Genomic DNA, 288,358 nt, shown 5'->3' with positions numbered 1-288,358 from the left:
GGCAATAGATGGGGCTTGATGATCCTGAACAGTTGGATAGATGGAAACCCATATGGGAAAAATGGGACAGATGTAGGGGAAATGGGGAAGGGTAACTGACAAGCACAAAAAATATCCAGGAGTCAGAATGGAAGGAGCAGAAGCAAACCAGTAATGGGGCAGTGGGAAATAAGGAAAGAGAAGCAGGAAGATAATTACACAGGAAAAAAAGTATGGGAAACCTCCAAGGAAAACCAGGTACTTTGATTAGTTGGTAATACAAGCAGCGGAACTCTCCCATCTGACTGTGGAAATTTTGAACATAAGTGATCAGAAACTCCGTCACACACACTTATAGGAGCAGTGGTATTAACTACATTTTTTTGGCCAGGTTCCAGTTTTCCATAATTACATTCTGCTGACCTAAATTCCCAATGCAGCTTCATGCATCCATTCTATCCAGCTGAGCAGTAATATTGCTATGGCATGGTTTTCACACCCCATTTCAGAGGTGACCATATTCCAGTCATTAGTGGAGTGATTTCTATGCATTTTGTTTGGACCATTAATTATTGGCATGTTTAACACTCTGTATGATCCTGCAGCTGAAAGGCACTCTATACAATTAAGACAGTTTTCATTTAAGTCCACGCAAATATTACAATTTTTCATATTTAATCTTCACTATTCCAAAAGGGTTTCTCTGTATACAGTGGTGAGATAAAATGGCTTGTCTGATTTTTTTTTCAGTAAATATCTTGAGACATTAAATTATTGGGACTCATACCTACAGATACGGCAGCCTTTTCATATTTACTTGCACCGCCAAAGATAAATTGAATATGCACATAGCTTTCACAGAACAAATTATTTGAATAAATGTGCATTAGCAGAAATTGACTTCCTTTATGTCTCAGATTCACTCGCAGATAAAAACTGCGATTACAGCATTTAACAGAACAGAATTTATGGAATCATAGAATCACTGAACACTAGAATTGGAAGGGATCTCGAGAGGTCATTGAGTCCAGTCACCTGCCCACACGGCAGGACCAAGCACCATCTCGACCATGCTTGATAGATGTCTGTCTAACCTACCCTTAGGAATCTCCAGTGATGGAGATTCCACAACCTCCCTAGCCAATTTATTCTAGTGTTTGACCACCCTGACAGTTAGGAAGTTTTTCCTAATGTCCAACCTAAACCTCCCTTGCTGCCGTTTAGGCCCATTACTCCTTGTCCTATCCTTATGCTAAGGTTGTTCCTGTTCTGTTTGTTCACATTTCTCAGTTATTCTTTTAATTGTTTTTTCCACTTTTGACACTTTTTTTGTTGTGCTTCTTTTACACATTTTGTAATGATCAGCTGTGAGTTTCTGTGGCTTTCTTTATAAAGCTTTGATACCAAGGAAATTAAAAAAAAAAAAAAAAAAAAAAATCAATGAAACATTTTTCTACAAAGGCTTATAATTACAATGGATCTCTAACACCATTACAGAGTGCTGCCTAATAACGCCTCAATTAGGGAAAGCCATTATTAAGTTTAGAAAGACAGTTGGCTTCCAGGTACATTAAAATATACAGATGGCCTCAAACTTGTACAGATGGCTGCATAACAGAACAGACACATTCAACTTTGCTCTGTTGTCAAGGGGCAGGACTGATTTTGTGTTTAGTGTTTCCTTGTACAAAAATAAAACTAGGAGGGCAATGTTCGGTCTACACATGGAAGTGGCCCGCGAGTACTCTTATCTCACAGGCCTGTCTCCTGGAGCTGGCCAGAAACAAAAACATATGGTGGTTTCAAGATATCAGACCCGGCAAAGTTTTTCATGAAAGGTGAGAGCTTCACCCCCAAAATAGCCTGTAGTGAGGGAACTCTCTTGGCATATGGGGAAAAGAGGGGCTCAAGTACCTGCTCATCCTGATTTGGAACTCAAACTTGAATATAGGTCTCTCCTATATCCCAGGTCCACGTCCTAATACCCGAACTATTGACAACTCTGGGTTCACTCGCTTGGAGCAGAAATTCCACCTTGGGCCGGAACTACAATTTTTCTGAACTGATACATTTCTGTCACAAGTTTGTTTCAATGAGTCAGCATTTTTCAATGAGAAAAAAATTCCTGAACAGCTGTAACATCTATTTTAAATATTCTGAAAAGGGTGTCCAGTGATTCTCTACAACCTCATAAGAATTATTCCTGTTTTGAATCCATCCTCAAATCACCATCCAGCTGGTCACTGCTCCTTATGGCAACTGTGCTGGAAAGTGCATTGAACTAGCAACTGGGAAACCTGGATAACCCCCTCAGCCGCCACCATATGACCTGGAACTGGGGAGAACGTTACAAATTTCTACGTGACTTAGTTTCTACATGCCTTGTATGGACATCAAGGCTGATAGCTAAATCTAAGGTTTGGGAAGTCCTCATCAGAGAGATGCTGTTCACAGATGATGCTGCTGTCGTGTCACACACAGAAGACCAGCTTCAGAAGCTGCTGGATCGGTTCTCCAAAGCATGCAAGGACTTTGGGCTTTCCATCAGCCTAAAGAAGACAAATGTACTTGCTCAGGATGTTGCTGTTTCTTCATCAGTCAGCATTGACAACTATATGTTAGAGGTCATCCACGAGTTCGTTTACCTTGGGTCCACCATCACTGACACCCTGTCCTTGGAGACTGAGCTAAATAGGAGGATCGGAAAAGCGGCCACAACTCTGTCCAGACTCAGCAAGAGAGTGTGGAATAACAAGAAGCTGTACACTCACACCAAAATGCAAGTCTACAGAGCCTGCATCCTCAGCACCCTCCTTTATAGCAGTGAGACTTGGACCCTGTACGCCCGTCAGGAAAAGAGGCTGAATGTCTTCCACTTGCACTGCCTCAGGAGCATCCTTGGAATATCATGGAAGGACAGTGTCCAACACTACCATCCTTGAGCAATCTGGAATCCCAACTATGCACACCCTCCTCAGGCAGCGGCAGCTCCGCTGGCTTGGCCACGTCCACAGGATGAATGATGGAAGGATCCCAAAAGACATCCTGTATGGCGAGCTAGCCTCTGGCAAAAGACCTCCGTGATGCCCCCAGCTGCGCTACAAAGATGTTTGCAAGAGAGACCTCAGGGAAGTAGACATCAAGCCAGACAGCTGGGAGGAGCTGGCAGACGATCGCAGCAGATGGAGGCAAGAACTATACAAGGGCCTTCAGAAGGGTGAGTTAAGGATCAGACAGCTAGCAAAGGAGAAGCGAGCCCAAAGAAAGCACAGCAAGGACCTGCCAGACACCCATTATACATGCAACAGATACAGCAAGGACTGTCACTCTCATGTGGGTCTTCATAGTCACAGCCGACGGTGCAAATGAGGATGCCAAACAGAACTACGAAGGGCGCGATCCATAGTCTACGTAGAGTGAAGGATGCTACTACTGTACGGACATAAGGATTTTTACCCCAGTTTTTATAAAACAGTCATCTCCAAAAAGAAATGAAGGCTATGTAAGTGCTCAGCCATATTAAAAAAAAAAAAAAAAAAAAAAAAAAAAAAAAAAAATGATGTTTATGAGCCTGCACCGGGCCTAGCCCCCGACCCCACCTTTTTTTTTTTCGGAAACAGAAAATATGAGTAGTTATACTTATTTTGCATATAGAAGTGCTAAGGCTCACAAGTGCTAAATTTTGCTGCAGCATATAAATACCCCTTGAGACGTCAATGGAAGTCATGTGTGCAAATCATCACCGAAAAAAAATTGAAGAGCCTATTTCAGTACTGGGAGAAAAGGGCAATTTGTACCTTATTTCTAACAAAGCAGAAGGAAAACAATTACATTTTCTCATTTGTCCAGAACATACCCCAACTCTTTGTTGATTCTATAAAAGAGAGGTATTGTATTTGGTTAACTTTCATTTAAGGATACAGCTGGGTAGATTTATTCCAAATCTGCTTTATTCTCATTTTATATTTATGCCATATATTTATAAAGCAGATTCCACAAATTTTTGGCAGCAAGAGCTTGCTGACGGACCGAATCATGATTTTGCTGGGAGGTTTTTGCTGTACTTTTCCACATCAAGTGACATCCAGGTGATTGGTATAGAAGAGCTGTGGAAGCAGGTAAAGAGAAATGCTTCAGGACTGTATGCTTCATGGCTTTAATCCATCTCTGTTAGGAATTAATGATGTGGGTAGGAGGCATAGATTATTCCATTATGCAGTGGGGTTTTTACACCAGCCCCTGCTGGAGACAGGCTACTGAGCTGGTTGGGCCTGGAGTCTGACCTACTATGACAAGCCTTATGTTCTTAAATGATTGTGTGCGTGCCATTATTTGGCTATATGACTTAATATAGAATTTAAGAGGTTCCAGTATCTGGTTAATAATGACAAACCTTATTCTGAGAAACAGCAGGCTATGGAATTGCTAGTTTCAGAGCCACTCTCCATCCATAGAATGGTTCAGGGCGGCCACCCCGGGCCCTACACTTTGGAGGTGGAGGAGGGTCCCACGGCAGCGGCCACTTCGATCATCCTATGGACAGGACAGACTTGGGGCAGCAGCTGGGATCATCCTGCCCCCACACTCTACCGCCAGAGTGAGTGCAGAGGAGTTGGAGCAGCCTGGCACCCCACCATCTTTACCAGCCGCACTGTGCTGGGCTTCTCCCAGCAGCAGGAAGCAGAGCACTCTTGCCCCAGGACTCCGCTCTCTGTTGCCATGGAGAAGTGAGGTGCAGGGGGTTGGGAGGGCAGGGAGAAGCTGAGCAGGCTGCCTGGCTGCTCCAGCTCATGATGCCAGGGTGAATGTGGAGGGTGGGGGCTGGGTGACACCCACTGCCACCAGGCCCCTGGCTTGCATCACACGGGGCTGGGGAGGGAAGGAGCTCAGTGGAGGAGGAGCAGGGGTGGGGTTTAGGGGAAAGGGTGAGGTAAGGCAAGGGCAGGGCCTGTGGCAGGGGGGTTGCCCAGTACTCTGCACCTAGGACACTGGGGAGAGGTTGTCCCAGGCCACGTGTCCCAGCAGGGATAGCCCTGGCTAGTTTCGGGTGGGAGATCTGCATCCTGCCCATTCCCAGGCCAGTACTGACAGTGGAGACTGCTGATATTTGAAAATGAATTGGGGTAATCGACAAAAGTAAAGCTCTACTCAAAGCCCGCTTACTGCAAAGGCTAAATATCTTATTGTATATGAAATCCAACAGGGAAGGCCCTCTCTGCCCAGAGGACACTTCATCGACAAATGAACCTACTGAGGCTGTGTCTACGCTAAGAGATACACTTGAATTTATCGATATGATTTTGTAATTCAGTAATTTAAGTTCAAATTTGACCATCCTCACTTCCCCACATTCTCCTCATAAAGTCGGCTTATTGCTGCCACACACAGCTGGCAAACATCAACTGTTGCAGTACAGCGTTGTGGGAACCTATCCCACAATTCTCTCAGCCCCGTAGCATTCTGGGTATGCTCGCTGGGCTTTGACATCATCTTCCCACATTGCATTTTCCTCATTCCCCTCCCGTGATAAGCAAACATCCGTTTTTCCCGTTGGAAAGAAGGAAAAGTAAGGTGTCCACACAGATGACAAATGTTTACAGAAATGTCTTTCTTATGTAGCTGAATTCTCAATTGGCCATCCACTGAGTGTCCTCCCCTCCCGTGATTGCATCCAGTCCCTGATAACAACACAGGGACCCTGACTGTATTCTCAAAGTGAGACGAAAGAAGATAGAAAAGGTTAGGAAAAATATTTTTGACTTCCCTCTTCATTACACAGACATTGCGAACACAGGTGATGGCAGTGAAATCTCATAGAATGAGCTTATAAAGGAAACAGGAATCTCAAATAGTGCCCCCCTTAGGGTTTCTGAGGGGGGTGAATGCATGAAGACAGATAGGAGATGTCAGCAAAAAGATTTTAACAGAAATCTCAAACCAGGTATCTGCAGTGGACAAGCTCCTGAAAATATTTTTGGTGGTGCGCGGCTGGGGCTGCTAAGGTCTGCAGGTGCAGATCCCCTTGGAATGTTGAAGTAGCTGAAGTAGTCCTGTCCTCTCCCGCCACCCCAACTATCTTAGCCGCTGCAAGCTCCCAATTATTTTAGCCGCCAGTGAGACTATCCCTGAGCAGCTGCAAGCAGCACCGGTCCCTTGCCAGGGGTGTGGCATGTTCAGTGGAAGGCCAGTTGACGTGATCCTCCCCATCTATCTTGGTGCTGGGGGGGAAGACTTTCCCCTGGAAGCTGCAAGCCCCACTGGCCCCATGCTAAGGGCATGTGGTGGGCCAGTTGAAGTGGTTACACCTGACTATCTTAACAGCTGGGGAAGGCTTCCCTTGGGTGGCTGCAAGCCCCCCAGATTCTTTCCCACCCTTGGAGCCCTAAACGTGCACAAGCTAGGACATGGTGCTGCCTAGCAGCATGGTCAGCACTGAACAGCAGGCACATCTTCTTATTAGGTTGGTGGCCACCCACGTGATGCAGCTGAGCGCGGGAAAGACCCTGACCGTGTGGCACGTGTGGGGGAGGGAGGGGATTCATGCACAAATGTAAACCGCTGGGAAGAAGTTTCTTGCCATCTTATGCAAGCACAGCCCCCGCAACAGTCTTATTCCATGTTATGGGGCAGGGCAGCAAAAAATACCAAGTGTAGAGACAGAACCACAAACTCCATGCAGGGGTTATTTGTAACGGGTAGATGCGCTCACAGCGCTAATAGCAAAGACAGAGACATTTCTCAGGCTCTCATACAAACATAAGCCCACAGCCACAGACTTGCTGCTCCCACTTTGAAATTCAGAGTCTTCCTGTTACCTCATTCCTGGAGAGCAGCAGCCAGAGAGCAGCTCTGTGGGGCGTTGTGGGTTACATAGGGGACACCTCTGGAGGCTGATAAATTTGATTTTAAGACATGGAGCTTCCACACCAGCCTTTAATCGAACTTCTGAATTCGAGCTTGATGCTACACCCTCCAGGTATGGACGATATTGTAATTTTGCTACTAATACTACCAAAATTGAGCTAATGGTATTTAATTGCAGCCTGAGGGAGCTGCAAACATATGTTTTTTTTACTTTTACAAAGTCTAACAAATCTAGATTTACCAGTCATAACAGAACACTTATCTCCTTAATTGTCATCCCTCCAGACAATGCAAGACTGAAGTTAAAGTGCATGAAGCACAGTGGTGTTCTGTATCCCAAGGATGGATCAGGAGGCAGTTCACATTTTCCCTATTTAAGAGTTCCAGGACTTGGTGCGGCTTCCAGTTCCAAGTAAGATATCTCTGGGGCCCTGTTGTAAGCGCCTTTATGGAGCAGTGCCTGGAGCAAACAGTGAATCTGGCCCTGTGGGGCAGGGTAGACAACCACTACAATTTACAACTTTTTACACTCATTGTGGTGAAATGCAGTGCCTTGCATGGTGACAAGTATCAGAGAGGTAGCCATGTTAGTCTGTAGCTTCAAGAACAACAAGAAGTTTTGTGGCACCTTATTGACTAACAGATATTTTGGAGCATAAGCCAAAATACTATACTCTCTGATACTATATCTTTCCAGTTATCATTTTAATTAAAATACCTTTGGGGGAAGAAAAACCTGTTTATAAATCAAGGCATTTGCTCTTCTCTGAGCAGTTTTTCCAGAAATCTTTCTACGGGTTTGAAAATGCATTGCTTTTGTCTGGCTAGATAATTTTTCACAGCTCTCAGAACTTTCTAATCATTTTAGATAACTATGGAGAGACAAAGGAGTCTGGGGGAGGCAAGTGGTGAAGGAAAAACAAGCTTTTTATGAAATGTTGCTTTTACAGAAATAGAGAGAGAACTTCTTTGGTATTTTATTACACACTAATTGCTTTTAATATATTTGTTGAGCCATTCAATTCCCATCTGTCATAAATTAAGGACAACAACTTATATATTGTCCCAGGGTAAAAAGGTATTAAAGGCATGTTGCCTGATTCTTTATCTGCCATAGTTTATCTCTGAACAGAACTAAAAAAATATTTTTCAGTACAATCATATTTCAGTGAACACTGGCATTGAAAAAAGCTTTTGCACCCCCTTAAACTTTACTGCTTTTATAAAATAGTTATTTGTAAGAGTATTAAAAGAATGTCTTTTAATAACTCCACTATTTCCTTGAATGTGTGCCTTTCTTGGTAGTGCTCTTTAGAGAAGGAATTTACTGATCTTCAGGAGAAAGTTTTCTGGTTTATAAAGAGTTCTTTTCTGTGTAGGAACAAATGAGAAGGACTGAGTCAGGGAAGCAGAGGGAAGAGGCACGATTAAAATCTTCTGGAAAATATTTTTAATGCTCTCTTTTTTGGATTTATTTGTTATTTGTTTTGCTGAGCTAAAAAGATTTTTTTTATTTAGATTTGGGAAAGGTTTGTATATAGAAGATAAGAAAAATGCTTTTGCAACAGTATTTTATTATGTCTAATTAATATTTAATTAATTAGCTCAGCAGTATTGGTGCCTGGAGGTGGAGTGAGAAATGAGCTATAAAAAGATAAATGCAGCTAGAAATGTTTTTGTTTTCCTTGCATCTTCATTTCTTTTTTCAAACAAGGAGAAGATCACTGCCTATCTGGGATACACAGAGTCAAAGAGAAGGACAATAAAAGGGTAGAAAGACTGAATTTCCTTTCCATGGTATTTCAATGACTTTCTGAAGCTAATTTTAATGCTTCTTTGCTTTCAAAACCATTAACAGAGGATTGTCATGCAATCAGCTAATTTCATGCTATTTTCCTACCCAGCAGAATTAAGAGTGAGAAGGAGACCAACACAGCAAGTGAAGCATACAGCAGATAATTCTGAGAACTGGCTCGTCATTCTCTTATGTCCAGAGCCCCAGTGCTAATACTACTTATACACATTAAATAAGTGCCTAAGTGGTCCTTCTGTAGTTAATGGGACTGTACTTGTATTTAGAAGTAAGTATATGCATAAGTATTGGCAGTAGCAGGCCTACTTCAGTTTAAGGAAAAAACAGAAAAAAACACGGAAATGCTATAAAATCCCAGAGCTATTTTATCTCTGCTCCAAAATTTTCCCATCAGACATGACAACTCCCAGTTCACACACCATGCACATCAGTCCCAGCCAGTACCCTTTTCCAGCCCAGGAATGCTAGAAATAAAGAGAAACTAGAATCATGGGGAGGGAGAGAAGCTATATTAAAGGGAAAAACTGGTCTTGGTTATGAGGCAGATTACATCACTGCCCCCTTTCTGGTCTAACTCCCACTCTTGTGCTAGAGATCTGGAAACGGCACCCAAAAATGCCAACAACCTGCCATTGGGCACGACCGACCAGACATCTGCATCTTTCACTTCTGGGAGCCTACGACAAAAACGTGTATTGGCAATGGAACAAAACAGCAGAGAAACCAAGTTCAAAACCGCCGACATGCCTCCTTAGTTTCACCATGTCTTACACTTAACTACTAGCTTACATAGGCTTCCCGTTATTTTAGGGAGCCCTGGAACACTTGGGACTCAGCTTCATCTGTTTTCCTTGCAGAAAGCATATTCCCTGCCTGCAGATTGCTACACTTTCTCTTTTTCCTCAAAGGCCCCCCTCCTTACCAGGGCATGGGTCTGAGCCCAATTACAGTCCTGCTCAGCAACAAAGGGTCCTGCGGCACCTTATAGACTAACAGAAAAGTTTTGGGCATGAGCTTTCGTGAGCACAGACTCACTTCATCAGAAGCTGGTCTTGGAAATCTGCAAGGCCAGCTATAAATAAGCCAGAGCAAGGCTGGGGATAACAAGGTTAGCTCAGTCAGCAACGGTGAGGCTTACTACCCGCAGTTCATCTGGAGGTGTGAACACCAAGGGAGGGGAAGCTTCTGTATTTAGCCAGCCATTTGCAGTCTTTGTTTAAGCCAGAGCTGAGGGTGTCAAATTTGCAGATGAATTGTAGCTCAGAAATTTCTCTTTGGAGTCTGGTCCTGAAATTTCTTTGCTGTAGGATAGCTACTTTTAAGTCTACTACTGTGTGGCCTGGGAGACTGAAGTGCTCTCCTACAGGTTTTTGTATATTGCCATTTCTAATACCTGATTTGTGTGCGTTTATTCTTTTATGTAGAGACTGTCCAGTTTGTCCGATGTATATAGCAGAGGGGCATTGCCGGCACATGATGGCATAAATTATATTGGTAGATGTGCAGCTGAATGAACCCACGATGGTGTGGCTGATCTGGTTAGGTCCTGTAACGGTGCTGCTGGTGTAGATATGCGGGCAGAGCTGGCAACGAGGTTTGTTGAATGGATGGGTCCCCGAGGTAGAGTGACTGTGGTGCGGTGTCTAGTTGCTGGTTAGGATTTGCTTCAGGTTGGCAGGTTGTCTGTGGGCAAGGACTGGTCTGCCTCCCAAGGCCTGTGAAAGTGGGGGATCATTGTCCAGGATGGGTTGTAGATCCCTGATGATGCGCTGTAGAGGTTTTAGCTGAGGACTGTAGGTGATGGCTAGTGGTGTTCTGTTGGTTTCTCTCTTGGGCTTGTCCTGTAGTAAGAGGCTTCGTGGCACACGTCTGGCTCTGTTGATCTGTTTTTCACTTCCTCAGGTGGGTATTGCAGTTTCAAGAATGCTTGGTAGAGATCCTGTAGGTGTTTGTCTCTGTCGGAGGGGTTGGAGCAAACGCAGTTATATCTTAGTGCTTGGCTGTAGACAATGGATCGTGTGGTGTGTCTGGGATGGAAGCTGGAGGCATGAAGGTAGGCGTAGAGGTCAGTGGGTTTACGGTACAGGGTGGTATTGATGTGGCCATCGTGTATTAGCACTGTGGTGTCCAGGAAGTGGATCTCCTGTGTGGACTGTTCCAGGCTGAGGTTGATGTTGGGGTGAAAGTTGTTGAAGTCCCACTCAGTGGCCTTTTCCCTGCCTTACACAGAGCCGACACATGAAGTCTTGCTTTTGCCCGAGACTTTTTCACCCTCCTGCTCCCCCACCCCACATTCCAGTCAGCTGGACTGGGGTTCCCCATTGCACTGCAAGCAGATTTCAGAGGGTACCCCAAATTAAAGCAGAGAGCAGAGGCACCTGGCTCCATAGCTCTGACTTTCAAGCCCTTAGCTTGGCAAGTTCCTTTCAGCTAAGGGTAACCCCTGAACTCAGAACAAGCTCAGCATGGTTCTGCTCCCCCTTAGTCATACAATGCAGATAACAATGGGGTAACTACCCCTGCAGGCTGTATGAAAGTAATTTGTAGCCCAAACCCTGCAAAAGCTGGGCACTTGGAGCTACATGGCTCCTGTCTGCTAGATACCTACACAGTGGAGGCATGGTCATGGCACTGTACTTCATTCCTTAACTCCCCCCAACCCCCCCAAAGTAGATGTCAGAACGAAGTTCATTCAGGGCATGTTCACATATATAAGAACATAAAAATGGCCATACTGGGTCAGACCAAAGGTCCATCTACCCCAGTATCCTCTCTTCTGGCAGAGGCCAACACAAGATGCCCCAGAGGAAGTGATCAGAATAGGTAATCACCAAAGTGAGCTCTTTCCTGTCAGCCATTTCCAACTTCTGACAAACAGAGGCTAGGGACACCGTTCCTACCTATCCTGGCTAAGAGCCATTAATGGACCTAACCTCCACGAACTTTTCTAGCTCTTTTTTGAACACTGTTAAAGTCCTGGTCTTCATAACATTGTCTGGCAAGGAGTTCGACAGGCATACTGTGAGCTGTGTGAAGAAAAACTTCCTTTTGTTAGTTTTAAACCTACTACCCATTAATTTCATTTGGTGGCCCCTAGTTCACATACATTTTAGGGTAGAGATTCACACCTTTCACTGAGCACCCTCACCTTCATCACACCTACTAGATATTTTTCTCTCTTTTAGGCAAAGTCGTCTAACATAGGACTGAGAGGAAACAAACCCACTCAGGAAGGAAGGGGGGGTTAAAACCTTGATAGGGCCTTCACAGAGATGGTGCCCACATTACTTGTAGTCTGGCATTTCGAGTGCCTGTTCCCCAGGCTCCCAGCTCAGGCTCACGAATATGGAGCTGAATTCCTTCCTGCCTGGCATAAAAAGTTGAAATACAGCTACACTGTGAGGACTGCTCTAAGCAGATGCCTTTTATGTCTTTGTAGTCTCCACAGGCTGCTTTTTTGCCACACAATACCGCTGAGAGGGAGCATATGCCATGCCTAAGGGACTTGTAGGGCATTCTGGAAAATTATTAGCTCTTTTATGGAAGACACGGTTGAAATAAAACAAGGAGTCCTGTGGCACTGTAAAAATGAACAGATTTATTTTGGTATAAGCTTTGGTGAGCAAAACCCACTTCATCAGATGCATATTTTTGCAGATACCGACATGGCTACCCTTCTGAGACAAGTGATTTCATTTGTGAGTTTGCTGTACCCTAAGCCAGTGGTTCCCAACAGTTTCAGTAACACGGTACATTTCAAACGCGAAACAATTCCACTTTTTGCAGCTGAATCGATGGCTCATAAACCTCACATCAGCTTACATTTACCATGGTTACGGTCTTACTAGAGAGGTTTGCAACATAGTAGTGCATTCAACAAGCTAAACAAACACATTAATGTTTCAAATCCACCACAGAATACACCATCTTAGATGTCTCACTTGTGCCAGGAAGAGCAATTAAAATGATCCAAAATGCTATGCTCTGCACATGCCTGGCACCTTGCTGCAGGGCAAGCAAAAACAAGGAAGCAAAAAGTCTCATATGTTTATGGTAATTTTTCCTTCATTTAGCTAGCATGTAGTCAAACTATTTGTACACTTAAAAGAATGTCAGCAAAACAACCCAACCAGATAAAACAATCTGCCTCTGTTTAGCCATGTACCTGACTTTCTGGCATTAGTTACTGTTTGAATATCCTGGGGCACCAACAGATGCAAGGTCTAGTAAAAGCTGTTTCACTGATTCCATGGCCAAGATGATGGAAGTCATATTGTGCATGCGCACCGCTTCGTGCGATAAAGAACTGGGAATTTTAGACTCTACAAAGGCATTTTTAAGCTCCATCAGTTCATTCTCTCCCTCTTTCATGTGTTCAGTCTACTTAAATTTGAAAGCCTCTGCCTTTGGAATTCAATGTCTCTGCTAAGATACCTTACGAATTTATTCTCTCAGCAAAAAGGGGGTCAGGGAGAAATCCCTGAGAGATGGTTGCAGGCGGTTATTGTGTAACCTTTATAATGCACAGCCAGCCACATAGGACTGCTCTAGATAGGTGGTACTCAGGTGAAATGCAGTGAATTGCATGTGCTTTCTCCAGGGCAAAAATCTGGCCCCACAGTTATTTTCTATTAAGGAATGAGGCTACAAAGTGTCCAGGTTTTGTAGATTTTTATAACTCTTGTTGTGGAATTTTTTTGTTTGAGGAGCTATAAGGAAAAAAAATGTTTGACCACACAGGTAGCTGTCATGCTATGTCTTTGCTGCAGTAAATCTTGGTTTGAACACTTGAATTAGCCTCCCCTGGAGCTGAGCAGCCCCACAGGAAAAAGGTCCCTCTGCATTACTGTGCCTTCTCTGTTGTGGCACTCACCAATGCTCATCCAGGGGCATGTCACAGGCAACATTGTGCTGATATGCTCTAGGATTTATTCCCAATCAACTGTGTCCATTGTAGGAAAACTTGTCCATCCTTCAAAGGGAATTGTGGGCAGATTATGAGCACACGCGTGAATTTGTTCACTGTCAACTGATCTGGCCCCAACCTTAGTGAGAATGGGGCCCTGCTTCTAACCCACATCTCCAGCTGGTTCATCTCAGCTTGGCTTAAAGCACCTCCCAACTCAGCTCAAAGTTTGTGTACATGGTAGGACATTCATAGAATCATAGAATGCTGGTACTGGAAGAGACCTTGAGAGGTCATCAAGTCCAGCCCCCTGCCCTCGTGGCAGGGCCAAGTACTGTCTAAACCATCCCTGATAGACATTTATCTAACCTGTTCTTAAATATCTCCAGTGATGGAGATTCCACAACCTCCCTAGGCAATTTATTCCAGTGTTTGACCATCCTGACAGTTAGGAACTTTTTCCTAATGTCCAACTGAAACCTCCCTTGCTGCAGTTTAAGCCCATTGCTTCTTGTTCTATCCTCAGAGGCCAAGAAGAACAAGTTTTTTCCCTTTTCCTAATGACACCCTTTTAGGTACCTGAAAACCGCTATCATGTCCCCCCCCTTAATCTTCTTCTTTCCAAACTAAACAAGCCCAATTCTTTCAGCCTTTCTTCATAGGTCATGTCCTCTAGACCTTCAATCATTCTTGTTGCTCTTTTCTGGACCCTTTCCAATTTCTCCACATCTTTCTTGAAAATAAAAATAAGATGCCTCAGGCCCTTTAAAGGCCCCCCTCAAGGGCTAAACTCACAACCCTGGGTTTACAAGGCCAATGCTTTAACCACTGAGCTATTCACCCCCAGAATCACAGGGCTGGAAGGGACCTCAGGAGGTCATCTAGTCCAGCCCCCTGCTTCAAGCAGAATCAACCCCAGCTAAGTCATGCCAGACAGGACCTTGTCAAGCTAGGACTTAAAAACCCCTAGGGATGGAGATTCCACCACCGCTCTAGGCAACACATTCCAGTACTTCACCGCCCTCCTGGTAAAGTAGTTTTTCCTAATATCCAACCTACTCCTCTCCCCCTTTAACTTCAGATCATTAATCCTTGTTCTGCCATCTGACACCGAGAAAAGTCTCTCACCATCGTCTTTAGAGCACCCCTTCAGGAAGTTGAAGGCTGCTATTAAATCACCCCTTAGTCTTCTCTTCTGTAAGCTAAGCAAGCCCAGATCCCTCAGCCTCTCCTCATAAGTCATATGCTCCATCCCCTTAATCATTTTTTGTTGCCCTCCAGGCACCAAACACAGCTCTGGGCACCAGACACGGAGCCAGAGGCACAGCCACCCGGCCCCAGGGCTGACTCTTCTCTCTGGTGGGGGTCCACCTAGGGAATGAGAGGCCACCCAGCACCCAGACCCTACCCAGAGAGGGGCCATGTACTCCCATTGCCAAGGTGCTGGTGTGGGGGCCAAGGGCCCAGGGCAGTGTCTGATCCTAGGCTGGGATGCGCCCATCTGAGGGATGGGCCCTGCACATCATACTAACACACACAAAAGCTCAGGTTAAATGTGCAGTGAAGACACATCCTTAGAGATAGATACCAAGGTTAGAGCCAGTCGAATAAAAAACTGAAGCATCAGGATGTGCCCATGATTAAGCTGAGTAATGGCGTGCTTTCGTTCACAAAGATGTTTGTGAGCCTCAAATATTTCATGCATTTTAGCATGCTTATTTGTTCATACTGTATTCTAGAGTAGGCTGTATTTGAAATTCCCTAGGTTTAGAAATTTTCCTCCTCCATCCAGGGAGCAGACAGGATACTCAGTGACACTGCTAACCAAACATGCCCTACAAATGGTAAAAAGCAATAGAATCAGCAGTTTGCTAAGAATCAACAGGTTGGAAAACATCCCTCTTGCCCCTGCCTATGTGTGGTCATTTTCCAGGAAATCGGGATGGATATCCAACACTATTTCCTGTATGCTGAGAGGCCAGCCCCATAACTAGCAGAATGCCCACAGTGGGCAGCATGTGTTCTATTGATGTGCACATCCACACAGGCCTTGATGCACAAAAACTATTCCATCGTAGATGGAAAAAAAAAGTAGAGGGAACACTTGTTTGTGATGTTGATGCCATCTCGGATCCAGACTATAGGCTCATCTGAAAACTGGCAAACCTCACGGATGGAAACCAGGTTAATTCACCCAGGTAATACCACTGATCAAATTGGGTGTTAAAAATACAACAAGGTTGTGACATTGGTGAGGGCCACATTTACAAGTTCAATTATTTGCAAGCAGCCACCACTTCCCCAGGGCCAGGAGCACCAGCAGCCACCACTTCCCCATCTCCCCATGGCCCCACCGCTGGTCTCCACTGCCCCCAGCTGCTACCCAGGACTGCCTGGGAGCCCGCCTATTTGTGAAATTCAACATTCTTGAGGGTTCTCAACACCGAATCCTTGCAAATGTTGCGACCCTACTGTATAAAAATGTATTTAGTTTTCAAGAAGTTTAAATGCTAATGGGATGCCACATACACAGCTTTCATTTATCTGTATCTTATTATAACATAAAAGCAAATAATAGATAACCCTAACAAGAAATAAACCTTGTGTGATGCAAATGAAGAATTTTCCTGTTGAAGTACTAATTCTTTCACATTAGAAAGCAAGTAGTAATTGCATTGGATGATAAGAGGTCAAAGACTCCAAATGCACTCCTCTCTCTCTCTGCCAGTCAAAGAAAGAGCCCACGTGGGAACTTGTTACCCTGTCAGCTCATTTACTGTGAGAAGCAACTAAAAGTACAGATTCAAGGAAAGATCCTACATCTCTGGACTACGTGGATTCTAAAAGAGCAGAATAACTCCTGGGGATCTCAATCTTCTCATAGTTATTCTGGGCAGTCCTGGCACACTTTTAGGACATGGACAGATGACTACATCTCTACCACCATTTGTAATTATAGACTGTGACTCCCCCTTACATATATTTTATTTGCTTTACCTTCTCAATAACTCATTGTATTTTCGTAGATAACAGACCTTAGGATTGTTTATAAAATTGGCTGGAGACATTCTCTCTGGTACAAAAAAAACACCTACGGTACCAGTTGATCTAGGGTAAGGGACCTCTTGGGACTGGAAACAAATAGGAAATTCTGAGATTTTTGCTGTAAATAATCATTTACATTTATTCTGAGGTCAGAAAGGACCATCACAATCATCTCGTCTGAGCAGCTGCTCATTGCAGATCATAGAACTTCACCCACCCACTCCTGCAATGGGGCCACAACCGCTGGCTGAGTTACAGAAGTCCTCAAAGACTCCAAATTACAGAGAATCCACCACTTACTCTAGTTTAAACCCATGCTGCAAAGGGAAGTGAAACCCCCACAGGTGCCGATTTATTTTCCCCAAGGCTCTGCCCTCACTCTGCCCCTTAACTCCTCTCCCTCCCACATATTTCAAGTGCAGTTTGAAACTCTCTCATCCAGCAAGAACCCTGGTCCAGCAGGAGCCCTGCTGTGGGGAGCCCAGCCTAGGTGGGGAGCCCTGCAAGCAGCCCTGTAGCAGGTAGTTGGCCAGGGAGCTTGGGCCGGGGAGCCCGGCTGGGGCACGGAGCCCTGCCAGCAAAGCAGCCCCATGGCAGCAGACAGCCCAGCTGGGGTAGAGGAGCCCCACGCTGGGGAGCCAGTCAGAGATCCCAGCTGGGACATGGACCCCACCAGCAGCCCCATGGCAGTGGGGAAGTGTGGGGGAGCCCTATAGTCCTATGGCAGGGAGCACAGCTGTGGGGAGCTGGAGTGGAGCCCCTCAGGCAGCCTGCAGGCTGGGAGCTGGTGGTGGCCAGGAGTGAAGCCCAGCCAGCAAGCTGGCAGTTCCCTCACACACAGCCTAGGGCAGTCAGGAGGACTGACCTCCCCTAGTCCAGCAAATCCCCTCATTCAGAGCCACTCATGTGCCAAGGGTGCTGGGTGAGGGAGGTACAACCTGCACAGTTGGCTTGAGTAGCAGTCCGGACGCTCTGTGACTCCATGTTACACATTTATTGTTGGCTTGGAAAAATCAAATGATAGAACATAGCACCAATTTGAAGCTTTAGGCCTCTTTCTGAGGGTCTATCCTTTTGTGAGCTGCTCCAGACAGCGTGACAAGGATCACAAGCTACTTGCCAATTGTAAAAACTAAGAGAGGGCTAAATTCGCAACAAATTCCACTGCACTCAAATGATGACCAAATAGCATTAGAGTCACACAATAGTCAAAGCCCTCTACAGTCTGACATGGGAAGGGTTCCTTTGTTCATCCACTCTGAGAAGTCAGAATGACAGACCCGCCAGCGCACATTTCTCCTCAAGATGTAATACCTTAAGCCAGAGGTGAGCCAAACTTTTTATGTTGGGCCCCCCACTTCTCTCCCCTGCAATTAGCAGAGCCCCCGCAACCTGTTTAATGTAACCCAAACTGAAGGAAATTTTGGTTATGTTCATATAAACAAACAAACAAACAAAAACAAACTTTTGGCACATGTAAGAAAATAAGAATGTAGAACATAAAAACCTTTTAAAATCGGTACATAAATACACAGACATAAAACTAGTAACACATTTCAACATTTTTAAGGAGATGGATGAGCCTGAGACACAGCAGCCCATCTTGCTGCACCCCCACTTAGGAAATTTCACCCCCCACAAGGGGGCTTGTCCCCCACTTTGCACACTCCTGCCTTAACCCACTTGCTAGATTTTGTGTCAGAGAAGTCTGGCTAAAATCAGTCTCTCCTCCTTCCAGTTCTTGTTGAATTAATTTCTCCTGATAAAGAAATCTAATCTGCACCTGTACTCAAAACAATTACTGCTTGTGTCCACTAAAGGCACATACGCGTAGTGGTTTTTCAATCAGTATATCAGACCAACTTCAGAAAAAAAAAAAAAAAAAAAAAAACCAATTTAAATTGCTCCCCCAGAGTCACGAGGATTACTCAAATCCTAGATTCCTCCCAGCCCCACTGCAGATCGCCTTCTCCACCACACATTAGCCGGAGCACTCCCCTTCAAGCTGGTCCCTGTTGGCTGCCAATACGTTCAGCGAAGACCAGTGTTGCATGTCATCAATTTCAGAAATTCTCTCAAAAATTCAGTGTCTAGAGCCATGGTGTCCAATGCATTCTCCACTTGCCACGTGGCAAACAGGCGCCGTGGTGTGGCGATTCTGGGCTGTAGAGCCACGTGAGGCTCTTGGAGCCTTTAAATGCAGCTCCTCAAAGCCACACACATGCAGTCGCATACCTGGAGCCATCCTGGGCACGTGCTCTACCACTTGGTGAGACAAGCCCGCAGCAGCAGCCCCTGTGGCTCTTGCCCTGGCACGGGTCTGATGGCCCAGCCTGGAGCCACATGGTGCCTGTGGCCCCAGTGCAGCCCAGGAGGCCCCAGCTCCAGCAAGTCACCAGCATCTCAGTTAGACCCAGGACAGGGGAGGGTATTGGGGGTGCCTGGCTCTGGGGGAGGGGGAGGAGCAGTGGTGAATGGGGAAGGACCACAACCACGAGTGTGGTGATCCTTGAATTATTATTGGACACCACTGATTTAGATGTGGAAAGTAAACTATGTGGTGACTTGATTTTTACTTCTTGGCCTTATTTTACTGACTATAGCAGCTCAGTGAAACTTCGCTCTTAATTGTTGTGTGTTAGCGTGAGAGGGGGGTTGGAGGGAAATAAAAGACAGATGGTTATCCTCAGTTGGAGCGTTCCTGAAATATTGCTCTGCTGCTCCCTTTACTTCCAGCATCTCTCCAGTCAGTCATTGCATTTTCCTTATGTACAGTAAATGTGTCTCTAGACTGTACTGTTTGGCCATTTCATTATAACCAGCTTATTGCATGTCAAACCACAACTGTAAGAGCTGTTCATTCTCGAGCCACCCCAGGGGTGCTGCACACAAGTAGCACTCAGACCCTTGCCATTTGAGGGGTGCAGATCACATTCAATCATAATGTGACCCTTGCGTTGATAAAATGCCAAAGAGGGCCCCACCTGATTCCTCCTGGTCCAGAATCACAGCAAACCTCATGTCCGTGCCTGTAGCAATAAAAAGCAGTATGCTCCTAGTTGTAATATGCAAAGATTATGTTTACTTGAAGTTATAACAGCATCTCTCATGCCTACTAAAAATTACAATTTATTTTTTAGGCTTGGTACCCATTTCTAAATACTAGTTATATTCCCCTCATTGGGGTTTGCAACACCCTCTTGAAATTACCCACACACACACAGAAAAATTGTGGTTGCAAAATAAATAAATGATTCACAGGTTGGAAAGTCCAAATGTAAGGTCCATGCAACGTTAATTCAGTTTCTGTTGTACATATGTAGTATAAGACAACCTTAAATTACAATGATCACAGAGTTTTTTGAAGGACTCTTGTCTCAATGTACAGTATGTACAGTTATCAATTCTCAGTGCCCCTCCCACTCAATGTAAACTGACTCCCAATATCCTCTCCATTTCTTCTTGGCTCCCAGTCCCACTGCCTCCTTGTTCAGCTAGTCCCAGCTTCATGGGTCTCCCCCATACCTGTCCCTTGGTTGACCTGATCATGGGTTAGGAATTCTGGCTTGACACTGGCCACATCTAACCAGAAGATAGTGAGGTTCTTGTACCTTCTTCAGGATACAGAATGAGAGAACCCAGCAAGTTTTATCTTGTAAAAAAGTATAGTCAGGGCATGTGCCAAGGGCATTCAAACTGAAGACAAAGCAATTTTTTTAAACCTTTATTAGAACAAAGTAACAAAAATATTATGAAACACAGGGCTGCAAAAACATAATACACAGTTCTAGGAATCCCTCTGGAAACATTACAAAGATAAGAACTACTTAGCTTAGCATACTTATACCATTCCTCAAGGCCTGATATTAAAAAGGAGGACCAGCTTTGCCTCTGGCATTCCCAATGAAGCTGAAGGTCCAAACAAAGTGCCGAGTTGCTAAGCTGTACTGTAAAGCTAAGATAATAGTTTGATAGAAGGTAAAGACATGGATTAGCAGACAACCAACCCACCGGACCCTACCCTGGACAATTTATAAGGTCCCAATACTGTTTAATTTGGACCCAGCCTACCATGACCTAATCTTATTGTCTCACCGAAAGAAATCTTCAGTTAAACTTACTCTATATGTTAGTCTAATATGGCACACGAGCATTATCTCATTCTCCAGACAATGACCTTTGGCCTTCCTTACAACTTCTCTGCTCTGCAGTATGCCCTGTAGTTACCAACCAGTTCTGGGCACCAGATAAACTGGCTGAACTTTAGGTTCAGGTCCCTCATTTAGTTCCCCAAAGCTGAGGAGCAACCAAGTAGATATTTATCTAGGCCAAAGGTTGCAGGTACTTATGTTAGCTTCCTTTACCAACTTTCTTTAGCTCTTCATATGGGACGGTAGCTTTCTTGCATTATAGCTTAATACTATGGATAATTATGAATACCTCTGATGAATACAGCAAGACCCCTGAAATATTATTCAGTGACAGCTGGATAACAACCACCAATCAGCATAAATCAACCCAAGAAAAGCATGGGAAGCTGGGATAGCAGGCAAGCAAATTAACCTTATGGGCTACACCACCCCAGCTCCCAGTCTTCTCTCCCAATTTGTTTCCTTCTTCCCCTGCCAGCCTCCCACAGTCTCTGCAGGATCCCATTCCAAATCTTTTCTTGTCTTTTGAGCCACGTACCATTCTTTCTCCTTCAGTATTTCAGCCCTGGAGCTACCGCCTCCCATCCTGCAGGCTGCCAGAAGTGGGCAGAGGATCATTGATAGTGCAAGAATAGAGACACAGATGCATGCACAGTCCAGTCACATGTAGAAGTTAGGGTCTAGAGCATGCTCAGTGAAGTCAGAATCTTCAGGCAATTAAGCTGTTAAAAATTTAAAGACGTCTCAGCTCAGCATGTACGAACTGAGATTTCCCACCCTCCCCACCCCAGCCCCAAGGTTTATAGCTTAGATAAATTTGGATGGATTTTCATAGGAACAGCAAAAGGCTCATTCTTGACACAACAGCAACCTCCTGCTATATTTCAAGTTCCTGCCCCAAAGCTTCCCAAGGAAAAGCCACCAACATGTAATACCAACTCATGGTTTTCCCCTAGGATGGTACTAAGAAAGAGATTACCAGTTGAATTTTCCCCAACAATTCAACTTGAGGCGGATACTGATCATGGCAAATTTCAACCCCAACAATTAAAGCTCAGCAAATATCTAAACCACTGAAAAGAGAGTTGCATAAAGGAAAGCTGCACATAACTTAATAGGCTGTGATACTCAAAAGCATGAGCTGAAAAGTCAGTTGCAAGCAGAAAACCCAGCTCAACATTTCTTTTACATCAGAAAGCACTAACTACAGTGGCTTGGAGGAATCAGCCTTTGGGTGAAGTACAGTTGCTTGAAGCTGAACAGAATGTAGTGCTCTTGAGGCATTGAAGAATGTGTTTCCTCCCTGCTGCTCTGAAGAAAGGGTGGTTGCTGTTCAGCTATCAAGATAGTCATTTCTGAGGTCCTTCACAACTGCTGGAACTCAGAAAGCTACAGCTGCTAGAAATGCCCCCTTCCAACTTTGGGCATCCAGAAGATTACCCTCTTCAAATCAGACTCTGAATTGGCTATGGTGAGCCACACACCTGTTGCAGACTTGACCATATCTCTCTGTTCCTCCAGAGTAAAGCCCAAGTCTACGGGAAAGCTAGCTGAGAACCTAGCAGCCTGTCTGCTTGCCATGAACACCATCTGCCCCTATGCACTGTTCACTCAGCTGGCTGTCCCACAATGAAATCAAGCAAAAATCTCTCAGGATTTTCAAAGCCCCCCACAGTATCAGCCTTTGACACCTGATGGAAGACGTCTCCTCCTTTGCCCAAGACTGGGATCTCCCCTAAAAGTTATGAACCAGCAGAACAAGAGTCTTCTAGAGTAGGTCACACAGCTGCAGAAGAGAGCTTTCCCAGTGGCAGACCCCTGCAAGCCTGCTGACGACAGTTCTGCCTTGGGGCTTGGAATTGCTAACTGTCCTCCATGCACGTACAGGCTGCACCCCCACTTACACGGTCCTCCCCCACGCCATTTGGGTGGTGACACACTTCTGCTGGCTGCCTTCCAGGGAGCTGCCCACTGTGCCACTGGACACACTCTTCTAATCATGCAAAACCAGAAGGCTCTTGTCCTGCCCCTACCTTAAGGCCCCACCCACATTCACTCCATCATTTACTCTTCTCCACTCTCACTTTCACCAGGCTGGTGCAGGCATGGTGGGAGGTGCACAGGCCCTGGGCTGGGGCAGAGGTGGGGGTCAATAGTGGGCACTGACCTTGTGAGACCCCTGAAAGCACCCAGCATACTCCTCTTCCAGCATCTCCCAGGCAAGGAGGTTGGGGGCAGGAGGCTCCCAGTGTTGCTACTACCTGAAGGCACTACCACTGCAGCTCCCATTGGCTCCAATTTTTGGCCAAAGGGAGCTGTGCCATCTGTGCTCGGGGTGGAGACAGAATGTAGACACCACCACCACCCTCACACACCACCAGATTGCCCTCAGGGGTCTTCAGGATTGTACCAGCTGCTTCTAGGAGCAGCAATGAACACGGGATGGGAGGAAACCTGCCTTTGCCCAACTGAGCTGCTAGCAGTGATGGTGGAGGCTGGGGCTCTAGGCCTTTTTAAATTGCCTAGGCCCCTGGGCAATTCCTCCTTCCTCCTGGCTCTCCCTCTCCAGGTGGAGGTCCTCGGCCACTCATATTGGAACTCACTTCAGGCCATGCAATTCTCCTCCTTCAGAACCAAATGCTGAATTTACTTGTCTGCACTTCTTTAAACAAAACCAACCAACCAACCAACCACCCACCCACCCACAGCTTATGATCAAAAAGAGAGAGAGAGAGAGAGGCGGGGGGGAGGGAAATTGGACATCTTTGGACTGCATAACACTGAATTCTAACACTTCCTATCAATGATGTCATTTTCCACACTGCAAGTTTTACTGGTCTGTGTTTCCAATGGTGATGAAGCTAACTTTGCTAATCGTTCTACTTCTCTCAGTATCAGACTCACCACAGGGCTCAAGAAGAAATGCACATGCTTCTGCAAATACTAAATGAGGTCCTGCAATCCTTATTATTTTTTATTTAAACAGAGCACCCATTGGTTTTAAAAACAGGAGTAGGTTCTCAAACACGAAGATGAGCAGTGCAAGCCATACACGAGTGTTACTACTATCAGCCTGAACAAAACAAAATGTAAGGGCTTGTCCACACAAGGAAGCGGCCTGGAACAGTTACACAATACTAGATCCTGTATGGATACACACATTCCATACTAAGAATGACTTTGCTGAATTAAGATAAATGGCAGAAAGGTTCTGTTAAGGTACATCTACGCTTACCAGAAGATGCAGCGGCGTTCGATCCTCCAGGGTTTGATTTAGCACACCTTGTGCGGACATGCTAAATTGAACCATCAGGGTTCTGCCATCAATCTTGGTACTCTTCACTGTCCCAAGGAGTAAGGGAAGTCAACAGGAGAGTTTCTCCCATCAACCTCCTGCTGTGGCAATGGCAGGATATATTGATTTATGATACATCAACTTGAGCTACACAATTTATGTAGCTGGAGTTGCTCATCTTAAAAATCGATTTTTCCCTGTAAGTGTAAACTTGGCAAAGTGTAAAAGATGCATCCACATGGAAAGTTAATGTTTTAAAATTCACACCTTCATTTATTTCACAGTAGCTTCCTCATTTTCACAATCCTTCAATGCGAGCAGTTCTGCCTCCTTACACTCAGCCAGCCCGATCTTGCAGAGATTTGGCAGGAGTGAGCTAACAGATGGTAATTCAACAGCGTTTTTCAGCAGAGGTCATTAATAATAACATGCTCCTGTAATACTTCAATTATAGGTACCCCTTTGATAGAGCTGCTTACATTTCACAATCTCCCAGGATCAAGAAGCAGTAGAGTTGAACCACTTCTGCCCTCATAAAACACTCAGCCCTCCAAGACAAGCAGACAGTGGAGAAATGACTCTGGTGTTCACCTGTCCACACAGCAGGCTAAACAAAAATCCCCAAAACTGTCAGAAAGGGTGAGAAGTGTCAGGACATTTAAGATGGGCCCAAATTAGATATGCAAAATCAGTATCTCTTGTCTTTGAATTCCTGTAGGGTAAGCTTGTTATTTTTGTTCATCCATCCATGCCAATCATAAAATAATAATTTGCATAGCAGCTTTCCATATTAGATTAAGATGAATGCTAAGACAACAGGTTTGGAAGCAAGTCATCCTCCTCATAGGGCCATCTGAAATGTTTTCAACTGTACCATTTTCTGATGAAGAGTTCAACTTCTGAACCTAAATGTTGCATGTGTCAGTATCGCCAAAACTGTCCAGTGAAATGAACTGGAAGTCTTTCAGCTTTGCTCTTACCTTCCTACTGTATTACAATATTAATGTTATATTCATTTACATTATATATAACAATGTTTTAGATGTCAAACCTAAAACAAAAAAACTTTTGAACAGTCCTAGCTAAAAATTTTTTCCAAAATGTTAATTTTGTGGGAAATATCCAAATCTTCACTTTGTTCTAAATCCAACAAAACAACCGTTTTGTGTTTGAAACATCAATTTCTCACAGAATGAGAAGTTCCATCCCCAACCAGCTCTAATCTACATTTTACGATGGGCACAGAGATATTTAGGAATTTTTTAAAGAATACACTTATTTTCAGTGTCTCCATTTTAGTGCTTATTTCAAAATAGTGGAAAATATTTGTTATCACAGCAGGGAAATACATCACCATCATATGCATGACAGATCTTTCATGAAGCTATTTTTAAAGCGTCTCTGATTGCTGCTGCCTCTGCATGGTTACTGGTGAATGGCCATGTCAGTAGCTGTGAGTAACCCCTGCCGCATCCATGATTGCACTGACGCTGTCTCCCATTCATTTTTGCACAGTTACTGGGTGCTCTGAATTCTGGGACAGTACTTTGCATTCTGGAATAATGACATCAAACACACGCAAACACCCACAAGCAACTAGGGCTAAGGCACTGTGGGATAGGTACCCACAATGCATTGCTCACTCAGTCAAATTTGGATAAGGCAATGCGGACACAGAAACTCAACACAGACAAACTGAGGGTCAAATTTTCAGAAGGTTTGTGGACACACATTCAAATTCATAACATTGAGGTTAAGAAATCAAATGTATTAAATGTCATATTTACCTTGTAGTGTAGACGTAGCCTGAGAAAGGTGCCAAATCTGTTGCAAAGAGGCTGAGACCAAACTACATAATGCACACAAAACTGTGTAATGGTTTTGAATCAATGCAACTCAACTAAACAGACCTCTACTAGATGTTAGCCAGGGAAGATAACATTTCTACTGGCTTTGAACTAGGCATTCCTATTTCTACTCATAAATAATGACAGCAGGAGCTGTTTCACTTTTCTTTACCAAGAACCTTTCCATCCATGAAAGAAGGCTCATACTCTCTAATTTATCACAGCTCATGGCCAAGTTTTGGTGACTGGGGTGAGAAGGTCACCCAAAATTACCCAATAACAGTTAAATAAATGTTCATAACAGTATTTATATTTGTCTACAGTAGACATGGATGGGTGCATTAGGGTCCCCAGAGTGCAACCCAGATTGCAGGACAAGGAGCCTCTGTCCTGCTAACCACAGTTGCCTCTCACACCGTGATGCTGAAGTGAAGCTACAGCCCAACCTCTGATAGGCACTGTACTACAAAAGCATCTGTAGGCAGTGGCCCTAACATTGTTGACATAACAACCATAAAAAATGATCTCCCAGACACTCATGAACAATCAATAGAGAGGCTCTGTCAATTCCTCACCAGCTCCTGAGCCAGAGGTGACTGCTGAGGTGGCACAGAAAGGGGTGCTAGCCATGTGATCATCACTCCTCTCAGTGCCACCCCAGCCCACGGGAGGGCCAGGAAAACCCACCATCCACCTCAGATCCTGCCGGTATTCTGCCTCTTCTCCCAAAACCTCTGTCCTGAGCCATGTGGTCCAGGGCACTAACAGGAGTCCAGCACCCTCACTTACTGAGCACTGAGGCCCCCACCTACTCCATTCCCCAGATCCCCAGTGCATCACTTTTTTTCCAGCCACTAGTGAGTACAGGGAACGTCGGGGGAGGGCGGGGGGAGTTCTCCCAAGCAATGCAGCTGGGAGCCATGGAAGCAAAGTGGGCCAGGGCTGCTTCCCCCCCACCGCACTGAATGTAGGGGAGGGAGAGTCTGCTGTGAGTGCTAGGCCCTCCCACAGCTAGTCCCCTGGACTGCCAAGGGGCTCTGGCCCTTCCCTCTACTGGTCCTTTGTCCCTCCCACCAGTAGTGCAGGGGAGGGGGACATATACACACACACACACACACACACACACACACACCAGCTTGCTTCCCAGCCTTACTTCATTCAACTGTCCTGTCTTGCACTGGTCAGAAGCATGGCCAGTGCAGGCCTCTTATTTCACCACTCCACCAAAAAGAGAGTGGCTATGCAACGGCCCTTGCTCACGTCAACTGACACTTCGCACACACTTCAACCAAAAGACACTCTGCTTTTGCTTCAAGAGAGTTAGCTACAGAAAAATAGATCTTAAGAGGTAAGCATAAAGGTCAGAGACAGTTACTTTAAGCAAATAAAGAGTAAACACGTTTTGTAACCCTCAACTTTTCATTTAAGTAAGAGTTGAATTGATCAGCTTTTCCTACCATGACAGATGTTGTAAGCAAGTTACAGTTCAAGTCCTTAAGGTCTCTTCCTCCCACCTTTGTCCTCCAAACTCTCTTCCAAATGTTGAATTGGCCTCATTCTCCCGACCCTCCCACTGATGATGTCACTTCCCCTCTTTTACACTTCTTTTCAGCTTACTGGAAGGATGTGTATTGAGCTGTAGGGATCAGTTGGTACCAGGCCCACTGACAGGAGGAGGTTAAGGAGAACAGTTGCCCCAGGCCTGGCATTACAAAGGGGTTTGGAGCTAAAGCCACGGCTGAAGTAGCAAAGGCAGCGGCCAGAGAGCTCTGGGCCCCTTTGAAACACCGCCTAGTGTTGTGTCACCACTCCGCACAGTGGGGAGTGCCAAGGCAGATTTCCCTGCCCCTTCCATTCTTTGCCCCACCCCTTCTGGAAGCAGGGAGCCAAGGTCCCCTCCTACTTTGCCCCCGGGGATTGTCGGTGCCACTGGATGGTACCCATTGATCAAGTAGTCTGAAGTACAATACCACTTGAGCCTCTGGTACACACTTAAGTGGCTAGTTCAAGCTGTCACCCATATTGCCATGGGCACACTCCTAATTTAGCATGCTAGCTTGAGCAGAGCTTGTGCATTTATGGCTAATTACCCTGGGAATTACATCTTCCAACTGCTGTGCAGATAGATGCTAAGTCTTTTCTGAACATGCTCCCGTCTCAATACTGATGTCAGAAAGAGTTTTAAAGCAGACTGAGATTTGTCTCCAACTCTTTCCCATCGATTTTCCTTTTTGGTGACAAAACTGCTTGCCACTTGGTGAAAATGGAAACAGTTCAGTTGTCACCATTACCCTTTCAGCCTGGCCTCTCTGTTTCATTGGTGAAAACTTGTTCATCACTGAGTAAAATACCCTTAAGGAAAAAAAAAAATAAAAAAATAGAAAAGCAAGGTGACCCCCGAGTCCCCTTTACTGCCAGGATCAAAGATTGTTTTCAGAATTCAAGATGATTTATCCTCTTAACTATTTATCAACTCCCTCTCACCTATTTACTCTGCAGGGCTACCTCTTGGCCTGACCTTGCATTAGCACAAGTGTCAAGTGCTGTGTGTTGAACTGAAAAGGTATAAAAATGGAGAGGAACCAGTACTGTGTTAAGGAACAAAGAAAAGCTCCTGCCTAGTTCCAAAAGTAAGGTAAAAAATGGAAATGTTTAGTTAAATTCCTCCTTAGCAAGGGGAGCACATTTAAAGCTGTGTCTCCTCTTATACGCCTGTGTAGAACAGAGATCAAAATCATGCAAAAATGGTTAATACAAGTTTAACATTTGTGTAAGGTTGGTCAATACAACTTGTTTACCCCTACATAGAGTATTGAAATATACTTATAGTATGATATAGCCAGAATATTTGAAAACAATACCTGTGTATGGGTTAGTTATATAATAAAATGATCAAGCTAATTAAAGAAATTGCACAAGGCGTCTGCTTTGTCATCCAGAAACTAGCTAAGGCTTGGTCTATTGTAGGAAAAGAAGTTGGTTTCAGATACACAATTCTAGCTATGCCAATGGTATAGTTAGAATTGATGTATCGGAAATCAACTTTGACTGTCTTCACTAAGGAAGGTTGATGGCAGCACTTCTCCTGTCTACCTCCTTACTCTTCATGATAGTGAGGAGTGCAGGGGTCAACTGCTGACCCCAGAGACATCGATTTTGCACATCTTTACAAGACATGCAAAACCAACTCCAGAAGATCGATTCTATGACTTTGCCTTAACTTTTGTATTATATTAAAAAGATATATTGGTTATTGGAATTTGTGCTTCGTACACAATATTTTATGGATGTTTAATTGCTACATCATGTTGGAACTCTAAGGCTGTGTCTACACTACAAAAATAACTTCAAAGTTGGTTACTTCAAAGCTGAGCGTCTACACACACCCTACTTCGAAGTTAAACTTCAAAGTAGGGCACTACTCCATTCCCGGGAATGGAGTAAGGACTTCAAAGTAAGGGAAAATGTGTGTACTCTCTGCTGAGTACTTTGATGTAGTGCCTAACTTCAAAGTCAACTTCAAAGTTAGTTCCTAGTGTAGACACCCTAAGAAGCTTGGGTCAAGAAACAAATAAAACCAAAAAAAGAGAGAGACATATTTAGACAATACTGCCTCCCTCTTATATAAAAGTGATAACACTTTGAAATGCATAAGTCTTTACCTTAAGAACACAAAATTTGTAAAGTAGTAGTTTAGGAAATACATAGTCTTGAAAAAGCATGTGAAGGTTTTCTTTAAAGGAGATAACCCATTCCCATCATTCTCTTTTTGGGGTAACAAAACAATAAATCCAGGTTTTAGGGTTCTACCAGCCCCCCCTTTAAAAGGAAATTATTTTCTGTGCCCTTAAAACTTTAGAGGAAAAATGTGTATTGTGGGAAAATGTTTATTACTTATTTTTAAATGTTGAAAGGGCAACCATTTTGAAAAAAGCATATCTGAGGTATTTTAACTCTTGGCTGAGTCTGTGGTTTCTTCATATCATTGCTATGTAAGCCCTAAAATGTGTCATGTAATTAATAAACAGGTGTGCTGAAATAATGTAAGAAGCCATTTAAGCCCTCAATATTTATATCAAAGGGGAATTATTAATTATGATCATTGCTCCAACAACTCCTTCTCCCAACTCAGGAAGACAAGAATTCTCTCTCCTTAAATCGTAATGAAGAATCAACAACTTCTTTGATTACTATTTAAATAAAAACAGAGAGAAACCCGTGCTAGTCTATATACTATCAAAACAAAAAAGCAGTCCAGTAGCACTTTAAAAACCAACAAAATAATTTATTAGGTGATGAACTTTCGTGGGACAGACCCACTTCTTCAGACCATAGCCATACCAGAACAGACTCAATATTTAAGGCACAGAGAACCCAAAATAGTAATCAAGGTTGACAAATCAGAAAAATATCATCAAGGTGAGCAAATCAGAAAGTAGAGGGGCAGAAGGGACGGGGGTCAAGAATTAGATTAAGCCAAGTATGCAAAAGAGCCCCTATAATGACCTAAAAATTCCTATTCCAGTTCAAACCACATGTTAATGTGTTGAATTTGAATATACAAGAGAGTTCAGCAGCCTCTCTTTCCAAAGTGTGAAAATTCCTCTTCAGTAAGATGCAGACTTTCAGGTCATTAACAGAATGACCCACTCCATTAAAGTGGTGACTGACCAGTTTGTGCATAACGAGTGTTTTTATGTCTGTTTTATGCCCATTAATTCTTTGTCTAAGAGAGTTTGAAGTCTGTCCAATATACAAAGCATCTGGGCATTGACGACACATGATGGCATATATGATGTTAGTTGAAGAACATGAGAATGTGCATGCGATTCTGTGAATAACCTGGTCAGGTCCAGTGATGGTATCTCCAGAATAGATGTGTGGACAAAGTTGGCAACGGGCTTTGTTGCAAGGAAAAGTTCCAGGACTGGTGTTCCTGCGGTACAGATGGTGGTTGTAGGTAAGAATCCCCAGAAGACTGGGAGGTTGTCCATACGAGAGAACAGGCCTGTCACCTAGGGCCTTCTGGAGTGTGGCATCCTGATTAAGGATGGGTTGTAGGTCTTTAATAATGCGTTGCAGTGGTTTTAGTTGGGGGCTGTAGGTAATGACCAGTGGTGTTCTGTTCTTGGCTTTTTTGGGCCTATCTTGGAGTAACTGGTCTCTGGGTATTCGTCTGGCCCTGTCAATTTGTTTTTTGATTTCTCCTGGTGGGTAATTCAGGTTTATGAATATTTGGTAAAGATCTTGTAGCTTTCGGTCTCTATCAGTAGGATCAGAGCCAATGCAATTGTACCTAAGGGCTTGACTGTAAACAGCGGATCTAGTTGTGTGTGCAGGATGGAAGCTGGAAGTGTGTAGGTAAGTATAGTGATCAGTGGGTTTCCAGTAGAATATGGTACCAATCTAGCCATCCTTGATTTGTACTGTAGTGTCCAGGAAATGTCTGTCTCACGTGGAGTAGTCGAGGCACAAGTTGATGATGGGGTGCAGATTTTTAAAGTGTCTGTGGAATTCTATTTAAAATAAAGACTAAGCTGATTTCTTACAAGATTCTTTTCAGAGCTAAAAACCTTTTATAAAAAACATGAGCGGTTTGACTTTAAAAAAAAAAAAAAAAGTTAATTCCATGCCAAATGCTAATACAACTGAAGATACATTTTTCAAGACAGACAGAATTGAAAGGAAATCCAAAAGGCTAAAGAAAGTTATCTGACATGTTCCCCATAGAACACAGCTAATTAGAAGGATGCAGCACATTCATTAAGCAGACTGCATACTGAAAAGCTGAAGGTATTAACCTTTGAAGACCTTGAGCCAATAAAAGAATGACAGCAGCCAACATAAATCTAAATGAGCCTGGAGAAGGTGTGCTTTTCTATCCTTTCATAGCGATAGGGAGAAAAGCCTAAACAAATTTTTAAGTGAGCACATGACTCTCGGTTACTCAAACAGTGAGCACTTCTCAGCTTGTCTGTCCACCTCTGCAAGCCAGCCACCACAGGCAGCTAGGACAAACAAAGATGACTCAAGAAGAAACCAGCTCAAAGAAAACCTTTAAAGTTTCAGTATGGGTTGGCAAAAGGAAATTAAATTTACACTTTGGCAAGGGTTTAGACTTGCAATAGTTTTACTGGGTAATGGTAATGCCCCTGTAACAAGCTATTAACAGTTCCTCTTGCTAAACACCAAATGGTTATACCATGTATTCCTGGAAAATATACAGGGGCAAAACACTGGTAAAAGTAGCAGGACTTAATTGGATTTATGATATTTACTATTCATTAACTGGCCTGTTTGAAGACAACTTCTTAAATGGATTCTAAGTAACTGGGGGAAAAAAAAAAAAAAAAAAAAAAACACAGTTTTTCATTTCATGAGATTTAGTTGCATTGGCAACCAATTCATTTATGTGAAGGCCAGTAAACTTGGAATGCCTCATTAACAGAATATGAATCCTGAGCCATAACAACAGCTAGGACATTCCTTTTTAATGGACTGAACAAAAAACACCACTTGAGAACCTCAGACTTGTGACGTGGAGATTTAAAAACCTGGATCTGTACTGATATCAAATTGGGATGCCACATTAGAGCAACACAGTGTTCTTAGAGTCATAAAAGCTCATTGATTTAAATAGGTTGCATGGATCGTAACCAAGGGCCAGAATATCACCTTTAGTCAATAAAACAAGCTCTCGCTTCAGTTTTGCTGGAGGGAATTATGTGGCTGGCACGGTGACCAATTATGCTTTGTCATGAGGGTTGGGTTATCATATTACCCACAGCACTTAGAAAGAAGTGGGTGTCCATGGAGTTTCTCTCCAGGCTCTCTCTAAAAGCTGTTACAGAGCTGTCTACCATTCTGTGAAATACAACTCATATTGCAATAAAAAACCTCATAAAACCATAAGAAAAAAATACCTTTGCCTTAAGGGCTGAATTACATTTTCAGCAGGGTTTTAGAAAGAAAAAAACAAAGCAGAGTCAAACTGAAGTTACACTGTGGTGGCTATAATGAGATTTCTTTCGCTATTGGAGCTGTGAAGTAAAGGTCATGGTGTTAATATTCCATAAAAGTTTGCAGCATTTAAAATGTGTTTTTGAAAGTCCACAAAAGATCTCAGCCTTTGCAGAGATTTCGCTCCAAAATGCTTAATGACGTTGTCAGCGTGAGGTGGTTAGTCAACATTTCTGAAGTCTGAGCAAAGGTCAAGACAAATAAAATATGCTAAAAAACCAAGCCCAAGGGCATGATCTGAAATGTGGTTCTGAACACAATCCATCAATGTGTACTCTGTGCCATTACTCACACAAACGCCAACCCTTTTTCACTGTAAATCTGTGGTTCAGAAGCATTCTAAAATTCTGTGGAATTGGTCATCTGAGTCATTTACTGGCAAGTGATTTATTAAAAACTATACTTCAATAGATCATAATCCAACTGGCAGACTATAAATCAGTTACCACTTGAAAATATAGTGTGATTACCTGCTGGATGGTAGCATAGCCTCTTATTAAAAGGTGCCTCAGACTTTCTATCATAATACTCTGTTTTCATTTGCTTATAATTTTGACATACTTCAACTGCTCATGCTAATTTTTTCTACGCCTGGTGTCTGCCTTAGGCTGAACTCATCCAGAAAATTTCAGGTATGCCAGACGACTAGGGTTAGGGCAAAGACATTGTTTGAGCCATATTACAGTCTGATGACCTTTTGTTCTAGATGCTGTAGTGCAGGGGTCTTTGTGGCTCCCAATGCTATAATTGCAAAGTGTAAAAAAAAAACAAAAAACCACCAGCAAAAACCAAAACCAAAACCAAAAACACTCTCCTGATTGTTTTCTATAAATCATGAACGTCTAAAAGCCCATCAATGTACAACTCATATCTAAATTGCAAACGATATATATGATATCAAAACTTTGGATAGTCTCCCTTTAAAATGTGCAGTGCATTGTGGGAAATGGTACTGTCTGTGTTTTGATTGTGGTGTTCATAAAAATCTCAATTTTGAAAAGGAAAAATAAGTTTTCAGCATTCCTGCAACACACGTTTTAAGAAAGAAAACTGAAATTAAATGTGAACTAAAATTGGCACAATTAAAGTGGGGTTGGAATGGCTTCAAAAAAAGAGGAAAATCAAAGATGAAAACAGAGAATTTCAAACTGAATGGACCCAATCCTTTGCATTCATGCTCAGTTCAGCTGAGCTCCCCTTACATCTCATTTGTAATGAGAAATTGGCCAACAACAAAAACGCAACCTGGAGCAGCATTTTCTCAACAAAATGCAATACTTTTGCAGAACAGCATCCAGCTGGAGATGCTGGAGATGCCAGAAAAAAGCAGTGGAGCAGCTACTATGCAAAGCAGAACAAAGTAAGAACACGTTCACTAAATGGGTGAAATCATCAGGCAGCATACCTGCGGCTAGTTTCGTGGCATCTCAAGATATTGTGAAACAAGGAAAGCCGTTCACCGATGGTGCACATAAGAGTTCTCTATCAAGGTATCGGAGCAGCTATACAGTGATTTCAAAACCAAAAACTAAATTGTTAAGAATCTAGGATCCTCCAAAGAGAAGCAAGTTTTGCAAGTGAAAGTCAGGGAGACAGTGGTACAAATCACACATGCAATGTGTGAGGAAATAGAATATGTAAAAAGCTTGTGAACATCCTGCAGTAAACATGTATCACATTACAAATCACTGTGCGTGCGCATGTGCTGTTCTTTAAAGAGGAGTTACAAAAAGTACGCTTTGATGTTATTTATTAAGGAGCATCTCATATTCACATTATTGCAGCTCTTCAGTTACAGGGGGTTTTTTTTAAACCAAATTTGAAAAAAAAAAAAAATGGCTCTTCTTGCTATTGCGGTTGCCTAACCTTGTTCTACGGCCGCTACTGTCCTGAAGCTGAACCTGCTGAGGGGTAGGAAGATGAGGGAAGCTGGGGCTGGAAGGAGGAGATGGTGAGAAATCAGGATGGAGAACCAGTGGCGTAGAGAAGAAAGGAGGCAATGCTAATGGGAAGATGGAGCACAAGATGAAATAGGACTGGCTGGTCTAAGACTACGACCAGAAGTGTAAGGGAGCGGACAAGAGCACTAATATGGACAAGGAAGGAGACTAGAGCTGGTGAGCAGGGGTCTGACTGGAAGGGGGAAAGAGATTGAGGTGCAGGCACAGATCAGACAAGGGGACAAAGGGAAAGAGACTTTTGATAAGGAGCCAAGATGGTGAAGTACATCATCTGCAACAAATGAGCCAGAGGTCCTACATACCTTAAAGCACTACACAATCTGAATTCATCCCCAGAGCAGGACCAATCTTGTCCATTGCAAGAGGCAAAGGTGTCAGAGATCCAGTTAGCCTCACCAGTCACCCTCCCCCACACCTTACGGGGTGTCTTCACTACCCAGATGATCAACCGAGTCAAGGACTTTCTTTGAGGGTTCAATTTCACATGCCAAGTGGGGATGCGCAAGATAGAACTATTAGGAGTTGGCACTTTACACCTGTACTACTCGGTCTTGTGAGGAGTAAGGGAAGTTGATGGGACAGTTTCTTCCATCAACCTCCCTCAGACTGCATCTACACTATGAGATAAATTCGAATTTATTAATATTGATTTTGTAATTCTGGAATTTATACACTCAATTCTGACTATCCTCACCTCCCCACATGCTCCTCAAAGTTGATTTATTGCTGCCGCATCCAATTGGCAAATATCGACTGTTGCAGTAGTGCATTGTGGGAACCTATCCCACAGCTCCCTCATCCCCATAGCATTCTGGGCATGCTCAATGGGCTTTGACATCATTTTCCTACATTGCATTATCCTCATTCCCCTCCCGGGCTAAGCAAACATCCATTTTTCCCATTGGAAGGAAAGAAGGAAAAGTAGGGCTTCCACAGAGGTGGCAAAAATTTTACAGAAATCTCTCAACTGGCCATCCACTGGGTGTCTCCCCTCCTGCGATTGCATCCAATCCCTGAAAACAACACGGGGACCCTGAAAAGCTTGAAGAAAGAGAAGATAAAGTTTTTGGGAAAAAAAATTGATAAGGGGAGGGTCTTTGGCTTTCCGTTGCACTATAAGGCTTCTCTGCACAGGCTGTGTTCTCAACTGGCCATCCACTGAGTGTCCACTCTCCTGTGATTGCATCTGATCCCTGAATAACCCAAGGACCCTGGCTGTATTCTCAAAGTTAGAAGAAAGAGGATAGAAAAAAGTCTAGGGAAAACGTTTTTGTCTTCCCTCTTCACTACACAGACATTGCCAACACAGCTGATGGCAGTGAAATCTCATACTTAAACTGAACTTATAATGCAAACAGGAATCTCAACTGGCCCTCCACACTGTGTTTTTGGAGGGGAGAGCAAGTTGAGATTGCCACGTGGTGCAGTGGGGCAGGAGCTGGTGCCAGGCAGCACAGAAAAAATACCAAGTGTAGAGACAGAACCAGAAACTCCATGCAGGGGTTATTTGTAATGGGTAGATGTACTCACAGTCCTAATAGCAAAGAGAGACATTTCTCAGGCTCTCATACAAACATAAGCCCACAGCCACAGGCCTCCTGGTCACAATTTGAAATTCACGGTCTTCCTGTTACCTAATTCCGGCACACTTGGAGAGCAGCAGTGAGAGCAGAGCACTGAGGGACATTGTGGGTTACATATGGGACACCTCTGGAGGCTAATAAATTAGATTTTCAGATTTGTTTCTACACTGGCCTTTAAATGAACTTTTGAATTTGAGCTTGACGCTACACTCAGCAGGTACCAACAATATTGTGATATCAATATTAGTGTTCCCCAAATCGAGCTAATGGTATTTAAAGTGAAGACAGTCACGTGGTACTATAGAGCTAATTGCCTTAAATTCGAATTTATTGCATAGTGAAGATGCAGCCTCAGTGAGGACAGCCAAGTAAGTTGATTGTGGGTGAGAGGATTGCTGCTATACAACTGACGTAGCTGGAATTGCATATCTGCAATCATCTTTAAGGTGTAGTGTAGACCTGGCCTCTGAGTGTGTCCCTGCCCACGTTCCCATAGTCTGCAATTCATAATAAAAATGCATATCCACAAAGAACGGGACAGAGATCAACAACTCAGTTCACACAGGCCACCACACAGCCATCAGAGGGTAACAAAACTCCTAGTTACTCACACTAGCAGGCAGGATTAAGAGCCAGATCCTGAGAGGTGAAAAGAGCCATCCGTAACCCTTTGCAAAAGTCACCAGTCTACAAAATATTTTTTCTATAGCAGTTCAAAGAGCCTTAGCATTACGTGCTGAACGGTCCCAAAATAACTCTTGCTATTGCCTTACATGGAAGCGGAGCAGTGATTTGTGGTAGGTCTGAATGTCTGGGGGGGCGGGGGGAAAGAAAAACCTAGAAGTAAGCTACATGACAAATGTGTTGAATGCCCCTTGTTCTGCCTGGATACTTACTCAACACATACTTCTAAAGGCCTCTGACTTCCTACCCGCACACACAGTAGTTGATGGTGTCTGATTTACATAGGAAAAAAGTACTGTAATTCTCTCGCCTTAAAGATCAAGTCAACAAGAGCCTCTGCTCCTCCTTATGTAAATAACATCTGAAAGATTCACTACCATAGAGGGCACCCACACACACACAAACAAACTCTAAAAATTAATCCATCAAGTCCAACTTGGGGAATAAAGTTAATTCACAGCAAAATGGACTTTGTTATTTGCCAAATCTCCTGCTCTGTTTGGAGACAATTTACCCTTTGCAAAAAGTGCTCCTAACCCAACCCACCCCCAGCCAGGCCAAGAGACTGGTGCTGACAGGGAGACAACGATGGTTGCAAAGCAAGTAAGGATGGATTCCAGGGAGTGCGCTAAACTTCAGGTCAGTCAGAATGTCAGTGGCGATACCTGCTCCCAAAGTGGTCTTTAACTGGACATTCAGGAAGGATAGACACAGAGAGGTAGCCATGTAAGTCTGCACCTTCACAAAACAAACCAGCAGTCCTGTAGCCCTTTGCAGAATAATAAAATAATGTATTAGGTGATGAGCTTTCATGGGACAGACCCACTTCTTCAGATCTGAACAAAGCTCATCACCTAATACATTATTTTGCTAGTCTCTGAAGTGCTATAGGTCTGCTTTTTTGTTTTATTGTGAAAGGAGTTTTGCCAGAGGTATGTATACCCTCGTGTCTTGACACACACACAATGAACAGGGGGCATGCTAGTATAGCATAGAAGTGAAAAGTGATCTTCTCCATGACTACAATGGTCTCAGGTTCAGTAAGAGTAGAGCTAATTTACAGCAGTATTATTGTTAGACAAAATCTCCTAGGCCTGCTGTGGGATTCTGGGTTGCTATCTCTCGAGGCAAAAATATATTTCAAAACGTCCTATTTTCCTGAAGCTGTATGGTTTGCCACATTCTCGGTGGAGCCAGGCCTGCCAACAGGAATTGCAGGCTCGGGGGCAGAACAGTCAATGGGCCTCCATGCACACACAAGCCAGGCCCACGCAGATGTGATCCCCTCGACATTTGGGCAGTGCTGCACCCCTACTGCTTAGTGCCCAGTGAAGTGCAGCCTGTGCTCTTCTGGCACAGTTAGGGCTTCCACATGCCCCCCTGGTAGGGCTGCCAACTGTCTAATCACACAATCCCAAAGACCCTTGTCCTCCCCTGTTCTTAGGCTATGCCCCCCACTCATCCTCTGAGGCCCCACCCCCTCCATCCCCCCTCCTCCTGTCACTCACTCTTCTCCACCCTTACTCACTTGTGCCAGGCTGGAGCAGAAGGTTGGGTTGCAGAGTGCAGGGTCAGGGATGGAGTTTGGGTGCAGCTATAACCATGTAGCTAAAACGTAGCCTTATGCAATGTAACTTGCTTCAGTGCACCCTGCCAGCCGCCCTTTCTGACTAGCACCAGGGTCAGCAGGTGAAGCGGGAAAGGCTTGTTCAGCCCCGCCTCTCCTCCTCCATGCAGCTGGGAGCTTGTTCAAAGCCATGCCTCCTATGGCCTAACAAATGGCCAGTTAATGCTACCAATCACCACTTACATGGAGATTTAGTCAGAGAAAGCAGTTGTCTTCCCAACTCCATGAATGACAAGATCCCAGTTACTCATCATTTTTTCCCGTTATTGAAATTGGTTATTTTTCAATTGTACAGCTTCAAGCTGCAGGGAGAAGGCTCCTGGCTATTCCAGCCAGCATAATGAATTAATTTTAACAAACACCACAAGAGGTGTGTTTCTCTTAGCAGTGAGTGGCCAGAGCTACGGACTTGCATCACCTAAATTCTGCCAGCTATTTTGCATAGAATTGCTTTCCATTATCAAAAAATCACTTCCACATTTCTTGTAACTTTACGGAGAGTGTCTAGATGACCGTATTACAGAGAGTCTTACAAGTTATTTTTAACTGAATGCAGAGGCAGTTATATCTTGAAGAAATGATTGGCAGTTATTTTAGTCACCATGCACATTAATACGTGTTTTCATCTATACCTAAGAAGCTCAAAAGAGCCTATCTTCAGCATATCCACTCAAGCAAACTAGTGTTAAGTGGTGTGAAGAAACACCTTTCTACCAACACTTTCCTTCTGATGTCATTCCATGCTTGCTGTATATGATTCACACTTTTCTTCCTGCATATATGTTCAGAAAATTGTCATTAAAGCATCCTACTTGTTAGCTATCAGACAAAATATGTTAATCAAAACAGTGTGAAGAGATAACACCACAAAGATGCCTCATTGAGATTTGAGAGCTACTAAAGAGAGACAGTAGTCAATTAGTTAAACTCAAAGGGTGATCTATCTTGCCTATGTAACCACATGCTATGATGGGTGTTACTTGCTCCCTCCCCTCTGTTTCTTCTCCATTTTGCTTCAGAGTTCAATTATAAACTGTTTGGAATAGAAACCCAGTTTTGCTAGGTTTTTGTATGGAACCGAGGACAATTCCAAATGGGGTTCCTATACAAGTTAACCATAAAACATGATGATTTTTTCCACCTATTTTGAAGAACAGGAGATTTACTATTTTTATTCCAGCCTGGGACAGGTTGGATGGGGGAAATAAGGACTTGTACCTAACTTGCCGCAGGGGTGCTGGCATCAAGATACCCTGAGGTTGCTCTGACTTACAGTAATCCCAGAATGGGGCATAGAAAGGTGGCAAACAGCCCCCTTTATTTTCTCCCCACACTATCACTACAAGGACCCATTTCAACAGTAGCACACTCAGAACCAATGGTCAGGAAGAGAAAGAGACGTGAACTAAAATAGTGCTCTCTTTAGGGGGCTTACATTTAAAAAGACCCATCACCTAGATATTTTGGAACCATATCTCACGGTTGCTTATGTGAATTAAATTATAGCCTTTTGCACTCTAATTGGAAGTCACCTTTGAGCATATAAACCACAAGTAACACAAGAAAAAGAGATGATGTATGATTCACTTATTTTTTCCTCTGGTGAGATATTGGGTCTCTAACTTACTGGATACTGTCTTGTAAGCACCAAAATGAACTGGATGTTAATGCAAACAAAAAGGTAGCCCATGATTGAAAGCATATTTAAGAAGCTCCCCAAATGAAGAAATGAGGGAAATCAAGGTCTTTGGAAGGGAAAGCAGCAATTGGCGAGTACACTTGTTCTATACTCAATATTGGATAAAACCGAATGCACTTTATCATCATCTTAGGCCCCCTTCTTTCCCTTAAAATGAACCAACCAATTTAGGGTTAACATTTAGTTCTGAATGGAAATGCTACAAACATTTGTGATTTGCTGGGTTGATCCAACATACCTTTAACATATCCTAGAATGACTACTTCTTCTATATGTATTGGTGAGACCTACTATTGGAAACCTTTAAGATTCAAATAAATGCAGATCTTGGACTAGCCCTGTTCTGAGGAAGACTATTAACACTAAAAATAAAGTTTCCTAATTCTACCTACCAGTTATAGGAACAATATTATGCTTCTTGATCAGCAATACAGCAGTCAGAAGTTTTTAACTAGCCTTTTTTCAGAGAAAAAAATTACAGATTTCTGAAGAACTTAGGGTTTAATAGCTTTCAACAAACCCTGGCAAAATTTTAGCCTTGGTTTTGCCCAACCAGTTTTACTTATCCTTTCCCCTTTTTTCTCATTTTACTGCTATGTAACATATGACTGGTCACTTATTCCCATTCTTTCAAGGCAGGAGTTTGTGGTTTGGGTGAACATATACACTTATTAGTGGAGCACAGTCTTGGTCAGAGCAAGCCACTCTACATCACTCACCTATGACACTTTTCTTTGTGTATGGCCTATAGCTCCTTGCTCACTGTAGACAAAGACGCCCGACAACTCTCCTTGTGCCCCAGAACTAAAGCCAGGGCAGCCACTCTCCTACCTGAGAAATAAAAGATACGTACACACCCCAGTTCCTTGTAGGTATGAACGAGGTAATATTCTTCACACAAGAGAGTTTCCACTGCAGGCCAAGAGAGTATGACCACCTGACCTGTGGAAGGTAAAGTCCTTCCTGACCACAGTAAAGTCCAGCAGAAGGGATCAGTACAGTCCAGGGATCTTCCCTCTGCCTCTTTCTGTGATCTCAGCACCATGATGCCTACCACCTTATACACATTCAGACTCACAACAACATTGTGCTCAACTGTCTCACGCAAATGCTCTTGGAGTCAGTTAGTGGTATTAAGCGGACAATTGAAGAATACGTTTATTTCCAACTGCCAATGCAAGAACTTTTCCAGGATCTGAGGCTGGCAAAAAAATTGATTACAAAGTAACTCCTAAAGTGACCTTGGTTTCATAGCTACTGAATAGTTAGTGATTTTGTTAAATGAACATAAATCTTTAAAATATTGCTCCTGCCTTTTTGTGAACACATTAAAATGACAGAGATTGATGTGTTAAATGAATTATGACTGCTCTATGTAATTCTTGTGCATTAATAGTGCAAGTGCGATTGCTTATTATCCAAGTAGATGCTTCCAATTTTAATCCTTCTTGCTGGTGCTCAAGTGCACAATCCTTTAGAAAACTTCAGTCTTCAGTTCCAATTAAATAAAAAAAGACACACTGAAGAGAATACTTCTGGTGTTTGAATAGTTAGTTAGAAGTATCAAAACTACTTGCCTGTGGCTTTTGCATGCTCATGCACTTATCCATAAAAGGAAAAAATATGTACAGCAACTTATTCCTGGTGGCTTAAAGGAGATGACAGTTACAGGAATATGATGGTTCATTTGTGCCACCACCATTCTCTCTATATTTTATTTTCCACTGAGCAGGTCTTTATGGTTCAGCTGGCTCTTAGAGGCAAATGTGGGTGATGTAGTCTGCATACTTACATACTTAAACTGAATGGACTAAATTCTCCCATTACACAAGCATAACGAGAGAGTTTGGTCCATTCACTTTTCTCAAGCATTACAGCTTACAGAAAGTTCTTGTACCACTGAATTCTACATCACAGAGACAACGTGGGCAAGTAGAATCACCAAAGAAGAACTCTCATATAACCCTGGGGCTTACCATATGATAGTCTGGTTTTGTCGTGGTCTTTTGTCCTTGCAAAAGCAGTAGGGATTTTGGAAGGATCTCAGGGAGGCCCCAAACACACTCAGAGGATTCTTCATTCTACTTCAGTCCAGCACCTTGCATAGATTCTGCAACTCACCTTTAACATGGTTTATAATACCAGACCTCTTCCTATAAAGGTCCTTAGCAGTCTATTCTCCATATCAACTACTTCCAGCATAAATTCCAGCTAAATCAGATTAGCATTTGCTCTGTTCTTTCCATAAATCCATGCCCCATTTTTCTAGTTTCTGACCTTTGCCAGATGTGAAAGGCTGGGACACGTCTGCATTATCTTTTTATTAATACGCTGCTGTGTGTTTGCTCACTAAATGGGCTATTTGCTATGGACTAGAATCAGAGAGGTTTTAAAAGGACACAGGGAGGAAAGGCAAAACAATCATGCAAAATCCATCCATAACTACCCATGGACTGAGCTGGTTGGGAAAGACAAGTAGGAGTTCAAACTTTCATGCAGCCTCTGTCTTTTTAGGTTTGGACAAATCCTCCCTCAAAAAGCAAAGTCACACCCAAACTCTAACTCCTTCCACCCCAGCAATGCCATGGACCATTTTAATAGTGGGGAAATCATTAAAACATATACATGCACTGCTGGATTCTGGTGCTATTCCTTACACAGTTACCACTGAAGCCTGGCTTCCTAGTTTGTCACATTCCAGAAGGCCCAAGAGCAGCGGCCACTAGTCATTTAAAGTTGGTGTTTCATTTGTTCCCAGTTCGAGCATATTTGCCTCTTTCACTATGTGCATTGCTTTAATTGTGTCTTGCTCCAAGTTCCTCATTTTATTCCAAGGAATATTTCACTTTCCATGTGCATTGTGAAGCAAAAAAGCTACTAGATCCCAAAATAAGAGCAAGTTCTTATGAGGAGCAGGGTATACGGCCTCCCCTCACAAAAATTGTACTGACATTAAGAGGATGTAAAGGGCTAGAGGTCTCTATCCCTTGAAGAGTGGCTGGTGAGCTTCCTTTGGGGAAGGCAGATGTACTGTTTTCCCTTCTGCCCACACATATCTCTGCTTTTCCCAGACTGTATTTAAAATACTTTACGTAGTACAATGTGCCTTATCCCGTCTTCTGTTCCCCCCTTCCCCCCCTCCACCATACTGCTTCAATTCTACAGTCTAAGATGACCTGTCTACCTGGGAGTTCACTCCTTTTTTTGAATACTCTCTTTTTCCTAGTTATTTCCAGATTGATCCAACTCGCCAGTTTCTTCTGACCCGTTTTTTCCCCTGTAATATATTTATGAAAGATGAATCTTCATTCTGCTATTGGTTTTACCCTACCATGACCTCACTGAAATTACACTTGTACGAAGAGTGGCAAATCAAACCCAAATGTCTGCTCTGGTGGTACTTCTCTTTTAAACAAGGGGATTGTATCTAAAAAAGAGAGAGAGAGACTTGCAACTTTCCTCATGGCAAGAAGATAACCTTCCCTCTTCAACACACTACAAACACCTGCATTAATATTCTATTCTTTATATATACACACTCATTTGAATATTTTAATCACCAGTATAATTCTCCTTTTAGTCCCAGCCTTTCCTGACCTCTTAGTTTTTCTCTAATCTGTCTTCTGCAGGTCATATTTAGCTGTTTTTGTTTCCTTCTCATCATTAATTCCTTAGTGCAGTTCTTCATTAATTCATATTGGCCTTTAAATTCCCAGAGTAGTTATTGCTAGATGGCATCAATAACCCTTGAGCTTACACTAGTTTATCCTCCTGTTCTGATTCCTGTGTCATTTGCTTTCCTGTTCCCCCTCGATTTCACGCCGCACTTTTACATTCTGCAGAATCAGCATCTTTATTTTTCTAATAACTAGATCAGACTCTTTTCTCACAACCTCTAAGTGCCCTATTGTGTAAACTGCACTACATTAGATGACCTACATCAAGAAATACTCCTGCTCTTCCTTTCCTTCTTTCACAGACTGTGTAAGGAAGCTAGGCTGTGTGATTGGCACAGATTAATTGCTTAATATACTCCTGCTATTTGGGAGAACTTTCAGTGCAGTTCACAGCAATATAGTCCCATGACTTATTAATGTTAGTTTAACTCAGTTTTAATTCAATGTTCACATAGCAGCAGACTGTATTCTGCAGGAGGTTATTGGATTCTGTCATGTAATGGTTTCTCTATTTAAAATAAGTTCTCTCCACATTATTGTGGAAATGTGCTATTAAAAGAGGGAGTCTAGTCTGGGAGTCTCTCTCTCTCTTTTTTTGTGTGGGGCTAGCACAAATGTCAGCTTTAGTGTAGATAGACTTTGTACAGAGATCATTTTATATAGTAGGAGTTCGTATTTTTCATCACTGATTTTCAAGTGATTACCATCATATTTTAGAGAATGTCCCAGTTCCCGATACGCACAACCATAACCAGTATGAATTCATTGCTTATCTAAAATGTATCCAAACATTTTAGAGATAATATTAATTTTCCATAGTTTTTTTTAAACAAGCTACTAACCATATACAGGATAAAGAAATAGATTATGAGAATTTTAAATCTCACCATTTCTGATGCAAAGCAGGAGCCAGCAGAGATCTGCATTTTCCTGTTACAATAACTAATAGAGAATTATTAAATTACCACTCAATCCCCTCATTGTGTTTTTGCAGTAAGCAAAAGGTTTCACCTTGCCGGAACACCTCTGCGCTAAGGGGGTTCACCATGGAGAATTACTGCCACTCCAGTATTATAACATGGAGGACCGCTTGTGTATGTGCTACATATAAAGGTTAATTTGCTTGGAACAGCCTCTCTCACTAATGGCTAGGTAACTTAGTCCTTTTCAACCAGGACTCCTTTTTCCAACTCACACTGTAATTGTACGTTACATTTTTCTTTGACAGGGTAAAAGGTCTCGCATAAAAGCATCCTTATTAACTCAATGATAAAGGCAGAGTGGCGCCCATTCCAGTAAACTATGGATTTAACTGCTTAGTACATGCGCACCCACCCCCTTAGTAGCCTGGTATACCATTGCACTTAACCCCTATGCAACCCGACTCTTTAGCCAAATGGGCACTAGAAAACCTTGTATTTACTTGCTCAGACTTCCTGCATGGCCTTCTGAGAATCCAAATCATACCCAATCCACAGGAAAATAAATGTATTAATTGAATAGCAAAGCTGAAAGCTGGCATTCCACTTCATACGTTATCTTTAAGTACTTGATACAAGTCACTACATCACCATCTCTGTCACAATCTCTTGTACCTGTATAGCTTAGAATCAGTTATTCCGACAATCAATCAATGTTTGTTGTTCCACTGTGTTCCAACAACGCCTGTTTGTCAAAAACCCCAATACAAACACCAGGCATCCAGTTGACCTCTTTTTGTTCAAGATTCCCTCATTAGTTCCCAGGCATTTTTAGTTCTTATTTTGGCTGGCAGACTATTTAGTGACTTACTCTGGCACTTACTTTACATATACATCACCTCTGATCTCAATCTGTTCATCCTCCAGTTCAGCAACAATTTGTCGGCTCCTTCACTGGATGTCCTTGTGTTATGGAATTCTTCCCATGACCTGTGTGCTCCTCAAACACTGTCAGCTTTCTTCCACCCCTAGCTTGAATAAATCCCCACCCCCATAATCCTTGCCAGTTATTTTTGTGCCAGTGGTTCCATTTTAGCTAAGGCAATCCATCCAGACTTGACAGAGTTTGGGGGAGGGGGATGTAGTAATACCTTACAGACCAATAGTTTTAAAATATACACACAGTATGAACATATAAATGCATTTTGCTCACCTTCCCTCAAAAACTCTTCTTTCCATTACATTTCAGGCGGGGTGTGGGGGGCTACAATATTCTAAATGGTCAGAATAGAACAAGCAGGCATGCTAATTTTATGGCTCAGTTCCTGGCACTAAAGAAATTGTCATAACTAAATAGGTTAGCTAAATGCATGTGTCCCGAAAAGGGCATCATATTGTGGTTTACATAGGAGGACACCAAGTATGCTTCTCCAGTACACGTTTACTAAATGAGTCAGGAAACTGGTCTTATTATTGGTTCTCCATTGCTCAGCTATGTGCCCTTGCAAAATCACCTGAATGATTTACTGGAATGCCAGTGGACGCGTTCATTTTTATAGAAGTGGAGAAGAATGGCAAGTATTCAGATTTCCTGGCTTTATCTAAACCAGATTAAATGGAGTGTCATTGACTTTGTGTAAGTGTAATAAATATCGAAGATATCCAGCTCCCTGTTTCCATGAGCTGTGGGGAGCCCGGCAGCAGTCACACCAGTCTAGCTCCTGGCTTCCCCAAGCCACGGGGAGCCAGGAACCAGGAGACAGCCATACCCTGGCATGAATCTGGGACAATTAGCCCCTTTGTTAAAATAAATCAGGACACCTTCCTGGCACCCAAAATATGAGGCTGTCCTGGCCAACACAGGACAGATGGTCACCCAACTAATTCTGCAGGTGCTGAGCACTTCCCGAATCCCCCTTGAAGAGCACACAATTACGCTCAAGTCAGTGAAAATCAAGACGACAGCATTTCTGCTAAGATTCTACAAAGATGCACGTATCTGATGAAATGGGGCTTTGCCAGTGAAAGCTTATGTGCTAAAAAAAAATCTGTTAGTCTAGGGTTTCCCAAACTTTATATAGTTGCGACCTGGTTTTTTTCAGTACCTTTTTCTCCAGGCCAAAAATATAAACACACATTAAAAAAAATTAAAAATGAATAATTTTTCACTGCTTATTATTTATTCACAATAATAATAGCACATAGAAAATATACAAATTATTGCTAAGGACCAGTATTTTTTCCCCCCAAAGGACCAGTACCAGGCCATGGACCACATTTTGGGAAACTCTATGTTACTTTACAAGGTGCCACAGGACTTGTTGCTTTAGTTATAAAGCTGTAGGAGAGTGCAGAGTCAGCACTAGCTGCCTGGCAAGCAGAATTCAAGTGATACTCAATTCTTCCCCTCTTCAGGATCAAAGCAAGTCATGCCATGTCTCAGTCTTTCAAAAATCAGCACCTTCCTAAAGCAGAACCCAGGCAAAAAAAGATTTGACACTAGCAACTAAGTGACGCACTCCTGACAACTTGCCTCACCTATAACAAACCTTCATACTCAGGACACCTGGTCTTAGACTATTCAGCTTGTCTGAAACCTTGGGACACTTTGAAACTTCTCAGTGCTACTGGCTGCATAAGTTGCCCTGGGAGCAAAAGTCACCCATTCCCATACGTGGCTACTCAAAAGATTGTGGCCCATCCTCTGACACCGTTGGTCATAGAGTTCTACCTGTTTCGGAGCTTGTCATCACAATGGGAAGGAGAAAAAAAAAAAAAGATGTGCTGCTAAAAGAATCTGGAGAAGTGGGTCTCGCCCATGAAAGCTCATTACCTAATGAATAACGTGCTACAGGACTGCTTTTTTCCTGAAGGAACATAAGCCTTATTTATAATGGTTGCAAATTTTTTAGCATGAGGGTCTGTGAGCCTGACTCTTTCTTCCCCCGTACATAAATTACAATTGTGCACCTTTTTGCATCACCTGAAATCTTCAGTCTATAGTTCTAGGAGTCACTAATACCCAGGGCTGGCCTCTATGGGCTTGATATAAATTTCACATATTGCAAAAATGCTACAACTTCTTGTTGATGAAGAGACTTCATTGTTTTATTGGTAGCTACAAGTTTCACCAGTGACCAAACTTGTATTTGCCAGTCTGCTGAGAGCAGCAGTGATCAGGATTTAGAAGCAGTTTTTCCTAGGTCTGTTTAAGGGCCACAGCATGTGGAAATATAGTATGTGCAAAATGTGCCTCACTCACTTGTCAATTATTTGACATCTCTAACTTGAAATAGAAGGTTGATTTTTCTCCCAAATGAATTGTGCGCTGCAGAGAATTTAACAAGTTACTATTAAAAATCCCACTAGTATAATTATGGAAAATTACCTTAGTTCTTCATTCTGTATTCTTCCCAAGCAGCAATGGCAGGTGGTGCTACACATTAGGTCAGCAGAAAAGAGCTCAACAATTTCTTGAGCTTTATTAAGGCGTGTGTGGTTTGATGCCATATGCTGCACACAAAGTTTATTTTCCAAAGTCATCTTATAGCAAAGGATTTATGTGACAATCAAGATAAAAATCTAAAACTTTATGCATGTTGATAGCTTATGAAAGTGTGTCTTGATTCCTGATCACGTGTGTGACCCTCATTATCCTTCTTGCATTTCACTCCCTTGGAGACATCTATTAGATAAGTGTCTAGTTGGAAAGGTAATCGAGTCCACCTTCAGCAGCTGTAGTGCTCTTCTGAGCTTTCTGTTCCCTGTCAAGTCTGACCATCTCTCTCTTTGGAAATAAACTTAGCAGACCAGGTGTCAAAAATCCTAGTGCATGTGTAACCCTGCAGCCCTCTTCAAATTACTGTCATCTGAAATTCAGCAGTATGAATTCAGCACAGCAGGTTTTACATTTTTGAAATACAGACTGATTGCCTAGCATTTTGAACACTGGACTGGGAATCAAACCCACAAGCTCTAATGCAGGTTTTGACAATTACTGTCTGTATTTAAGCAAGTCATTTCACTTTGCTTAAAAATGGGGATAGCAAATCTTTGTCATCCTGGTACTACTGTGGAGTAAGTTGCTGTTTATCATATAGTTTGATAAAAGCACTAATATTTTTAAATCAATATACAGAAAATTCACATACCCGTAACCCCAAACTTTGCTGCTTTTCAGCAAACAGGGGTACCCAACAAACAAAAATAATGCAGGCACATGATGCTATAAGTGATGTAGTGGGCATCAAACACAGGAGAGCAGCAGAGTCTGATATTACAGGTTCCCAGGGAACTCCTACCTAACTTACAACAAATTGTGGCTGTTACACTGGCTGAGAGACAGCAAAAGGAGAGAGGAATAGAACAAGCTCTTCAGAATTCCAGAATAAAACTGTCCCACAAGGATACAGACACTTGACCTGGGGGTGTACCTTCCTTCTCAGATAGATATATACACGAGCTACCGTGCAGATAGCAGCACGATTGCAGATGCACACAAGACCTAGCAACCTTGAGTATTATCCCACCCTGGATCCTAGGTACTTACGCGGAGAGCTATCCCATCCCACCTCCCACACCTATGTGGCTTCACATTTTCTTAGCATGCTAGCTCAGTTAAAGCTAGTGTGCATATGTCTACCCAAGCTGGAAATTACACTTGCGGCTCCATTGTAAGTGTACCTTAACATCACAGCCCAGGAAAGTGACTTGCTCACAGGTCCTCTACTACAGATTGGATCACTACTCACGTGTCTGATGATTTTATCTAGAAGCTGTATTGTATGTCCACTTTTGAAAATAAGACTAGTCACCCTCTACACCAGTATCTATGTAGTTTCGAAAACTCTTGGGAAGGTTACATGCATGAACAGGATGAGGGAATCCCATGCCAAAACACACCAGCTGTCAAAGCAGCTATAGGCATCTACCACGGCCACATTCTTAAGTTACAAGCAGGGCCCTACCAAATTCATGGTGCATTTTGATTAATTTCACAGTCCTAGGATTCCAAAAACCATACACTCGTCCCTTGCTGTATGAGCACAATTGGTTCCCAACTTCCTGCTCGTAGGCGAAAACTCATAATAATAGCGACACTAAATTCCCATTAAAATACACGTAAAAGTTTCTGATTTGTTCCAAGTGCTTGTAACTCAGTGAAGGAGTGGCAGCATGTGATGCTGCTTTTGAAAGTAAAGTGAACCTTGGGTTTGTGGGTGTTGGGGAGGGTTGAAGGCTGGCAGCAGTGTGGGGCCATGAGTGGGAGGGAGGGTTAAAATCTAGTGGTGGTTTGGGTCCGTGAGGTGGGCAGTGGGGGGATCAGGCTGCTGCAGGTTGGGTCCATTGGATAGATAAGGTGTTCAGGCTGCACTAGGTTGGGTCTGCGGGGTAAGGCTCATATTAGCAGGGGGAAGTTCACTGGTGTAGTGGACATAAGATAAGTATGTTATCCCTCGTTTTAGTGAATATTTCAGAAGTAAAGTACTCTTTTAACAAGGGATGACTGTATTTTATGATTTCAGCTACTTAAATCTGAAGTTTCAGAGTGTTGTAATTGTAGGGGTTCTGACCCAAAAAAGTTGAGGAAGAAGTGGTGTCTTAAGATGATTGTAGAGACAGCTGTGGTACTGCTACCTTTACCTCTGCACTGAGCAGCTGGAGAGCACTGGCAGCTGGCCGGGAACCGATCTTAGAATGCAGAGCCACCATCAGCAGCAGCACAGAAGGAAGGATCATTTGTCATGGTATTGCCACTCTCGCTTCTGTGCCACTGCCTGGAAAGCTGGACCCTCAGTCAGCTACCGCCAGCTGCCCAGATCTGAAGGGAGTACAGAAGTAAGAGGGGCAATACCATGACCCTCCTAAAATCACCTTGTGACCTCTCTCAACTCCATTTTGAGTCAGGACCCACCAATTTGAGAAGGCCTGTCTCCCCTATACAATCTGTACAGTATACAGTAAGAGCACTCAGAAGACTAGAGTTCATAGGGGAAGACCAATTTCATGGTCTAAAAATCGGTAGGGGCCTCTTTGGGGATGCGAGGGACACCTGTAACAGACGCAAATCAGCAGGTTACATAAACAGGAAGCATGATGAAACACATTCACAGTATAGGGCAAACTATAATCCCTGCTACCAAAAAAAAAAAAAAAAAAAAAAAATCAATGATCAGATATTATAGAAATATGTTATATAGGACACTAATCTTTTGAAATAAAGGGGATGAACAGTTCTTTACACCTTGGAGTGCCACACAGTCTTCTTGACAATTAAAATGCTAGTGCATTGTGGCACCATTTCTAACAGGTCATGTACCTAATCCTGAATAAATACTGCTAACCCAGCTATAATCAACAGCCCAGTGCCTCACAGTACCCAACCCAGTTTTGTCACCAAAAATCGAAAGGACCCAGCACTGCTCAGCTGTCATATACTTTATTTATTAAACAGCTCTGATGCGCAATTCAGCCCGTAAGTCTGCTTTTGAGCAGAAGGTATTTGTGTACTTGGTTAGCCTGTGTTCCTTTCCCCTTCCATTTCTCAGAGGACCGTGAAAGTAGTGAGAATTGTGAAGAACTTGTTAGACAGGTACAGTATTGTGAAAGTGCTTCTGTGGGGGAAAAATAAGAGTGTTTTGAATATTTTGTCCCAAATGTCACAATTATACTGGGCACAAAGCAAACCACTAGTTTTCTTTTTTTTGAAGTGCCATCTATTACTCAAAGAAATTTGTGTTGATCGTACCAGTTGTGGATGCTTCATGCATCAAATTTTGCTAATATCACATTAATTAGCTTTGCAGGCATTTGATTACTGCTGGTGGTGCACGTCTGCAAATGGGTTTGTAGAAAGCAGTGAAGGATGAAGAATAGATTCTGAGCCTCTTCTATTGCTTTGTCTTTCAGGCACTGGTGAGTGACTGCCCCAGATGCAATATTAGTATGGCTGCATGAAGCAGACTAAAGAAGGGTGTGCAAGACCATGTTCTACAGCAGTGTTACCAGAGCTGCCTACTCTCATTCTCCCACAGGCTACAAATACATCAGTCCTCTAATCCACTTCCCCCTCTTTTGGTCTGCCAGCCAACGTGTTTGGATTTGAGTCTCTGCTTCCATACAGAACATGTTTAATATTAACATGAGGAAAATCTATGCAGTTATAAACAACTGAAATAAGCCCTGGGGGAAGGCTTACAGAAGTTAAACATGTTAAGAACAAGCTATGTGCAGCACAGTCAAAAGTTCACTCTTCAAAGGAGGGTAGCCAGCCCTGCCTTTTGTAAAAAAGGAACATTTTATCTTCATTAGAGTCAACTCAGGATGACTCCCCACCACCTACACAGTCCTCTTTTGTTCATGTGTTAATATAAACTTTGACAATATGTTCAGTAACTTACCTTATGATTTCAGCAGCGTCATCTATTGCATTTGGGGACACTTCTTTGTGCTTTTGGGGATACTAGTTGAAGTGGTCAGATGTCTTGTGTGTAAAAGAGAGACACTGTCGCTAAACTAAAAATATCCCTCAAGAATTATTCTTCTCTGAAAAGTGGATATGCGATGGCACCTTCTTACTCAAGTGTCTGCTTCCTGCGTGTGTTCAGCATCACATGACATTTGTTTACCTCATGGGTTCATTTCTTCTTTTACTCCTCTTGCTGCAGAATAGCTGACAAAGGGGAGAGGAACAGAGCGTGGCTTTCTGTTATTTCTGAAGTGCAACCCATAAATCAAATTATTTGCTAAGGCAAACAGCATGAGAGTCAACAATGGTGTTTGTGAAGGTGATGGGACGGCACAGAGACTAATGTTTTGTTGTGCGTTTGCTGGCTGGGTTGTGAACTTTTAGTAGTGTCTGGCTGGGTGATATTTTTACTATCTAACTGCTGCCAGGGCACCAAGAGCTTATATATAAACATTTTTAAACCAAAAGAATAAATTATATGGGGACCTCATGACAACCCCCAATTAAGATTAGATCCCGTCATTTTCCTCATAAGGCTCTATTTCCTGTGCCTTATCACCTTGGCAAACTTGATTCAGAGGTTGATTTTCCATTCTGTATTTGAATGGCTCCACAAAAGTGTCAGCCATTCAAAATGATGAAACTAAGTACCAGTATGTTCAGTAGTCTAATGCCTCAGGGGTTTGGAGCAGGAACGTGAAAGTCGGCAGAAGTCAAATCTGTGCTTTTGGCAGTCTCCATGAAAGTTGAGCCATATTTGACTATATTCTAAACAAGGTTGCCAAATCACAGGATCTGTTGAGACTTGTAGGATATTTTATGTTATACTTGAAGCTCCAGCTCCTGGAGATAATTATGTGAGAATACAAGTGTCTAACTAAAACACGCACACACACGAGTTTCAAGTTCTTGTGGTTGCAGGGGGGAAAAAAAAAAAAAAAAAAAAAAAAAAAAGGAAGATGTGATCTGAATACTAACTAAATACCAAAAAACAGATCATTAAAAAAAGTTTACTTTAAAAAAAACAAAACAAAACCCCAACTAGTTGTGGTAAGGGCCCCTCTTAGCCAGGCCACTGCTTAGTTGAGTCTCTCAACCCCTTTTCCCCAGGGGCTGGGGCTTGCAATGGGTCTCTTGTGGTAGGGAGCCTAGCCACTGGTCCTGGGACTCCCTCATCTGCCTTTCCTGACCTGAAGCTGATCTGCCTTGCTCTCAACTTCTGCTCTTGCTATTTCTTTCCTATTCCTCCCTTCCCATCTTACCGCTTTCTCCTTCACCTTCCAGCTGTAGAGGGCTTTTAAAGGCCTCCATCAAGCCAGCAGTACAGTCAGCTGGCCCCAGTTTCACAGAATCAGAGCACTAGAACTGGAAGACCACTCAAGTCCAGTTCCCTGCCCTCTCAGCAGGACCAAGCACTGTCCAGACCATCCCCAATCGGTGTCTAACCTGCTCTTAAAAGTCTCCAGTAATTGGGAATCCACAACCTCCCTAGGTAATTTATTCCAGTGTTTAACCACCCTGACCATTAGGAAGTTTTTCCTAAAGTCTAATCTAAACCTCCCTTCCCACAGTTTAAGCACATTGCTCCTTGTCCTATCCTCAGAGGCCAAGGAGAACAATTTTTCCTCCCTTCTCTTTGTAACCTGCTTTCACATATTTGTAAACTGCTATCATGTCCCATCTTCTCTTTTCTAAGCTAAACAAGCCCAGTTCTTTCAGTTTTTCCTCATATCTCACTTTTAGTAGACCTTTAATTATTCTTGTTGCTCTTCTATGGACCTTCTCCAATTTCTTCACATCTTTCTTGAAATGTGATGCCCAGAACAGGACACAGTACTCCAGCTGAGGTCTAATCAGTGCTGAGTAGAGTAGAAGAATACACGCACATCTCATAGAACTGTAAGGGTCCTTGGGAGGTCATGGAGTCCAGTTCCCTGCTCTCTTGGCAAGGCCAAGCACCATCCTTTTTTTAAAAAAAAAATATTGGGCCCAGATCCCTAAATGGCCCCCTCAAGGACTGTGCTCATAACCCTGGTTTTAGCAGGCCAATGCTCAAATGACTTCTCATGTCTTGCTCACAACAATCCTGTTAATGCATCTCAGAGGCCTGTTTCCTTTTGTGCAACAGCATCACACTGTTGACTCATATTTAGCTTGTGGTGCACTATGACCCCTAAATCTCTGCGGTACTCCTTGTGAGGCAGTCAATTCCCATTCTACATGTATGAAGCTGATTGCTCCTTCCTAAGTGGTGTACTTTACATTTGTCCATATTAAACTTCATCCCGCTTGCCTCAGACCACTTCTCCAGTTCGTCCAGATCAGTTTTGAATTATGACCCTATCCTCCAAAGCAGTTGCAACCCCTCCCACCTTGGTATCATCTGCAAACTTAATAAGTGTATGCACTATGCCAGTATCTAAATCATTGATGAAAATACTGAATAGAACCAGTCCCAAAACAGACCCCTCCGGAACTCCACTTGTTATACCCTTCCAACATGACTGCAAACCATTAATAACTACTCTGAGAATGATTATCCAGCCAGTTATGCATCCACCTTATAGTTGCCCCATCTAAGTTGTATTTGCTTAGTTTATTGATAAGATGTTCTTGACAGACCGTGTCAGATGCATTACTAAAGCCTAGGTATACCACATCTACTGCTTCCCCCTTACCCACAAGGCTTATCATCCCTGCTTGTAATTAGGAGATCTTTCTTCCTTTTTGGGCTGCCTTTCTCCCATGCTGAGGGTGCCCTCTGACCTGACTCTGCCACACATCCCCTCCCTCCATCCTCTCAAGACCACAGGGCAGTAAACAGTGCACCCTTGAAAAGCCATCTGCATTTCCATGCTGGACTCCCCATCTATGCTGCACCTGGAAGTGGAAGGGCTGCAGGGATAAGAACCACCACTCGCACTCTTATCCTTTTTACAGTGCCTCCATTGCAGGGGTGCATGATTGTTGACCAGGGTCAGCTTTTTCCTGAGGAGGTAATCACATTTCATGGTCAGGCATTCCCTTTCTACCACATCATCCCTCTGTTCCCTTGGAAGGAGCTTCCTGCTGAGTTATAGGGTTGGGTGTTCTTCCTCCCCAGCTATTTGTGACAATACTGTCCCTAACCCCAGTTCTAAGGCATCTGTCTGGCATGCTATCTGTAGGATAAACTCCTTTTTAAAATCAGGGGCTAAGAGGACTGGGTCACTACAGAGGGCAGTTTCCAGAACTGTAAAAGCTTCTTCTGCAGCAGTGGTCCATTTTACAATGTCAAGGCCATGGGCTCTGGTCAGGTCAGTCAATGAGTACACCCTGGATGTGAAGTGGGGCACGAATTGATGGTAATATGCAACCAAGGCTAGAAATGCCTGGATGCACTTCTTCCTGGCTGAGCAGTGCCAGTTTTGTATCACTTCTATTTTGTTGATTTGGAGCCTCACTACACCCCTTCCTATAATATACCCAAGGTATTTAGCTTCAGCTCCCCCAATCACATAAATAGCAGGATTTGCTGTAAGTCCAGCTCTCCTCAAGGTCTTCAACACAGCCTCCACCTTCTCGAGGTGTCTCCCCCAGTCTAGGCTGTGGGCATCATCATCTTACTAGGCAGCCACATACTTGCCCTGTGAATGTAATTGCTTGTCCATAAGCCTTTGGAATGTTGCAGGGGCCCCATATAGGCCAAAGGGAAGGACTGTGTACTGGAAGAGTCCCTCTGGAGTTGAGAAGGCCATTTTTTGGTTGATTAGCTCAACTACCTGTGGCAGGGGTCAGGCATCAAATTTGGAAACCTCATTCAACCTTTGTAAGTCATTGCAAAACCATAGGCTTCTATCAAGCTTAGGCACTAACACAGTAGGATTGGCTGCGTGACTCTTCACTGACTCCAAGGTCCAACATTTTCTTAACCTTTGGCTTGGAGCTCCCCGTACTTTGACTTGGGTATTCAGCAAGGCATACGGTTCACCTTCACTCCTAGATTGGTGATGTCATGGTACACTTCCATTGCTCTCCCAGAATACATCACCGAGAACACATCACGGTTTCTCTCAATCACGTCAGCTACTTCTGCACAGTGGTCCAGGGTCAACTCAGGGGATATCCTCACTTGTTTCTGGAGGCTGCCCTCTTCGTCTGGTGCTCCCAGAACAGCCAATTGCACTTTTCTGTCCCACCAAGTTGATATATTTGCTCCTGTTTCCACCAGTCTGGCTGACGAACTTTGTAGTCCACCTCGCCAACAGCTTCCGTCAACTCATATGGCACCTGCCACTTGACTAGGAGTTTAATCTCAACATGTTGGTATCAACACTATCACCCAGTCTCCCACCTGGGAATTCTGGGGTGTTGCTTGATCATTTTAATAAGTCTGTTGGGCCTTCTGTGCCTTCTCTAAATGGTCCTGCACTATGGTGGTGACTGGCTATTCAGTCCCTCATCTGGAGCATGTGGTCAACAATGTTCCTCCCTAGGTTGGGCTGCTCTTCCCATGCCTCTTGGGCAAGGACCAGAATATCCCAGGGGTTACACCCATATGAAAGCTCAAAGAGGAAGAACCCAGTAGAAGCCTGAGGGACTGCCCTTCCAGAAAACATGAGATATGGCAGGAGAGTGTTCCAGTCTATGTCATCCTGGCTTACCACTTTCCGTATCATATTTTTTCAGAGTCCTGTTACACTAATCAATGATGCCATCAGTCTGGGGGTAGTAGATTGACATCCTCAGGGCACGTCTGTGCAGCAAGGTACACAAGTCCTTCATGAGCTTGGACATGAAGGGGATCCTCTGATCCACTGGAATTTGCTTTACTATTCCTACCCTAGAGAAAATCTGGATCAACTCTCTCATTATTGTTTTGGACAGGGTATTGCATAGGGGCATAGCCTCTGGGTACCAGGTAGCATAATCCCCAACCAGTATGTTCTGATGGCTCCAGTACAGACTTCTTTAGTGGCCCAATTATGTCCACGGCAAGCCTCTCAAAGGGGACTTTGATGATTGGAAACGGTACCAATGGGGCCCTCAGATACAGTGGGAGCCCATGTAACTGGCATTCAGGGCAGGAAATACAATATCTCCAGACTTCCACATAGATCCTGGGCCAAAAGAACCTTTGTAGAATGCAGTCCAGGGTATTGTTGAACATAGAAGGGTCATTCTGCCCAACCCACTCCCACAGGTCTGGTGGGAATTGTCTTGTGTACCTGTTGAGGATGATGATTTTAGTGATCTTCTCTGAGCTGGGGGTCTCAGGTTGCCACCATTTCCATGCCAGATGGATCAGGTCAAGTAACTGGGATTGGGCATTTCTCCCTTCCCAATATTTACATTCGTGGAATCTTTGAGCTTTCACTGCTGCCGTGACCCCTGCCCATCCCAGAATCTCTACCTTCAGCTGGAAGTAGTCAGAAGCCGCTTCCTTTGCCATGTTGAACTATGCCTCCAAGGCCTCCCCTCTCAGGAAAGGAGCTAAAATGCTGGCCCACTGGGCTTGGGGACAGGCCTCCCACAAGGCTGTCCTTTCAAAAGTCAAGGAATAGGCTTCCATATCATCCTCAGTCACCTTCTGTAAGTAACCACTGACATGTGACAGCTGGGTCCTGTCACAATTCAGCATCTAGAGAGACAAGGCCTTCAGCTGATCCAGCAGCTCCTGCATGGTGGCTGGGTGATGAGCAGCCTGGCACATCAGCAGCTGGTTCATCTCCTGCTGGACCCAGGTAGCCTCTTGCTGGGCTGTTGTGGCCTGGACCAGTGCCTTTACCACTTACCCCAGAGGTACTTCTCCTTTAAGAGGGGTCCAGTTAACCAATTTTTAGTATTGCTGTGAGGCTGCACAGGACCAGATCCCACTTGTGAAACCGTGTGTGGACAAGAGCCCCATTTACCCAGGTCACGGCTCCGTTCACTCTCTCACACCTTCCCTCCAGGGACTGGGGCTTGCAATGGGTCTCTTGTGGTAAGGATCCCAGGCACTGCTCCTGGGGCTCCCTCCTCTTCTGTTCCTGACCCAAAGAGGGTCTGCTTCGATCTCAACTTCCTTTCTCTTGCTGCCTCTCCTATTTCTTTCTTCCCATCCTCCCGCTCTCTCCACCTTCATCTGCCTTGTACACAATCCCTGGTCTCACTGAGTCTGTCAGTTGACATTTGGTTGCCTTCAGAAACTTTTTTTTTTTTTTTAATTAGCATGTTAAAATCTTTGACGCATAACAACTGCTTGTCTAGAAGATACTAGGTCTCCATTCACCCAAAGTGCTTGGAATCAGAGGGAGCGAGAATCTACCTCCTTTGGGTCAGGAGCTCCCAAACAACAGATGTAGCTAGAGAATCTAACTCTGTGTCTTTGAACACACTATAGTTCAAACACGTACACAATGGGGTCTGGATTCTGATTACACTCATATCTCTGAAAGCGGAGAGGCACTTTATCAAAATTAGTGGAGTTGAACAGTATCAGGCTCTATGGTCTAGTGTGAAGCCTCATCAGGCATTGTATTGCCTTATAATTATTTTTCATATCCTAGCAACAGTAGTCCTTTAGATACAGGCTCAGATCATACCAAAATCCCTCTCTGAATCTACACAAGCTGTGCACATCTTAGCAGTACTCAAAGATTTCCTGCTTCTATTTCAGCTGTACACACGAATGTAGTGTGTAGCTTGCCTTTTAAGTTCACAACCAAAACTCATTTTCAAAAACCTACTTTTAAAGAGTTATTTGGAAAGAAGTTGGCAAGGCCTTCATGTGTGATGCAGGCACGAAGAAAGAGCACTTCGGCACACAATGGTTAATCTTTAGCTGAAGCTAGCATGAATAATGTTCAATTGTCATCAGCAAGTTTGAAGAATAAAACAAAATGGATCAGAGGGATATTCTCATGAATAATATTTAATATATTATGTGTTATGCTTTTCACCTTCAAACCACTTCACAGGCATGAACTAATCTTCTGCAAGGCCAGTAAAAGTAGTAATAATCAGCCCATTTTAGAAAGAGAAAAAATAGGAGCGTGAGATTAGGAAATTGGCAAGAGCCACAAAAGGCGCTAGCATTTTAGCTAACCTCAAAGAGGCCTAAATCATGACTCAGCTCACAGGAAGTCATGAGACTGTATAATAATAATATACCTAAAGTTCTTTTGATTTTCCTTCTGATTTCTGAGTCTTTAGTAAATCTAGACAGGAAATATTTTTCTTATCCCATGAAATCTACAGATTTTATAAAGTTTTCAGGTGGAGAGGGAGGAGGAGGAAAAAACCCCACTGAAAGCTTTCACCAACCAAATCAGTAATAAACCAGATTGTCATTTTTTGGACTTACTGGAACAAAGTGTTTTAAGTGACCTATTTTCAGACTTTGGCTATGTCTACACTAGAGAGTTTTGTCAACAAAACTGGCATCCATCCACATTTGCCCAAGGTGTTCTGTCAACAGTAAATGGACAGAATGCAGCACTGTTGTCAGCAGCATTCTGCCACTCCTCCAGGAGGCAGAACACCTCTGTCAACAGAGATCTGTCACTAGAAAGCCAGTCTGAACGTCCAGTGGGGTGGGGGAGGGTGCTTCTGTTGACAGACAGGGTTTCCAGGACACCTGTCAGCCGTGCTTCCAATTGGCCCTTTCCCACTAGAGTGACCAGGCAATTCAGCCCTCTCTGTTGACATAGCAGATTACTTTGCAGTCTGGCTGCAATCTGTGGAAAGAAATCTTCTTACAGTAACTTCCATTGACAGATCACTCTAGTATAGACATCGCCTTTACGCTGCAACCTTTTAAAATACACATTAAATACAATTCCAAAATAAACTAGGAAAATAGTGATTTCAGGACAAAACCTAAACTTTTTGTTTCTGGAGGGCTGGAACAGGACAGCAACAATTTCAAAATCCACCCCCCATCAAATTGGGAGATTTCTCCAACCCAACCCATTCCTACGCAGTTTTGGTTTCTATAATGCTGAATTTTCTGACAAAAAAAGTCAGGTCAGAATATCTGTGATTCTGCCCTAGCCTTCAGTGTTTAGATTTTCCAGCTTCTCTCACAAAATTGATGGCAAAGATTTGGCAACTTGGTTAGTGCAAGAGATCTTGGGAATTTCTGGCACTCAGACATGCTGAAACTCCCCGCAGACACCCACAGAAACAGAATCACATGGTGGTGTTACTTTCAGTGTTCCCTCTAATTTTTCCATACATGGGTGGAATAAATTTTATGCACACTTGGGCATGTACAGAGGTGCACCATCAATAATGCTGCCCCCTGTGGGTGCTCTGCTAATCACTGTGTGAAATGCCAGGTGAATACAGAACAAAAAAGGTCCCTACTCCTCAGACCGTACAATCACAGCACAGACTCACAGCAACGTGTCTAGTCAAACAGACAAACTGAGCATAAACAAAACACCAGTCTCTATAGACAACATTGGTCATAGCACTCCTGCTGCTCAGAAACAAAGCTAGGCATTCAGCAGAGAGTCATTACTCTACTACAGAGGTTCTCAAGCAGACATACATGTACCGTGGGGTTACGCAGAGGTCTCCCAGGGAGCACATCAATTTTTCTAGGTATTTGCCTAGTTTTATAACAAATTACGTTAAAAGCACTACAAGTCACTACAAGCTAAAATTTTACAAAATAACTTGTTTATACAGCACAAAATGAAAAATACAATATTTAAATGCCCGTTGCTTTATTGTGTGAGTACATGGTAAAAAATGAGAAGCTAAGCAATTTTTCAGTAATAGTGTATGGTGACAGTTTTGTAAACAGTTTTACAAGGCAGTGAAAGTTGTGGTAGATAAGCCAAAGAAAGTCAGACTACTGAAGGGGCTACAGTAATCTGGAACGCTTGAAAGCCACTGGTCTGCAGATCTGGGTACCATAAAATTAAGTTACATAATATCAGAAGAAAATATTTTTGTAAATGTTTAAGTTATACAGCACCAAGAAAACAGACAGGCCATAGAATTTTCTTCTTAATGAATTCCTATCGGAGCAAAAATTTTTGTACTCCCCTTAGTAGAAGATACGATGCTCCATAGAAAGGCATGATGTGAGGAAATGATAAGGTGGCCTGTTCTTATGTTTGTTTTAAGATTCTTTTTAAGAGATCTGTATTTATAACCTGTGTTCTGTGACCAAATACCTGTAAGACTTGTGCTAATTTGGACTAATGGGTTGGCTCTAGAATTGCTCAAAAAGAGAACTGTGAAAAATAGATACAGCAAATAGGGTGTTAACACCCAGGGCCATCCCTATCAAAGCTAGTGCCCTACACAGCCCTGGCACGACCACATACGCATGCGCGCGCACACACACACCAGGAGGATCAGTCATTCTGCAAAGCTGTGGGGCAGGAGTAGGGTTGCCAACTCTCCAGGACTAGACGCCATTGCCACAAATGATCGCCGGTCTCATCGGTTGAGAGTTGGCACCCTGGGCAAGAGCAGGACTGGCGGGAGGCTCGGCCAACAGCTAAAAGGGCAGAGTTGGGATCTGTGGGTGTCAGCAAGCAGCATGAACGTGGACCGGAGGACTTATAAGCAAAGGGCAGCTGTGTAGCCAGTGGCTGAAGAGAAGTGCTGTTCTGCAGGGTTGGCCAAAAGAGGAGACAAAACTTTAAAAAAAAAAATTGTTAGTTAAAATTTTAATACAAATTGCCACATTCTATAAACTCAGAATCATAAGTCTCCCTTTCTAGTGGTTATTTTCAGCAACAGAAGAGGAGAGGACAGTCCAAATTTGTAGGCAACAGAAGTAACTTAGGAAGCAAAATGAGAAATCGCTTGACCTGACAGACATTTGAGAGGTAGGATGATTTATTCACACAAGCAATGGCTGTTGTTGCCAGCAATATGTTATGGAATGGCAAAAGGGAAGAGGTGTCTGCTAGAGATGTTTTAACAGTGATTTTCTGAGACCCTAAAGGAGAAGGAATTTGGAAAACAATATGAAACAGAATCCAAGACTCTAGGCCAAAGCACGCACACGTTACTTGGTCTTTCACTATAGCACTGTGCTTTCTCCTAGAGGACAATGAACACAGTACAACAGGACTTCAAAATTTTGCACACACTACTCTGTACTTCAGGTTTTACCAATTCATTTAAGTATCTTTGAACCTGAGTTATTTAAATAATATTGGCTTTGCTTTTGGAGAAGTCAGAATTTCACCTCTGCACTTCTAGGACTACAAGACACTACCTGCACTATTGGATTGAACCTGCAAAACAAAACAAACAAAATGAAGTCCAGAATTTCAGAGCCTGGTCATCACAACCCCCAATGCAGAAAGCATTGAGTACTGTACAGAGCAGTGGTGAGTTCATCTGTCTAAGCTGAAAGCAGAATTCAAATGGTCACAGTAAGTTATAATTCTTTGATGAATATGTCTTGCCACTTCCTGCATGAAATTCATATCTGGCTCAAGGATTCAAATAGATCCTGAAATCTGTCTCTGCCAAAGATGTAGCAAGCTTCTGAGCTACCTATACTGTTGTATGGATCAGAAACCTGGGGTGATTGGAGACATTCCCTATAGGTTGATCATAAAGCGGTTTGGCTTTGTGCCAATGGTCAGTCTCACAGAGATCTGTCCTTACACAGCAAAATTCCTTTAATCTGGCCTCTGATTGTCTGGAAATCCTGATGGTCCAGCATCTTATAAAAATGGTCTTGTTTATGAAGATAATCCAGCAAAATTTGATGGTCCGGCATACCAAAGTCCCCTGAAATATGGGAATTTGGAGGGAAGTGTAAGTTGGGGGCTTGGGTGGTGGTCTGGGGCTGTGGGAGAGGAGCAGGAGGCTAAGCTTGGAGTGGGTTAGGCTGTAGGGGGTTGGAGCCAGAGCATGGAGGGGTGGCGAAGCTAAGAAGTGCAGGCATGAAGAAGTTGCAGGAGCGCAGGGGTGGTGAGCTGCAATGAGAGTTAGAACTAGGGCATGGGGTTTGAAATGGGGAATGTGGGGTGGGGGTGGAGTGGGGATTGTGAAGCTGGAGATCTGCGGGGGTGAGTACAGTATAGTAGTATTTAAAGTGTAATAAATGTGGTGTAGTGTAGTAAATAATACAGTATTAAACTAGTGTATCACACATACATGAGTGAAATTAGAATGTCTTAGGGAATCATTATGGTGATCTCCAATAGTCCAGAAAATTTGGTAATCCAGCACTTGTCCCATCCTGGACATGCTGAATTAAAGGAATTTCACAGTACATAAAACTTATCTCAGAGCTGGAAGGGACCTTGAAAGGTCATTGTGTCCAGTCCCCTGCCCTCATGTCAGGACCAAGCACCATCAATGACAATTTTTTTAATCTGTTTGCCCAGACCTTTAAATGGCCTCCTTAAGGATTAAACTCTCAATCCTGGGGTCACAAGGCCAATGCTCAAACCACTCAGCTATCCCTCCCTTCATTTGTGATAGTCAAAAGTTGTGTTGCTTGCTCTTCCGCCACCTCACCAGGGTGGACAAAAACCAGCCTAGCACATGGTGCTTTCAAACTCCAATGATGTGCAAACTGTACATGCCCATATCCCCTCTGGCACTGCTCAACATCACTTCATACACAATATTTGAAGTGAAGCCATTACCCGATCATTCTATCTGGTGCAACAGCGCTCAACAGAATCGTCCCCTGGGTGACTATGATGATGGGGTAGAATGGTATGCTAAACTCAAGGCTTGCAGAGAAAATTGCCTTTTAAGACTTTTTGTAACCCAAGAGGAGACTCGGTGAGGAACTGTAGGCATTGAAGATCTTGTGGCACTTTTGGCTAGTACTCTGATGTTCAATGCAAATCCTATTTACCTAATGATTTCCCCAGTGGTTTTAAGTGATCTCTGTACTTGTCCTCACCTCTTGCTCTTAGTGACTGTTCATTGACAAAAGCTGCTGTGTTTCCCCCAAAAGTGGCTATAGGTCAACATGGTACATGAAGTGACTTCATTATATGGTCAAATACAGTCAGTCATTCTTACCCATTCCTTTCTGCAGAAAATGCCTATTAACAGTCATAGGCATTTTGCCTAAATAAGCACTCTAGGATTCCATCAGTAGCATAAGACGCTTTACTGTAGGATTCTCCACGACAACTAGCACCACTGTACGTGATTCTAAACAAGCTAGTAGTGGCAACATGATATTTTAAGTGAGTGTTGAATTTTTTTTTAAAACAAACTGAAGAGAGGCCAAGATGACGACATTTAAAATGAAGATGCCTCATTAACTCCTTCACATAGGCACTATATGTTGCCAATAATGCAATGCCTGGTAGTCAAGAGCCTCTAACCCCAGGTGATCAAATGGTTAAGAATGTCCAGTGGAAACAAAGAACAGAAGGTGAATTTGTTCTGTGTCAAATAGAAAGCACCAACGTAAAACTCTGAGTAAAGGACACAGGGTCAGCTGTAACTCAACTTCCTGGCTTTTGTCTGTTTTCAGTACACATGGCTGATGAGTGAAATCTCTACAGGGAGGAATTTGGGAAGATTCTGCAGGAATGACAGGAAATCTGTACTGCGCTGCAGGGCTTCCTGCAGAACTTGCCTAGAGAGGGCACTCTAGCAGGTCACACTCTTTACAAAGCTGCTATTAAAATAATAAAAAGTGCTTTAAAAGCCCTTTCCAGGGCAAAGTTCTGGAAAAAGCTTCCTCACATGAGCCAAGCAGCCCATTACTGTTCGGCCAGCCATTTGGTCCACTAAAAGGGGCATGAATGGCCAAGATTAAAGTCTCATCCGCCCTTCTGGAAAAGGGCAGGGTTTCGGATCCAGGTCTGAAACTGGGCGTCTCTAATCTTAGGCACTCACACGAGGGAGCAGGAGTTGATGTATAACGTATCATGCACTTACCTCCACTGTGGTCCCACCTGACCCCCTGGGCAGGAGTGGAAATAAAGAGTATCAGAGGATGCGTGAACTACTTGACCATCATTTCCTCCATAGTGTGTTTACGGCTGAGCACACACACCAAGGTTTCATACTGAAGTGAGCAGAAGTGGAGTAAGAATATGATGGTAAAATCATAAATTGTGTTTGATGTTGAACTATGCTCCTTCATTTTTGAAAGCATATTTCTTCTTAGCACAGGGAAGTTCTTCATATGAGAAACATGTGGAAGGAGGTTTCAGTGGCCATGTAAATAAAAGTTATATGCTGCATATAAAAAAAGTTGTGTGAAAGAAATCTAAACCAAAAAACAACAAGGGAGCACAGGAGTTGGAGTTTGCTTTACAAACAAGCCTACAATCATTTTTTATTTGATAAAGAAGGACCTGGCATAGCACTCAAACTTATTAAGTTGCAGGTAAGTATTTTGATGTAATCTTTTGTGCACAATGAAAGTGATTCATTCTAACTACTTAGGACCAAAGTCTGGAAAATCCTGATTCTCATGAGTGAAATGCAGAAAATGAAAGAAATAAGCGTAGATGCAAATGAAAGGAAACATTAGCATGTTCTGATGCCAATTTTCCCACTTGATGTATCATTTGCATACTGCGGAATGAGTCTGCAAGGGTACTTGACAATGCCATATCTTTCTGGCTCAGGGCTGCAAATAAACTTTCAGTTTAAAATGCTTCCCCTGGCAGCGCTGCTGGGGCTCAGCTATAAACTGTTAAGTGTAGACAAAACTTTAGGCTAAGTATCAGCAACCCCAGCATGGGTGCTAAGAGAGGCACTTGAGCCAATTTTCATCAACATGCAAGACCAGAGCTCAGCCCCACCCCTCCATCCCCATGCAGGCAGGAGCTTGCTCAAACCCATGCTGCCTGGAGATTAACAAGTGAACAGTTGCTACCAGTTACCACCTCAATGCTAAACGCTGCATCTTTATTTCTTAATGAAGCTGTTGTAAGTAGGACTATTGGTGACTTTAAAAAGTATCACCAGCACGCGGACCATACAAAAAGTCAAATTTTGGCACTCCACCTCAAAAAGGTTGTGGATCCCTGACTTAGGCTATTCTAGTTTTCTTCAGTAAGTCTGTTGAAAGTGAAGAACTTACCAATAACTATTTTGATAGTATTTTTTAATCACAATGCTACAATGAACTTCTTGGTTAATTTTAACTAACGTTTCTTATTTGGAAAAAAGAAAAAGAGATTTTTTGTGTCCAACATGTTGCTCCTGAATTAAGCCTAATTTCTACTCTATGAACAATCTTCAGCAGGAAAGCAGTTTTCTAAACCTTAAATACATTTATTTCATCTATTTTCATCAAAATTCTATATAATACAATACTGATTAGGAAAAAAGTGATTCAGTTTTTTCCAAGAAGGCCACCCCCCGGCAACCTATTCTAAATGGCTGGCAATTTGCTCGCTGACTGGAAGCTGCAGCTATTTTATATCAAATGCAGAAAAGTAGCATGAGTAATGTTTCTCAACCCCAGGTACACTGAGGTCTTCCAAGGGGCACATCAACTCATCTAGATATTTGCTCAGTTTTTTACAAGCTACATTAAAATAAAACTCGAGAAGTTCAGTCAATGAGTTTTTTTGCTATTGCTTCATATGCTTTATGCTGAAATGCAAGTACAATATTTCTGTTCAAATTCATTCGTTTGACAAGAAGATGGTAGAAAGTCAGCAAGTTTCAGTGGTAGTCTTCTGCGATATTTTTTGCATGTTTTTATAAGTAGTTTTAAGTGAAGTGTATATAATGTGGTATGCAAAACAAATCTGACTCTTGTAAAGGGGTGATCTGGAATAGTTGAATAGCTCTTGTTTCAAGACCTCAGATTACCTTAGGACCATGTTTCTCAACCAGTAGTAGGTGTACCCTTAGCAATACATGAGAGAAATCTGGGGATACTCAATATTTTTAGAGGAGTATTTTTTTTAAATAATCAGAAAAACTGCTGTAAAGAGTCATAGGGCTGGAAGGGACCTCAGGAGGTCATCTACTCCAGCTCCCTGCTTCAAACAGGATCAACCCCAACTAAGTCATCCCAGCCAGGACCTCGTCAAGCCAGGACTTACAAACCTCTAGGGATGGAGAATCCACCACCTCCCTAGGCAACACATATAGAACGCAAAGAGTAGAGGTACCACATGTGAAAAGTACAGTTCCCAGCATACAGCACTTTGTTCAAGCTGGACTGATATCTATGGTCCACATGTGGCCTGTGAAATGCATTCTGAAATGTCTTCCACTCCACAAAACAAAAATTGCCGATGATCACTGCAATATTGATTGGAAACAATCTGTACTTGACTGCTAAAAATCAGTTAACCACAAGTGGAGTCCTTCACTGTATGACTGACAGAAAGACACTGAAGTGGTGTAACTTGACCCTGTAGGAAAACAGTTAGGCATCTTGATTTGGAAGGATCAAATTGGATTTAGAAGCAGTTTACTGCTTGAGGCAGTTATCCATTCAAGATCTGAGATTCAGCACAAAGGAGAACTGACCAAAACAGGGTCACATGCTTCTTTTGCAAGACTTCATGACATTATCCCTTAAAAATAAAGTAGTATTGCTTTCATTTCCTATTAAGTACTTTGCACTTGTACAGTATTTTCCATTTGATAGTCTCAAAGTGTTTACCAGACATTGCTGAATTAGCAGCATAGTAGCAATTATAAACAGCCAGATAATATAGTGTTGTAGTGGACAGAGAGGTAAGAATTAAGTCATAGATAAGCAATGAAACAGGGTTATCCTAGGGAAGTTGTGGAATCCCTCTCCTTGAAGGAATTTTTAAGAGCAGAGTAGACAAACACCTGCCAGGGACGACCCATTGTGGGGGCATGCACTAGATGACCTTTTGTGGTCACTCCCAGGCCTACATTGTCATAATTCAATTATTCTATAATCAATAGGATCCAAATGGCCACTCCTTGAATACAGAACTCTCACAAGCTAGGGAAAAATTGAAAGCCTCTTCCAAGCTAAACCACACAGGATGTGTTTTACGAGAAATATTTCTGCTGCACTTGACAGGTATAGAACCAGAGAAAAGGGCAGTGGAATAAGTTTGCTCCAAATACGTGGCAGGAGAAAGGGTATTGGAGGATTGACACACATTCACCTGTAAGAGCAAGTACTAAAGAAAACCTATATGTAGCTTTACAGAAATTCGGTTAGTGCTATGGAAACAATAGATGTAGGAGACTTCACAGTTCCTCATGGCACAGAGCTCCTGCTGAAAGAAGTTAGTCCCTTGCATCAGAGCTGAGCACTGCATTAGGTCTACCCTATTAAACAGGAAGGCAGCATAACTCTCTCCAGTAGACTGTGGATTATACCTTAGTGCCATAAATTTTGAAAAGTGCTCGCTCATCTTTTAAAAAAAAAAAAAAAAAAAAAAAAAAAAAAAAAAAAATGGCTCGTGTGCCAAATTGATTTATGTTGTGAGCATATGCTACTCTGTATGTAAAGCAAGTAAGGAAGTCACTGGTCTTCTTGTATCTTGTCTCATGGTAGTGTTTCTCATAAAAGAAAATAAAATGGAAAAATAGAAAAAGTCTGATCACTGATTTTAAAGTTAAAAGGGACTTTTACCCTTCTCACTTAGTTGAATTCCCACTTAACAAGGTAAATAATAGGATGGTAAACAACCCAAGTATGAAGACATAATTGCTAAGTACTATGGCACCTTATCGACTAACAGATATTTTGGAGCACAAGCTTTTGTGGGCAAAAAACCGCTTAGTCAAATGCAAGAGTGGGGATTCCAGCGAGGGGTCTACATTTATAGGCTCATGAAATGGACTGGGACCTCCTCTGGAACCCTCACTCATGCATCTGATGAAGCAGATATTTGACCAGGAACGCTTATGCCAAAATATCTGTTAATCTGTCAGGTGCCACAGGACTTCTTGTTGTTTTTGAAGATACAGACTAACTCGGCTACCCCGCTGGTAATTGCTAAGGAGATCCACACATCAATTAAAGCGGCAGGTATCTGATGAAGTTAAATTACAGATAAAAACCATGATTAACCAGGAAGAAAATAAAGGAACAGGGGCTGCAGAAATCATTAATAAAAAAGCCAGCTCCTTGACAGAGTGCATTCCATTAACAAGTAGCAAACCAGTGAGGCACAAGAAATATCAAGACCAAAGTTGGGGAGGATGTAGTAACAAAACAAGAACAGTAACCAAACAACTGAAATTGTACCTCTTTAGAAAGATGATCTTTATTCCTTTTGGGTGCAAAAGGGTTTACCAATAGATTTATGATAAACAGATAGAAACTGACTATAAAACCTTATGAACCTGAATTAAATTATGAACCTGAATTCAAACAGTTTTTCCTAGCATAGGGATAGAAGGATAAAAGTGGTGTCTGACAGCATTGCTTGTAGAGAGTGTCAAGAACTGCCTTTGCTCTTTCTTATGCACACACACACAATGCAAACATACTGCGGTGGCTTCAGGTACGGAGGTAGTGACCTCTTGACACAGAATGGTGTTTGATTAGTCCCACAATTCAGTAATTTAGGATCTGAACAGAGACTGCCTCTTCATTGCACATAGATCACCAAACCATCATCAAATAAAAATGATTTTTAGGGATACCATTGCAGATCCAATTTGCCATAGTGATATAGAAATAAGTGACTTTAAAATCCCAAAGCGTGAAGGGATAAAGTCACTATTTACTAGTATTTATCAGATTATCTGAAAATGATCTAAATAATTAAGCACATGCTTGTTGAACTCACAGGATTTCAATTTAGCTCCTTTCATTAACACTAAAAGGTTAAGCTTTAGGTATTGAGCCAAATGTTGTTTAAAAGGCTGAACCTTAAAGACAGTCTCCATTGCATATACAGGTTGAACTTCTCTAGTCTGGAACACTCATCTGGTGACATCCGTAATCCAGAATAACTTGAGTTACTTGGATGAGCACTTATGGTCGTGGCCAAGTTTCCCATGATCCCAGGAAGTTTGTTTCCAGCCATCAATCCTGGCTCTGTGTCCTGTGCTGTCATTTAGCTGCAGTTTACCCCTTAATGTCTTGTAAGAGCCCAGTGAGCAGTGGGAGTGTTGGTAATGATACTGGACAATATTGACCTCCCGTAGAGAGAATTTACTGGACTCATCTGGCACCAGTCCAGTCCTCAGGGTTCAGAATTAGAGAGGTTCAACCTGTACTAAAAACTAACATATAAAGGTAATTCCTGCTGAAGCGAGGTGTTAGAAGGAATCTAACCATTTGATCACTGTGGTTCTGTTGTTTAGAATATGCCTGGAACTTCTCTGTGCTGTGTTTCCTAGCATTTCAATGTAGCTTTGGTTTAAAACATGACTCAGTTTAGGTTTTAACTGCTGAATTATTAACCAGCTCAGTTGTGAATGTCTTAGAAACAAATCTTATTTCAAGACAACCATCATCCATTCCCACAATATGGCAAAAAAAAGAATTGCTGTGCTTGCTGCCTAAACTCAGTAACTAATCCCTAAATTCAAAAATGTCAATCGGAGAAAAAATAATCTGAATTAATATGCTATTTTAATGTTTCTTGAAAAAGAAGCTCAGAATGAATAAAGTGTTCTAGAACCTGTTACTAACATGTAACACAAAAGCAATACTATACTTGCTACTTCTTACACTGGGGTGTAAGTTTAGCATGCTACGTAATTAGAACAAACCAGTTGTAAGTGGTATTAAAAAAAGGTCTGTGTTTGATCTCATTCTCCAGAGTAGTGAAGAACAATATTCACATGTATCTTGTTATTAAATGGCCCTAAACAGTGCCTGGTTTAGAAAAAGCTGTGACCATCTTACCAACAAGACAATTTACTGGATTTCTCCTCGGTCATTTCTATTTTTTCTTTATTAGGGGGGCAGGAAGAGGGTATTATTAAAAATGGCCAGGTCTGCTCAGAAAAAACAATCAATGCCCCTATTGTGTGTGTGTTTCAGCTCCCTTTGAAGCCTATATAAAGATTCCCTGTGTTTTCAGTGGGTAGTCGATCAGGCCTTCGCATCTCACCCATATCATTTAGCCAATAACCAATCTGTTCTAATGCTTTCTGGATAAGTACTCATCATCTTGCTGGCTGCACTAAATTGCTGGCATACCTCTGGTGGCCTCTATATTTTCCATCTCTAATCCAACTCTGATGCCTAAATCTTTGGAGTTCTGGGCATTCCACGCAGTGAAAAAAATTTCATGTCAACTCTGACCAGGAAAAACCCAAAAACATACAACATTTTGAAGATAACGTTGGCCTGCACTTAGGACAAATTTTAGTGGATCTCAGGCAGCCTTTGTTGCACACAGATTATCACAAAGGAGACATTTTATGACCCGGGTACAAACCAGCATTTATAGTGTCGGTTATCAGGATCAGGTGTGTTATCTTGTTTGTGGAGACTGGGGCCAGCTCACATTGTAATTGTGATGCTTTGGGTTTCCACCCAGAGCAGGAGGATTTCTAGCACCACCTTCGATGTAATCCTGGATGCTTCTGTTCTGCCCAACTTGGGCTCAAAGCCCTGGCACCAGCAGGCTGCTCACAGCACAAAGGCCTCAGCTTGGTTCCTACCAGCCTCGCCATTTCCTTGCAAGGTAACTGAGGAGTTGGGCTCACAGAGGAGCTGGTGGAGGGGGACAGGGGAGAACTGGAAGGTCATGAGTGTATTAGTAACTGACTGCCAGTATTAGGTAACCTACTAACTGTGGGTTATTGCCAAACCTGACCTTTTGCATAGAACCTACTGGGTAACAATGCAGCTAAGTGTGAAAGTGACCCCAAGGCTCTCCTTAGCAGCAGCAGCCAGTGAATCAGGTTCAGGCCTGCTGCCAGAGGGGGGCAAAGCAGGCAACTGCTAAAGGACCTGGTCCTTCAAAAGGGCACTTGGCTCCTGGCCACCATTTCTCCTAGTATGAGAACAGCTGTGCCTGAAGCCCCAGGTCCTTCAAATCACCCCCAGAACCCTGCACAGTGGCTTGGGGCACACTGCAGTCTGAGCTGCACTGAGGGCTGGCTGCCCCAGTCTTAACGCCTCTGCCCAAGGCCTCGCCCAGGAGTGCAGAGCTGCCCACCCCTGACCTTGCCCAGGGGCCTGTCACATGATCAATTAACTTTCAAGGAATATGGGTTTTGATACAATTAAGTGGGGGGGGGGGGGAGAGAGAAAGACAAAAGTATTACAAGCCAGTATACGAAACAGTACATGAAACTTAATTTGTAACAGGAAGTGGTGCCAGGGTTCAAGCAACAACAGCATTCTCCATGCAGCACAGCCTATTGTACACCATACGAGCAAGGTCTTGCCCCACCTGCCCCTGACGGAGGGGTGCTCGGCTGTAGTCTGGCATGAAGAGACAGTCTGCAGCTGAGCCACAGCGCACACTAAGACCAGCAACTATCTAATCCCTAGCAGTGATGGCTTTGAACAGAGATGACAATTGTTAAGTACTGGAAACAGCCAAGATACATGGAAGCCAATCACTTAAGTAGCTACCCAAGGCAGGTTCTGTGGTTGAGGAACTATCCTAGAACATGGGAGACCTGTACTCAGAGCTGTCACAGATTTCCTGGGGGAATCCTGGATAAGTCATTTAGCCTCTGTTCCCAAATATTTAATTTTAAAAATGGGGACATTTGTATTTCCCTACCTCACAGGCATGAGGTCAGGATAAATACGTTACAGATTGTGGTTTGAGATCTGTGGATAAGAAAGCACTGTTTCAGGGATTATTATTTTACCCTGTTGAAAGACACAGCATTATGACATAATCTTGCAAATATTTTTCAAGTGGATAAAACCCCACAATCGTTCCCCACCTTCCTATTGCAGACAGGCAACAGCCTAAAGTCTGAAATTATTTAGGTGATAATTGAAGCATCTGGTAGGAGTGAACCAGAGCACAAAGGCAACGTGCTCCTCACTATTATCAATATGGGCTACCCAGATGCATTTATACACAAAGCTGGTAATTAGTCTAAAAAAAAGGAGAGACAGTAGACAACACCATTTTCCCCTTAATTAATATGCTTGCCTCAGCTTTCTTCAGAGCTTTAAAGTTACCTTCATTTGTTAGATCCCCCAACACCCTTTGACAAAAATCGCTTTATCAATGCATCAATAGTGGAACAATTCATTTTTAAGGTCCTTCCACATAAGATTTTTCATATTTTCATAAAACATTCATTACATGGCCTACTCCCAATTGAATTTTGTCTGCCCCTCAGGACTGGAGCGATACATTAATGCCAAAAAATACCTCCAGAGCAAGGAAGAATGGTGTTATAATTAAAGCATTGTGGACTCAGAATCATGAGATTAGGGTTTTATTCCAATTCTTCCACAGTCTTTCTAAAGGACCTTGAGCAAGTCAGTTGACATATGTTTCAATTTCCCTAATATCAGTAAAATGTTACCTATGTTCCTGCTAGCATTAGCCCCTTTTTCAGACAGGGAACTTGAGCACAGTGTAAATTAAGCAGTTTGGCCAAATTTTCTGGTATTTGGCAACTTCATGAAACCCTAGCTCCTTGAGTCATGCAATTCTAGAGGAATCCCAACTTTTCTTTTTAAAAAGAAAAAGGAAGTTCCTAGCCTGAGGAAACCAAAACACTGTGAATCCCAACATCTCAAACCTATAAGGCATCCATGCCCCGCACTCTTTTCTTTACTCTCCCAGGAGCTGGGTCCTCCAAAAAAACAGGCCTGACAAATGGAAAGAAAATGGGCTGCCCTCGAGCCCATTGATTCAAAAGGACCCCCGCATTCAGTCTCAGATGCTTCCAGCAGTCATCTTAGGTGGTAACCATGGGTCCCCTGGCATCTGCCCCTATAGTTTAGTTTCATGCCTTTATATAAATTTTGCCCAAGGTGGGAATCTTTTCTTTTCAAACTTTTCTCACTATGAGTGAGGACGTACAGTGCTCAAAATTATTTCCAGCATCAGGTGGCCTGGTCATATGTCTTTGTATGACCAACCATACAAATCTAAACAGGGTTTGAGATCTACATAGATCTGAAGAAGTGGGTCTGCCCCACAAAAGTTCATTACCTAATAAGTTATTTTGTTAGTCATTAAAGTGCCACATGACTGCTGCTTTGTTTTGATAGAATCTAGACTAACACAGCTATCTCTCTGTAATAAAATGCCACAAGTTAATGGTTTGTATAGACTAAACACAAGTGCTACCCATAAGAACATTTGGGAGGTAATGGATAAGTCATTCTGAAAATTTAAGTGCCTTATTGGCTCTGCGACCTACCTCATTAAGGTGCTTTTAAAAATTGCTTCATATGTATAATTTTCAAAATGAAAGAGTATTTTCACTTTTGGACTTAAGTCAAATGTTTTGGCAGATCAGGCCCCTTTGGTAGATACACATTTAAGCAATTTATTTTCAGGACTACCTCAGTAACTGAGTACCACCAAGCTTTCAATGATCTCAATGGAGTAGAAGAAATGATTACTTGTGAGTCAACACAACAGTGATTGACACCACAATAAGAGACTGTGTAATGTTGTGCAGTGTGCCAAAGAATGAGACACAGCTGAGTGACAAAGGCATCTGAGTTGTGTGGAGGCAATTGTATGAAAGGAACAATCACAAAACAAGAAGACTTTACAGAGAGATTCGTAAACTTTAAGGACTGAAGGAACCATCATAATAAGCTAATCTGACCTCCTGTACATCACAGGCCACGGAATCTCACCTGCCCTCATATCTAGGTAGATTTGGATTATCACAATTAAATTTTCCACCCAAAATATCATTTAGAAAGAGGTAAGTGTTTTGGCATCTGAGGAAAAAATATTGTCACAGAGACCAGTACTGAAGTATTTTGAGATAAAGATCCTAAATTTTTTTCTGATCCACATTTACATGGGCTGAAGACTGTGCCTAACACCACATGCCTCCAAAGTACTGAACTAAACCATCCAGATGTGGCTCCAGATCTGTATTAAGAGATGAATTATGTAGCTTAAATTCAATTTACTCTTTTACCAGTTACATGTTTACAGCACTGTGTGAGCATACCTATCATCATCTTTCTTGTCTACCATCTATGCTTTCGGAGGAATTTCACAACTGTTTCTCAAGCATCATTGTGGTTTTATTTCAGAAATTCGGTGTTATGGCTCGCGAAAATGACACTGAACCTAACTTATGTATATCAGATGTTAGTGGGCCATGGAATTAAATTAACCAATTTTTAATCTTTGCAATTCATTAACTGTAATATTAAATGGTAATTCTTACAGGCATGCTGGTGAACAGAGCGCGAACCCACCCAAACACCAAATCTTAGATTTTGCTCACCTCTTGACTTCCTTTTTCATAATAATTTACTCACCACTTGGACAAACTTTGCATTAATCTGTCTTTAGTTCCAGCAATACATTGTGTTCCTCATCATGGTAAACTGTATTTCCCTAAATTGTCTTCTTACATTCCCTAATTAAGGTAAATAGCCGCATCTTTCAGCGACTAGCTAATGTATTTTCTTTATTAGTAAGAGATCCTTCACCCTCATTTCCTACCTTGGGCTAATGCTTAACCAGAAAGTCTTTGCAACTTGATTACAGGAGAGTCATCTGTACTCGTGACGAATTACTTTCCAGCCACGTAACACCTCTCAGCCTGAGATTTCTTTTCCTGATACTCTACCTTAAACAGTTGACTCTCCTCCCTCCTCCTCCTCTCCCTTGCCATTTAACAACAACAACAAAAAAATCGCTCCTCTGCTTAAGGAAACCACCCACTTCTTGAGCCTGAAACTTGTACAAGATATTGTTAGGCCCGTTATGCATTTTGACCCATCTTTTAAGTAGTTACTTCAGCATTGGAGGTGTGTAACTCAAGTCTTTAAATAGTGTTCTCTCTCTCTCTGCCGCTTTCCTTTCAACCTTTGAAGCACTTTGTCTTGAAGCTAGTCTTTGCCATGTGTCTTTTTTTAAAAAAAAAAAAAAAAAAGCTTATAATGATCTTGCTGTAGCTTGCAGCTAACTCAGCTGAGTTACCAGAGTTCTGCTTTCACTTACTCAATGGCATTTGACAATTTGGGTCACCATTACAGCCATCTCTCTCTCTCACACACACACACACACACACACACACACACACGTATCACTGCTCCATATATGGCTCTGAATAAGCAGGGGGCGGGGTGCCTCAGGACTGACTGCCCCAAGCCCTGTCCCTGCTGGGGGCAGGGCACCAGGCCTCCCTGGCCCATAGCATCTGTCAGCGCCACTCCGTGGTATGCTCTAAGCAGCGCTGAGGACTGCCCGCCCCCAGCCCCACCCCATATACCTGAGGCCTTGCCCCTTCTGGGCCCATGAAATTGTCCCCACCCCCCAGACACCTTACCCTGGGGCCCAGCAAGTCTGTGGGCCTTGCCCCATGTGCACACACTCGCAGAAGAATGTCAGCTTGCTGATCCATTAGAGGTGGTCTTACTTGACAGCTGTGTGTCAATGGTAGACGTCTAAGGGCACCAACAGGAGGGACTGAGTTTTGATCAGTGTTTATGAGCCACAAGGAGCATTAATCCCTGCCCCCTCCCAAAACCAGCTTCCTTTCAAACTGCCATACTGAGTAATTCATAAATTTGTAACCAACTACTTCCATTGCAAGGTTGATGTCAAAGCTACCTGTCCCTAAAACACAGGGGGTTGGAAGGGTACACACAGATATGCAAGAGGATAAACTTCTCAGGCACATGGATCCTTGCCTTTTCATTTAGCAACACCTGGTGTACAAAAGGCCTCATAGTGATTAATAGATTTAATGCGCCTTTTGGGGGAAAAGGGCTGAGAAGAGATGGCACATCAAAGAGCTGAAGTACACAAGCCCAGACCAGTTCCTACGTGTGGAGATTAAACCCCACAGCTGGCAATAGCATCATCATGAAAGGAGACAAAATAAATCAGAGGATTTCTTTCAAATGTCTAGCAACACCCAGTGCCATCCCCTCACTGTGATGCACACCAGGGAGCATCAATAGTTGTAATGACCAAACAGAAGAGATTTTCAATAGTGACTAGCAAAACTTCTGTTCAGTTGAACAGGCTCCAATAAAACAGGCCCAGTCACTGGAGAGCAGACAGGGAAGCTTTCACAGAGTGGCTTTTTGACACAAGGCTGCAGTCAGGTCTGAGCTATGCCCCCACCCCCACCTCTGAATGAACAAGATGGGGGGAAAAATCCCAGCTGGACTGATGCACCACAGGGGCTTTCTGCCAAACATAAACACAGCATGCTGCAGTGGGATCACTGTTACCCAACCACATGTGCACGCGATGGCCAGGGCATACTCCCAGGGAGTTCTGTGCAACTGGGAGACCCCACAGAAAGTCAGACAAGAGGCTTGCCTCAGACATATGCCCCCAGCACCTCCATCCTGTCAGAAACTGAAAAGGCAGATGCATAGAAATTCTGTCAAACTGCCTAAACTTTCCCTCAGGCAAGGCAACCAGCTAGGTGGGACGGGTGTCCCACTGCACTGAAGTCAGGCAGAGCACATGGGTCAGGCTGCTGTTCTGGGGTATTCCTTGTGCTCTAGGCATCCTTGCCCCTATTCTCCAAAGCTCCCTACCTCCAGCGACATGGCCCAGGGAACAAGCAGGGGTAGGGGCCAATGCTGCACCCACTGATGGTAGGAAGAGGAGCACCCAGGCCCCAGTTGCATCACCCTACTTCCATCACCTGCGAGCATGGGAGCTGTTCGATTACTTCCTCCCACCCTCTCTCCTGAGCAATATGGTGGGAAGCCAGGGGAACCAAGCAGGCTAGGGTTAGATCACTTCACTTTCTGCCGCTGCCAGTGGTTGTGAGGGTCATCAGAGAGAAGTTGGGAGCTTTGCAATGTGGAATGGCATAGGAGACAGTGTGGGGTCCAACCTCAGTTTCCCTGAAAAAACGACACACAGTGCAAGAGTGAGTAATGTTGACCCTGATCCCATTTTCAGTTTCAAGTTTAACTGCCCACACTGAATGGAGCAGAACCCACCTACCGGCTCTGGCTGCCAGCAGACATCGTACCTCTCCACTCTGCCTTCATATTTCCAAGGTGATTTTAGCAGCCAAGAACGCTAGAAAGGTACTATATTGGGAAAGCCCAGACCTTCCCTTCTGTACTCAGTTCCATAATACAGAGCAGATTCTGTGGCCAAGCCTGCTCTGGGATATGCAGAAACCTGCATACAGGATTCCAAGGTTCTAGTCTGTCATCTTTCTTGAAGTCAAATGTGCTTATGCAGCAATCTAGTACTGCATGGACCTTCCGTAAACGCTCCCTTCATCTATTTCAAAGATCCAAGCAATTTCTATTTGTTAATTTACATGATTTGAGACACGTATTTGGCTTCTGCCACTGCAGTTTTGTTCTTAGCATCTTTTTTCACGCTGCTGCAGAGCATGGGAAGCTCTCTAACAGCTTGAGTGCTGAGACACCTCTGATTCTGTTAATCTTCAGATTCACACAGTACAGGTCACACTCGGTAATGATGGAAGTGGGCTCACAGCCAAGAAAGAGCTAAAATCAGTCAAGTTCTCTCTCACAAAAACAGCGAGATGGCTTCTCCCTGCCCTCATTAGGAGTGAGACACAGAGGAATATAATTGTGCAACAGCAAATCTGAGGTGAACATGACAGACCATTATAAAACTTGACTGTAGGAAAAACACCAGTGTGCCTCCCTCACATACATAGATTTGTCCTAAGGAAAACAAAAGTTCTACTGTTACACAGATGCCTTTCAGAGCAGATGCACTCTCCAGAGACCCCAAAGTAACAAGAAGAAAATTCCAGTATCAACCTTCACATTTCACTTAAACCACACCTCAGGGAAATCCCAGAAAATAGCTCCACTCCCTGTAGTCCAAGAATGACAAAGAACATCAGGCAGCATACGTGCATTATTTTTAGCTTCCAAATAATGAGAAGTTTTCTATAATGAAAAATAACTACCTTGCATCATCAGAGATTTCCTTGGTGAACTCTGGACATCTGGCAGTCCTACATTTGCTAAGGTATCTCTTAAAAAAAAGACAGGGTGCTAGTTGGGCTCCTGGAAAAACAACAAATTGTTGTTAGAGAAGACAGGAATTTGCCCAGTCTTTTTAGTCTTCAACATTACATGAATGTTTCCTTGGTTGGGGACTACCACTTCCTCAGGCTCTATTAGAAAACCAATATATCTGGCCTCTAACTCTCTTCCTGCTGGATTTGTATCTCCAGCCTCTGGGGAAGTCAGGTGCTGCTGGCAATTAATGCTGATGAGCCAGCCCTGAACATCTGAGAAGGGTGCAGCCCAGGCTAATAGCTGGCAGCTGTGGGGGTTCTGCAGGCATGAGAAGAGGGTTTTTCTTTTTTTTTTTTTTTTTTTAACCCTAAGCTAGCCAGTCGCTGTATAAGGTCCATCCCCATCCACACACATCTATGTATAATACACCCACAACCATTTAAAGAGGGATGTAAAATAAATATAAAACTTAACTAATCAAGCAGTTGGGAGGACAGCCTTCCTGGAGTACAGCTCATGAGTGACTGGTAAGGCCTACCCTTCCTTCTAGCTAGCCACTCTCCTGTATGGTGATCCCTGGGAGTAGCATAATATTCTCTCCTGGATATGTTGGAAGAGCTGAGAAAGCTGTAAAAAGGACCTCAGTCATTTTCCTAATTCCATGTCTAGACACTTGCAAGTCGCCACAGCCATAATATCTCAGTGTGTCACGCACTGATTTAGCCTCACCCCCCTTTCTGACATCAGAAAGTATTATTGTCCCTGTTTTCCAGAGCAGGAACTGAGGCACTGGTAGTAAAGAGGACTTGCCAAAAATCACACAGGGATGCTGTAGCAGAGCTGAGAACCCTAAGCACAAGGTTATAATTCTTCATTGCATCAGCACTCCTGGAAGATATCCACCCAAGCCCCTAATTTCTTACAGTCACTGAAGAAGAGGTGTTCCACTGACACAGACTTGATAAATGGACAGTTTATGATTTGTGCCAGGAATTACAATTGGATTTAGAGTCACACAGGATGAATTGTGTCCTGTCTTCTGTTGTCAAGGTAACAGCAGCCTTATGCTTCCTAGCTACAGGGCGGCATTACTCCAGCCACTGCTCTTCAGCAGATACTTATTGCCTGGTTAATGTTTGCAAAGATACACTTCACCCATGCTGTGCTGAGGATGTTCCATCTGATTGATTTTTCATGGAAAAGCAACACTACTTTAAACCAATTCACAGTATCTATTAACTCGGCCAATTGCCATAAATGTTGGAGCTGTCAACTGCAAGCACATAAAAACAAGTGCCTCTGCCAGCAAGGAAGCCCTCTGATCCCTGCCTTTCCAGGTAACACACAATGCCAAGTGTCACACATCAGCTGTTTTCACCTAGCTCCCTGGATCACATCATAGTGTATGCAGGCAGGCTCCTTGACATCAGCTCCTTGGTTGGGTAGAACTGCAGCAGATCAGATGGCTAATAAACAATTAACACATCTTCAGATCCACTGTTTGGATGACACCTAAAAGTTGGTTACTGCTCTGTTTAGTTTTACATGACTAGAATGATCTCCTCAAGTTTGAGTGAGGCTGCTCATTGCCGGTGCCCTTAATACACCAGTAGAGTTAAAGTAGAATGACCAGAAATTAACCAGGCATTCTTAAAATACATTAGGCATCAGGATTACACTGGTGATCCAATACTTTACAGTATCCTGTAGCTAGAGAATATTGCTTTCATGCTGTAGTCTACCCAACCACATTAAGCAGTGGATTCCAGTCACATATTCTGCATGTTCCTCTGTGAAGACAGACACAAAGCATCTTTTCTGTAGCTCTTTTCATGCCTGTGGTGGAGTCATCCCCGCAACCTGCATATTCTCTGAATATGTCTACGCCAGCTAACGAGCATGCAGGAAGTATGCACGTGTCTCTGAGCATGTAAGGAGCAGAAATAGTGAAGACGAGCCAGGACCTGGGGAGATGGGTGCAAGGGGTATTTGAGGTTGCCGAAGAGTAAGGAACAGAGAGTGAGCCACGAACAATGGCTATGGGATGCTGAGAATAGCCAATGGTTCGCAGCACTGTTACTATATCTGTGAGGAATGGGACCTGTGTGTACGTGTGATCATATGGATTGTGTGAGTCCTCTATGCCCTACCACCTCACCAAGGATTACAGGAGACACCACTAGGAGCAGTCAGCTGCAGGAGGTGGGGATAGTTACATTCTCACCACCGTAGATGCACAAGCTGCAAAAGACACATACACACACCTGCCATCCCATCTGGCTCCATGAAGGATGCCCTCCTTTCCCCCTGCCTGAAGAGTAACAGTAGTGGCCTGGTTCCCCTTTTCCTCCAGTACCAGCTGGGATTAGTAAAAGGGGAAGGGTTTTTATGAATTGACCTCCTCATTTTGAACAATAAAAAACCATCAGTGGATTCACTTCTATGTTGGTTGCCATTCACTTTCACCATCAGATTCTCCATAGTTCACTAGTTAAATTTCAGTAAGAACAGGGAATTATTTATGTGTTTAAAAATAACAGTCTACAGTGATCTTTTTCTATTGGCTTAAGCTTTTTACAGCTTGTCTATGCAAGATGTTACCGTTGGCCTAGATTTAAGTTGACGGTGTCTCTTTTATTTAAGGGTGGTTAAGTCCACAAGCTGATCAACTTAAACATCCACAGAAATGTACAAACTTCTGTTCTCTCACAAAAGTGTTAGTTTAACTCAGGAGTCCCTGGGACAAGGACAGCAAGTTCTGCAACAAAGTTGATAACACTAAGGTATAAAACAGATGCAGCACTAGTGAGTGAAGCATATTCTGAATAGGATTTTACTGCTGTAATCAGGATTTATTGTTTCCAAACAACATTTCTTTGAATAGTCCCTTTCCCCCAGTCAAAATGAGAGCCGTAATACGAGTAATACATTTTCTAAATTGCACAATGAGACAGCAACAGGAAGCATCTACACATGTATTATATAAAGAAAAAGAAAAGGAAAGAAATCCAGATAGTTTAGAGCTAGTGAAAATGTTTTACTAAGCAGAATGAGCTGCTTGGTACAGTTGGCTGTTGCTCAAAATCTGTTAGTATTTGATTGCTGCAGATAAGGTGAGATGTTTAGGGTGAGCATCTCTACATATATTGCCATCGAAGTTAATAATGTCCAGTGTTTATTATCAGTAGATACTGAAGTACTTCATGAGGGTCATCACTATTATTACACTCTGTTTTATAACTGGGGAAACAGACTCAGAGGTGAAGTGATTAGTCTGAGATCACCCAGAATGCCAAAGCCAGGTGTCCTGAAGTTTTAGGCCAATGCCCAAGTCCCTATGCTACACAGCAAATCTGGAAGTGAAAATTACAAGAGAATCGGTTAAAAGCAGGGATCACCTGGTTTGCATTGAGCAACAAGAAACTGGAAGGATTCTGCCTTTTGCTCCACAGCCCTTAACAGCACAGGTATTAGCTCTCTTTAGGCTGGTCAGGGCTGAGCAAAGACCCACTTCGTCAGATGCAGGTAGTGAAAATTTGCAGAGGCAGGCCAGACCAAGGCTGGAGATAACGAGATTAACTCAGTCAGGGAGCGTGAGGCCTACTACGAGCAGTTGATCTGGAGGTGTGAACACCAAGAGAGGAGAAAGTGCTTTTGTATTTAGCCAGCCATTTGCAGTCTTTGTTTAATCCTGAACTGAGGGTGTCAATTTTGCAGATGAAATGCAGCTCAGCAGTTTCTCTTTGTCCAGTTTGTCCACTGAATGTAGCAGAGGGGCACTGCTGGCACATGATGGCATATATTACATTGGTAGATGTGCAGCTGAATGAACCTGTGATGGCATGACTGACCTGGTTAGGTCCTGTGACGGTATACATTGGACAAACTGGACAGCCCCTACAGAAAAAAATAAATGCACACAAGTTGGGTATCAGAAATGGCACTGTACAAAAGCCTGTAGGAGAGCACTTCAATCTCCCAGTACACACAGTACCAGATTTGAAAGTAGCTATCCTACAGCAAAAATTTTTAAAACCAGACTCCAAAGAGAAACTGCTGAGCTGCATTTCACCTGCAAATTTGACACCCTCAGCTCAGGATTAAACAAAGACCATGAATGGCTAGCTAAATACAAAAGCAGTTTCTTCTCTCTTGGTGTTCACACCTCCAGATCAACTGCTGGTAGTAGGCCTCACCCTCCCTGACTGAGTTAACCTCATTATCCTCAGCCTTGCTCTGGCCTGCCTATTTATATCCGCCTCTGCAAATTTCCACTACCTGCAACTGACGAAGTGGGTCTTTGCCCATGAAAGCTTATGCTCATACATTTCTGCTAGTCTATAAGGTGCCACAGGACCCCTCGTTGCTTTTGCTGATCCAGACTAACATGGCAACCCCTCTGATACTTGCTTCTGGTTGTGATCTTGGCAAGACTGGGAGGTTGGCTGAGGGCTAAAGTAGAAGTGTGTGGTTGGAAAGCTTTCTTTCAGAATATGGTCTCCATCAAATATGGGGTGCAATTTTATATTTTGTATGGGTTGCAGGGTGAGGTGGTAATTATAACTTCTGGCAATTGTGACAATTATAGGTGTGCGGTCAGTGGGAGTTTTCTTGTGCAGACAGGCATTCCTCTTTGTGCATTATTTTACTTTCTAAACTCAAATGAAAGAATTTATTCACGTGTATTTCTGTGCAGAAGATTGAATTTCATTGATGTCTGTCATACACAGGCTTGTCTTTAGCCCTGGGGCATTGTACCTGTCCCTGGGTTTTAGCACCTTCCTCCCAAGATTTTTTTAGTGGTGACCTTACGACATCTACAATTTGTGGAAGATGACTGTCTGAATGTGATTCCCTTAAAACTTTTTGCCCTTCTGCAAAAGGCCATTTTAAGTTCCTTTCTTTCTAAATGAAGGGATTCGAAATGGAGTTTTGATTCTGTGGGAGGCAAGAAAGTGTGCGAATGAAGGGAAAAAAATATACCATAGAATCTGCACAGCAATTACCATGAAAATGAAGAAGGAATCTGACAGAGTGAATTGAAAGACAATTAAATATAAACCATCCACACAGTTGGACGGTTGTCAAGCAGAAGGAGCAATTGCTGGAGCACAGCCACAGTCCCCAACACAAACTCTGAATGCCCACATCTAAAAAGGAATAAGTAAGTAGAGGTTATGTAAATCCTTATTGCTGCAGTGGTGGAACGAAAATTTGGCCAAAGTTTTACCAAATGTTGAATTTGAGCTATTCAGATGGAAGAAAAAATACACTATAATTAAGGTGCGAGGACCTGAAGCAAACCTTCTCAAGTTCAAAACAAAAAGCAGTCAAGTAGCACTTTAAAGACTAGCAAAATAGTTTATTAGGTGAGCTTTCGTGGGACAGACCCACTTCTTCAGACCACAGCCAGACCAGAACAGACTCTGTCCCACGAAAGCTCACCTAATAAACTATTTTGCTAGTCTTTAAAGTGCTACTTGACTGCTTTTTGTTTTGATAGTGTATAGACTAGCACGGCTTCCTCTCTGTTACTTCTCAAGTTCAGTGTGAGAATTTTTGTAGGGTTGGAATTTGAGCGGGAACAGTAATACAATGTATGTTATCAGGCTATCATGCTTTAGAACAGCTATGGGCAGCCTAGACTAGTGGGTGGTCACCATGAGTGGCCCTCCTGCCTCTTAGTGGGCAGCAAGGTTGTTGTAATCAAGCTAGTCTCCTGGGAGAGGGTAGTTTAGTTAACTGCACTTGCAAACCTAGAATTTGCACATGCTGTGGCACATACAAAATTTATTCTGCAGATGGATGGAAAAAAATCAGAGAGAACACTGTGGCATTCGGTTTACTAAAGGCTGAAATAACGGTAAAAACTCAGAAAAACTCAAATTTACCCAGGATAATTGAGAAAGTAAACAATATTGATTTTAATTCAACAACTTCTTTCCATCAAGGACAGAGAGAAACAAGTCTTGAATCTTTTTGATTGAATCAATTTCATGTAATTAGCCCTGAAAAATATCTTTAGGCACAGATAGCATGGCAGGTTGGGAATGCAAGGCTGTAAACCCTTCACATCTTTTAGTGAAAGGCATTTTTAAAATTATGTTTCTTCCAGTATGGGCCTCACCATTTCTGCATGTGCATTTAAACATGTTTAACCTTGATCTCCTCAAGCTAGTGTTTTTCATAAAAAGTATCATGAATACCTTCAGATGTTGTGCAGAATGTGCATAATAAGCATTTAGGAAAAACTTATGCCTCTGACTGTCAAATTTGCTGAGTCTCAGAAACAAATGCTTTTGCACATCTCTTTAAATATGTAGGACGCCAATCCATGTTGTCTCCTTCTGACCTTGAGAAGAGGACAGCAATGTCAAAGACCATTACTTACAAGACAAAATTTTTTTTTTTTGGTGAGTAGTAAAAAAAAAAATCCAGTGAAAATAACAGAGAATGTAAGAAGAGCTTCGAAATATAGACATACACACACACACAAATTCCACAGAGTCCAAGTATAGCAAGAGTAATTGTGCAAACAGAAAGAATACTGCTTCCCTGTTCCAGAGAACTAACTACAGCACAAAGAAAGCAGTGAAGCAACATACTAGGTCTCTGGGTTTTTCATCATATAGCAGAAAACACAAAGAACAAAACCAACAACTTCATGCTAAAGAAACTTTGTTAAAGTGACCTCATTTACTTGAATGTCCAGAAAGCTTTTGATAATATCTCTTATAAAAGTCCATGTAGGATAATAAGCAAATAGGTATAATTCCATATACCTCATGGTCATGTATTAAAAATGATAAGGTGACAGAGTAGTGGGTGAATACCTAATTTCTCGGAGTAGAAAAGTTAAACTCCTCCTCCACCCCACCTGTATTCATCCTCCATTTCTTTCTTGCACTTGTGCCATGTCTTCTGCCACCAGGCCCGCCAACATGGTGAGGACGAAGCGAAGGTTGCACAAGGTCCTGGTGTTTCAAAGGGGCCCACTGTTGCAAAAAGGCCCAGACCTTTAGGCTCCTTTGAACTTCCGCGGCAGCACTGCTCTGCCACTCCACACAGCTCTGCGGCAGGAAAGGCGGCTCAGAGCTCCAATCCAAATGATACTAAGGGACGACTGCCCTTGGCTACACCACTTCTGGGGTTGCAGACCTGGGGTGTCTCCCACCTTGCCTCAGGGCTTGTGGTGGCTGTCAGCCCCACTGCTTGCCACACCTCGCCTTTCAGATCCATACACTGACTTTCACCAATAGTCTATTTGACCCTTTCCTTTTACCACGTTATGATAGGGTTACAAAGCAGAAAAGCAAGAGAGAGAAGGAAGTTAATACAGCAGTGCCAGAGAGCAATACAAAAACATTACCTCCGCTGTTCTTTATGCTCCATGCTCTGCCTCAATTGGTCATTGCTTTCACTGCATAATTCAGACTGTAAGGGCCTCAAGGAGAAGGTCCTTGTCTTAGCTAGCCGAAGTTCCACAAACAGCTGCCCTCCTGGAAAATAGGTATAGTCTTTTCATTCATAGTCTCAATTTTGCTAAAAGTCCAAATAAAGACCTTAATTAGAGGTTAAATTTAACACACATCACATTTAAATGAACTTTCACTGGTCTTTTGATTTTTCCCCCATTTGCTGATCCCTCCCGCTCCCCACAGCAGCCATCAGGTATTTCTGCCATGCAGATTGCCTTGTCATCTTGGCACAAACTCGACACAGGGAAAGCTGTTTTCAGACAGGCTCGGCAGTGTTCCTGCTCATTTTTTTTCAATCTGTGTGCAGAATAAATTTTGTTATGTGCACCAAGACATCTGCGGATGTGCACCACCAATAGAAACACACGCTGCCCACTGTGCATACTCTGCTAATCAACTGGGTAGCACCTGAATCTCTCTTGGGCATCAATGATGAAACTCCATGGGCTTCTATGGGAGCAGAAGTAAGCTAAAACTGGCTGAATCTGAAAATCATAGCCTAAGGTTCACAGGTTTCAGATTCACAGAGTCCAAGGCCAAGAGGAATCATAGGATTCCCCTGAACTAATTCCCGTTTGAACTAGAGCTTCTCTTTTCCTTGTTGTGGGGGGGGAGTCCAAAATCCAATAGTGATTTTACATTACCTTCGAGATCATTGATAAAAATGTTAAACAGCATAGACCAAGAACTGATTTATGTGAACCCCACAAGGCGCACACCCTCTGAATGATGATTCACTGCTTACAGTTACATCTGGAGATCAATTATTAGCTCCCTGTAATCCATTTACTATATGCCTGGTTAATTTTATATCATTCAAACTTTTGAATCAAAATGTTTTGCAGTACCAAGTCCACTACCTTACGGGAGTCTAAGTCTATTACCTTGACACTCTTACCTTTATCAGTCCAACATGTATCTCATTAAAACAAAAGCTATCCAGTTAGTTTGACAGCATGTATTTCCATAAGCCTATGTTGACTGGCATTCATTATATTACCCTCCTTTAATTCTTATTAAACCTTCACAAACGGTCCTTTTTCTTGCCAGACCATCCATGTAGCGCCTTTTTCTTGTCACGATATTAAGAACAGCATTTTCAGAAGAGATCTGTTGTGCACTGTCTTTTTTTATTATTATTATTATTATTATTATTATTATTATTCTTTTGAAACTCTGGCAATTTCCTTGGGTGTCTAGAAGGCTGAGTTCTTCAGAAAAGCCGTGTGTTTGTACAAGTGTTCAGTTGTTCCCCCCTGCCCTCTTTTTCTTAACTTGCATTTATCACAAAATCAGGGTGGCGAATCTGGGACCACACCTGCTAAACACAGAAGAAAAAGTTGGATTGGGAGGGTACCAGGTCTTACATCAAATACATAAACTGATAAAAAGGGAATGCCGATGACTGGTCCTGTGGATAGTTTTTTGTTTAAAATATTCTCTTTAAGTTAGCTCCAGCATGGACTCCTCCCGCTTCCTCACCTCTGTTCCCCACTTTAGCTCTTTTATCAAGTATTCCCCAGAGGAAAGATTTCTTTATTACCTAAATCAATATTCATTCAAGTGGATTTAACAATTTAAAAGGCCTGGATGTTCACTATTAATATTAGATAAGATAGCTATTCTGTTAGACATGTTTTCATCGGTTATTTATTTGCAAAGGTTTGTGCACACTGCTTAGATTAATACCTAGATGAATATATTTTTCTGGCAGTTTTATTCTATAATATCATAAGTAACCTAGCAGGCTTCGCTGGACTGCAGCCCTGTGGGAAAGAAAATTGTATTATTTAGTTGGTTATTATAGTTTGTTTCCTATTTAGCATGAAGCATCTCCTTCCAACCAGTGTCCTTACCCTGAGGCTGGTCTCTGTTTCTGAGAGTTTGTCATGAATAGACCTAAAGCACAATTTGCTCATTACATCCGCACGGACTTACTCAAACTTGAGAAACAAATTAAAAGCAAAATCACAATGGGACTTAGTTTTTATTAAAATGTCACTTCCCCCCATCTAAAGAAAAAAATTTATCACAGATTTATGAAATCTTTCAGGTTTTCATGAAGGGCTCCCATTGGTAGTTATTAAATATGTCTCATCTCAGTACATTTTGCTTAGAACATATTGGATGAACTGCTAAAAATGGTTTTAAGCATATTTGTTCTCACTTCTGAAAAATTATCAGAGAAATTGTTATAGCAATAACCAATAATAAAATATTACCAAGCTCTTACATACATCCAAATTATGTAACACAACCATCAACATCTGAGTAAAGAGATCGACAATAAAGACCTTGAGCTTTCAAGATGCTGAGGACTATTGGCTCTCTCTGTTGTCAATAGAACATCTAGCAGTATTGTATAAAGCCTTCTTGAAGGGTGGCTATTTTTGACATTCATGTAGTAAAATGACCCAATCTGCCATGAGGGGATGTATTTGATGTAAGAGCTGGTACCCTCACAGCCCAGCTTTTTCTTCTGAGTTTATCAGGCATAGTCCCAGATTCGCCATCCTGATTTTGTCATGAATGCAAGTTAAGAAAAAGAGCTGGGACAGCTTTTTTGATGAGCTCAGCTATTTAGATACCTGAGGAAATTACCAGAGTTCCAAAAGAATTAAAAAAAAAAAAAAAAGGCCCCCCCCCCCCCCCCCCCCACACACACACAGTGTCAGGCTATTCTACAACTCTGAGTAAGAACACTCTTTAAATAAAATATAATAATGTGTTTATTACTGTAGCCCTGAGGCTCACTTTAACAATCCAGACAGACAGCAGAGATGGAGAATCATTTTAAATCCTCTTTAACATTTTCTGTTTTGGTACAAGGGCAAAGCAAGTTTGGTTCCAAAGAAGAAAAAGGTCAGTGATTCATTTGCACAGACCTCATAATTCATATTTGTACACAGCCATGTACAATATCTACTCATAGAGCTGGAAGGGACCTTGAAAGGTCAAATCCAGTCCCCTGCACTCACAGCAGGAATTACGATCACCATCTCTGATAATTTTTTTTCTTTACCCCAGACCCCTATATGGCTCCTTCAAGGATTGTGCTCACAACCCTGACTTTACAAGGCCCAGGTGAAAACCACTGAGCTATCCCTAATCACAGAATCATAGAACACTAGGACTGGAAGGGACCTCAAGAGGCCATCGAGTCCAGCCCCCTGCCCCAATGGCAGGACCAAGTACTGTCTAAACCATCCCTGGCAGACATCTATCTAACCTGTTCTTAAATATCTCCAGCAATGGAGATTCCACAACCTCCCTTGGCAATTTATTCCACTGTTTGACCACCCTGACAGTTAGGAACTTTTTCCTAATGTCCAACCTAAACCTCCCTTGCTGCAGTTTAAGCCCATTGCCTCTTGTTCTATCCTCAGAGGCCAAGAAGAACAAGTTTTCTCCCTCTTCCTTATGACACCCTTTTAGATACCTGAAAACCACTATCATGTCTCCCCTCAATCTTCTCTTTTCCAAACTAAACAAGCCCGATTCTTTCAGCCTTTCTTCACAGGTCACATTCTCTAGACCTTTAATCATTCTTGTTGCTGTTTTCTGGACCCTCTCTAATTTCTCCACATCTTTCTTGAACTGCGGTGCCCAGAACTGGACACAATACTCCAGCTGAGGCCTAACCAGTGCAGAGAAGAGCAGAAATATTGTAATATTGTACTAAGCAGCAGGTTTCCTTCTCCAGATGGCTTTCTTGTGTGAGAAGCCTGAGTGAGCACAGCCCAACACAGAAATGATGTGGCTGTTGGTCACTGGAGAGGACATGCATCACAGGACAGGTGGGTATCAAGGAAGAAGATAAAATAGTGAGATTTTATCCAGATGGCAGAGTACAAGGGAAAAGTCACAAGAGGGCAGGGTAATGGAGAGGGGACGAGGATGGGAATGGTTTAAAGGAAGTTTATTATAGGATTCTCCACAATCCTCTTCAGCCATTGAATCACCTTTTGGAGATGTTGTTACAGGAACTCTTTCTACATGAACAACAAGAAGTCCTGTGGCACCCTATAGACTAACAGATATTTTGGAGCATAAGCTTACACGGGCAAAGACCTGCTTCATTTTGCCCACGAAAGCTTATGCTCCAAAATATCTGTTAGTCTATAGGGTGCCACAGGCCTTTCTTGTTGTTTTTGAAGATACAGACAAACACGGCTACCTCTCTGATATCTTTTCATATGGGTGTCCTTCACAGCTCCTGGCTGTTGTCTGAGCATTTATCAGCATTTCCTTTCAAAAGATTGTTTAAAGCAGTGTGAGGAGAAAGGTCCCACTATACCATGAATGTGATTCTGTTCCTTAGAGATATTAATCAGTCCCTCCTCTTAAGAATATGCGTGCCTAACTTTACTAATCTGAGCGGGCCCACTGAAGTGAGTAGAAGTTTCATGTAAATAAAATTATACACATGGCAGGATCAGGCCTTAATTTATATATTTCTGATATGCAGCCCCATTAAACTTGCTTAAAGAAAAACATCAATGGAAAAGAGCTAATCAAACAAATCTTGTTCCCTTCTCTTCGACAAAATCTTGTCATTTGAGACGCTAGTTTCAGAGTGAGTTTTATGGGTTAGAATTGTTCAATGACTAGATTTAAATTATGACTTGGGAATGATGCAATATTTATGAGGACTTCTTTTGAATGCTAATACAATAGACACTTTAAATGAACGTTAGTTTATTGAAGACAAAGTGAATACAGCTAGGGCTTCCTGCCTGCTTGATTCAGGTTTAAAACTGGTCACAGAGGCTGTGTCTACATGGGAGCCCACTGTCGAAAGGGCAAAACCAAAAGCCAGAAATCAACATCCCAGTGTTCAAAAGCATACGACCACACAGCAAAGGCAGATCACAGGTCCAACCCCCTCTTCCAACGATCTGTCTTGTTCTTTCGAAAGGGAGCATCCACATGTCTGAGCGCTCTTTTGAAAGAAAGGAGGCGGAGATGCTGCGGACAGGAGTCACATGACTGCCAAGCTCTTCTGGGGCCCGCAGCTAGCTGCCTTGTTAAAGGGCCCCCCCGACTCCCCGACCCTGCACGAGCCAAGGCCTGCCAAGCTGCCAGCAGTGACACAGACCCCAGCGTAGCAGCACCATAGACAACGACACCCTGCTCCTGGCACCAGACATAGACATCATGGACACTGTCGCCCACTTTGTCTGCACAGTAACTGCGGCCGCTCTCCTCCTCGGAAGACAGAGCAGCTCCCTCCCCCAAGGATGTGGACCCCCCACAGCCCGCACCCCACCCCCTGGCACCCCAGTGCCCATGGAGCCATCTCAGCAGTGCAGACTGGTTCTGGCACAATGGGACGATGCCACATGGCTGCGGAACTTCTGCATGAGCCAGAACGCCTTCCAGGACACCACCATGCGGCCTGCACTGCCCCTTGAGAAGCGGGTCATGATCATAATATGGAAACTGGCCACCCTGGACTCCTACTGCTCATTGGTACTCCAGTTACTCCAGTTTGGGGTGGGCAAGGCCACCGTTGGAGTGGTGCTCATGGAGTAAACTGGGCCCTGGGCACACCGCCACCACAGGGAGGGGGCCCCCTGAGCACAGCAACCCCTAAGGGCTGCTGGCTGGGACAGGCACAGGGACCCCAGGGGGTGCTGGCCAGGAGGGGCATGGGGGGGTGCTGGTCAGGAATGCCCTGCCACACCCTCACAAGAATGCATGGCCTCCCTCCCATGCAGGTTGTCTGTGCCATGAATGCAATGCTTCTGCATCAGGTCATCTGTGTCGGGGATCTGGACCCCATCATCCAGGGTTTCTCCTCACTGGAGTTCCCAAACTGCTTTGGTGCCCTGAATGGGACACATATCTCCATCCGCACCCAGCCACAGAAGCGCTGACCACTATATCAACAGGAAGGGCTACCACTCGGTAGTCCTCCAGGCCCTGGCAGACCATAAAGGCCACTTCATGGACATCTACGTGGACTGGGCAAGATGAACCCATGACGCCAGGGTCTTCCACCATTCCAGCCTATGCCAGCACATGGAGTCTGGCACCTTCCCACCCCAGCGCAAGATGGAGGCTGGGGACACCACCATGCTACTAAGCATGGTCATGGATGTGGCATACCCCCTACAGCCCTGGCCAATGTGGCCCTATACCAGCCCCATCGACCCCATCCAGGACATCCTCAACACCCTCCTCAACCAGGCCCCCAAGGTCAGGATGTGTAACATCCCACAGGTGGTGGTCAGCTGCTGCGCCCTCCACAACATCGTGGAGGGCAAGAGGGATGCCTACATCTGGATGGGTGACTGAGGCCGCCATGGGGTTTGAGTAGCCGGCCACTGTTGCCAGTGGCCAGGTGAACTATGACGGGGCCTGGATATGGAAGGCCCTCCGGGTGAGCCTTGCCCCTGGGCCACAATGACCCACCCTCCAATGCCCACCTCTCACTGTCCACCACATGCACCACCACCCCACCCATGCCTCCTTGCCCTGAGACAATGGGATACGGGCATTAGTGTGCAATAAATATTAATCAACATGAACCACAACCCAGTGCCTGTGCAAACATTCAACTATTTACAATGGGGGGGGGGGAGCCAGCCATGTACGTCACAGGGTGGGGAGGGGCCTGAACCAGGAGGATCACTCGGGGCCAGGGTCTGCAGGCCAAGAGCCCTGTCAGGCCCGGGATTCTCTTCCCCGAGCAGGTGTGAGCTCTGCAGTGGGGCTGGAACAAGGTGGGAAGCACTGGAAGGTAGGGGCACTGGAGGACATCACCGGGGGCATCAACGTGGAGTGGGGGAGCGTGGGGTGGGCCAAGGCCCCTGCAAAGGGCCAGGAGCTGACTACTTTGTCCACGTGCTCCTGCAGGTTCCCATGGACGCCCTGCAGGCAGGACAGGAGCTGGTCCCATGCCTCCCTCTGCCAGGCCATGTCAGCCTCCTCCAGCCGGAGGTGCCGCTCAGTCAGTTCAGCCTGGCAGAGGTTGGTGGTGTCACCCGTGCACCACTGCAGTCTCCGGATGTGTGTCCAGCGCATTGGTGCTGCTGGAGGTGCCTGGCCCCTGTCCACCACCTGCATGGGGCTTTTGGGGACCACGGACACCAATGGACTGTGCAGGCCCTCACCTGCTGCACCTGGAAGGGGAGAGGAATGGCATATCATTCCCCAGGTGGGACCCCTTGCCCCCGGAGCCCTGTCCCCCCATCACCCTGCCCTTCCAGTCCACAGGCATGGTGGGCACAGCATTCATGCGGTGTCAGGTGCACACAGGGGTTCCCCCCCAGGTAGGACCAGCCCCCAGGTGTGGGCCAGCCCGCACACATCCCACTGGACATCTGGGTGCCCAGAGCGGTCCACAGGTCCGGGTGCTGGGTGGCTCCAGGGGCATGCTGTGGGCCCCAGCCAGCCAGGGTGTCTGGCCCTGGGCCTCCAAACCCATGCATGACCCACTGGTGGCCATGCCCCCTCTGCCCTCCCCGCTGGGTGCCAGCCCTGCCATGCATTTACTGGAGCGTCCCACAATGACCTCTGGTGACACCTGGCTCCCCAGGGCCTGGCTGGATGACCGCGAGATGTTGATGATGAGGTCGCCCAACTCACTGGACCAGTTCCAGGTAGTGTCCTCCCCATGACTTGAGCTGGCTGGTCCTGGCTCCTCCAGCCCCTCTGGATTGGGCTGGTCCACAGAGGTATCCAGGACCACTGGGGGCGGGGAGCTGTCCCAAGGCCCCAAGAGGAAGCAGAGCTCCCGGTAGTAGGGGCGGGTGATGGGACCTGCCCCTGAGAATCTGGCCTCATCCTGGATCTGTGTGTAGCCATGCCAGAGCTCTTTGACTTTGCTCCAGACTTGATCTGGGATCCACTCTGGGTAGCCATGGCTAGTCAGTCCTGGGGCCAGGTGAGCAAAGGCGGCAGCATTCCTTTGCTGGACCCCCATCTCCCAGATCTCTCTTCGTCTTTCCATAGGCCTAGTAGGTCTTGCAGTTCAGGGTCCATGCAGGAGGGGACCTTTTTTTCTTCTCTGGGGCAGGTTCCTGGCAACCTTCTGAGGGCTCAAGGGGCAGGGAGCCTCAGGAGGCTGCTGGGCACGGGCCATGTGGCCTCCAGTCATTAGGGGCAGCTGAGCAGGCGTGCTGTTGGCAGCTTGTGCACTCGCAGCTTGCCTGCTCTAAGCTTCTTGCCATGGGGGTTTCCGGGTCCATGCAGCTTTAAAAGCAGCCAGACGTATAGGCCATAAAGCCCCGCCCTGTAGGGCAGGGTGTCTCCACGTTCCAGCTGGGCACCACCATGGAGGATTCCTCTTTCAAAAGAACGGGCTGTAGAGCATCTACACGTGCCTTCTTTCAATGTAGTTTGTCGATGGGGGGACACTCTTCCCACTAAGAGATCGGGGTCTGGCTTTCGACATCTGGTCCATGTTCGTCCAACTTCCAGTTGAAAGAGTGCATGGTACACGTAGACACTCCTTCTGTTCTTTTGAAGGAGGGCCTGTCTTTTCAAAATAATGTGCACGTGTAGACACCCAGAATGTGCTAAAAATAAGAAGGTTATTGGGTTCATTTGAGGAATTTCTTGGTAAAAACAAAAGTGGTTTATGGACCTTATGTTTAGCTTTTCTTTGCCTGCTGTTGTACAACAAGAAATATTCAGGGGGGAATGTGTAGTTTAAAACAGCCTGGGTAGCCAAATGTGGACCTAGCAGTCTGTTTAATTGGTTCCAAGTGGCTTACGAACAGAGAGAAAATCTGCAGCCACTCCTTGAGGCAGAAGATAACAGCCTGAACCATGCAATTCAATAATATAGCAAGAAGAGTGCTGAGCTGCCCTTCAGAGCTGTGGTGTCCAATACATTTGCCACCTGCCATATGCGGCAAATAGGACATTGTGGTGTGGCAATTCCAGGTTCTGGAGCTGCAGGCAGCTCTGGGAGCTTTTAAAAAATGCAGCTCCTCAGAGCCACACGTGGAGTGCCCCACTCTGTACACACACTGCACCACTTGGTGGGATCAACGTGTGGTGGCATTGGTGGCTCAGGCCACATCTGCAGCTCTGGTGAGCCACCAACATTCAGTTTGCCTGGGGGGGGGGGGCAGGGCCTGTGGCTGCCTGGTTCTGTGGAAGGAGGGGTACTGTAGCAAAAAGGGAATTACTGCTGGACACCACTGCTTTAGAGGGCTCTGCCTGACTACAGCAACTGCATGGTGGAAGTGGGGCTCATGCTCGTCTCCCGTTCCTTTTGCACGTTATCTGCTCATAATAGTCATAAATTGTGGCCTTTGCAGTACCACTAGTGTGAAGTGTTCAAAAATCATGTGTCCAGCCCCCTAAAATCAAGAGATGAACTGAGAAATTGAGAAGTTTGTTTGAAAAAAAAAATTGAGAATCTTTTTATTTGCCTTCTGTTCTGACGACTCGAGAGATTACATTGTCAAGTTTTTCTCTGTAGCCACAAGAGCTAGAAATTGTGGAGTTTTTCTGTTTTGTTTTCTTTTTAAATCCCTTGATTCTAGAAGCTCAGGCTCTAAGAGAAACCCCAACTGTCATGGGACTCGGGACTGAAGTGAGAACGTTAGCACCACTAGCTTTGTTATTCTGTGAGGTCTCTTTCTGCAGGCAAGTCCTGGGCAGTTGGCACACTCAAAACAATATTTTACCAGCTAACCTTTGTGTTATCTGAGACTAAATAATGTGTATTTTGAGGTTTGATTAAGCAGGAAGATTGTTCATTTTTAAACTTTAAAAACTTTTTAAGTTACAATTAATGAGAGATGCACTGTTTAATGATTTTGGTAATCACCCACATTCTTGTATTCCAAATTTTCATGTAGAACTCACTGGCTGTGGCCACACTTGGCCAGAACTTCAAAATGGCCATGCTAATGGCCAAATTGAAGAATACTAATGAGCCCCTGAATTGAATATTCAGTGCCTTATTAGCATTCATATGCTGCCAGCCATGGCACTTCGTAAGTGCCACTTTCGAACACACGTGGCTCTGTGCGGCTACACAGGGGTCCTTTTCGAGAGGACCTCACACATTTTGAAATCTCCTTCTTCCTCTCTGTTGACTAAATAAAACAACTATTCTATTTCAAATTCTCAATTCAAATTCCTTAGCTGAGAGGAAGAAGGGGATTTCAAAATGCATGGGGTCCTTTTGAAAAGGACCTCCATGTCATTGAGCCACGTGTTGAAAATGGTACTTTCAAAGACTTGCGTCTGGCAGCATGCTAATGGAGGTGCTCAATATTCATTTCAGCACCTCATTAATATTCTTCAGTTTGGCCATTAGCATGCCTATTTCAAAGTTTTTAGTAGATGTAGCCACTAATTTTAGAACTTTTCATACGGAATATTTTTCTTGTGTAAGGTGCCTGTTCTATGCCATGACATAGAACAAGCTGGTAGCTGGCTAAAAATTGTATAAATTTTCCTTTTTTTTGAGTGGCGGGGGGGGGACGGTGGATTTATTTATTTATTTATTTTAAATATGACTGACCTCTATGTCAGGCTATTTTATGCAGTTTATAGTTGACAAAATTAGCAATTGCATCACTGGATATTTTCTCAACATAAATGTAATTATGTAAGGCAATAATATAGACTTAAAGGCCGTGTCTACACTAGCCAAAAACTAGTGGCCATTTCAAAGTTTACTAATGAAGTGCTGAAATGCATATTCAGCTCCTCAGTAGTGTGCGGGTGGCTGTGGCACTTCGAAATTGACACGGCTCGCCGCCGCACAGCTCGTCCAGACAGGGCTCCTTTTCGAAAGGACCCCACCTACTTCGAAGTCCCCTTATTCCCATCTGCTCATAGGAATAAGAGGACTTCGAAGTAGCTGGGGTCCTTTCAAGATGGAGCCCCATCTGGACGAGCCGTGTGGTGGCGCGCCGCGTCAATTTCGAAGTGCTGCGGCTGCCCGCATGCTCATGAGGAGCTGAATATGTATTTCAGCTCTTCATTAGTAAACTTCGAAATGGCCATTTGTATGGCCATTTCGAAGTTTTTGGCTAGTGTAGACGTAGTCAAAGTGTTTAAACCACGTTGATTTACTCCATCCTGAGCTTCTAGGAAATCAACACATGCTGTCCATCTCAAAAGAAATTTTTACCTTTACTGATTTTCCATAGCAGCTTACACAAAGCCATTCTGTTTTTAAGATTTCTAATTTTTTCATCCATAACTTTAATTTAAAAATTCTTTATTACATCTCTGTGCTGTGTTTTAGTGCAAAGGGCAAAACTATAGACTTGGAAATTCAGAGAGTTAAAGTGCATTACATGTCTGCAAACTTCACCACAGCAAAAATGTACCACTTACCTATAACCAAACTATATCTATTGATAAAGTAAATTTCAATAACTAGCTTGATGCTAGAACTCAGGGTATACTGCTATAGTACTGGTTTCATACATTTATTTTGGCAGTAAAAGAAATGGCACCAGAGAGGAACCCAAGCTGAAGTCTGTCTTGTAACATTTATTTGTTGGTCTGCTGCCTTACTATGCTTCCTGGACTGACTTGGAAGCACAACTTTGCTAGTTTTATTTTCCCTATGCATGGACACCATCTTAAGTTCATATCTGCTTTATCCATGATGTCCCACACCACTTTGACTCAAGCATATTAAAACAAGCTTTCATACAAGCCTACCTATACAGACTATTACTGTAACTAGTTTCACTATTACTTACAGAAAACTGTTACTATCAGTTGGTTAAGTGTCCACTAATTGAAAAAAGTCATGACCCCCAAAAAATTAAAAACAACAATCTCTTCTTGGAAGGAAAGCTGCTGAGTAGGGAATTTTTGAAATGTAATAGTAGCAAATGATTGTGAACATATCTAATAATTAGTGTATATGTAACATGCAGCTTCAGAAGTAAGATTCCATAATAATGGAGGTTAGCTACTTGGGATAGGAGGAAAAATCTAAGAAATGTAGGTGAGTATGTCTATACACATAATAGAAATGACTACAATTTGTGGCACAACATAAAAATTATGATAGGCAGCAGAAAAAAGATCATCAACTACAGCAATACTAGAAACACTCCTATAATTCTTACTCTTTTCCTGTAACCAGTTCCATTATAAAACCCATTTTTCCAGAAGTTTATAACTAAGCTATAAAATTTTGCTCCAGGCTATAGGTTGGAAAGTGTAACTTCACAGAAATTCCATTAACTCAGTTCCGTTTGAACAATTTAAAACTAGAAAGGCAGAAACAACTTAAGGTTTTTGAATGCTTTGGTGTGCTTTCACATACCAAAGATAATTTCTGATAAAACTTGAGCCATGCTATTTACCACCTGTGAAGTACAAGACATAGAAAGCATGAGGGGAATTTGTAGGCTTTTGAGGACTGGGTTTACAGTTTACAAATAAAGTAAAGCTTCCAAGGCCGGGGAGAAGTTTTGGCAAAACTCTCAACGTTCTTCTCCCACACAGAAGGGATGGGAAATTGAGAGACAATTGTTGTGCACCACTATAACATACTATACAGAAGGGTGAAATCTGAAGGCCATGGTAGTGGACAGATCCAGAATTCTAGAATTCCAAGCAGGCGCACCACAGAAAACTGCAAGCACCCAGTGGCTACTTGCCCCATCTCTTAAGGTCAAACCATTTTATTTCAAATTCTTAATGAAATGGTTGGATAAGGGTGTTATTTTTCAGCTGCTACTGAAGTAGTCTGAGTTCTCTCTCTTTGCAATGGGGACACAGTTCTGAGAGAGCCATGATGTTGCTTGGATTATGCCCTTCAACTGTTGCATAAGTTATTTCTGATGCAAAAGGTAATCCATTTTGTTAGATTAATACTTACCTATTCTCTCCCTTTAAACAAAGTAAAGTCATCATCGGTTGAGAAAACAATTGAAAACCCAGTGAACAACTCAACAATTGGAATGTACAGAGATCTAGAGAATAGCTGTTTTTTTTAAAAGTCATGTAGAGTAGACCAAAAAGCTGCTAACACCAATAATTACATGTGGGTGATAGTTGATCCCAAAGCAGTACCATCTTTCAAGAGAAAAAAAAACCAGAACACCTCAAAAAAGAATAGGATTCAAGTGGAAGACAGCATTGCTTATTGAAAACCCTGGATAACAGGGAGGTTTAAATTCTAGGTTTTAATTCCACATTTAAACAGTACAGTTACCTAAACTTTGAAAATGGACTGGTGAGCCACAAGATGTTTTTCAGTGACAATAGTTTTACTTTATCTTAGTGTTTTACTGTTGCTCATATTGTGCAATTAATGCTAAATACACTTTCAGTACTGTCTGCTTAAGAGCCAAACTAATCATTCCACTGGATGTGTGTTTGGGCACTCATATGGTCCCTGAATGACAATCTGCTGACAGTGGAGATGACGACATTGTTATGGTTATTTATTGAGCACCAATGTTGTAATAAGTGCTATAAAATATGAAAAACACAAGACCTCTACCCAAGGGGATAAAGCCTGTCCTAACACTAAGGAATTAGTTGAGTATTACTGTGTGACTCAGGGGTGTGAAAAAGCCATACCTCTGACCAATGCAGTTAAACTGACCTAACTCCCAGTGCGGACAGCACAACGTCCATAGGAGAATTAGCCCATTGACCTAGCTACTGCCTCTCAGGCAGGTGGATTTTCTACATCAATAGATTGCTCCTGTCAGCATCTTCACAGAAGAACTACAGCAAAGCATTTTAAATATAGACAAGCCCTAAATGAAAAAAACGTCTGATAATGCACTGTGACTGGAAAAAAGGCTCAGCTCACAACAGTGAACTTTTCAGGAGTTATCCTCAGCCAAAAAACAGAATTATTTGTGAGACTTTTTATGTCTACCTTTTATAACAGCTTTTGAATCAGACAGAGTGAAAGCTTAGCTTGCCTGGAGGCTCCCATTATAGATAGTTCATCTGTTTGAGGCAAACTCTTTATCCAGACCTAGCCCCTTTCTGTTTGCAAGTTACCTACAAAAAGGCTGATTTGTAGCATTGTTCTATGAACACTTTATGTGAATATATTTCAGCCTATGGGTTGTTCACAAGGTATTTATCACTTAGCTGACAAGTAGTTTCAGAAGGGTAGCTGTGTTACTCTGGTGCTTCACAAAAAACAAGCAGTCCTGTAGCACCTTAAAGGCTAACAAATTTCTTAGATAATGAGCTTTCGTGGGTAATCTGAGGAAGTGAAGCTTATGAATGAAAGCTTATTACCTAATAAATAAATCTATTAGTCTTTAAGATGCCACAGGACTGCTTGCTATTAGCTGGTGTGGTTTAAGTTAAGATCAATATTAACAGCCAAAAATTCTGTGCTCTCTCTTTTGAAGGGAAGGCTTCTCCTTCCACTGTATTTAGAACTATTTTCTACAATTGGCAAAAGACGTATCGGAAATGTAGACACATTTGAAATTCCCTCTCTGCTACCTGGTGTTACTTGCGCTGGCCAATCATGTAAATATGAAATAGACACACGCCATTTTGTGAGATGAGCAGAAGCTACCACCACTTTAACACTGATGTCATTCCATGCAGCTTACAACACAACTGCTGGTCCTGAGCTGATACAGGGACATGCAAATAAGCATATGCAGGACCTACAGAAACAGAATGAATTTGCCAGATCTAATAAATTCTCCCTACCCAGAGAATAACTTGTAAGAGTAGGGCCATGTTTGAAGTGCTTCATTGCTTGCTTCAGAAAACGAGTTGCTTGCTTGTGGTCCTTGTTTCAGAACACAAGTTTTCTAATATGCACATTTTTGGGGTGTTTGTCCTGAGTGAGGTATGAGAGACTCATTTCTCATCAGCACAAGCTTATTGTAGACAAGCCCACAGCACCACTTAAAACACTAGTGGGAAGCAGTAGGTAGGTCCTCCACCTCCCCGAGAGGCAGTTGTTAGATAGCACTTGGATTTTTCATAACACTGAGCAACAATATTATTGGTCTAATTCCCTAATATAGACTAAGTTTGACTCAGAATTTTGGCCAGACCTTGAAGGCGATAGTAGATACACAATTGCCTATTCACCCCAGATAGTTTGATCTCCCGCGTCACTACTAGATCCATAAAAATCAAGCCCTTGATGTTTGACCCTGACTGGGTTGCCTTTCCAGGTGGTGAAGACGTACCCTTTGTCTTGAGTGCTTCACAAAGGTCTGGTAGTGGGAAAAGGGTTGCAACACACACCCCCAGCCCCCCCAAAAAAAGAAAAAGTAACTAGTTAAGGTGAAGTATCTGCTGAACTGAGATTTCACCAACTCTATTTCTGGCAGAGTGAGTTAAAGTTTTTTCCATAGAAAGCTTTCCTACCAAAAAATTATGCAGTTACAGAAACTGAAATTTTTCACACATGAACGTTGATTCCAACAAAGAATTTCATTTTCTGTCAAGCAACTGTCAAAATTGTTTCATTTTGGCTTCTCAGCCTGAAACATCAAAAGGATGTTTTATGGGGGGGGGGGGTTGGGGGGAAGGGAAGGGAATGAAGCATGGGACTCTTGAAATCAAGTTGAAGTTAAAAAAAAAAGTCAAGAAATTCAATGTCAGAGCTTCAAGAATTACCCTGAATTCAAACCACCATGTCCTATTGTGGTTTGGCAGTGCCTTTTTTTTTTTTTTTTTTTTTAAAAACACAATACTATAACCACAACATAAGCAGACACAACAACAGGAGACAATCCTGGAGAAAGTTCACCTCTGAATTTTCTGGCTACTGCATTTCATAGAAAGTCTTCGTATCAAATTGAAAATGACAAATATGAATGGATGAGAGGTGTGGCACACTGCACTTTAAAGAGTGAATACAATGGTATATACACTCCAAAGGAAATAAGCGAACCAGTCATATTGGCCACAGAGAATAAGAGATTGGTCAAACTATTTAATAAATGGCAGAAAGTAAATATTAATTTTGAGTATTATAAGAAAACCTAAAGAAACAGAAAACTAATATAAACCAGTGCTTTTTTTGTAAAAACAAGAGAAGCTGGTACACAGCTGGCTCCTGGCCCTTCCCCACCCTACCAGGGTTCCTTCAGCTGGGGATGCCAGTGGAGCTCCACAAGCCAGCTCCAAGCTGCAGGGTTGGCGGGGTCCACCTGCCACACACTGGGGATCCTGGCTGGAGCTGCCAAGGTGCCAGTATAGCATTCCGTCCTGTACCAGCACGAAAATCCCCTGCTATAAACTAATGATTAAGGCTGAATTATTTGAAGTACAGGAGAGAAAAAGCACACCACGAAGGCTGGTGCCTTAAAAGATATTCTTAGTGTAGTGTCAGGTGCAGAACTGGTAGTCTTAAACAGATCCTTGACTGTTTTTCAGTCTTTTAATAGGGAATAGAAAGCAGCAACTGAAAACTGAAGCATTAAGGAAACAAATTCTCTGCAGGAGAAAAAAAAATTTTCTTCGCAAAAGAAACTTTAGATAACCAGATCACATATATTACATTGGTATACACTGTATTTAATTGCTGTAATGCCAGTTGGTGCATTACGAAGTACAGTTTCACAAATCTTAAAACAATCATGAGCCAGATCAGTTGGGAGGAAGAATTTCAACAGTAAATTTGAATGATAATTAGAAACTATATTTTATTAGATGCACCCCCAAGGCACAGTCCCACAGTGGAGGAAAAGGGCACATTGGTTACAAAAACTACCCTGGCTGAGAGAGGACATGAAAGTAGCTACTAACAAAACAAATTGCACCACAATACAGAATAAATGGAAGAAAGGGGAAATTGATAATAATTAACAGAAATCAGAATCTAGCAACTGCAGAAAAGTGGCAAGGGTAGCAAATGGGTATGTTAAGAACAATAAGTAGTATTTAAATAATATTAGGAACAAAATGAACCCGAACACATCTGTTGAGTCATTACTAGATGGAAACCAGAACAGTCACCATTTCAGAAAAGGCAAACGTGCTGTAATTATGTCTGTTCTGTATTTTGGGAAAAGCCAAATGACAGTTATATCAGCTGATGATGACGACATTCTTTCCATTCTGGCAGTAACTAAGGAAGATGTCAAACAGCCGCTACTAAAGCCAGATATTTTTAAAATCAGCAGGACTGGATAACTTGCATTCAAGAGTTTTAAATGAGCCAGCCAAGGAGCACTCTAAACCATAAAATTCAATTTTAATTTATCCATGCAGAGGACAGTAAAAAATGAGTATTTTGCAAATATGTTAAAAGGGCAAATACCATAAAAGGGCAATTATAGACCCATCAGCCTGACATAAATACCAAGCAAAACAGAGCAGCTGATATGAACTACTATTAATAAAGAACTGTATTACATTGCTTTAATGAATTCTAATCAACACGAGTTTATTGAAAATAAATCTTGTCAAACTAACTCCACATCCTTTTTGATGAGATTACAAATTTGATTGATAGAGGTAATTGCTCCTGTAGTATACTTAGACTTCTGCAAGGCATTCAAGCTTTATATCACACACCATTTGGATCAAGAAACTAAAAATCAACAAAAAAATTTAACAGGGTGCACATTAAATGGATCAAAAACTGGTCAACTCACTGTGGAACTCTAAATGGGGAGCCATCATTAAGCAGGTGTGCCCCATGGGGATTAGTGCTTGGACCTCCATTACTTAACATTTTTATCTGATTGAGACAAAAAATATAAAACCTGAAAGTTTTCAGATGAAATGAAGCTTGAGGAAGTAAGTTATGAAGGGAACAGATCATTAATACAAAGCAATTTGGATAGCTTGGTAAGATGAACAAACAGGTTAATAATAGAGGTTTCAATACAACCAAATGTAAAATCATACACATCTAAGAACAAAGAATTCAGGCCATCCTGGGAAAGAGGAGGAACACACTATGCTGGAAAAGCCATGACTCAGAAAGATGTGGGGATTGTGGTGGATAGTCAGATGACCATGAGGTTGATAGTGTGGCTCTGTGGTCATTCATAAGGGCTGAGGGAATTCTTAGATGAATAAACATGGGAATCTTGCGTAGGAGTGCAGATGTTATTTAACCTCTACTTGGCAGGGTGAGGTAGCTGCTTGGATACTGCGACCAATTCCAGTGCCAACATCTCAAGGAAGTTGATAACCTGGAGGGGATTCAGAGAAGAGCCACAATAAGAATGATTACAGGACTGGAAAATGTGCCTCATAGTGATAGAATCCAGGAGCTCAATTTATTTAGCTTAAACAATTAGAAGATTAAGGGTGTGACAATAACAGTCTCAAATATTTTGAAAGGATAAATACCACTATTACAGTCCCAAGGCCTCTGCTGTTAAGAGCTGGGAAATATTTGTCTTTTTTCTCATAAACATAGCACACAGAATACCAACTGATGTATTACCCTGTCTAAAGGCATAATTGTCACAAAAAGGTGTTAAATAAATCTTACAGGCGAAGTAAAACAATGTCCCATTTAAATACAAACACACAATAAAGTAGTGTTTAAGACAGCAAACTTGATTGTTGGATATATAAAGAGTAATTTGGAGTAGAAATAGAGAGGTGGCATTACCTCTGCATACAGTATTAGTCAGACAACTAGTAGCATAAATGTGCCCAATTCTGGTGTTCATACATTAAAAAAAAGATGCTGGCATAACATAAAAGATTCAGAAATGAGATACAAGAATAAATCAAGGTCTAACACATTTGACTTACTACAACAAACTAAAGAATTGCAATCTCATTAATTTACCTGAGAAAAAGCTAAGGTGACTTGATCATGGAGTCCAAGTACCTACGATTTTTCTTGCTTTAACCAGGCAGGACAATAAAAAGGTCTAATAATCATCCATGATTTGGAAGGTAAAGCTATACAAATAAATTAGAAGTACGGTGAAATTTTGAACAGTGAGCATAATTAATCATTGAAAAAATTATCAAGTTATGTGGCAAATTCTGTTCCTTGAAGTCTTTAAATCAAGACTGGACATCTTTGTAAAGGGTACACTATTTTCAAGCAAGGTAAACACAGTAATGCACAAAGTAGGCAACACCTGTATCTTGGTACTCAAGAAGGACATAGCTTATAAAAATGCATGCAACAACTTCCAAAGACTACTTTGTTGCTGGAAGTTAGAACCACACATCTATACTAAATTGCTTAAAGTGCTGCATACAGTCAGCTCCGACTGTATAGATGTGAGAGTGAGACAAAACTAAATGTTCAAGTTTTGCTGTTACAGGAGAATATTGAAAATTAGCTGAGAACCAAAATTATGAACAATGAGAAGAGGCAAAGGATGAATTTTAAAACAATTACATCAGAAATTGACTGGTATCCCAATGAGGGTGAAAGTTTTACAACACTGTCATAACTGAAAAAGATAGAAAAGGTGCTCATCAACCTCCATATGAAAGATGTCACTGGAAGAATAGTAGTATATCCCAAACAATCAGAGGTTAGGGGCTTCAGGCAAGAATTACTGGGTGAAATTCTATTACCTATGATAAGCAGAAAGTCCTAGTAGATCGTAATTGTTCCTGTTGCTTTCAAATCTATGATTCCATAATGAATGCCATTGTTTTATGTGGATCTCGATCCTTCAAATGTCTTCATGAAGGTAGATCTCTGCTCCTATTCAGAATACATTTAGTGCCCGTAACTCTGGAACCTTCCAACTCAGATCTAGTTGTGGTCAGTTTACACAACGACTTGTAGCATTCCAGGACAGGGATCTCCTACAGTTACAGTATCCCTTTTAGGGTACCTTTATACTGGTGAAAAATTTCCTGAATACCTCACCCAGCTCTCCCTTGCTGTAGATTAAGCACATTAGAAGTCTTGTCCTCCCTTCAGTGGACCTGGAGAACAACTGATCACTGTCCTCTGTATAACAGCTCTTAACACATTTTAAGACTTCTTAGCTCATCTTTCAGCCTTTTGTCTCAACACTAAATATGCAGGTTTTTTTAAAACTTTCCAGATAGGTCAGGTCTTCTAAACCTTTTGATCTTTTATTGGTCTTCTAAGTTGTTTTCAGTTTGTTCACAGCTTTCTTAACATGTGGTATCCAGAACTGGCCACAGTACTCCAGCTGAGTTGTCACCAATGGAGAGTACAGCAGGACAATTACATGCCAGAATGATACTAGATGTTTTGCAACTAGATCACATGGACTCATTTAACCTGTGATCCACTTACCTCTCAAATCCTTTTAATCAGTTTTATCACCCTGCCATGAACCCACCCCCCACCATTCTGTAGTTGTGTGTATGATTTTTCCTTTTTTTGGAGTACATTCCACTTATATTGATTGAAAATAAACTTGTTCATCTCAGATCAATTTCCCAGTTTATCAGAATTGTTTTGAATTTCTAATCCTGTCCTCCAAAGTACTTGCAACCCCTCCCAGCCTAGGATCATCTGCAAATTTTATAAGCATGCTCTTCAATCCATCATCCAAGTCATTAATGAACGTACTAATTAGTACTGGACCCATGCTGGATTCTTGTGGGACCCAACTCGATACACCTTCCCAATTTTGATATGAACCATTGACTATTCTGAACCTTTACATCTAATGTGAACCCATCTTATAGTAATTTCATCTAGATCATATTTCAATCTAGATCATATTTTCCTACTTTGCTTATGAGACTTATATGGCATAGTGTCAAAGTCTTACTAAAATCAAGATATATCACGTCTTACTATTGTCTCCAATGCACTAGGCTAATAACCTGTCAAAGAAGGAAATTAGGTTGGTTGGTTATGACTTGTTCTTGACATCCCTGTTGGTTATGCCTTATAACGGTATTATTCTCTAGCTGCTTACAAATTGATTGTTTAATCATTTGTTCCAATACCTTTCCTGGTATTCAAGTTAAGCAAACTAATCTCATTTTCCAAGTAGTATTTGTTTCTCCCTTTTAAATATAGGCACTGTGTTTGCCCTTCTCCAGTCTTTTGTGATCTCACCCTCCAGGAGTTCTTGAAGTTAATTGCTAATAATTGTGAGATTGCTTCAGTTGGTTCCTTAAGTACCCTAAGATGAATTTCATCAGACCCTGCCAACTTGAATATTTCTAACTTATCTAAATATTCTTTAACCTGTTCTTTCCCTATTTTGACTTGTTTCTCTTTCCTTGCTAATATTAAGTGTATGGAATATCTGGTCATCAAAGGTTTTAGCAAAGTCTGAAGCAAAGTGAGCAACACCTCCTCAGCCTTCTTGGTCTCATCTGTTACTAGCTCTCCTTCCCCACTTATCAAAGGGCCCACAATTTCCATCATCTTAGTCTTGCTCATATGGTATTTATACAAACTCTACTTCATTGCCTTATGTCCCTTATTAGGTATAACTCACTACATGGCATAGCCATTCTGATATTGACCCTAAATGCCTATGCTATTCATTTCTCTTTGTCTATGTTTCCTGCTCTGTTTAGGATTCCTCTTATTTTCAGGTCATTAAACAGCTCCTGATGGAGCCATACTGGCCTTTTAGTACTCTTCCTTTAGCATTAGGATTATTGAAAGCAAAACTATAAATTGTGTCTGCATGAGAACCTGCCAAATCTGAACTCTTTTTCCCCTTCGATTCTTCCAGTGGGATTATATCTACTATTCCTTGAAATTTATCAAAGGCTGTTTGTTGAAGTCCATTGTCCTTATTATGCTGTTCTCATGCCTTCCTTTCTTTAGAACAATTAAATCTATCATTTCATAATCACTTTAACCCAAATTGCCTTCTCCCTTCAGAAGGCAATTGATCTTTATTGAACAGCATCAAGTTTAAAATTGTAGCTCCCATGGTTACTTCCTCCACTTTCTGAAAACATATTGGAAATTTTGCATTTTGCCATTATCACTTTTCCAACAGATATCTGGTTATGGTCCCCTGTTATGATCAGGCTTTGCATTGTGGGTACGTCTGTTTGTTGTAGAAATGCCTGATCTGTAAGGTGACCAACCATCCCATATTGGGCAGGACAGTCCCGTATTTAGGATGCCAAAAAGGCGTCCCTACTTATTTTTTTAAAAGGGATGAATCGTCCTGTATTTAGGCCCTCAGGGCTGTAGCCAGACAACGTCTCCCCATTACAGACCAGTTTTGCCTCCCCTCTAAGGTGCCTCAGAGCACATAGGGCACCAAATAGCAGCAAACAGCACGGTCTTTGATGCCTTCCTAAGGGGGCCCAGATGTGCTGGCTCATCGTGACCCTGAGAAACTGAAAACACAGATAAGAGGGCTAGCAGGCTGTTAAAGGGACCTTGAAAACTGCCTCCAGCTGGTACTGATGAGTGATGCACCCACACAGCCATCCCAGGAGAGAAATCCCTGCCCAAGTAAAAGAATGTCCTGTACTCTTAAATTACTTATCTATTTCTCTTACAAGTGCAAATTAAGCAGAAACCGCCCTTGTAAGAACTGGCGTCACAAAGACAGACCAGTACGATCTAGCACCATAGATAAGAAAGAATACGCGACCCAAGGGGTATAAAGATGGTCCCAGCAGCACACTAACTCTGAGTGCATCTTCACCAACTATCTGCTGGTCAGGTCAGGTGATTGCCTCCCGAGGTCCGCAACTGGGGATGTCCAACCTCGTATTTGGTCTTTCCGTGGAATTGAGTGACCGATCCTGGCTTGGCTACGCTGGTATCGAGAGACACGAGGAGGGTAAGAAGGACCCACATTAAGGTCTCCTTTCTCTAGTGCACATATTTGAGAATTAGAGCTCTATAAGTTTGATGTTGTCTGTAACGTAACCTGTTAACACCTGTACTCTGCTAGCATATAAGAAGTAGACAACAGCCTTTTGTAATCACGTGCTTGAAATTGTAGCTTAATAAACCTGTAACTAGTTAAGCATTTGAACCTGACTGTTGCTTCTCTTTGTTACTGTAACACAGCTGGCACAATCAAAAGAACCTTATAGCTATTTGGCTATACTAGTCTGGCCATTGAGGAGAGTGCTGAGAGCCTAGCATAGAGTCGTGCCGCCTCCACGGGGCAGACTCCTGGGGCGCCCGTCAGTCAATCCTGGCTGCCCGCTGTGAAGGGACAGTTCGTCCTAGCAGTTAAAGTCTCGGGTGTGGAAAGGCTCTTAGTACTACCATTGGGGCACCCGTCAGTCAATCTTGGCTGCCCGCTGTGAAGGAGCTTCCCGCTCTAGTAGTTAAAGACTCGGGTGTTTAGGACCCTGGGGCATCCGTCAGCCTTGCCCAGACTGCCCGCTGCGAAGGAGCTTCCCGCTGTAGCGGTTAAAGACTCGGATGGTAACAAGGGCATAGTTGGTACCTCACCGCACATTACCTGGCCACCGGCTAACAAGGGCCTGGGCGGGAGGTCAGGGGCGGGAGTGCCTACTCCTGCCACTTTCCCAGGGTTCCTGGGTGGAGAGAGCTGGTTGCTGCCACTTTCCTGGGCCTCCAGCATCAGGAGTGCCCCTGGCTGCTGCTTACCCAAGGCTCCCAGGGGGGAGGGCTGGCGGCTGCTGCTTCAGGCTCCAGCTCCCCGGGGCTTGGTGCAGCTGGGAGAAGCCACCCCTACACCTCTATATCTCCCTGTCCTGTATTTGGGACAGGGAGATATGGTTGCCCAAGTCATATACCCTCTATTTGGCAGTCTATCGTTGATGCCTTCCATCCCATGACATCAGCCTTTTTATCTTTACCCAGAGACTTTCAACTGGCCTGCCTCTCACCTTCTTTTGAAAACTTGTATATTTTGATGTAAAATGCAACATTCCTTTCCTTCCCTGAACAAGCTGCTTCTCTAAAAGAGAAATTACCTGCATGGAGGTAAAATGTCTCTTTGAGATGTGTCCCCATGGATGCTCCATGTCAGATGTCGGGCCAGTCCCAGCGCAGCAGATCGGAGATTTGCAGAGCAGTTGCTGCTTGGATCACACATGCACAGAAGCTCACCGGGTCCTTTCCACACTTCTAGTGACATGCACAATCTGGTCTGAGCCAGTTCCTCAAAGGCCCCTTGGAAGTACACATCTGAGACACACAATGAGACCAGCTCCAAAGTGGGGAGGATGGGTGGGTAGCGGAGCACATGGGGGACACATCTCGAAGAACCATCATTACCAACCAGGTGGGTAACTTCTTTCTTCTTCAAGTGGTCCCTGTGGGTGCTCTGTATCAAGTGACTGCATAGCAGTGGCCCTCCTAAAAACATGGAGGCAGGTAGCAGAGTTAGATGTCAGTGGCCACCAAGAGCACAGCTGTTGCGAGGCTGACGTCTCCAGCCATCTGGTGATGTATGGCATAATGCTTGGCGAAAGTGTTGTAAGATGGCCACATCAATGCTCGGCAATGTCCTTCAAAGGGATGCTCTTGAAAAAGGCTGTGGATGCTGCCATTGCCCTAGTAGAATGAGCTTTAGAAGGGACAGGTAATGCTATTTTCCTCAAAATAACATTTAGTTATGCACGACTTGATAACGTTCGAGATACTCTGTGATGAAAGCACATCACCCTTAGATCTCTGTGCAAGAGGCAGTAATAGCCTGTCTGTTTTTCAGAAGGACTTTCTTTTTTCCAGGTAGAATGCTAAAGCTCTTCTCACATCCAGAGAATGCAGTCTCATCTCCCTACTAGAAGAATGCAGTCACGGGTAAAAAGACTGAAGCATGATTGGCTCATTCAAGTGGAACTTGGATGCAACCTTTGGGACAAAACCAAGGTGCAGTCAAAGTGTCACTGCCTCCTTGGTAAATATTGCATACGGTAGAGAGGTCATGAGGGCAGCCAGCTAGCTAACTTGATGAGCAGATGTGATAGCCAAAAGGAACACTGGTTTTTAAGGTAAGGAGGTGTAATGGAATAGTCACTAATGGTTCAAATGGAGGTCTGGATATTGTATCCAGAAATAGGTCTAGACTCCAAGGCGGTGATACAGGTTTACAAGGAGGGTACAGGTTGGCAACACCTTTTGGAAACACATCATAATTGGGTGCACAAATACCAATGTCCCATCCGTAATGTGTTTTAAAGCTGAGATGGCTGCTAGGTGCACCTTTAATGATGGCAGAACAAGTCCCTCTTATCTAAGATAAAGTGAGTAGTCCAGAATGGATTGTATGGGGGCTTCTTCTGGGTGCGTGCCTTGTGTGGAGCACCATGCTGCAAAGAATTTCCACTTGTATGTATAATAGTTACAGAGAGTAAGCCGTGCTAGTCTATACGCTATCAAAACAAAAAGCAGTCAAGTAGCACTTTAAAGACTAGCAAAATAGTTTATTAGGTGAGCTTTCATGGGACAGACCCACTTCTTCAGACCATAGCCAGACCAGAACAGACAACATTTAAGACACAGAGAACCAAAAACAGTAAGCAAGGAGGACAAATCAGAAAAAGATAATCAAGGTGAGCAAATCAGAGAGTGGAGGGGTGGGACGGTCAAGAATTAGATTGAGCCAAGTATGCAGACGAGCCCCTGTAGTGACTCAAAGTTCCCATCACGATTTAAACCATGTGTTAATGTGCCAAATTTGAATATAAAAGCCAGCTCGGCTGTTTCCCTTTCCTGAACGGTGCGATAATTCTTCTTCAGTAACACACATACCTTCAGGTTTTGTGCCCATTGACCCTTTACCTAAGGGAGTTAGAAGTCTGTCCAATATACAAAGCATCTGGGCATTGTTGGCACATGATGGCATATATGATGTTAGTAGAGGAGCATGAGAAAGTGCCCGTGATTCTGTGAGTAACCTGGTTAGGTCCAGTAATGGTACTTCCAGAGAAGATATGTGGACAAAGCTGGCCGCGGGCATTCTGTCAATGACCTAAAGGTATGTGTGTTACTGAAGAAGAATTATCGCACCATTCAGGAAAGGGATACAGCCGAGCTGGATTTTATATTCAAATTCAGCACATTAAACACATGGTTTAAATCGTGATGGGAACTTTGAGTCACTATAGGGGCTTGTCTGCATACTTGGCTCAGTCTAATTCTTGACCTTCCCCTCCACCCCTCCACTCTCTGATTTGTTCACCTTGATTATCTTTCTCTGATTTGTCCTCCTTGCTTACTGTTTTTGGTTCTCTGTGTCTTAAATATTGAGTCTGTTCTGGTCTGGATATGGTCTGAAGAAGTGGGTCTGTCCCACGAAAGCTCACCTAATAAACTATTTTGCTAGTCTTTAAAGTGCTACTTGACTGCTTTTTGTTTTGTACGTATAAGTCTTTCATGTGGAAGTTCACCTACCATGCATCAAAACGAGTGCTCTGAGGGATTGAATCAATTATCAGCCACGCCATGAGGTGAAGTGTTTGTGGCTGTGGGTGCATCAATAACCCGTGGCTCTGAGTAAGCAAGTGTGGAACGATAGAAATTGACCATGGAGATCATGCTGACATACGTTGCAGGATCAGGAACCAGTGTTGTCGAGCCCATGCCAGAACTATGAGGATCAAATCAGCTCCCTCCAATCTGACTTTCGCCAACACTTTGTGGATGAGGACCACTGGGGAAAGGCATATAAAAGAGGACCTTTCCAAGGGATAAGAAAACCGTCGCCAAGAGACCCCCAACCTATACCTGCTCTGGATCAATAAAGGCAGCATTTCTTTTTGCTGTAGCTGCAAACAAGTCTATGGACAGAGTGCCCCAAGACCGAAAAAGGATGGAGAACATTGGACTGTAGCTCCCATTCATGGTATGCTGCAAATTGTCTGCTCAGCCATGACACTGTTCACCCCAGGTAGGTATAAGGCCACTAGCGTTATGCCATTCTGTAGGCACCATTTCCATAATTGGAGGGCCTCTGCACAAAGAGAGCAGGATCTCGCTCCCCCTTACTGATTTATACCATACATTGTGGTAACATAGTTGGTGAATATGCTTGCCTAGGCTTGAATGCGGGGCAGAAAGTGCTTGCAAGCAATGAACACTGCTTTGAGTTCCGGAAGGCTTATATGAAGGGCCATTACCCATTGAGACCATCAGCCCTGGGTGAACATTTTGCCTATATGTGCACTCCAGCCCAAGCTAGATGCATTGGTAGTTACGGATACAGCAGGTTGGGGTTGGTGAAAGGAGACTCCGGATAGCAGATTGCTAGGTCCTGTCCACCACTGCAGGGATTGCAATACCTGTGAGGTTGGGGATACTCATTTGTGACTTGTGTGCCTCACAGGAGTATAGACAGTTGCCAGTCAATATTGTAGGTACTGGAAGTGCAGCCTGGCATTCTGAACTACATACGTACTGGCAGCCATGTGACCCATCAATTGTAAACAGGTCATTACCTGCATTGTAGGGCTATGAATGAGTACCTCAGTTAAGGATTGGATCGCTTGGAAGCACTGGACAGGTAAGTATACATTGGCTGACACTGCATTGAAGCGAGCCTCTATGAACTCTGTGTTCTGTGTGGGCATGATCATTGATTTCTGTAAATTGACAACGAGGCCCAGGGATTGGAACGTCTCCATGCTGACAGATATCATCTGGAGAATGTCCGACAGAGAGCAGCCTTTGAGAAGGCAGTTGTCCAGGTGTGGGAATATTAGAACATCTTGAGGACATACGTACAGTGACGCCACTCCAAGAGCCTTTAAGAAAACTCTGGGTGCTGATGAAAGGCGGCAGTACCCTGTATTGAAAGTATTCTGTTCCCACCATAAATCAGAGGAAGCGTTTGTGAGCTGGGTGGATCGTTATATGAAAGTATGCATCCTGCAAGTCAAGGGCTGTGAACCAATCTCTGACACCCAATGCAGCGCTTATGGAAGCAACAGTAATCATTTTGAAGTGCTGTTTGCATAGGGAGCAGTTTAACACCTGTAGGTCCAAGATGGGTTTCCATTCCCGTCTTTTTTTCCGTAAGAAAGTAACAGGAATAAAAGCCTTTCCCTCTGAATTCATGACATACTTGCTCTACCACTCCTATCGGAAGGAGGTGGTTGAACTCTTGTTTTAACATAGTCTCCTGACAATCCCTGAAGAGAGAGGGAGTGGGCAGGGTAGTGGATGGTAGTGTGCAGAACGGGATGGCAGAGCCCGCTGAGACTATTTCCAGCACCCACTTGTGTATAGTGATCTTGGACCCCAATGGTAAAAGGGGTGTAGCTGATAATGAAAGAGATGCTGAGCCGGTAGTTCACGTTGGGCCATGGAGATGGTAGCAGAGGCCTCAACAGAGGAGTCAAAAATGCTGCCTTAGGTTTTGCAGTGGTGAATTACGTTGTTGCTGATTACGCCTTCAAGATGGCCTGTGGGGTTGTGTGGATTGATCACAGACCCTCTGCTGATAGGACTGCCACTGGTATAGGTAATTATATAATCTCTGATAAGGGCAATCTTTCTCCTTTTTGTGTGCAGAACAAGAAGTCTTGTGGCACCTTATAAACTAACAGATATTTTGGAGCATAAGAATATGCATAAGCATATTTTGGAGCATCAGACAGTGACAAACATCTACAAGACCGTTACCAAGCTTTCTTCAAACTACAGTCATACCCCGAGATATGCCCATTCGGGTTACAAGAATTCAACTTTACAAGGAGTTTCATTTAATACCCCTATTTCAGCTTATGAGGCATTTTTTCACATTTACAAGGACTGATTAGGATTTTGCGCGCCTCAGTGGGACACGGCTGCCCTGCAGTGGGAGAAAGGCCATGGCTCCAGGCAACGGCTGTCCGCAGCTGCTGCCCGCCTGGCGCATCTCTCCGCAGCACCTGGCAGCAGTTTCCCGGAGCCCCCATCCGGCCCCAGGGGGCGCCCACCTCCGGAGAAGGGAGAGGAGGAGGACAGCGCCCATCCATGGAGCCACCATCCCGGGCACCTTGTCCCACCCCCACTTTACCTTGACACTGCTGTGGCTGGTCTGGGTATCTGCCTCGGCGCTGCAGCAGTGGTGCACCCCAGCCTGGCCAGCGGCCATGGGCTCCCTGCACTCCTGGCGGCGTGGGCCAGGACCGGGCGGAAGCTGGCGGCTCCGATAGGCAAGCACCGAGGGGATGGAGTTGGCCGCGTCGGTCTTGATGAAGAGGCTGTGCAGGGGGGCAGTGGCACTGTGTGGGGAGGTAGACTCGTCTGAGTCCTGGCAGTAGATCACGCTGCTCTGCGAAACGTGGATGTTGGGCGCACAGCCCATCCCAGCCCCGCCGCTGCCACTTGCCACCCCCCCCCCCACCCCAGGTGGCTAGGGGGCCGCCGCAGCCCACCCTGCGCAGCTATGCTTTGGGTGCCGCTCACCGCCTGTGGCATTCCATCTCATTTAGTGCCTTGCTCTAAAGTGGTGGTTTCAGGAATGGTGAGGGAGGAGATATTGGACATCAAAATGACAGTACCATGGGAGAACATGGAGACATGGGTTGAGGAGAGAAAAAGTCTGAATCAGTGAATGAGTTGATGGGCTACGGTACAGTGCTGAGTCTCAGCCTGTGCCTTTTTTGGTTCCCTCCAGGAGTCGGTATCTATCGGCACCATATGCAGTGTTGGATAAGCTGGTGCAGGTAGCTCTAGTGCTATGCTTTGTGCTGAGACCACCGGTGCCGCTAGCTCAGATGTCGCCAGTGCCAGGGGCACAGTGTGCGGTGTCAGTGGTATTTCTGGTGCCAACTGATCTTTGTGTATCAGCACCGGTGAACTCCATGAACCTGTCATTTCCAGGCAAGATTCTTGCATTGGTGGAGCCAGTTTGTTAGGCATAGGCCACTTGTCCTCCTTAGTGAGGAAGCATGGCTGTCAGTACAACTCATCTTGTCACCAGACGAAATGGGCAAAGATCAAGTTGGAGGTAATTTCTTTTTCTTAAGGCCCTCTGGGAGACAATGAGGCTGCTTGGCCTTTTTGACCCACTGCCATGCCTTCAGGTGTTGGCTGGTCTGTGGTATCAGGCTGGAGAGCTTTTTCAAAGAGAATCACTCAGTCTCATTTCTCTGTCTTTTCTAGCTCTCGCTGTAAGTTTAGAGCAATGTGGGCACTTGTGAGGCATACGGGACTCTCCTAAACAGCTTATTTTTTGAGAGTGGCCGTCTGAGAAGGGCATTGCCTCCGGGCAACAGTCACACTTTTTAAAACCTGATGCAGGCATTTCAACAGCATAATAGAGCTGTTAACAGCTAAGCTCTTGGAATTGCAAATGAGGTCATAAAACAACTATTAAATGTACTAGTTACTAGAGAACTGGTTATATAACTTTAAAAAAAAAAGGAGAAGTCTGCCTGCAGCCAAGGGCAGTTGAGAGGAGCTGGCTGAGACTGGATCACGCACATGACCAGAAGCATGTGAAGGGCCCAGCTCACTTCTGCATATGCGCGATCCAAGCAGCAACTGCTTTGCAAATCTCCAATCTACGGTGCCAAATCTGGCCCGCCACCTGATATAGAGCACCCACGGGGACCCCTTGAAGAACCACCAATGTTTCAGTCCATTAAATATATCCCATCATGTCTCTGGGATGCCAATTAAGTCACCATTTAGTTCATGATGCTTTTTGTAATAACTTGAGTTTTTCCTGTTTGTCATCCCCATATTCCTTGTATTTGTGTGCAGATATGTAAAATGCTGAGCAGACACCCCTCTCTCCCTGATTTCCCTCTTGTTGCTCCTATGACCCTATTGTAATTTCTCATGTCCCACACAACATCTAGCTGTCTGCTAAGCCCCCCACCAAATTGGCCTTTGTCACCTGTACACCATGAAATGAAGTTAAGGTCCTCTTCTCTGTGCTGACAAATTGGTGAGAAAATGTCTACCTGGCGCTCTTCTTGATCAGGTGGATTTCTACCCCCAGCTGTCCTCCTTTCCAGAACAGCACCACATGGCTGAGGAGGACAAAGCCCTCCCATAGACCCTATATGTACAGCCATTTATTCTTCTCCAGGATATGTCCCTCCCCTGTTTGGACCATTACCCTCAACTGGAAGGATGGGTGACAATGCAATCTATGCCCCCAACTTCTTCACCCTTGCTTGTGCTAATCATCTTGAGCATGTGTAACAAACTCAAAGAATTATTATTTCTGTGAGTTAGGTACGCATGCATTTACCACAATGCAGCGTCCTATTTGCCACATGCAGTGAACAACAAACTTACTGGACACCACGGAGCTAGACAGGTGCCTCCATCTCCTCAGAAGGGAGCTTCGACCACCAGCACCCTGTTTCTCATTCTGTTAGGTGCAGCGGCTGTAACCTTCTCAATTTGGGGCCAGTACGATCCTGCTCCTGAGGGTCTGCTCCTCACCTCCTGTTGCCAGTGTGGCATACTAGCAGTTCACCTCAATGAAGGGATGAAGAAGCATAGATTACTATCCAAGGAGCCACTCTCCTCCCCATAGAGCCAACAATTCTCCTCATCTGGCGATCAGCTACCTTTTGCCATACACGATGGCTCCATGTGCACCCTGTCAGTCAAGGCCTCATGCTCCCAAATGCTATGCAGATGAGCTACCTCCTCCTGCAGCTGTTCTCTGTTTCCTTAGGGACTCTACCAATGCATACCTTCTTTATTCCGTGGATCCCCCTGCCTGCCTTATGACGGCAGTGACATGCAGGCCACAATCCAAGACAGTCAAGAGCAGGGTCTGGGTGGAATCCTCCAAGTTCAGAATGCCTGCAGCAGGTGGCTGGAAAGGGAAAGAAACAGATGTAGGGAGAGAAAGTGCTAGCTGTGGCATTGGTGATATGCTATTTTCCTCTTATTGTAGATTCCACCTTTTAGAGCACCTTCAAGATAAGTAAAACAAAAACAAAAAACCAACAATACCCAACCCGACATCCTTCTGCATGCATACTCCCTTATCTTCCCAGTTGCCTTCATCTTATTAGCCCTGTGTCTTGACCATGTTGTATATATTTATGATTAAAAGGGTCAACATGATGCAAAGGCAAAATATTCTAAGCACTTACAACCATGGACGTTTTGGAATGACAAGCAAGAAGTTGTTGCTGAGTGCCTAGGAGGAATTTTCTGCCAACTCATTTCCCTTGCTATAGTTAGCTGTACGCCTAAACTCAAGGTTTTCATGGTCACCTAGGGGATTATCAATAAACTTCCACTTAAAATTAGTGGGATTTGTGAGCTTAATCAAGGTATATTTACTATTACCATTTTCAGGGGAAAATGTAACATCCCAACAAGCTAAAGTAGCAATTACGGACTTAAATATAATTTAAAATGAGTTACTATGTAAAACTATTTTGCTTTTACAGTTAGCAGTTAAATCTACCTTGCATAAGTAGCAAGCAAACATAGTTGTAGTTTTTAATAAGAGAATAGCAACTGCAGTCTATCCTCAGTTATCCTCTTCTGTATTTAAAAAACCCAAAAAGAAATCATTAATTAAATCCCAGGCTGTGTGGACCACACATAGGGAGTTACTGGATGTTACCAATCTACTCATTCTGGACTCTTCAGAAGCTTCCTGCAGTCATGCCAGTTCCTGAAAGTTTCTGGCTAGAACACCACTTGATTCATACCAAGGGCCTATGCCAGGTTATGGAGCAAAATCAGTTACTCTCTAAAACAAACAAGAGCTATGTAAAGCTGTAACTCAAGAGGGGAAAAAATCTGAGCAAACAATAAATCTGATGTCAGAGCTGGATCGTGGTTCAATTCCTTTACCCAAACATTTCAACAGGAATTGAAGCACTCTAAATTTATCCAGGTTAAATACTTAAGCCTCTTTCAAGGAAACTGAGTTGTTGTTTCAGCACTTCTGTCAGGAACACTTCCAAGCAGTTTTTCTTACTAAACTTCAGATCCAAATTTTGCCCTAGTTAAAACAATTTTTGTACAAGATTTTCTTCCAAACCTGTTCTACTTTCTCAAAACCCTGCTTCTAACACTGTTTTCACCAATTCACACACTGCTCTCACTGCAAGACAAATACGCCCTTTCAAAGCCTTAGGGTCATGGCTGTGTCTACACTTAATGGGGATGTCGATCGCTGCTACACAATTTTAGGTATGCCAATTGTGTACCTAAAATTGGTTTTGCGGCTGCTGACATTGTTCCCTGTCCCCACTGCAGAATGTCGACAGGAGTGCTCCTCCCACTGACATTCCTTAATCCTTGAAGCCTGCAAGGAGTTCTGAGGTCAACATTGATCCCAGAACATGCCATTTTGTGCATGTGTGAAACGGCGCCCTGGAAGATCAAACATAAGCGTTTCATCTTCTGTGGCCAGTGTAGACCTAGCCATTGCCATTGACACTGAATTGTTTCTCTTATGCTCAACTACCCACTGCAAACAGACAGATAGACAATGGGAAGTGCCACTTCAAGGGATCTGACAGGCAGTAGCCTCCTGTTTTCCAATTGGCTCTCCCACCCAAGGGACATTCCAGGAAACATTGAAGTGACAGCATGGATTATCTGTAGCTGCCACGACTATTCCTACACTTAAAAGCCTAGCTTCAATTTTGCATTGATTTGGACCATGTTTCATGATCAAGACTTGAAATCTAATTCATACTCTGCTCCTCAGCATCGACCACAGTCTGGAACTTGACTATAAAATCCACTACTGCTTGACACTACTCTGGCCATTGGACCTGACTGTCCTTTGCCAAGATCCCAAAAAAGTGCACCACCAGAATGTTATGTTCACCTACAATCCAACATTTGAAGATCAGGGAATGAAGTAATGCAACATACACATGAGCTCCACACTCATCATTGACAATTCATGGCCAAGATAAAATAGGAAAGCCCACGGAAAAATGAAAAGGTCATGGGACTGTGAAGAGTGCATATGCCAGCTGGAGACAGGAAGAGGTAGGTGCATGGAGGTATAGTGTCAAATGTGGTCTAGTGTACGGGGCAGGAGCTCTATACAACCATGTGAAGAATTTAAGGTTCAGAGAGGTGGAATGCGATGTTCTGGGCTAAATGAGAACACCCCAAGGAAATGAATATAGCCTGAAACAATAGCTCTCCCAGGCAAGAACTGCTCCATTCAGTTCAGTGGGTGTTTTCTTTCTCCTATTATTTCATTGCATTGGGGGCTATGACATGCATGGAACAGACCACTTCCCAGCTCTTCATCGTGATATCAGGCTTTCAATGTGGGACAATCATGGGAGGAACTGGACTGCAGCAAGTTTTGAGGGCAGAACTGAAGTCCTTCCCTTTATCCCCCACTGAAAAAGTGACTCCTTTTTTCTCTCCACACATTCCTCTACCCACCTTCTCTCCTCTAGAAGCAGAAGCACTCCCTAGGAGGCATAACAAATTGCAAGACAATCTGAGTAAACAGGTGGATCTTAGAGAACCTAGAATCAACAACTTTTAAAAAACAAGCACTCAAGCTTAATTACAGCAGAGCTACTGCTCCCCTTATAATTCGGCAGCACAATAGCGACCACCCATAGGCTGTCACCTTTCCAACTCTGGAGATTAAAGCCCAGAAATAAATTTTCTTCCTAATGTTGTAGGTCAGATTCAGTCACCTGTTGTCTTGCCTTAAATTGATTTGAAAGGCAACATTCTTTGGTGCAGGCACCATGCACAGTAGTTTCTGGTATGTGCCCTCAGCCTCATGGGGGCATCCGGGCACTACCACAATAATTAAATTTGTATTTTAATGTATTCAGTAAACTGCAAGTCATATCATACTAAAAAGGACAGAATTAATATTACTAGTATGAAGCTAAAACTCTTCAAAATAGCAGTTTTGTAGAGAACTGAGAACACCAAAGAATGTCATTAATGTACTCAACCTCAAAGCAAGGAACAACAAGTTTAATGATCAATGGGCAAACATTTCTTCCCCTTAATACTGTAATTATATGATTACACTATTTCCAAAATGCATAATATACTGTAATAGGGTTAACTGCCTCCTGAACACCCCTAGCTGATAGAGGTACCACTGCAGCTCCCTGCCTCTCTTTTTCCACTTCTCCAGGGCTTCTCAAAATCCCAGTACAAAGGGGAGAAACTACTTAGCTTTTGTGGTGATGATGATTCTTTCAGCCGCATTCCCCTATGGATGCTCCTCAGTATGTGGCGTCTGCATCCCTGCACTGCTGATGGGACATCTTCAGTAGCAGTGTCCACCGAGTCTATAGATATGGTCTCTCTCCTTGTACCATGCCACTATTCAGTACTGATCACACTACTCTGGCACCAAAGGCTGGCTGTCAACTGGGCCAAATTAATTCGCTAGTGTGTAACCTACAGAGTCACTAAACCCCTTTGTTTATGTTAAACAGCAAAACACACCTTATCTTTTAGGTTGTGATCCATTTCCAATAGGATCTGGCTCACACATGTAATATAAAGAAATAGGTCTCACAATAACATAGTATATTTTTTATTATTGAAAATAGACATATGTGTTTGTTCCTAATTAAATGGAGGTTGAGAGCAATGATTATGCACATTCCTCTCACATGGATACACAGGAGAAAACAGACTAGTTGTAGTCACCTGAAAAAATTATTTTAAAATCTTCTCAATAACGGAGCACACACTGTTCCACACACACTGCAATTTGGGAAGCTTTAGAGGGCAGTTTAATTAGAAGAGCTTACATTTGCTAAAAATGTCTTTATCAAATGCACACACCCAAACACCACTGACCTTACCAAGCTGGAATATTGCAAGGTTGATCTTCAATCTCTGCATTTCACATCCATTTTAAAGTTGAGAAGAACCACAAACTGGATTTGACCATTTGGGTTTTATGGGTCATATGAAATGCTCTCAAACTCTGCTCTGCAATAGCAGATTACTGTAATTACTGTTGCCTATAGAAAGTCATACTAAAATACACCATTACAGAGCACGAACTTCTGCTAAGTATGAACATTAGTCTCAAGGGCATCCAGTGGGGTTATTCTACTGTACCTATTTGAACAATTACATCCAGGAATCTACTCAAATTTATCATAAGGCTTATTCAGTTCAACTATCCTCTCATTCAAACATTCACAAAGACCCAGGCTTTTTTCAAAGATTCAACACAGATTTTTATTTCAAAGCATATTAAACATTGCGTTTTCAAAGGACTGTGATGTGCACACAATAGTATGTTAAAAGCTTTTAATAGTTGACACAAGAAACCCGTGTACTAGGCAAGAAAATGTTCTGGAGTACTCAAAAATATATATTTTTTTAAAATAATTATTCAGGCTACTCAATAGGCTCTTACCAATAGCTACTGATATTGTTCCTTCACATATCGGAACAAGGGCTCTCTTTTCCAACTACACATGCACTAACAATTACTATAAAACACCAATTCAGGTATTGTTACTTTGGAATATAATTCATATTCTGAAGATGTATCATGTTAATTGATGTACACGCATTTGTCATGACAATGGGTAGTAGAAGTTACTTGTCCAAATCCCCAGCAATAATTTGAAATTGGAACAGACATCTCAAGGCAGGCACAAAAACTGTTGCTTTGTAATTCAAAAGATCTATGGTAACACTAACCAAAAACTCATCTCAGAAACCAATGTTATACAGTAAGAGCCCAGTTAGCTGGCATTCAGACAACTGGCGCATTTGGTTAAACAGCCAGCTGGGGTGCTAGAGTGGGACCAGCTGGCCATTGCCTGGGCCAGGGAGGGAAGGGGGAAAGTGGGGACAGCTGCTGAGCCCCAGCTCTAACAACTGGCATATTTCATAAAGCTTATGCTGCACAACATTTTGGATTTTTTTTAGCCAAAAATATTCAGAAAGAAGGTATGTTTCCCTCCTACCATAACACCAAACATTGGTGAGTAAATATATGCTAATTGCTTAGCTCTTACTTCAAAAATAAGGTCTTAATTGTCACTGAATGTTGTAGATAACATTGTATTATTTTTTAAAAAAGGTGAACATAGGACTGAAATTAGTGCATGTGAAATACCTCAAACTGATGACACCAGAAACTGAAGACTTCCAGCCACAGAACAAATAAGTTGTAGGCAGTAAGAATGCAATATTTCCTGACACTTTTTTGACAAGGTACTTTTCAAAGAGGGCTGCTTTCAGCTGAGACTAGCAGCAGAAAGGCCAACTGTGGAGGGTTTGTTTATTATTCCAGTGCTAACTCCTGCATATCAATTTGTTTTTTCATTTAAGAGACTTTTGTTTCGATGTAACTCTGTATCATGCTGTTACATTCTGACTATGTCAAAAATTTGCGCAGGGAATGAAAATTATTTTTTATCAGAAGTTAAAGACTTTGCTATAGTTCACCCTCCTCCAGTGATAAAAAAACAAAAACAAAAACAAAGCCCAAGGCTAGACTGAGTAAAACACTTTTAAAGCCAACATGCTGAAAACCCATCAGAGTCTGAAAAAGAACATACTCCACTGAAAAGGTGCAAAGATCTGAATGAGAAGAAACACTTTCCTGAATCAGACTGACTCCTGTAGCAGCATGCATACTGAATCTTGAATTTATCTTAAAGGCAGAACGCAATGATCTCCAATTCTAGTAAACCATAAGATATCAAATACTAAAACGTTAGACTACAAGCAGGAAAAGAAAGTAGTCTTAACATTTAAGGATTTGAAAACCCAGTATTTCATGACCTAGTAAGGCTAGGAGTACTTTGATAGGCAGTGCAAATACTTTCAGGCTCTAACTACTGGTTCTTGAGCTGTTACCAGAACGACTGGTGGTGACTAGTTTTGTATCACGATTATATCCCACCAGTTTATTCAGCCATTTGATCAGGGTATTTCTAGCTCATCCCCAGTCTCTTTACCTATTTATTGTACACTATATTGAGTCAGTTACAGAAAATGTCTATTTCCATTATATATAGGCAACAAAAAATTTAATTCCTAGGCAACGCAAAAGGAAGTTTGTCAGTTAATAATTTAAACAAAAAGAAACTGTTCATATTAATGCAGTTTTGTTTAAAAAACTTAATGGGGAATTCTTGAATAGCCTCACTACTTCTTGAATTACTACTGATTTTTAGGAACACTTAGCTCATTTTTCATACATCCAAAGATGGTCTTATATTTCCTGTTTTACTTTCAAAAATATTTGTGGACATTCATTGAAAAGTATGAAGGAACTCGAGTAAAACTTACTGTAAAAACCAATGCCACTTGAAAGATTAAATCCATATAACTTGAAATCTTTAGGCCATTTTAATTCACAGAAGTTTTTGGAATGAGAGGGGCATTGCATCACTACATTCTGTACTGTAATTCACTGGAGTGCCAAAAGAGGAAGAGAAAATACTGTTTTCATGCTCATAAGAAACTAAATAAGAAAAGGATGTTCTGTAGAAGATCCATCTATAGATTTATGGAATGTCAATGGCAGCTAGAGGAGGAGACCATTATTCTCTTTTGAGACTACAAGGCCTTCCTGAAACGGTCTACAGAAAATTAAATGCTGTCTATCCTCTTTTCAGAGTAGTTACCAGGAGTCCAGCACTGTGCTCTGCAGTGAAGAGAACTGTGTCTAAGCAGACATATTGCTCAGATTACAGTTAATATATGGATTAAGGCAGTGGCGGGACAGTCAGCCACTCATTGAACAAAGTTCAGTCTTGGACTCTTGTGTCATGGTGTCCTTCCAGCCTCAGTGCATTAATAAGTCTGCAGGGGATGCAACCTTATAAGTAGTCCAATGACCCTAATTTTAGTGAATCGCATTGTAGCTTTTTTTTTTTTTAAGATAGGGCGTTTAAATGTGGACAGAATTTTCTTCTAAGTTTTTTTTTAAAAAAGTGCTACTGTTTAAGTTAAGTTCAGCCTTTTAAAAGAGGATTTAACATTTTTGCTGTGATAACATTTTTTGGAAATAGAGATAGCATTCATTATGTTCAGCACTGGAGACAGCAGTTAAATTTTCTATTTTTTTTTTTATTACAGTCTGCAGTTTAAGAAATTACTGATTTCCTAATCCAATAATAGCCAACTAAAATTCATGTACCTAAACCCTCCAATTTAATAAAACAGGAGGAAATAAATCTACTAAAAGGTGTGCTAAAATCTATTTGTACCACAGAGCTATTGATAACTTTGTTCTTGCTTACTTGGGATAAATTTAACATGCTAGAAAGACAGAACAGCAACATGACTAACACATCTTATTGTCACCATTATTCCACTGCTGAGCACCATCTAAAGAAGACCAATAGAAAGTTAAGCATTCCTTTAACAACTCACAAAATTTATGGATTTTCTACCTGCACACACAGGCTACGTCTACACTACAGTGATCTGTCGACAGAAGTTACTGTTGGAAGAGATCTTCCAGCAAAACTTCTAGCAAAAGATCACGTCCATGAACGAAAGCAGATGGGAAGAGCAACCCGCTCTGTCAACAAAGAGCGGCCACACTGCCCAGCTGCTCTCTCGACCAAACAGCCAACCAGAAGCTTAGCAAACAGGGCTGCATAGTGTACCAGAAGCCCTATCTGTCAACAGAGGGCCCACTGGAGCATCAACGCAGCTTTTTTGTCAACAGTTCTATTATTCCTCATCATGGAGAGGCAGAACACTGTCCGCGGAAGTGTCAAATTTTGTCAACAGACTCTCGACAAAGCGTATTTTGCGTATGGGCACTCCATGAATTTTTGTCGACAATACCCTGGTTTTGACAACAAAACTTCCTAGTGTAGACATAGCCACAGTGTTTAACTTACCTAATATACTAGAAACACCATATTATAGTAATGACACACTAAATTAAGCCTCTTTGTGCTAGGAGCCATAAACACCCAGTAGAGGGAGGTCCCAATTCTGAAGGCCAAAGAAGTGCACAGAAAGGACGGACAAATAAATTTTTCTGGGCTCTAAAAGTGGGTTAAAAATTTTCATAAAAAGTATCACACTCTGAACTGTTTTCTTTCCCTCTCTCTTTTTCCTTTTAAAAAGCATGGAAAAATTAGTTTGGTAATTTATACGTTGCTTGGAAAGTTGATTTAAAACAACATTTCAGACTTTGTATATTTCCATAAATGAAAATGAATTTGTTAAAAACAAAACCGTGCAGGTCATTAGTTCCTAGTGACAATTTTGTTTTACACTGACAGAGGCATCATGTTAAAAACATATACTGGCTATTCAGGAAAGCATACTTAAGGCATCTATATATAAAAATTCTGATTTTTTTACATTTATTAAGTAAGCATATGCGTGACTAAGTATTTTGACATTTTTTTTAAATGCAGCATTTACTCATTACTATATTACCATTGAGCCTCACGCATCTATGCCTTTGTTCTTCAGCTATAGACAAGGCATAAAGTATTGGATCTTCAATCTAGCTCTATCTGATTTTAATAAATAAATTAGCCTTTATTTAGGACATAATTGTCTGGTAGGATGGAAATGATTGACATCACAAATTCAGTAACATACCATATATGAAAGATCAGGTTAGAAGTGAACTTGCTATCTAATGTAGAAAACATTTTGTGAGAAAAGAGCAACAAGGGAAAAGCGTAAAAATATTAAAGCTTATGGATTCTTGATAGTTGTATGCATTTTTCTCTGAAGTGACAACCCTCTTCAAAACCTGTGCGGGTATATAGTGACCTGATAAACCAAAACAGACTCATAATGCCGCTCAGCACAGTAGAATACATGAATATAACAAAATGTAGCAGTTTCCCAAGAGCAATTATAGTCTATTATTCATTTACTGGTTTATGTACTACAAGAATAGTGACATTCTTAGTGAGATCCTGACTTTTTTTTCATAATTGTCAGTTACAAAGCAAAATGATGTCAAATAAATTTATGCCACAATAGCAAGGATATTTGAAGTTCGGGCCATTACTTCATTCATAAATATATACTGTGTCAATCCACTGCAGCACACTGACATGATTTCAAAACACAGCAATACATAGGACACAACAGAAGGTGTTAAATATGAAATCTCTTTGCATTAGCAACTTTAAATCACAGCTTTCAGGTAAAATTTACGAAGGTGTGTCACACTCTCATCTACAAATTGTACCTGCAGTTTTACAAATGCAGAACCTGCATGCAGAACCCTACATTTACACATAAGTTTCACATACAAAACTATTTGAGACTATTTTTCAAAGGTCTTTTCTTTAAATATTTTAATGCATATTCCTTATCAGTTTATTGGCAAACCTACATCAGTACTTCTCTAAGTACTAAGCATACTGGACTGTTTTAGAGTGTGGTTTAGATGGAAACTAAAATTAATTCTTAGAAATATAATCTATAAATACACGCAGTGTCATGTCAAATCCACAGCAATCTACAGTGACTCCCCGCACTTGGTTGAGCAAGATCCCTAGGTCTAATATGTGGTCAGATTTGTATTCTACCTGTTTTATAATGCAAAGAGACAAAGTGCATGACATGGCCCTTATTTTGCACAAATCAGAAAAAATAAACCCTGACATATATTCAAGGTACAAATCACTCAGGTTGCACGGTACAGAATAAGTTTGCTCTGGTATTTCAAACTTTATCTGTCTTTTGACTTTAAGAACCTACACAAAAATACATTTAATTATTTGTTTTGGTGCTAATAAACCACTATCTCAAACCTGTATCAATAACCAAGTTATGAAAAGCCTTCAGTGCCACTGAAAGTGCAATTTAAGGGCAACTACAGCTTGGGGAGGAAAAGCTCTAGCATACTTCAATTTGGTGCCCAGCACAAAACTTGTTAGGAATGTAATCTCTGCATGTCATGTGCTTTTCCCCTCTCCCCCACACCATCTAACACCTTTTTATTATAATCTCGATAAACAGGAATAAAAAATTGTGTGAACACAAACACTTTGCATCTTTCAAACTCTGTAATTAGCTATGGAAATCTGATATTACTTCTGCCTGGAAATATTTAAGTTCTTTAATATAAATTCGGCAAGAATCCACTGGAACTTCATGTACATCATCTTACTGGGACCCTGCTGTATTAATTAATTGTTTCAAATCAATAGACTAAAACAAACAGAATACTAAGTTTAACTGCAAAAGTAAACGTAAGGATTAAATTATTTTTACAAATACTCCTATTTCGCCAGAGGAAAGCCCACACAAACACAATCAGAAAGTGGAACCACCACTCTCTTACAGCACAAACACTATCAGTGTATACATAAATTAAGCTTCAAGTGTTATTAATTGAATGGTGGACAGCATGCTTTTCAAAGAAACGCTTTGAGAAGCAGCGTATAATTACACCGTATTTTCTTTTAACAGCAGGTACTTCATCCCTTGAAAAGTTTCAGCATTTCTAGAGTAAATATAATCTTAGAGGAACTGAAGATACCAGCAACAAAAGACTTGTAGTTTAGCTTGCATAAGATTACTAAAAGTCTAATATAATGCAAACACCCAAAGAAATAAAAGCCAAGTTACTCATTTCAGCAGATGGTATCCTTGACTTGGTGGATATGACTTGTCTTTCTTGAGACCTTTCTGTGAAGAAAAAAAACACTACAAACAAGGCATCTGAACTTTAAGTCTGAATTAACATGTCAAGTGATGGGAAGCGGACAGTCTCTTGCAAAGGCAAAGTGCTTAATAATGTAAGGCCAACAGATGTGAGGTTCTTCTTTATATATATATATATATATAAACTGTGCTTCACTCTGAGCTGCCACTAGGCACAGCTGGAAGAGGGACAGAAGGCCATGACTGTTCTGAACTAAATCCAGGTAGAAGAGAGCAATAACTTCACGCTGATGAGGTGCAATATGGTGTAAATCTCACTCCATGTCCATTTTCATCTCCTCAGCACTCTCGCTAGATGGCCTGAAAGAAAATAGTCACTTACAGAGGGAGAGCAAACAAATGTTTTTTTCACAACAAATCGAATAGGATAATAAAAGGTACAATTACAAGATTACTGTATATCAAGGGATGACAAACCTGGGAAGTCTTCAACAATCACAGAAATTTACCATGGGGCCTTATTTATTTTTTTGCCACATGAGTAGCCCCCATTGAAAAATAACAAAATCTCCATATTAGTGAATTGCAGAATCAAGCCCACATTTCCTAATCTTGTCACTCTCCACATTATTTATATCAAAAAGGTGCAGTCAGATTCTTTATACTGCTTTGCAAGCCACAATCCACCCTCTAGTTTTTATTTCTAGAATATTACAGAATAACCCATTCTTCCTAAAACCTACAAATAGACCACAATTTATAGCAGGTTTGTTCTTACAGTCTGTGATTCATTCCACACCACACTCATCTATTACTTACTGGTATATCTGCAAAGGCCATGGTGTTTGTGATGGGGTAGGAACTGAATTTGTTGGACTCACTAACATGGCACTGTATATGTTAGAGGCAACCACCAGTATACAAAGTAGTATGGGTCCTATGATTGCTCCTTCCAGTCCTAGGTAATATGCTCCACCAGCTACTGCAAGGCCAGTCAGGTAGGGATGGCCACCTCTGGAATTACAGCACAAGGAAGATAAGTTACCATACAGCAATATTTTCTAACAGCAAATAATATTTATAAAAATGCAGTTTGATTATAGAAAGATTTTATCATATCAAGCTGATATAAACTACAGATTGCTATAAATTTTGCAAGTACAAACATTCTAGTATCAATTAGTTTTGACTTTGGTTATGTCCACAAAGCAGACAAATTCCACATATCAGAGAAGGAAGACACTGTTCCTACTAGCTGATTCTAGGTAGGCTTCAGATTTCAAAATGACATGCTAAATATTAATCTTAAAACATTGTCCTTGCAAAGATATTTGAATTACGATTAGTAAGATCGCTTGCAACATTTGTCTTCATGTAACATCTTAACAGTCTCTAAATTTAATTTGTTTTTTTTTCCTCCCAGAGTGGTAGAAGATAACAAATGAAAATATCTAAAGATACTCAATTTTAGAGGTCTTACTTGTAAAGCATCATGAAGCCATTTAAGGAACACAGGTTTGGGAGCAGCCTAACAAATGCGCTCTAAGATTGTAGCAACTGTCTCAGAGACAATGCCCTTATATGTGAGATGGCCTGGCCAGCGCTCCTACCCGTTTCATACATCAATACTAAAGCTGCCATTCTATTATGCCCAGCTGTTACCAATCAGCTCGTTCTTTGGATACCAGGGCACAGCATCCAGCCTGTCTTACTCACAGAAGGGCTCCCCTAACCTCCCACAGCCTCTGCTTGAACCAAAGCCTGCCAGAAAAGACTTACACAAAGCAATGAAAAGGCAGGGAAAGGCACAACTAAACCTCTTTGGACTAAAGGTGACAGGATTAAGTTAACTCCCCTTGTCTCATTTGTATCAAACAGGGTACAGAAAAGCAGGGAAGCTCTGCATGATGAGGAATCTCTGCTCCAGTCACCCCTGCACACACCCAAGCTCAGTAGTTATCAGACCATTTGTACTAATAAATCCTCTGTGAATATCCAAAGTACTGCTCAACTGCATTATCAGCATCCTCAAAGAACAGCCACCCACAGCCAGGAATGATCTGTTCCTATTTTCCAGTCTGACTAAAAGCTTTGATATTCCCCCTTGAAACATCAGTTGTCACATAACCGAATCTAGCTGTTTTCCTTCAAACCATTATTTCTTCCCTTACAAAAATCAGTACCCACACTCAAGTAAAGGGTTCTAATGCCTGGGGCCAACAGCTGCATCAGGTCCATTGGGAATTCATCTTCTCCTCACTGATCATGCTGGAGACTTGGCCTCTACTACCACTCTGGACCCTCAGTTACCATCACCACCTGATTCATGCTTCAGACGGGCGAGACTCATCTCTCTCTCTCTCTCTCTCTCCCCCCCGCTCTCTGGGTATAGCCTTCTGTCCCTGACTTGTCCAATCAGTTATAGCTGGCTAAACCTGACTTTTGTTATAAAATTTACATTAGATTTAATATACCCTTTTTTGTCAAGCTCCCTTTGTATGGTTACTAGATAGAAGTAAAAAAGTTACATGGTTAAGTTGGTTGCTTCCCTCTCTCATCCCCTCCCTTCCTCCCATACTGGATGTTTTTGGCTTCCCCATTCAATCTGAAGCAACGCTCCTCATCTCTAAGCTAAAGATCCCCACAGCACCCAAAACCCTTTAGGAGTTGCTCATCAAGTTGGTTACCAACAGAATTTTAGTATGAATGTGGGTCTAGGGACATGAGGGACCTGGGGCATATAAAGGACACTGCCTACTGAGTCCAAGAACATAAAAAGAGATCAGCTCTATCATCAAGAAGTACAGCATGCTTTCAGAATTCTTCAATGAGACACTTACCCTGATATATCTGAGTAGATAGCTGTGTCTACAAAGTATGTTGGCAACAGATGAAAAACTAAGAGCAAAATGGCTTTGCATCCTTCTCCTTGGGTGAGCCATAGATCTAGAATTGCAGGTACTGCTGCCCAATATGTTCCCAGAAATGGAACAGCTCCAAGGATTGCTGCCAATGCTAACATAATAGAGTACAGAATAGATTCAGACATTAGGAAGGAGAGATCTGAAAACATAATACTTTACAAAAATAGTTAGGCTCAAATTCTGCCACCTTTATCAAAACAGCCGCATTTAAATCAACAGGACCACTTGGAATAAAAAACAAATTTCATACACCAATAATGCTGTAGTAAGCAATAGAGTTTTTTTTTAAATTGTAGTTTTTATTACTGCCCAACACTTAACCTTTTCCAGCCTATTTTCAGTTGCTTATAACCTTCCTAAACCTGTACAATTTCAGTGGAAAATCGTTAATTGCATGTGTCAGTCTCTGGCAGGCCTTTTAAAAGAATGCATTAGCCATTTCCAAGAACGAAGTGATGAAAAAATTCTTCAAACAGCTCCATGACCCCATGTTTTAGAATAGCAACTGGAAATCTATCATGGATGTGCATTTTGCTGTCCCCCGGAAATCTGCCGAAACTTGACTTACAAGCCTTTGAAGAGAGTCAGTCTACACATGTGAACTGACATATTTCAGAGAATTTAAGCGCTAAAAAAAGATTCTCTTGTTACTGAGCATGCTTCAGATTCTTTCAGCTCTTAATGTCAGACTAGGTAGGCAACAACCCTACAAACAGAATGAGCATACTTCAACTCTTCCCAGCTGGTGTGTGAGTGAGAAACAGGTTTGTTCTATGTCATCCCCACAGAGCTTGTGCACACTCTAGCCCAGGGCTACACAGGCAAAGTTTTAGGTGCTCTAGGCTGTATTGACGCCAGGCAATGATGCTGACACCAAAGCCCCTCTCTCTTGTGCTCTCAGTGACAACCTCCAAATAGCACGTTCAAAGTATGGCAAAAGGTAGCAGTCTTACAACGCAAAAGGGACATAAACTGGACTGGAAGTAGATTAGGACAATGTCTAGTGAGCCTGAGACCACACAAGGAAAATACGATTACGTACTTCTTGAAACTGTTGCTCACATCCATTCCAATTAGGTGCGTTCATGCATGTGCACAGTGCCCAGAAGATTTTCCCACAGCAGCAGCTGTAGAATTGGTCAAGGCACCCCCTACACAAGAGCCCTCAGGGTGTCCACCTGCGGAACCCTCCCCTCCTCAGTTCCTTCCTGCTGGCTACTCTGATAGAGGGGAAGGAGGCTATGTGCTGGAACATACATGAACACCACAACTGGAAGAACTGTTACAAGAAGATACATAACCATCTGTTCTTAGAGTGCTTTTTCATGTGAATTCCACTTTGGTGACGCATAGGCGAAAGGTCAGGTGGTGGGGTAAGAGCCAACAACTGACTGTAATAACACCCTGAAAAAAGTTTCATCGTTCCTGACTTGTTACGTGATGGCGTAGTGAGCAGTATATGTACGGATTGAGGATCATGTAGCAGCCCTACAGATTTCATGAGTAGGGATCTGAGCTAAGAAGCTGTGGAGGACATGTGCATGCTAACAGTGTGCGCTGTGACAGGTGGCAGGGGAACCCTGGTCAGTTTGGAGCACTTTTTAGTGCAGGATGTTACCGATGCTGGCCTGACACTGGCTGCATCTTCAACCAATAGCTGGAAAAAATTGCTGAATGGTCTAATCCTATCTTGGTAAAACACTAGTGCCTTGTGGACAACTAGAGAATGCAGCCTTTATTCCCTGAAGGTGGAGTGGGACTTGAGATAGAACACTGGAGAGAAATTGTTCTGACTGAGATTAAATGGGAGCACCACCTTAGGGACGAAGCTCTTATCTTCAAAGAAAAAAGTATAAGGTGGTTCTGATGTGCGGGCTCTCAGTTCAGTCATCCTTCTGACTGAAGTCATGCCTACCAAAAATACTACCTTATAAGAGAGGTATGTCAAAGAACAACCTGCTAGTGGTTCAAAGGGCAGAACCATAAGCTTACCGAGGAATAAATTAAGGTCCCAAGGTGGGACTGGTTGATGAACATGAAGATATAGCCTATCCAGTCCTTTGAGAAACTGAGAAACCAGAGGGTTCATAAATATGGAGCATTTCATGGGACCAGGGTGGAACAGAGATAGCTGGTAAAGGCTCCCTTATCAACAGGAGGAAGAAATCTTCCTGCTTCAGGTTTAGGAAGTTGTCCAAAACTAATAGAATTGAAGCCCTCATGAGGGAAATGTGCCTCTGGGCTTAATCATAGAACCATAGAATAATAGAGCTGGAAGAGACCTAAAAAAGCCATCGAGTCCAGCCCCTTGCTCTAAGCAGGACGAAACTCATCAGAACAGCCCCGCCAGGGCTTTGTCGAGGCAAGAGTTAAACACCTCCAGGGATGGAGACTCCACTACTTCCCTGGGTAGACCATTCCAATGCTTCACCACCCTCCTAGTGAAAAAGATTTTCCTAATGTTCAACCTGGACCTTTCCAACCACAACTTGAGACCATTGTTCCATGTTCTGCCGTCCGTGACCACTGTGAATAGCCTCTCTCCAGCCTCTTTGCAGCCTCCCTTCAGTAAGCTGAACCTGTTATCAAGTCCCCACTCAGTCTTCTCTTCTGCAGACTAAACAGTCCCAATTCCCTCAGCCTTTCTTCATAGGTCATATGCTCCAGCCCCCTAATTCTTTTGGTCGCCCTCTGCTGGACCCTCTCCAGTGTATCCACATCCTTACTATAAATGGGGGCCCAGAACTGGACACAGTAATCCAGATGCGGCCTCACCAAAGACTAATAAGGAGGAATAATCACTTCTCTGGATCTGCTGGCAATGCTCCTCTTGATGCAACTTAATATGCCATTAGCTTTCTTGGCTACAACGGCACACTGTTGACTCATGTTCAGCTTCTCGTCCACGACAACTCCCAGATCCTTTTCTGCAAAACCACTACCGAGCCAGTTGGACCCCAGCCTGTAACAATGCTTGGGATTTTTCCGGCCCAAGTGCAGGACTCTGCACTTGCCTTTATTGAACCCCATCAGATTTCTTGCAGCCCAGTCTTCCAATTTGTCTAAGTCAGTCTGGACCCTGTTCCTATCCTCCAGCGTATCTACCTCTCCCCCTAGTCTCCCAGACTGAGAATTGTTACTGTTTGACAAGGGGCGTGTCCCTGGTTGAAGGGTTCCTGCTGCCAAGAAGAACCTGTCTAAACTTGTCTAAGCTGGAAAGTGGGAGTCAGTGACTGAGCTTCCAGTCTGTGAGATGAAGAGACTCGAGATCAGGAGGTTTGGTGGGGAGACGGCGGTGGCCGAGTCACAAGGTCCCAGTGGAGCAGCAATGTGATGGCGTCTCTAATGACATGTCATGAAGCATCATGTGTTCCCATTTGATCTTCAGAAGTACCCTCTGGAGCAGTGGGACAGAGGGAAAAGCATACTGTAGCGGGCCTTGCTAATGGCCCTTAATTCCAAATGCTTAAATTTGAAACCTTAACATGACTTTAGCATAATTTTCATGTGTAATTTCAAGCAAAGCTCATTATACTATTTAATCAGTACTGGCACTATATAAAAGATAGGTAGTTATCACCTCTAAATAAACAACATTTGCTTTGGTTCTTACCTGATGGTATGAAGACGATATTAATTCCAAATATGGTGTGAGTCAGCCAGGTGTACAGTCCATAGAACCCAGCCATTTTGAGAGAAGCATCAAACACACCTCTAGAATGATCAAAAAAATCCAATTAAACTGCTTATTACAAAAGGGGTTGGGGGCGGGGGGGGAAGAGAACAACACACATCCATGTGAAAAAGCACATCATACAACTAGTGAAGTAAGTTACCTGGTTTAAATTTCTATCGATGAATATATTATCTATTAGTTCCCTAGGCCAAAGGATGAGCATTCATTTTGTTTGCTATTAAAACAAATAAAAAGGAGTTTCAATGTACTAAAGAATATTTTCTGATGTTTAGGGTTTTATTATGGCATTGCTCTGGGCCCTAGCCAGGAACTGTTAGTAAGAATAGGTACTGTAGACTTGTTTAGATTTAAATTGAGATAGTAAAAAGAGAGGACTTGGGGATCTTTTCCCTGAAATTTAAAAAAATATTAATGAAATATGGACTGGAAGCTTATTGCTAATTAATGAACATGTGACCCTACTTTTTTCATCCCCACTGTCTTTACAGCATACATTTTCTACAACCGGTCCAGCGTTCTGGCCCCTTACATATTCCTTTTGTGCTTCCAAATGTCTGATTCACCTTTTCTCCAAAGAAGCATCTTTTGTTTGTGAGGAATAATACTATTTCAAGCTTACCAGATTTTATCTTCTTCTGCCTGTACCTGCTCACTTTCTTTTATTGGCCCTTTTCATATTCGTACATCCTTCCACTCATTCACACACTAGTGTATATGCTCACATCAGACCACTGATCCACCGGGATGATATCCTGTCTTCTATTCCAATAATTAAGTATCTCATAGCCATTAATGGATTCTATCATGCATGTCCCTTTGCATATGGAAGTATTTTCCTGATTTGACAGACTACTAAAAAAATCAAGTTGTCTAAGGTCATATGGGAAGTCTATGATTGAGCTGGAAACTGAAAACAAGCTTTCTGAATCCATGCCCAATGAATTAGACTCAAGCCCATCTACTGGTTCCTCTATCCAGCAGCGGTTAGTGCTTTACAGGAAGACAAATATTTATCTACACTGAGCTTAAGTGAACTTTCCAGTGCTACAGGAAGATTTGAAGTATTATCATACCTTGTTTACTACATGTGTTTAAGTCAATTGTCTTGAAACCTGTGCTTAGCATCTGCTATAATGTATCACACCACTTCCCCACCACCTTTATCATTTTACTCTCTGAAGCATAAGGCTCATTTTCCCTTGTATCAGTACCATAGCTTTTCAATACTGGAGAAATATATCTAGGTTGTTTTAAAAAAATCCTGAAAACTGTCTTAAATTCATGCAGATGTAAAGTGAACCAATTAATTACACATTACATAAAGCATCTATTTTTCATCTTCATGAAAGTTTCCACTTTCTTTGGGTGTCCTTTTGCTCAATGAGGTAGGGCAAAAAGCAATAACTGATCCCGTTCCATTGTACTATACATTCTACTTCTGTGTATGCCTCCTTTCCAAAATAAATTACCCTAGTCCCCACAGCTTTTATTCTGCATTTAGTATTTATGCCTCTACTCAGTCTCCATTTTGTTCTATGAATGAACACAAATGATATTCAAGCTATAGGTATATTTATCCCTTTAGAAAAGCATCAGAATATTTGCCTTTTATAAATCACTGCTGCTGCAAACTGGGGAAAAGCAACTTCACAGTATTATACAGAACCACCCCATGAGCTTGCCCTCAAAACAAAACTCCATGTATCATCCTGTTACATTGTCACTCAAGCTGTAACAGTTTCTCTTTTAGTCAAGAGTCTGCATAGATCATTCGCCAATGTGGCACATGGTCTACCTGTTAGCTTAGGATCTCTGTGAGGATAGAAGGGAAAAACAGAAACGGAATGAGATGTGCAGCCAGATGAGTAACAAGATGGTACAGATGCTGGGAGGGATAGCACAGAATGCTTCAGCGTGGGTGACTACTTCTAGAGCTAAGCCCTGCAAGAGTCAACCTTCACACCACTCTCAGGTATTAGTACAGGTAGGTAAACTTTTTTGGCAAAATGAAAATGTTTTTAAGTATATGCATTTTTTAAGTAACCTGGAACTTTTGGGTGCTATGATTTCAAAACAAAACAAAACATTTTTCAGGACAGACATGCCATTACCAATATTTGGTGGTTAGAGAGAGAGGAAACACTATCCTATAGACTTTAGACCCCTGGGGATGGCACTTGCAGTTTCACTTTATCATGAGTATTTATTATTCTACGAACTGCTGTTACAAAACAACGGACCGTCACTGGGCGAGAAAATGAATAATTCTGCAGTTTGATAGCTGTGGCACTTGTGATGCAGGACATCCAAGTTCAGGTACTGCATCAGGGATTAATTATGTATACCCAGAGAAACAGCTTCAACAATATGAAATCTTAATCTCCCTTACTGCAGATTAACCCCTTCACTTTTTATCCTGGGTCCAGTGGGCCTGAAGAACAACTGATCACCACCTTCTTCATAACATCCCTTAACATTTTTGAAGACTTACGTCCTCCCTCAGTTACTTTTCTCAAGACTCTATATGCCCATTTTTTAAAGAAACTTAACACATCGATCAGTTTTTCCTAACCTTTTATAGTCTGTGTTGCTCTCCTCTGGAATCTCTCCCATTTGTCACGTCCCTTCTAAAGTGTGAACACAGTACTTTGAGATTTCATCAGTGCTGAACAGAGTGGAAAAGCTACTTCCCATATCTTGCACAGTACAATTTTGTTAGTACACACCAGAATGTCTTTGTGGCCCATAATAACCTCCAGATTCTTTTAACAGTATTACTGCCTATCCAGTTATTTCCCATGTAGTACGTGTGCTTGGATTGTTCTTTCCTAAGTAGTTCTTTGCACTTGTTCTTTAATGAATTTTATCTGACTGATTTCAGACCAAATCTACAATTGTCAAGGTTGTTTTGAATTCCAATCCTGACCTCCGAAGGGCTAGCAAAACCCTCCTGGTTCAGGTCTTCCAAAAATTTTATATGCATGGCTTCCACTCCATCACCCAAATCATTAATGAAAATGGATGGGACACTATAGGGCTCTTTTGCATATTTGGCTTAATCTAATTCTTGATTCCCCCCCTCGCCCCCCTGCTCTCTGATTTGCTCACCTGGATAATTTTTTTTTCTGATTTGTCAACCTTGATTACTATTTTTGCTTCTCTATGCCTTAAATATTGAGTCTGTTCTGGTATGGCTATAATCTGAAGAAGCGGGTCTGTCCCACGAAAGCTCACCTAATGAATTATTTTGTTAGTCTTTAAAGCACTACTTTACTGCTTTTTTGTTTTGATATTAATGAAAATGATGATTAGCACTGCACTGCTGAGACGCCAATAAATCCATCCTAGGCACTAAGATAATACAAACAAATATTAAGGCAGCATGTAAACCGTGTTTTACTTTTGTGACTATTACCTTTTATAAGGAATAAAAAAATGTTAATGATTGGGGGGGGGAAAAAAGTTGCATTCAACCCACAGTAGATTGTTGGTTTTGCCAAAAGTTTCATAAATGTTACAAACAGTGAAACCCAAAATAATTTTCCTCATTTTTTTCCTAAACTGAGCAGAAAATTCAGTTACTCATAGTATCACAGAAGTGGAAGGAATCTCCAAACATCTTCAAGTTCAGTCCCCTACACTAATATCAGGACAAAGCACCATCTAACCCATCCCTGACCATTTGCTTATCCCCATCTTACAAATATTCAATGATGGAGATTTCACAACATGCCTAGGTAATTTATTCTAGTGTTTAACCACCTTGACCATTAAGAAGTTCTCCCTCATTTCCAACCTATGCCTCCCTTGCTGCTGATTGTTTCCTGTCCTATCTTAAGAAGCTATGTAGAATACTTTTTCTTCCATCTTCTTGTAACAACCTTTTACGTTCCTGATAACTATCATCACGTTCCCTCTCAGTCTTCTTTTCTAGACTATGCAAACCCTATTTTCTCCATCTGTCCTCATAGGTCATGTTTTCTAGACATTTACTCATGTTTGTGGCTCTTCTCTGGACCTTCTCCAGTTTCTCCAACTCTTTTCTGAAACATGGCACCCAGAACTGGATACAGTATTCCATTTGAACCTGAATCAGCATGGAGTAGAGAAAAAGAATTACATCTTGTGTTCTACTTACAACACTCCTGTTAATATATCCCTTTTTACATCAGTGTTACACTACTGACCCATATTTAGCTTGTGGTCCTCTATGATCCCTAGATCCTTTTCTGAAATACTCCTAATTAGTCATTTCCCATTTTGTATGTGTGCAGCTGATTATTCCTTCCTAAATGAAATACTTTATATTTGTGTTTATTGAATTTCATCCTGCTCATGTCAGATCATTTCTCCAGTTTGTTCAGGTCTTTTCTCAAATTATAATCCTATCCTCCAAAGCACTTGCAACTCTTTCCATCTCGGTATCATCTGCAAATTTTTCACACAGCTCTACTTATTAGCATTAACTTTTTTTCTTTGCCAATCATCTAGAGGTTGGAGATGAAACATTGGGTTTTTAAGCCCCAGCAGAGAGAATCTCAACTTCCTCCTGCTATCCTTTTCCAGCTGCCACCTTACTCCAACATTTTAGGAGGTGTATAACAGACAGACATTCTTGTAGGAATTTATGTTCCTCTATTAATTTCAAATGCATCTATTTTAGATTGTGGGTATACAGATAACTTTAGAATTACAACCGATGTCCCAATTACGAAATCCTCATAAAGCCACTTAAACTACCACATCTACCACAAACCATTCAGCTATTTTCCCAGAAAAGACAAAGCAGAGAGGTATGGGGAGAGAGTAAAAAAATGGTTCTTCAGAACAACCTGAAAGCCAACACATTCAGATCAATAGAGGTGGTGCAGTGGGGAGGTTTCACAATGATGTTGATGCTTCACTGAAAACATTTTGACCACTTTCACTGATTTCAATTGCCATGGTACCACAGAGAAAGTATAGTCTGAAAAAAAATAATTTAGGTCCCAGTTAATCCAAAACATATTGTATATTTTATAGTTATGCAAGAAACAGCTCAAATCTTTAAAAGAAAAGGAATCAATTACAAGAAGTAAACAAAATACCAGAAATTGTATAAAACTTCAGAATACTACCATATTTCAACTATGAGACGAAACAACCAAGTATTTCTGCACTCTCCTTTCCTACTACAATGGACTTAGTGTGACATTTTTCCTATACGAGAAAAAATACATTCTTTAAACTTGTAATGAGAGTTTTGCAGACTAGTCTTTTTTAATTACTTACACTAGCAAATTAAATCCTATCTAAAGTATTAGAAAAAAAATATAAATTCTGCTCTGATTAACTGAGACTCTTGCTCTTTTTATTTAATAGCTTCTCAAAAAAGCCTGGCAGGTGTCAGTTTAAATGCTGTATATACTTTTGTCTGTAGCTGGTTTCCATGCTTAAAATCTTTAGAGCTGTGACTTTCAGTAAACAACAGAGCTTTTGCTGAGAAAAGAATTCACAGATCCTCAGAAAGGATGTGCTAAGTTTGCAACACCAAGCCTAGAAGAAAATCATAAATTTCAACTACGCCAACTGAGAGCTCTCCTCCTGGTAACCAAAAATGTATCCATTCCCTTCTTCTAATCCCTAAACTGGGATAGGCAACCTTGGGCACATGGCCCATCACGGTAATCCACTGACAGGCCACTACAAAGTTTGTTTATATTCAGAGTCCACAGGCATGCTCTCCTGCAGCTCCTACTGGCCCTTGTTCACTGTTCTCAGCCAGTGGGAAAGCACTGCAGGCTGCAGGGACTTTCTGAGTTACAGTATAGCTTACTATAAAACTTTTAAACCTCAGGTTTATACTGTCCTTTGAAGTTGAATATGAACACAAAATAAAGTTGAGGTTAATATGTCTAGCCAAAAATCACTGAAAAGTATTCCCGCTGTGTCTCTCTGCTTACTATCTCTTAGAAGACGCTTGTATACTTGACAAAATTAGCAAGATACATGGTCTCCAAAGACATTTTTGAGAGTAGGTGGATATTAGCTTTCATTTTATGATCTCTGGTTTGAGGCAGGTGTCTGAGGTAACACTTCTCTTGAAATTTAACTTTTCCATCTACAACTACTGGAAAGGTATTTGAGTACTCAGTCACCAAAAATTTTCCCCTCACCTCTGAAAGAAGAGAGGACTGACCTACTAGGATTAATGCAATACTAAACAAAAACAACTCCATATGCCAAATTTCTAAATATAACCATGTGAATTAGAAAACCATTGCAAATCTGCCTTCTGCACACAGGAAAGCACTTGAAATAGAGGATCAAACGCAGTTTAGGAACACAGTGAAATGTGTAAGAACGGCATCCACTTACGCCAAGCAGCCAGTTTAAAATAGTCATTTCAGACATATCTTTCATAATCAGCAATACCTAATGTACTTCCTTAGTACAGTAGACCCCGCCCTCAAGATACATGAACTTGAGTTGTGCATATCTCAGGTTAATGCCCCTCAGAGGAGCAGGGAAAGTGACCAACGGTGCTGTTTGGTCAGTTTCCTGGCTGCTGTCAGGGTGGTAGCTGGCTCGGCTGCTGACACTGACAGGTTTACCTGTTCCCGCCAGTGGCGGCAGCTGAGATGCTGCTCCTGACAGGAAAGGAGCGGAGAAACCACTCATAAGGGGCAGCAGCCTGACTCTCGCCTTTACTGTCAGAAGAGGTGAGAGAGTCAGGCTGCCACCCTTGACAGGAGCAGTTTCCCAGCTCCCGTCAGAGGGATCAGCTTGACTCTTGGCGGCTGCTGCTGCTGACAGGAGCAGGTAAACGGACCAGCACTCATGTGCTGGTCAGTTTCCTGGCTCCAGCAAGTGGACGAGAGCGGGGTATCAGTGTCCCGGCTCTGCATGTAGAGGGGAGCCAGGAACCAGGTTGAACTCCCATCGCTGGAACCAGGAAACTGTCCAGGGCTGTTGCCCTGCTCAGTTTCCCTGCTCCTGTCAGTGATGCCAGCTACGAGCCTGACTCTCGGCTGCCAGCCCTGACAGGAGCAGCAGCCACCCTGAAAGGAGTGGAGAAACCTGTCGGGGCAGCAGCCAAAAGTCAGACTGCCATCGCTGAGAGCATGGAAACCTCTCCTGTGAGGGTGACAGCCTGACTCTCAGCCACTGCCCCCACAGGAGTGCGGAAACTGACTAGCACATCAGCACTGGTCAGTTTCCTGGCTCCTGTGAGCTGCCTGCAGCCCAGAGCCAAGGTCTTGGCTGCCCACCACTCACAGGAGACAGGAAACCGACAAGTGCTGCTGTGCTAGTCAGTTTCCTGGCTCCCCCCCCGAGCTGCGAGAATTTTGACTTATGCAGGCTTACACAAGAATGCTGCATAATGTGTACTACAGTTTTAACGCACACGTAACATGCACAGAGCACTAAGTACTAAACTCAGTGGGATCATAAAAATTATCACTACAGATCTTTAGAGCTGCATATTTACTATTGACAAGTTATTTTTTGTTAATTACTTATTGACAATGCAGTAGGAAGTGCTTTGCAGTAAGTTTAATAGTGTTTACACTGATAAGTCAGTTATTCATTATGCATAGGCCACTAAAACAACAAAAAATAGGAAACTGACTGGAAAGGCTTAAGTTTGTTACACTCCAAACTTCTCAAAATTTGGATCCAATTTCTGCTGTAATAACCATGAAGCAGATCTCTCAATGTGAGCCTACGTAGCCATTTTAGAACCTGATCTCAACATTGTGCATTAGCTCCTCCTCCTTTGTGACAAAAGGCCTTCAGAGTGGTTGTATGGCATGGAGTGGTTTGATGAAAAAATAATGAAGTTCTATATGATCATAAAACAGGCTGAGCTTTCTCAGCTAATTTGGAAATCCAACATTTTCACTGACACGGGAAGGATTAATTTGAGCTTTTGAACCTATTCAGATGTATAGTCCAATAGGGAGCTGTGAATGTTCCTCGGTCTTCACATGTTTCAAAGAAGTTAGCCAAATGCAAAAATTATCATTTCTAAAGATCAGGTACATGAAATATCGCTTACAGGAGCAGTGGTCTACAATTGACATTCAGGATCAAAACACTTATGGCATGCCTTGGTATGCTTGGTTTTATTTAACTGCAAAAAACAAAAAAAGAGCAGCAAGAGCGCTCACCTTCTGTTATTTAAGGTTAAAATTTGAAGAAGATAATGTTGGACCCTCATCCACTAAGTTACATAGCAGCACTGGCCAGAAATATATTTTTACTATTTCTATCTATCCTAGCATACAAATGGTGATCCTTGATTTCTTCTAGTTAGTACTGGGTTAGAATTAATGGCGCAAACCTAGACGTTCCTATTACATTTCTTAGGTTGTGTCTACACTACCTCCCTCCTTCGAAGGCAGGATGGTAAGTAGAATGTTGGGAGTTTATTAATCAAGTGCTGCGTTGCATACGCAGCGTTTCATTAAGCAAATTCCCCACCCACGGCAACTTCAAAGTTTTAAACTCCGAAGTACCGGCTCGTGTCTAGCCGTGGCTCACCCGCTGGTACTTCAAAGTGCATTTGAAATTAATAGAGATACATAAATTCCTACAAGAACGTCTGATGTTATACAAAATTTTGAGGAGGAAAGGGACTTCGAAGTTGACCCAGAACTTTGAAGTACCAGCAGGTGAGCCGCGGCTAGACATGAGCCGGTACGTTGAAGTTTAAAACTTCAAAGTTGCCATGGGGAGGGGTATGAATTTGCTTATGCATATGCAGCGTAGCACTTCGTTAATTAACTCCCAACATCCTACTTGCCATCCTCCCTTTGAAGGAGGGAGGTAATGTAGACAAGCCTTTACTGAAATTTAAGGTGATCATTTTCTCTAACTAAGCCTGAAATAAGTTGGCTCCTGATTACTTTACATTTCCTTTTCTGCATGAGAAACCTCTGAGATGACAAAAAGCAAACAGCCCTTATTCTGATCAAGAAAAGACAGAAGAATGATGTTCATGACAGTGGATTTCAGGACTGTGGAATCTACTTTGTGCTTCAGTTCAAAGTATTTTTATTTACTTCCAGAACTCTCAGCAAGGCCTATTTGCTTTCTCCAGTTTTTTCTGAGCACAGGGGAAAGAAGAAGAAGAACAGAACATATGTTCCTGAGGAGGGATAATATATCCAAGAACTACATCTGCTGAGGTGAACAAGAGTGTTCAGGTCCTACTCTGACAGAATTTTACATTTAACATTGCAGAGATTGTAGAGGGGGAAACAAACAAGAAATTCTTCTTCCTAAATGCAAGATCAATGTGTCTTCAATTCCTTAGCTAACAACACTGAACAATGTGCATTCCAAAAAAGTCTGCATATGGATTAATCCACTTAGGATACATGCACGCATAAACAAATAAAATCAAAACCACTACTGAATCTTTTGAAGGCTTGCTTATACTAGCAGCTTAAGGTTGCTTCTACTCCTCCAGAAGGAGAGAAGAGAGCAGACGGACTTCATCTTATTCTCCGTGCACCATTCCTGAGATTTACCGCATCTTGACACAGTCAAACTAAGATCCTCCCTGTCTACTGAAGTACGACCCCGCCATAATATTATTTGATTTTCTTTTAAATTTTTTTTTTTTGTTAAAAAACAGTAATACAAATCCTGTGCAGTAAGATGGTTAGGATTGTGACCTCTCAGGCACATGCAGAGAGAAAATGAGGGATTGCTATCAAGTAGATTATTTCATTTTGTATCCAAGGAACATGCAAGTGCATGTGCCTGATAGTTTACGGTATTTTGACTGGTGGCAATTTGTAAGACAGTTCTAGTTATGCCTAACATGTGGCCCTGCAAAGGCAATATAAAAAGCAAAATGTTAAAGTTTCATAATTAAATCTCTCAATATGTCTGGAAACACCACTGTTAAAGCTGTACATTCAACCTTAAAACTGCCTCCTCATACGTATCTATGGCAATACAATCTAATTACAGAACCATATACGATTTCTCAAATACACTATATATCAGCGTTTCCTAACCTTAAAACATTCGCTTTCCCCTTCTGGGACATCGGTCTTATCGGTGTGCCCCCTCCGAGTGCTGCCAAAGTGCTTGTCTCCTGACTTTTAGTAACTTATTTTCTGCCACGTGACCCTTGAAATTGTCTCACATACTACCAGTATTACACCTACTACACTTTGAGAAACACTGCACTATATAATTATTCTACAATCTTAGATATGCATGTGTAGGATGCTGTAATTTATTTTTACACCACAATCACTGTTGTAGTCCATTATCTCCTTATTTCCACACAAGTTCTCTCACAAGATTCACATATAAATAATTCTGTTGGCACTCAGCTCAGATTTTTCTTCAACTGCCCTACACATCCTGCCTTAGAAACAGTTTAGGGAACATTACTACTAATTCAACATCAGGCTCCTTGTGCTGGCAACACTGGTATGGATTTTGGCATACGCCGAATAGTATGCAGAGCCAGATATATGTGATTTATTTAATATTGTATATATATATACACACACACACACACACACACGTGTATAACTTTACATAACATATAATTAAGCATCTCTATATCACATTGTATGTATATATATACTTATATTGAAATTCCATTAATAAATACATCCTTTATCTTGTGTGTAGTTACAGAATATTCCTAATACAATTTCTAATCCGTTAATTGTAGGTAAATATGTTTATATACACTTATAAAACACATACACCATACAGATATTTATGTAGTTATGTTTATTTATATATAGCCAGAGAAGAACTGGGATGAGAATGGGTATTTATGTATTTTCAAACGGTTCTTTCAGGAAACCTGTTGTCTACTTGAGGAAAGAAGTTTTACCTTTTTAAAATTACTGACACCCATACAATGCTAGTCATCTGGTGTAGAGATAATTAAAAGGTCAGGCACAGGGGGCAGATAGTAACCTCAAAACAGAACGCACAATCTTCGGTCAGTTACAATATTGTGTTTGTTAGGAAAAAAAATAAGGAATCCCTCACATGACTGACTAACAATAGTTAAATATATCTCATTTCCCTAGTCTAGAGAGAGCATAAAAGAGGATAGCATATTCTCCTCAGAGTATGTAGACAAATGATTTTGTGCACTCACAGCAGTATATTTCCAAGAACCTTATACATTTTGCATACTTGACCAAAATGCTACACAGGAGTGCTGCAGAAGACTAGAAATTCTCTAGTATCTCAGGATAAGTTTAAAAAAATACATATTAGGAAGTATTACACAGTAACATGATTGAATAAATTGAACTATTTCTTTGATTATTTAATTTTATCTTACAATTAAATTTATATTCATAAACATGAAATTTTCAGCAACAACTGTCTCTTATCTAATGTTTTTCACCAATAGATCTTAAAGCACTTTACAAAGATCTATGTCATTACCCCATATTACAGATGGAGAAACTGAGACACAGAGCAATGTAGTGACTCACCTAAGATCAAACAGCTAGCCAGTGGCAGAGCGGGGAATAGAAAACAGGTTTCTTTAGTCTCACTGTCATGGCTAGGCTACACTAAGGGCGCATCTACATTAGGAACTAACTTGGAAGTTAACTTCAAAGTTAGGCACTACTTTGAGGTAGCCAGCAGAGAGTCTACACATGCTTGCCCTTACTTCAAAGTTAACTTTCAAGTAGGGAGGCTAACTTCGAAGTCCTAGTGCCCTACTTTGAAGTTTGACTTTGAAGTAGGGTGTGTGTAGACTCTCAACTTCAAAGCTGCTTACTTCAAGGTAAGCAACTTCGAAGTTACTTTTGTAGTGTAGACGCAGCCCAAGAGAAGGGTATTAACCCAGCCTGGAAAAATGGAGATTTGAAATAAATGAATTGAAGGACAGTTTACTATTTTGGAAAACAGGAAACTGAGAGGCTATTTTAAGTTGTGAAATAAAGTAAGCTGGTTATTTTTTATTAAAATCACCAGCAGTAATTAACATTCTGACATTTCAATTATCGTGAGTTTTCAAAATAGTGCTCTATTGTGATCCTCAGAGCTCCTGTGTGCCTCACTCTGCTCACACCCTGAAACATCACTGAATTAATCTGGAATCCAATCTGAAAGGTTTTCATCTCTAAGGCCAAAGCATAAGTTCTGGTACACAAACCTGGCTCAACAGATGATTCTGTTGTGATATCAGGAATACAAATGTTGGAAATACCATTTTTTTACCCCTTTCCCACACTATTTCATATACTATACCCACTGAAAGCAAAAGAACACAGATGTTGACACAGATGCACTCTGCATCAAAACACTGCCTTTTCACTTTTCAGCAACTTTGATTCATCCTTTCTTCGTCAAGAGGATGTTTTCTTAAAAATCTGAAGATTGCTTTTCCACTTGTATTTTTGGAAAAACTGATCATTCAGAAGAATTTCCTATAATCAATCAAGAATCTGAAATGCAGTAAAATTGGATGATCAGGATATTGGTAACAACTTTCAAATGGAAAACAAACACCAGCCATCTTCCAACTGTTATAAAATTTGAGCTTTGGCTAACAATTATGTTTGAAGAAGCTTGTCAAAACACGGAACTGATTTTACATTTTTTATACCACTGTTCAGCCCCCACCAAAGCCACAGCCATACCCGTGTGCATGCACTCATGTGAAAATATCGCACACACTAAATTGCACTGAGGCCGTGACAACATGCAACTTAGTAATGTGCAATATCTCCACCAGAGCAAGCAGAATGGGAGCTTCAGGGAAGAAGGGTATGGTGCATTCAGGAAGAAAACGACATGCTGCTAAGGGAAAGGAAAATGGTTCAGGCAAAGGTGTGCATGCTGCTACTATAGAGATCTATGAACTTGAGAACTACCACCTCATCCAACCAAAAATGAGGAGACCACCTATCTACTTTTAGACATACACATATCAAAGTGGTAACAGCCAAAGACACAGTGAAGTAGCTGGGTTATTGTGAACTAACTTCATACGAAGGACTTTAAAACCTGAATCAAAACAGACACCCTCTGCCCTGGAAAAAGAAAGGTTACTCACCGTAGTAACGGTGGTTCTTCGAGATGTGTCCCCGTGGGTGCTCCACATTAGGTGTCAGGCTCGCCCGGCGCCGCAGATCGGATCTTCCAAGCAGTTTCTGCCGGACCGCGCATGCGCCGGTGTGCGCCGCTCCCCCGCGCGCTCCCGGCCATGTGCGCAATCCGGTCCCCGCCAGTTCCTTGACCAACCGCCTCGGATGCTCCTGCAAAACACTAAACAGAGATCCGGAGCGGGGAGGATGGGCGGGTAGCGGAGCACCCACGGGGACACATCTCGAAGAACCACCGTTACTACGGTGAGTAACCTTTCTTTCTTCTTCGAGTGTCCCCGTAGGTGCTCCACATTAGGTGACTACCCAGCAGTAACCCAAGATAGGAGGTGGGTAATCGGATTATGTGCAGCTTGTCCCCGAGAGGACCGCTGCCGAGAGACGGGTATCCTCTTGGAATACCCTGTGAAGGGCATAATGTTTGGCGAAGGTGTCACAGGATGACCAGGTCGCCACTCTGCAAATGTCTTTTAGCGCAACGCCCTTGAAAAAAAGGCTATTGATGCTGCCACCGCCCTAGTGGAATGAGCCCTGGGCGTGGCCAGTAAAGGAGTCTTTTTGAGTTTGTAGCACATTTTTATGCAAGATACGATGTGCTTAGAGATTCTCTGCAAAGAGAGACATTCTCCTTTTGATTTGGGAGCGATAGAGACTAGGAGCCTATCCGTTCTCCGGAAGGACTTGGTCCTGTCCATATAGAAGGCTAGCGCCTGCTCACGTCCAGGAGGTGTAGGCGCGCCTCTTTGTTAGAGTTATGAGGCTTTGGATAAACAAGGGTAAACAATAGGTTCGTTAGTATGAAACTCAGAAAAAAACTTTAGGAACAAAGGCTGGATGCAGCCGTATGGTTACCGCCTCCTTGGAAAAACAGCGCAGGGCGGCGTTGCCATAACTGCCTCAAGCTCGCTCACCCTGCGAGCTGACGTGATTGCGAGAAGAAAGGTCGTCTTCATCATAAGGAGGCGGAGGGAAACCGTGGCCAAAGGCTCAAACGGTGGTCCCCTTTCGCATTAAGCACCAGGTCCGAGTTCCACAGAGGTGGAAGCGGTTTCTGAGGGGGGTATAGGCTTACCAGTCCTTTGAAGAACCTGGTAACCATGGGATGGGCGAACACCGTGTGCCCTTCCTCTTCATGTCTGAACACCAAAATGGCGGCCAGGTGGACCTGAAACGAGGATAGCGAGAGTCCTCCTCTCTTGAGGTCCAGTAAATACTCTAATATCACAGCCATAGGCACCGAAAGGGGGCTAGCTGTTTGGTAGAACACCATGCCGTAAAGCGAGTCCATTTCTGCTTGAAGGTCTTCCTGGTGGAAGTCCTCCTGCTACTTTCTAGGACTTGCTGCACTTCCTCCGTACATGTGCTCTCTAGGGAGCTGAGCCATGGATTAACCACGTTTGTAGTCACAGGCTTTGGGGGTGCGGATGCACTATGGACCCCTGGGCTTGCGTGAGCAGATCCCGCGCCACCGGAGGGGACATCGGTGGCCGGTCCGACATGCGCAGGAATAGGGGGAACCATTGCTGTCGATCCCACGTTGGGACTATCGGGATCATTCAGGTTCCTTCCCTCCTGGCTTTCTGCAACACTTTGTGGATGAGCACTGTGGGAGGGAAAGCGTAAAGCAGGGGGCCCCTCCATGAGATCGTGAAGGCATCCCTCAGGGACCCCCGTCCCAGTCCTGCCCTGGAGCAGAATCGTGGGCACTTCTTGTTGTGCTGAGTAGCAAACAGGGTCTATCTGGGGAAAAACCCCATGCGTGGAAAAATCGGTTGCAGCAGATCGGGACGGATCTGCCACTCGTGCGTGAGTGCGAAACGCCTGCTCAGCTGGTCTGCCTTCACATTGCGAGCGCCTGGTAAGTACGAGGCTTTCAAGGTTACATTGTTGGCGATGCAGCAGTTCCACAACCGGACTGCTTCTACACATAAGGCACGGGACCGAGCTCCTCCTTGCCGATTTATATAAAACATGGTGGAGGTATCGTCTGTACTGATCCCGACTACCTTGCCTTTCAGTTGGTCTCGAAAGTGTCTGCAGGCGTGGAACACTGCTTTGAGCTCCAGTATATTTGTGTGCAGTGACTACTCCATAGAGGACCACAGCCCTTGCGTCACCTCTTCGCCCATGTGTGCTCCCCACCCTATGAGGGGGGCATCTGTAGTAAGAAAAACCAATACGTGTGGTTGGTGGAAGGGTACCCTTGTTAGCAGGTTCTCGGGGTTTACCCACCATTGCAGGGATTTGCACACCTCCGTTGTGGGCGACGCCATCCTGTGAACTGTGTGCTGCCGGTTTGTATACGCTCGCCAGCCAATGCTGCATGCTGCGCATGTGTAACCTGGCGTTCTGTTCTACGAAACGTCGCTGCTGCCATGTGGCCCAGCGGCTGTAAGCACGTCAGAACCGGCACCATAGGGCTGAAGGTGAAGCCTTGCGCGAGGGAGCCGATGGCCCGAAAGCGAGTCTCTGGTAGATACGCCCTCGCCGTAATAGAATTTATGCGTGCCCCTACGAACTCTATGTCCTGTGTGGGGTCTGTCTTTGATTTTGTCAGATTGATAAGCAGGCCGAGCGAAGAGAACGTGCCTGCTGTGACACATATTATGCGTAGTACCTCCTCCTTCGAGGCCCCTTTGAGTAGGCAGTCATTCAGATACTGGAATATAAATACCCCCTGTCTGTGCAGGTAGGCTGACACCACTGCCAAGGTCTTGGTGAAGACTCTGGGGGCTGAGGAGAGCCCAAACGGTAGGACCTTGTAAGTCGAGGGCTGCGAACCAATCTCCATCGTCTAGTGCCGTAAGGATGGAGGCGTTTGTGATCATCCGAAAACGTTGCTTGCGCAGGTACCAGTGAGGCCTCGAAAATCTAAGATGGGCCTCCCCGTGAGGAAGTACCTCGAGTAGAACCCTCTCCCTTGCAGTTGCTCCGGCACTCTTTCCACTGCCCCTACGAGCATGAGATGGTCTACCTCCTGCTTGAGCCTCGCTACATGGGAGGTCTCCTGGAGGTGGGGCCCCGGGTGGAGGTCATGGCGGTGGGAGCAACTGGGAGGGGATGGCGTACCCCGTGGCTATGATCTCCAGCACCCATTTGTCTGTGGTGATCCTTTGCCACTGGTTATAAAATGGTCGGATGATGGCCTTGAGCACTGGTTTCGTGCCCTCTGGAAGCGAGTCCATGAGGGAGGTCAACCTAATGTGGTTGTCGAAATTATGGTTCGCTAGATGCGCTGCGTAATTTGCCATTGGCAACAGTAGCGTGGAGGAGGAGTAGACCTTTCTGCCCAACAGCTCTAGCTTTTTGGCATGTTTGTCTATTCCCCCACGTTGCGACGACTCCACCACCAAAGAATTTGGTTGTGGGTGGCTGAACAGGAACTCCATGCCCTTCGTGGGCACGAGTATTTTTTTTTTTTTTTTCCGCTCTTTTGTGGACAGGCGGAATAGTCGCAGGAGTCTGCCATATCATAGTGGCAGACTCCAAGATTGCGTCATCAGCGGTATTGCTATTTTGGAGGAGGCCGGAGGTCTCAGATTTTTGAGGAGCTTATGGTGTTGCTCTTGCACCTTTGCTGTCTGGAAGCCTTGCGTGAAGGCCACCCTCGTAAAACAGCTCTTGGAACTGTTTGAGATCGTCCGGAGGATGGACGCCCCCCGGGGCCGTAGCCTCATCCGGGGAGGAAAGCGAGGAACCGCTGGGGTACGTCTCTCTGGACCCTTCCGGTTCCTGCTGATGATGGTACACCCTCTCACTAGAGGTGTGCGAGGAAAATCTCGGGGTTCCATAACCAGTCCCCCCTGAGATGCTTAAGTCTCTGTCCCCGGTCGCAATTGCCCTCGGGGGTACGAGATCGTTCGTAGGGATCTTTCCCTAGTAGATTGCCGATGGTGTCTATGCCCTGCGTGGTAGGGGCAACCATGGCAGTATAAGCACTGGTCTTGGGAAGGTGACCTAGACCACTCCCTTGGTGCATACCCTGTGCGTCTGGGGGAGGGAGACCGTTGAGACCCCGGAGAGAGCGACTTTGCCTAATAGTCCAGCGGTTCAAATCCCAGGAAGGGTGGAGGTGGTCCCAGCCAGGGTGAGGCTGGTTGCAGAAATGGAGAAGGGGGCTCCGGGTAGGCCAAGGGGGGGGGGACCCCCTGCCTTCTAGTTGGAGTCTGCAACATAGCGGAGGGCTGTGAGAAAGCAACTCCACAGCCCTGTGCGGAGAGGGGCTGCAATGCCTCCTCTTGTGTGCAGTCTTCCCCCTCCCTTGAGGAGGTAACTCCGCCCCTGACATACAGGGGATCCCGGCCCCGTCCGCACCAAGCTCGGCACACTCGAAGTCGGTGCCGCACGTGCGGTGTCCTTCGGTGCCGGCAGGCTGCGTGCCTGCGCGCTCTGCACCGCCGGTTTTCCGGGGGTCGGTGGTACCGGCGCTTGTTTAGCCGCCGCCCTGCCTGCGGTGCAGGGCGGCTGGCTGATTATCGAAGGGTGAGCCGCTTGCACGTGGCTCTCCGTGCCGCCGCCGATCAGCTGTTGCTGCGGCTGGGGGCTGCTCCCTCCTCCCGTCCCGCTCGCTGTTGCTGCCGGCAGGGATCGGGCTGGGGAGCATACAGGGCATTCCGGCGTCCGCACCGAGCTCGGCACGCTCAAGGGCGGTGCCGCATGTGCGGTGTCCTCCAGTGCCGGCAGGCTACGTGCCTGCGCGCTCTGCACCGCCGGTTCCCCGGGGGTCAGTGCCGCTGCCCGCGGTGCCGCCGGTACCGGCACTTGTTTAGCCGCCGCCCTGCCTGCGGTGCGGGGTGGCTGGCTGATTATCGGAGGCTGAGCCGCTTGCACGTGGCTCTCCGTGCCGCCGCCGATCAGCTGTTGCTGCGGCTGGGGGCTGCTCGCTCCTCCCGTCCCGCTCGCCGTTGCTGCCGGCAGGGATCGGGCTGGGGAGCATACAGGGGATTCCGGCCCCGTCCGCACCGTGCTAGGCACGCTTGAGGGCGATGCCGCATGTGCGGTGTCCTCCGGTGCCGGCAGGCTACGTGCCTGCGCGCTCTGCACCGCCGGTTCCCCGGGGGTCGGTGTCGCTGCCTGCGGTGCCGCCGGTACCGGCGTTTGCTTAGCCGCCGCCCTGCCTGCGGTGCGGGGTGGCTGGCTGAGTATTGGAGGCTGAGCCACTTCCACGTGGCTCTCCGTGCAGCCGCCGATCAGCTGTTGCTGCGGCTGGGGGCTGCTTGCTCCTCCCGTCCCGCTCGCTGTTGCTGCCGGCAGGGATCGGGCTGGAGATACTTTCCTCCGTTTCTGCGCTGATGGAGTGAGGGAGGCAGCTTTCCTTTTAAGGGCCCCGGAGGGTCCCTCCTGCTGCGGCCGCTCCGGCGCTTCTGGCTGGAGGGCCTTATCAAGAAGCAGCATTTTTTTTTTTTTTTTTTTTTAAAGCCTGAAGAGGACATTGTTGATAAGTCTTTGAGTTTTTAAGTGGGTACTTAGCACCTTCTTTGTGCCGTTTTCCCCGTCCGATGGCCTGCCTTAGCAGGAGGGCTGATAGCCCTAGCTCCTGGCCTCCGGCGCTTGTTACTGGGACTGGCTGAGCTGTCCCTCTCCTAGCTTGTTCGTTGTTGTTTTTTTTGTTTTTTTTTAACAAAATAACAACCGGCTAGCTTATAGTAGCCTAAGTGCCTGAAAAAAACTTTAAGAAAAAACAGATAAAGTCGTTGAATACACTACTTGGCCTTAGCCTAGTTGGATTCCATCTGCAGCCGACGGCGGTTAAGAGGAACTGGCGGGGACCGGATCGCGCACATGGCCGGGAGCGCGCGGGGGAGCGGCGCGCACCGGCGCATGCGCGGTCCGGCAGAAACTGCTTGGAAGATCCGATCTGCGGCGCCGGGCGAGCCCCACACCTAATGTGGAGCACCCACGGGGACACTCGAAGAAGAAGCAATTCACTTAATTTACATCCCAGCACTCAACGTATAGCTTCATTTTAAAAAACTCATATCCCGAGTACTGTCACTTACTGAAGTATTATTAATGGCTAATAGACAAAGGAGCCCTGTAAAATTCAATAATGCTAGTCCATGTCTGAAACAAGCTTTCATTAGGCCTGAGTGAAAACCTCAAATATTTTCATCAACCCAAGGTACTGTGTCATCAGAATCTTTGGCCAACAAGACATAAGATTTCTTTTACCAAATTCACCAATGCTGGTGCTAGCTAGGGCATATAAAGTTCTTTACAGAACAATGGAAAATATTTTCTCTCCTAGTAGCAGAGCATTTGCCTATGCTGGATTCCCAAGGCCTCTTGGCCCAGAGAATGCAAAGTCTGAAGTGGCAGTGCACAGCACTAAACAATGAATGACTAGGTCAGCTCAAAACAGTATTTTAATTATTATTTTGAATGATATCCTATATGCACAGAATTCAGTACCTATATCACATTTAAGTAAGTAGAACAAACTTCTTATACTAGCAAGTTCACCAACTTATTTTAACAATACTATTAAGTACATAACACTTCTCATACTACTCTCTTGGGGTACTCTAATCGCCCTCACTTATTGCCAGTAATTCAAATTTATTTGGCTCTCCTGTGAATGAACTAATATGGAAATAAACAACTAGTCTACAGAAGTAAAACTGATCTGATTGTCTTCTCATAACTTGGATTAATTGCATCTCTACCCCTTACCCACCCCTTCAGTTCCACGTATCTGATTTGTCAGTTTTCATTTCAATTTTTGTGGACCTCTGTGCTATATAACTGTCACTCTGTTCTGGAAATGCTATACATCTGAAGAAGTGGGTCTGTCTCACGAAAGCTCAGCACCTAATCAATTATCTTGAGTCTTTAAAGTGCTACTTGACTACTGGTTTGTTTTGTTAGAATACAGACTAATACGGCTACCTCTGTTATGACTGAATCAACTGTGAAATGCAAGCACACTAAGTTTCAGTATCAAGACATTGAAAATCTTGTTACTGTTACTATTCTACTATTGAAAATCCTGGTTTACTTCTTCAAAGATGGAAATCTCAGTCACCCTTGTCTACTAGAGAGTCTGTCTGCTTAACTAAACTCCTCCTAAATGATAAGCATTAGGACCATCAAATTTGGTATACAGCTTTCTCTTGTAACTTAAAGTAACATAAGGGTTTGGTTGTGACAGGAAAATAGGCTGTGCCTGGAATGGGATTACTTCTCATAAAATCAAACAGAAAAAAGACAGAATCACCAAATCAAGTACAGTCCTCAAAAATAAAGCATGTCCATTTTCCTTTTTTTCTACAACACCACCACCACCACCACCTAAATTGAGCTAAGGGCCCAGGCAACACCGAGTTATGTCTGCGAGTTGGCAATATGGCAATAAATGACTCAGTTCAGTGAATGGATTATTCCAGGAACAATAGTTGGTTCTATATGCAACCGAGTCCTGAAAAATCATGTAGCTTCATTACACATGCTACTTCACCATTGCATCTGGATGTATTTTCCGAAATATATTTCACTACTGAAATATTATTCATTACACCCTTGGACTGCCACAAAATCCAGCTCACTGAAGCAGCTACTTCCCTAAGAATTGAACATAAATTTAAGATAGATTATTTTTACCCCGATTATGTCAGTCTAAACACTATGCCTCTCTCAGAGGTAGCATTAGTAGATAAGCGTAATGAGAGTCTGAACACCAGTGCCATTTCAGTGGGTTTTACAAATGGGCCTTATGCCTACAGTGAGCATTTAATATTTTTGACCTAAAAACATCCACAAACTTGGTTTAAGAGCTCTATTCTGCTTAGCATGCACCCATCTCAATCTCATAGGCCCAAAAACATGCCCAGTCATTTCTTTTAAACAGAAGAATAAGATCTCCCTTAATTCATTTAAAAAGAAATCAATAATGCCAGATAAAAAGAGGTAATGGTTGTCTTCTCCTAACTTCCAAACTCTAAAGCAATGTGAACCTTTCCTACAAGTGATATTGACAGAGAATTAAAAATCACAAGATAAATAAATATACCATCTCTGTGTCAGATCCTCAAAAGTTCAAGAAGGGTCTTGAGGAATGTCACTAATTAAAGAGTATAATCACAAATGAAATAAGGGTTAATACCTATAGGTATGATTGACTTATTTTAAATAAAAAGGTAGTAAGATACCTCACAAGGCATGAAGCAAATTTCAGAAAATATACCAATTAAAAACAATATTTTCCATCAGTGTTGCTGGTTTCCATTAACATTTTGAAACTCAAAAACTCAAGCAGGTGGGAGTAGTTAGTCTTAGAGTATTAATTTCATAACAGATACTATGAGATAAGAGGACCACATAACAAAGAGTCTTCCTTAAAGACTGAGCAAAATTAATGCATGGCTTTGTACAGAGCCATAGACATAAACATTCCTGTGACTGACAATGGAATCTATCCAGTATTGGATAGAATAAACCTTCACTTTCACCTGACTAACTGCAGGCCTGCCAGATAATTTTAGTGAGAAATAAAATCAGTCTTTTCAATGAATTCTTTAAGTGACTGTATCTCCTAAAGGACTGGCACCAACAAAAACAGCAAGGAAAACGTTGGATGAATTGTCTAATGATTTACGCTTAAGTTCAACCCTAGGACTTCCAGAGCAGCTTACACTACAGTGTAAACCCAGTGTAAGCAAACTTGGGCTCAAAACCAGATCCCCTTCCGGCTGTATATAAACTGTGCTGCTCCAGGTCTCAGATCCAGGATCCCACAATAATGGAGGTCTTGAGCCTGAGCCAGGCTGGGACCCAGGGTCCAAGCCTTATTGCTATGTAGTACAGTTGTAGTCCTGCCAGACTCTGGCTCTGGGGAATCTGCCAACAGAATTCCACAGCCCCACAGGCTAACTTCCTCTGTAGTCAAGTTTGGGGGACACAAGATTTTTCCACAAAGCATCACACAGGGCTAAAGCAACCATTGTTTGGAATGGCTGCTAGGACATGTGGGATACAGCGGTTGAACATAAGCATGCATAATACAGTACAGATGCTGAAATCTCCTGTTGGAACACAGGGCTCACCAGGTAAGGTCTGCTAGCTAACTCAGGTTCTACTAACCCTTAGTTTACACTGCAGTGAAGCATACCCGAAAGCAAGATTCATATCAATGTATATTCCAAGTAATTAGAAGACATTCTTATGGGCTGCTTGCACTGTCCAGCTGTAGGTCTAAGCTCCTCACTTTCATTCTCAAGTGCACATCCACAATCTGAATTAATGAGAGGGGGACAATCAGTAATGGAACAGGTGGCACAGAGCGGAGGGCCAACCTGAGACAAGCTTGTTCACACAAAAGCTCAAGGAGATGTGATCAACTTCATGGACAGGAGCATGAATAAAAGCCACTGAACTCCGCCATGATGCCTCTACGAGCTCCATGCCAGTCCCAAGCCTGGATGAAGGAGGAGGGTTGGTCAGATGAGTGTCGATGCGCTGACCCTCAAACAACAATACGAATGAAATCTGATGCCAGTACAACTAAAGGATAAAAGATGCTGGCTTGGTAGTCACCGGGATAAACAAGGTCCACAATACCAATCGAGCGATTGGGGTTGGGTCGATAAGTTGGCTACTGAAAGAAAATTACAACTAACACATGCTGTCCACCGGAACATCCGAACACTGGGCAACTGGAAAATCAGAGCTTCTTCAGAAGTAGATGGAGAGATACCAATGCGATATACTTGGACTGGCAGAGATGCGTTGGACGGCATCAGGAGAGATATGCTGTTGCAAAGTCATTTGGTCAGGAAACTAAATGAAGCACGAAGCAGTAGTCAGATTCCTTCCTAGCAAAACAGCTAAAAGAGCATTATTAGGATACAAACTGGTGAGTGCAAGAATGATGGTAATGAGATTCAAAGCAAAACTGTTCAACATCTCAGTCAGTTAGGTGTATGCACCCACATCGGACAGTACGGAGGAAGAGATTGGGCTATTCTATGAAGACTTGACAAAGCGGTGGAGGAGATACCAAAGAAAGATGGGTTGATCGGAGGAGATTGGAATGCAAAGGATGGAACAGATAACGAAGGTTGGGAGAGAGAGTCATGGGAATGTTTGGACATGGAGAAAGAAACTAACAAAGTGAGAAACTACTAGAGTTTGCTAGAGACTACGAGATTGTGATCTGCAACATGAGATTCCAACAAAAGGACTACAGGAAGCGGACATGGTGATTGAATGACAGGAAGTCCAAGAATATGACAGATATTATTTTGATAAGAAGATGGATAACATCAGTACAGCAGTGCGGAACTTTCCAAGGAGCAGATATAGACTCAGACCACAGTCTAGTGATTGCAAACATCAAGATAAAACTCAAAAGAAAATGTAAGACACAGTTTAAGAAGAGACATGGAGAGACTATGTGAGGAAGCAACAGGGAATGCATACAGAGCAGTGCTCAAAGAGAAGATTAAGAGTATCACCACAGAGAAAGACCTAGATAAGAGAGTCACAGGGATAGCCATTGCTATAGAAAAGGCAATTGAGCAGACTATTCCAGAAGAAGAAAATATCAATAAGAAGTGGATTACCCAGGAGACACTGATGTTGATTCAAGCAAAGAAAGTGTTGAAGATCAGACAAGATGTTTCCGAGATGGCAGAACAGCAATATAGGGTGAAATGCAACGAGGTAAGGAAAGCAGCCAGAAAGGATTAGGAGGAATGGTTAGAGGAGCAATGTGAAGATATAGAGAGGTATTACAGCAAATGTAAGACCAGGGAGGTGTATAACACAATTAGGAAAATTAACAGGAAATGGCAACCGAAGCAGATGGCGATCAAAGATGAGAACAAAGAAGTGTTTGTGAACAGGGAGAAGATTGCTCAACGATGGATGAGATATTGCACTGATCTACACAAAGCACAGTTGGATCCAAGTGTCTCAGAGAGACTGATTGAAGAACTGAAAGAGATATCTCCACCGAGCATTGAGCGCGAAACTGATATTTCAAAGGAGGAAATATTAAAAGCAGTGAAATGACTAAACAACAAGAACGTGGGAAATGGTAAGATCACGGGAGAGATAATCAAATACAGCGGAGAAAGCATGATTCAGGAAATATACTCACTACGTAATATAGCATGGAAAGAAGGGAAAGCACCTAAGGAACGGACAAGATCTGTGCTCGTGACAACACATAAAAAAGGAAGTACATTAGAATGCAAGAACTACAGAACAATTGCCCAAATGAGACATCTAGGCAAGGTGCTGATGATGATACTGACTGAGAGACTAAGATTGCAGCTAGAAGAACATATAGCAGACAAGCAAGTGGAGTTCAGGAAAGATAGAAGTACCACACAGTAGTTATTGGCACTAAGACTGATAGCAGAGAAAGCTCGATGAAAGAACAAGAACTTATATACTTGCCTCATTGATTTTCAAAAGACATTTCACAGTATAGACCAGAAAGTGTCTTGGGCAGTGTTGGAGTTGTACGGAGTGGATAGCAGATTGATATGGTTGTTGAAGGATATCGACAACAATGTGGAGCCAGCGGTCAGAACATGCGGGGAGTTGGGAAGTTGATTTAAAACACGCAGAGGTACGAGACAAGGAGATCCAATATTGCCAAGTATCTTCATCGCACATCTGGAGAGAGCGATGGACAAGATAAAGGAAGAGGTAAAAGGGATATCTGTGCACAGGAAAAGAATTAAAAACTTGAGGTTTGCGGATGATATAGTTATCATTGAGGAAGATTAGGAGAAGCTAGCAAAAATGGTGCAGGTGCTAAACGAAGAAGGGAAGTGGTATGGACTGATTATGATCATCAATAAAGCAAAAACAATGGTATTTGGAGGTAAGGAAATAGGAAGAAAGATCAGTGTCGATGGTATTGAACTAGAAAATGTAGAGAAGCAACATAACGTATGATCCAGAGTGTAAGAAGGAAATAGTGACCAGATTAGCGAAAACAAGAGCGAGTTTGAAGGCAATGGATAAGATTTGAAAAACAAAGCAATTAGCTTAGGAATGAAGCTGAGCATCTTGACAACATGTGTATTCAGCAGCATGTTGTACGGATGTGAGATGGGGTGATAACGAAAGATTCGAAAAGAATATTGACATTCAAAAGGAGTTGTTATAAAAATATTCTGAGAATAGCATAGATGCAGAACGTCACCAATGAGGAATCATACAGAAAGATACAGTCAAAAGAGAGCCTGCTGCAGAGGGTTATAAAACGCAAGCTACAACTATTTGGGCATATTTGCAGAATAAATGACAAACAGAAAATCAAGACCCTGGTGTTGGGCATAATGGACAGTTCAAACAAGAGAGGCAGACCCCACAGCGAATGGATAGATGATACAGTAGATTGGTGCAGAGCTAATCTACAGAAACTAAGCCACTCTGCACTGGACAGGGAAAGATGGAAGGAAATAGTGACAGAGGCATCAGACAACAACGGGCGCTGAGCCCACGGTTATTGATGATGATGACGACGAGGATGAAAAGCCACTGCAGATTGTCCACGCGAGACCTAAACGAAATTTGTGCAGGTGATTTCTCCATCTTTTCTATCCTGAATAAATGTTAAAAGCAAAAGGTACAGATCAAGCTACTGAAGCCTCTCAATGAGACATGCACTCCACCTCCCCCTTTACCCCTTCCCCCCCGCTAAAAGAAAGCAAGACGGAACCCTTGAAGTTTGAAACTTTTGGGGTTGTACTTTCCCTGCCCAGACATCTCAGAGGGACAGCCTTTTTAGTCTGTAGCTTCACAACCAGGACTGCTTGTTAGCTGTCCAGTTGCGTGCATCTTACTCAGCTTTTGGAAGTATTTCACATTTTTTGGGCACTAATTCATATTAAATAACGAATAGTAAGTAAACCAGCTTCACAGTAATACCTTGTTAAATAAGTATCGGTATACTAACAGGAATTGTTACTATTCACTGGAAGTCTACATGAAGGATATCCTGAATACTATTTGAAGAACTAAGAGCAATAGGAGCCACACAGTTGGAACTATTACAATCACTTGGTAACATCTCTGAGACAGTGTTTACATTGACCACAATCAGAAAAAGACTGACTGAAGCATTCTGGGGCTTCAACTCAGGTGCCTGGAACATGACCTGTAGCATAGGTTTTTAGAACAGTGGTTCTCAACCCAAGGTGCAGTCACCACACAGCTTTAGTGCATGTGACATATAGTATGCAGATACAGCCACGTACCATGCAAAAACATAGAATACTGTAACTGGAATGGATCTCCAGAGGTCATCAAGTCCAGTCCCCAGCCCTCAAGGCACAATCTATCTCATTCCTGTTAGATGGATAATATATTCCAGTGCTTAACCACCCTTATAGAAGCCCATTGCTTCTTGTCCTATTATCAGAGGCTAAGAAGAATAAGTGTTCTCTTTCCTCCTTGTAACACCCTTTTAGGCCCTTGAAAGATGCTATGATAGCCCCTCTCAGCCTTCTCTTCTCCAAACTAAACTAATCCAATTTTTTTAATCCTCTCTCAGAGGTCACATTTTCCAGAACTTTAACCATTTTAACTGCTCTTCTCTGGACTCTCTCTAATTTTTCAACACCTTTCCTAAAATGTGATGCCCAGAACTGGACACAATACTCCATCTGAGGCCTAATCAGCACAGAGTGGAAAAATTACTTTTTGTATTTTGCTCACAATACTCCTGTTAATGCATACCAGCCTGCTTGCTTTTATTGCACCAGTGTCACATAGTCGACCCATACTCAGCTTGTGGCCCACTATCATCTTGAGATCTCTTTCTGCTATACCCCATCCTAAAGAGTCACTGCCCATTTTGTGTGTGTGAATCTGACTGCTCCTGCCTCAGTGGAGTACTTCGCATTTGCCCTTACTGAACTTCATCTTATTTTCCTCAGACCATTTTTCCAGTTTGTCCAAATCATTTTCAATTTTAACCCTATTCTCCAAAGCACTTGCAACCCTCCCAAGCTTGGTACCATCTGAAAACATGGTAAGCATACTTTCTATGCCATTATCAAAATCAGTGGTGCACAACAAGTGGGTCATGAACCCCTTGCGGGTCACAGCTCTTTAAAGAGCCACATAGGGCTCTGAGCCCGGCCACCGCTTACTCTCCTTGTGGCTCCGCAGGCTGCCCCCGCTTAAAATGAATTTAGTCATTTTCAAAATGGCAGCAGTCTCTGGAGTCACCAACCAGTTAGCTGCACCGGTGAGCCTTGCAGTAGTCAGTGAGCTGGGCAGGGGGCCCCAGAGGAAAAAGCTAACAGGGTAGGGGGCTACCCACCCTGCACATAGGGGAAGCCTGATGGAGAGCTGGGGGAAGGGGTGGCTGAGCCTGCTAGAGCCGTGCAGAGAAGGAGGCAGCAGGGGAAGCAGCATGGGGAAGGCAGTGGCCATGAAGGAGAACAAGGCTCATGCTCTGATGCAGGTTAAATCCAGAGATAGGGGTTAAGCCTGGGATAGGGGTGGGGTTTGGGGCTGAGAGAGCTTATGCAGCTTAACTCGAAGGTTAAGACACAAGTGCAATAAAATATGGGGGGCATGGTTGAAAAAAGGTTTCACACCACTGATCTAAATCATTGTTGAAGGTATTGAACAGAACTGAAGGGAAAAAGGAGTCCAGGTAAACTGGCAGTATTATAAAGGAATCCCTATTGAAAGCACAGACAGAAACCATCCCAATGCGCAGCAAGAGAAGTAAATATGGTACGAGACCAGACTGGCTCACTGGGCAAATCCTTTGAAAACTTAGGCACAAAAAGGGAGCTTACAAAAAGTGGTAACTTGGACAGATGTCTAGGAAGGGATATAAATGTACATAGCTATAGCGCGAGAATGTAGGGCAGTTATCAGGAAGGTGAAAGTGCAACTAGAATTGTGACTCGCAAAGAACGTAAAAGATAACACAAAAAGTTTCTCCAGGCATGTTAGCAAGAAGTTGATCAGACAGGGCGTGGGGCTCCTACTGGATGAGGGAGGCAACCCAGTGACAGATGATGTAGGGAAAGGTGAAGTACTTAATGATTTCCTTGCCTCTGTCTTCATGGACAAGGACAACTCCCAGACTAATGCGATAAGTGATGCACTGTGTGATGAAGGTAGACAGCCTTTGGTGGGGAAAGAACAGGTTAGGAAATATCCAAAAAAGCTAAACATACATAAATTCATGGGCCCGAACCTAATTCATCTGAGGGTTCTGAGGAAGTTGGTGTATGTCATTCATGAGCCTTGGCCCTTATCTTTGAAAAGTCGTGGAGATCGGGAGAGATCCTAGATAACTGGAAAAAGATAAATGTAGTGCCCCTCTTTAAAAAAGGGAAGGAGGATGATCCAGGGAACTATAGGCTGGTCAGTCTTACAGTCCCTGGAAAAATCATGGTGGGGCTCCTCAAGGAAGTCATTTTGAGGCACTTGGAGGAGGGGAAAGTGATCAGGAATAGTCAGCATGGATTCACGAAGGGCAAATCATGCCTGACCAATCTGATTAGTTTCTACGATGAGATAAATGGCTCTGCCAATGGGAGGGGGAATCAATGGATGTGATTTATCTTGACTTTAGCAAAGTTTTTGATACCATCTCCCACAATATTCTTGTCAGCAAGTTAAAGGAATGTGGATTGGATAAATGGAGATGGTAAGATGGATAGAAAACTGGCTCGAAGGTCTGGCCCAGTGGGTAGTGATCAACGACTTGATGTCAGGATGGTGGTCGGTTTCGAGTGGAGTGCCCCAAAGTTTGGTTCTGAGTCCTGCTCTGTTCAACATATTTATCAATGGCCTGGATGAGGGGTTGGATTGCACCCTCAGCAAGTTTGCGGATGACACTAAGTTAGGGGGACAGGTAGATATGCTGGAGGGTGGGGCAGGATCCAGAGTGACAGACAAATTGGAAGACTGGGCTGCAAGAAATCTGATGAGATTCAATAAGGGCAAGTGCAGAGAGTCCTGCACTCGGGCCAGAAGCATCCCAAGCATTGTTACAGGCTGGGGTCCGACTGGCTCAGTAGTAGTTCTGCAGGAAAGGATCTGGGAGTTGTAGTGGATGAGAAGATGGACATGAGTCAACAGTGTGCCATTGCAGCCAAGAAAGCTAATGGCATATTAGGTTGCATCAAGAGGAGCGTTGCCAGTAGATCCAGAGAAGTGATTGTTCCTCTTTATTCGGCTTTGGTGAGGCTGCATCTGGAGTACTGTGTACAGTTCTGGGCCCCTATTTATAGGAAGGATGTGGATACACTGGAGAGGGTCCAGCAGAGGGCAACCAAAAGAATTAGGGGGCTGGAGCATATGACCTATGAAGAAAGGTTGAGGGAATTGGGACTGTTCAGCTGCAGAAGAGAAGACTGAGGGGGGACTTGATAACAGCCTTCAACTTACTGAAGGGAGGTTGCAAAGAGGCTGTTCAAAGTGGTCCCGGATGGCAGAACATGGAACAATGGTCTCAAGTTGCAGTTGGGAAGATCCAGGTTGAATATTAGGAAAAACTTTTTCACTAGGAGGGTGGTGAAGCATTGGAATTGTCTACTCAGGGAAGTAGTGGAGTCTCCATCCCTGGAGATATTTAAGTCTTGCCTCAGCAAAGCCCTGGCTGGGCTAATCTGATGGGTTTGGTCTTGCCTAGGGCAGGGGGCTGGACTTGATGGCTTTTTTAGGTTTCTTCCAGCTCTATTGTTCTATGATTCTATGAACTGGCCCCAAAACTGATCCCTGCAGACCTCCACTGGTCATTCACTTCAAGCATAATTGTGAACTATTAACAACTCTCTGTGAATGGTTATCCAATCCCTTACGTAACCACCTGATAGTAGGCCATCTAGGTTTGTTTCCCTAGTTTACTGATAAGGTGTTCATGTGATGCTGTGTCAAATGCTTTTCTAGAATCTAGGTATACCACATCCACCGCTTCAACTTAGTTCACAAGACTGGTTATGCTACCAAAGATGAGAGCCAAGAGCATGGGCAGTGGGAAATATGGGCAAACTGCCTTCCCAAACTGTCTGATGAGGCCTGACCCACCATGCTCTACTTCAACTAGGCCCCCCTGCCTGCTTCTTGCAACTGGCAGCCTAATGCTCAGGCTGGACTCAGGCATGCCACCCACCTGGTGCTCGGGCTCTTCAGGATCAAGGATAGCTAGGGATCCCCTGGCCACCTGTCAGCCACTATGGAACCAGGGGTAAGGAGTGGCTGGGACTGAACGCTCTATCCCTAATCTCTCAGGTGCACCAGCAAACACTGGCCATGCTGCCTGGCAATGCTGGAGTCCAGGGCCGGTAAGCAGAGTCCAGTGGCCACAATGTGGTGGGGCTGTGTTTGAAAGGGGCATTGAGCAGCAGAGGGGCAAAGCAATAGCCTGCCTCCCCAAGATAGGGGTTCACTCATTGCTCTTGACCAAGAATGAAAATTCTGAACTCATGATACTTTTAGAGAAGCAATGGGGTAGCCCCCATTACACTAACTTCTCTAGCAGATTGGAAGAGGTTGGTGCACAATGATGTTTTGAAGCTGAATTAATTGTTGTACAATGCTATGAGAGCTTAAGAGGAAATTACAAAACATTGGAAAAGTTCCTGACAACACCATCCTTGCCACCATGGATGTAAAGGCTTTGTACACTAATATTCCACGTGAAGACTGATTACAAACAAACAATCAGGAATACCATCCCTGATGTCACCACAGCCAATCTGGTGTCTGACCTCAGTAACTTTGTTCTCACCCACAATTATTTCCAATTTGGGGACAATTTATACCTCCAGATTAGTGGAACTGTTATGGGCACCCACATGGCCCCACAATATGCTAATATATTTATGGCTGATCTGGAACAACGAGTCCTCAGCTCTCGTCCCCTATAACCACTCCTCTGCTTACGATACACTGATGACATCTTTATGATTAGGCCCATGGTACAGAGACTCTAGAAGAATTCCACAGACACTTTAACAATCTGCACCCGACCATCAACTTATGCCTCGACTACTCCACATGAGAAAGATTTTCTGGACACTACAGTACAAATCAGGGATGGCCTGATCAGTACCACACACTACCAGAAACCCACTGATCGCTATACTTACCTGCACGCTTCTAGCTTCCATCCCGCACACACAACTAAATCCATAGTTTATAGTCAACCCCTTAGGTACAACCGCATTTGCTCTGATCCTACTGACAGAGACCAAAAACTACAAGATCTCTACCACACATTCATAAACCTGAATTACCCACCAGGAGAAATGAAAAAAAAAAAAACAAATTGACAGGGCCAGACGAATACCCAGAGACCAGTTACTCCAAGATAGGCCCAAAAAAGCCAACAACAGAACACCACTGGTCATTACCTACAGCCCTTAACTCAAACCACTGCAACACATCATTGAAGACCTACAACCTATCCTTAATCAGGATGCCACACTCCAGAAGGCCCTAGGTGACAGGCCTGTTCTCTCCTACAGACAACCTCCCAACCTTAAGGATTCTCACCACCAACCACAGTCTATACCCCAGGAACACCAGTCCTGGAACTTTTCCTTGCAACATGGCCCATTGTCAACTTTGTCCACATATCTATTCTGGAGATACCATCACTGGACCTAACCAGGTTATTCACAGCATCACAGGCACATTTCATGTTCCTCAACTAACATCATATATGCCATCATGTGCCAATAAGGCCCAGATGCTTTGTATATTGGACAGACCTCAAACTCTCTTAGACAAAGAATTAAATGTGCACAAAACAGCCATAAAAACACTCCTGATTCACAAACCCGTCAGTCAGCACTTTAATGTAGTGGGCCATTCTGTTAATGACCTGAAAGTTTGCATCTTACTAAAGAGGAATTTTCACAAAAGTTTGGAAAGGGAGGCTGCTGGATCTCTTTCATATTCAAATTTGACACATTAACATGTGGTTTCAACTGGGATGGGAATTTTCTAGATCACTATAGGGGCTCTTATGCATACTTGGTTTTATCGAATTCTTGACTCCACCCCCCGCCCCTCTACTCTCTGATTTACTCACCTTGATAATATTTTTCTGATTTGTCAACCTTGATTACTATTTTTGGTTCTCTGTGCCTTAAATATTGAGTCTGTTCTGGTATGGCTATGGTCTGAAGAAGCAGGTCTGTCCCACGAAAGCTCATCACCTGATAATTATTTTGTTAGGTCTTTAAAGTGCTACTGGACTGCTTTTTTGTTTTGTTATTATGTTATAATTCATTCCAGCAGAGTATTTTGATCTGATTAGTACACATCCCAGAATGCTATTCATCAGCGTATTATTTAAGTAAGTACAAAATTATGTCATGGAGGTCACCACTTTCATGGAACCTACTAACTTTGCCATTTATGTGATGCCCTGATTTAACAGTTTTAGTCTACTTTGACCAGCTGCTATGCATTAGCAATTCACTAGTTTGCTCTGAGCTAATCACAATTTCGAAGAGGACTAGATCAAAGCAAACTAACCAACTGTTAACATACAGCAGCAGGGTCCAAAAGGTTCCTATCATCATAGAGTCAAATTTATCTGTTTCTTACCAAGCCTGTGCTATGAATTATGTGCAAGTTTACCATGACAAAATTCTATCTTTAGATTTAATATATAAGCCATATCAGAGGCATATGCACATTTTAATTTACTGCTTTTCTTTGGGATCAACAAAAACAGAAAGAGATACTTGCTACAAGGTGACAAACAAGCAATTTTCCTGCAGACAGACTGTTGAACTGACAAAACCGTAATTATTTTCCAAACAGCATGAGATTTGAACAAATAATGAACACTTTGATAGACCTAACAGTAAGCCTCAAACCACACTACAAGTAATCATTCAATGTAAGTCATCACCATTACTCTATTCTGATCATTTCTCCTCAAAATTGGTCATTAAGTTCAGCAAAAACTGCCTTATATAAACTGTATTATCATCACAAGTCCTTGCATGCTCTTTTTTGCCATTCTACGCAGTCCACTGTATTTAGTCCACTCTCAAAGCTGCAACTAATGTACCAGAAGGGAGTACTGTCATCACATTTGATCTTTATAACTTAGGCCATAGAACTGTCCCCAAAATAATTCCCAAGCGTATGTTTTGGCATCAAGATTCCATGTCATACCCAGTCTATATTTAGAAATTAGATTGTCATAGCTAAGAAAAAACTTAGAGGGGACAAAACAACTTTCAAATACCTTAAAGGTTGTTAACAGAACGCAGGAGAAAAATTATGCTTGTTACCCTCTAATAATAGGACAAGAAGCACTGGGATAAATTGCAGAAAGGAAGGTTTAGGTTGGACATGGACAAAAATTTCCTAAAACTGGCAGGATGGTTAAGGACTGAATCAATTGCCTAGGGAAGTTATGCAATGTTCACCTTTGGTGATATTTAACAGAAGGCTAGATAAACATCTTTCAGGGATTGTCTTGTTGGTGTCACAAGCGCAGGGGACTAGACTTGATGTCCTCTTGAGGTTCCTTCCAGTTTTATGATTCTATGTTGCTCAGAGCTGTGAAAAAATATCATGCTCGGAACACCATAAATTCTGTCAACCTGACCCTGTATGTAGGGGCAATTAGATCAGTGGAAGACTACTTCTGCCAACATACATACTGACTCTTGGACGTGTGGATTAACAATACTGACCCCAAAAAAAAAAACAAACAATCAATCAATGGATACAGCAGCTACGCTACAGAACTACACTGGCACTGTTGCACTGCCATCACTGAACCACTGTAGGGTACACATATCCCCAGCATTACGGCAAATTCTGTAGATGTGTGGCATTCACATTCAGGGTAGAGCTAAAATTAACAGAGAGGATAGGAAAAGCAAACCAAACAGGGATTCAGGAACAAGGGTAGACTAAAGAGACCTGATAGCACACACTTCTGTACATTTTTACATTTTCATACATTTAAAATCAAATTAGAGCTCTTGCAGCTTCAAAATAAACTCTTATCAGCAATGCAGGCCAATATCCCTCACACACCCTCCAGCACTGGTTCTGCTTTATCTACTGCTGATGCCTGTTGTCTCCTTCCATTCCAATGACTTGCTTTCTACCTTTACTTCTCTCCTCCCTCAGTTTCCATCCCATCCACTTCAGCCCAAATCAGCACAGCCAAGAAGCCAGTCTCTGCCACTTTGGGATGAAAGCTGCTATATAGATGTTTAGATAGGGTCATGGATAGAAAACATAGGAAAAACTGGTTGGGCATTGAAGCAGGATGAGTTTTAGCGATCCTCTACTCTAATGATGTTCACAAAGGCCAAATCAAAGAAAATAGTCTTTGCCATTGTAGCTGCTCTGTTCCTTCATACCATGGGACAAAAAGTAGGTGTCATCCACCACACCAAACTTTGTAAGCAAGTACTGTTAGAGGATACCTAGAAACGTCTTTAAATAACTAATTAAAAACAGTTGTATCATAAAATTGCTCAGTAAAATGTATTTTTCAAAGATGTTCCAACAGTTGAGAGTATTGGAGGATGTGGGAGAAAAAGAAAGAGACAGCATGTTTAGTGTGGCATCATCTGGATCAAGATTTTCTTCTCTACCTCATCCCAAGAGGGAAACACTAGTCTGTTATTAACATATGTTAAGCATTTGAAATATGACCAGCCACAACTGCACACCCATAGTGTGAACAGTTAAAATTAAACTAAAAATTATCCATACAACAAAAATATGCTGGTCTCAAAAAACAGCTGTTTTTCACACCTAGTGAGAAAGCAACAACATACCTTATGGCCTCTTCCACGGACTGGCCAACTATATTTGAGGATGGGCCTGGCTGCGACAAAGGTGTCAAGCTAATCACCCACTTCACTGGTTTGTAGTATTCATCACTGGAACTTAACAGATAGAACAGCGTGGTCAGGAAAATCACCTGTAAAACAAATTAAAATCTAAAATAAAAAAAAGAGTTGAACACTACACTGATAACAGCATACAGATCATTTACCATAATTGGGAAATGCAAAAAAATGCTAGTGGACACACAGATTTAGAGAAATGCACTGCAGGTCATACAGATGGCACATCTGAAAATAAACCTTGCCTTTGAAAAAAGATTTGGACAGTTACCTGAAAGGGGTCCAAGCAGACATTTTAAATCCCTCCCCACCCCCCAAGAATACAGAGTCACCAGCCCTTTACTGCACTGAAGTTTGGAAATGCTCCGAGGGAATGAGGCTTTCCTTTTTCATCATACTGGTAGCTTTTTGTCACACATTACACTGCATACTTCTCTTCACGTAACAGGCATGTATTACCCCAGTTCTAATTTTGTCCTTCATGTCCCCATTTCCCAGGATTCTGGACTCCAAATACTTCAAACTGTGTTTCCTCTGCTCTCTGCCCATTAAGTTTCAAGGATGTCTTCGATATTTACATAATTGAAACATCATAGTCACTTTTTTCTCTGCTTATTCAGAGCTCATGTCTCTCCAGCACTTCTCCCCACTGCACAGAATGAGACCTGCAACAACATGCATCAAGGTGTCTCCTTCTATATGTTCCTTGAGAGAGTATATGGGACAAGGATAAACAAGAAAGTTGCCACTGTTGATCCCTGACAAATCCAACCTTCACCAAAACTGCCTTGTGCACCACCAGAAGTTCTCCTTACAAAGTTCTGGTACCATGTTCTCTCTCATACACGATCAGATAACTCTTGGAACTCTGCCAAAGATCTTTTTCCAGAATAATGGCAACCTCCTTTTCCTCTAGCACCAAGAAAAGGAGTTATTAACTTCAATTGTGCGTAAACAAAAGAAGAGGGAGGCCACTGAAGCTATTTTATAGAGCACTTAGTATTTTTTAACTTCAAAATTAAACTATATGTAAAAATGAAGCTTCTAAACAATAAATGAGATACCAAAGGACTCCATCTAAAAGGAAAGTGACTAGTAAGAAAATTCTTTACTGTGATATACAGGGCTAGGCTATATATTTATGTAGTTAAATTGTGTGCAAGACAGTTCTGTACACTGGGAAACATTTCAGCCCCTGCTGTTCACTGAATTACTTTCAATCCAGGGGCTTTATTGATGACATTTTTAATATGCACTGAAAATTTCCATATTCCCCAACTGAACCACAGGTCTCCTTCTCTCAAATGGCACTTTTATCTTTCTATTCTGAAGCAAAAATGAGAGTTGAACCTATTTCATTCACTGTTCCTCTGCAGAAAATGTGTAAATTCAATCCTATTGAAACAGTAAAAACAGCTAGCTTCTGTCACTTATTAGAGGGCGAGTACATCTTGGTTTAAGAAAATACAACTAAAGAAGAGCTACTCCTGTGTGTGCTAGGTTGAATTTCTGATTCACCCAGAGGAATATTGAGTTAAATGAAGACAACTGGTCCATTTGGACATAAATACTTGAGGTTTATATTTAAAATCGAGGGGCTACCCGAAAGGATGCAGCAGGGGAGATTACTGCACAAGGGCAGTGGATGGACTCAGTACCAAAGTTTGCATTAGCCATCAGTAATCTTAACTGAGACAGAAAGCAAAGAAAAGGTCAGATAAGATCAATATAATAACCCTCTAGCACTGTAAATCTTGGTCCTGATGGGGCAGTTCTGGTTATCCTACCTCAAGAAAGCTATTAGAATTGGAAAAGGTAACCATTTTTAATTTCTTCCAGTGCTTGCTCTTGTACATTCCAACATGTGACTTATCAGCAGTGAGAGTGGAAGAGAGCATGGACCTCATGTAGTGCCAGATTGCAGCACTGCCTTACTGAACAAGGCATTGTCCTGTGTCCACTGGGTGATGGCATGATGCACAGTAAACATATGGATTGGAGGATCACATCTCTGCCCTGCAGATATCCTGGACTGGAACCTGAGCCAGGTACACTACCAAAGTGGCTTGAGCCCAGGTCAAGTGTGCCATCACCTGTGGAGCTGGAACCCTAGTCAGGCACAGCAGAATTGGATACAGGAAGGGATCCAGCAGGACAGGCACTGTGACATAACTGGTGTGGCTCCAAGAGGGCTGGCACCATCAACACAATGAAGTGCTGTGCTGCCTCAAACATATCTGGTGTGGAGGGAAGGTGTAACTCTTCACATCCACCACCATGGTCTCTAAAGAGTCCTCAGATACCGGACTTAATGGCTCCTTCCTGGGCACCAGAGTCAGCAGCACTGGAGTGAAACACTAGGCCTCACCAGGATCTGCAGCTCTCAGGTTGCCACCAGGACCTGGTCTGGGAGCCAAGAGGGAAAACAGCTTCTCAGTCCACTTCTTCTTCAGCACCAAAGAGTGTGAGCAGTGCTGGGAAAAGGATCTGGTTCTGAGTCATGGGGAATAGTGACATTGTCCACAACTCTAGCACTGAGGCCTCCCACACGAAGGCTTGCATGCTAAACACCAAAGGAGCAGAAGCCTTCTCCTGAGACTGAGGCCAAAGTGCAGACTCCATGAGAATGAGTTTAAACCATGGCTCCCTCTCTTGTTGGTTCTAGCCTTATACCCTTGACAAAAGCAGCACTTATCAGGGAGATGTTTCCTCTCGCAAGCACTTCAGATGCACAAAGTGCAAGTGTCTCTTGTCCTATATGTCCTGCACTTTGAACACGCCTTCATTAGCATTTATCCTAGAATGCTGATTGACTCCCATGTGTGACATGTGATACATAAGTACTCACCATACAGATAAGTGTCTCCTATCCTCTGTCTGGAGAATTGCAGCTCCAGACACGCTACCTTTGAGACCTGTTTTTAACTATAGGCCTAGAGAAAGTAATCTGTAGTATGCACACAACTACTCACATATTATCCATACATATATTGCACAGTGATTATGACCACCACCATGGCACGTTTCACTAGAGACCTTGCATGGCAGTCTTTCGATAAACGTGGGGGCACGATGATTCTTTATGTACTTTGGTGCCTTGGGTTACACCTTGATAGCATCCATTTAAAATCATATGCTAAATATTTTAATACTTTCTTTTAAAGGAGGAAATAGTTGGAGATACAGAACTTGGCTCTGAGGCAAAGAGGCAACTCCAAAGAAAAACTGAAAAATATCACATATAAAACATTAAACAAATGTTCTTCTCTCTCAAGTGCCTTTTGTACTCTATTTTGTATGGGTAAACAGAAAATAGGAGGAAGTAAGTGCAAAACAAGGGCTTGGGCTTTTTTCAAGCCAAGGGTTGTAGCGCAGTTCACTTGGCAAATATCCTCCTCTCTGAACCACTGGCTGAAGTAAAAGAGCATTCTCAACATTTTAAAAAGAAATTATCTTGGAGCTGCACACAAGATGGAATCTCTACAAAAATCTGTTTCCTCACTTGAAAATAGAACGTTTCTGTGAAACTGTCAACCTTTAAATTCCAGTGTTTCTAAAAAAAAGAGTAGAAAATAAGGCACACTGCATTTGGCTTAACGAAATAAAGGAAACGGCAAAAGACTGCCAAACTTGCAAAATTACTTACTAAAACAATTTTATTTAAGAGAAAACTGGAAACTTTAGGGAATCAAATCGGAATTCAGCATATCCATTGATTTCAGAATTTAGATTGAGCATCAGCGGTTACAGAAAAACATAACACCTAGGCTACGTCTACACTATCCCAAAACTTCGAAATGGCCATGCAAATGGCCATTTCGAAGTTTACTAACGAAGCGCAGAAATACATATTCAGTGCCACATTAGAATGCGGGCGGCCGCGGCACTTAGAAATTGCCACGGCTCACTGCTGTGCAGCTCATCCAGATGGGGAGCCTTTTCGAAAGGACCCCAGCAACTTTGAAATCCCCTTATGATTATGAATAAGGGGAGTTTCAAGTTGGTGGGGTCCTTTCAAAAAGGACCCCTATCTGGATGAGCTGCACGGCAGCGAGTCGTGGCAATTTCGAAGTGCCGCAACCGCCCACATACTAATGAGGTGCTGAATATGTATTTCAGCGCTTCATTAGTAAACTTTGAAATGGCCATTTGCATGGCCATTTTGAAGTTTTGGGATAGTGTAGACACAGCCCTAAAGTCACACACTGGATATTTACATGACTTATGATATGTGGAAAAAAGCTGTAAGGACCTTTCGTACAAGCCCAAGAAAGAGCAACTGATGTAGGATTACTGGTACCCTGTCTGATATATAGGATAGTGTGTGAATCTGGAAAGCTGCAAAAGCCAGCAAAGTTACTCACCTTGGTTCAGTAACTATGGTTCTTTGAGATGTCCCCGACTGCAGCTGCTCCATTGTAGATGCTGGGCTTATCCTGGCGCCACAGATCTGAGACTCTTCATAGCTCTATCTAGCTGGTCTGTGCATGTGCAGCTGCTGCTGCGTCTCTCCATTCGTGCTCTTTTGATCACGCATACAGACCAGCTTGAGCCTGGTCCTTGAAACCAGTCCAGAATCTGCAAAAAAGACAGACAGACAAAGCAGACTCTGAAGCGGGGAGGAGGGTGGGTAGTGGAGCACCCATGGTGACACACATCTCGAAGAACAATAGCTACTGCACCAGGATGAGTAACTTTGCTTTCTTCTTCGAATGATGTCCCCATAGGTGCTCCACTGTAGGTGACTGTGTAGCAGTTCCCCAATAAATGGAGGAGGGAATAAAAAGGGAGTCATTGTATAAATGGAGCAGAAATGACTACTGTGACTAGCGAAGGATCTGCAGGCCATCTGTCCCAGATAGTGTCATGTCTCATGAAACTATCGTGGGATGACCAGGTGGCTGGTCTGCAGATACCTCTAAGGGACACTCCCTTAAGGAAGGCTGTCAAAATTGCTATGACTCTCATGGAATGCACATCTCGGGAGATGCAGCTGGCTAGAATAGCACTGGGCAGTGCATGCGGTGATGATATGAACTATCCATTGGGATGATAGAGACTCACCTTTGGAGTGCTCTGCCAATGAGAGCAGCAGGAGTTCTGTTTTGAGGAATGTTTTTGTCCTGTCTATATAAAAAGCAAGCACCCTGCGGACATCCAGAGTATGCAGCCCCACTTCCTGTGGTGATGAATGCAGTTTAGGATAAAATGCAGATAAGACTATAGGTTCATTGCAGTGAAAGTCCAAGGAGACTTTAGGAACGAAAGCTGGATGGTATCTGAGGATCACTCCATCCTTACTGAAGATTGGGCAGAGAGGCCCCACCATAAAGGCTGATATTTCACTGACTCTACAGGTGGATGCAATGGCGAGAAGAAAGATTACCTTCATGGTAAGGAGCTTAAGAGGGGTAGTAGCCACAGTTCAAACGGCACTCTCACCAATGCCCATAGAACTAGACCAAGACTCCACAGAGGAGGAGTTGGTCTGCACAGGGGGTACATATTTATGAGCTCTTTGAGAGGTCTCTTAGTAATTGGGTGAGCAAACGCCAAGAACACATCCATACGACCCCTAAATGCTGTAATTGCCGCAAGGTGCACTCTTAGGGAGGTCAGTGCCAACTCTGAATCTCTTAGGTGTAGAATATAGTCCAGAATGGCATTAAGGGGAGATGCCAGTTTCGCCTGTTGTACTGAACACCAGCCAGCACTTCAATCTCCCGGGCCACACAGTAGCAGACTTAAAAGTAGCTACCCTACAGCAAAAAAATTTCAGGACCAGACTCCACAGAGAAATTTCTGAGCTACAATTAATCCGCAAATTCAACAGCCTCAGCTCAGGCTTAAACAAAGCCTGTGAATGGCTGGCTAAATACAGAAGCAGCTTCCCCTCCCTTGGTGTTCACACCTCCAGATCAACTGCTGGTAGCAAGCCTCACCCTTGCTGACTGAGCTGACCTTGTTATCCCCACCCTTGCTCTGGCTTATTTATACCTGGCCCTGCACATTTCCAAGACCAGCATCTGATGAAGTGAGTCTGTGCTCACGAAAGCTCTTGCTCAAAACTTTTCTGTTAGTCTATAAGGTGCCACAGGACCCTTCGTTGCTGTTACAGATCCAGACTAACACGGCTACCCCTCCGATACTAGCCAGCAAACCGGTGCCACTTGGAGAGGTAAGCAGTTTGAGTAATGTGCTTTCGGCTATGTTCTAAAATATTCCTGACTTGCGCGGAACAGAGGAGCTCAGACTCATTGACGCAACTAGGAACAAAGCTGTAAGATGTAGCCTGTGTATCTGAGGATGTTGCAGGGTTCCCTGTCCCTGTGTCTGTAGGCCTGATAAGAGTGGGAGAGGATACAGAGGGTATAGCGACATTTGCTGCAGAAAGGGGAGCCAGTACTGTCTTGCTCATGCTAGGGCCGCTAATACCAATGTAGCTCCGTCTGCTCTGACTTTCTGAAGTACCCTGGGAACAAGAACTGTATGGGGAAAGGCATACAAGAGAGGACCCTTCCACAACCTTCAAAATTCATCACCTAGCAGTCTCTGTCCCACTCCTGCTCTGGAGTAATAACAGTGACATTTCTTGTTGTGACAAATGGGGAAGAGACCAATGAGGGGATTGACCCAACGCTGGAACAGGGAGCGGACTACTCTGCTGTGCAGTCCCCACTTGTGGTCCAGTGCAAAGTGTCTGCTCAGAGAGTCTGCAGCAGCATTGCTGAGTCCAGGTAAGTTAAGATGCCACAAGTGTGATGGCATTGCGAATGAACCAATTCCACAGTCAGAATGACTCTGCACAGAGGAAGTGTAAGCAGGCCCCTCCCTGGCGATGTACGTAATACATTGCTGCCATGTTGTCTGTTAACACTTTCACCACCACACCCTGAATGTATCATCAGAAGTGCTGGCAGGCCTGAAGAATGGCTCTGAATTCCAGAACGTTAATACGTAGTAGGCGTTCTTGTGGGGACCATTGCCCTTGAATGGAGAAAGTGTCCATATGGGCTATGCACCCTAAAAGGGAAGCATAAGTGGTAATAAGCTGGGATGGTTGTTTGGGGTGAAATGAGACTCCGGAGAGAAGGTTCTCCCTACTCTGCCACCAGAGTAGAGATGTGAGAACGTGAGGTGGAAGTGCCACTGAGCAGTGAAGGCTGCAGTGAGCACTGTTGCAGCGAGCAAAAATGGAGTCTGGCGTGCTGTACCGCAAATGTTGTTGCCGCCATGTGGCCCATGAGTCTGAAGCATACTACCACTTGTACAGTGGGACTGCCCTGAGGATCTCCACAAGGTCCTGGATTGCCTGGAACCTGTGGAGAGGCAAACATGCTCTCGCTGTGGTTCCATCAAGTCAAGCCCTGAAGAATTCTAGATTCTGTGTAGGTTGAAGGGTTGACTTTTTCTCGTTGATAAAAAGGCCTAGGGAGTGAAAGGCCAACTGTGAACATGCACCATACATGCAGTCTCCATAGGAGAAAGACCTTTTATGTGGCAGTCATCAAGATAGGGATATATCATGACCCCTTCACGATGCAAGCTGGCTGATACCCTGGGCGCTGCTGAGAGTCCGAATGGTAGGAGCCTGTACTGGAAATGACCCATTCCCACTGTGCTGCAAGCGCCAGCTTTGTTACAGCTCCAGGAGTGCTCTGTGAGCTAGTCGGCAGTAACCTGGTGGGAGAGGTCTTAAGACTTCTTGGAGGCTAAAGCAGTTGAAGAGGAAGCCTTATGTTTCAGTATGGGTTGCTCCTCAGCTCTGCTGGGCTCTTCAGTAGGAGGTTGGAGAGCCTTGTCAAACAATACCATTTTTAGGCAAATATCTTGATCACTCCAAGCTCTGGCAATTAGCTTTGCGCAGTACTGGCATTTGAGAGATGTGACCCTCTCCCAAGCACCTTATGCACCCAGAGTGGCTGTCTGAGGCAGGCATTGCTTCACAGCATTGTTTGCATTTCTTGAACCCTTGAGAACCTGGCATGGTACAAGGGCTCCATAAAATCAGTTCTTTAACCAGGGTTATGTAACTGTTAACAATTAACAGGTTCAATGAAACTTAACTCTAAGGTTTAAGTCCAACAATAAGTAACTTGAAACTTTTTTTTTTTTTTTTGGAACAACCAACAGACAACAGATAAACACAGAGAAGAATTATACACAGTCTCACAATGTCAAGTTGAGGAGAGGTAGCTAACTCCATCTGCAGCCTGGTGCGGTTCAGAGGAACTGGCTTGAGTCGGTCCACGCACGTGATCAAAAGAGCATGAACGGAGAGACTAAGCAGCAGCACATGTGCATACCAGTTAAATACAGCGATGAAGAGTCTACAGTCTGCAGCACCAGGATGAGCGCAGCATCTACAGGGACATCACTCGAAGAAGTAATAGTTATCACTTACTAATGCCTTAATAATATTGTACGTCTCAAACCTATTACATTAGAAAAGAAGCACATGAAGAGACGTGAAAAGAGCTGGAATTTTACTGGGAATAATGTTTTAAAAGAAAAAAATCATCCTCTGGATGGTAGGTCAGCTGATGTTTTGCAAGGAAAGAATTAAAATCCAACGAAAACACCTTTTCAGCGTTCTCAAAATGACAATTAACATGATGATTTTAAGAACTGTCTCAGTAAACAGAGTATTTGGATCCCTGTATGCCAAAATCAGTGGAATAATTTAATGCTTAACCTAAAGATGCCCTTCACTCCCCATCCCACCCACCACACAACCACCTTTTTAAAATGATTTATAATAAGATGGCTTTACCACTAGCAGAATTTAAGATTTAAGTTTAAATTGAACATTTGACCCACTACATCAAAAAAGTTATGTTCCCCTTTTAGGGCAAAAATGTTTGTGAATAATCCAGCTAAACTGAAACAAGAAAGATAGTAAATGACTATCAGAAATAACCACCACCTCAACCACTACCCCTTTTAAAATAAAGGGCGGGGGGAATTCAAGGAGGGCATGGAGATGTTATCTTCAAGGCTTCTTCATCACATTTAATTCATCTTTAAATAGTTTTATTTCTAACTATCTTCCTATTCCACAGAAACTGCTTTCTTTGTTTCATTATAAGTGAATTATTAGACACAGGAATAAATAAATATTTGTATAAGGTAGTATTTAAATCTATGCTTTTCTCCCCAGGATTGAAGTAAGGGAGAACTGCAGAATAGCAAAACTACAAAAAGATTTTTTAAAATGTCACTTTTATGGGAGTTAAGGTAGCTATTCAGCTAAGAAGTCTTCATGGCCAACTCTTATTTTTTATGCAAATGTGACTGACAACCCACACAATTGCCCTGAATTAGCATTCAATTTAACTGGACAGGTTTTTTTTGTCCAAACAAAAGGGAAAAGATTTTGTCTCCTCTTCCAACTGCATGTTAACTGCCAAAGTTAATATAGCAGTGAGCTTTTATTTTCTTCCAGTTATTCAAAACAAATATTTTTAAACACATAACAAAAACACCAGCTGGATTTCAATCACATTCCCAAGGTCAGTGTTTGTTTAGATTAAAAGGAACTCACTCAGGCCAGAGTCCTGGATACAAGCTAGGTCACTACCAGATCTAGGTGATCATAAGCCTCAGGCTCTGTTCCAGCCATTAAGTTATTTAAAAGTAGCAGCTGTCAACACACAGCTGCAATGGAAAAAGAAATCACCTCTAACATTAACTACTCCACACAGCTGTAGCTATCAGATTCAGAATCAAAATAATCTTTAAAAAGTTAAACCACATAGACAATAATAAAATGATACATAGTTAAACAGTTTGGTAAATAAAACTAATTTATTGAAAATACTTCCTTAATGAATGCAACTAACATAATTGTGTAATCAGCAGTTTTGCTTACAATTCTCTCTATTAATTTTACCATACTTAGAGCAATGACTTCCGCGATGTACTTTAGGGGGGAAAAAATGACAATACTAGATTTTAGAAAGAACTGTAAGCAAATTAAGTGGACACTATCAAAGTTGTTCAACAAGGATTCTGAAATATTACAGTCTATGAATATACAAGTTATGTTTGATATGCTCATTTAATATGACCTAACTAAAACACGTTTACATAAGTAAACTGGCTTCCTAAATTCATACAAAATCTCGGGGGGGGGGGGGGGGGGGGGGAGAGTAGCCATGTTAGTCTGTAGCTTCACCTCTGCCTCCTCCCTGCCTAAAAAGCAGTCCTGTAGCACCATAAAGACTAAAAAAATTATTTATTAGGTAATAAGATTTTGTGGGTAAGACCCACTTCATCAGATTCATCAAATAGAAAGCGGATCTTCCCTATGAAAAGTTCCTTACCTAATAAATAAAATTGTTAGTCTTTAAGGAGCTACAGGACGGCTTTTTTTTTTTTTGGTCATACAAATAAAACCATTTCACATAACACAATCCACCTCTCTGGAGGTAATATATTAGCTTGAAGGGACCTCAAATTGTTACCAAGTCCACACATTGGAGTTGAAGCAGGACCAAGTATATTTAGACCATCCATGATAAGATTCATCTAATTCTATTTTCTTAATCTCTAGTGATGGGGATTCCACAAACCTCCCTTGGAATGCTAATCAACTATATAACTACCCTTAAAGACAGAAAGTTTTACTTACTATATAAGTCTCCCTTGTTCCATACATTAAACCTCTTTTTTGTCCTACCTTGAGGGGATATGAAGAACAATTGCCAGACATCTTTGTAGCAGTCTTCAGGTAGGTTAAGGGTATTATCACACACACAGTCAATTTTGTTAACCTTTATCCTTAGGTTGGATTTTCTAAACCTTTTATCCACAGGCCTCACCAGAGACAAGGACATTAGGACAGCTACCGCCTGGTTACTATATACAAGCAGTATTACCACCTTGCCAGTTATTCTCCAAATTTGTAGCTGAGCATTTGATTTTTTTTCCTTTCTTAGGAAGAAGTTTGCACAGCCCTTCATATCAGTGTTAATTTACATGTAGAATTAACTTTTCATTGCTGTACCTATACTCTGTCCACCAGCTCAACTTAGAACTTATTCAAACTACCTAACCATCTTCTAACAGAGGTATTTTTCTCAAAAACGGATACATGTTCCTTCCTTTCTCCACTTCTTCCCCCCACACAGCAGAACCCTGTCTCTAAATTCAGCATAGGCAAAAGACAGTTACCTGTTCTGTAACTAGTGTTATTGAGATGTGTTGCTCATATGCATTCCAAGTTGGGTGTGCACTGATGCATGCCCAGCTGCCAGAAATTTTGTGCCCTAGCCAGTAGCCATAGGGTCAGTGAGGCACCCCCTGGAGTGGCACCTGTATGGTGGCCCACATATGCACCGCCCGACCCGCACCCTAATCAGTTCCTTCTTGCCAGCTACTCCAACAATGGGGAAGGTGGTACGGTTTTGGAATGAACATGAGCAACACATCTTGAAGAACACTAGCTACAGAACAGGTAACTGTCTTTTCTTCTTCAAGTGATTGCTCATGTGTGTTCCAAGTTGGGTGAATACAAGCCAATGCCTAGGAGGCGGGGTCAGAGCCCCAAAAGGAATGTAGGACAGCCCTACCTACCTCAGTGTCTTCCTGTGTGTACGATGTCAACGTGTAACATGCTGAAAACGTGTGAACTGAGGACCAGGTGGCCCCACTGCTGATGTCCTGGAGAGAGACTCTGGCCAAGTATGCTGTAGAGGCTGCCTGCGCCCTGGTAGCATGAGTTTGTAGCACTCCCTGATAACAGGCCACTGTCCAGGAGGGTGTTCCACTGGAAGGAGACCAGAAGCCCCTTAATCCTGTCTGCCACCACAACAAACAGCTCTTGAGACTTTCTGAAGGGTCTGGTCTTGTCCATATAGAACGCCAGCACCCTCTGACCATCCAAAGTATATAAACTCTGCTTCCTAGGGGAGGCATGAGGTTTTGTGAAAACATCAGTAGAGCAATGTCCTGGTTGACGTGAAAGGGGGAGACCACGTTCAGCAGGAACACCGAATGGGGTCTCAGCTTGACCTTATCCTTGTGGAACACCGTCTATGGTGCATCCACTGTCAGAGCCCTTAGTTCTGACACCCTCCCGGCTGAGGTAATGGCCACCGAAAATGCCGTCTTCTAAACGAGGAATAGGAGGGTGCAGGAGGCAAGGAGTTTGAAAGGGGCAGCCATAAGCTTTGATGATACCAGATTGACGTCCCACCCTGGCAGAGGGGGTTGGACCTGCGGTTTGACCCTTTTCCATGCCTTTCATGAAACTTTCTACCACAGGGTCTGAGAAGACCAACAACATCCCTGGCCCAGGGTGAAAGGCTGAAATGGCTGTCAAATGCACTTTCATAAAGGATAATGACAACCCTTCCTGGCTCAATGACAAGTAGTCTAGAATACATGGTATCAGGGTCTGTCCCAGGGATAACCCCCATTGAGTTGCCCAGACAGAAAACCTTTTCCATTTAGCTAAATATGTTGTCCTCGTGGAGGGCTTCCTGCTGTTTAACAACACTTCCCTCACAGGTTCCGAGCCTGAGACCTCCACTGCCCTTAGCCATGGAGCATCTACACTGTGAGATGTGGTGCTTGGAGATTGGGGTGCTGCAGTCTCCCCTCCTCCTGTGTCAGCAGGTCCGGGCATAACAGAAGCGCCATTTGGTGGCAGACAAACATCTCTAAGAGGGTTGAGTACCAGTGTTGTAGAGCCCAAGCTGGGGCCAGGAGGATGACTGCTGCTCAGTCTGACTGAATTTTGAGTAGTGTTCAGTTGATAAGTGGTACCGGAGGGAAGGCATATAGCAGAGGGCCAGACCAGTGAATGCTGAAGGCATCTGCCCAGGAGCCTGGGCTTCGGTTCTGGTAAGAGCAGAACATCTGGTACTTGCGTTGAGATGGGTGACGAAGAGGTCCACCTGGGGATGTCCCCACTGCTGGAAAATTAAATACAGCACTTCCCTATGTAACGAACACTTGTGGTCCATGAAGGACCTGCTGAGATGGTCTGCCAGGGAGTTGTGAGCTCCCAGAAAATAAAACGGTTTTCAGAAGAATCTGGTGCTGGATGCAGAAGTCCCAGAGTGCAAGGGCCTTGTGACACAGGGGAGAGGAGCGTGTGCCCCCTTGTTTGTTTATATAATACATTGCTGTGGTATTGTCTGTGCTGACTGCGACACACTGCCCTTCCAGGTCTCTCAAACACTTCGCATGCAAGCCAAACAGCTCTGAGCTGCAGAACATGTATGTGGAGCCGAACATCATCCTTGCTCCACTGGGCCCGAGTTTGGCGTATCCCCAGATGCGCTCCCCAGCCCAAGTCCAAGGCCTCCATGACCAGGGAGAAGAAGGATTGAAGAGGGTTGGAAGGCACTCCCATGCAGACTGACCGAGCATCCAACCACCAGTGTAGTGTCAATAGCACTTGGGGAGGGACTATCACTAATGTATCTATGTTGTCCCTGACAAGTCAGTACACTGAGGCGAGCCACAACTGGAAGGGACGCATTCATAACCTGGCATGCTGGACTACGAACGTGCATGCCACCATGAGGCCCAACAACCTGAGGCAGCCTCTGGCCATTGTGGTGGGGAACTTGATCAGTCTGTGGATGCAAGATGGCATAGCTTGAAACCTGCTCTGAGGCAGGAGGGCCCTGTCTTGCCCCACATCCAGTAGGGAGCCTACAAATTCCATGACTTGAGTAGGGGTCAGCACTGACTTTGCCTCCTTTATCATGAGGCCAAGAGCGCCAAATGTCTGCCATACCAGCTGCACGTACCGCGTCACTTGGCACTGCGAGCAACCCTGGATTAGCCAGTCATCCAGGTAGGGAAAGAAGTGCACCCCTTGTCTGCGCAGGGAGGCTGCCACCACTGCCATGCATTTGGTAAAGACCCTCAGGGCTGAGGAGAGGCTGAACGGAAGGACTGAACTGATAATGGTCCCTCCCTACCACAACCCAGAGGAACCTTCTGTGGGGCAAATTAATTGCTATGTGGAAATACTTGCCCTGTAAGTCCAGAGCAGCAAACCAGTCCCCTCATTCCAGCATTGGGATAATTAGATCCAGGGATATCACAGGAAACCCTACCTTTTTCATTAATTTGTTTAGGTTTTGCAGGTTCAAAATGGGCCTTTGCCCCCCGTTTTGCTTTCAGGATTAGGAAATAATGGGAATAAAACCCCTGCCCCCTCCAAAAATTGTTGGGGAACCTCCTCTATAGCCACCCATTGCAGGAGGGACTGTACCTCCTGCCTGAGCAGCGTCTTCTAAGAGGAGTCCCTGAAGGAGGACAGGGAGGGAGGGCAGGAAGGGCGGGGTAGGAAGAAAATTGGATAGCATACCCCCTTTCTCCTGTGCAGCAGACCTACTGGTCCAGTGTTATGGTGCACCAGGCATGGTAGAAGGGGGATATGCAGGATGAAGATAAAAGTTGAGCTGGAACTGAGGTAGTGGCCGGTGTGTGGATCCAGACCGCCCCATCAAAATTGTTGTTTAAACCCTGGTGTGGGTTTTGGGCGGCTTTGGCCCTGGGTCTGCTGGCCCTGAAGTCTCCTATTGGAGCGGCCCCATTTTCTACTGGCATTGTCTAAAATGGGGTCTCAGAGTAAAGTGCCATCTCTGACTTGCAGGGGTGTGCAGGCCCAGCAAACGTAGGGTGGTCCTCAAGTCCTTCAGACTGTGAAGTCTTCCATCTGTTTTATCGGAAAACAGAGAGGGGCTCTCAAAAGGAAGGTCCTGAATGGTTTGCTGGACCTTGTAGGGGAGCCCCAAGACCTATAGCCATGCTCCCCTTTGCATGACTATACCCAAGGCCATGACCCTGATGGCTGCATCTGCTGCATCTCGTGTGGCCTGCAGCACTGCTCTAGATATGAGGTTCTGCTCATCCTTCACAGCATTAAAATCAGTCTTGGTCCCTGGTGGGACCAGTTCCAAGAAGTGAGATAAGGAGCTGGCCGTGTCATAAGCATATCTGCTATCCAGAGCCTACTGGTTAGCAATCCTTAACTGAAGGCCACCAGTTGAATAAACCTTCCTGCCATACAAGTCTAGGCATTTGGCCTCTCTGTTCTTAGGGGAAGGGCCTTGAAACCTGTCTCTCCCTGTAGTTAGCCACATCCACAACCAGAGAGTCAGGGATACGGGGAGTAAGAAGATGTCCGCTGCCCTGGGCAGGAAAAAAGTACTGGTGCTCATTCCTTCTGGCCATGGGTAGGGCTGAGGCTGGGGTCTGCCACACTGTATGTGCTGTGCTGGCAGTTGTCTTAGCTTCTGGGCCCACTAGGGTGCCCATTATTGACGGGATGTCTGTAACTGGGTCCGTTTTGTCCCTGACCTCCTCTGCCTGCCAGCTCAGGCCCTGGGCCACCCTTCCCAGTAACTGCTGATACACCCTTCCATCCTCCATAACTGGGGATGCTGAGGACCCCGCCAAGGCCTCATCTGCAGAGGACAAGGACGACAGCCCGGCGCCCTCCAAAACCAGCAGCATGGTGGGGTTCAAGTTCCTCTGCTTGAGTCCCTGACACTGTGGTCTACGGTGCCATGCTCAGGACCTGGCGTGCAGCACCCCATAACAATGTGGGCTGCGGTGCCGTCATGCTAGAGTAGCTCAGCACTTGGGAAGGCACCAGGCCTGCAGGTGCCAACACTGACGGCAGCGTATTTCCCAGTGCCTGCAGGGACAGTGCCCGAATTTGGGTTGGTGCCAACTGCACGGGTGCCAAAATAACCAAGGACACCACCACCATTAGCTCTCGAAACTGCTCTCATGGAAGTGCTTCCAGTGCAGCTGACGGTGCCACTCTTGGCACCTGAGGAGTGCCAAGCCCTAGTAAGGAGTCCCACAGCCTGCCCCTGTGTCTCATGGACTGCCCCTGGGGTCCAAGAGGGACATTGGGGAGTGTCCTGGGGGGGCATCTGCCAATCCCCCGCTGTGGGGCGACGAGACCAGTGCTAACGTCCACTACGCCGAGATGACCTCATACTCCCGCTCTGAGTCGTGCTGGAGTAAAAAGAGTCTGACTCTGATGCTGATGACCACGGCAGTGCGGCGGGACCCGTGATGCATGCCAACTTGTGTGTGTCCTGAATTGCATGATACGGGGCACCAAAGGAGGGGTCAGGAACCATGCTGGTGCCCCTGCTGGTTGTTCTGGTGCCTGCGCCTCGGGTGCATGCTCCTGCAGTGACAAGGACTCCCGGCATGGCGTCGGTCCCGGCACTGTTATCTGTAAGAGGCCCTGTGCAGCACTGAAAGCCTCCGGTGTTAAGAGCAGTCTCAGAGAGCACAGGCTCTCGCCTCGCACCAGCGCCAACACCCACACCTCATGACCCCAGTCATGGTGCGCTCTGGTGGACTCCTTAGCGGGTTGCCCATGCTTGGCCCTCTCATGTAACCAGCCCAGGTCTTGCCTCTTTTTCTTGCGTGGCACTGGGGACTAACTCCTATGGTGCTGGGAAGTGCTAGGCGCCAAGTCCTGGTCCCAGAGTCAGGAGGTTTCTGATGGCACCGACAGTGCCAGAGCACTCTGCACCAATGATGCATCGCTCTGAGCCCCAACAGGGAAATGTCTGATCACAAGGCTGCCTCCATCAGCAAAACCTTCAAGTGTTGCACCCTGTCCATCAAAGTTCTAGGCCTGAAGGCCTTGCAAAGGGTGCACCAGTCTCTGAGGTGTGCTTCACCAAAGCAGCTCAAACAAGTCTTCTGTGCATCACTTTTGGGCATTTGTTTGCCACATTTTGAACAGGTTTTAAAACCTGGAAAGCTGGGCATCCCCTGGTGCTAAAGTGCCAAAAGAGGTTAGAGTCCCACCTTGGCTCACTAAACGTTAATTAGAACTATTTACAACTAAGAGATAACTACCTATACTATTTACAACTATTTACACTATCAACTAATTTACAAGTAAAGGCTACCAGCCTAGTACACAAGAAGTGAGAGGACTCCAGCAACCGACAGCGCTGCAAGAAGGAACTGAGTGGTGGGGCAGGGCAAACGGTGCATATATGGGCCACCATACAGGCGCCACTCTGGGGGAGCGCTGCACCAACCCTCAGGCTATTGGCTTGGGCAAAAAGCTTCTGGCAACTGGGCATGCACCAGACCACACCCAACATGGAATGCATATGAGCAATAACTCAAAGAAGAATATTAAAATATAAGCCAGTGATAGGATTAAAGTCTAATCTTTCAGGATTCTGCAGATCTAGAAACAGAAGCTTTATATAATTAGAAAGGGTAACTGCCCATTTCCCAATAAAAGTTAGAGGGGGGAAAAAGTGGAACAGTTCTTGTTCCTAAGCCTACAAGGACCCAAGGTAACAAATGTAGAGGTTGTGATATTTTTATTAATTTTGAAAGCTATTTTAGATTATACTTAAAGGACTTCTCAGAGGCACTAGTTTTAAGATTCCTTTTGCTATTAAACCTGCACAGTAGTTGGACTCTTGGCAATGAGAATGAGCTTTATAGGCAGCAGAACACAAACAATTATTCCAGGGAAAGTTTCTGAAGCTCTGAAAACTTGAAAATATTTTAAGTATGCGTGACATACGCAGAAAACAAAATAATTCAAAATAAAAGATTTCAGACCCTTCTGCCTACTTTGTACCTTTCAGCTCGCACAAAGCAGCTGGAAACCTGGAATAATCATCTAAATACATAACTTGTGCAAGTAAAATTACACTTTTTCCTTCTGATTCTCCTAGTAGAGGATAATACTGTGAGAAAATTTGGCAAGGACATCCCCACATTCTAGCATTATCCAGTTTCTAGAATGGCCCCTATGAGCTATGAACACTTTTTATGTAATTGTTGGTAGTTTCCAAGATATTCTGAGTACTGCCAAAGACTGAACTGGTCCCAGGATCAGGCAAGTGTGCCACGTCATCTCCATCCTCCCTCAGATTGGGTGTTTTGTAGCTGCTGCTAAGGATGTAGTCCCCTACCATTATGAACACAGGATGACCTGCATTATTCATGAATGGGCAAAACTGTTATCCCAAAAGTTCACACTGATAAAACCTTCATGTTGTATCATACATACACGTATTTGCTATTCATATAAGCAAACCAAAAGCCTGTCAAAAAACCTAGTCTAATCTGTGCGCAAGCATTCACTGAAATTTAATATACTCCTTTAAATCTCCCATTCTGTGCTCTCAAGATGAATTGATATTCTTAAAATCATTGCGGAAAGCTCCTAGCTTACATGGTAGTAAAATGAGTAGTATAAACCATATGGTGCATGCTTCTTACCAGTGAGAGCACAAAATTGAGAAGGGCTGTCCCGCTGTAGAAGAGGATTGTCACTAATGTTGTTACCGTGGTAAAGAGAAGGCTCACATTACGACTCATAACGATCCACAAGGACTCCAGAATCTGGAAATGAAAAGAAATCAGATACATGAAGTCACTACTTTGACTAAAATTATCCAGAGTATAGACTTGGACAGAAAATAGTATCGCCCTTCAACATACTACCAAAGAATTATTTTGCTTTTTAAAAAAAGACTGGTTTTGGATTTGAAAAAAATCCAATATTTTTTTTTTTTTTTTTTACATAATACAATTTTTTTTATAAAAAACATTGCCTTTTGGACAAAAGGTATTCTCCATCAAAGTTTTTAAATGGATTTTTATAATGCTAATAAAATGGCATCATTTCTATATACAAGATTGTGTGAAGGCCAGTTTATTAGTGCTACTTTCATTTCAAGGAGTGAACTTCAGAAAAAAATCTCACCCTTTCATCAAAATTAAGCATGGCAGTTAAGGCAGACAACATGCCACAGTAACATTACTAAGCGGATTTAAAACTACTTCAGCTAAATTAAAATAAAATACTGTCATTTGTCTTCAATGTTTCAAATTAATTTGAGCTATTTGTCTTATTTGTTCAAACAATTAACTTAATATAGAAATTATGATTTTATGTGAAAACATACATTCAATTAGATTACGTACAGACAGTAAACTGTAGTTCATAACATAAAATGAGTAAGTGTTGGTTTCAGGGACTGGCTGGTAGCTTACTAGTTCCAAGTAACACAGAGATTGGTTTTGGAGATGGTCAGAAAAAAGTGACGAGACTTAGTACAAACAGATTGCACCAATTAGCTTGCTCAGGGAGTGATGTCCAAAAAAGGATAGCACAGGGCAGGTAAAAGTGAATGGAAATACACTGAAATAGTAGGAAGAGCCATAACAATGTAGGAATTTTGAAGTTCAGAAGAACAATTTTACAGCAGATACTAAAGTTGGTAAGGATACAGTGATGTTTAGACTGGGCCTCTGTATGCATGAAGTGAGGGTGGAAAGCTTAAAAGCATATTTTTAATAACAATTTTACAGAAGCCTTAAAGAAGAAACTGCAGAAGTACATTTGGGCCAGTATATATAACATAAGACAGATTTCTAAATTGTTTCACAAATCTGGTCTGAGTTTGAATCTGTCAGACAGCCTGAACCATGTGAGTTTTCCCATGATTTCTGGTTTGTTTACAGTTTCATTTGTACTGTATTCATTAATCAATTTTATTAAGACAAGATCATCCATTAGGAACACAACCACTAGAAAAAGCAGCTTATTATCACAATTTTTTTTTTTTTTTTTTTTTTTTTTACAAGATGCAGACTCTTAATTTAGAAATAATGGCAAAAGGAAGTATATAAGAGAAACCAGTCATCGGAACTTGTGCAAAGTATTTGGTATAGCTAGACTATGCTGTAAATAAAAGAAAAAACTAGAAGGAAAATGTACACATGCCCTTGGGAAAAGCTGAGTACAGTAAATTTATAAAACAAGCCTGTGCTATTATAGAAACCGTTTGTCTTGGATGCTTATGGTTCAATGCTGCCGGACTAAACTAGACTTCTTCCATTAGGAAAAACAGCTGACTCCATTTAAATGAAGATTTCCCTATTTTCTGAGGTCTGGATTGCTGACCTAGGGGTTAAACCACAATTTTAACAGTGAGACTTGGATTACCTTCATATGTTAATTTCTCTATTTAAATTCTGAATTAAGTGCAGACAAATCTTCCAGCATCAGATGCTTTAACAATTATGCTAGGAGAGGGATTGTTCTCCTCATTCCATAGATTCCAACTTATGCTTAAAGGCTGTGTCTTGCTTACCCTTCAGAAGACACCCCTTAAAACAGACAAACAGTAGCCCAGAAAAAAATCAATTTACCATGCACTAAGCCAGGGGGCTCTCTGGGTTATTACTGAAGAAGAGTTCGTATGAACTGTGAAGTTGGACAACTCCTTAGCAGGAGTTTTCAGGGCCACAAGAGACATCAAGATATTTAACTACTTGAATTAGACAGGTAGCTGAGTTAGTCTGTATCTTCAAAAACAACAAGAAGTCCTGTGACACCTTATAGACCAACAGATATTTTGGAGCATAAGCTTTCATGGGCAAAGACCCACTTTGTCAGATGCATGAGTAGCGGGGTTTCAGAGGAGGGTTTAAAGAGGGAGTCTCAGTCAAAAGGAGGGCCAGAGCTGATAAGGTCTGTTCAGTCACAAAGGATGTGACACATTATCAGCAGTTCATGTGGAGTTGTGAACATCAAGAGAGGAGAAACTGCTTTTGTAATGGGCTGACCACTCCCAGTCTCTGTTCAAGACAGGGTTGATGGAGTCAAATTTGCAAATAATTGCAGCTCTGAAGTCTCTCTTTGGAGTTTATTTTTGAAGTTTTTTGTTGTAGGACAACTACTTTTAAATCTGTTAAGTGTTCTGGTACACTGAAGTGCTCTACTGGTTTTTGTATGTTACCATTCCCAACGTCAAATTTATGTCCATTGAACATGCTAACTGATAATTTAATAATGGATGATTTGGTAAAAGCAGCCAGAGGATGAATCTAAGTGGATATGACCCAGGTCTTACACATCATATGGAAAGCTTCAAGTGGTTATGTATAGGTTTAGAAAGGGTCATTTTACTCTTAAGGATCCCAGCATGTTGTTTTTTTTTTAAAATATAATATAAAAGAAACAGGACAGAAGTGACTCTTCATTCTGACAAGTATCGGAGGGGTAGCCGTGTTAGTCTGGATCTGTAACAGCAACGAAGGGTCCTGTGGCACCTTGTAGACTAACAGAAAAGTTTTGAGCATGAGCTTTCGTGAGCACAGACTCACTTCATCAGATGCTGGTCTTGGAAATCTGCAGGGCCAGGTATAAATAAGCCAGAGCAAGGCTGGGGATATCCCTCTGGCTTATTTATACCTGGCCCTGCAGATTTCCAAGACCAGCATCTGATGAAGTGAGTCTGTGCTCACGAAAGCTCATGCTCAAAACTTTTCTGTTAGTCTATAAGGTGCCACAGGACCCTTCGTTGCTCTTCATTCTGAATAATTCAGAAAAAAAGTAAGGAGTCCCTTTTTTCAGAGGTTAAGAATTGAGAATCTGGCTGCATATTTCATAAGCAGGCAAAATCAGTCTGACAGACTCTTAGACAGAAATCAGGTAAAGTACCTGAAGCAGGAATAAAACGCTCTAACTTCTCCCTGTATATATCCTTGCATTATAAACAAACATACATACTGAACTTCTACTTATAATGAGAAGTCTTGGGGCAATTTATGGACTAACAGATTTTTGGAACATACGCTTTCATGGGCAAAGACCTGCTTCGTCAGATACATGCTCAGAATTGTACATGTGAAGGTGTATTTTGGTAGTCTTCTCAACAAGAAGCAGAATGAGCTAGAACTAATGCTCCTAACGCATTTACATACCACACGACTTTTCTACCACGAGCTTTAGGGCTATTGTCCCTTCTCTTACCAAAGAGGATGAATACTTAGGACTTCAAGGGCAGGGGAAAGAGAGATGACTTACAAATAAGTGAAGTTTGACTGCATTGTGTCAGCATAGTCACACCTTTAGCAGATGCCTAATATCTGCAGAGCTTGGAATGTTTTAGGGTATGTCCTCACTGCAAGTAAAAACCTATGACTGGCCCATGTTAGCTGACGTGGGCTTATGGGATTTAGGCTAAACAGCTCTTTAATTATGCTGCAGACACTGGGGTTTGGGCTGGAGCTCAAGCTATATTATCAAGTAAGGTGTGAGGGTCAGTCTATACTGTAGTTTGGAAGTCCCACAGCCCCAGCTCTCTGAGCCCACATCAACTGGGATAGGTCAGCTGGAAGTGCCTACTTGCAGCATACTTCCATTGATAGGCATAGCCACAGAAAGGTAGTTCTCTTTTTTCCCCTGACTTCTAAGAAGAATTACAGGTTTTTGTTAATGAATTTACTTTACTTTTAGCATTAGTGTCCAACTGCACACTTTAAGAGTTCCATGTTAGTGATGACTCTTCCTACTTTTTCAAAACTGTGCTGCAGCCTAGAAGTTTAACAAACTTTTCCTTTGAAAAATGAAGAGATCATTTTCAAAGGAAAAGTTTAAGTTAATGCTGCTACTCCATGAGGACTTATTTCGTCTGCTAGCGAATTCCTAGATTTCCTAGCAAAAACTCTTCTGCTACTTAAAAATTAACCACAGGCTAAATAAAAAGTTGTTCATTATCTGCCTTAAAAAGTTTTAGTATCTTGAAAGTACTGTGGTACTAGGTTGAGCCAATATCCTCACCCCAGTAATATTGGCCTAAAGAAGCTAAAGTTGTTTATTATGTCCAAGTACCAATCAACCTGACTGGCGCACAATCAGATTTTCATCTATTTTTAAATTTGCAATATCAGAGGAAGTAATACTTAAGCAAGCAGTCATGTACACAGGAGCCAGTAAGGGAATGCTGCCCACAAAGGACATGGAATCAGAATATACAGCTTTACACTATGCTCAGTCTACAGGACATCATAAAGCATGAGTGTGGAGGGAAGGACAGGTGTTTCCTATAACTGAGGATAAACTGTGAGGGTCAGCACTACAAACAGGAAAGCAAGTCAATTATAGGGTTTTCTTTTTCCTACTGCTAAACCAAAATTTAAACCAAAAATACGCTGATGTTGCGGGAACTATGTGAATGTTTTCTTTGAAAAATAAAAACAAAAATCCTTATTTTTAGGCTTTTGACCTTGTAAATATTTATCCTCCTCATGAAACTCTTTGTCATTCTATTGAGGTTATTATAGCACGCCCTTCACCATGGTATCCAAGAACTCTCCAGCAATGCATTAAGTGACATGACTAGCAACTGCAAGAATGCTTCCTCTCCTACTTCTTTTGCTAGGTGAGAAATTGCACATGGATTTAAAAACAAAACACTGTGCCATACATTTTTATTTATGAAAGGCAAAGTCAAAGAAGTGTGCCCTACACATCTGTAAGTCAATATTAATAAAGGATTAAACAAATCCTTTCTGAAAAAGGTTCACTGAAGTAAGCTTCCCTTGAGTTACTTCATTGTGTTCCATATTCAGGAGTCAAAACTGTAACATATTTAGAAGCACAAGATAAAAGAAATGAATACACACCTACCAGCCCATAGGAAGATGGGCCACAGGGGAAGCTTTAGTTTAAATTACCTCCATAAGAAATTCTGAAGGCTAGTACAAAAGTTCTGGATTGTTTTTTTTTTTGTTTGTTTTTTTTTGGGGGGGGGGGGGGGGAAATAGATAAACTAACAATTTACACACACACACTTTTTATATATTTTTTTTATATATATATATATATATATATATATATATATATATATATATATATATAGTTTAAAGTGATCAAGTTAAGAACTTCAAAGTACTTGCACTGTAGTTGGGATTCTGTACATTAACCATTCCTGACCTAATGGGCTATTTGAGTACAAGTCAGTTGATTCAGTATGAATTAATTTCAATGCAAAAAAAGGTTTTTGCCCCTTAAAGTGAGAAGGCCATTGCATTAACTCAGGGAACCACACAGTGTAAAATATTAATTTCTTTTCTTCACAGAGCTTCCACAAAGAAAGAATAAGCTGCCTTCCAAACAATGAATAACAATTTGGAAAAAAAAAAAAAAAAAAAAAAGAGGTTAGGGAACCAGCCTTTCAACCTTGATCAATATTTCCTTCAACTATGACCTAAATAGAATGAATTTTTTTTTTTTTAAAAACAGAGAAGCTACTTTGGGTCATACTTAAATGGTTAGTCATCAAAAACCTTTTCACGCTGATCTTGTCATTTAGTTTTTGCAACAATACACAGATTTCATTTCATTTTTAGGAGTTTGAAAAACAATATAGACCACTTTAATTCAACTTCTTTGCTTTCTCCACAACGATAAACGAATGGTAATATTTACTTTAAAAAAATTGACACAGAAATGGAGCAAATGAATACTTGATGAGGAAAAATGCTGTAGCCAGAGATTCATAAAGTTAGTTCTAAGAGTAAAAAAAAAATCAAAGTTTACAGAAACTAAAAGACTTAAAACTAACTTGAACACCACACACTAATCTTGCAATAATGTTATCTAGTGGGAGAAATTATATTAACAGGGATACTGAGAGTACAAAGGTGTTTATTGATCATAATTAGGGCTTCATTTACTCATCATAACTAGAGCCTGCTGTCCATGTGGCCCTGGGCTCCAGGCAACTGGCCCTGGGAACCACCGAGGCCAGGCGTCTGCAACCAAAATAGCAAGAAGAGCTACTTTTCAAACTAAGTTACAAAAATCAGTCCCTCAAGAGCTGCAATGCATATGAATAGGCGCCAGTCCCTAATAAATAACATCAAACTGTGCTATTTATCACCCCTATTTCAAGAACAGCACAAACAACGATTTGTACCATTTAGAAAGTTAAGTTACCCCCATCTCCAGGCTTTACCCACCTCAGCCCCTAAATCTGTCCCTTACTGCCAAGCTTTATCCCCCATCCCACAAACCTGCCCCCCAACCCCAGGCTTAACCCCTCTGAGCCCCAACTTCCCTCCCCCTGCCTCCAGGCTTAACCCCTCTGAGCCCCAACCTTGTCCCTGCCTGCTTAACGCGCCTCAGTGTGCACAATTCAGCAGCGACTGCACCCAACACTCCTCCCTGCCATCTCCTCCTCGTTCTCGGTGCAGCTGCGTGGCTCCAGCAGGAGTGGGCTCAGCTGGCCTCTCCGCAGCTCTCCTGCCAGCTTAGCCTTCCTCTCACATGGGGCGGCTCCCTGCTCAGCTGGCTCTCTCTTCCAGGCTCCCTGCCGCAGCTGACTACTGAGCATCTCTGGCTGCGGCCGCTTAAACAAAAGAACGAAATTTTCAGACTTATGTTTAGGCGGCAGCGGCTATCAGAGCCGCAAATGGCTCTTTAAAGAGCTGCGTGCAGCTCCAAAGCCACAGGTTGCTGACCACTGACCTAGGCAGTGGCTGTTACAGGGCGTGCTCCATTGATTCCCCAAGTACAACTAGGAGAAGTAGATAAGTTGCAGGGTAGAGAGAGAATCCAGAGTGACCTGGATAAATTGGAGGATTGGGCCAAAAGAAATCTGATGCAGTTCAGCAAGAAGTGTAGAGTCCCTCAATTGGGATGGAAGAATCCCAAGCATTGTTATAGGCTACGGACTGACTGGCTAAGCAGCTGTACAGGGTAAAGGGACCTAGGGATTATGGTGGATGAAAGGCTGGATATGAGTAAACAGCGTGCTCTTGTAGCCAAGAAGACTAACAGCATATTAGGGTGCATTAGGAGGAGCATTTCAAGCAGTTCTAGAGAAGTGTTGTTCCCCTCTATTCAGCACTGGTGAGTCCACATCTGGAATACTGTATCCAGTTTTGGGCCCCCCAGTATAAAAAGTATGCAGATGTGCTGGAGCAGGTTCAGCGGAGGGCAGCTAAAATGATTAAGGGGCTGGTGCACAAGACCTATGAGGACAGGCTGAGGGATTTGAGCTTGTTTAGTTTACAGAAGAGAAGACTTAGGGGTGATAAAATAGCAGCCTTCAACTTCCTGAAGGGGAGCTCTAAAAAGAAGGGTGAGAAACTGTTCTCAGTGGTGTCAGATGGCAGAACAAGGAGCAATGGTCTGAAATTAAAAAGGCAGAGGTATAGGTCGGATATTAGCCAAAACTACTTCACCAGGAGGGTTGTGAAGCATTGGAATGCGTTGCTTTACAGAGGTGGTGGATTCTCCATCCCTTGAGGTTTTTAAGTCCCAGCTTGACAAGGTCCTTGCTGGGATGACTTAGTGGGGGTTGATCCTGCTTGAAGCATGGGACTGGAATAGATGACCTCCTGAGGTCCCTTCCAGCCCTATGATTCTATACAAGATTCAAATCAGGAACAATTTACAATATACGTCCGGGAAAGGTCACAGGCTCTGTTTTTGTTTTTCTTGCCCATGACCTATTCATGATGTTTTCCTAAAAATACCTATAATTAACATCATAGTCTCAATCATAATCCATTATGTTTGTCACTTTGCTGATGTGGAGATTCACAACTGCTTTAAGTATCAGAGACGTAGGCGTGTTAGTCTGTAACTTCAAAACCAACAAGAAGTCCTGTGGCACCTTATAGACTAAACATATATTTTGGAACATAAGCTTTTGTGGGGAAAGACCCACTTTGTCTCATGCATCTGACGAAGCGGGTCTTTGCCCACAAAAGCTTGTGCTCCAAAATATATGTTAGTCCATAAGGTGCCACAGGACAACTGGTGTAACAACAGGTCCAAAGACGATACTGGAACTGTTGCTTTTGCCTCTAATTTTTCATGCATTTTGAGTACTGTGTTATTGTAAATGGTTAAAAAAAATTACATTCAATATCCACATCAGTTTACAAATTGAATATTAATCATCAGGTTAATTGACAAAGATATATACCGAAAGGAACGTCTCAATGTTCTCATGAACAAATGAAGCAACATCCTGCCAGTCCAGAATGTCTCCCAGCCAGCTGTTCTGACGATTTATATGCAGCTTTTGTCCTTTGTGTCTTCCAGAATACGTTACATTCTGAAAAATGAAGCAACATATTTAAGACAAAAATTAAATCTCAGCCTATGTTTACAGTATCTCTGATAGTCAACCTAAAGCATGCAACACATTTTAAATAAGATAGCTGGAGTCAACATAACTTAAGTAACTTTACTTAGAAATTCCTTAAATAAGTTTAGAAGTAAAAGTATGTCTCCTATGTAGAAAAGGGGTTTATTTGGACTAAGCAGCAGCAGCTTGTCAAGACAGCCCTTTCCTCTGGAGTGCACTTTTTCTGCTCCAGAATCTACGCTATCATCTAAAACACAGACAGAATCTACAGCTTGTATGTTTGAGAGGAAAAACTTCAAAAGGTGAAGTAACAGACAGAACACAGTACTATCTTCAGAGGACAACTTCACATAATCCGACAAGTGTGACCTGAACCTATTTAGTTAAAACCTAGGTGTGGACTTAGTTTAGTTATTTTATTGCTCGCTATTTTGCGCACAAATACCTATCCATCTTAATGCAAGTAGCATACTATTTTTTTTTCCAATGCAGGCCAGGGTGGAAAATGCAAGAGCAAACTTAAATAACTGACCATTTCTCCTGAGGTGCCCATTGTTTTGAAGTTTCATCATGTAATATATTCTAAAGTACTAGGGGCTGATCCAATGACTGAAAAAAAATCAGCTGAGTGCCTCCCATACACTTTTGATGTCACTGAATTTGATCTTGAATAATCACATCACAAAATTAAGCTGTACATATTACAAATAAAGCAAGATGCATTTTGCATGCCCAAACCCAATGAAAATACTTGAAATACCGCTCATGTATGTAATGTTTAACAGTTGACCCAAGGCACACACCCTGAACTATTATAATTTGTACACAGCAAAGTCGTGACATTTGCGAGGTAAACGTTTGTCAATTTAATTTTTCATGAGTGGCTCACCCAGCAGATCAACAACCACACGAATGAAGGTGGCTTTAGGTGGAGCACCGAGCAAGGTGGCAGAACGATGAAGAGCAAAGGAAAACTGGAAACGTGAGGGGTGGGGGTCTTTCCCCCCTGCCGGCTCTCTGCAGCCAGGAGAAAAAGTGAAACTGACTTCCCCAGTCACGCTTTCCTGTCCTGGACTCAACAGGCAGGTGGGTGGATCGAGCTTCCCAACAGCTCTTCTCCCTGGCCTGCCAGCCACAGATACCACTGCATTGACCCTGTACTAACTAACCATAGCCCCCTGCCCACTTCAGGCCCTTTCCCCAGCCACCATGGGGTCACTGATGAGGCAGGGGGCAGAAGCAGAGGATTCCCCACAAGCACACATGCACACCCCGGGGCTGCGGGCGGAGCAGTGCAGAGGGTGGGCGAGGCCAGGGTGTGGGGCCACAGTACCCGTGCTGTAAGTCAGGTGCAAAGGGGGCCAGGTGTTGGTGTTGCTTCAGGAGCTGCGGCAGCTCTGGCTGTGCTGACATGCCCACACCACAGTGGCAGCCACTGGCCCCAGCCCAGACTATAAACAGTAGGGTGCCCAACCCTGCCTCTAGCCGGGGCACAGCCTGGCCAGCGACCGACTCTCAACAGCCACGCTGCCGGGCTCTTCCTCCCATCACTGCTGCCCAGAGCTGCCTGGTAGCCTGCCGAATTCCGTTCCCCCGGCAGGAGTAAAATGGGGTAAAATCATAGTCATGAAATTATATTTGCGAAATTCACCATTAGCGAGGGCTCTTAACACTGAACCCTCGTGAATGGCACCATCTTATGGTACATGTGTACAAAAATTTTGCAATTCCAGGGTATATAGTTTGATGTACATAATCATAACACTTATATTTAAGACTAAAGCAAACAGGTTATATAAACTGCAGCTAAATTAACTCCTTACAGACTTCTCAATTGAGTTATGGTACCGGGCAATCTTAGGAACCTAGGAATTTACATATTTCTTCACAACTGTGATCTATATAGTATAGTATCCTGTCTCCAACAGTGGCCAGCACCAAATGTTTCAGAGAAAGATGCAAGCACCTATGTAAGATATGCTGAACCTGCTACATGAGCTCTTATCTTAATCAAACATTTAGATGCCACATGAAAACCTTATTATTCAATCACTTTTTGAATCTTGCCAGGTTCAACAACATTCTGCAACTATGAATGCAACAGATGTTGGCTATTTAAATAGTCAAGTGGTAAAGTAAAGTAGTAAACTGTGTGAAGTAATATTTCCTTTTGTCTTTCACTGAATGTTTTCTTGTTGGGTTGAGACAGACAGGGAGGCTCTGTTCCCAGCCTTTTCCATAACACCTTAAAAAACAACTCTTCATTTCCATTTTAATGAAAACAATTCCAATCTTCTCAAACTGTTTTCATATGTAACAAGCAGTCCTGTAACACCTTAGACACTGACTAATTTATTAGGTCATGAGCTGTCAGGGGTAAGACCCACCATGCCTGGATCACTCTCCTCCCCTCCCCTCCCCTGCCTTCCCTTCCCCAGGCTTCTGGGGGAAGGAGAAGTCTCAATGTGCCAGCAAAGTGAGGAGAGGAAGCATGCAGTGACTACCACAGACCTGAAAGGCACTAATCTCTCCTCCCCCTTTCTCCTCCCTTCTTGCAGAATGCACAGCTGCAGAAACTACTTTTGGCCTTATTATGACTGGAAGCAGACCAAGTTAAGCAGGTTCCTTAAGACCTTTGTGTAGTTCCTGCTGCACAAAGGAGACTTAAAAGCCAGCATTTGTCCTCACATCCCTATTCACAGAATCATAAAACACTTGAATTGGAAAGGACCTTGAGAGGTCATTGAGTCCATTCCCATGCCCTCTCAGCAGGACCAAGCACTGTCTAGACTATCCCTATTAGAGGTATCTAACCTGCTCTTAAATATCTCCAGTAACGGAGATTCCACAACCTCCTCTCCTCAAACATATTTCTTTTTCTTGTATTTAACTGTGAGCTGTCCATGCAGGCAGCTTGCATGTGCTCTAGAAACATATCTTTCCATGTTTGTTTCCTCCTTTGTATCTGTCCTAATCTAATAGCTGGTGGAGGGCTGGGTGTGGTGGTCAATGAACCCACTGTTGAGCACACTGTAAAAAAATATAAGTGAAGGCCAGACATTAGGGACATTTACTGTAGATAAGTGTTACAACACACAAAGGAATTTTAAGAAAGAGCCTTTGTGCCACAACTGTTTGAAGCTGGACAGGTTTCACGTTAGCCTTGCAATGATGTCTCCACAGATTTGAAAACAGTGCACAAACACTTTTGGTGGTTGTTTTCCAAGGAGAGTGGGAGGAGGAAAGTGCGCTGTGGGAGGCTGATGAGACACACTCAGAAGTAACCATGGCAGTTTTTTGTCCCACAATGCAAGGGGGCAACAGGAACTCTGGGATAGGTACCCACAGGGTATTGCTGACACAGTCAAAACTGCCCACCCTAACAGGAATGCACTGCATCCACTTCATGTCCTGGTATGGACATGAACCCTCAACTTTACAAAAATCAGGTGCTTAAAAAAAAAGTCAGCCTTAAATTCCACCTAATTTCTTTGTGCAGACATACCCTGAGGGAGTGGCAAACTACTTAATGAACTTTCTCTGAACAAGTGTCGGAGGGGTAGCCATGTTAGTCTGGATCTGTAACAGCAACGAAGGGTCCTGTGGCACCTTATAGGCTAACAGAAAAGTTTTGGGCATGAGCTTTCGTGAGCACAGACTCACTTCATCAGATGCTGGTCTTGGAAATCTGCAGGGCCAGGTATAAATAAGCCAGAGCAAGGCTGGGGATAACAAGGTTAGCTCAGTCAGCAACAGTGAGGCTCACTATCAGCAGTTATCTGGAGGTGTGAACACCAAGGGAGGGGAAGTTGCTTTTGTATTTAGCCAGCCATTCACAGTCTTTGTTTAAGCCTGAACTGAGGGCATCGAATTTGCAGATGAATTGTAGCTCAGAAATTTCTCTTTGGAGTCTAGTCCTGAAATTTCTTTGCTGTAGGATAGCTACTTTTAAGTCTGCTACTGTGTGGCCTGGGAGATTGAAGTGCTCTCCTACGGGTTTTTGTATATTGCCATTTCTGATACCTGATTTGTGTGTGTTTATTCTTTTACGTAGAGACTGTCCAGTTTGTCCGATGTATATAACAGAGGGGCATTGCTGGCACATGATGGCATAAATTATATTGGTAGATGTGCAGCTGAATGAACCCACGATGGTGTGGCTGATCTGGTTAGGTCCTGTAATGGTGCAGCTGGTGTAGATATGTGGGCAGAGCTGGCAATGAGGTTTGTTGCATGGATGGGTCCCTGAGTTAGAGAGACTGTGGTGCGGTGTCTAGTTGATGGTTAGGATTTGCTTCAGGTTGGCAGGTTGTCTGTGGGCAAGGATTGGTCTGCCTCCCAAGGCCTGTGAAAGTGGGGGATCATTGTCCAGAATGGGTTGTAAATCCCTGATGATGCTCTGTGGAGGTTTTAGCTGAGGACTGTAGGTGATGGCTACTGGTGTTCTGTTGGCTTCTCTCTTGGGCTTGTCCTGTAGTAACAGGCTTCGTGGCACACGTCTGGCTCTGTTGATCTGTTTTTTCACTTCCTCAGGTGGATATTGCAGTTTCAGCAATGCTTAGTAGAGATCCTGTAGGTGTTTGTCTCTGTCGGAGGGGTTGGAGCAAATGCGGTTATATCTTAGTGCTTGATTGTAGACAATGGATTGTGTGGTGTGTCTGGGATGGAAGCTGGAGGCATGAAGGTAGGCATAGCGGTCAGTGGGTTTACGGTACAGGGTGGTATTGATGTGACCATCGTGTATTAGCACCGTGGTGTCCAGGAAGTGGATCTCCTGTGTGGACTGTTCCAGGCTGAGGTTGATGTTGGGGTGAAAGTTGAAGTCCCGGTGGAATTCCTCCAGAGTCTCCTTCCCATGGGTCCAGATGATGAAGATGTCATCAATGTAGCCTACGTAGACACGGGGTGTTAGTGGACGAGAGCTAAGGAACCGCTGTTCCAGGTCAGCCATGAAAATATTGGCATATCAAGGGGCCATGAGGGTACCCATAGCTGTGCCGACGATTTGAAGGTATATATCATCGCCAAATCTGAAATAGTTGTGTGTGAGGATAAAGTTACAGAGCTCAGCCATCAGATATGCTGTAGCATCATCAGGGATACTGTTCCGGACAGCATTTATTCCATCTTTGTGTGTGATGTTGGTATAGAGAGCCTCTACATCCATGGTGGCTAGGATTGTGTTTTCTGGTAGGTTATCAATGTATTGCAGTTTTCTCAGGAAGTCAGTGGTGTCTCGGAGACAGCTGGGAGTGCTGGTGGTATAGGGTCTGAGGAGAGAGTCCACATAACCAGACAGTCCTTCAGTGAGAGTGCCAATGCCCGAGATGATGGAGCGTCCAGGATTTCCAGGTTTGTGGATCTTGGGTAGTAGGTAGAACAGCCCCGGACAGGGCTCTAGAGGTGTGTTGGTATAAATCTGTTCTTGTGCTTGTGTAGGGAGTGTCCTAAGCAGATGGTGTAGTTTCTTAGTGTATTCCTTGGTGGGATCTGAGGAAAGCAGCCTGTAAAATTTGGTATTGGAGAGTTGTCTGGAAGCCTCCTTCTGGTAGTGAGACCTGTTCATGATGACAGCAGTTCTCTGAACAAGGGAGCCTTGCAATCAAACATCTGCAGTGTACGACTGGAGCTGGGGGGCGGGGGGACGACCAGCCAGCTCCTTTCTATTGTTGATTCATGAGCAACTGAAATCAATGTCACTCAGTTGTGTGTATTACCTATTCTTCATTCAAGAAATGCCTGTTACGATCATTTGCTACCAAGAAGCTTATCCACTGAACCACAGCTATAAAATTTAAAGAAAGTTTCAGACCTAATCCTTGATGAGATCCATTTAAGCTCCAACATAGAAAGTCCAAGATCACAAGACTCACGTGTCCAGGATTAACCCTGCAATTTCTCGTGGAAGAATATGAACTCTGCACGTTGACTGCCTATTGAACTGTCACCTTTTAAATTGATTCCAGAAGAGTTCTGTTTGTTTTTTGTCCCTTTTTTTTTTATTTTTTTAAACACACGAATCCGCAGTCTCCCCAACTCTGCAATGAAATGGACCTAAGAATTCTGTTGATAGCTGTATGTACACTGAATTGAAACTTTCTTTTTTCCTTTAGGAAATCTTAGATTTAATTAACAAAGTTGGCTGTAAGCATATATTCAGAAGAGATATGAAAGTCACTGATTGGGTAGGTAATGTGTCCAAACTTTATATATGATAAATAAAGTTCTTAGCCTCTCCTGGTGTGTTAGGTTTGGCTGTCTGGACAGGAACCAGCAACTAGATTGCTCAAAAGGAACTTTATTTTGACCTCCTGGTAACCAGTAAGATATTATAGAAGTTGTTTGGTTACTAGCTTGGTGAAATCTAATTACAGAATAAACCACCCGTTTTGGGGCATTATCTGCCCTATTTTTACGTAAATTGCCCTGATTGAACATTCTCAGTATAGCCCCTCCACTAAGCATTTTTAACAGTTTCCACCTATAAGGACTTCTCTTCATTTACTCTTGAATTTAGGAAATTTTTGACAAGCCTTCTCAATTAAGGGTGGCTTTTTTATATTTAGAGTATCTATTTGTAGGTACCTTATGTACACAGCCATATTACCTCTTGTGACATCACTTCATCTAAAAGAGTAACCCTGATTTTCTTTTCCATTTTGACAGTCACAGTAAGATAATATTGTTACCAGAAATACAGTGATCTTCTTGTTAAGTTACAAACAAACATTTTAGGAGTTAATTTATATAAGTATAATGCCATGGAGTCCCAGGAAATTTAAATACACAAAAGTCAAATAATTGAGATAAACTAGGGGGCCACTGCTACGGAGGACATGCAAAAATAGAGACAGAACAAAATTAAGAGTAATTTTACTCAATTATAGTTTTTAAAAGGTACGTGATTTAAAAATACAAAAAAAAAAGCAATCATAACATTGTCTAATGGATTTTTCTTTACTTTCCTTGTTTTGTTTTAAGTATAAACAGTAATGATGACGCCCAAAATTAAGTTCACTCTAGTAAGTTCTAAGAGATTCCTGTGTGCACATTCTCTCATAATCTGAATGCTAATTCAGATTCAAAATGTGGTAACAGTGAAAATACAGTGAAGTAGAAAATTCTGTTGTCTCAATTTCAAATGAATATTTCATTCTCAGGTTTCACAAATATATATAAATTACATTTAATTTTACTGCAAAGAAATAAAAACTCAGTGAAAAGGTCTAACATGATAAAGCACATTTGTATATACATACATACGAAACGTGCACTAAAGTAGAACATATAAAGATATGTAAATTCTCATGTGCAAAGGGTCAGAATTCTGGATGAACTGGAAACCTAGTTCTAGAAAAACCTAACTTGCTCATATGAAGTCAACACTAACACTCCATTAACTTCTTTCATAATAAAAGTTTTTAAAAAACCCTCTTACTTACCAAGTATGTTTTTAAAGGTTATCATCAATCAGTCAAAAATAAAAAGTGATATTTACAACACGTATCAGTTACTCACCTTAACAAACCACGAGTGATAAAGTCTGTCCCAGAGCTCTAGCACTTGCTTTTCAATCACAGCCGTGTTGTTTACTTTCTCTCCCAGTATCTTATGGAGCTAAAATATACAGAAGTTCTAGATTATGGTGAGAACTTGAAGCTACCAGCTATGGCTGAACTTAAAGCCAGACCACCCACATTAGGTTTTCACTGAATGCTTAGCACAGGTCCAAAAAAAAATATGCAAAAACTCAGTATCCCCACGTACATGCCACATGCATTGTAGAAAACGCAGCTGACAGCACATAATATCTTACCCAACACAAACAATTTTGCCACATTAAATGGAAATAGATGAGACTCCTCCCCAATGAAACACTCAGCTAAAAGAGCTGTCAAACCCTTGTACACAGTCAATACCCTCAAAGAGATCTGAGAGGTGTATTAGATGTTATAATGCTTATGTGGGGACTATGTAAGATCCTGACATCCTCCCAAGGAAAGCTGAACTCAGTGCGTTAGAGCCTGGAACTTCAAAAGAATAGTCACTCTGGAGATGGATAGATCTGTTTTCAGACTCTAAAATGAAAGCAGTCTGCATCAGATCTGGGGAGCAACACAATTAAAATAATTCCCAAACATGGGCTTTACTCCAATAAACAAATTGGAATGAATACATCTTCAGTAAAAAAAATTAAAAAGTTAACTAAAGTAACCCAAGAGATACCATCTGACATATACAAGAAGGAAAAACTGCATAGGTCATTCCCTTATTCTGTGATGGAATGAAAAGCAAAACATTAAAATAATAATAAAAGTGTTCTTACTTTGTGTGTAATCCATTCTCGGCCATACTGATACACATTGTTAGCAGCTGAATTGAGGGCTTTTTGAAAGACCTGAGCTTCAGGGAGCCAGCTGATATTTTTAAAAAAGGAAAGTATAAATCCAATTATCTTCAATACTTCTCAACCATTTCATGCAGTACCTCACACACTAAAAGTAACAAAAGGTTTCCAACTGACAGGCAGAAAGAGTTTAAACATGCATCAACTAACACCTTTGTTAAAGCGAGAATAGTTGCTCTTCAAATGACAAAATGAAGAAAATATAAAAAGCAGTGTAAGATACAGATTACATCTTTTAGATTTCACTCTAAGGCTGGCTAGGAAAAATTTCTTGAAACTTACCAAATTTAACTTTAGTAGAGTTTTGTTCATCTATATGCATACTATAATATAGTTTAACCATTTGCTGGGTTCTTAGAGCTGCTGCTTTGTTCGAAATATAATTTGGAAAACTTATCTGGCAAGCTTATATGGTTGCATAGAAATACTTCCAGATATGAAATGACTATAAACTGATCCAGTGTGATCTTTTTGAACTTAAATACAGCCTAGAAATTTACAGTAATGTAAATTACTCCGTACTCAAAACTGGTGTTCCCTGTAAGCTGTGAGCTTATGTGGCTGCTCAGGAGAGAGTCAACCACTACCCAGCTGATTACCAAAGCACCCACAATTAAGTTTTGTTTCTATGCGTGGTATGCATTCTCACATGCCCCAATGCACAAAATATTTATTCCACACATGGATGGCAAAAATCTACACATGGATGGAAAAGACTAGAAGGAACATTAGACAAATCCTATTCCCAGTCCCAAAGCATGTGCTGGAGACTTTTTCCAGTACTGGGGAAGAATCTCTTCATTTCCCCTCAGGTTACTCTGATGGAAGAGTGCCACTCTGCTTACGCCCAGAGTAGACACACACACACACGGTTGGCTTAGGTCCGCTGACGAGGACTCATGGCATAGCCGTGGGGGCTGTCAAACTCCTGTATTGATGTTGAGGGGTTGGAGTCCAGGTTCCAGTCAGACCCCAAAGTGGCTACACAGCAATTTTTAGCCCTGCAAGCGCTAGTCACCTGACCAGCACAAGACACAATCACGCAGTAGGTCTCTAATTTTAGTGTTGACATACCCCCATGGCTAGCATTCAAGCCTCAGTGCACCAGCAGTATGTATGTACTTACATCAGCTCCCCAAATCTTGCCCCATCAATGCAGAACAGAACCTTGCAGAGCTCAACTTCTGTCAGAGTTTGGCCCCTCAAAAAGTACTATCTAGTTAAAACTTCTTGGACACTTCCAATTTCTCTGCACCCCAATTTCAAACTTATGTACACCTCATGCTTTGAAAGCAATCAGAGTCAATCTTTTAGTAAGAGCCTACTCGGTGACTTGATAAGGCTTTAATATATTTGAATAAAATCTGAAATGAAGTAAAATGTTATCTTCCAGCCAACAAAAATCCAAATTGAAACAGATATCTAGCAATTCTACTATTTCTCAACCATTTTAATCTGGTTAGTCACTACAACTGCCAATTTTTATTAGTTGTATTTTTGCAATATTTCTATCTTGTCTGAAGAATGCAAAAACTGAGTCACACAACAGCTGCCAAGAAGGGGTTTGTCTACATGGTAGGATAAAGTGCTCTACGGGGTGCAATTTCTAAGCATAATAATGTGTTTTAACACAATTATAAAAAACAAATTTTGTAAAAGCATCCTGACTGGCTAATAATTCAAATTATACAATGTTTTAATATCATATGCTGCAAAGAGCCACTGATGCATTTCAAGCACCACTTATCAGAATATCAGTGGCCAACATAAATTGGGGCTTTAAAAAAGTGCACCCAATATTAATTTGTTTAAATCAGCATAAAAACAAGGGTGAAAAATATCTATGTAACCATGTCATCTGAAAACCATTCCTCAGATGGATCTTTTCAATCTCCACTATTCACAGACTGCTTCCCTCCCTCCTCCTATAACTGTCCTTTTTGCCTCTCCCCTGCCCCCACAATTTTTCTCTTCATTTCCCTTCCTGTTTGCTCTCTTTATCACACACAATATTCCCTCAAATCTTCTCTCTGCAGTTGAATATTTTTCATTTATATGTAGATACTACATGTTCCTCCCCATTACACTTATTCTCACTTTATTTCTACCTAAAAATGAGTTTTCCAGACCAATTCCTTTCTTTTCTAGTCCACTGCAATAGAGTGTTTCCCACCTTACTATCCCCTCTAAGGAGTTTCCCAGCCAGTGCCCTTACAAGGGTCTGCTTTGCCTTCATTCCCTCAACTCTAGAAAGGGGCTTTCCAGTTTATTTTCTGGTCCAGGCTATATAGCCACTGCCCTTTTGCTTTCCTGTGCTACAGTCAAGAAGATGAGTCCTTTTAAAATGGCTACCAAAAACAAAGTTACAGAATTCTCTGCCACCACTGGTCCACTATTAAATCACCAGGCTCAGTTCCCATATGCCTTTTCACATTCAGGAGAGATTACTACCCACGACATGGCTTGGAAGGGAATTCAGCCCCAGATTTATAGGAAGAGAAACAACAATGAGCCTGAAGTAGTTGCTCATTTAACACACAGGAGTCTTTTTTTTTTAAATATAAGAACTGCACATAAACAAGCTACAAGGTGCTTTTATCTACTCTAGTCTTTTAATTTCAGCATTCTTACTTTGCCCATTCTGGGTGATTAGCTACAGTCTCATTGATCAAGCTGCTTGTGACTTGAATCAAGTGAACACTCTCTTGATGTACCTGAGTTAGAAACAAAAGAATGAAGTGTTATGTACCCTAAATTAACAGAACAAGACATTTAAATCTAAATTTTCAAGACTTATTGGTGATTTTCTGGTGCTCAACTAGTTAAAAAAAAAATGTATTTTGCCCTTAAAGTATTTCAAGGCAAAAAATACATTTGCAACTTTATCTAAGTTGAGCTTCAAGGGGGCTAAATTCCTGCATCCTAAAACTTCACAAATTCAAATTTACCAGTCGCTTTTTTGGAACTGTGTGATATACAAGAAGTCACAAATGACCCAAAAATTGCCACTTGTTTTTTCAACTGCTATGTAGACAGACTGGTAATAAGACATTTAAGGCAAAGAGTCTACATAATCATAAAGTAAGTATCTGTTATAATTGCACATATACAGCATAGCTTCTGACTTTAATTTTGAACCATTGATAGAAATGTCAGACACTCCATTTTCTGTTCAACAAATGCCCAAGTATGCTATAAAAGGCAACGCTATGTTAATTGAAGAATAAAGTTGTATTTCTTAAGAAAAGTGTTACTTGTAAATATCCTGAAACAGACTTAGGCTCTTAGTTTAAATTTTTACACCTCTGCAAAAATTTGTGTGTCCTATAATCAATATTCTTTAGAAATTTTACATTAAATGTAAAGGGAAACTAACACCAACAGCACACGGAATGACCACTTGGGCTGTGTAGTCAAACTCAGTATAAGCAAAGATGATCAGATAAGTACTTAAAGTGACCACAATTAGCAAAAAATACTTCTGGATGAATTCTGCAGAAAAAAAAACTTAATTCTGCAAATTTTATTTGTCAAAGGAACATAATATGATCATGCCAGTTTCAATTATTTTGGTAATTTCAAACTACCTGTCAACCAGCATGTGTTTAAGAATACAAACAAAAAAGAAAAATCAGCTTATTTTTTGACCAACAGACAGACTCCTAACTAGCCTTATTCAGAACTTCGAGTAATAATTCTGTTAAACTACAGTACAGAACACATTTCGTGCACCAATCAGATGCAGTGCAAAGAAGTCAGATAATGGAGAAGCTGAGGAAAAGGGAAATAATTCCTGGAAAGGAGAATGGGAGTAAACCCGGAGGGGGGTATGAATGTCAAAAGTATGGAAAACAGGTTTTCTGCAGGGAAGAGCAGAAGGAATTGTTATAGTTATGGAACCTCTGTTGCTGCACCCCTAACCTCCTCTCATGCAGCCAGGCACATCTGCCCCATTCCTATGTATCCCTGCACTCTCACTAAGCCATGTTGCCACCTTCTCCCTCTTTATATGGCCCTGCATTCCTACTCCCATTTAGACCCCACACCAGTCTGTCCCCACCTAGCTCTTCTGAGCTCCCCCAGCTGCTATCCCCCCCCACAGCATTTCCATGTCCCCCACATACCCCATGCCTCCTATTCTAGCCCAGTGAGCAGGGCACTCTGAAGAACTAACATTCTTCTCCTTTCCCACTTCTGTGTTCCCGACTGGAAGCAGCTACCTTCTGTAGCTTTTTCTCCCCAGTAGCTGCCTACTTAAAAATCAGTTTGAGAAAATCTGATCACGAACCTTGGTATATCTTAATCTTCATAATGTCATGAGATCAAAACTAGCAGTTACATATGGGCACATGTACATTTACATTTCACAAATATTCCTAAGTGAGAGATGCAGGAGGTCTTACATAGAAATGTCTGCAATTCCCATACATCCAGAGATTTATGCTGAATATGATCTTCAATGCATTTGAATATCATGCTTTCCAATTGTTTTATCTCTAGTATTTTAACAATGGTAATATTTTACTACAGTAATTTACCTCAGCATAATGCTGATGCTAAAGAATCTTAAGTGATGTATCTTACTTACTCACTGAAAGCAAGCAAATAGAACTAGTATTGTAAAATTATAATATGTCTCGCAATTCTCCTACTTCCTAGTTAACAAGGGTAACACACTTTACATATACAAATATTTTTTCTTTGTCTATAAGTAGTATTAAACAGGACAGACAACATTTCATTACCAAATATTTCAAAAAAGCATTCCTGCTTTATAATGCTTTACAAAAATCAGTAACATTTTCATTAAAAACAGGGGATTAAAAGAACAATTTGATGTTTCTTGGTGTACTGTACCTTGGCTGTAAGGAGCAGGGCTAGCAGAAGAGTTCCTATCACTAGCAAAAATATTATGAAAATGCTAATTATTTTATCAAGCATTTTCTCCAACCACACGATCATCTGTGCAGAGAAAAGAAACAGATCATGGCATATAAAAAGCAGATTTTTATGCAAATGATACTTGCCCAACCTGAAAATCCTTGATTTCATAAGCATTTTCTTTACAAAACGCCAGCAAGATCAGGCTCTAAGGAATATTATTTATGTCCAAGCGATCAACTAATAAGCAATGTTTAACATGACAACTAAAGAAAATGTTACAATGCAAGTGATTTTGCAAATTACTGTGAATCATGTAGCAAGTTCTCAGCAAAGCAGTCTGAAATTAAACATTCTTTTGTTATATCCAAAGAAATCAGCACTCATTTTAATTCTCAAACTCTGGTTTAATTTTTGTCTTAAAGCAACACAGAAACTTAAGGTCACAGTCATTTGCCCAAAACTTTGGAGTTATCAGTAAGGACGATAAAACCATACTTTTCCAACTTGGGTGGCTGAAATTAATCATTTAAATCTCTAATCAGATACCTACAAAAGTAATCTGATTTTTAAGTACCCTGAAGCCTTGCCTGAGCTCAGTGTAGATGGCCTGATCATACAAAACACACAAACACCTAACCAGTAATCACACCTATTCAGGGTCATAAAATTTCTACACGTGTAATTCAAGGAGAGAAAAATCTTAACTACATGGCTGTGTAGAGAGAACTCTAGAAAAGGGAACTGCAATTAATCCGAATGAAAGAGGTCTGGTAAAATAAAGACTGTACAGCCTCACTGTAGGCAAAACTATTTTTTGTAGTTTTTCTGGCTCAAAAGTCAGAAAAAGCACTTGAATTAGAAAAACTTAGAAGGTGAAATCTAGCTGAGCTCTAAATTTTTATGTTAAAATACAACTGAGTTCAAAGGCAAAGTGCAGAAGCTTCAATATTTTCAAATGACACCCATGAAATATATAAATTATTTGTGTTGTTATTTTGATGACTATTCTTTTACTTGGTGTAATTTAATATTGGAAGTTGAAGTGATAGGGAATTCTTCCTCTATTGCTGATCCTTATTCTGCCATCTGAAGTTTACTGATCCGTTACAGATAATTATATTTGTTAAATCTCTAATTACATCTGGCATATAAATACCTAATATATATTGAAGATTTTACCCTCAGGTGACTGTATAATTTACCTCTCATTTAACATGCATTGTCCCAAGGCACAGAGTCAGCCTTTCAGCACAACCATTCAGAATATAGCATGTAGGCTACTTAAACTGACGCAGAAAAGTAATTGTCAAACTCAGCAAATTCCTGCATTAAAATCTGCATGCTGTATTCTGCAGATGGAAATTTCAAAAAACTGTACTAACCAGCAAAAATATCAGAGAGAACGTGGACATTTTCAGTGTTTGCCATCATACGCTGAATCACTGGACCTAACCAGGTTACTCACAGAATCACAGGCACTTTCTCATGCTCCTCTACTAACATCATATATGCCATCATGTGCCAACAATGCCCAAATGCTTTGTACATTGGACAGACTTCTAACTCCCTTAGACAAAGGGTCAACGGGCATAAAACAGACATCAAAACACTCCAGATCCACAAACCAGTTAGTCAACATTTTAATGGAATGGGGCATTCTGTCAATGAGCTCAAGGTACGTGTGTTACTGAAAAGAAATTATCGCTCCTTTGTAGAAAGGGAAGTAGACGAATTGACATTTATATTCAAATTCGGAACATTAACACATGGTTTAAATCGTGATGTGAACTTTGAGTCACTATAGGGGCTCGTCTGCATACTTAACTCAATCTAATTCTTGATCTCCCCTCCCCACCCTCCACTCTCTGATTTGCTCACCTTGATTATCTTTTTCTGATTTGTCCTCCTTGCTTACTGTTTTTGGTTCTCTGTGTCTTAAATATTGAGTCTGGTCTGGTCTGGATGTGGTCTGAAGAAGTGGGTCTGTCCCATGAAAGCTCACCTAATAAACTATTTTGCTAGTCTTTAAAGTGCTACTTGACTGCTTTTTGCTTTGAAACATTTCAGTGACAGAGTTCTGTCAATGCTAACAGTGGAGAGGTCAGCTGACTGCTAGACTGTTCTGGTAAGGCTATAGATTGAAGAAGTGAGTCTGTCCCAAGAAAGCTCATCACCCATTAAATTATTTTGTTAGTCTTTAAAGTGCTACATGACTACTTTTTTTGTTTTGACTGCAAGATATTTATTTGAAAAATTCCAACTAGCTTGAACCCCAAATTATTTAATATCTAGGAAACTACAGACACTTCTCTTTCAGTTTTGCCCTTCCTATGTTCTCATATACTTAAAAACTTTCATGGCACAGTCACAGAATATAAAAAGGACCAGATACCTTAAAAATATTTATAAACACAGAGTTTACTGAGCATATGTAACTTGCTTTGCTATTTCTTTCTTAGGCCAATGTCTACACTAGCCCAGATCAACTTGCTCAGGGTTGATAGTCCAGGGTTCAGTTTCACACATCTAACAGGGACACGTGAAATCAACCTCTCAGGGTTGCACTTGACCCCTGTTCTCCTCGCGAGATGCGAGGAGTAGAGAGGGTACGCAAGAGGAGACTAAGGGAGGGACATGAGGTGTAAAGGAGGTCGACGGAAGAGTGTCTCCCATCAACCTTGTTCAGCAGGGATGGCCAAATAAGATGAGCATAGATAGGTCAATTCTAGCTACGCATCTGCCAAGATTTACAGTCAAATTACTTTGCCTAGTGTGGTCATAGCCTTAGATTACACAAAAAGCTGTGGTTTCTATTCAGGAAGTCCAAATTGAGAAACAAGTCTAAGTTAATTTAAGTGAAACTAATATAAGTTCTTTCTTATTCTGAACATCAACAGGTATGCTAAAGCTTAGATTTAGTCTGTGAAAGATATACATCCACTTAACAAGTAAGCTAACATATCACCTTTAAACTTGTCTCGTTGACTACTGAGTGTGTGGCCATAGCTACATTAGGGAATTGTCAGAGATTTCCACCAATGCCCGCGATGATCAAACAGTACCCCTGAGAGCAATCAATGTCTCAGCATAAACAAATCTAGAGACTTTTGGTGTAATCACCACAGGAATCAATGAACCAATAGTATCATCCATGTCCTTACTGCAGACAAGTTCTAAGAGTCCAATATTAAGCTACTTGCAGTTAGGCCATATGGGAAGGCTGAAAAGGGAAGAGGAGAGGGTGTAATAAGATATAAGTGAAAGCATGAGCTCTGTATTAATTCACTTACAGATTCTTAACTCTTGTAGTAATCCCTTCATCAGGCCCCTCGACATACTACTAACCCTACCCTAGATTAGCTTACTGTCAGTAGGTGACAATCAAGGAATGAAAAATGGGGAGCTGATTAAATCGTTATAAATAAGTGAGAGATTAGAGAGAGTCTTAAAGATGTTCCAATCACGCGTGCCTAAAAATAGACGGCTAAGTCGTATTTATTCACCTAATGAGTGGCCTGTTTTCCATAAATGCTGACCACCCAGCAGCTATTATACATGCTTGACTAATGTCCCAGGTATTTTTTTTTGTTTGTTTGTTTTTTTAAATTGCCTCTCATGTCAAGGGAGTGTGAAAAAATAAGTATAAATTGCACCACTCTAGCTCATCCTTACAGTCCTGCCTTTCTGCACCTCTCCTCAAAACACATATATGCACAAGAAAACCACATACACTCACTTTCTAAACACTGGTCAGCAGCTATTCCAGAATTTTAAAATTTTAGCTTCTAATTAAATTGTTAGTCAATAGCTACAAGCAGATGTTGCCACAATATCTAAGTCAAGTACTAGAAAGAAACCAGACTGCCAAGCTACAGAAGGTCATTCACTCTTTAAAAAAAAACATAGATTTCTGGATTTCCACGCAGTCAATGGAAGCTATCTCAAAATGTTAGTTTTGAAATAAATGGTATAAACTTATCTTTAAATTTCAAAAATCAAGTCAAATTACAAACAATTGAATTATGCTTCAAAATTAAAGCAGAGTCAAAGTACAAGCACTCATGAGTTCACCGTGAGAAAATTTGGAAAACAAGTAACTGGGATCAACATGTTAACTCTATGTGGCTTTTTAAATCTACAGTTTTTATCAGGAACTAGTTTTGATAATACTGATTCAGATCTAAATTTATTGTAAATAGGAGAGTGATTATGCCTTCTATATTTTATACTGCACTGTATACTATTCACAAGCAAGTATTTAAATCAAATCAACTCATCTTAAAGGAAACACCCATATGTATCCAAGTGCTGATTTTCCAAAATATTATAGCATACTAAACTATATGCACACACACTAAAGTGTATATAGTGACACAAATCTGAAAAAACACTTCTGTGGTACGAACAGTACGAGTATCTTACTTTTTCTTTGACGACCCAGATGTTTCAGTGTATTTTAATTTGTCCCCCTAAAATAAAGTAATGCATCAAGTCGGATATATTTTCTGAGCAGGATTTCATCTTTGATTATTTTAGCACTGTTAAAAAGGGGTCATTAAGCACCAGTCATGCAGTGAAGTCAGTAACTCAGATATATCAGGTTTGTGATGAAAAGGTGCAAATGAGTGCAAGTTGGGGAGCTGCCTATATTTGAGTTTCCGAGGTTGTTAACACCAGTGCAGAGGTACTGGCTCTAGCAATTTTTTTTAATTCACACTGTAAATATCATACACAGCAAGTCTTGCTAGCCTACCAGATTCTCTTCTGTGCCTTGAAATGAGTAAGTAATATTAAGCTGTCTCACCTATTTCCCAGTTTAGAAAACAGACCCCAATAGAAAGATCTTGATATAAAATTGCTTTGCTCTTATACTCCTATCTTAAGAGCCGGAGTTACCAAAAAACATTTGAAACCCTGCCCTGCCTCCCTGGATAACTTTTAGTTGCACATTCCACAGAGAGAAACTTAAGTATCCTCAGAAGTACCTTCCTTGAGAGGAAGAAAAAAAGGTAGAAGTTATAAAGGGAGCAGCCTTTAGAACTACAGTGCAAATCTTCCCCCTTTCTTAGCATTTGATGAATTGTAGATTTGTTAAAATTAAAAGTCTGTCAGAATTTACAATTTGTTCTGGGATGTTATATCTAAAGCTGCACACATTTATTATTTGCTTGGCATACACAGCAGCCGGAACAAAATAAAAATAATTTTACTTAAATGTTCAAAGTATCTACCTAAAAGCTAAAGAAAGATGAGTAGTTTCAAGTACTTTTTCAATAAAAAAAGCTCAATTTTTAAAGAGTTATATTCATCACCATGGTTCTGGAGTACTTATTAATTGTATTATTTTTAAACTAATTTAATAGCCATATTGGCATTCAGTAATTTTTATATTGGGGCAGAATTACGGCAAACCCACTCGCATAAATTTATGTTCAAATACTAAGAATCTACAACCACAGAAGCAAGAAAATGTACAGTTAAGATCAAAATTTAGTAGCTCACTGCATTGTGTAGGTAAACTGCAGAGATATAACACTCCCAAGCAAAATTTCTCTTTTAAGACAATTAATGGTTGCACATGCATCTTAACTGAAAAAAAACACTTCCATATTATAGTACAGTAAACCCTTGACGTACATGGCTTCCAGTTGCGTGTAACTCACTTAAACGCGAGTTAAGCACAACGTGCTGCTGCTCTGCAGCCCCCTCCCCTTGCCTTTCCCCAGCCGCGTGGCTGTAAGCCTGACAGCCACACCACCGGGAGAAGACAGGAAGAACGGGTTTTCAGCTCGTTTAGCTGTCTGCAGCTCCGGGCAGCTAGGCGAGCTAAAAGCCTTCCCCTGCCTACCCCCAGCAGCATGGCTGTCAGCCTGACAGCCTCACTGCTGGGAGAAGGCAGGCAGAAACAGCCAGGAAACTGACCAGCCCATTGGGGCTGGTTAGTTTCCTGGGTCTATAAGCAGAGGAGAGCTGGGAACCAAGCATCAGCCTGGTTCCCATCTCCCCATTTCCCCAACCTGCGTAACTCAAGAGTTTACTGCACAGAGACAACCCTTTCAATATCAGGAAATGAGGATAAAATTTCAACAGTCTAAGATTCATAAGGTCAAATGATATGGTAAAAGGACAGAGCCTGACTAACTGTTCACCCTCATCCTGTTTTCAATAATAAGTCACACAAACCTTCCTTGCCCAACATCCCCTCAGAGAAACCTCCGAATAAACATTCCTTAGTCCACACTGCTTCCCCACTAAGTAGGTGCAGAAGATGAAATTCTACAGTTATGATTCCAGATAAAATGATCATAACACCTCATGCACTACTCTCCACGGAGAACTCCAGTTATAATGCCAATTTTACTGGTTGTTCCTGGGGCTGTCAAGGAATTTAAAAATGCAACTAAAACTATGATTAATCATGCTGATCAATAATAAGCATATACTATTTATCTTAATATTTTGGATATTTTCTACATTTTCAAATATCTTGATTTCAATTACAGCACAGAACAAAGTGTACAGTACAAACTGTTTATTTTTGGTTTCAAATATTTGCACTACAGAAAATCAAAATTAATATTCATCAGTTCACTTAATACAAATACGGCAGTGCAATGTCTCATGAAATATGATTTTACAAATTTAGAATTGTGTACAAAAAACACCCAGCATTCTAAAACAAAACGAGTAGAAAATTAAGTGCCTACAAAGTCCACTCAGTCTTACTTCATCTTCAGTCAACTATGTAGACAAGTTTACATTTGCTGGAAATAATGTTACACACTTTTTGTTTATAGCATCACCTAAAAATGACAACAGGCATTCACATGGCACTTTTGTAGCTGACATTGCAAGGTACATATGCCAGATATCTTTAACATTCATATGGCCCTTCATGCTTTGGTCACCATTCAGGAAGACATGTCTCCAAACTGATGATATTTATTAAAAAAAGAAGTGGACAGTCAAATTAAATTGAACTCCTTGGAAGAGATCTGTATGTCTCCTCCTCTGTTTTACCTAAATTCTGCCATGTATTTCATTTTAGAATCTCAGATGATGATCCAGAACATGTTGTTTATTTAAGAACATTTTCACTGCAAATGTGAAAACACACACGAGGGTACCAATGTGAGATTTCCAAAATATATTTACAGCATTTGTCAAGGTTTAAAAATCTTAAGTGCCATCCAAAATCTGAGGAACGAGGCATGAAGCATGCTTCTAAAGAAGTCTTAAAAGAGCAACATTCTGATGCAGAAACTACAGAACCTGAAACACCAAAAATCAACATTCTGCTGGTGTCATCTGACTCAGATGATAAAAATAAACATTCCTTAGTCCACATTGCTTGGATCATTTTCGAGCAGAACAAGTCATCTTCATGGACATGCATCCTCTGGAATGGTGGCTGAAGCATGAAACAGATGCATACAAATCTTTAATGCATCTAGAATGTAAATATCTCGCAACATCAACTACCACAGTGCCATGCAAAGACCTGTTGTCACTTGCAAGTGACATTGAAACAAAAAGGGGACAGCACTGTCTCAAGCAAGTATCAACAAATTTCTTTGTCTTGATGACTGACTAAACAAGAAATGGGTCTGTGTGCAAGCTCAAAAGCTTGACACTGTTTTGTTTTTGAATGCAGTCATTTAATTTAAAAGAAAAAAAAAGCCATCTACATTTGTAAGTTGCACTTTTGCTATAAAAAGGCCACATTGTCTGTACTTGTAAGAAGTGAATTCCAAAACACTTTTTTTTGCATTTTTACAGTACAAATATTTATAATCGAAAATATCAAGTACCCACTGTAAAAACTTTTTATTCGGTATTAGGTTGAACTCAATATATTTGAAAAACGAAAAAACTCCAAATATTTAATAAATTTCAATTGGTATTCTATTGTTTGACAGTGCAATTAAAGGCGATCATGATTTTTAAGTGAAATTCATCTTTTAAATCATGTGAGTTAACTGAGATTAATTGACAGCCCTATTTATTTCCAAAACTGTCTTGAAAATATCTTTTTATCTCCTTCGCCATCCCCAGCTCCACTCTGGACTCTGTCTACAATTTTGTCCCTTTCACCCTCCCTCATAGAACAAGCCACCATATTGCAGGAACCAACTACACCCCACAAGCTGTAGGTAATGGGACTGATCAAAGACACTCTCCTACTATACTTCATACAGGCAACACCTAGTTTTTATGAAGCAACAGCTAGCTGGATTCTCTCACCAGTACTGAGATAAATGACAGAGGTTGGTGCTAGAAATTTTGCAATTTCCAGGTATGTGGGGCTTTTTAAAGAAACAACCTCATTTAATTTCCTAACCTTGATATACTGTGTTTGAACATTTAAGAATCTAAATCAGTATGTTTCTACAACAGTGGTGGGCAACCTGTGGCGGGCACGTCATCAGGTTGAACAACTGATGGTCCTCCAGACAGAATGTTTACCTTGCATCATCAGAGGCTGTGCCCAGAGAGATATCGTTGGCTGTGGTTTGCCATTCATGGCCAATGGGAGTTGCCAACCCCTGAGGACTACTTTAGCATACTGAAGCCAATGAGCTCTCTGGGCAGCAGTTCCTGTGGACACAAGGTAAACAGCATATCTGGCGGACCACCAGCAGCTTTCTGTCACAAGCTGCATGCAGCCTGCAGATCACAGGTTGCACACCACTGAGCTACAACCATTAGTCTATTTTAACACTTTCCTGTTGGGTAATTTCATGCTTGAGATTTGTATTTTAAATACTTTCGATGAAAGATCTCCCACCTTTATTTTCATACAAGTTCCACTGGTATTCCACTCCAACTCTCGTGTCAAAGTCTAAGACTTTGCCTAAAACGGGGGTTTACACAGATTCCATCCTCTGCAGATGCACTAATATAAGTTCCCACTATCAACAATAAACATGGCAATCTGAAAGAGTGTAAAGGCTTTAACTTGTTTAGAACCGAAATAAATAAGTTGACATAACTCAAACACACGAAGAGTTTAGAATGAGATTGTGCGTCATCTAAATTAAATGGCTTTTTTCCCCTACAGATTTCATAGAGAGAGAATGATTTTCTTTTAACTACCATAGCTGTTTTGGACATTCTTCCATTCTACTTGCTGCTTTGGATGTTCCTGTTCCCCTTTAATAAAAATTCAATACTGAGTAATTTGATGTTTTATTTTACCCTTCAGAAAAAAGTGAGAATTAATTTGGTGCTTTTGAAGATAAAAGGCTAATAGCATTTACGACAGTCAATCATATTGCAAAAGCTATTTTAGATTGGGATTTGGCAGATATTAAATTTTAAGATTTAAGAAAAAAAATTTTAAACCCAAGTCCACAAAGGTCCCTAACACACTATTGTGCTATACAAAACATTTAAATAGACACAATCTTTTTATTTAAAGAGAGAGATCAGATGATGTTTTATGACCTCCAGTAGCTTAGATGCAGGAAGACAACAATTAGAAGAGAGAAATAAAGAGAAAAACCATGTTAAAAAGTATTCATGCTGCAAAAAGGACACAATCATTTATCTCTTTATTTACCTTCTTATTAAGCCAGTGCCACAGCTTGTGGAGGGAGAACAGGGAAGGGAGACGGAGAAGAGAAAAAAAAAAAAAAAGAAAAAGACAAGACAGTGGAAGATTATTGAAGAATGCAGTAATAGTATGAATAGAAATGAAGGCAGACAAAGTCATCCACAGGAAAAAAAAATAATTCCAGACCCAAAGATAAACTACAGCAAAATATAAATAGTGAAATTTGTAATTTTTAATCTAAATCATTCAGGATTTTTGGGATATAAAATCCCATTTAATTAGTTCCCCAGTTAAATGTTAGGTTTAACCAGTTAGCTGAATGAGCTAAATTGCCCTGCACTCAGTGTTCCAAAACTGAGTCCACTGCAGAAGAGGGTTGCTCTGGCAGACTTGGAGCATCCCTGCCTGTGGCATACCCCTAGCCAGGCACAACACGGATGAGGGCTGCTCCAGCTGAAATGGAACAGCAAACCGCTCCAGCCCTCACAGGTTCCATTTAGGGTGAGGATACTGGTTAACCATCAACATCTCCATGGGACTTACCAGGAAAATGCATGGGGGTAGCAGGATATAATTTTTAAAATATATAATTTCAATGGATACCAATATTTTAAAAGCTTTTTTCTTATTTTTATTTACATTTTCACAGTTACAGGAAATTATGCAGACGTAAGGCTAATTGTATGACAGCAGAGAGATTCAAAAAGCTAGAGCTTTATAACCATTAAAACCAAACTGTCAACGTTACATGTCGAAATAAACACAGCACATACACTTCATAAAACTTCTAAGTTCAAGCACCATTTTTCTTACTTTGCCTAACTGCAAATTGAGTCTTATGAATATATTTTTCTCTTGGGTTACATATGGTGAAATCAGTATTTACTGATATTTTCCAGTAATCTAATACTTTCAAGCCAAATCTGCATAATGTTTAGAAAGAGTACAGTGAATCAATATAAACACACTTCACAAGCATACTTTACTAGCATAATTTAACAGTATTAAGCCATCTATGAATTAGCATCACTACACCTTTACTAGTTACATTAACAATACAACCAAAATTTTAAAAATTAGTGCAATGCTTGTGAAAGTCCTTTTCTAAAAACAGTGATATCGGGAATTAGAATCTCAGATACTACTTAAATGAAATCCACTCTTGACCAAGGATATTGTTTCAAAAAATGCAAAACCTTAAGTCACCAATATTAATACACATTAGTTTTTTTTTATCCTATTAATAGTACACATTCACACCTGGTGAGAAATATTATGAAATACTTTTGAATATTAATGTGCATGATGTACTGACCAAGAGCTCCTTGAATTAATATTCATTTACATGTGCTGCCTACAGTCAGCCAATTAAGATCATATTAAAGAGGGTGCTCAGCCCTTCTCTGACAAGCTGTATATTTTTGGACTGAAAGAAATATTGCTCCCTTAATTCTCATCCAATCTACTCAGACACATCCATTTTAAAATGTACTCTTGAGATTTTACTTCAATTCCAGCTATTAATGACAGGTCAAATACATCAATGTAAACCCCAAGTATAGACAGTGAAAGCTTCAAGCTTTACTGGTGAGAGCCACAACCAAGATGATCCCCATGTAGAGAAAGTATAATATTAAAGAATTAAATTAGCATAAGGAAAATGTGTGTTGTAAAGACAGGTCCTGACTCTCAAAAAGGAAGACCTTGAAAAATACAAGTAATACAGCTAGAAGGAAAAAAAGTAGGGAGGATGTCCATCTTCCAATCCCCAAACCACACACCAGTGGTCAAGCCTATATGAACTCAGGTGCAATGGCAAAACTGTTGGACAGCAAGATGTAAGGAAAGGTCTTTGTAAGAAAAGTGGCAATAAATCTTATCCAGATTAAATCTGGAAATAATGGTGAATCATGTTATATTGCCAATTACTAGCTTTAGTTTAAAAAAAAAAACAAAAACACTAACATCACTTCTTGGTTAAAGGTTATTAAAAAAAAAAAAAAAAAGAAAATCAACTCTTAAAAGGGTCCTTTGCCACTACCTGCCTGACCGAGTTGGACCCTATCAACATGGGTCCAAGCAACCCTGTATTTAATCCATTTGTAAATAATTTGCTCAAATGTTTATAAATGTTCTGTTGCTGTTTGGGTGTAGTACATTGCTTATTAACTGGCTTTTGAGAGATGTTTAGAGCACATGTATACAACCTTTGATTTAATAAAAGGGCAATAGTTCACATATCAATCATTTTAAATCATATTAATTCCAACACCCCATCAGAACAAATTGTGGTTTCCCTTGTCTACAGCTGGGGTTTGCACCAGCAGCTGGCCATCAATTGCTGCAACTGGGACAGACTCTTAATACAAAAAGGAGAAAATGTTTCAAGTAATACCAAAATTTCAGAATACAAATTAAAGCACGAACTAACAATCAAAAGGCTTACAATTAAATATAGGAATTCAAACATTTCAATAAACAAATACACAACAGATGGTATGCTGTATTCCACATACTAGTCTGGCTTAGGTAGACCTACTCCTACGGCAACAGGCATGGGAATGGCAAGGTGCAAAAGCGCTTCAAAAGTCTCAGCCACCAGCTTCTCATCTATTTCTGTTCCTTCCCAGTAAATGGTATTTTGTGTCTGTGAAAAATATGGTAAGTGGCTTTATAGATTTCACAAAAAAAAAAAAACCAACCACACACCTTTCTGTATCTTACGGCCCTGGAAACTGAGTAGAAAATTCCAGGATGGAACACTTCATCAACTACCATGCAATGTAAATAGGGTATTTGGATCAGCTACTTTTCCCCTTTAATAGTTGCAAGAATATGACATTGAAAATTTTTCTAGTTGTAGTCTGGAAAATTAGCATGGTACTGGCATAAGCTCTCTCATTCAGTGTATTTTTTATACCTTCTTCATTCTACAAATACAATAAATGATACCTTGAAAGTCCTGTTTCCTAGCTATTCTGGTTTCAGCACTTGCAGAAAGAAAAGCACCAAGAGCATTAAGCATATGTTCTACACTGCAACTTAGATGAAGGGAGTATTATAGATTACATGCCATACTTCCCATTGTAAAACTGACACATTGTTTCTACCACAGCAATCAAGTTAGGTTATTCTTCTGAAGTGCCCTTTTTGGTTTAACTCAAGGATTCAGGAAAAAGTAAAAATTTAATACAAGTGCATTCACTTTTTCAGGAAGCTCTTCACATCCATGTTGACTTCACTCCGAAAATGATTCTTCATGACTGTGTGCATCTCCATATTCTGGCAAATGTTTTTCCTGTGTTCTGCTGAGATGCTTTTCAACTGGAAGACTAGTATCGGGCCTGATGCACACTAAGACTTTACTCTGTATAGCAAAAAGGCTGCCCAATGTGTTTGCATCATCCACATCAAGTTCTTCTAAACTTTATGGCTAGGTCTACAATAGAATAGTCACACGGCTGATTAGCACCTCCTTGCGAGATCTCACTGCCAGCTATAAAGAGGCTGTGTAGACCTGCCTCTCCTGGCAAAAGCCCACTCTGTTGCCAGCCCCTTATACCTGAAAAAATTCAGGCATAAGGGGTTCATGACCAGGGGAGGGAAGGAGGGTCGGGGTGAGTGTTTGCCAGCAGAGGCAGGTCTACACAGCCGGTTTCCTGCCGGCAACAAGATCTCACACAGCTGTACTAATTAGCTTTGTGGCTACTCTAATGAGCAACCACTTGCAATTGCAAGACTGCTCATTAGCATGAAGCTGCTGGCAATACCCCTCCGTGTAGACCCAGCCTATCAAGCATAGTTAAATTACTACATGCATTTGAACATGGCAAAAACAATCTTTGCTGCAGTTAATAAAAACACTCACCTGCAAAGGGAAACAATCCTTTTTTACAGATGTCTGAAATAATGTGTGGAATCATACAGTGGAAAGGAAACACCATATGGTGGCATTAAAGAGCTAAGCTTATTACCCCAACAAATGCAAAACTGCAAATTTTCTTCAAGTGTTGTGTTAGGGTGAAACAAGCTATTGATTTTAGACTAATTACTAATACAAGTAAAATATACATAGATTTGTATACATGATAACAAGAACAACATTCCGGATCTTATTTTCCCCTGGAAGCTCCCAACTTCTTCCAAGATGTTGTTAGCAGCAGGAACAGTGCCAGAAGCATTAACACTAGGGAACAGTAAAACGAACTTTACTAAAAATACATCATTTTCCTAATATAATTAGGACTCATATGAAATGCACAAAAAGGTTTCATTGTTGCTTCCAGAGCCTCCCACTTACCTCAGTTTATTGTTTTTATTACTGTAGTGCCCAAGTAACGGATCATGACCTCTTGTACTAAGCACTACACAGAACAAAAGTCTCTCTGCCCCAGTTTGCCTTTGAGCTCCTGGGAAGAGAGAATAGCAGCAACACTTCATCCCTCTCCTCACCCAGGACTTCTCCCAGAGTCAGATATGAGCCCTCCACTCTGCAGAAGAGAAAACATGACCTGGAGAAGAGGGAAAGCGGAACAGACTACTTTTTCACAATTCCCCATTGCTTGATCAAAGGAATGCTTCTACAGGGAGCTCAGAGTTGAGCTCACTAGCAGCTCTCACCCTCAGCCTCTCTCATTTGCTTATTAGTTTAGCTCAAGAAGGGGACTAAAATATTTTTTCCTAGTTCCCTGTCTAGGAACCCTATCCTGTTCTCTTTTATGGAATGGAGACAACTCCAAATCATACCATTCCACTCTGGGCATCTCTTGTTCTTGCTAGTGGTACTTCTTGACCTCACCATGTGCCAGACTGTCAGAAGCAAGCATCACCATTGTACAGCTATTTATACTTCAAACTTGCAGCAGCAGCTTGTTTTCCATTCATATTACAGGCTCTGCTGCTTCCTGGTGGTGAAGTTAAGCCCTGTCATCTTGCTAACAGAAAGAAGTGTTTGGCTTTCAGGGAAAGCAGGCCCACAAGACCTCCAAATTCTACGATTAAAATTAAGCACACTGTTAACATTTCAAATTGTAATCACCTTGCCTTTACTTATAAAGAAAATGAAGGCTAAAAAAAACCACAAAGTAAGCTCGACTTTTACTAGTCTTTTGATCTTATTACAATATCAGGCTACAAATAAGTGTTAGGAACAAATATTACAAAAGTTAAAGCATGTTATGTAAGTTAAAGGTGTTAAAGTCTATTTCTATCTACCATCATAGAATCAATGTTTCAATAAACTCATAGGTCCGAAGGGAACCTTCAAAAGTCGCCTTGTCTAATACCCTACACTCGTAGGAGAACTAAACGTTATTGAAACCATTTCTGATGGGTATTTTTTTTAGGCTACTCTTCAAAACCTTCACTGACAGCGACTGTACAACTTTCCTAAGCTTAACCACCATGATAGTTAGGAACAACAAAAAGTCCTGTGGCACCTTATAAACTAACAGATATTTTGGAGCATAAGCTTTCGTGGGCAAAGACCCGCTTCGTCAGATGCGCCAACTGACGAAGCGGGTCTTTGCCCACGAAAGCTTATGCTCCAAAATATCTGTTAGTCTATAAGGTACCACAGGACTTCTTGTCGTTTTGGAAGATACAAACTAACTCGGCTACCTCTCTGACACCTGATAGTTAGGAAGTTTGTCCTGATGTCTGACCTAAACAACCAATTTAAGCCTACTGCTTCTTGTCTGAACCTCTGAGCTTAAGGAGAAGCATTTTAATTCCTTCACCTTGTAATCATCATTTAGGTACTTGAAAACTGATATCATGTCCCCTCTTTTCCAGTCTTAACAAATGACTTTTTTTTTTCTTCAATCTTCCCTTGCGGGTCATCTTTTCTACACCTGTAATCATTTTTGTCACTCTCCTCTAGACTGTTTCCAATCTGTCCACATTTTTTTCTTAAGCATGGCACCCACTGATTTAGAAAACCAAAGGAAAATAGGCAACTCCTTAATCAGTAGCTTCTCAAGAGAATTCACTCTCAGCTATTGAATTTTTCCCGCCCCCCCCAGTAACGTACTGGTCCATTCTATAGTATCAAACTCCAAAACCAAATGTAGCTGAAATAGGTCAAGTCCCATCTACACAATGAAAAAAGCTTTTAAAAAAATTGAGTGGCTTAACATGATCAAAATTCCTATCCCCAAATACTTTTGTGCCCTCAGTTTATGACCTTTACAATCATATAAGAAAACTGTAAATGGAAAATCCTCATTAACATCCAAATAGACAATCATGTGAAGCTAACAACTTTAAAAACCTTTCTTTAGAACACAGACATCTTAGTGCCAAGAGAGCTAACCCTTGTTATAACAAGGTTTAAAAAGTACTGTAGCTTCCAAGAGAGCAAGCAGTATCAAGGGCTAAGATACACTTTTACATAATGAAAGATAAGCTCATGAGCGAGACACAGAGTTAGAGCTTCCTAGAGCACAAAGAATAAAGAAAATTTTATTCAGAAATACAACTTAAGAAAGTAAACTGAAATACCTTACTGTCAAGTTTTAGCATGACCCTTCCAAGCCCTCTGATTGGCCGTGGAGCAAGAGCCTCCTGCCGCTCTTTCACAAAGTTCTCCAGAACATGCCACCAACTACTAAAACGTTTTGCCATAAAGTTTACAACGCCGAAGTGGACCACAAGTTTTTTAAGAACCCAAACTGTAATTAAAAAAAAAAAAAAAGAGGGAGTAAGGATTAAGGATTTTACAGGTGCCTTTTCATTCTATTGTGAAAATTAAAAAAGAAAAAAAAAATCACATTCTTTTAATTGAAACTCCTCACCATGAACAGTACTAAATGTAAACATTTTATAAACAGCTGGTCATTTACTCACAGAAAAACATGTCCAGATGGATGGCACCTCCATAAAGCATCATTACAAACACTGTCTTTTTTTGTAAAAAGAGAGATAAGCCAGCACTCAGCCAGCTCCCCACCTTACATCCCCAAACACTCCCATGGCTGGGGCTGCCGAGGTGCTAGTACTCAGAAACAGCAAGTACCAGCACAAAAAGAGCAATGGTTATGGATGTTGCATTCCATATCAAAGCCTGATGTCAATAGGTGAAATTCCACTTGATTACACATATGGTACAAAATTGTGTAGCAACACAATATAACTGACAAGTATAACATCATCTTAGAAAACAAGCAAAAACTTTTTTCACTCAATTCCTAAAACTTTAGGCATTCCATAATGTTAAATCTTGCTTTCCTCTTAGGCATAATAGCAGCCATACAGATAATGTTCACAATAAGAATAGCTATATGTAAGCTTCCAATCTCACTTTCATGACAACAATTCTGTGTTTCTTTGCTCTTAAGTTTCCCAAAATAGTTCTCCTTTGGAACTGTAACTGCTCCTCAACTCAAAGATCATCATGGCAACTTTCAGCAAAATCCATACATGGCTTGAAGTAGGCAAACGAAGGAACAAGTTTCCTTTATGGGGGAAAAAACTAAATTAGTAAGCACATATTGTGCACATGATTAACTGATTTGTAACATCCAATAGGTCCCAGAGATGTTCGGTAAATTCATGAACAATTAAAAAAAGGATTGGTTAGGATTTAAATTAATAGCTGCACTACAGAGTTCTGTAACTCTCTATTGTAACTGCCATGCTTTCCTTCCACAAAATAAATTTTAAAACTAGTAGAGCGGCAGGAGAAAAAACACCCACAGACATAGTAAGAACTCCAGTAAGAGTACAACTGTGCAATTTTCGATACTCCTTTTTCCCCCAAAATTACATTGTGCTTCAGCTGCAAACAACATGGCTGTGGCCACACTTGGCCCAAACTTCAAAATGGCCATTTTGAAGATTATTAATGAGGCGCTGAATTGAATATTCAGCACCTCATTAGCATTAGGACGCTTCCAGTCATGGCACTTCAAAAGCACCGCTTTTGAACGCAAGTGGCTCGGTGTGGCCACAAGGGGGTCCTTTTCAAAAGGACCCTGCACATTTTGAACCCCCTTCTTCCCCTCAGCCAAGAGGAATACGGGAACTTAGAAATGTGCAGCGTCCTTTCGAAAAGGACCCGCGTAGCCACACGCATTCGAAAGCGGTGCTTTCGGATGCCTCCTAATGCTAATGAGGCACTGAATATTCAATTCAGCTCATTAGTAATCTCTGAAATGGCCATTACAAAGTTTTGGCCAAGTGTGGCCACAGCCCATGTGTTCCACTTATTTTACAGCATTTAAAAAAAAAAAAAAAAAAAAAAAAAAAAAAAAGAGAGAGATGGAGATGGTCACTCACTACGAGAACTGAAGTTTTTCCTAGATGTGCCCCTACAGAAAGAACTACTGTAGTTGTAGCAGCATACCTTGCACCTCAGATCAAAGATCTTCACCAGCAGTGCTCATCATGCTTACCTCCCACATCTCATGCCATGAGCAGGATGTATATATAGGGCTTAGCATCCAACGACCCTCCATTTCTTTTCTGCTGCAGAGCTTACACTTCAGCTTCAATACAGGAGGAAGAAAACAGGTAGTGGAGCACCCACAGAGACACAACTCGAAGATTTTCAGTGACTGCACAGGATGAGTAATATCCCTTTGTATCAGAGAGGCAGCCATGTTAGTCTGTAGGTTCGAGAACAACAAGTAGTCTTGTGGTACCTTATAGACTAACAGATATTTTGGAGCACAAGCTTTCGTGGGCAAAGACCCACTTCATCAGATCTTGTTCTCGAATCTCTAGGTATGGCTCCACTGTAGGTGACTAGAAAGCAGTGGCCCCTAATTGGATGGCTAGAGCTTCAGAATGGCATTTACTGCAGGTGATGACTGTATTTTAGTAGTGTATTTGCTGCGATGTCCCAGTTAATGGCAAAGTGATAGCTGAACGCATCCACTGATGCCTATGTAGTCATTTTGCAAAATGTCACTTGGGATATTGAGAAAGGCAATCAAGGTGAAGAGCAAGAAGGTGGAATATGGTCTATTTCCATGAGATGGTTACTGATTGCATAGTTGATAGGACAGATGCATACACTGACAAACCAAGTTAGAAAGGCATTGCTTAGAGATGGCCACACCTTTCCACCTTTTAGTTGTTGAGAATAATAATCATGGCGCCTGAAAGAAAGACTCAGCTCTGTTCAGATAGAAATCTAATACTTGTCTGACATCCATGGTTTGTAATGGTGCTTCTACAGAGACCATCACCTTATTGATGTGAAGGGGGCTTGCATCTTTCAATAATCCTCAAAGCTCTGTTGTTGGGAGCTACATGTTCCTGGTAGGGTTTCCAAAGGCCAATACATCTGAAAAATCCCAAACAAGTCTTCAGTGGTGGATCAGGCAGATGAATCTCAGATCTCAACAGCTATGAAAGTGAAATGATACCTAGTCATTTTGGCCTTTCCTTGCCAGTTACCCCAGACCTCCTGCTTGTCATGATTGCATGGGCAGAGTAGGTACATCATCTTCGCCACATTAAGAGAGACATGACTCCAGCTTCTCTCACAGGAAACATCTTTCCAGCCTTCCAAGCAGAAGACTAGTGGTGACAGGATCAGGATTAGTGACTCCTGCAGTCCCTATCCATGCATCTCTATGTAGGTCACAGTACTTAAACTCTTGTCTGGCATCTGAAATGAGAAGGGTGTATTTCAGCAGTGGCAATCATGCCTGGATGTCATCTTTAGGATCCCCCTCTGTTCACCGTTTAGGGGGAAAAGGCTAGAAAAGATGCCCCAAACCTGCACTCTCTCATTCGCTCCTGCTTGGATTACCACGTCCAGTGGGCTCACTCTGCCAGCCGTCAAAAACTATAAAAAGACAGTGACTTTTGCTACACAGAATGTTTGCAGCTTATTAAAGATAATGTACAGCTAGAAAGAACCACCACCACTACTACTGTCACCAGGGAACTTTCACGATAGAACACGGACATTGCTACTCAGAGAAAAGTTGCTGGAATGAAGGCCAACTGACAGAAGAAGAGAAAGGTTCTCTTCCTCTAAGAAAGGAAAACCTAGACAACATGGGGTGATTTCAGTTTTGCAATTAAAAAATGAGTTTTTCAGTCAGGTTACAAAATTTCCTGTAGGAATCCAACAGCATTTTATGATTCTTCATCTTAAATTCTGTCGTCATCAGCTCATATGCTCCAACATTAAACGTTGATGAGGATATCAAAGAAACAATTCTATATAGATTTTGACCAACACTCCTAAAGAGGACAAGATCATTCCCCTAAAATATTTTAATGCTAGAGTTGGGTAAGAATCGGATCTCTGGGATGGCACTATTGAAAAAGGAGTAGAAAGGTCAATTCCAACAGCATCATTTTCAGCAAACGAACAGCACATTAAAAATCCTCATCTATAGATAAAGTGAGAAGCAGAAGACCAACTGGCAACACCCTCAGTCCAGGCACTGGCACATTCTTGACTATGACATTGTCAGAGCTCAAGATCAGAAGGGTATCCGGACCATGGAGGGCCAGGCATGGAACCAATGACTGCTGGACAAGCCATCGTCTTGTCAAATTATCCTGCATATCTAGCTCACTTCAATGCATTGTAAGCAGGCAAAAATCAGTATAAAAGGAATTCATATCAAGTCTCTTCAAAACGTAGCAACTGACCAGAAACTTTACCAGTGTCACCAAGATAAGTATGCCATTATACCTACAGCTGATGATGGTAATGAAAATTTCTGGACAGAATTAAAGGCTGCTACTCTCTCAGCACATGCCCAATCCCTTGGGTATGTTACCTGCAGTCACTACATTTGATTTGATGAGAATGATGCTGAGATTCAGAGCCCATTCAATGAAAACAGAAAAGCTTGTCACATATGGCAAAACCATGTATGTATTATAAATCAACCGAAGAGTCACAGAAGCAACTCAAGGCTGAAGCCCAAAGGAAAATCCACAATATCCAAAACAAGTGGTGACAACAAAAGAACAAGGAGACTGATCATTATGCTGATAAAATGTGACAGGGGGAGCTTTTATCAGACAGAAAGACCCATTTATGGCCCATGCTCTGAAGATGGGTTGATATAACTAAATGACATTGAAGATATCAAAACCAGATAGCAGGAGCATTCTGAGTCACTTATGAACCTTAAATCAACTGACTCCAATACCACTATTGGATTTATACCTCAACACGAAACACAATGTCTTGATGACATTGCTGCCCTTGAAAAAGAGTAACACAATCCATTTTATAAACCAAGAACAACAAGGCAGCAGGGCAGAAGGCATAGCAGGAGAAGTCTACAAGACTGGAGATGAAGAACTGGTAAGGAAGTACTAAAAGCCTTTTTTTTCCCATATCTGGTAAAATGAGAAGATCACAGAGGACTTGAGAAATACCAGTACTGTCACAACCTTTAAGAAAAGTTGGAATGTGAAAATTGAGATATTGTCTTGCTGCCTGCACAGGCAAAATTCTCGTCCATATCCTCATAAATCAGTACTTCATCCAGCTGGGGAAATATTGCCAGAATCTCGGAGCAGCTGTAAACCATCCCAAGGGACAAATGACATCCTTATTGCCCACCAAATCCAGTGAAAGCCTCAAAAGCAAAAACCAGGACTCAAACACAGTTTTCATAGATTTGCCGAAGGCCTTCAACTCCATCAATCACGAAGCCCCACAGAAGGTGATGGCCAGATATAGCTGCCCTCCAAAATGTATTAAGGACCTAAGGCAATTGCCACCATTCTCTGTAATGGCCTGGGAACAGATCCTTTTGCCATCCAAACTGGGGTTATGCAAGGATGTGTTAGTGCCCCAGCTCTATTGTCCATCTATTTATCAGTCATTTTGGTTCTTAATAAAGACCTCCTTCCTAATGGAGCTGACATTCAATACACAGTGAATGGCATGCTTTTTAATTTTCAGTGTCTCCTTTTGAAGTCTAAAATCCTCCAAGTGTCCTTTACTGACCTTCAATATGTTAATGACTGTGCCATCCTTGTGCATACCACTGAATGAGAGATTCATTCTCCTGAGCAGCCAACAGATTGAAAGGAATACTTGCTTGGAGCCAAAATGGGTCATGGCAGCAGTAGGACTGTCACTGCTGTCGTAACAGACATTGGCCTGTTCAGGACAGCTAGTTTTATTCCGAAACATCTTGTGTCTCAAACACAATGATGAGGACTGCAGGTCTGCCCAACTAGAGTCCCTAGATCTTTGCTTAGTTCTGGTATCAGAAATACATGAACAAGCCCTGGAGCCACATTCTCTCTCCAAGGCTGTCAAGGCAACCAGTCTTGCAGGGGATGGTGTTTCTGGAAGGCACAGTCACCGAGAATGATGAGGGAGCTCATTTCTTCTCTTCAGAGCAGGAAAGGGCTTGGGAAACGGAGGACTAGTGGAGAGCCAGTGAGTGACAACTATGCAAGGGAAGTGTCCAGGCCAGCATCTTATGCAGGATACAGAGATTTCTCCATGAGAAGTCACAGTTGCAGGTCTCCATCTCTTCAGGCTCTGGCACTGAGACTGTGACAGCGAGCACATTTTTGAAAGGTAGCAAATGCACTGTGGGTGACCACCTATTACCAGGAAGTCAAATCAATGGAAAATTCTCAAACCCAGGATATCTCACCATAGGGATAAGGGAGAACCCCTTCCTAATTTGGAAAAGGGAAACAAATAGCTAAGCTACAAACAAACAGAGAGGGTAAGAAGGCACAAAAGTGATTTTTGTTTCAAAAAGGGAGAGAATTAAAAGAAAGGAACTTGCTACACTACATGAAAAAAATAGCAGGTTAGGCACTATTTAACAGGGCCAGAGGAGAAGCAGATTCCGTCCTAAAGGAACTGGGAGATGGTACATCACAGTGCTTTTCATACATGTATACACAGAGCTCATAGTGGGAGATGGGTGTAGTGCACACGTGCAGTCTGACAGGCACTGACGACAACTTACAACCCCATGCTACACCAAGAGTAGGGTACTCAAAGGGACACTCAAAGAAGAATTAAATGTATTCAAGAATTATTTTCAGTTGTCAAATAAAAATTGTACAAGTCATATAGTGAAAAAATTCATGTTCTCACAGAATTTTAATTCACATGATAGATGAAACAGTGATTTGTACTTAGTCCCTGATTTTATTAAATAGTTCTAAAATTATACCATGTGAGTTAATATTGATGTGAGAATCATAAAACTTCTGCATTTCCTGTTTAATGCAGTGTTGAGGCTGCAAAGTAAACAGGCTTTTTTTTCCCTTGTGTATCTAACATACCCCTCCTCCTGCCATTTAAAGAACCAATTCATTGCTGTGACTGATATTCAAGAACTACTAATTGTTAGAATTAAAATTGAAGTACAATTTCTTTCTACATCAAGTCAGCAATCAAGTCAAGAATATAACCCGTGGATTATTTCTTACTGTAGATTAGTTGTGCCACACGGCAGCAATGGTAAAGATCATAAAATGCACCAATTTAAATGAATCTTAACATTTATTTAAAATGTGTTCATTTAATGCACCAAACCAAAAATCCACAATTGTTATGTGGAAATCAGCATGCTAAAGGAAACAAGCAGTAACACAGCCTCCTATGCAAGAGCACTAACAGATATCTCTATTGTTGCACTGAATAAGTTGAATAGTTAATATTTAGTAAAACTTATACTGTTCATTCAAAACTCCTCCAAAATTACATGAAGTATCTGTTGACAAACACTACAAAAATAAACCCTCAACATGCCTTCTTTGGGAAATATCCACACCCCCAAAATTTCATTGATTTAAAATGTCAAATTTTAAAGTCCACAGGGAGTTTGTCCAAGATTCACAAGAAATGTACCTGTAAAACCTTTTTTGTAAACTTATGCTCTTGCTCAGAGTAATTTTACAATTTTTCCAAGCTTTGCTTTTCCTTACTATTGGCACCATCATGTGGCAAATTTGTGTACTGCATTAACAATTGCCTTGCCAGTATCAGTAAACAAATATATGCCACACATTCCTAAACACTAACTTTTATTAAAAAATAAAAATATTAATTCTAAAAACAATTAATAAAAGAATATCTGAAGGCTCTGTGCCTATTTATGATACATTCATCATATCTTGTTGATAAAGAAAAAAGAATAGTAACAAAGAGGCAGCCATGTTAGTCTGTACTCCCACAAAACAAAACAGCAGAAATGTAGCACTTAGAAGACTAACAAAATGATTTACTCATTGATGAGCTTTCATGGGACAGACCCACTTCATCTGATCAATTTCATTTCCAATACAGACTCACATTTATAAGTACAGAGGACCAAAACATTGCAATAAAACTGATAGATCAAATAGGACTGAAGGAGGGGGATGAGGGAAAGGGGGATGTTAAGTGTCCTATCTGAGATAGTTATAAGCATCAAAGAAAGGGAAGCAGTCCTTGTAATACCTGACCTAACTGATGTCTCTGTGTATACCACATGTATATATGTGTCAAATTTGAATATGATGAAGTGGGTGTGTCCCACGAAAAGCTCATCAACGAATAAATCATTCTGTTAGTCTTTAAAGAAAAAAGAAGTAAATCCAATGAAAGCAGAAGAATCCTAGTTAGGAAAAAGATACCCACAAGTATCACAAGCAAATTAAATCCGTATAAGGGAAGTGAACATAAGCTGCAAAAGGGACAGAATAAAAAGGGGAAAACCCAATAGAACATCACCACTTTTTTCCCTCAGACATGCTGTACTTAAACATTTCAGATGTTTCATAACTGATCTTCTGCTTAAATTTTAAACTAAAATTCTTCTTGCTCCCGTTTTATTTCAAAAAAATCCCCACCCTGACTATCCCTTCTAGCCTATTATGTTCATTTTATTCAGTTATAAAGGAGTGGCATACTTATAAAGTGTGCCAAATCTAGACCAGTGCACCATTAAATTATTATAGAATAAACTAGAACCAAATCAGGCTATCAAAGAAGAAAGTTTAAAAAAATTAAGCGAATAATTTTACATTGACTGCATAGATGAATGTTATAAAACAATACCGTATCTGCCTCCTTCATTACTCATCATTTCCCTGATTTGTGTGTCATCTTCAAACACTCAAAAATACTTTGCTTTCAGCCATGTCTTTGTTAGGTGTTGAATAGCATAGATGCTCTTATATTTATGGAGATATCATTACACCAGATGTGATATACCCATTTCTAAAAGAAATAACATTCATACTTCAAAAGCCAGCCTTTACTTCCAAGAGTTAGGAAAATTATTCCCTTACAAAGAAGTTATTCCGTAATTGTTCACCATTGAGTTTCTTTATGCTCTAGAAGCAGCTTTCCCTGTAAGCTGAGCACTTAGGCAGCTACTCAGAGATTCGAATACTACCCAGCTGATTAGCAGAGCGCCCACAGCACCTGCACCCAGCAGCACATTTTTCTACAAGTAGTCACATACACATGCCTCAGTGCACATGAAATTTATCCTGCACATGGATGAAAAATTAAAGGGAAAAGTGCCTGGAAGATATAGGATCTCGGTTATTTTCAAACATGAAACTATGAACCTCTTTTCAAAGGTGTATCAAGGGAGAAATATCCAGGTGCTGAAAGGTCATTCTTGGCAGAAGTCTACATTTCTCAAAGTTGCTGCCCACAAAAACATGAAGCACAAATCTACAAATTTTTAAAGCTGTGTAAAAAGATGGAACAACTGACTATATTTGTAATTTTATTGTCTAAGAGATGATGGCAGCAGAGAAGCATGTTCTCTCTTCTAGCTTTTAATACCTTATTTCAAGACTTCTAAAAATTGATTTCTGCAATAATGGGCATTCTGTAACTACAACCACACAATATTTTACAGTAGCCTGAAGATAGGCAAATAAAGCATCCACATATAGGTGCAAGGTTAGTAAGAAGTTCTAAAAAATCCCATAGCATTGCACATTACCATTTAACTAGCATTATTAAGAACTAGACAATCACCTGCAACAGGCACCGGCAATAACTGCACAATCCAGAGATTCAGCCAGATCTGGACTATTACAATGGCCCACACAAGTGTTACAAAGTAGATATCACTGGTTTTCTTTTTTCTAAGAAAAGCTCCCATCTCAGGTCTTTGTCTGCCACCAGAAGTAGATGAAGGGGAGGAAAGTGAAGAGGATGAGGCCTGTGACTGTTGCCCATTTTCTGGTGTTTCTAAAATAGGAAATAGAAGTTAACACGTTAATTTCTACTGATGAACTGAAAGAGGTTCCTTGGTAGTTCACCAACATTTACCTCTTGAAGCTTACCAGCTCAGTGCAGAGCAGTGAAATCTTATTTCACCAAATAAGCCAACAAAAACCATGTGTAGCAACAGGCTATTATCCTTTTTGCAAAGATAAATAACGTATTTTGTCTAAGTGTTCAATAAAATCTAAATGCATGCTCCCAGCTATTTTTTAAATCAAATCCCTGCACTTCAAAGCACACACAATACCTTTTGAAGTGAATACTCCCAGCTTACAAATCAGTTAAGTGTATTGTATAGTTTTCTTTTCAGACATGATCACATTACAATTATAGAATATTGATAAAGCAGAAGTTCACTAAGAAAAAATTTTTTTTTCTTCACCAAATCTCTCACAGATATTCCATTGCATGTCATACATTAATATCCTTGGGAAACAATGCAACAAAGGAAGTACACAGCTTTAAAAATTAGTATATCACAAATGTGTCACTGTATGACTAGGGTAACACTAATTGTTTAACCTTCATCTTCCTAGCTTACAAGTTTAAGATGAACACTTTAAAATTAATTTTAGGCAGTGCTGACTACTTAACCAGAATAGAGTATTTGATGCTAAATCAAATAAAGGTCTTTCTATTATAAAGCATTTTATAGTGCTGTAATAATTCTTAGTTAACATTGTAGGTAAATCCAAACACCCACAGGAAAACTCGAATCATTGTTCTTTGACCAGCTAATGAAAAGCAACAGTATCAAAAAATTCAGAAATAAATCAATTTTTCTTTAACTAATAAATATCACTCCGCACCAGAAGTGAAAACTTACGTACACCAGGTGGCCAACCTAAAAGAATTCCTGAAAACTACTGTAGAATCACAAACCAATTGTGAAAAGCAGAGTTCCAGAAAAGGATGAAAAACGCCAGTAACTCAGGAGCAATAAAAATAAAGTTAAGTAGCATTAAAGATTTGCAGTAACAAAATGCTGAGACTCAAAAACCTTGAATATGGTGGATCAAAACCAATGACTTGAGAACATACAACTGAGCAACAATAATAAACACTGTTCCCCAAGACTGCTAAATCAATGTGGACAATTGCTCCACCAACATTAGGCACGGCATCCCATCTTCTTTTCTTTCTGACTATAACCCAAGAGTGGACTACAACATCTACATTGAAAAATGAGATGATGTTCCCAAATTACCCAAAGAACACCTTTTTTATTTTAAAAACTGATGTGCTGCTAAATGTTTCAAACCTAAATCTTGTTCAAGTACTATTTGCATGGGAACATTTAAATTAGTAAACGTATGTGAATACACATTTATATTCACCACTCATAGTAAAATATGGTGAGACTGCTGCACATCAGTTATTACGTGGAAGTGGAAGTAGATTTGTAACATCAATGAAGCTATCTGTAGCTACAAAAAGTGTTATTAACACTGTGTGTTTAAAATAGCCTTAAACTGATCTGTACATTGCACCATACACAGCACTATGTATTTGTTCAAACCTTATTTGTTCTAGAAATGTGATGAAATCTCCAGCTTTAGAGATATTTAAGAGCAGGTTAGATAAAACATCAGTCAGGGATGCTCTAGGTGGTGCTTGGTCCTGCCACGAGTGCAGGGGGACCGGACAGTCATTTCTTGAGGTCCCTTCCAGTTTGAGTATTCTATGAAACAAGGACCATTTCTTTTAAAAACTCACTTATTTTTATATTAACTTCAAGTCTGAGATTAGGGCACTCTTATCCGTTCTAGGCCAATGGGCCTGTTTTGACAACTCACTTTCAGACAGCGGTGAAACAGGCAGTTTCCACAGAGCTCTAGAAGACTTATTTTGTCAACAAAACATTTCATTAAAGCCTATTTGGTCTCTAGAAAGACCAAATAAGCTTTCCATCTACAAGTATCTTTACTGAACCTTCATCCTCTCAAGATGCCACTCACAGATTACCTGCAATAGAAATCAGACACTGTATTTAAAACTGTGTGCTGAATTAAACTAACTGCAGTAAAGAGCATTTAGTCTTATGCCAGGGTTGAGCAGGAGATCAAAAGGAAGCCTTTTGCCTCCAGTACTGTCCACAGAATCTTTCATTAAAAAGCTTATTCACGGCTCCCTCCACTCATACACAAAGCCCAACTTGCTACAGGCTGAACCTCTCTAATCTGGAACCGTCTCATCTAGCAACATCAGAATCCGGCACAATTTAAATTAGCTGGATGACCACTTAATCATGGATGTAGCCAAGCTTCCCACGTCCACAAAGTTTGTTTCCAGCCACCAACCCTGGCTCTCAGTGTTCTGTGCTCTGATTCACTCCTAAACATCCTCTATATCCTATCATACAACTGGAAGGGACCTTGAGAGGCTATTGAGTCCAATCCCCTGCCCTCAAAGCAGGACCTATCACAACCCTGACAGATTGTTTTTAATCTAACCTGCCCCAGACCCTTGAAAGGCCCCCTCAAGGATTGAGCTACCATGGGTTTCAAGGGCCAATACTCTAACCAGTGAGATTGGAGCCCAGTAAACAGTGAAAATGTTGGTAATGCTGCTAGACTATATTGGCCTCCCATGGTCTGACAAATTTTCTTGTCCTCCACTGGTCAGGTCCTGAGGGTGCCAGATTAGAGAGGTTCAACCTGTACCATGAAAGTGTCAAGGGAAAGACAAATACAGCAGGAAGTTCACTAAGAAAAAAAGAATTTTTGTTTTCACCAAAACACCAAAGAAAATTTCTCCCCATCAAGGCGTCTGCCACTGTAGGTAAGAGTTTAAACAATTGTCATAAAAATTGTATTTAAAAACAGCTCATTTACATGTAAACACTGTTGCCTTTTCAAAACTTTTCAAACAGGAACATGAACACCACAGGGATAAATGTGATAATTTGTGGGCTGGAGAATGTTTAAGTTTGCTTTGAGTGTCTTCTTTGCTCATGTTTTTAGAACAAATTCAAATATTTTCTTACAGAGTGTTCAGTCACCTGAGGGTTGGGGTGAATGTTGCTCACTGTTTGACTCATATCCAGTGACAGATATTGCCATGGCAAATGTAGAAGCAGCAATGGAAATCATTTGACCAGGAAGTTCTGTCCCTGTAAAAATAAATACACAAGAGTAAGTAAAGAGTTGAAAAGAGGCTGATTCCTACCATACTATTTTTATTTCTGCTCCAACTTCCACTGAAATTGTACTCCGGTAAAACAGAAATGGTTAAATATTCACTTTAATAGTTACATATTATGTAGACCAGTACAATCATCTGTCACTGAGCACTATTCTAAAATTTAGTCTCTCAAATAAGGTACGCATTTATGCCATGGCTGTAGTCTGGGATACTTCTGCAAAATTCTGTGAACTGTACCCATGTTGAATTCATGCCCTCCACAAATTATTTTTTAATGCAAAAAAATTACATTCCACTTATAAGATGCTGCAGTTACATCATTTACTCACCAGGTACTGCTGTGGTACCAGAACACAGAGCAGCTGTGACCACTTAGGAGCAGCCAGCCACAATGAGGGGTGAATGAACAGAAGAGACCGCATTCCCAACAGAGAGAAATCCATATTCTCATTTTTAGGAGTGCATGAATACTAATCATCAGCCAAATGTAAATTGGACCATGCACTATATCTTCAAATGATTAATCACTGTTGCCAACAGGAGAACAACTATTCTGATACAACTATTATAGACATAATTACATGAGGGATGACTTCCATCCAGTGGAACTCATACGAGAAGTCATTTTCATCTCAACTTATACTTACGCTTGGATATTAATGAAAAATGTTGAGTGGAAGAATTCAAAGCATTTGTGGTTACTGATGAGAAATGTAAGGACTGATCAAATAATCTCAATAAGTTACCACACAGCAGGAGTGAATCTATAGTATACCAGCTTATCACACAGAAGCATCCCATGTGGACACTGCTACATCACAGTTAAGTAAGTTGTGGAGTGCAGTTTAGCACACTGCAACTTAATGCCACACAGGGTCTCTTATTGTGTGGTAGAGTTTCATCCAGATGGCATATATAATTGTACAGCAAACTAGTGAGCTATAGATTCAAACCTTCAGCACAGAAGCCCTCAGCCTCACCACTGTCCACCCCCAACATTGTAAGTGCAGATGACATTCATGATAAAGTTCAATTGTGCATTCCATATCTTCAAGCGTGTTTAAATTTACTCTTAGGCCTGGTCTACACAACAAGTTTAGGTTGAACTTAACTGCACTAGGTCAAATTTCTTAACAATGAGTCCACACAAACAAACCTGTTCTGCCAACTTTAAGAGCTGTTAGGGTTGATTTTGATACTCCTTCTCATGAACAGTAAATTCCACCTCACATGATGGAGTTTAGGGTAGTGCAGATGCAGCACTGTGAAAGTCAACCTTCTTGGCCTCCTGTAGGTGTCCCCCAGTGCCCATCTACCAATATAATTTATGCCATCATGTGCCAGCAATGCCCCTCTGCTATATACATCGGACAAACTGGACAGTCTCTACATAAAAGAATAAATGCACACAAATCAGATATCAGAAATGGCAATATACAAAAACCCATAGGAGATCATTTCAATCTCCCAGGCCACACAGTAGTAGACTTAAAAGTAGCTATCCTACAGCAAAGAAATTTCAGGACCAGACTCCAAAGAGAAATTCCTGAGCTACAATTCATCTGCAAATTCGACAACCTCAGCTCAGGCTTAAACAAAGACTGTGAATGGCTGGCTAAATACAGAAGCAGCTTCCCCTCCCTTGGTGTTCACACCTCCAGATCAACTGCTGGTAGTAAGCCTCACCCTTGCTGACTGAGCTCACCTTGTTATCCCCAGCCTTGCTCTGGCTTATTTGTACCTGGCCCTGCAGATTTCCATGACCAGCATCTGATGAAGTGAGTCTGTGCTCACAAAAGCTCACGCTCAAAATTTTTCTGTTAGTCTATAAGGTGCCACAGGACCCTTCATTGCTGTTACAGATCCAGACTAACACTGCTACCCCTCCGATACAGTACCCCAATGTGAATGCTCTAGCCAGCATTTTCAGCTCTGCTGCTTTCCTGCTTTACACAGGAAAAGGCCCAGGAAAGTCTGAATTTCATTTCCTGTTTGACCAGCATGGTAAGTGGAATGGGCAACACAGCTCAACAGCACACCTGACAATAAATGCCCAGGGTTGCATACCAGCTACAGCATAGAGTGTGCAGGAGATCCTAGACCTGACTGCTAAGGGGGTATGCACTACAAATCTGCAAAAGAAATGCCAATATTGCATAGGGCACAGTGGAAAAAATATATATGCCAAGGAAGAGGAGAAGGAAAATGGTCAGCAGGTAAATGGAGCAGCCTCTCACCAACAGTCAGGACTTTTTTTTTTTTTTTTTTTTTTTTTTTAAAAAAAAAAAACTTTGGAGTGAATCCCTTCCTGCTAGGATGTATTGCTGTTGGACCTAATGGCGGGGAGAGCACTTCTCATGATTTCACATTTTTAATCACGCCTACAGTGAGCAAGGATAGCCACTCACTGATCAAGAGGGCGGAAAAAGCCCTCCCTGAAGCCCAGTGGGCAGAACCTAGTCCCCACCCTCTTAACATGACTAGAAAGCAGGGGGTTGGATTATCAGTATAAAAAGCCAAGCCAGAAGCGCAGTGGTGGCCTAACCGTCAGAATCATAGAAGAGTAGGACTGGAAGGGACCTTGAGAGGCCATCGAGTCCAGCCCCCTGCCCTCATGGCAGGACCAAGCACTTTCTAGACCATCCCTGAAAGCCATCTATCTAACCTCTTCTTAAATAGCTCCAGTGATGGAGATTCTACCACCTCCCTTGGCAATTCGTTCCAGTGTTTGATCACCCTGACAGTTAGGAACTTTTTCCTAACGTCCAACCTGAACCTCCCCTGCTGCAGTTTCAGTCCATTGCCTCTTGTTCTATCCTCAGAGGCAAGGAAGAACAAGTTCCCTCTCTCTGCCTTATGACACCCTTTTAAATACCTGAAAACTGCTATCATGTCCCCCCTCAATCTTCTCTTTTCCAAACTAAACAAGCCCAATTCTTTCAGCCTTTCTTCATAGGTCATGTTCTCTAGACCTTTGATCATTCTCGTTGCTCTCCTCTGGACCCTCTCCAATTTCTCCACATCCTTCCTGAACTGCGGTGCCCAGAACTGGACACAATACTCCAGCTGAGGCCTAACCAGCGCAGAGTAGAGCGGGAGAATCACTCCTCATGTCTTGTTCACAACACACCCGTTAATGCATCCTAGAATCATGTTTGCCTTTTTCGCAACAGCATCACATTGTTGACTCATATTTAGCTTGTGGTCCACTATAAGCCCCAGATCCCTTTCTGCTGTACTCATTCCTAGGCAGTCCTTTCCCATTCTGTATGTGTGACAGATTGTTTCTTCCTAAGTGGAGCACTTTGCATTTGTCCTCATTAAACTTCATCCTGTTAACCTCAGCCCATTTCTCCAGTTTATCCAGATCCTTTTGAATTATGACCCTATCCTCCAAAGAAGTTGCAACCCCTCCCAGCTTGGTATCATCTGCAAACTTTATAAGTGTACTTTCTATGTCAATATCTAAATCGTTAATGAAGATATTGAACAGAACCGGTCCCAAAACAGACCCCTGCGGAACCCCACTAGTTATACTTTTCCAGCCGGATTGAAAACCATTAACAACTACACTCTGGGTACGGTTATCCAGTCAGTTGTTCACCCACCTTATAGTAGCCCCATCTAAGTTGTATTTGCATAGTTTATTGATAAGTATATTATGTGAGACCGTGTCAAATGCTTTACTGAAGTCTAGGTATACCACATCCACCGCTTCTCCCTCATCCACAAGACTCGTTATTCTATCAAAGAAAGCTATTAGATTGGTTTGACATGATCTGTTTTTAACAAATCCATGCTGGCTGTTCCCCAGCACCTTACCACCTTCCAAATGCTTGCAGATGATTTCTTTAATGACCTGCTCCATTATCTTTCCTGGCACAGAAGTTAAGCTGACTGGCCTGTAGTTTCCCGGGTTATTCTTGTTCCCCTTTTCATAAATGGGTACTATATTTGCCCTTTTCCAGTCTTCTGGAGTCTCTCCCGTCTCCCACGATTTACCAAAAATGATTGCTAAAGGCTCAGATACCTCTTCTATCAGCTCCTTGAGGATGCATTTCATCAGGCCCTGGTGATTTGCAGACATCTAATTTTTCTAAGTAAATTTTGATTTGTTCTTTTCTTATTTCAACTTCTAAGCCTACCCTTTTTCCACTAGCATTCTCTATGTCAGGCATTCCTTCCGATTTCTCAGTGAAGACCGAAACAAAGAAATCATTAAACATCTCTGCCATTTCCAAATTCCCTGTTACTGTTCCTCCCTCCTCACTGACAAATGGCCCTACCCTCTCCTTAGTCTTCCTCTTGCTACCAATGTATTTGTAAAAAGCCTTCTTGTTTCCCTTTATGCTTGTAGCTAGTTTGAGCTCATTTTGTGCCTTAGCCTTTCTAATCTTGCTCCTGCACGCTTGTGTTGTTTGCCTATATTCGTCCTTTGTAATTTGTCCTAGTTTCCATTTCTTATAAGATTCCTTTTTTATTTTGAGATCATGCGAGATCTCCTGGTTAAGCCAAGGCAGTCTTTTGCCACGTTTTCTATCTTTCCTACACAGTGGGGCTACGTCTACACGTGCCCCAAACTTCGAAATGGCCACGCAAATGGCCATTTCGAAGTTTACTAATGAAGCGCTGAAATGCATATTCAGCGCCTCGTTAGCATGCGGGCGGCAGCGGCGCTTCGAAATTGACGCGCCTTGCCGCCGTGAGTCCAGACGGGGCTCCTTTTCGAAAGGACCCCGCCTACTTCGAAGTCCCCTTATTCCAATGAGCTCATAGGAATAAGGGGACTTCGAAGTAGGCGGGGTCCTTTCGAAAAGGAGCCCCGTCTGGACGCACCACGCAGCAGCAAGGCGCGTCAATTTCGAAGCGCCGCTGCCGCCCGCATGCTAATGAGGCGCTGAATATGCATTTCAGCGCTTCATTAGTAAACTTCGAAATGGCCATTTGCGTGGCCATTTCGAAGTTTGGGGCACCTGTAGACACGGCCTGGGATAGCTTGCTTTTGGGCCCTTAATAATGTCCCTTTGAAAAACTGCCAACTCCCTTCAGCTGTTTTTCCCCTCAGTTTAGCTTCCCATGGGACCTTACCTACCAGCTGTCTGAGGTTACCAAAATCTGCCTTCCTGAAATCCATTATCTCTATTGTACTGTTTTCCCTTCTACCCTTCCTTAGAATTGTGAACTCTATGATTTCATGGTCACTTTCACCCAAGCATCCTTCCACTTTCAAATTCTCAATAATTTCCTCCCTATTTGTTAAAATTAAATCTAGAACAGCTTCCCCTCTGGTAGCTTTTTCAACCTTTTGGAATAAAAAGTTGTCTGCAATGCAATCCAAGAATTTATTGGACAGTCTGTCCCCTGCTGTATTAGTTTCCCAACATACACCTGGATAGTTGAAGTCCCCCATCACCACCAAATTCTGGGCCCTGGATGATTTTGTTAGCTGTTTAAAGAAAGCCTCATCCACCTCTTCCACCTGGCTAGGGGGCCTGCAGTAGACTCCTAGTAGGACCTCATCCTTGTTTTTTTACTCCTCTGAGTCTAACCCAGAGACTTTCAACCCGTCCATCTCCTACGTCCATCTCCACCTCCGTCAGAAAAGGCAGATGCCAGAATTGAGCTCCCAGGATGGGAGGACAGCACAGCCCTGCAGGAGACTGAAGACTAGCCCATACCACCAGGCCTCAAAGAGAAGCTATATGCCAGGAGGAAGACCCCACTCTACCCCAGCAGAGAGGAATCTCATCTGTGGCCCTGTGAAGTAGGAGCCGGGGGGCTGAGAGGAAGAGTGTGGAAGTAGCCCAGGGACAGCTGAGTCAACGTGTTGCAGTGTGAATCCCTGCCTAGACCAGCGGCAGAGCACTCTCCCACTAGAAGTGCCCATGGCCATGGCACAGTGGAGTGGGTAGGTCTGTGCCTTCCCTGTAATCCATAACCTTTAAGTGGCAACCCCCCTCCATCTCATGGTTCTAGGCATATGCCTTGCAAGGAGGCCTGACCTATTGGAACTGCCATTTGTTGCCCTGTCCTGCCCCAGGGCCTGGGCTTAATGATTCATACCTGAAACTACTATTTATTGCCCTTCCCTGCATCAGGGCCTGGGACTACTGACGCGTACCTGGAACCACCTTTGTTTGTTACCCTGTCCTGAACCAGGGTGGGGACCCAGGAAGGCCTGTGCACAGTCCAAATCCCCAGGACTAACCCTTGGTGGCTGACAATGCTACAAGTAGATTAGGCAACTGGGTGTGATCTGTGGCACCCACTCTACCTACAGAGCAGATGCTCCCAAGCACAATTTTTTAACGTGTGTGGAGATGGAGCAGGAATCCTCCCTGCACATCTCCATAAAGCTTTCATAAAGGAAATCTTTCATCCTTTTCACAAGGCTTCTGGGGAGTCCTGGTTTATTCTGTCTTGCACAGAGGACCCCTTTCCCACTAAGCCACCAGAAAACAATCTGGCATCACTGCAGCACTAGGTCCAGGTTTCTGACCACATTCAGTCAGCACCTTCTCCTTACCATTCTGTATGATTCAGGGAAGACTGCATGGCAATCTGGATGAAGCAGAAGTACGTAACTGATACCACTGAGGCAATGCACCTCCATTTGTTCATCCCAAACGAGACATACTGTGTATCCCTGCCCTTCCACCACATGCAGCTCGGCCCTGCCTGCTCCTCCTGTCCATGCCCCTCCGCAGGCTCCTGTAAAAAGGGAAAGTTGCACTCTTCCCACAAACAGGGGCCAAACACACTGAACACAAGAGCCACAGACCTGCCAGTGTTGCCTGCCCTTTGCAAAACCAGAAGCTTGCACAGCTGCAATAGCTTCTACTTGCAGCTACTGTCCCACACATGGTTTCAAAGCAAACACAAAACAGCGAGCCACAAACTGTCCCTTATCCAACCTGCTAGCAAACGGAGTCTAGCTACTCCCTTAAGATTTCTGTGCTATACTTTCTGCATAGTGGCTACTTAAAAGTCTATCTTTGGCCTTATATATAACACATCCCCATTTGTCCTGGTGAGTCAGTTGTCCTTTGGTGGTAGGGAGGAAGATGTACAAGCCACAGCCTTGTCAGGTGACAAGAAAGAGGAGTTATCAAAGACCAGTGCATCTCCAGCCCCACTGGTTCTACATGGAATGGCAGTCAATGGTGAGCAACTGTGGTACCTTGCAGTATAGGAATCAGTATGGGGAGACATGTGGCTGTGACAACTGATGTGTGGTTGATCCAACTGTTGTGGTGCTGGGTGCAGTTCTGGGTACCACAGTGGAAGCAGGGGCTATTGTCAGTGCAAACAGGATTGAGGGCTGTACTGCTAGAGGCAGTGATGGTACTGGGATGGCACCAGAAGTGGTCTGTGGCGCTGTATCTACAGTCTCTGGTATGGTACTGACCTCAACACTGGGCACAGTCAAATACTGTTGGGCATCCAAGGTTGGGGCTCTTTCCAACAAAAAGGACAGAGAAGCCCTCTTGTCTCAAGTGCCAGACCGAAACAGTGATTTGGACTCCAAGTGTTGGGCTTAGTGAAATGCCCAAAGCGTCCAAAATGGCCACTGCAGTGAGAATAGCCATTGCAGCCATGGTGTAGAAGCATCTCAGTGCTAGAAACAACATCAGCTACTATGTTATCTGCATGAGGAATGATGTGAATGGGTGCACGACCAAGATGGTGCTGAGCCTGGGTGTCAAGGAGATGGACATCTGTTGGAACTGTCCCTAGAGTGCCAATCCTGGGATGCTCAATACCAAGAGGATTGTTGCCATGTGGTTGCCTGGGCAATCATGGCCAGTTTCCCCCTGAACAGTTTGGATGTAGTGATGGTTCAGGCGGTTGAGAGGCTGGCAACAAAGCCATATGTTTGATAAGGTCAGGGGCTGCTTTGAAAGTCTCCAGGGTTGAAGGGGAAAATCTAGGTTCTTACCTGGCTGCCTCTGGACAGGAAACTGAGGAAAATAGGGCTCAATGGCTCTTCCACTGTAGTGCCAAATAGTACTACCAGAGTCTCTAAGGTCAGTGCCTGGGCTGTGCGGAGGACAGCCCTGATACGAAAGCAGCAGGAGGCACATTTTATTCAGCCCAGGGAATACTGAAGGATCTGGTACCACTGTGGTAGGTTTAGGGTGAACAGTCTTTTTGTGGTTGGGGTGCCTTTGCAGCATCCCGCCTAACTTTGTTGGGAGCAGCCTCGATCACCTTTCTTTTCTGATGAGCAGGTAAATGGAACTTGTGCCATGGGGAAGACACGGGTCCGGAAGAACATCAGAACTGAGATTTGTCCTTCGGTGCCAAGACCTCCCATACTGGTGCCAGTGTGCTGCTCACAGAGTGCATCGTTGCTGGCTCTGGTGCTGCATGCATCAGTTGCAGATGCAATGCAACCTCCATTAAAAGACAAATCTCCAGCAGGCAACAGCTACTTTGAAGAACAGAGAACTGTCAACTATTCACAGCTATTTAGAACTATTTATACCCAACTATACAGTGAAAAGGAAAACAAACAGGGAAAGATACTGATCTGGAAAGAGCTATGAGAAGCTCCAGGGACAATCACTGGTGATGAGCAGTAACTGAGTGGGGCAGGGGTTTGAAGCCACATATATGCAGAGCCATAATGGTGCCACTCCAGGGGGCTCCACATCAGATGACTGGATAGTACTGAAGGGAAAATCCTCTGACATTGCACGCAGCATACATACACCACTCTGGGAATGGACATGACCAATCACTCGAAGAAATCCTTTCCTGTTTCTGCTTCCTTGTGTTCCCTAAATAAAAATGCATTATTTCTCAACAGCAGCTTCTTTACTGCTTGTCTCGTACCACGGCGGGGGGGGGGGGGGGGGGGGGGGGCGCCACACACTGGTAGCATAAACCAGAACGCAAGGGATACCCATAGTGCACTGCTGTCGAAGTCAAAGCTGCCCACCCCACTGCGAGACACTCTGTTGAACTCAAGAGCACAATGGGGCCATACACCTTCAACTTTACAAAATTGGGTGCTTAAAAAAAAAAAAAAAAGAGACCTTAATATATTTGACCTAATCTCATAGTGTAGATCAGTGTTTCACAACCTTTCAAAAACTAACCCTTTAAAAAAAAAAGTAAGTAGCTGCAGTACCTACAATTTTCAGACACCCATTTCTTTTTCTACCATTGCAACACATTTTTTTTAAAAAATTAATTGTAACTAATTTATTGGAAGAAAATCGCCTGTAGGCAATAAACTTGCCACCATACTTATGATTGTGCAAAATGGATAAATGAAAATATTAGATGAACGCAAAATACGTCAATTTCTTACTCATAAAAAGGTTGAGAAACAATGAGTTAATGTACCCTCCGGAAGGTTGCTCTGTGTACCCCCATGCTGGGAGCCACTGGTGCAGACCTACCCTTAGTTGTGAATTTCCTGAGTTTTCAATGCTTCTTGAAAACCTCAGCTAACTACACAAGTATATAAGTTATTTCAACCTCAATTTAAGTTTAAACAAAATTTTGGAAACATGTTTAGGTTTTTAAAATTTTCAATATGAATGCCCTACTATGATCCTTTTTGTTCCCTAGGGCATTCTGCTGAAAAGCAACAGATGGGAGTGCAGAACAAGTTCTTTGCTCCAAGGACCTAATGCATACTTCCCATCGACAATCAACTGGAGAGCAAGGAGTCTTGCTTTCTTGGATGTCCTCTATGGGGCTCAGGGTACTTGATCATGACAGTAAAAATTATGAGCATTTTTTTTTCCAAGGTTATTTTTTGTCTTCCAGTATCTCTTCTCAATCTCTATCACAACTCAGGCATTCCCCTCTCCCTTTCACATTTCTGCAAGCATAAATTCTCTTCTTCAGTACCTTACCTTCACCTTTGATTCCAGAAAATTTTTAGTCCTCTGGAATCAGAGCACAGGAGCTAACATGCACAAAACTGCCCAGTGCAATCAAACTAGGTTGCTCGGCCTGATTTTGTACTACTCTCTCTCTGACCTCAGTATAAGATTCCTAAATAATGTTTTGCTAAAAAGTCTCATAGGATTTAAATCTAACAATTGAGTAATGCCATTGTCCCATGATGGGGGCTTTGGAAACAAACTTTTGTGCTCGGGAAGCATTAAATCAGAGTTTTTGAATTAGTAGAAAACAAAAAAACAATTAAATCCTGTATTGCCCAGGTTCTGAGAAAGTATTCTCCTCATGTCTTTGTTTAAGCAATCCAGTGTGCAAACATATTGGTCACACCAATGAGAAGTTAGAAGAGGAACAGAAAATAGAGTTTAGAATAGCAGTCTGCATTCTGCTTTAAAGATAGAACTGCTACAGAAACTTAACATTAAGCATGCACAAAATATTTTACTGGATAGTGCCAATCAGCCTTTCGTTTTAGGAAGCATAATCCTTGATGTTTTTAATTAGCAAGAAATTCTAGATTCTTTACAACAGAGAGCAAACATGCACAAGCTATAGGATACTAAAATAAACTCATAAGTAACCCACGCAATTTTAAGATGAAGTACTCCATTTTTCATAAGTGTACTGTAGTTGACAGTGGAAGAAACGTGACTTATTTCTTACCAGAAGACTCCTTTCCATTCTGTTGCTCATGTACCATTCCCACAGTCATCAGCAAAACTATAACCAGAAACACCGGAATCCTCCAAGAGCCAGCCACAGATGCTGAAAATAATGTTTTTCAAAATTTCATTAATATTACACTTAAAAATGTTAGTACAATGCAGCCACGCTGAAAAAGGGAGCTACACCAGGAACCCAGTGATTATAGAAACTTATCAATGTCTAACACCATGTAAGCACGTGAAGGTTTTCTATACCTATGAAAAACATATTGTTATGCTATTAGTATAAAAATAGTGCTGTTTCTGCCTTTTTGTAAGGTTATATTAAACATCCTTGATATCATCAGTACATTCAAACTGGCTATAGAAGGAAGATTTCATGTTAATTCTGCCAGCTGTTTTTCAGACTTAATCTTTCTTTCTGATAGTCTTTAAAAAACAGAAGTAAGATGTTAGACATCAATGGACAAATTCTCTCCCCTGGGGAAGCTCTGCAGGATGTTGGGGAGAGGAAGGAGTAGTGTCAAAAAGCTGAGGGCCAATCAGCATCTCTACCCCACTCCCGCCCGCCCAGCCATGAGAGAAGCTGCTTTAACTGAACACCATTGAAAAAAAGGCAGGCAGTGCTACAGCAGTCCTCCTTACTCTCTCCCTATTCACAGCTCCAGCAGAATGGCAACATGGAAGCTACCTCCTGCAAACTTTGCACTAGCAAGGAGTTCTCCCACACCAAAATAATTTCTCTGCTCGCTATTTGCAGCAAGAATCTGCATACTTTGCACTACCCAAAAAACGCAAAGGAGCTGGATGTCATTTGACCCAGTGGTGCTGTTTTGTTAGGCTTCAGAATTATATTTTATACATAAACATAATGATGTGTTACCCACCTAAGTGGAAGAGCAGTATTATCCAGACAGGAATGGAGATTGCTCTTAAGTAACGCTCAGTGTTTGCATTCCACTTGAATGAAATCGTCAACAGATATCCCACAACCAAAGTCCATATCTTTAAAAAAAGAAGAAGGTACTTAAAGGCATACATACTTTCTACACATACAAATAGCCATCTATATAGATAAAACACAATTTAAGGTTTTTAATATGAACTCCGACATCTTCACGAGTTGTCAATTATGTTAAGCTGCACTTGGAAAAAACACACACAAAACCTTTAAATTAGAATACCTGCAACTATTAAATGTCTTCCTTCTATACCAAGAAGTATTCAGTTGCCTATTATATACATATTTCAAGCTCCTCTAGGCTACGTCTACACTACAGAGATCGTTCGAAAGAAGCTCTTCTGGAAGACCTATTCTGAAAGAGCTTCTTTCGAAAGAGCATGTCCACACACAAAAAAGCAGATCTAGAGTGATCTGCTCTTTCAAAAGAGAGTGTCCACACAGCCCCCACTCTTTCAAAAGAGCAAGCCAGGAATTGAAAATGAAGACTGCTCTTTCGAAAGAAGGGCCTTGCAGAGCATCTACACACGTCTTCTTTCAAAAGCAGCTTTCAAAAGCGGTAGCTCTTCCTGAAACAGGAAAGGAAGACTGATTTAGAAAGCAGCACCACATTCTTTCAATTTACTTTAGAAAGAATGCTTTGTGTGTGTAGATGTTCCACAGGCTCTTTCAGAGGAGCCCCCTTCTTTCAAAAAAACTTGCTAGTGTAGACACAGCCCTAGACTTTAGGAATAAACTCTGATATGCTTTAAATTTGTTTTATTCTGAAGGGGAAACTCTCTTGCTCTAACAACTAACTACTCTCCACTCCCTTTGCCAAACTAATCAGAAGTAGTTACCACTTGTGTAGCAAGACAAAAATGTGCTCTTTTGTTAAATATAACTGGCATAATTTTCCTGTTAAAATCTTTAACACTGGTGTGTAGGTAAACAGTCAGTAGCCCCATACACTTCTCCTTTCAAGCACAATGAAGTATTTTTCTAACTAAAATGAGGGTGGTCAAAATGGCTAAGGACAGTAAAAATTACATTTCGTTCCTAAACTCAAACTTAAATGTGAGGCTTTAATAGAGAACAGATCATGCATCAATATGACATACCACTTTTTACCCATTTAAAATGAAACAAGAATGAACTAAGCAAACATGAGCCTTTTTTTGTGAGATCTTTCAATTCTATTGTACTTACAGGCTCCAGCAGACCAGAACTAGCACATGGCATTCTCTGTGTCTGTTTAAAATCTCTCGATACTCAAGATAAATGAAATGCGGGGGAGGGGGGGAGACAAGCTTTTAATATCTGGTCTACCTGAAAAAACATTGGACAGGAGGAAAGAGTAAAACATAAGGAGAGGAAAGAGGGAAATTAAAAGCCACTTGGATTAGAAGACGACGAAGTTTGAGTGGAAGGAAAAAAGAGTAACTGAAAAAAAAAAAAGGAAAAAAAGATTTTTTTAAATCAAATTTATATTTTAATACAAGATTTGATATTAGGTCCAGATTCCAAAAGCATTCCTATTCACGAAAGCACTTGAGGATGTGCTTAACCTTCATAGTATTTTTAAACCCCACTTAAAATATTAAGATTTAAGCATTTACTTGAAAGGTTTATATATTATCAGGGTCTCAAAGGACAGGATGGACTGCATGTTGTGAGCAAAACAGGGCTCAAATCACTGAGGAGGGAATATAATAAAAGTTCAGTCGCCTATTCATTACACAGCACAGACAGCCTTTCCCAAAGGGATTTCAAACCTTGCCTAGATGAAAGTCTAATGGATATGAAGACTTGAGTCTACCTTGCACTCAACCCACAGCTATGCATCTGAACCATGGGGCTGCAGCCACCTTCCCACTTCTGGGTGCACTAGACCACAATGCCACTCAGGTTTAGCAAGATCACAATGTCCTGAGTAGGATACCTGTCCAAACCTTGCAGAACAGGAAACACAGTGAGTGGACTCATTCCTTGACACCTCTCCACACCCCAGAAGTAGCATTTTGGTGCTGGTGCAGATGATCAAAGGTTAATTTTTTTTTTAAATCTACCTTGTTAACAACAGCAGACTATTTCAGATAAGAATCAAACTTCTCATTACAATATTTCTTGTCCCTGTTTTGTCAGCAACAAATTGTTAGCTAGTCATTAAGGCTCTCTGTGATATCCAAGTTTAAGTAAAATATGCTCCACTGTAGTACATACAGCTCTCAAATCATAAACACTTAAAGTTTAAGTAACTCCTAACAAAACAAAAATTACAATTCTCTACATATTTAGTATAGTTCAGTCCTTGTTTCCAAAATTTTAAAGGTTATAATCGTAAACTGTTAATTAAATGAATGCACATCGTATTTGTGTGCTATCCAATCAGAATGAAATTCCTGTTTCACCAGGTGCCAGCGTTCTTGTTTCAGAAACCAAATAAAGCAATATCATTCCACAAGGCCACAGAAAGCAACTGTCCATGGACTCCAGAGATGTGAGGAACTCAATTCAAACGACATTAAGGATTAACTGACTCAATACTAATTTAAATAATTGCGTTTGCTAACGAGTAGTACATTTGAAATATGACTCAAATTATTTAAATGTGACCTAGCTTAGAAGATGGTAATAGGTTTGAATATGTTGCTGACTTAAATTGCTTGAATCTTAACATGGGTTGGTTCTAGATAATGAGAATCAAATTGTAACTTGCAAATAATCTCCTTCATTTATAAAATACACACACTATGTTGAATGGCTGGCTATGGATTTTAATGAGAACATTAGCGACCACTATTCACATATAGTCAAGTATATATATGGTTCAAAATGAAACATTCTCAGAAAACTACAAGAATCAAATCCCCAACACAACCAGCTAGCAAGCTTATCACTTAAGCTTGTTTTTTCCCCTTTAATGAACGTGACCATCTACTAGCTATCCAACGTGCTGGCATCCCACTGAGCACACCTGTCCCACAAACTTAGGTCACCCCTGCAGCCTCCACTCTAAGGACCCATCCAAGCTGATTGCTTACTATCTGCTGGGTATTCCCCAGGTATAACCACAGCTATGATTGTTACATAGGAATACCGACTAACACTAGCTATAGAAAAAACAATAATTGCATAAAAAATGAATAATCACATCCAATAAACTACAACCTCTCCAGTGTTAGCTCAAAAGGCCCACATTGCACCAAATACATCTTATGAAAACAAAAAAGCAGTCCAGTAGCACTTTAAAGACTAACAAAATAATGTATTAGGTGATGAGCTTTCGTGGGACAGACCCACGTCTTCAGATCCTGAAGAAGAATCTGAAGACGTGGGTCTGTCCCACAAAAGCTCATCACCTAATACATTATTTTGTTAGTCTTTAAAGTGCTACTGGACTGCTTTTTTGTTTTCATAGTATATAGACTAGCATGGCTTTCTCTGTTACTATAAATACATCTTAGTTATCCTATTAAGCACAATTTTATGAAGCATATGAGTACAACAAAACACACTTATACTATAGAGCAAGAACCATTTTGTTAAAGACACCATTAATTGATGCCATACTGACAAAGACAGGATGGCAAGTCTTAAGAAGTGTCAGTTTTTAATATTTAAACTTTCTCATTGTAAATAATCATCATCCTACCATTTTGATGCAACTCACTGTGACTATCCATTTCAGACAAATTTTGGAAAGAAATCTGAATCTCGTTTTAAGCACTGCAAGAGAAGTATCAGTCATGATTTTATACTAGAAGTCAGGTTTCAGTATCTCTTTCCAATTCTGGAATTTAATAGCATCTAACATGACTTTGAAGCACAAGCTTGACTGACTTTCTGAGGCTGTGTCTAGACTGTAGGGAACGGTTTGCAAAAGTTATGCAAATTATTCACCACAGTTTGTGTATCTTTTGCTGACAGGGAGAGGCTTTACTGACATTTGGCCCATCTGCCCAGGGCCGAATGTTAGAAACCCTCCCTCTGTTGAGACACACTTCTTCCTCGTAGAATGAGGTGTACAGGGATGTCAACAGAACACTCCTGGCCAGTAGATCTCTGTCAACAGATCTGCAGTCTGGGCGTACACACAGTCCACAAAACTTTTGTCAACAGAAGCCTGCACTCTAGACACAGCCAAAGAGACTTCAGTTTCCTAAGTGCCTAAATCTCTTCAAAGAATTAGACTAAGGACCTTCTGAATAGATTTTACTGGACCTTTGTATCTGAAATCAGTCACGTTGGTTCAATAATGGATGAAGTCAATAGTTTATTTAATTTTTCAGTTTCATCCTTTTGTAGTTCTTTTGTTAATTACATCAAACCAACTTTCATTCAGACTACAAGAGCATTCCCTCTGAAACCTTTTTTAAACTTGGTGTATCTTATAGAGTTTGTGTGTGTGAAATCCATACATATTTTGATTTATAGCCAATATGACTCAATCATCATGGTTGCTGGATGTAAACAAAGTTTTCTTGAGTTTTTCTACTCAATTTCACTGGGAGGATAAATCCTCAAGCCTCTTTTTTCTATCCACCAACTTGATGGTAATTGCAGATGAGTAAACTTGCACAAAGTGCCCTAGGATGTCAAGTGTTTCTTCTCTCTCAGTGAGGTTTCAAAAAGCATCGCTGCAAACTCTCCCTATAATACACTATTTTATTACCTAAGGTCACCACCCATCACATGACCACTGTCTAATTCACCCACCATTTATTAGCTACACTCACTGGCATTTTGTCTATTTATCCTCCATTTATAAGCCAGAAACAATCCTTTCCCATCATAAAACTGTGGTTAGGATGCCAAAACACACCACATTTTATTCTTCATAATTAGACTAGAAATAAGCTTAAACCAAACTCCTTATTTGACAAGCTGTCAGCCTTTCTTCAGAGTAGAAATCCAAGTATATTTTTCCTATTGACTAGCTTGTTGCATATCTAATATCCCACCTTCCAGTTCCAGTCTACTTTATCCAATCCATTCTACACACTGTAAACCCCCGACTTGCGAGAGAATTACATTCCTGGGGAACCAAGTATCATTCAAATTTTGCGCACCTCAAAGTGAGGGTGGGGCCGTCAGCTCCACCCCCAGGGAGCTGCTGCGGCTGGGGTAATCCCCAGCAGCAACGGGACTGGGAGCTGGCCAGGGCACAGCACTCCACGCCCCACACTCAGCCCCAGCACAGCCCACCAAGCCAGCACCAGCCCTAGCTCCAGGACGCACAGAAGGAGGAAGCAGCCCTGGTGCCCCCAAAACCCCTCCGGGCAAACATGCATGCACAGCTGCCCCCTTCTCTCCCACACTGCGAGCAACCAACCCCCTTACTCTCACCATGCATGGCGCAGGGGCTGCTCCACTTTCACTGGCTGCCACAGGCTCCAAACCATTAAAGGGTCCGTAGGCAGGCACGGGCTGGGTGAAGGAGGGGGCAGCAGGGGCACTGTAGCCACTCGGGGCTGAGAGGATGGCGGCTGGAGCAGGAGGCAGCCCCAGCCCCCCCCAACCTGGCTCCTGCCTGCCCACCCACAGGAGGAGCCAGAGCTGCCAGCTGGAGCAGCTGGGCCACAAGCCCCCTCCAGCATTCATCCACACACCATGCCTGCCCCTCCCCACTCCTGGTGCTTAAGTCCCAGGCAGCCGTGAGACAGGAGCTGCCTCCTGAGGATCCCCCGAGCCAGCTGGCAACGCATTGCGGGTGGGTCCCACGGGGTTAAGCAAAGAGGCAACCGCAGGGTGCCCCCTTGACTCGACTCAATATAAAAAATGTGTAAGTGGAGTCTGCTCAAGTCGGGGGCCTTCTGTATATAGAAACTAGATCTCAGAATACCCTAGTCCTGGGGTTTTCAGCATACAAGTGTGCCATGAGAACCGTCCAAGTGTGCCAAGAGTGGTGGCTCTCTGCAGAGTCACTGCAGAAGGAGAAGGGAAGGGAACTGACAATCCCACACCAGCTGCGGCTCAAGCAAGGGCTGCGTGAGTCCCAGCTGGTGCACGGTTGATTAATTCTCCCCACAGCCCTGATCCAGTGGACATAATATATTTAGATTTCCAGAATGCCTTTGACAAGGTCCCTCACCAAAGGCTCTTATGTAAATTAGGTGATCATGGGATAGGAGGAAAGATCCTTTCATGGATTGGAAACTGGTTAAAAGACAGGAAACAAAGGGTTGGAATAAATGGTAAATTTTCACAATGGAGGAGGGTAGCTAGTCGTGTTCCCCAAGGGTCAGTCCTGGGACCACTCCTGTTCAACTTGTTCATCAATGATCTAGAGAAAGGGGTAAGCAGTGAGGTGGCAAAGTTTGCAGATGATACCAAGCTGCTCAGGATAGTCAAAACCAAACTAGACTGTGAAGAACTTGAAAAAGATCTCAGCAAACTGAGTGACTGGGCAGCAAAATGGCAAATGAAATTTAATGTGGGTAAGTGTAAGGAAATGCACATTGGGAAGAATAACCCCAATCATACATACAATGTGATGGGGGGCAAATTTAGATACAACAGATCAGGAAAGGGATCTTGGAATTATAGTGGATAGTTCTCTGAAAACATCCACGCCGTGTGCAGCGGCAGTCAGTAAAGCAAATAGGATGTCAGGAATTATTAAAAAAGAGATAGAGAATAGGACGAAGAATATCATACTTCCCCTATATATGGTACGCCCACATCTTGAGTACTACGTGCAGATGTCGTCTCCTCACCTCAAAAAAGATATACTGGCATTAGAAAAAGTTCAGAAAAGGGCAACTAAAATGATTAAGGGTTTGGAAAGGGGACATATGAGGACAGGCTAGAGAGACTGGGACTTTTCAGTCTAAAAAAGAGGAGATTGAGGGGTGATATGATAGAGGTATATAAAATCATGAATGGTGTGGAGAAAGTGAATATTGGAAAGTTATTTACTTGTTCCCATAATATAAGAACTAGAGGACACCAAATGAAACTAATGGGTAGTAGATTCAAAACTAATAAAAGAAAAAGTTTTTCTTCACACAGTGTACAGTCAACCTGTGGAACTCCTTGCCGGAGGAGGCTGTGAGGGCCAGCACTCTAACGGAGTTTAAAATAGAGCTTGATAAATTTTTGGAGGTTATGTCCATAAATGGCTATTAGCCAAGGGTAAAGTATGGTGCCCCTAGCCTTTAGTCAAAGGCTGGAGACAGATGGCAGGAGACAAATCGCTTGATCATTGTCTTCAGTTCACCTCCTCTGGGGCACCTGGCACTGGCCACCGTTGGCAGACAGGATACTGGGCTGGATGGACCTCTGGTCTGACCCAGTATGGCTGTTCTTATGTCTCTCTTTGCAGGGCCACCATGAGGGGAAATGCCAACCCCTCAGAACCCCGTTTTGCATTGTGAGGCAGCTGAAATTCTGCTTCCCAGCCCAAATGAGCTGTCGAGCCCAACCCACTCTCTGCTGTGGCAACGCGGCAGGGGAGAGAGCAGGAGCCTGTTGGGTCTGGAACATGGTTTAAATCCTGAATCCTGGCTCCAACAGGCAGCAGGGAGGGGGAGCTGCTTTCAGTAGTTACTCATTTACTGAGCATCCCTAGCACGGTGTTGAACAGATTTTGAAAATATTTCTGTGCTTGCTGTCTAAGACAGTGCAATCTGTGGGGAACATGAAACATTAACACATTTGATCCTTGTTTAGCTTGTTCTATGTGCTATTACTGCAAACCACTCTGGTAAGACTGTAACCATAGCAAACAGAAGCAAATGTGACATTTATGAACTATCAATTCAGCTGAAAAAAGTGGGTGTGCCACAGAATTGTTTGTCTCATTGAAGTGTTCCATGTTACCAAAAAGGTTGGGAACCACAGTCTTATTCATCAGTATGCTAATGGAAAATATTTAATTTCTATTTATACCCTGACTACAAAGCTTCTAAGGCTGTGGCTTGGATACAAACTTAACCCTACAGACAGACAAGTAATGAGGGAACATTTTACAGCAGTGTTTGAATACCAGTGTGGCATTTCACGCATATACTATAAAAAAAACTCAGTCAGATTCCACAAATTATGAACACTGTACCTACCTTTAACTAGCTGCAAACCCCATTAGACATCGCAGGCTTTTGTCCTTTCTGTTGTGATTATACCTCCACTGCATTGAAATTCCAAAAATACAGGACTGACAGAGGGTGCTATATCCCAATGGTCCTTGATTCTATTATTAACTTGTCAAGGAACAGACAACTGATTCCTATGAAGTCAGTTTGACAGGACAGGGGTTGTATGACAACAATGTCACACAGTAAAGGTCTGAGATTGCCTGACCAGATTCATTCAGAAGTTATCTGGCAGAGGCAAAGTTATAAAACAACAGGAGATTATTTATTTAGGGTCATCAGCCTTTTTAAACCAGGCAGAGCAGAGAGAATCTGCAGGAGTCTGACCAGGTACATATAATTCCATCCGAGCACCTGCTTTAATAACTCTAAAGGGGAGAACCCTGCTTATGTGAATTCACACAGTCCTCCAAGGACTCTCAAAGGAAGCACAAGAATATTCAAGATGTTGTTTTTCTGTTATCTAATGAGAAATACAGAGTATAAAGAAAAAACAATGTTATTTTAGGATTCTTTGCAAGTCTGTGTGTGACAGATGCTATACCTACAACATGTAACCTAAAGAGAAAAAGCAAACCCAGAATATCCACACACTCAGAGACCTGGAAGAGGATGTGGTAAGATACAAAGTAAGCCTGAGCAGTCAGCACTATTTCTAGGGGCTTGCACTGGGCTGCGTAACTACAGCGCTACAGAAGGGATGTTAGATAGATCAGCACTGCAAAATAATGGCTAGAAGGCCCCAAGCTAGGGGCCCAGCATGGATTCTAATAACACTCTGGAGGTATTCTGTAGCTGGATCCCCTGATAACACCATGATGAACAGCCAAGAGGAGACACTCAACAGGAGCGATGACAAGCAGTTTTTGCCATCTGTGAAAACTTGAATATCAACATTCCCTAGTTATTTATTTCCTTCTTTTCCCCACACCAGAATACTTCTGTAAATAACCATTATTTTTAAGCATTAATATCAAAGAATTAATATTAACTATATGTTCTTACAAATAAGTTATTTTTAAGTTAGAGGGCCCTACAAGCATAAGGCACTGAGTAATACTCCACAAGAAAAGAGAGTTTTTACTTTTAGATAGTCACGTTACTTTGACTACAAAAATAGTGTATGTGACTTAAATATGCACCATAAGCATTTTAAAAGATATATTTATTTTAACAACAAAATATGGTTACTCATCATTCAGAACCAAGACAGTTCTGAGTGAAATAGATTTCTGATTCTGATTTCTTAGGCTACATCTACACTAGACATACAAGTAGACCACCGATAAGCAATTTTAGCTACACCAATTGTGTAGCTAAAAGAGATATGTCCACAGTCGACTTCCACGTCTGTCAATGCAGCAAAAGGCAGACAGGAGCATTTCTCACTTCTACCTTCCTTATTCCTCACCTTTCACGAGGAATACAGGGATCAACCACCACCCCTGGGAGTGTCATTTTGCACATTCACGAAATGAAACCGCGGAAGATCAACCATGAATGGATCAAACTTTTGCTGTTGTGTGGCTCTAGCCTTACTATGCTCCATCAGTGGTTTTAATTACAGGGCTACCTTACTGAATACAACAGAATTAAACAGACCTAACTGAAAATTTTTTCAGCTTGCAAAATTAACTTTTTTGTGTTACTCATACTAAAGAGCTAAGCTGTACCTCAAAGTTCAAGCTGAGTTTACAAGGTCTGGCAGCTTCCCAGCATCTACAACTGGTAAAACTGAGCACACAGATATAAACCATAGGATGCTTTTTTTCACATCACTATCAGAGTACAACTACATTTTACAGGACCTAATAAAAGGTCTACCCTGATTTGTGCTGATACAACAAAAGACATTAATAAAACCAGTAATAGCTTCATTACATATAGTTTGTACACAATTTTTCAAGGAAATTTTTGAAGCTGCAGTAAATTAGGGACATTTTAATTTTTTTTAAACCACCATAGCAGCAACTACTTCTTTTCCCATGAGTTTAAAAAAAAAAAAGTTTCACTATGTCAACCAGCTCTAAATTTGGATAGCTCATATATTGTCTACTATACACATCTTTTCAATCACATCTTCAGAATTTAGCACTAGTGGAAATGCATGATTGCAACGGATATTTTAACTGACATAAGTTGACATATGGGAAGCTGCTGGAGTTTAAATACTAAACAAATTAATAAAGCCTTTTGAGTACTTACATGGTCCCTTAAGCATCCAGCTACTCCTTGGTACAACTCTTATCAGGCATTCAGGGAGCCAAAAGTGCAGATAGCAGTTATAAGTGAGCTGAGTGGGCAGCCTGGTACTCCTGAGCTGTTTAAGGCATATCTCTATCAACAAACCATCATAAAGTAGAAACCACTAACAGCAGCAAAAAACTATTTCTGCTGCTCCAGCTTATGCCACCAGTTCCACAAGCAAAACAAAAACTGTCAAAAGCATGCTTATGTTGTAAGAGCACTACACTAGTGCTTTTGCCAGTACAAAACAAACCCACACACCATTAAGGTATATGATCAGAAAAAGTTTCCACAGCAGATACAGGTAAAGTGTAAGTGACACCAGCCTTCCAAGCAGTACCAACAGTGATTTCATACTGAGATTTGTTCTGCTCCCCTTTCAATCATTCCAGATGAAGCTCCAGGCCTTGAATTCCACAACTGTTTAGACTCCAAACTCCCAAAGAAAACCAAAGAGGTATTGATTTAGGCACATGACCCCTACAGTGAAACCCACCACAGGACTTCTGTGCCCAGCTTGAACTGATTTCACTCTTGTGAATCCCATCCTGGTTATTACATGGGGAACTGCACTGAGCCACAGCAGGAGACTAGCACCATGCCCTCAAAAGGGACACATACAACAAGAGATGCTGAACCTATACCTGTCTCTCAGAACTGGAAGGGACCTTGAGAGGTCATCAAGTCCAGTCCCTGGACCTCACAGCAGGACCTATCACCATCCCTGACCCATTTTTCTTTTTCTTTTAATCTATTTGTCCCAGATCCCTGGGTCACCCCTCAAGGATTGAACTTACAACCCTTGGTTCAGCAGGTCAATGCTCAAACCATTGAGCTGATCCACCTGCGTGATGCTCGGAGCAGCCCCCCCATGCCACACAGACGAGTGGCCAGCCGCCCGGGGAAAGAGGTGAGGGAGGCCACGCCCACCCGACCCCCAGACTCACCCACAGGCTGCTGAAGAAATCCAGCCCCTGACAGATGAGCAGCCCGGCCTGGGCCAGCAGCACCTGGACCCCCAGCGAGCTGCCGAGGCAGTAGAGCCCGTAGAGCAGAGGGCCGCCGCCACCCAGCAGCAGCAGGAGGCGCCGCCGGCGCAGCACCTGCTCGCCCAGCGCCTCGGTGCCGTAGTTGGCGAAGCAGATGGGCAGCAGCAGGGCGGCCAGCAGCACGGGCGTGCGGGAGCGGTGCAGGCGGCCGAGCCAGCGGCGGCCCAGCGCGGTGAGCGAGGTCTTGAAGGGGTGCAGGAAGGTGCCGCACAGCACGGCCCACAGCAGCGGCCGCAGGAAGGCCTCCAGGATGAAGTAGACCAGCACGGCGGCGCCGCAGCACAGGCCGGCGAAGAGCAGCGCGCCCGTGTTGTAGAAAGCCTGCTTGATGGGCTTCTCCAGCCGCGGCAGCGACCCCGGCGGCAACAGCAGCAGCCGCGGCACCGCGCCCTCCGCCGCCTCGGGGGCCCCCGTCGCGCTTCGCTCCGAGGACGGGCCGCCGCCCCCGCCGGGAGAAAACGGCACGCGGGGACCAGCCCCAGGGTCTCCGCTGTCAGCCATAGCCCCGGCCTCACGCCCCCAGCCGTTAACCGCCGCCGGCCAGGGACAACTACACAGGCGCCGCGGCACGCTACATGACGCGCGGGGGGTGCTGGGAAATGTAGTCAGACAGCCACCCAATGGCTCACTGAGGGTGTTGGGAAATGTAGTCAAACAGCCACCCAATGGCTCACGGAGGGTGTTGTCAAATGTAGTCTGACAGCCACCCAATGGCTCGCGGAACGTGGTGGGAAATGTAGTCTGTCAGCCACTCAATGGCTCGCGGAGGGTGCTGGGAAACGTAGTCTCTGTTCCTCCCTCTTCCCAAAGGGATTCTGATGCTGGAAACTTAACGCCGCAAAGTTTTGTGCCCAGAAGGCAGCTTTTGTTGACAAAACATTGCACGTGCACACCCAGCTACGCAGCGTTTGGGGGCACCAGTGTCTTGGTTTTGGTGATAACATGCAATCACGCCCATCAGAGACATGCACACATCTTTTTCATTGAAAGTTTTGTTGCCAGAGTTACTGTGTAGATTCTATGGTTGATTTTTTTTCTCGGGCTGTCAAATGATTCAAAAACTATCATGATTAATTGTGTGATTTTTTTTACAAAATTAATCAGGATCACTTGCATACTGACTGGTGTTCTTAAACATCAATAGGACATCATTTATTCAAATATTTTGGACATTTTTCACATTTTCAAATATTGATTTCAATTACAACACTTTTTTTTCCCACTGGCTGGTGCCAACCGCTGCCCCACCACACCATGTAGCAACAAGGCTGTTGTGGGGGTCGTGCTTGCATAAGAGGCTGATAAAGTTCTCAGCAGTTTACATTTGTGCGTGAGCCCCTTCCCGCCCCCACCGGTACCATGCAGTCGGTGTCTTTCCCACACTCAGCCACATCACATGGGTAGCCCCAACACAATAAAAGGACATGCTTTCTGTTCAGTGTTGATCATGCTGCCAAGCAGCACCATGCACACATTTAGATTTCCAAGCATGGGAAAGATATTTGGGGCCTGCAGCAGCTGGGCGGAAGTCTCCCACAGTGGCTAAGATACTCGGGGTGGACCATTTCAACTGGACCCCTACTGGACACAACCCCCTGTGATGGGGTTCAGGGGTCCCCCTGCACTGCACCCTGTCGGCTGGCAGGAGTGACTCTCACTCAGCAGGTATAACAGGAGGTTTATTAGGCAACAGATGCCCAGTTTCTCACAGAAGTGACAGTACAGCAGCCAGAGACAGTCCTTCCAACCCGTCCTGGGGAGAAGACCCCGAGGGGTGCCCCTCTGGGGTGTAGCTTTCCCCCTCCTCCAGCTGGCTGCCTTCCAGCTCCTCTTCCCCTAGCCTCTAACTGCGGCCCCAGATTCAAAAAACCTGCTCAGCTCCTCCCTCCTCTTTGTTCAAAACAGAGGTGTTACCTGCCAGTTGTAGCCCCAGGGTCATCCTTAGCCACTGGGAGCTGCTGCTTGCCTCAGACATCCAGCCTGACTCACACATGCACTCCCCCCACTCCATCACACCCCCCACACCCATAGCATGGGACTGCTGGGGCTTGTGGTCACCCGGGTGAAGTCTCCCCCAGTCGTTAATATAGTCAGTGTGACTTCAACATTGCAAGCGGCTCTGCACCTGCAGACCACAGCACCCATACACACACACACTCACTCATACACACACACACACACCCCACCAAAAATATTTTTGGGAGCTTACTATCCATTGCAGACACCCACTGGTTTGATATTTCAGTTATAAAATCTTTTTGCTAACATCTCCTATCTGTCTTCATGCTTTGACCCCCTCAGAAACATGGGGGGAAGGGGGCTAGTTGAGATTCCTGTTTGTGTGTTAAGTTCAGTCTATGATATTTCACTGTTGTCACCCGTGCTGGTAACGTGGGTAGTGTAGGGGAAAGTCAACAATTCTTTTTTCCTCGACCTTTCTATCCTCTTTCTTCTAACTTTGAGAATAAAGTACAGGCCCCTATATTATTTTAAAGGATCACATGCAAGGATGGGAGCAGAAGTTCACTCAGTGGATGGTCGTTTGAGAACACAGCCTGTGCACAGAAGCCTTATAGTGCACCAGAAAGCCAAAGACTCTCCCATCAGCAACAATCTTTTCCTGAAAAACTTTTCTATCTTCTCTTTCTTCACACTGTTCGGGTCCCTGTATTATTTTCAATAAAGTCAAAAATCTTTTTTCCTAGACTTTTGTGTTATAATAGACATTTGAAAATATAGAAAAAACATTCAAAATATGTAAATTTCAATTGGTATTTTGATGTTAGAAATGCAATTAATCACAGATAGCTTTTAATCAGAGCTACTCTTTGAGTTAATCGCATAGATAACTGTGACTACCCAACAGCTCTAATTTTGTTGCTTTGATTGGCCTTCAAGAGGTGTCCCACAATACCCATGGCTTCTGCTCTTGACAGCAGTTTGAACTCCACTGCCTTGCACCCACGTAAACAATGGTCTGCCTCTCCCACTTAGAAGCCCTGGGAATTTTTGAATTTCCATTACCCACTGGCTCAGTGTAGAGAGGTCTCATCATATCTCCCTAGGTGACCATGGCAGGTTATCTTAGCAAACGTTCTCCCATTTGGACCACTGTAGAACTGTTCAATCTGCTCTGTATATGAGGCAAGGAGACTGTGCAGTCACAGCTGTTCTTTAGCCCTAGGAAACAGGATACCTATAAGCACGTTTCTAGAGGCTTGTGCAAAAAGGGCTATGATAAAGGACCTCAGGCAGCTGTACCATAAATTGGATTTAAATTATTCTAACTGAAAGTGAAGGAGAGAAAATAGGTCCAGAGTTATCTTCCTAGCTGCAGAACTATGTTAAGGTAAAAAACAACCTTTATGTTCCATCTGCTTGGCCCTCCTGTATAACACAAGCCCTAGAATGTCACTAAGTGGTTCCTTGCATGAACCCATAACGTGATGGAGCCACAGCAGGTCTTTTGGAAAGGCATCCATGGCTACGTCTACACGTGAAGCCTACATCGAAGTAGCCTATTTCGATGTGGCGACATCGAAATAGGCTATTTCGATGAATAGCGTCTACACGTCCTCCAGGGCCGGCAACGTCGATGTTCAACTTCGACGTTGCGCAGCCCAACATCGAAATAGGCGCAGCAAAGGAATGTCTACACGCCCAAGTAGCACACATCGAAATAGGGATGCCAGGCACAGCTGCACACAGGGTCACAGGGCGGACTAGCTCTTCCGGGGCAACAGCTAGCCGCTCCCTTAAAGGGCCCCTCCCAGACACACTCAGCCTGCACAGCACGCGGTCTGAGGAGCCATAGGCACACAGACCCCGGGCGCCGCAGTCATGGACCCCCAGCAGCAGCAGCAGCAGCAGCTAGAGGTCCACCCAGCCCTCCCAGCAGGAGCAGGGCTTGCCCTGACCCATGCCATGCTGGAGGCAGCTGAGAACCTCCTTGCCCCAGGGGAGGAGATGCCCCCAGGGCAGCAGGGCTCAACCCCTACCCCTGCAGCACCCCACCCCACCCCCCGCCTCACACGCCGGCGGCTGTGGAGCTACCCCACCAGCACCGACTGGTGGGAGCGGCTGGTGCTTGGGGAGTGGGACGACGACCACTGGCTCAGGAACTTCAGGATGACCCGGCAGACATTCCTGGAGCTGTGCCAGTGGCTCACCCCCGCACTCAGGCACCAGGACACTGCCATGCGGCGTGCCCTCACAGTGCAGAAACGGGTCGGCATCGCTGTCTGGAAGCTGGCCACTCCGGACAGCTACCGATCCGTGGGACAGCAGTTTGGTGTCGGCAAGGCCACCATCGGGGCTGTCTTCATGGAGGTAAGCGAACCCACGGAGGGACAGCAGGGCAGGGGAGGGGAGGCCAGGGCAGGGCAGGGCAGGGCAGGGGGGCCAGAGCAGGGCAGGGGGGCCAGGGCAGGGGGGCCAGAGCAGGGGGGCCAGAGCAGGGCAGGGCAGGGCAGGGCATGGGGGCCAGAGCAGGGCAGGGCAGGGCAGGGCAGGGGGGCCAGGGCAGGGCAGGGGGGCCAGAGCAGGGCAGGGCAGGGCAGGTCCACACACACCCTGCTCACCCCTCATTGGTGCTGTCCCATGTGCTTTCTCTGCAGGTTGTGCGTGCCATCAACGCCATGCTCCTGCACAGGCTCGTGAGGCTGGGGGACCCAGATGCCACCATCGCCGCCTTTGCCACCCTGGGCTTCCCCAACTGCCTCGGGGCTCTGGATGGGACTCACATCCCCATCCACGCCCCGCATCACAGTGGAGGACGATACCTCAATCAAAAGGGCTACCATTCTGTCGTCCTCCAGGCCTTGGTGGACAGCCGGGGACGTTTCCAGGACATTTACGTGGGCTGGCCTGGCAGCACCCACGACGCCCGGGTTTTCCGGAACTCGGGCCTGTGCCGCCGGCTGGAGGCGGGGACCTACATCCCCCAGCGGGAGATCCCTCTGGGGGACACCACCATGCCCTTCTGCGTCATCGCAGATGAGGCACACCCCCTCCGGCCGTGGCTCATGCACCCCTACACGGGCCATCTCTCCGCTAGCCAGGAGCGCTTCAACGAGCACCTGAACCACGCGCGCCAGGTGGTGGAGCGCTCATTTGGCCGCCTGAAGGGACGCTGGAGATGTCTCCTGACCCGCCTGGATGCGGGCCCCAACAACATCCCCCAGATTGTGGGTGCCTGCTGCGCCCTGCACAATTTGGTTGAGAGCAAGAGGGAGACCTTTTTCCAGGGCTGGGCTGCGGAGGCCGCCAGGGCACATGTGCAGCTACCTGCTGCCCCCAGTCGGCAGGTGGACCCCAAGGGGACCCGGGTCCAGGAAGCCCTGAGGGCCCACTTCGATGAACAGGCCGCGGGGTGAACTCTGCCCAGGCCCCCTACTGCCCGCCTCTTCCTCCCCCACACTCCTGCCCCTACGCCCACACCAGGGAGCACCCCACCGCCCCCCACCCCCACTTGTCCTGGACAAATGACAGAACGCACTTGTGGCTGAACGTAAACTTTTTTTTTTCTTTCCGAACCTTTTTTTTTTCTTTCCGAACCGTTTTTTTTTTTTTATGTAAATAAATATGTGAACCACAAACCAAAAACTAGGTACAAACGTTCAACAAAAGCAATATGTACAAAAATAAAACAATCCAAAGAAACAACTGTCCGCCATAATAAAAAGAAAACCAGGGAGGATAAAGGGGAGAACCATTTACATGGGGGGGACGGGGCAAACGGGGTGCCGAAAACCACAGGGTCCAACTATATACAAGGGGGGGGGGCCACGTCCCGGGCCCCTCGCCGCTATAGCCCGGCACTGGGCATTGCCGGCCGGGAGCCCTGCCGCGCTCGCAGCCTGGTCCGTGGCTGGGTGGGAGCAGGCTGGACCAGAAGGTATGGTGGCCGGCGAGTGTCAGGTGGCTCCAGGGGTCCCTCGGCGCTCCGGCCCTCGCCGGTGGGCGGTGGGGCAACGGCGGACGGGACGGCGATGGGCGGAGCAGCTGGTGGTGGGGCTGCAGGAGCAGGCAGGGCGGGCGATGTTGCGGCCGGCGCGACATGGGGGACCAGGTAGTCCACCAGGCGATTCAATGTGTCCATGTAGGCCCCCCATGCCTCCTGGCGCCAGGCCAGCGCCCGCTCCTGCAGCTGGAGGTGCTGCTCCGCGACCTCCAGCTGCCGACGGTGGATGGCCAGCAGCTGGGGGTCCGTCGCCGTCGGCGGTTGGAGGCGCGGGGTCCGCCATCTAGCCCGCCGTGGGGCCGGTCGGTCCTTGGCCGAGGGGCTGCCCTGGAGCGATGGTCCCGGAGGGCTCTCCGGGACGACTGACGCCTCGCCGGCGCTCTCTTCTGGTCCTTCTGATGGTGCAGGTGCAGGACACAGGAGAGGAGGGGGGGAAGAAGAATGGAGACAGGCGTTAGTGTGGGCCCCGAGCCGTGGCCTTTGTCCCCCCAGCCCTGTGCTGCAGGTTCCCCATCCCCGTCCCCGGGAGATGCTGCTGTGATGGATGGGGTTCAGGGGTCCCCCTGCCCTGCACCCCATCCCCTGGTGGGAGCGACTCTCACTTCACCCCGCAGGGTCTGAGAGCAGGAGAGGTTTCTTAGGCCACAGATGCCCAGTTTCTGCCAGGAGTGACAGCACCAGCTGTCGGAAGAGACAGTCCTTCCAACCCGTCGTGGGGAGAAGACCCCAAGGGGTGCCCCTCGGGGATGCAGCTTTCCCCCTCCTCAGGCTGGCTGCCTTCCAGCTCTCCCTTCCCCTAGCCTCTACCTGTGGCCCCTGCCCTTGCCCCCCAAGTCCAAGCCAGCTCGGCTCCTCCCTCCTGTTTGTTCAGGGCAGAGGTGTCACCTGCCAGCTGTAGCCCCAGGATCCTCCTTTGCCCCTGGGAGCTATTCGGCTCTTGTTGCTCATATGTAGCCTGAGTCTCCCTTTGGCACTCCCCCCACTCCATCACATGCTGCTGCTGCGGGGTGTCCCACCCCCTCTTCCCGGGGGCCCCTCGAGGTTCCGCTCCCCCCTGGCCCGGGGATGGGCCATGGCACTGTCATGCGGGGTGGGCGGGGGCAGGGGCTGATGGATGCAGTGCTGTGAGGGCCATGGCCCTGGTGTCCTTGGGGCCATGGCCATGTGAGCATGTGGGGGGCCCTGGACACATATCTCTTACCCCCGCCCCTCAAGCCCAGGGGTGTCCACCAGAGGGGGGTACCTACCTGTCGGTCCGCTCCCACGGTCCGGAGATCCCCGGGGGGCGGAGGCCCTGCTGCTGCTCCGGGATGGCAGGAGGAGGATCTGCAGGCTGGATTCTGCGGAGGAGGAGCCCCCCTCCTCCTCCTCCTCCTGCCGCGATGTCCCAGGGGTGGCCTCCGGGGGGGGCCCCCGGGGTGCGGGGCTTACCTCCGGGGCGGACTCCGGCTGCAGGGCCTGCTGGGGCTCGTCAGCCGAGGTGTCAAGGGTGGCCGGAGGGGAGGAGGTGTGCCGGGAGCCCAGGATGTCCCTGAGCTCCCTGTAAAAGGGGCAAGTGACGGGGGCGGCCCCAGATCGGCTGGCCACATCCCGGGCCCGGGAGTAACCCTGCCGCAGCTCCTTGACCTTACTCCTGACGTGGTCAGGAGTGCGGGCAGGGTGACCCCGGGCAGCCAAGCCGTCGGCCAGCCGAGCGAACGCATCCGCATTCCGCCTCTTGCTCCCCATTACCTGGAGCACCTCCTCCTCGCTCCAGAGCCCCAGCAGGTCCCGCAGCTCGGCCTCCATCCAGGAGGGGCCCCGCTGCCGCTTGCCAGCCTGGCTGCCAGCCCGCGAGCCCTGGCTGCCCTGGCTCCCCTTGGGGGGGCTCCCCGAGGGCGCTGGGGGGGGCTGCCAGGCAGCCATCGCAGCTCTGTGGGGCTGAGGATGGTGCAGGCTGGCCGCGTGTGCAGGCTGCAGCCTGCACGTTCCCTCAGCTTCCTGCAGAGGAAGGGAGGGGGAGGGGACCTTTAAGGGGCCGCTCCACGCGGCCACCAGTGAGCTGAGGGGCTGGAGAGAGCGTCTCTCAACCCCCCAGCTGATGGCCGCCATGGAGGACCCGGCAATTTCGACGTTGCGGGACGCGGATCGTCTACACGGTCCCTACTTCGACGTTGAACGTCGAAGTAGGGCACTATTCCGATCCCCTCATGAGGTTAGGGACTTCGACGTCTCGCCGCCTAACGTCGAAGTTAACTTCGAAATAGCGCCCAACGCGTGTAGCCGCGACGGGCGCTATTTCGAAGTTAGTGCCGCTACTTCGAAGTAGCGTGCACGTGTAGACACAGCTCATGTGCTTTAGAACCAGCTGGCTATCAAAAAATCTTTCTTCTGCACTGATGTGAAGTTAAAGGATATGGAAAGGAACAAAACTTCTATTTAGGCTGTGACTGAAGTTGGAGTAGAAAGGCTAAGATAACCAGGACTAGGCCCAGGGCTAGCTATCAGAAGATCTGCCATTTTCTATTCCTGGCTTTCTGACCATGAGCAAATTTCTTTGCCACTGTGTGCCTCAGTTTCCCCAATTATATCATGAAGCTAATCAAGATTTAATTTTTTATTCCTATTTTCCAGGCTGGGAAACTGAGACTCAGTTAGAGCCTGTCTACCCTACTGGTCTATAGCATACTTTTAAGCTGCTGACCCCCATAGGTTATTCAGAGACATTGGACAAAACAGCTCCTAAATGAGTGTGTGTTCTGTGCTTAGCCCTTATTGAACAACAGGGCCTTTTCTCACTGTGCTGTGGGGAGCAGGTACTTCGCATTAGGAATCTAAAGGGACTCTCAAGGACTAATTCTTGAAAATAACTGTTATCAATGAGCCAGAAGACAATAGACAATCAGTGCTGATATCATTGGTGGGTGACCACAAATTGGCTGAGTGCTGATTAAAGATGTCACCCCTCCAGTGATACAGAGTGATCCAGATCCCTTGATATGCTGGATCCATTCAAACAAAACAAGTCTGAACAGAGATAAATGCAAGGTCCTAACTAGAAAGCATAAAAGCTATATGTACAGAATGGAGCGTACCCGTGCTAGGTAGGTCCTGTTGCACTCAGAAACTAACAATTGTATTAGGTCATGAGCTTTTGTGGGAATGACCCACTTCTTCAGATGGTACAGAATGGAGAAGTATATCCAGGAAAGCAGTGACTTTGAACAGAATTTAGGGGCCTTACTGGGCAAGCCATTCCATATGAATGCTCGGTGTGATGCTGTGCTGAATGGGGCTAAAAGTCATCATCATACATATGAACAGAGTTGTGGGTAAGTAAAGAGGTGAAACCGCATCAGGGAGATTAAAACTGGATACAGTATTCCAATATCAGTGTCAACCTTTGAAAAAGATGTTGAAAAATTGAAGATGAGGAAGCACAGAGCCACCAAATGTTTTAAGGGCTGGAGAAAAATGCCTTTCAATGAGCTATTGAAAGAGCTCAACCAGTTTAGCTTAGGAGAAAGAAGACATAGAGTGGTGATGTCATTTACGTGTTAAAGTGCCTTCATGGAGGGAAAATACCATCTTTTAAAGGGTTCATTAATCTAGCAGAGGAAACCAGAATAAGATCCAGTGGCTGGAAATTGAACATAAATTAATTTGTGTTAGAAATAAGGCACACATATTCACACATATTCACACATATTCAACTCTGAGGGTGATTCTCCAAAGTAGCAAGTTACTAAGGGAACTGGTGAGTATTCTCCATCTTCTGATGTCTTGTAATGAAGATTAGATGCGTTTTTGGAACACGTTTGTTCAAAAACTAGCTGCTGTGCTTTACAGAAGGCTTGTGAGATGCAAGGGATCAAATTAGATGCTTTAATTGTCTCTTCTGGCCATAAAATATACTGACTTTTGAAAAATTTAGTGTAGCATGGAGAGCAGCCTGTGACATTTTACTGTCTAGCTGACTTCCTTCCTTGAATGAACACTCATTGAGTGTGATGATCCACAGGGAGCAACTCAAACATCCAGTGTGGCTGGCCAGGGACAGAACATCAGCACTGCAGGGGAGTGGTAAGTGTGGCACTGACATCTCAATGGTCTTTTGTGGGACCTCATCCTATTGGTCAAAGGCGGTGGGGAAGTGTTGACCTCACAAAGAGACCCTGACATCAGCCAGGCAGAATAAGGGAGCATAGGATGGTGGCAACCTCAGAGACCCCTGTGGCTTTGCCTCAGTAAGTCTCCTCAAGGTCTCTCTTTGAGGTCTGAGAGAGAATTCGGGGTTTATGTACATGAACATGAGGAGACCCTCTCTGGAGTTTTCCCCTTTACATTTACTGATTTTTCTAGAATATTGACATCCTGGTTTAAAAGGTAAGAGCCTCCAAGAGGTTTGGAGCCTGGTCAGTCTGATCCACCCAGTGCCAGCTGAATTCTAGGCATGGAAAACACTAGACTAAGATGGCAGAATTTTATTTTCCACTAGGGATTTGTACCTTAAAACCACTGGGGACACTGAGGTTTCTCTTTTTTGTTTTCCCTTTTCCTCCACCTTTCCCTCTTCCATTGCCTCTTCTTTCCTTTTCCCCAGCTCTTCTCCCACCAAGAGGAGCTGGCAGAGGTGGAGGGGGGAATTGGGGTGAAGGGGTGCTTTCCAAATCTCGATATAGGAGGACCTCACAAAGAAGTGGGGATGGAATGGTGCTCTGGGAGTGATCCCCTCTGGTGGTGACCAAGGCCATTCTCAGGACACCTGGGGAGAACATCTCATGTTCTGCCACTCAGCATCTCAGTGCTGATTGCGTGAGTATGGGACAACTGAGAGGAAGACGACTCAGGTCCTTTTATTCTCTGTTAAGACCAAGCAAATGAGTCATAACCAATCACATATTTTATTTGTTTATTTGTTCTGGCTGCTTCTATCCAGCCATTTTCTCTGAGTAGTTCCTGATTCTCTTTCTAATGGTCTAGTTCTTATAAAATACTGAATTATGTTTTGAGAAAGCCATACGCAAACCCATACTTCTCAGAACAAACGAGTCAGGATGCACCTAGAGAAGAGGGGACCCACTGTAGAAAGCAGTGACTCTGAAAAGGATTCAGGGGCTGTTTCCGACAAGCCGCTCAACAGGAGCGCTCAGTGGGAAGCTGTGGTAAAAAAAGGTTAAAGCCATCTTTGGATGGCTGGAGGAGTAAGAACGGAAAGGGAGGTGATTCAGCACCGATGAGACCGGTACTGAAATATTGAACCAGTTCTTATGCCACATTTTGAAAACTATGTCAAACAAGTTAAGAGGGTACAGAAAAGATTCATATCAGAGTGTCTGATGCTGAGACATTGAAAAAGCTCCATCTGTTTATTTTATGCAAAAGAAGATTGAGGGTTGAGTTGCTTGCATGACAAGAAAATGGTGAGTATGAAAGGAGTCTTTTATCTAGCAGAGAAAGGCGTAACGACACCATGGCTGGAAGCAGAAATCAGATAATTTCTCATTAGAATATGACCTAGATTTGTAAGAGGGGAATTCATCACTGGAACAAACAACACAGAGAACTGATAGATTCTCCATATGTCTTTCTGGAAGAAACAAAACAAAAAAAACAAAAAAAAACAGCTCTTCTGACATACCATAGGCCAAGGATATATATGCAGGGGCTCAGATTATAGGCCTTAATGGCCATACAGTCTACTAATTTATGCAAACATAGGCAGGGTTGGAAAGCAACCTCTGAGGATTTTCTGTGTAGCCTGTTTAAGCCACAGAATGAACAGCCATCGAATGTAGCAATAAAGGGGAAGCAGCTCAAACATCCAAAGGGACTAGCCTGGGGCAGGACATCAGCTCTGCAAGGGCAGGGAGAGCATAGCAGTGACATTATAAGATCTTTTGCCAAGACCATAGGCTATTGGACAAATTGGTGCTTGGCGCTTCATCCATAACCTCCTGTCTCTTCTTCTCTTACATATTTTGTCTTCTTCCCTTGCACTCCTCCTTCCACACAAACCTGGGTTGGGGGGAAATGGGAGAGTCACTCTTCAACTTTCATTGTGGAAGAGCCTCACAAAGAGATGGGGCTGCAATACTGTTCTAAGAATGATCTCCTCCAGTGGTGATCTGGGCCATTCTTTGGACAATTGGACGAGACCCCCTCAGCCTCCCAGTCCTCAAAGTCTCAACCCTGATTAGCTGAGCTGGGGCTACTGATAAGGATGATACTCAGGTCCTTGTTCTCTTTTAAGATGAATTTTGATTCTTCTCTCCACTAACTGTCTCTGAGCAGTTCATGATTCTTTCTAACCTTCCAGTTCTTCTAAAATACTTGCTGAATATTTAATATGAACAATTATTGGTCTGTAGTTCATCTGAGAGCACTTTATTCTGATCAATCCATGTATGAAATTCAAGAAGGGATGGTCAGGTTGAAAGACAGGACTCCTGGGTCCCTTTTCCAACTCTGCCACTGACTGTGTGATCTAAAACCAGTCACTCCTTCTTTCTCAGCATTAGTTTCTCCCTCTGAGTAGGCGTAACAATTCTCTCTTACCACCTACCATCCATTAACAAGGCAGTACCTATCTTTGAGGTAGTGAACATGGGCTACTGAATATGGATTTGTCAAGAACAAAGAACAATCCTACTTTCTTCTTGGACAGTGCAATTGGCCTAGTGGAGGTGGGTACACAGTAGACATGATATATCTTGGTATTAATAAGCCTTTTGACATAGTGCCACATGACATTTTCACAAACAAACAAACTAAATGTGTTCTGGATGCAATTATTACAATGTGGGTGCACATCTGCTTAGAAGCCCATACTTAAAGAGTCATAGAATCATAGAACCATAGAATACTAGGACTGGAAGGGACCTCAAGAGGTGATTGAGTCCAGTCCTCTGACCTCATGGCAGGACCAACTACTGTCTAGACCATCCCTGATAGACATTTATCTAACCTGTTCTGAAATATCTCCAGAGATGGAGATTCCACAAGCTCCCTAGGCAATTTATTCCAGCGTTTGACCACCCTGACAGTTAGGAACCTTTTCCTAATGTCCAACCTAAACCTCCCTTGCTGCAGTTTAAGCCCATTGCCTCTTGTTCTATCTTCAGAAGCCAAGCAAGACAAGTTTTCTCCCTCTTCCTTATGACATTCTTTTAGATACCTGAAAACTGCTATCATGTCTCCCCTCAATCTTCTTTTTTTCAAACTTAAAAAGCCCAATTCTTTCAGCCTTTCTTCATAGGCCATGTTCTCTAGCCCTTTGATCATTCTTGTTGCTCTTTTCTGGACCCTTTCCAATTTCTCCACATCTTTCTTGAAATGCAGTGACCAGAACTGGACACAATTCTCCAAACGAGGCCTAACCAGTGCAGAGTAGAGCAGAAGAATGACTTCTCATGTCTTGCTTACAATACACCTGTTAATGCATCCCAGAATCATGTTTGCTTTTTTGTAACAGCATCACACTGTTGACTCCTATTTAGCTTGTGGTCCACTATAACCCCTAGACCCCTTTCTGCCATACTCCTTCCTAGACAGTCGCTTCCCATTCTGTATGTGTGAAACTGATTGTTCCTTCCTAAGTGGAGCACTTTGCATTTGTCTTTATTAAACTTCATCTGGTTTACCTCTGACCATGTCTGCAATTTGTCCAGATCATATTGAATTTTGACCCTATCCTTCAAAGCAGTTGCAACCCCTCCGAGCTTGGTATCATATGTAAACTTAATAAGCTAAATCATTGATGAAGATATTGAACAGAACTGGTCCCAAAACAGACCCCTGCAGAACCCCACTTGTTACACCTTTCCAGAAGGATTAAGACCCATTAATAACTACTCTCTAAGTATGGTTATCCAGCCAGTTTTGCATCCACCTTATAGTAGCCCCATCTAAGTTGTATTTGCATAGTTTATTGGTAAAAATATCATGCGAGACCGTAGCAAATGCCTTACTAAAGTCTAGGTATACCACATCCATCACTTCTCCCTTATCCACAAAACTCATTACCCTATCAAAGAAAGCTATCAGATTGGTTTGACATGATTTGTTCTTTACAAATCCATGCTGGCTGTTCCCTATCACCTTACCACCTTCCAAGTGTTTGCAGATGATTTCCCTAATTACTTGCTCCATTACCTTTCCTGGCACAGAAGTTAAACTGATTGGTCTGTAGTTTCCTGCATTGTTCTTATTCCCCTTTTTATAGATGGGCACTATATTTGCCTTTCTCCAGTCTTCTGGAATCTCTCCTGTCTCCCATGATTTTCCAAAGATGATAGCTAAAGGCTCAGATACCTCCTCTATTAGCTCCTTGAGTATTCTAGGATGCATTTCATCAGGCCCTGGTGACGTGCAGACATCTAACTTTTCTAAGTGATATTTAACTTGTTCTTCTTTTATTTCATCTTCTAAACCTACCCCTTTCCCACTAGCATTCACTATGTTAGACATTCCTTCTTCAGACTTCTCAGTGAAGACCGAAACAAAGTCATTAAGCATCTCTGCCATTTCCAAGTTTCCCATTACTGTTTCTACCTCCTCACTGAGCAATTGGCCTACCCTGTCCTTGGTCTTCCTCTTGCTGCTAAGTCCTCCACATTTGGCTTTCTAACTGAGAGGGTGTATGTCAGGGGTGGAGAACCCCCAGCCCATGATCCAGATCTGAACTGCAGCTTGTCTAGATGCAGGCCCCGCAGCTTGTGGTTCCCCTTCCCAGCATCTGGCCTGAAGCAGGGTGTAGGGTGGGGAGCCCTGAGCCTTGCAGGCCAGGTCATGCTGGGGACAGATCCAGCCCACAGGCTGTGCCAGAGATGTGGGGCAGGGCAAGAAGAGACTCCGCCCAGTGCCTCTGCCACTTGCTACCTTTTCCTTAGCCAGCAAAAGGGGAGGTGGAGTGGAAATGGCAGTGCTGCCTGGAGGCTTCCTTGTGCTGCTCCGATTGGCTGGAATTCCAGCCAATCAGACCAGCAGAGGGCGGTGCTTGGGAGCAGTGGGTGGAGGGCACAAAGCCACGTGCCTCCATGGGTGCTGCACAGGTAAGCTGCACCCCTGTCACCCAGACAGCTCCTGCACCCCCTCCTGCCCAGACTCCCACATTATGACCTCCTGCACTCTCCCTCACTCCTCTGTTGTTGGTTTTTTTTTAGGAATAAGGGTTCTTCCAAACATGGGGTTTATTTTCGAAAGAGCTGCATCTACGCTGCTTTTCTTCTTTCGAAAGAAGCTCTTTCAAAAGCAGAATATGCACGAGGTGCCAGATATGTAAATCTGCACCTCATTTGCATTTTCAATTTCCCTCATTTGCATGCCTCTTTCGAAAGAGGAATGCTAGTGTAGACATAGCCATTGGGGGGAAAAATATTGTTTCATCTCTTTAAATCATTTCTGATACAACTCATTACTGTAGATGGAAAAATTTCTGAAAATCACATCCTTTACATCAGCAGTGATCTAGATAACCACATAGTTTGTTTATTTTTGGCACTAAACAAACTCCCAGTTGGAAAAAGTAGTTCAGAGATAATATTAGGAAAGTAGAGTAACCCTCCACTTTTCCAGTTAATTTTAAACCATGAGAATAGAACAAAAATGTTAATTACTCCCAGAGAGTTAGACACAGAAGCCCCAGGTTTTTGACAATAAGTATTATGGACCTGATCCAGCACTCAGAGATGTAAATAGGAATATGTTTTGCTGGTTTTTATTTCTATTATAATTGCACCAAGAACCCTGATCCTGGACCAAGATCCCATTGTGCTAAGTGCTGTACAAATATAGAACTTTCTTCCATTGAGGTCCATGAGCTTTGGATCAGACACTGTGTTATCTACCTAGAAGCATACCTTATGGCAAGGGTGAGTAAACTTTTTACATCAGGCCCCACTTTTCATCTTTACACTGAGCAGGGCCCCCAGCCCATCTCATATAATCCAGACCGATGGACATTTTGGTCATGTTCATGTGAAAAAAAAAAACCTTTGACACATGTAAGAAAATAAGTACATAGAATATAAAAACTTTATTAATCGTTATATAAATGTGAATTCACAGACATAAAAACAGTAACATAGTTCAACATTTTTAATGAGGTGAATGAGCCTGAGGCTCAGCAGCCCATCATGCTGCACCCCCCACTTTTGAAATTTCACAGCCCCTTGATTGGCCTGCCCCCCACTTTGCTCATCCCTGCCCTATGGAGCCAGACCATGGTTAGCCATGCATGTTGGCACATGAGTAGAAAATGCATGATTATCCTTATTCCCTTGCATTGGTTCTCTTTATCACTATGTCCTGTGCATAGGGGAATCAGACTCTGCAGACCTGCTACAACCTCTCTTCCCGTGCCTGCCATGCATGCAGCATACAGTAAACTCTTTCATATCCAGCATTCTATCATTCAGAACTCTCAAATTACCAGCATTTTAACCCTAAGTAAGCATTAGTTAGTTTTCCATAAGTACAGTATAGTGAAAGTAAATACAAATAAATACAGCCAAGACAGTATAAGTTTCCAGTGTACAATGCTAGCATTGTTGGTAAATAAAGTACTCTGCATACATTTTCATTTGTTTCTTAATAGCTAATTTTGTTTTTCTTCAGTGTTATGCATTGCTAGGTATACCTCTCTATTGTCCAGAATATTTGACTATCTGGCAACATCCTGGTCCCTCGGCTGACAGATATGAAAGAGTTTACTGTAGTTACACCAGTATGTTGGCAAGCCTGCACTATGACATATAGGCTGTGTCTACACGTGCCCCAAACTTCGAAATGGCCATGCAAATGGCCATTTCGAAGTTTACTAATGAAGCGCTGAAATGCATATTCAGCGCTTCACTAGCATGCGGGTGGCAGCCGCGCTTCGAAATTGACGCTCCTTGCCGCCGCGTGGCGCGTCCAGACGGGACTCCTTTTCGAAAGGATGCTGCCTACTTCGAAGTCCCCTTATTCCAATGAGCTCATTGGAATAAGGGGACTTCGAAGTAGGCGGCGTCCTTTCGAAAAGGAGTCCCATCTGGACGCGCCGCACGGCGGCAAGGAGCGTCAATTTCGAAGCGCGGCTGCCGCCCGCATGCTAATGAAGCGCTGAATATGCATTTCAGCGCTTCATTAGTAAACTTCGAAATGGCCATTTGCATGGCCATTTCGAAGTTTGGGGCACGTGTAGACACAGCCATATAGACCTCTCTGATGTTAATCTCTCCATAAAGTAGTGGAGAGACTGGGAGGATATCATAACTCTCCAAGTCACAATACCCAGCAGGGCACCACGTTGTGTGACTCCTAAAACATGGGCCAGACTGCAAACCACCCATCTACAGAGCCCTGCAAGTCCCTGGTTATCGGCTTTATAGCCATGGGCATCTGCATCCACAGAGGTGGATGCAAATATCCATGGCTCATTTTTGTGGATATGGATACAATTTTTGTATCTAGAAGAACCTGGCAAATTTGCACATATACACTTTATATCCCTGGGTATCTGCCTTTCCAAGTAATATCATCAACTCGGGTATTATCGTCCCGTTTGGTCAGGGTATTAGCATGATCTCGTCTAGAGAGGGCTGGCTGATTGGGAAATTTACAAACTCATGAAACTTTAAATTGTTATTAGTTACCCATTGGCAATACTGCAACGGTTCAATTTTGACCAGTAAATTCCCCCGAGAATTTGAACTGAGTTCAAAAGAATCATGAATATGCATGAGCTGATCTCACCGCTGATTATAATATTAGAGAAATGAACGTTGTGATTGGTTGAGGGGCCAATCCCCCTCAGAATTCCATATGTAAAGGACTTATGCAAATCATCTTATACATATGCATAAGACACTTCTATATAAACGGAACTCATTCGGGGTGGGGGGCCCTTGATGGGAAGGTGTGGCTCTACGGGGCATCCACCAAATCCCTAGGCCAGCCCTTTGGGGTGAAGATAGAAGAAAGAAGACTGAAGACAGAGGCACAAGACTGTCGCCGTTCCTGACCTGAGCTAAGGTGCAAGACTGTCGCCTGTCTTGACTTACCTGTCAGCGCGACGGCGGCCAGCTGGCTTAGACTTCAAGGTGGCACTCTGCAGGTCCGCTGTGGGTAGCGACCTGGCTGCTTGCAGGTACTGCGTACCCACAGCTGCAGACCTCATAACCCGCTATCAGAGAGACGCTGCTGAGAGGCTTCGGGATTGTCGTCCGAAGGGCGCCGACATTTCCATCAGTCTGCATCTGTGGGGAGCCAACCCACACCTCGGTGGCACCGACCTCCTAAACTGGCCGGTGCCATCTATAAGACAGTATCCTTAAGCCATAAAGGCAGTTATATTTATGTACCTACCTGTTATGTTAATAGTTATTAATTGTTAGTTTTTTAATTAGTTGTAGATTAACAAGTTTGTCATTATAGGAAATTGTTAATTAAATTTATAGTAGCTTCTAAAATCTGTTAATAGAAATCATAAGGTACTTATATTAGACAATATATGGTAAGGTGCTGCAGAACTCAGCCTAGCAACCTGAGTCGTTAGAAAGGTCAAAAGGTAACTCGTTGGGAGCTTAGCAACCTTCCATTGGTTACCCTTCCTCCCGTGGCCTTGCAGCCCACCAGGGGAAGGCACAGAGAGGACCACAGGTGCAGCTACTATGGGTCCTGAAGAAAAAAGGGCATGAGCTGTACGGAGTCTTCTAAGGAGACCTTGGGCCAAAAACCCATGTTTATTGTAATAATAGTAAGTACTTTATAATTTAAATAGTATATTAGGAATATTAGCTAATTGTGTTCAGGGTTTATTGTTCAGTGTTTAATAAAAGTTTTATCGTTGTTTTTTAAACATATATACACTCTCCTCTCTTCATTTCCTTACCCTGGGTTTCCCTGGCACCTGGTGGCTCACATTCGGCAAACAAGCCTCGGGTTTCACCAGAGCTCGAATTAGGGCTGCACAAACACAAAAGGGCGTGCGTGTTAGAGCACCAATTAGGCCATGCATCCAAGATGGCGGCAGTTGTTGTGTCCCAGATTGGAACCCACAGCCACACACCTGTGGATGTGGATATTTGCAAATGCTTTTTGCAGCTGCAGTTGTGGATGCAGATACCAATTTTGCATCTGCACAGGGCTCTACCCATCTAGGTCCTGGTGACCATGAATTCTTCCTTCAAGTGGTGCATGCAAAAGCAAGAGTGGAGACAGTGGATAACTCTATTGGGTATGTCTAGTAAGTTGTATTTTGGGTAAACAAGTTCCATTTGTGGACAGAGAAGCCATTGTGTATATGTACTGAAACAAACACTGAATTTAAATATTATTACCGCAGATACTCATGCTCAACCAAACTAAGCTTCCTAAGTGTCTAGGCAGATAGTGACAAGCTCTTTTGTAGAATCTGCTGTGTGAATGCTGATCAAATTCCACACAAGCTGCCTACAGAGTCTCACTTGATTAAATCAACTGGTTTCTTATGTCTCAAATGTGGCAGACAGGCCTCTCATATTTGGGCATGCTAAAGATAATTAAAAAATAACAAAGTTTAAGAAAGCAATTGAAAAAGCTCTGACCGCGCTGGGGAGGCTCACAAAATGCCCTGCTTCTGTGGAGATGTCTACACAGCATTTTGGATCGAGCCTTCTTGCCCCAGCTGACAGATTCTAACTGGATGTGTGCTAGTGCTCTAAAAACAGTTGAAGAGCCAGTGCTCTGAAGTTGTAGCTCAGGTGAGAGCTTGGACTCTAAAACTTAGGGAGAAAGGAAGGCTTCAGAGTTTGAGCTGCAACTTCACAGCACTCTTTCTACAACTATTGTGAGACTCTAGAACAAGCCTCACTAGATCAGTCAACCCAGGCTGGGAGGTTCACTCCTACTAGCTCCAATATGTTGCGTAAACATATCCAAGGTGACATGCTGGAATGCAGGGGTTGGAGAGGACTGAGGTGGACAAAAACTTATTTGAATTGATTTTTAATGTGTAAGTTAGATCTTTATGTTTACATGTTCCTAATTTTTCACTTTCTTCCTTTTTATGGCCTTACATTGCTGATGTAAATGTGTTGTACTTTTTAGTTTCCTAATTGTTAGCAAGAATTTATGATCTATTATGAAGACTTTTTCGACTAAACAGGTCATCTGTGTTGTCCTTGGTCTTATTAACATACAGCAGGAGCAACACAACAGCAGGAGCAACACAAACTCAGAAACAAAGTAGATAAACAGTCTGTTATATTTGTAACCAACACTATCCTTCCACTACACTGACCTACCACAAGTCAAGAAAGCTGCCATGCTTAACTTAAAGTAAACAAAATAAAAAAGCAGTCATATAGCACTATTAAAGTACACAAGAAAGTCTCACTGAAGTCAACGATATTAATCAAATGGGATCAAAACTACATACTGTACAGGTGTAAGAGTTTGCAGGATCAGGGCCTTAGCTCTGTGATTTTATTTTAGTACTTCTGTAAAATGTAAATAAGCTGCCCTGCTAGTAGTGTCATTTTACAGAATAGCTTGTATAATGAAGTGAACTATACAGTTCACATTAGCAGGGAAATAGCACAAAATTTCCAGTTACTTTTTCAAAGCTTCAACTTGTTTCCAGCCCTCCACAGTTGGTTTCTTTAAAAAAAATCTAATGATTTGAATCATGATCATAGATTTAAATCCCTGTACCCTGGAGATAATTATGTATTTTCCCTGCCCAGCCTGTCCAAAGTCTCAGCAGGTACAGCAGCTGTCCTGGGGTGGTTCAGTCTGTGTGAATCGGGGATTTCATCTCTCTCACTGAAACATACACAATAAAATCTCCTTATCAGGAGCAGATTTTTTACAAAACAAAGTCTCCCTTCACATGAGTTGAGACTTGGAGCAGAACCATAGGGGCAGTGCGGCTTCAGAGAGGTGAAGGGAACATGCTTTTCCCTCACCACTTCCGCTGTAAAGGGACCTCTAGCTGTGCTGCAGCCGTTCTGCACTTTCTTTAGTGTGCCTTGTTAAATGGGCCTGCTATGGGGAAGGACTGACTCAAGAGGAGCTACTCTTTGAGCCAGAGTAGATTGGACACTGGAGGAAAGAAAAGGGGGCAATAAAAAAAGAGAGATTCCCCAGAGACAGAAGGGGTCTGGGAGAGAGAAAGGGAGGAACAGATGTGATTGAGCTAAAATTGTCATATCATAATTGCACATGTTGTGTTCTTACAAGACAGCTGTTCTGAGAGGAGTTTATTTTTCATATGATTCTTGATGCCCTGCATCTGCTATAGTGGCAATGCAGATTTCAGGAAAAGTCTTCCTAAGGCTATGAGAAGGCTTTTCTGATAACCGGATGAGGGTGTATACAGGAACAGTCCACAGAACATTGCAACTGCAATGATCTCAGAAATATGATTGTCTAACAGAATAGAACCAAAGTATGTCCTAAAAATGTCTAACTATGACAACACAGGGGTCTATAATGGCAAAGTATCTCTACATGGGTGAGGGTCTGGGGGAGGGAGGATAGAGAGAGTCAGGAGCAAAGAGTTCAGTTTGTTTTCTGCAAAGGAATTCAATTTATACACATTGATGTTAACCTCCTTTTCAAATATGGTAAGTTGTACTTCAAAGTAACATACTTGGACACCTAACTAAAGGCTGAGAATAGGGAGAAAGTAATTCAGTAAGTACACACCATTCTAAACCAATTTTTAAGGCACCCTAAAAAGCACTCTGGGTGCGTCTACACTAGGAACTAGCTTCGAAGTTAACTTCGAAGTTAGGGGCTACTTTGAAGTAGCCAGCAAAGACTACACATGCTTTCCCTTACTTCAAAGTTAGTAGGGTATGTGCAGATGCTAAACTTCAAAGTTATTTTTGTAGTGTAGACACAGCCTCTGTGTTGCATACTCAGACTGTTATTTCTTAACTTGCAAAACTATGAATTCCAACCATTTTGCATCATTGTTCCACCAAAATGAGCAAACAGGCAAGCTATATTGATGTTGATAACTTCAGCCAAAGACACATGCTATTAGGCAAATACTTATTTTACACATATGGGTTAACTTTGTGGAAGGAAGGAAATATTTATTTACACTGTCATTAATTATCAACAGATATAGCTAACTGGAGAGAGTCTCATAAAAGGTGTTATTGGTCCTTGCTACTATTTTACAGAAATCTGCCACTCGCACCAGTCAAAATCAAGAGTTATTCTACTGACATCCGACCATTTAGACTAATGTAAACCCCATGTAAATGAGACTGGTATGGGGTCCAAATCTGTACGTAACTGCTTTCTGAAGACTCAAGAGCTGTCAGAGGGGGAGTTATCATTCTTTTCTTTTGATTTTGTTGTAGGCCAAGACCAAGTCATTGTTAAAGCAAACTTCTAGCTTTTATAGTTTTCCTTTTTTAAGGGCCAGAATCTGAAAGCCTTACTCATTCTGAGGAGTATCTTTTTCTGTGTGCAAACCCATTGATTTCAGTGGCAGTACCTGGGGACTAAGGTTCTGCTCAGTGCAAGTAAGGAGGCAAAATTTGCATGATACAAAAATATCTGTATATGAATGATGTCAAATGCCAGTATACACACTGTTTTGTTTCTGCATAAGCACTGAAAAGAACTCTCTTATCATTCTCTCTCTTCATTGTGGCAGAATAAGCTCTTGGTCAACATCAGATTGTGCCAGAGCTTAGCCAGCTGGAGCTACTGTAAACAAAAAAATCTACAATGAAGGGTAAGATAGTCAAAGTTATCAGGGAGGTGGCGGGCTGGAAGTTCATGTGCCATTAAAAATCAATGAGACCCGACTGTCCAAAACTCCTAGCCTGATTTGAAAATCCCATCCAAAAATGTTTTCAATATTTTAACTACATAGGCCTACTTTACATTTGTTAAATATATTTTTACGAATCAAAACACCGCCACCCCCACCACACAAGCAAATTTCAGAATGCCAACATGCCTGCACCAAAAACTGCCATCGACATTTTCAGTTGAATATTTTAGATGCTTTTAAAGACGGATATGACCAAAAAGTACTGGGATACTGAAAAACATTTCACTTTCTTCCCTTTTTTCTAAAACTATAAAACTTACCCACTGGGCTGACTTTCGATATCACTATAGAGTAAACCTTTGGTTTAATGGACCCCAATTTAACAGACCTTGGAAATAACGGATGCTAACTGCCAGTCCACGTCCCCCACCAAATAAATGTCAGCGACTCACCAGAGCCACCAGAGTTGCCGTTGCATCTGGGGCCACTGGGGCTGGAGGAGCCACAGCACTGAGTGCACCAAGAGCCCCAGGAGGTGGAAGGAGCCAGGCTGGTGTGCAGCTCCTCTCCTGGTAATTAGGAGAGGGAGATGGAAGTGTGAGGGGAAGAATGGGGCAGAAGGGAAGGAGGGGGCAGGGGACAGGAGTGTGTGATGGGCTGGGAAGGTTAGCACATCATCATGCAGTATAATCAATCAGATATAACGGACTTTTGGCATTAATGGACACCCCTTCCCCCCATTAGTCTGTTAAATCGAGGGTTTACTGTACTGCAGTGTTTTAAGATGCTCCAGTATACAGAACTTTGTATGATACTTGATATGCTGATATTTATTATTATCAATTATCTAGTCAAGACTCATGAACGTGTTCAAGAATAAATAAAATATAAATAAAACAAGTGACAGCAGAGCACAGTAGCTACTGTGATTTACAAACATATCTGCAAAATCCCTTTTTATACTATTTGACTGGCTCTCCCACAGATTCTGCCTCAGTTCCTCCTACTTTAACAAGCCAGATGCAACTTTTTGGTTTAGGCTCCAGGCCAGGGGTCAGCAACCAGGTGCCAAGAGTGGCATGCAAACTGATTTTCATTGGCATGCAAGGCAGGAGCTCAGCTCTGCCCATCCGCCCCCATGCAGCAGAGAGCTTATTCAAAGCCATGCTGGCTGTGGATTAACAAATGACCAGCTAATGCTACCAACCACCACCTAAACGGTAAAGCTCTGCATCTTAATTCATATATTAATGAAGTTGTTGTACGTAGGACTATTAGGCTGTGTCTATACTAGACATAGCAGTCGGCCAGTGATACACAATTTTAGCTATACAAATTGCTTGGCTGTCTACATGGAAGATGGTTAACAGGAGCACTCACAAAAAGTTCCGGGGTCAACTTTGAGTGGGCCGATCTTTTGCAGTAGTGTGGCTGAAGGCTTAGTGACTTTAAAAAGTATCATTGGCACTGGGACTGTACATAGAGGTCAAAAGGTCTAATTCTGGCACTCTGCCTTAGAAAGGTTGCTGACCCCTGCTCTAGGCTAGTGTTTCTTAAACTGTATTCTGTGGAACACTGGTGTTCCATGAACATTTAGCAGGTGTGCCACAAGCATTTGGAAAAATAACTCAAAGTTTCACCATAAATAACCATTTTACAATGATAGCAGTAATGGAAAATACTGAAACATAATTTTATATTTACATCTCATGAGAGCAACAATAGTCTGGGAACACAGCAAGGTTGACTAACATTGTGATAGACTCCCCTGTCCTCTAATCTTCTTCTCCTATCTATACGGTGGCATAGCAACTAGCAACCACATGCAGCGCATGCGCTACACTGGTATTGTGGCTACACTGTCAATCAGCTGCTTGATGTCAGCCAATGTGTGTGTGGGGCATGTGATGATTCATTGAATTTATTATTTCTACCACTATGAGTAAACAGAGGAAGTTACATTTTCTTTGTAAAAATTTTCCTAGGTGTTCCACATAAAATATTATTGTTTGGTGTTCCGTGGGCTCAGAAAATTTAAGAAACAATGCTCTAGGCAACAAAGCTACATATCACACTCACTCCACTTAACACAGTCAAGACCAAAATATTTATTTTTATCTTTTAAGTACATTCTACGGACACCACTCAATGTTCATTCCATTAGCTCTCATTTCAGCAGATACTCTGAAGCAGCAGACATTCGAACAATCAGCTTAACCTCATACACTATACAAATATCTAGTTCTTGCCCACTTTCCAAATGAACACATTAGATGTAGACTCAAAAATGTATCAAGGAAAAGTGGAAAACAGATGAGAGGGAACCAATGGTGTATTCGGTAGATGGTATGTATTGGGGCAGAGTTAAGTTTGTATGGAGTTTATTAGACTTACATTTCCATACTTCCAAAAAATGTTTCAAAAGTGCAGTATGATAAGTGAAACTGAAAGAAGGTGATCCTGTTTCAGGAGAGATGTAAGCCCCTGGTTCACCAAGTATGTAAACAAATGTGTAGCTGCTCTCTCTCAAACTGTAGAGCTTCAACATATAACATAATTACTTGGAATACTGAAATACCTGTTACCTATAACTCTGCCTGCTTGCTACATCGCTTATTGCAAATGAAACAAAATCTAACCCTGATTTACAATATTTTGGCTTTCTAATGTTTGTTTATAAACATACAATGATCTAATTAGATGCCTTCCCTTCCCCTTAAATTATTGGCATGAGTTCAGCTCAATAGCTCTCAGTGGACAAAAATAAGAAAGTCATTAGTGTTGTGTTGCTTCTTATTACTG

General features: G+C 42.8%; 1 protein-coding gene across 3 annotated transcripts; it reads right to left on the bottom strand.

The window, feature by feature from the left end:
- Positions 1-122,633: 122,633 nt before the first annotated feature.
- Positions 122,634-263,409, bottom strand: TMEM245 (transmembrane protein 245). 3 transcript variants are annotated; one of them, XM_074988001.1, is made up of 18 exons: positions 262,752-263,409; positions 251,409-251,526; positions 250,520-250,621; positions 239,793-239,903; positions 236,540-236,755; positions 227,098-227,267; positions 220,603-220,626; positions 211,014-211,118; positions 208,788-208,870; positions 206,076-206,166; positions 205,268-205,366; positions 197,585-197,716; positions 189,072-189,194; positions 170,745-170,890; positions 135,806-135,906; positions 132,109-132,283; positions 130,088-130,282; positions 122,634-129,628 (listed from the first exon to the last, which is right to left on the bottom strand). In XM_074988001.1, the coding sequence occupies exons 1-18, from the start codon at positions 263,352-263,354 to the stop codon at positions 129,583-129,585; spliced, it is 2,640 nt and encodes an 879-aa protein (XP_074844102.1). In that variant the 5' UTR covers positions 263,355-263,409; the 3' UTR covers positions 122,634-129,582. The 3 variants fall into 3 exon arrangements, 2 of the variants coding, with proteins under 2 accessions (XP_074844102.1, XP_074844103.1); XR_012644536.1 differs by lacking the exons at positions 122,634-129,628; positions 130,088-130,282 and adding exons at positions 139,883-139,976; positions 140,722-140,855 and having other exon boundaries at positions 132,249-132,283; XM_074988002.1 differs by lacking the exon at positions 220,603-220,626.
- Between the last annotated feature and the right edge of the window lie 24,949 nt (positions 263,410-288,358).

Source organism: Carettochelys insculpta, chromosome 2 (genome assembly GCF_033958435.1).
Source record: "Carettochelys insculpta isolate YL-2023 chromosome 2, ASM3395843v1, whole genome shotgun sequence".
Classification (NCBI taxonomy): domain Eukaryota; kingdom Metazoa; phylum Chordata; order Testudines; family Carettochelyidae; genus Carettochelys; species Carettochelys insculpta.
Note: the sequence above shows the minus strand (reverse complement) of the source record. Positions and strands in the feature narration are given on the sequence as shown.

Excerpts from the sequence above, each read along its gene's own strand:
- TMEM245 (XM_074988001.1), bottom strand. The coding sequence starts at position 263,354 with ATGGCTGACAGCGGAGACCCTGGGGCTGGTCCCCGCGTGCCGTTTTCT. Across the intron at positions 227,268-236,539 it reads ATTGCCGGTGCCTGTTGCAG|TTTGGGTTCTTAAAAAACTT; the intron begins GTGATTGTCTAG and ends TTTTAATTACAG. Across the intron at positions 130,283-132,108 it reads ATCTACTCAGATATATCAGG|AGGTGGCCATCCCTACCTGA; the intron begins GTAAGTGTCTCA and ends CTGTAATTCCAG.